The following is a 251599-nucleotide window of genomic DNA, read 5'->3' as shown; positions in this document are numbered from 1 at the left end:
GATGCATGGAGAACAAATGTACTGGCTACAAGTCACTGTACCATAAAATCCTACTTTGCAGAATGACCCTATTTCTTTAGTCATTTAAATAATTTATATTATTTGACCCCATCTCGTAACAGTGACTACGGGCATTTTACAAAGATTGAAACTCAACAATGAAAAGAATAACCCATGTGCCGTGGGGAAATAACACCTTCCTCATAAAAAGCACAGCAAACAGGCTAGCCTAACCTACTGGCCTGAATGCTTGGAGGTCTTCAAAGGCTTATGGAAGGCAAATAGCCTGATCTATTTGTTGGCTAACATGGAGCTGAATTAGTTAATGGGGGGACTTACACAGCTGAAAACCCTGTTGGCTTGCAGTGAACACAAGATGCTTTCTTGGGGTGGAGCAATGGAGGCAGGCAAGTGCGGCCTCTTTGCTTTTATGCCATTGCTTGCCCTTTGTCCACTTCAGCCTGCCACTCTCCTTAAAGGGCCCTCACTGTGTATTATGTCAAGGAAAAGAAGCATTCTAGGCAACATAGCACTCAATGGATGAAAGGGATAATTATACAGAATGTGTCCTAAATAGCTCTCTCACTCTCTGCTCCATGCTTAACAAAAAGGAGAGTTTAGAGTGGTTTGTGCTACACAAGAAGAATCCCACATACTTAAAGAGATTCCGAAATGACAGTGACACTTAAATGACAGGAAAAGAAATTATTTTTATTGATGATATTGATCTGCAAGAGAGGACCTGATATTGAATGGTGGAGGCTGATTTGGGCCAGGTGCATCCACTGTGGAGCCCTTGGATAAGTCCCACGTCCCATGTACTAGAGAAAAATTGAATAGGTTGAATAAGTGTTTTCAAACTTGGTAACTTTAAGACATGTGGACATATTGGCTGGAGGAATTCTGGGAGTTGAAGTCCACTTCTCTTAAAGTTGCTGAGGTTGAGAAACCCTATCCTAAGTAATGATGGCAAGTAAATATAATGGAGCTGTCAGTTTTCAGTAGTGCATTTGGTAGATATCAGGTCTGCTCCATCTTCCCAAGTTTTTAAATAACTTTTGAAGCTAAGCAAATAGTGCTGGGTGATAAAAGAATCTCATTATTACTAACCAGTCACTGATCAATTTTTTTTTTTTTAATCTGCACTCAGTCGTTACCGACTCTGCAGTGACTGCTTTTGGACGAGTCCTTTGCAGTTTTCAAGGCAAGGTGTAATCAATTATTTTACAAAATTCTTAATAGTTTCCTTTATAACAAATGACCAAAAATACAATTCAAACAGTAAACATTTTCATATTCCAGTTTAGACATTGTTCAGTGACACTGAACTTGGACACGGAACCAAACCAGATTCAATCCTAACAAAAGTTAAAACAAAAAACAAAAACCCTAGAAGGGATGATTCCACACATGTGAAAGACTAACTGCAGTGAAAAAAGAAAAAGAAACATTAGATAATTATCCTATTTTGTTAGGTTTATCAGAGATCAAGAATAATAAAGATAAACCAAGTATTTATCAGAAAAAGGAACATAATACTTTTTTTGGAAATCTACACTGGTGGCATTTGGAGAGTATAAATGGAATTACCGTACAACCATATTTGCAATTATTGTCTGCAATTATTAATTAATTTGGCTACAGAACCATAGAAATGCTAATGATAACAAAATCTCATCTGATACTCAAAATAATAAAGAAATAACTTGAGAAAGTTTGAAGCTACTTGGCCAAAAAAGAATTCAAATTACCATTACATTCTTGAATTTAAATGAAAACATTGCAGAGCATCATTTGGAAAAGTAAGCATGTATATTATTAGCTTAAACTTGTTACATATTTAGCAAATCCAAGAAAGAAAAGTTAGGCAAACTTTAGGGAACAGAAAATAACTGTGTTTTGTTATTGCTTCAGAAATCTGTATCTGTTCTTGGGAACTATCTGGGAGCAACAGATTCTTTATAGGAGCAAGTAACACAGAACAAAAACAATCTGCAAAAGGCACTTAATCACCTATAACATTTATAAGACATTTGTGTTAGAGCAAACCTCTAGGAAAGAGCAAAAATAAAATACCCCCTTCAGAGAATGGTTAACCGGCACTTGGGTGAGCTGACCCTTCCAATTCAACCCCAAGTATGATTAAAAAGCTACCGGGATGGAGATGGGCAATCTGGAGACAAAATTCTAGTGGTACTTACAAATAAAACATAAATTCCTCCCTTCTGAAGGCTCAGAAATCTGGTCATTAGGTAGCCAGAAAATGGAAGACTGCTTTCTAAGATCCCACTTTCTTATTATTATAGCAGATTCTGCAAAATCATGGCCACACATTAAAAAAACAAAACGAACTTTACTTATTGTCTTGTGGAATGAAGATCTAGCAAACAGAAAGTTCCAGGCACTTTTACCCCATGTGGCAAAAAAGTGGGCTTCTACACAAGAATCTGCTTTTTTCATCAGGGGTTAAAGGGGTTAAAGTTTGGAAGAGCTTAATTGGTAATTTAAATAAAGCTGAAACTGCTTTGGAGTACATTATCTTAGAGAGTGATCATAACTTTTTGATAAACAATTCCACTCAAATGGTCATTTTTATACACTATAGATTAGTAAGAAACTGAAGGTATGCAATCCTTTGGGCCTACATGATATATCCACTTTCCTAGGATAGTGTAGTCTACAAGAGAAAACTGTAATGTATAATCCAGTGATTTTGGGGGTACAACAGCTTTGTGAAGGTGTGGATCCATACCAAAAAACAAAGTATCATATAGAAAAGAGAGGGCATACACTCCTCATGCCACTTTGGACCACCACAAACCATATATTCTGTATCTGGCAGAGGATCTTGTATGAAACAGAATTGAATTACATAAAGTCTGATGCTTTATTTGGGCCTGTTCCGTCCACAATATGCTTTGAACTATCTGAAAAGATTTGATTCAATGATATCTTACACAAGATTTGCTGCCATCCAGGGTTCATCCATATTTTGCAGCTTAGATACGGTAGCTCTCTGTATCTACATCAGAGAGAGAATCCGGTGCAAGAAGCCACCAAATCTCTTTGTTGCCACCTGGTGGCTGTGTGGGTTTTGCAGCCTGGTTTTGACAGCCTTCTTAGTGTGCATACACATACAGGTACATACATACATGCATAGACACGCACATCCTTATTTAGTGGGCAGATTTGGTATACAATAAATATACCCAAATGAGAAACCTCCTAGGGATCAAATCGCTTAGCTTCTTGACAGATCAATTATCACATTCAGCAAAACAAAAAAAGAAGAGAGCTCTTCTTTTAGTGTATGGTGAACAACTGACCGAGAGTAGCTCACTGGATGATTTCTGGGCCAGTCACTCTCGTTTAGCCCAATGTACCTCACAGAGTTATGGCTGTGTGGAAAAATGGGAGGAGGGCACGTTGTATACTGTCTTGAGTTCCTAAGCAAAAGCTAATTTAACAAATAAATAAATACATGAAAAAAGAAACTGATTCTGGAGATTGAGGAAGACCTTGTGTCTTCAGTACAGTTTCAGTACAAGCAGCTGAAATAACCAAAAGCACACAACCTAGAAAGATGGTTGGAAGATCAAACTGAGTGACATGCAGCCAAAGAGAGGCCATACGGTGGGTACTGCGGGCTTCCATGGGCATACGGGGCTCCCAGATATAAGGGCAAGTTGCCTATGCTGAATCAGTCTTTGGTGCAAGAATAAGAATTAGGATACCAATGATTTCTTCAAAGCAATTAAAAGTACCACAGAGGTGACAATGAAGGAAATCTACCCATTTTTAAAACTAAAAAAGTGGTATAAAGGAAGTAGAGATAGTGACAGTCAGGATCAGCAGCACCCACTTAGTACAATCCCAACAATTACAGCCACAACAAGGCAACCAATATTCAGTGACCTCTAATGAATTTTCAGGATGTGCAGAGAAAAGGGAAGGATCACTTTTTAACTTAGGAAGAAAAAATGTTTTGTTTTTAAAGAAGAAATCCACATCACTTTTGTGGCAAACATAGATGTTGCACAAGTAAGGATTCAAATCAGCAAAACAGGATACAAATGAAATGCATATGTCAGTATAATACATATACATGATTAGGGGAAAGCTGCTATCTCACGCCATGTTTCCTGGCATCAGCACGTTTATAGCAGGCATGCTGTAACAGCTGCTTTTCACTCCAGTAGAGAGAGACTGCGTGGCTGTCCAAACCCAGACTCTCATCTGATCTAAGCCCCAGGACAGCTGAAGCAGCAACATCAGTTTCATCCCAGAACTGTGAACCTTATTTTAAGCAGACCTGCTGAAATGTTATGATTTGTCCATTATAAAACACTTTTCCAGTTAATAAGAATGCCAAAAGTGGAGCCAAAGAAGTCAAACATGTCTGACCTATGTAGAACTGAAAGAGATGAGATGCTAAAAGATGCTTTTTTTTTCCTGGAGTGAACAGTTGCATGAATATTGTTGCATCTTCTAGTCTGATCCTTTCCTGAATGAACTGAAGTAGTCTTTGATTGTCTTTTCAACATCAGGAATTGCATATGTCTGAGCAGCAAACACTCCGGTACAACTCCCTGCCAAGAAGCCTATGACTGCAGAAGATCTCAGTTTGGCTACAACAAATCCAGCAAGAAATCCTTTGAGAAATGGAGAGGCCAGCCAAGAACTGTCCTGTTGAAAAAAATGAAAAGGAAAAAAATAAGACAAAGCATTTGAACAAAAAAAAAAATTACCTACTTCCTCTAGAATTCAAAGCTAATATAATGTTATTACTAACCAAGTAAACATATATACACTCACAACTCCAGATGCAGACAAATACTAACATTAAACAAATAATACATTGTTCCCTAATGACAGGGTTGTTTAAACTGCACTGCATCGGACCTCACGGCTGCCTTTAGGAGAAAGATGTAGTTAAAAGATTTCCATACATAAGAACTGAGAAGCTTGGGTGCGCTTCTTTTTTGATTATTGAAAGAGGATAATTTATTTGCTATATAATTTGCCTTTAGACATGCCCTTTGGGTCACAAGTAGCTCCAAAAACTGAATTATTGATTGATACTACAGTAACTCAGTGCAAATTGGTGTACTCCTACGTTTCTTCGTTTTCCTGTCAGCTAAATTTAGAGAAGGTAATTTAATTTTATATGCATATGGTGCTGAACACCACATAGACTTAAAGAGACATGCGTATTTATTGAAATGCTGAAGAAGTTGAAGAAATCTTATATGTGGCTGCACTGAGATAATTAGAACTTTCTGGTCCTAACCTATTTGCCTTGAATTGAATCCTGATCTTTTTGACAACCGATCTTATCTCATGATGTCCTTTTAGTACTATCTATATTTCAAGACCTTAATTAAACTTTAATAAGCAAATACTTAATTAGGCTATTTCTGAACGAAGCACACAGAGATAAGATGTTGGAAGCTGGCAGAGTTTTTATCTACATTTGGATCGAACATAATCCACTGCATTAATAGTGCATTAATGGATAAATTATCATATGCAGTATTTATATTGTACTGCATTAAGAGATAAATTAAAATATACAGTAAATTCTTAATTTAAAGGAAAGGAAGGGGTGTCCAGTACAGCTGAACGTCCATTTTTATTTTTGGGGTGGGTGGGTGTTGGTAGTAGGTTTAGTTTAGAAATTATGATGTTGTTGTATAGGTTTGTATTTGATGGAATATAACTGTTAGCAGTTCATACTTAGTTGACATTTATATTCAAGCATCTCTGTAGCAAATGAACAACATAAACTACCAGGAAAATAAATTAAAGCAACTCCATCCTTACCTGCCCCACTCCAGCCTGTACCTCATTTTCAACTTTTCGTTTCAAGCTTTCCAACTGATCCTTCAAAAAAGCAAGATCTTTCAATTTTGGTAGAGAATCCTATATATTGGAAACAAAAAAGCATATTCCAAATTGCATGCACAATCCATTTCAGTATCCTTGTTCCAGAAAGCAAAGAACTGAGAGCCAATGTAGTGCAGCAATTCCAGAGATTTAGCTAATTTCTAAGAGTAGTAGTCTGTGTGAAGCTATCTCACATCATGGAGGACACAAGGCCTTTTTTTTAAATGTGTCTCACTTCTCTCCAACAGCTTAACATCAAAACAATACTGTACATCCATGTAACACAATTTAACTGCATGCTTTTTGGAGTGGGAAATAATAATTCATTAGTGGACTATTTTTCAAATATTAGTTTATACCAACAATATGCAACTTTTGTTCATCAAGGCTTGCACCAGATATATAACCAGGTCTCAGGGGTGGGGACCTACATTCAGACAGGCAGCTTAACAAAAGCACTCTCACCCACCACTTCCTGTTATGCCTCAACTCCCAAATAACATCCTCCCCATTGGTAGTTGGAAGACGGGTTTGAAGGACTTGGGAGTAAATGGAAATATGCTGCTTCCTTTAAAGGCATGCCTACAACTGTGGGGGAGGCAGATGCATCCACAGGACAGATCCCTTCATCAAAATGATGAAAGCAAATCACACTGTAAGCTCTGTCCCTTTTGTATGGGCATAAAATGTCACGAGGCACATACAACAGGCATGGAGCTTGCACTGTCACAATGCAATAGTGCTTCTGAAATCTGTCCCCTTGAAGCCCCTGCAAGTGTGCTGGAGGAGGGGAAGAGAACCTGTATTAGGCTGCATAGACAGCTTTGGAACTGTGGCATGCTACTGATACAAGGTAAAGCTATGAAAGCTGTCACAGTTGCACCTATCAAAAATATTCTTAACTGGCCATAATAAAATTTGGCTGATTAATTAAAGATTGCATATAGCTGGATAGTCTAGACTGAAAGGAGTATTTCCAAAATCACCATCAAATCATAAATCCTATTACAGTCTTGGGTTCTGTACTTCATGGAACCATGACACAAAATACAGATTCTGGGCACAAATCCTAATGCATTCCCTGAAGTTTAATATGGGATTCCCACAAAATCCATTCTCAAATCCATATGCAAAGTCAAAGCCAAAAAAGTAGCAGACTCCAACATTCTTTTCTTTCTTTAGTTTGTCTTTAGTTCTTTTTTATATTGTTCCTATTTATCTTGTTTATTTTTATTCTGTTTACTATATTGTGAGCTGCCCAGAGTTGTTCTGCAGTCAGGTGCCACTAAAGTGAATAAATGAATGAATAAAATTCTAGGTGACGCAAAAATAAGTACTTTGGGCATGGTTTCTCATGAATCCTATGAACTGATACAGAGAACGGTTGTCCTCCAGGGCTTACCATTAAACTACAGATCAGCTCTATCTGTGATATGAACATTGGGGAATATTTTTCAACAACCAAGAACAAGGTGAATCATGATTATGTAAATGTCATGAGGATCCATGCTTTCAGTGCACATCTTTGTGCTATGCAGCCAAAAAAAGCCAGTTCCGTGACTTTCCCGATTTATTCTATGAAGACAGACGCATTCCACGGTTCAGATCCACAAGTTTCTGCACGGGGCAGCACAAATCTTAGCGTCTCTGGCTTTAGGTGGCAAAAGACATGCAATTTGGAATTTGACAGCCGGTTTGGGAAGGTATCTAAGTAACGGGAACCCCCAAAGTTGATTTCTTGGATCCGATCCGACTTTTCACGGGCTACCCGACTCGGGTCCAAAGGCAGCTTACAAAAAAAAGGCGTCCACGATACATGACGAGCTGTAGGCTGCCCACTGCAGCTTCCCATCCCCGGCCGACGCCAGCAAGCCCCCAGGGAAAGAGAAAAGACCGAGCGCGAATGACCACCCGGAGCGAACAGGACCATCCCACTCCCGCGCCTACCTTATCGTCCGCCATGTTTTTAGCCGGAAATTACCCAGCTTCCTTCTGCACATGCGCAGAAGAGAGGGCAGCCCTCGTTTTGGACTCAGTCTCTGAAGGCTCAAGTTTGGAAATTTTCTACGAAAATGAGTGGGGAAGCCCAGATTTTAACACGGCTGTCAATGGACAGCAACGCATTCATTCCTATACAAATGCAACAGCGGAGAGACAATGATGCGCTGAAGTCAAACTATCTTAATTGGTTGGAAACGTTTGAAATTCATTGTAACAAGATGGTTTAAAAGCTAGATGAATTCGCAACGGGCCGGAATAGGCACTTTTGAAATGCAATTGAAATAAGCATGTGTTCCAAGTAAACAAGAATACGATTTAAGATTTGTAACTCTTTTGGCATTATTCGTTTAATAATCCCAAAGTCATTCAGAATAGCCCAGAATATCAGTTTCTAAATTCATCAAGCCAGCCGAGTTCATTAAGTTACAGTAAACGTGGGACTGACGCTGTAAGATGCAAATCTTCCCCCGCGGTTATTGCCGCATTTAAATTCCCACCTTTCTCACAAGAACTCAAGAATGTAGCAGGAGCCCCCTCCCCCCCCATGACGACCCCTTTCATTCTGGCTTTTCACTGTCCCCAAAGTATCATCAACATTCTTCTGGCAACGTATTTATTTCATTTCCGCCTTTCCTTCGGGTGCTCAAGACGGCGTACCTAGCGCTTCTGTTGTTTTTTCCCCACAGCAACCCCGCGACTGGGGTGGGCCCAAGAGAGCGTGACTGGCCCAAATTCCCCCAGCGAGCGTCGGTGGCTGAAGACGGACTGGAGCTGCTCTGAGTTCAACGCCTTCACTGCTCCACCACACTCTTCTGTCCGATTTGGGTGTGGTTTTAGGTGGGACTTGTGAAAACTCAAATGACACCAGGAGGACCAGCGTTTGGTTTAACAGATCTGCCTTTCACTTTCTTTCCCCACCTTCGACTGTTGCAGTCCTCCGGGCTGGAAGTAATCAGCGTGCCCTCTCGCCTCTAGGTGGTGCTGCCAGCTCGGGCTTCCTTCGCGGGAGCAGAAGTCCCGCTGAACTCAGCCAGGCTCGACCTACATCGCGCGCTGGCGTCATCGCACTCAGCCCCCTCCGCCCCTCCTTCTCTTCCTCCCCGTGGCTCGGCTCGGCTCGCTCGGCTCGGCTCGGCTCGGCTCGGCTCCGCCCCGCCCCGCCCCGCCCGCTGAGGCCAAACTCGGCGCCGCCCTCTGCCGCACCATCGCTGCTGCCTCCCTCCCTCCCCGACGAGTTGCACAACATCTTGCCTCCCGAGCGAGCGAGGCAGCTATGCTGGGCAAGGACTACATGCTGGCCATCATCCTGGTCAACTGCGATGGTGAGAGCAGAAGCCGCAAGACCGGGGGGGGGGGGGAGGGGAGGGGAGAGCACCTATTTGGGAGGCCGGACGCGGCGGCCTCAGATGGGACAGGGTGGGAGCAACTTCGGGCTCGCGGGCCAGGCGGCCGGCCGAGACCTAGGAAAACAGTGGTCTGGGAAGCCTTGGCTGCATTTCGGTTGCCCCCCACCCCCGGATATCGGCTGTGCGTGTCTGGGTTTTGGAAGGTACGCCAGAACTGCCCTCCCGCATTGGCGGGGCAGCGTGTCTGAGGGGGCCATTATCATCCGGCTACCCTCGTGCGCTCGTCCTGGGCCGAGGCGCCAGCCTCTGAACTCCTCCCCGCGTCCAGATGGGGAAGGAATGGGATGAAAGGAGCGGGGCTTGCAGCCGCATGGTTTTGGCAGAAGGTGTCGGCGGCTCCATGTGCTATTCCCCTGCCTTTTTTATTAAACACAACCGGATACCTTTGCCGCCTTCTGGTGGGGACACTAATTTAAGCGAAAGATGCATACGTCTTGTCGGTCCCACACCAATGTGAAGACTCATAACTGGTTTCCATGGTGAAAGAAAGCGGGGGACAACGGGGGAGGGGAGAGGGCGCTTCTACAAAATCCACTTAATGGCAGTTCTGCCCGGGTCGTTTCCGTTTTGGGCCAGCCTTTCTGAGGACCCGCTTTTAGGCAGCTTTCCATGGTGCTGAAAAGAGAGGGTAGGAAATTAAGTTGAGTTCGTGCGTTTCCCTTGGGTTCCTCAGCAGGATAGAAGCTGTGTAACTTCATCCCCTTTTTCCTTAATTTTTTCCTTTTTTAACTTGGTGGTTGTTGTTGGTTTTGTTTTGTTTTTTGCATATTCAGAGTAGAAATAAATATGGGAATACTGACATCTTCAGAGTCCTATTAGAGTACAGGTCCTACAACCCTGTCTAAATATGAAAGCAAGTCTCATCCATATCAATAGATCAAATATTATGCTATTAGTGTTGCACTAGAATGTTTAGTATCACAATCTATTTATCTGGAGGGGCAACTTTCCTGGGTTACTTGATTTTTCATATAGTGGTTTGTCCCAAACTGTTGTTTTATATGAATTTAACACTCGCAACAGCTGATGACTTTATGATTTCACAACAGTGATGTTTTTGTCACATGTGTGTATGCCGGTATAGTACATGTATTACACTGCAATTTTTAAAAATTATACTTGGCTAGGGTCTGCATACATTCCTGGCTCAAGCTCACTTTTCCAGGGACTCCCTGGCTGTCACAATTGTTCTGGATAATGTTTCCTCTTTCTGGAAAGCCAGAATTCAGAATGATTTACACCAGTGCAGTATCCCATGTAAAGCCCTCTAGGCCGTAGGGTTATCAAGAGCTACAGCTACAACTACAGCAGCAGTTCTCCTGGCAGACCAGGGCAAAGTAGGTAATCAATACTGGCAGGATACACACAGGAAGCCTTTCACGCCAACAGATCAGTTCAATATTAACTGCCCAATGCACTGTAGAGCTTTTCCCGTGGTCCACTTTAATGTCTTGCCCCCTGCAATATTGAAGGGAAGGTATGACCCTTTTGCAAAATGAGCCTGCCCCTGTGACCAGGAGGAACATGAGACTCTAGCCCACATGTTCCTTCAGTGTGCTTTCCTCAACAACTTGCGCCCTTGTGTTGTAACTCCACTCGCTAATAGAAGTTCCACCTGTTCAGAGGACAGTGTTGTTTGCTTTTTACTGTTGGACCAGAACCCTAAGAACTCCAGGAAAGTCAAAGAATTTATTTAGCTACCATTGTTTTATGCAGAAAATTAGTCTCCTAATTTTAGGATCTCATAAATATACAAGATTTTAGTGTTTCCTATGCTGTTTTATGTTTTTATATTTTCTGTTATTTCTCATATATGCTGGATCATGATAAGATACACACACTTAGTAGTTTAGTACTTAGCATGTTAGTATTTTATTCATAAAGTAATTTTATAATCTAGTGTTTATATTTTAAGTATTTTACTATTTGTATTTATAGTGTTTAGTTCTCTGAACCATTTTATATAATTGATCTTCTAGAAAATGTTTGTATATCTTACTCTGAGCCCTGTAATTTCTTATAACAATTGTATAAAATGCTGGTCAGTAACTGTAATAATAATACTATTACTTGGCTGATCTTGATAAGTTAAAGAGGACTGGACCTGGATGATATTTGGATGGGAGACCATCAGGAAATTCCAGAGCTATAGGCTAGACTGGGAAGTTGAAAAAACATCCTGGACCCCATGGAAATATGTTTTTATATATGATAACAGCAGCGAGACTTTTATATGCACAACGGTGGAAAGATTTGCTATTACCTGCAGTGGAAGAATGGGTGGTAAAGTTGATGGAGCTGGCTGAGATGGTGAAATTGACAGCTTTGATTAGAGAAAAGACATTGATTAATTTTAATGCTGATTGGAAACCCCTTTTGGACTTTTTGTGTGAAACATAAAAAAAATGAAATCATGATATATGGATTTGACAATTAGAAATAATAGTAGACAATATAAAAAAATGAAAGTTATGTTGTAAACTCAGAGTAAGTGCTTAAAGGAAATTTTTACTTGTATCTGTTGTAAAAGAAAGTCGGAAGTAATTTTTCTTTTGTATTTCTTTTTCTTTCTGCACTTTTGACTTTGTTTTCTTTTTCATTCTTTACCTTTTTCTCTTCTCTGCTTTCTATCTTAATTATTAGTTCTTGTTAGTTTTTATCTCTTTATCTTAACATCTAATAAAGTTATTTGAAAAAGAAAAGAAAAAAGAAAAAAAACATCCTGGAAGAAGACACTGGCAAACCACTCCCATGTTATTGCCAAAGAAAATCACTTGGATATGTTCATGTAGGCACTAGAAACTGAGCTTAGCTTGAAGAAGGGTGTACTTTTAGATTCCTGACAACATGAAAGCTGCCCCCCCACCTTTTTTCTTTTTTTTGCATGTAAAAATATAAAATTATTCCAGGGCTGCATTCAGCTCAGAGACTTCCAGTTGGCTATCTTTATTATAATAGATCAGTCTTTAATAATCTACCACTTAAATGAATAATTTCCAAATAAATGTATTTAGAATTGCAACCTATACATGTGTCTATGCAAGTATGGCCTAATGAAGCCTTTGTGAAATAAACTTTGTATCATGAACTAAGACTGGGTTAGGGAATTGGGATGTAGCACCACATAGTTTTGCATTAATTTTTCCCTAGGTACTCAATGCCTTTTTTTTTTTTTTGGTGAATCTTTCTATTTGCAGCCGTACCCTAAATAAATAAGATGTATAAGCCAGAGAGAGTCATTCTCCCTTTTCCCCATTTTAGGCATCTGCCAAAATATTTCTATAATGGTAATTAAAATAAGAAATCCAAAGCCAAATTAAAAAAAGAAATCCAAGTCAAATCCAAAAATGCTAGGGAATTCCTGGAAGCTTCGCATTTAGACAAATTGGCCATCAATAGACACATAGAGATAAACCATATTTACAACCATTCAAAAGAGACACTTAAAAAGCTAAAAAGGAAGTAAAAAGACCAGAACACCTCCTTTCCAGCAGCCAACACTCAGATAAGCAGCGATTAACACCAGAAAAATAATCAAGTAGAAAACAATATCCTAATCAAGGAACTACCAAGGAAAAAACCACACCTCCACCAAAACTGACAGGGCAAACTCTTCCACGGTCCAATAGAAGAGAATATCTGTAGCTCAGGACTGAACTTGGTGCTTGGTGCTCTCTGAGCTTGGTTGTTTGCTTGCAGATGTTTCATTACCCAACTAGGTAATATCATCAGTGCCAGTGAATGTGGGGTTTTCCCTGTTTATATACAGTGGCTTGCCCTGCCAGTTTTGGTGGAGGTGTGGTTCCCCCATACTCCCCCACATTCCCACACTCACTCGCACTGATGATGTTGCTTAGTTGGGTAATGAAATGTCTGCAAGCAAACAAGCAAGTTCAGAGAGCATCTAGGACTCCACAAATAAGAAATTATGTATTTATAATGTAATCATTCTTATCCATTCCTCTAACCAAAGAGGTTGAAGCTTATATCCTGGTTTATCAATTATATTGAAAGCAGGGATTCCTAGTGCTAAGAAAACAAAGGAGAAGCAGGGAGGATTCTTGGGACATTTGCTATCATGAATATGTCAACCACTTTTTTTCACTTAGTGATAAAACCTCTTAAGAGAGCCAGTTTGGTGCAGTGGTTAAGGCAACAGGCTAGAAATGGGGAGACTGTGAGTTCTAGTCCCGCCTTAGGCACGAAGCCAGCTGGGTGACCTTGGGTCAGTCCCTCTCTCTCAGCCCTAGGAAGGAGGCCATAGCAAACCACTTCTGAAATCTTGTCAAGGAAACTGCAAGGACTTGTCCAGGCAGTTGCCAGGAGCCAACACTGACTTAAAAATAAACAAATAAAACCTTTTGGCATACATTTTATAAGTTTCTTGGTTTGAGATATATTTCCCTGCTCCTCAGCTCACAAGGTCACAAAGTGGCAACTGATGAAAACTTACAGGACAATAGGATGGGTCTAGACAAATCACAGTGTAAAGGATTTAGACTTGAGCATGTGCAGTCCAAAACTTTCTTTGTTTTTACACTGGACATATGAAAGGAGCTGTCGAGGAAACATTATTGAGAAAAGTACTGAAAGAGATCAAAGAGTAAGGAACCATACATTTATTTTTTCCTGATACCTCAAAGATTTCTAATGAGATCTGGCAATGTGATATTGATTAGACAAACTCTGTAATTCCAACCTAATTACCTCAATAAGATTATCCATCAACTGAAATGCAAAACAGTCTGCTGTATGTTCATTCTACTCAAAGGAGTACAGTATATTGCTGTCTGTGTAGACTTCTCTGCCTCTGACATATTAATGAAAAAACTAATTTACACAAATTCAAGAAACATTTAACAACATTACATGTGTTCTTTTGGCAGCACAGGTATAAAACCCCATATCTGCTGAATTTGGATAATTTTTTTTTCAGTTATTTGTTAGCAAAACAATGGATCAATATAGTGAGTGGGATCTGAGCAAAACCATTACAATTAAACATAGTTCCCACGATTATTCACCAGGCATGTATTTAATAATTTTCTGTCAATCTGGAAACCACTTATGTGGGTCTCTGGAAATTTTACCAAAGCCTTGTGGTTTCATATTCTATACTTTTGGCTTAAACAGAGGGATTGTAAAATCCAGCGTAAAATAAAGTGCTGATTATGTGCTTAAGAACTATATTAAAAGATTTTATCTATTAAGAGATTTTTATAGTAGGTAATTGGAATATTTTCATTCGCTTCCCCTTCGTCCACAATCCCGGTTGTAAGTAGTCTTTGTAATTCAGTCTTCAGTAACAAGTATTTTGCTTACAACGTCACCATGCTTACAGTTCTTCACTGAATACTTCTTAATTGAATAGTGTTATATTATAAAACATGCCATTGCAGATAATCAACCATGCTCAGTCTGAAATAGAATGTAAGAATGTTTCTATTTCTGGTGGCTGAAATAGCCCCTTGGGCCAGGCAAGCGTTACTTTTGATTCAAAAGAATGCATACACAGAGAGGGAGAAGGAAGATCGTATTTGCCTGCCCCATCCCTACATTTCTGCTTATCTTAATCTCTCCTTGCCTTTAGCATTACATTTGGCTAGAGCTTTTGCTAATGTATTTAAGGTTATGTAGAATACATAGGGTGGGAAGGACAAAGCTCATCTCTAGTTTCTCTCCCAGTGTGTAGGTGCACACAGTACAAAATTCACATCTACATAGCCTTATCACTTCATAAAGATTTGGATGGAAAAGCATCTAGTTTTGAAATCAGTGGCTAATTCTCCAAGGTTTAATTAGCCTAGGCTGATAAATTGACTGTTACCAACACCTAGCCTTAATTAGTTAGGAAAAATAATATTTAAATCTTTACAGAATTAAGTGTGATCCAGGTTTTGAGCGAATATGCTGTGGAGTAAAGGGGTTAAGTAATCTTCCTCCATTTTTATTGCTTTACTTTCATTCAGATCCCCCTGAGGCTCTTTTGACGTCACTCCTGTTGTTTCTTGTTTAGCTTAAAGTGAAGTGATAGGATCTGGTAAACAGAAATATGGTGGCGCCTTGTGAGACCAGCAAGCTATGACTAATCCGGGTGTCTGATGATATACATTTTTACAAGGTACTATGTAAATTTTGTATTTAATGTATCTGGAAAAACCAGGAGCAGTAATTACTATGCTCCCCAGTCTCAGTAAACTGGGCAATTCATGTGAACTTCACATCATTTCATGCTATGTTTAAATAGCCTGAAGGTGTATATGCTGCTCTTCTGCTAAAGTCCCTGTGGGCAACTCATACGTAAAAATAATAAATGCAATAAAATGTTATGACAAATTAAAGGTTAACACATGTTTTTACAATAAAAAATGTGTTATTCTTTAAAGAGCCACTGAACTCTTTCTTCTTTCTTTAAAAAAATCTTAACTTAAATTCACGGAAGTTCAAATGATGAAATCTAAAAGAATAATAAAGCACTTTATAAAATTATGAATCATATTAGGTAAGAATTGAACCTGAATTCATATAGAGGGCACTAACATCTCCCCTTGGTTACTGCATGCCTAACTTGGTTACTGCATGCCTAACATGTAGGCAATGACCTTCCATGACTGCCCTGGATTCTTCCTTGACGGAAGAGGAGATGTCAAGCAATGAGAAAAAGGATCCAGGGTACATGCTGTCAGCCGGTGCTCAGATCAGGACATGGAGGCTAAAGCAGAACCAGTCCCTGAGACATCTTCAGACTCTAGTTTCAATCTCTCATCTGTAATGTCTAAGCTCTCAGCAGTGCCGTTGCTGTCAACTTGTGAAGGAACAGAGGACTGAATGGTGGAAAAGTGCCAGATTGCAGGACTGACCTCCTTGGGGATCAGAACCATACAGGTAAGGAGTACTAGCTGAGCTGGAGAGGACCTGCTGCTGGGACCTTTAAAAGGCAGTACAGTATTAGAGGTAAAGGTGATTGGTTCAGTCTGTTTTGACCCCTGGGTTGGAACCTGAGACCAGTAACTCTTTTCTTAGGTATTTCAACCTTTGCCTAGACAACAGTTGCTCTTCTAGCCAACCCATCTTGTATCCAGTACTTAATCTTTCTTGGCTTTAGAATCACAGGCTTAAGTAAATCTTTGGCTGTAAGCATCTTGCTAGACTGATTTACTGACTCCCAACTTTAGCCAGACTCTTTTTTTTTTTTTTTGGAATAGAACATGGAACAGAACAAGACTGTGATTGGAGATTTGTAATTTAGTTTCCAAGCAGTACAAAATAAACACAATAAATGTTTTGAATGTGTAATTTGGTAGAATTTTATTGAAGAGAAGTAATTATCACTACTGGAACTGCACCCAAAATCTGATTTTGGGGGCCGCTGCAAAGATAGTCTTGTGTATCAGACTACAGGAAGTCCTCAGTTAAAAACCATAATTGGGACTGGCAACTCCGTCACTAAGTCGAGGTCACATGACATCTCGCTTAACAACCATGCATGATTCACTTAACGATTGTAACAGGATTTGCAGAAACTGCCATTGTAAATCAGCGTGGTCAGAGCAGAAATAAATATGAGAATGCTGACATCTTCAAAATCCTACAGAGTACAGGTCCTACAACCCTGTCTAAATATGACCATGCCAACTTATGATGGCAGTTCCCACAGGTCTGGTTGCAATTGTTAAGCGAATCATGCATGTGACTGCGACTTGTGACTTCCTGCTGGTTTCCCATTGACTTTCTTGTTGGAAGCTGGCAGTGAAGGTTGCAAATGGTGATAACATGCCTGTTGGATGCTGTGACCATAGTAATTGCATGCTGGTTGGCAAATGCCCAAATCACAATCATGTGACCGCAGGGACATTGCAACGGCCATAACTTTGAGGACCGATCATTAGTCTCCTCGTTCAGTGCTGTCATAACTTCAAATGGTCACTGAATGAGTGGTCACTAAATGAGGGCTACCTGTATAGATATAGCAGGCTATTATGAATGAGACTGTTCCCTCTGTCCCATCTCTGGAATTTTCAGTGTGAACTTAGATATCTGCATATAGACATGCAGACTCCTCAAAATATTCATCTACCCTTTCTGTTTATACCAGACGTTTCCTTTAATTGCAAAATGCCTGAATTGCCATTTATATGTAACTACTCCAATTCACACTGAAAGATCTAGAAACAGTTTTGGAAGGGCGTTGTGCTCAGGCCCTGGTTTTGCGTGACATGTGATATGTGTACCTTATTTACTTAATCAGTAGGTGAACATTTAAATAAGTTCGTGTGGAATACAGCACAAAGTACAGAGTATACAGTAGATTCCCAAGAATGCTTACAAAAACAAGATATTGCTAGCTATTGTTGTTCTGAGGATTTTTGTGAAATCTACAAACAGTTTTCTGATACTTTCACACTGAAAGCCTTCAGATTATTTGTCTCTAATCACTATATCATGCAATGTTCTCTACCTTTAAAATGGCTTGGTTTGCAATTACCTACCTATTTAGGAAAAGTTGACTGAAAACATTTCTGTTGAAACATGAAATGAAAGCAAATGCATGCTAAATAAAAATATTATCATGAGTGTAGTCCTTTTACATAATTTTTATGGATATAAAATGTATGGTTTCAGCATAATTTAAGGTGAGCTTTCTAGATGTGCCTGGATCTCAGCTATGTAATTAATCTTAGGTCTCTGATGATAGATCTTTTTTCAAGATAAACAGGGTGCCAGGATATTTTAGGATGTTCTACTGACATTTGTCACTCTATTCTTATGCTGGTAGAACCATAGACTTCCTTCCTTATTATTTGTTACAAAAGCCTCTCAGTTCCAAAAGACAGCAAAGTACAACAGATAAAATTAGGAGATAATAAGGAACTACCTGATCCATCCCCGTTAAGTATTGGGACTGTGTCTTCACTGAAGAAGTTCCCTTATGAACAACGTGGAAGTTGGTTACTTGTTTCCAATCCCATGTTTGTACAAAATATCAGTATAGAATTAAACATATCTCCATAATTAGGATACTCTGCTTTTTGACATAAATGATTGATTGATTAATCTATTATGTGCCATCAAGTCAGTATCAACTCTTGGTGACCATATAGATAGATTTTCTCCATGACTATCTGTCCCTAACGTGGTCTTTCTGGTCTTCCAACAGTGCTCCTATTGTACAACATTCACCTTGCTCTTGTCCTCTGCTCTTTCCTTCCACCTTTCCCAACATTGGAGCCTTCTTTAGAGAGCTAGGTCTTTGCATAATGTGTCCAAAGTAGGATAATTTGAGGCTGGTCATTTGTGCCTCTAGTGAGAACTGCTGATTTGTTCAATGATCCATTTGTTTGTTTTCTTGGCTGTCCACAGTATTCTCAGGAGTCTTCTCCAACACCAAAGTTCTAAAGTATCAATACTCTTCCTATTCTGCTTCTTCAAAGTCCAGACATAAATGATACTTTTTTTCTCTAATAATCTCAGAAGACAATTACAGTTAAAAATTTGAGGTGTCCTCAAATTATGCACCCATGTGTCCTTTGTCACATGGAACTGGATTACCTCTAGCAGAAAGTAAACTATGACTCAACAGGCCCATTTAATCTAAAAATAGGTAGCAAAGAATCAAGAACTGGGCTTCACCCTATTAAAATACTTTAATTTATCCCAGATAGTACGCCTACATTTAATGGAAATTATTCTTGTCCAGCACATATGGTTCCATGTATGTGTGGCACTATCAACTATGGTGCAACAGGTCAGTCTTAATTTAAAAAGGGAGAAAAAAACCAAGACCACCAATGGTTACACAAATTATGGCTTTGTGGAGTAATGCCTGAATCCAGGCTTTCAATAGCGGTGTTCATACAATATGCTAACTAAAAAGTGATTTGCTGGTTTATGGCTTGGTGTGAAGTATGACATTAGAACATAAGATCAGCCCTGTTAAATTAAACCAATGCTGTCTTAGTCCAACATTTTGTTTCTCACAGTGGCCAGTTAGATGCAGGATATAGTTAATATCCTCTTCCACCATTGATCCTCTGCAATGATCATCAAAGGCATGCTGTCTCTAATGAGGAAGTAATAATGAGTCATCAAGTTTAACAGCCTTTGAAAGTCTTCCTCCATAAATTTATTCAATACCCTTTTAAAGCCATTCAAATTAGTGACCATCTTCAAGTGCTGTGGTAACGAAGTTCACAGATTATGTGCAATGTGAGAAAGAGTTTGCCTTTGTCTTTAAAACTTACTTCCAATCACCTTCACTGGATAAATCCCAATCCTAATGTTCTGAGAAGTATTTTCTCCATCTACTTTCTCCTTGTCATGCATGATTTTATACACCTTGATCCTGTGATCCCTCAGTTGCTTTTTTTACTAAGCTAAAGAATACTAAATATTCAATTCTTTTCTCATAAAAAATATGTTTGGACCCCCTGATCATTTGCATTGACCTCTTTGACAGTTTTCCCTCTCGGTTTCCAGCTCTTTGTGAAATGTGACCAGAACTGTATGCACCATCCCAGATGTCTCATAGATTTATAGCAGGTTTTTTTTTAACCCCTCACATGAAATTTACCTGCCCTTCACCTGCCTTACACTGAGTTGACATCTTTACTGAGTTATCCTCTAGACCTCTAAATCTTTTTCCTAGTTAGGTACAGATAGCTTAGACTCCATCAGTGTATTACTTTTGATAGCAGGTTGAGCTGTGACAAAAGATGCAAGATCCAATTGATGAGACTTAAAGATGGCAAGATCCAATTAAATTCAATGCAGCTTAGTAATATAGAACGGTATGTAATTGTATTGCAAGTGATACTGCCTCCAGACGGAGAGAATCAATAGGATAATAAAGGGCCCTGCTGACCTGAGTATTTTTTGCAAATACAATTACAGTTACTGTCCTCTTTTCCTCTGCTGAGGAAAAACCAGGTTACATGTTTAGCTTTGCTTTCATCTCTGGGGCCAGGGTACCCATTTTTCGTGAAAGGAAAAAGATGTAAGAAAATATGTACTACCAGGTTCTCATGAAAGCTATGATTTTTATGGTCTTCAGTGACATGGACTCCCCTGTGGAGTCCTTGGGGTTCTCTGTGCTTGGTTCTTTTCTTGCAAACGTTTCATTACCTAGCTAGGTAAAATCTTCAGTGCTAAAATGGGATGGGGTTTGCTTTCTACTCCACTGTGGAGTTTTTCTTGATGTTTTTACTTTGGCTTGTGGGGGGTGGGGGGAAAGGGAGGGAAGTGGAAGGAAAGTGGCAGCCCTCCAGCATATTTAGCAGCTAGGAAGCCTGTAAAAACAGATCCACCCCCCCACCCCCTGACTATATGTTACCATTGTATGATAGTGACTGTAACTGATTGGAAAAAGCAATGATTGGGTTGCGTCTTATTGCAGAATAAATGTTTGTTGGGTTGCAGCTATTGCACTGCAGCCTGAGACCTTAATCAGAATGTGTAGAAAGCATGGTGTGACATTACTGGAGCCACTAGGCAACCAATGCAGTGCCGGTAAGTACCAATGTTCCTGGGGATGCCACCTATCCACTCTTTTCCTGTAAAGTGCCTTGATGAGACTTAAAATAGGTCTGTAAAATAAAACAGACTAACCAGCACTGTTTCAAAGTTAAGAGTTAATCTCCTTGAGCACCTCTGGCTCTTAGAAAGTATGGACAATGGATGGCTGAAGGCCAGCCCTTCACTGTCAAGTGTTCTTAGCTGCCAAGGAAGGAAGGGAGGCAGAGAGAGCTGTGATGGGGTTATGCATGTGGAGAGAAGGCAGGCTTTATGTACATCCAGGTTTTCTGAAAGGCTGAGTAGGAATGTATGGGAAAGAGAGGCCATGTTTGTGAGTTGATCCTGAAAGAAAAAGAAAAACGAATGACCGGGATGGATGGAATTGATAAGAGTTCCCAGAATGATCCCAGAGAAGAAAATGAAATATAAAATTGGAGTGGATTACATTTTAAAGCTCTCAGACTCCAGTTCTCTGTTTTTTTTTCAGGTTGAATTGCTTGAATTTTAACTTTATCAGTTTGCTTTTCTGTGGCTTCTGTTAAAATGGAAACCTGTGGATTCAAAAGAGTTGTTATTTCCAGCTGTTGCACAGACTTCCTTGCTCAGAAGCTGTATGTCCTCAGTTGAATCTCCTTCTCAAATCCCAGCAACTACAAAACAGCAGAGATGGGAAGTCTCCAACTTTTTAGCCAAACCAGCCTTCCAAGTCATCAAAGGGGCCTCAAACAAGCCACCTCCTACGCTTCCTCGGCGGAGTGAACTGCACTTGCAGGCCAGTCTGAGCAGTTTAGAAGGCTAATCATGGATGTCTTGATACTAGTGCTGCTATATGCTTTGAATGGTCCTCAGGTAGGGCTGGGGTGATTGGAGACAGGAAGGATAAATAACATCTTTGGTTTGTGTATTGTATCTTTTAAACTGGCTTCCAACTTCTATGGTACAACCATGAACAATAACTTTCAACTTTAGCCTGTTAAGGGAAGAAACTAGGGACTTTGATTCAGCTGAAATGGTAAACTAACCACAGAAAGAATGTCCACAGCTCTTAAATCAGAAAAATAAACTGAGTAACATTTTGATGTACCTTCCTTCTCCATACTGGTTTGAAATTAAACTTCCATTTTTCCCATTAATGTATCTTTTCTTTTTAGATAACCTGTGGAATGACCAGAATCTGGAAGCAGAGCTTGATCTTCCTTCAGGATGGAGGAAAATCCATGACTCTTCTGGTACTTACTACTGGCATGTGCCCACAGGCACCACCCAATGGCAACACCCCTCTTGCACTTCTGGTCTGGGTCATGCTGGGGAAGCTGCATTTCCAGAAACGGTATCTCTTTGACATATTATCAGTCCTATTATTGTAAACTGTATCATCCTCACACTCTGATTGGATTCACAGCGCATGTGATTTACTTGGGTTGGCACTAGTGTATTGGGTAATCCTAGATGTTGTGGTTTGTAAATTATGACTTATTGCTTAATGTTATATGTGAACCCAACCATTTTCACTTATTTAATAAACCATTAAAACAAACAATAGTTTAGGGCAATGTGTACATCCACTCTTGCCCGCCAAATGAGGACTGATTCCACTATAATTTTGACCACTAGATTTTTCTTTATGTGTGTCAATAAATGCAAAGATAAATCTTTTATAGTGGATAGAAATTTGGAATCTTGTGGAAAATAACAAGTTAATTCAGCTCTCCTAACACTATTTGCAATAGTTCTGCATGATCTTCTTGTTTTTTTCTAAAGAGAAAGAGATTTTCAAAGCTGACACCAAAATCATCTACCATCCTGAGGGCATGACCTGAGTAGAACAACTCAGTCACAGTTCAAAAAATGTTCAAAAGAAATAGCATAAGTATTTTAATTTCATTTGACTATATTTGTTTTGGCCCATTACATTTCCTGTTATGATGCAGTTCCCATTATTTTCTATGGACTGTCTTGTCTTTGTTTTAGAAAGTTCCACTGTTGGTAGGTCGAGCACTTCCAATAATCTTTGGTACAAATGACCAGAGTGAGACTGCAATCTTATGCATAATTACCAGGAAATAAGTCTTATTGAACTCAGGTGTATATTATTCATTAGACATCTGTAGGATTGGCCCTTTGAAGGGTCTTTCTTCTTCAGTAAGTTTGAACCCTCTACCTTATTTATAGGGTGGAAGTAAGAACAGCCCATAGAAAGTAATGGAGACATCCTGGATTTTAACATCCCTATCAACTGGCAAAAGCATATTTTATCCCATTCAGTCCAGCAAAGTTTAGCATTTTTGCTATTATCATCCACAGAAAATATGAAATTCCCAATTCTGTGACTTCCATAAACTAATGAAGATTTGAGAGCTGTTTTAATATTCTGAACAGTCCTATCTATAGTTCTATATCCAGTCTAGGGCCTCTTTGAATATATAACTTTGGCTATCCTTAACAGGTTTTGATTCTTAATGAGTAATATGTCCTTATTAAAAAGGTGGTTCAGTTTGTCTTACAGAGAAAGCTAGTGGAGAGTGTGTGTGCATTACTGTAAAAATGTGGGCAGGAGACCCCCCCCCCCACGTTTTGTATGCCCTGTTCCTTATAAATATATATACAGTATTTATCTATATGCTGAGTCAGACCATCCATCTAGGTAGATCAGTACTACCTAGACTTCTTCGCTGAGACTTCAGAGTCTCAGGAAAACTGTCTACCATCTGTTGCTTCCTTTGGTCTATGGTTATCTGCAATGCAGATTGGTCTGGAGGGGATAGACTAAGTTGTGGCTTAGGGAGAATTGGATGATCAGTATAATCGTCACATAATATTCTGTTCAGATGAGCCCTAAAATAGTGTCATAATATTTTTCCTGCCAAAGGAATTATCAGGAGAACCAGTGTGATGTGGTAACTAAGATGTTGGGCTGGGTGGCTACTTCACAGGGTAGTTGTGAGGAAAACTGGAGGAGAGCTGTCTTGAAGAGTGGGACATTACTCTCACAAACAAACAAAGAAACAAACTTGAGCTTATTTTCTGATCTTATGCAGGACCTTCAATCTGCTATGGTGAGATGTGTGCCAACGGAGAGATTTATCCCAAGTCCGATGGCTTCATCTTCCAAGAGGTAGGCTTGTTAATGCAAGCCACTTGATGTAAGCTGCTAGGTACACTGAATCTCAGTGAAAGAGATGGAGTACCTGCACATAGTCACTTTCTCCTCTGATGATCTCACAAGTAACACAGATCATCTGCTCAGATGCCCACGGAAGCACTTATACTTTCTTTCCACAATTCTTTGTTCAGTCTTTTTCTTGATTAAAAATGATGTTCTTCTGTTCCTATTCAAGTAGATGTTTATTGCTGTTCTAGATCAGAAGAGAAAGCATTTGGGGTACAAAATCTATCTGTCTGTCTCCTGCAATAAATCTTTGGCCACATCCAGTACAAGTGCTGGTTACCATTTTGAATTAAATGGAATGGCATGCTAAATATTTGAATTTGCCTCTAATTTGTTCTGAGAATGAACAGAAGCGTGGCTCACTTATCTGAGAATTCCTGTATTGGCACTTTGCCTGTTCTACTTGTTCCAGGACATCACTGGCCTGGCATGAGGAGGATCTTCATCAGGGCAACCCAGAGCCTGGCTCCAAGGTACTGTCTGGGGTGGTGGGGGACACAGGGGTATGCAGCTCAGCTGCTTGACTGAGGAAAAACCTTTCTCTGGAATAAATGGAATGAGTTCAGTATTGTCCTTGCTTATAAAATTCATAGATTTGCTCTTCTTTGAACTTGCCATAAAATGCCAAAGTCAAGCTAATCTTTATAAGCTCAAAGAACTCTCATTTTAGAGAGTTTAGAGCAAGATTATATTATCTTTTGTATCGTTCTGCTAATGGAATCTCAATTCTGCATTTTATAGTGCGTCCTTAATATCCCTTACAGCACACTCATGTAGGTACTGTGCATAACCAATCAAAAGTAGGTCAGTGGGACATGTTGCTAGATAAGTTTAGAATGGCAACCTTCTTAACAAGTTTTGACAAGTCTTTGTTCATATAAAAGACTATGTAAAAGAGAGAGTATATAAAATAAATACTACAAACTAACTTCTTAAATTACTAAAAGATAAAAACATGCCCCAGAAAATATGGCAGAAATGAACAGATTTTACTTTAATGTAAAGCATATAAAAACTGCAAATACCATCTTGGAAGAGGTATTAATTCTGTTTCACACATTAAAGGAGTCCCTTTTCTAAAATGATGATTGTTACAGTACAGGTAGTCCTTGTTTAGCGACTGTCTCGTATGGTGACCGTTTGCAGTTACAACAGTGATGAAATAGTAACTTTGCGACTAATCCTCTTATTTACAACCTTCACAGGTCTGTAAAGCAAAAGGAAGCTGAAGAAAGTTCATAAGCACAGTCGCAGTTTCACTTCGTGACTGCTTTGCTAACAAATGAGTTGCTGGTCCCAGTTGCATTCTTTTTTAAATCAAAACTATTATTTTAGTCATATAAAATTGTATATGTATATGTATATGTATATGTATATGTTTATGTATACACACACATGCATTTTAAATATTTTCCCTAAGATGTAATTTATTTATTTTTTAATTAAATTAATTACCTTTTAAAAGGTAATTAATTAAAATTAAATTAATAAATTAAAATTATGAGTTGTGCATCTTATAATTTGAACTATAAATCCAACATGAGAAACAAGCAGTTTCAGAAAAGGTTAAAGCACTGATTATCACTGCTTTATTTTACATTTTATGTGCACTTTATAAAGCTCTTATCTACCTTGACTCAAAGCAGTTTCTGGGAAAAAACTTTAGCTAACAAATATTGATCATAGACATCTAATCCCTTACTAAACCACTTTGTAATGAACATAGTCAAAGATAATGGGGACAGAATAAGTACCTCTCTAAAGCCCTTAGTACAGTGAAAGACATGAATCAAGAATGCTTATTTACTGTCCTCTATTCTTTTTATTTTTATAATAATGAATAGATCCAGAAATTAGTGTAAGCGAATTCTGTTTCACAGGAAAATATATGTTCTGATGTAAACAGGTGATCTTGTGTTATTTTCTCAACTTGGACTTTGTTTGGATTTCTTTTAGTAATGCCTCTTGTAAAATAAATAATTCTCTATTGATTGTTCCAAGTTCAGGTCTTTAATGTTTGGAAAACAAAGGCCAACAAGGTCATTGGTACATTCTACAGTTAAAAGAACACTAACTGTACTGAGAGTACAAAGGGGATAATTTAAAAAAAAAAGTTAGTCACTGCTAGACAATTGGGACTAAAAATCTTACCACGATGCTGTTGTCACCTGATGTAATATTTAAAATAAAAAGCAACTGAGAGACAAGAAGGAAGGAACAAGTACAATTCTCCAAATTTTCAAACTAATTTCATTTATTTAAACAAAAAAAATTACACTTATATATTCAACTATGTCATTTTTCTGATACATTAAGGAATACTTTGATGTAGTTATATCGCAAAAAACCCCTGCTTACTGGTATTGGGTGCATGTTGGAAAAAAAAATCTAATAGATCAAAAAATAACCATGTATTATCCTCCCTCTTATACATCAAATAAAGAAAGAGATGTTTGCATTCTCTGTTAATCAGTTGTACTTTATTTACCCCAGTCAATATTCTATATTTCTTCTTGAGGGATTAAAATCCATATATTAGATACAAGGTAGTATTACTTGTTGAAGTAGCATGGAATATCTAAGATTGCAATAAATCACAGTGATTGCAATAAATTGCTTTGGCCATGTGAAAATCTAATAAAAACTGCCTATGCTGTAATGTATTTGCTGTTTATTGATTACAGACTGAAACAATTTTCTGGCTGTTTTAAGTTTTAAAGGCATTCATTTTTATTTTACAGTATTAGCCATGGCTAGTCCAAGAAAAGGCTGGCTGTTTGGCCTGCTTGACATAAAGTGGTAAACTTCTTGGCTAAAAGGTAGCATTGTAAATAAATTAAGGAACAATTCATTATTTCTGGTGAATCATTATTAAAATAAAGGTGTTCTGCCTCACAAATATACATTACTCTATTCAGTTAATTTTTATTTTCATTGTTAAGTGCAAAAAAAGAGAGTGGAAAGAAACAAAAACATAATTTTCTTAAAATATATTTTTGTAACAAATTTACCTTGACATTGTTGGATGTGGATAGGGCAGATTTATTACATACCAACCTGACATTCAAAAACAGCAGCTGGAGCAACTTGTTTCCTATGTGGGTAATGAATTAGACATTTAAAGTTTGACAATAGATGAGTGATGCACTTGCAGGTCAAGCAAACAAAATGTTTTGGCCCTGTCCAGAAGTATGAATCATTAGAATTTGAAGCAAGATGAAGAAGGAAAAGTCTTGATTTTTAGAATGCTGAGGCTCTATTGATGCACATTCTCTCTCTCTCTCTCTCTCCAGTGTTTCGTTGTGCGCTCCTTAGGCTGGGTTGAGATTCCTGAGGAGGACTTGGCCCCAGGCAAAAGCAGTATTGCCGTGAATAATTGCATCCAGCAACTTTCTCAAAGCAGTTGTGACCATTGGGGCCCTGCTGATAGATGGGGTGAGGTGAGTGCCTAATGTATACAACTCCAGGAAAAAATATTTGCTCTAGGTGAACACATGTTTTCTCTTGGCAAATTCCACCGTCCCCCTTTCTGAATGCAGCCATTAATTCCTTGGACTCCACTGTTCTTGTATTTCCTTTTATTCCTTGACCTGGAGGCAGGTTGGCACCCGAGGGTGCTTCCACTCCTGTTTCCAGAGGCCTCTCTTCTGTTCCATCGTAGCCTGATCCCATTATGTTTGGCTAAATGGCTCTAGGGCATGTAGATTTTTAAAATTGGGCTTTATATTCAGTTTCTACCAATATAAAAAGCAGAGCCTTGAAAGTTAAAGTAGTACGTTAAGCAAAATGGCTGGTACAAAGAGGAAAGGCAGTGGGGTATAGTCAGTTAAAAAAAAAAAATCTGTTTGATGTTTTATTATTTAATCAGCTGAGCGATAAAGTATGGGATGACCCAGTCCCTTTTTCAAAAACATATATGGCAGCAAAGGACAATTTTATGAACTGCTGGGCGGGAGGTGAACTTGACATGGCCAAGCTCATCTCCCTCTCCCCAAGACACTAACTGAAGTTGTCAATGCAGCCTGGTTCTTCCTGAATAAAAAAAAAACCACCGCAGCAGAAAACCCAAAGTGTGTGGGTGTGGCAGTCAGGGAAAGTTGGAAGTCTGGAGAATTGGGAATAGAGAAAGTGGGAGAATGTCTGGAAAAATGTCTGGAAGCCTTAGGAACAGCTCAACTGAAAGAAAAGGCAAGCAAGGAAGCCCAGTGATCAAAGCCAATTACAGTGTCTGCAGCAGAACCAAACAGCCACAGCCATCTGAAGCAGACCTACAGAAGACACCAAGGGCAGAAAATCAAGCCCAGGTCCCAACTGAATCTCAAGGCATGGTACAAGTAAACAGAAACTCTGGGCCGATGGTGCATAGCTCCAAACCATTGAAAGGCCTGAACTAAACCCCAAAGTCCTGGTAAGCAGGCCAGTTGCAGGGAAATGTGGAAGAAGACCTAAAAGAAGGCCAAACTCAGTAGACCACTAGTTTCCAAGAGGTCCTAACCCAACTTTCCATAGACTAAACTAAAACAGACTGGGGGAGGAACAGGACAGAAAAAAAGCACCATAATCTCTTAATAAAAGTCCCCACCCATAAGTTCCTCCTGCTTTTGTGTGTCTATCTTAAAAAGCTGTGCAAAGAGGAATTTGTAGCACATGTACAGCATTACAGTGAGATTAATAGCTCCATCTATGTGCTGTTAAACCCCTGCTATTTCATTCCGAACTCCATCCCCCCCAGACCTTCCCAACCAGTCTAAGCCAACAGCAACAGGGAGGTGGCTGGTCCTGCCTCCTGTACTGGCCTAAGCAGGAAAATTCAAAAGACTTTGAAGATAAAGCAACCCTCCAATCACAGCTGCCAGAATAGCACAAAACACTTGAAACAGCTTGGGTCAAAATGGATGCATTTGTTCCCTATTCAAAACAAAATAATCAAAATGCAGGTACTGTATTTTGTTCCAAGAGCAGACTACTAGGCTTTGCACTAGAACTGTTTTTCTTAGACTCTGTGAATGAGTTTAGATAAATTTATGCTAAGAGCTCCGGTGTTTCATATAATAAGGAGCTATTCAATCACTGCTGTTAGCTTTCATTCCCAATTACATTGATAGAGATATGAAGTTGCCTTCATCCAGAAATGAGAGCCAGGAGAATTATGCCTTTTCACATATGCTAAGGAACTTTCTCTTTTATAGATACCATAGGATAAGCATTCCAATCACAGTCCTTCCTCATTGGTACAGCTTTTGCTAAGCAAGGCTTAGGCCGAGGGATTTTCATTCCTGCACCACTCACACTTCTTTGGCCTTCCTTTACAGGGCCAAAACATGGTGATGATTCTCAAGGAGGACACAATGAACTTAGTGGATCCTTTGGATCACAGCCTCATCCACTGCCAGCCCATCATCAATATCCGTGTTTGGGGCGTGGGCTGCAACAATGGCAGGTGAGTAATCATGGGATGGGAGGAGAAAGGGGACCTTCTTACTGAAGTAGAACTCCAAGGGCAACTTTTCAGTCTGTGTGTTGTACCTAGTGAGTGTATTAAGCCATAGGTGCTGTGGGGTGCAAAAGTGAGGAGTGAGGATTATCCACCACCACCCTGACCTTCCCATGGGGCCCTCTGCTCCTTCTTCCTACTCTTACTAAATGGGATCACCACCTGTTCCCAGGCTATTAACAGGGTAGCTGCTTCAGATGCTCTTCATTAACCACTCTTTTTTCCCCCTACATGCTATGCTTGATCAAGGGACAGGTAAGTTCCCCTCTTCCTCCTGAAGCAAAGCTAGTGCTTGGAGCCCTGCTCTTGCTCACTGGGCTCTCCTCTCCTTGCAGGGATTTTGCTTTCGTGGCCAGTGACAAGGACACGTGTGTGCTGAAGTGCCATGTCTTCCACTGCAATGTGCCTGGCAAGGCTATTGCCAAAGCCCTGCATGAAATGTGCTCCAAGGTATCCCTCCTGACTTGTAGCACAGTTCTTTACATTTATACATGAACATGCACACACACACACATCACATGCATGTGCACACAGACCCACGTACGCTATATATGGAGTTGTGGTTCTGAGATGTACTTTTAGTGCAGCGTCAAGAGTTTTGAGTGCTGTAAATAAGTAACAGATGGGTTAATGTCAGTTATGTTTCATTCTGCAGGAGTGGGAGACAAAATGAATATTGAAATATTCTGTCTCTTTATATACTTTCCAACTCAATGGAAAAAAAAAATATGTAAAGGGGGTCGAGACTCTGCCAGTCTGTCTCTACATGAAAATTCTCTGAAAACCGAACAGATGAAGTTGGGAGGGTAGAGACAAACAATCCTGAAAAATCCCCCCAAAGATCCTCCTGGGAGATGCAACTGGGTCGTGGCTTGGACCACTTCCTGGTCACATGACTCAGAGTATAGCCTATACAGTCCACTTGAGCTTCCTAGTGCACACAAACATTCAGATGTGACACATTACTTCATTACACAGAAGAAGACAGAGACACCTCCTATGGCCACTGCTGCTGAAGGGGTCAGAAAGAATTCCAGAAGCCACGCTCTGCATGTTTTCCCTTGTTACCTTCCCCAGTCTTACCTGCTACCTGTATTTGCTGCAAGCTCTCTGTTCTTATTCCTGGCAGCAGTGAGAGTTTATTCTCTCGCAACTGTACTTTTACTGCTTATTGTACAAATGTTTACAGACTGCATCACTTTATTGTAGTCCTGAATAATTGCAAACAGTTTATGTTGTGGAGTTTTTGGTGTTCTCTGAGCTTGGTTGTTTGCTTGCACATGTTTCGTTATCCGACTAGGTAACATCATCACTCGCACTGAGCTACAGATATTCTCTTCTATAGTTTATATTTGCAGACTAAAAGCTGTCTGGATGAAGCAGAAATGAAAATACTTCAAACTTCATGTAGGAAAACTGCATGAAAGGGCAAACCTTGTTCCTCTTGAGAATACAATACCAGAGGAGAAGGGCAAAGATACCCAGGGACACATAAATGCCATGCTTAGAGGTGGTGAAACTTTAGTGAAGGATTGGTGAAGAAAGAAAAGGCAGCTTTTATAACAGCTTTACTTCTTGGTGGCTTACTTGAAATGTACAATGCCTTCATTCGTGGATAAGAGACAAAGCTGAAGGTACAGGTAGTATTTCATTTTTTAAAACACACAGTTGCAGATTTTTTTGCATAGAAGGAGTTATCAGAATAGTATATCCAGTCCACCTTCCCTTGAACTCTCAGAGCAGAGAGATACAGATATTATATTATGTCATGCCCCCATATACAGGGTTTACATAACTTCTCTCTTTTTTATATAGTGTATATCCTGTGTGGTATTCTTACTTTACATTGACCACCAGGAGATACTGCGTGCTAGGACCTGGATAGCTCGTAAAGGTAATAATGCACTGTATATAGTCATCTAAAGTGGGAAGGTCCGAGACTGCAATCACTGGTAGAACCCCATAGAATAACATCTGTCTACTCACATCTGAGGAGCTGCAATAAGGACAAAACCAGTTGCATGACCTGATGGTCAATGCAGCATAGAAAAAGGCAATTATATTCAGAATAAAAAACAGCAGATCACTACAGATAACAAAGCATGCAAGAAAGAACAGAGAATTTGCTATAAGAATGAGTACAGAAAACAGAGCAGCTTGGGAGAAATTAACAAACAGACAGAGTCAGAACAAGTAAAAATGAAGGGGGAAAGAATGGAGTGGAATTTTTTAAATAGCACAGGAAAAGTTGGTGAATTAGTTCTGAAACTCTCAAGCAGTGCCAGATTTAGACTTGGAGAGGCCCTAAGCTATATAAAGCTTGGAGGCCCCTTGCTAAAAAGTTTTACCAGAAGGTCTCACTAAGGTGTGTATCAAAACAGGACCTTGGGTTGCCAGAAAAAAAATTGAAAACATATACAGACTGTCCTCTACGTACAAATAGGTTATGTTCCAAGAGCTGTTCAGAAATCCATTTTGTCTGTAAGTCCAACTATGGTGTGCCACATATGTACACCCGGAAGTTTATGGTGCACCGCATATATAAGTATGTGCACCGTAAACTTCCGGGCATACATATATGATGCGCTGTACACTTCCAGGTATATGTACACATGCACACCGTAAACTTCCAGGACCTTCCTTCCAGGACCTTCATTGTTGGAGTGGTTAGAAGTTTGTTTGTATTGGTGAAAGTTCGTAACTCGAAAGTCTGTAAATAGAGGACTATCTGTATATGCCTTTTAATTATTTAATAGCAAGATATTTAAAACGACTAATACAAATTATTTCCAAATGAATACATTTACTGATTACATGTTTATCATTTGACTGGCTTTATCTCTCTCACAGATTATAACATAGTATATCCTGGAAACAATACTTAAATGTAATTTTAAAAATAATTTTAAGATACATTAATATATACACAAAATGCTGACAAAATAAGTAATTGGTATCCCTTTTATTAATATAAGCAATAATGAACTCATTTGCAAAATCAGAAAACTGATATTCTGAAATTTTGTGACGCCCTGTGGATTGTGAGGCCGCAGCTGAAGCTTGTTTAGCTTATGCCTAAATCCAGCACTGTTCTCAAGGCATATGACAAATTATAACAATTTCTTTTGAAATGGACTTTTTGCAAATTGTAGATGTAAATTACAAGAAGTTCTAATGTTTTATCTTTTTTGAGCCTCTCTTGTAAATAATCATGGCAATCGTGTTGATCTATTTTCCATTTCATGGGTGGCTACTGTATTTTGAGAAACACTTGATTTAAGCCCCACTTGTGTATTTCTGTTGTATGTCTGTCTTCCGCATCTGAACAGATGCAGTAATCATGTAGGTTGACTGTAAACAAGAGATTTTGGTTATGCTCTCGATGGAAGCTATAAGTGATCAGTATATGTAGCAGCCAGCTTATTTTCTATATACAGTACTGCTTATATTTCTGCTGCACAGTTTCACAGTTTCAGCAGAATGACCTGCTGTATGAGCAGGTCTAGTTGACAGATGGTGGGCTGAACACTCCTGAAGTCCTGATGAAATCTGGCCAGGGCCCTCTGCCTATGACGGTTATCTAATCTTCAGTGTAGAGAACAGGTTTGGGAATGGGCAGGGGTGATTAAAGTGTTGTCAGATGTAATAATGGTGACATATTGTGGTGCAGAGGATTTCATTTAAATAACATTGACTTTAATAATTGCTCAGGAAGACTCAGTTTTAATTATTTAAATTACTACCAGGAAGATTTTGTTTATTCTTTTAATAAAGGAAAGACCACTCTTGTTGTTTGCTGAAACCTTGATACATATTCATTAGTTCTCAAAGATAGATGTAAGTTTCATTTTTAGGAAGCAGGTATAAACATTACAAAGTAGCAATAATTCAGATTTTTTTTCAGATTGATTTTCATTAAAAATTGGATTATGATTTGATCATTTCATTTCATAAGAAACCTGATAGACAATTGTGAGACCTATAGGAATTGAATCAGCTCTAGTTCAGTTAGAATTAAATGTACTGTATATGTGTGTGTATATGTATGTATGTGTGTATGTATATACTGTATATACACATACACACACATTGATAATGATATGGTAGGATAGAGATAATCAACCTGTGGTACTGTAAATGCTGCTTTACTATAATTTCTAGCATTCCTTACTATTGGCCAAAATGGCTGGAGTTGCTGGGAGTTGTAGTTTTGTAATATTTGCAAATGCTACAGGTTGTCTATCCCTATTGTACAAGAATCATGATTCCCATTATCAAACAGGCTTTTAAATTGTAGTAATAAACTTTTCATTTGGGTTAGTTTTTTTCCAACTATCAAAAAATATTTCAACAAGCACATACATCACTCAAAATATGTATTTTTAAAAATAAAATTAAATAGGCAATTTCAGTCAAATCAAGATAAAAATCTTAAAATGTTGGATGATTGGTACAATTAAAATAGCCTTCTTCATCTTCACCTGCTTGTTGAAGCGTTTTGCTTTTCCCATTCCCAAATTATTTTTCAGTTTAGAATAAATTAGTCCAAAGGAAGAAAACAACTCTCTCTATATATGCAAAAGAGGCAACTGCTCATTAACTGAGTTGTTCCCCCAATAATTTATTTTAAAATGGGTGATCTTAAATTTGCTGACTGTGTGCAGACAAATAAGATTATTTCTGTCTGATTTTCCTTTTCTTGAGGGAGATAATTTTAGATTCATAGTTTCCTTTTCAAATAAATGTGATCCACAGACTTCTCCTTTACTGGAGCTACTCCATTCACTAAATTTTATATACATTGACTTTCTTTGTTTTTTCACTTTAAGAGAAAAAGTGAAAGAATGAGATTGATCAGGTCTGTTATCTCTCATCTACATTGCTATCAGCAAGTATATTCCTAGAATGTAGTTAGAAGATGTGATTGCAGTTTCTGATGTTATCCAATGATATGGTATTTGAAGAGTGCTATCAAGAAGCCCCTTCATTTTGCACATCACTTTAAAAATGTTAAAATGCTATTTGAATTTAAAAAAATAAAAAATCAATTAAAATATTAAAACTCTGATTTTTGTTGTTTGTTTTTAAACCATTGGTTCTTGTCTTCCCTACTATGGTGCCATGTTGCATTGGTTGTTGCATTGATCTGAAGATCATATTTACCCAAAACAGAAGTAATTGTGGATGACTACAAATTGATGTTGCTTGATGTAAAATGAAAGAATCCTAGAAGTATAGAGAGGGGCCTTTTAGGCCATCAGGTCTAGCCCCCTGCCCAGTAGAGGAATCCAAATTAAGGCATATTCAACTCTGCTTGGGCACATCCAGTGTTGGGGACCCTACTACTTTTCTTGGTCATTGGTTCCACTGTTTACAGTAAAACAGTTTTTTCTTGACTTTTAGTTAAAATCTGCCTTCAGGTTGCTTAAATCCATTATTCTGTGTCCTGAACTCTAGAACTCTGATGAAGCTAGTTTAGTTGAGGTGCCTGGGCCATGATCTTGTGATGTTATTATGTGGGGTGAGTTTGAGTCTGTGACTCCTGATGAGGTGGACAGGGTCCTTCAAACTGTGAGTTCAGCCACCTGTTAGACCCAGGTCCCTCCTGGATTGTTAAGGTGACCCAGGAGGTGATTTGTTGGGTCCATGCAATGGTATCAGCTTCTTTGAGAGAATGGGGTGATTCCTTTGGCCTTGAAGGCAGTGGTGTTGTGCTCCCTGCTCAAGAGGCCATCCTTGTACCCAATGATTTGGGGTAACTATTGACCTCTCTCCAGCCTTCTTTTTGGGGGTTAGGTTGTTAAGAAGGTGGTTGGACAGCAGTTACAAAGGATCCTAAAGGAATCTGTTTATTTGGACCTGTTTTAGTTGAGTTTCAGGCCAGGAGTCACTATGGAGATGGAATCGGTCATGTGATTGAAGCTCTGCCTGTTTTTTATGTGCATAGTATTTACCATACCTTGTGAACATCCCTAGTAGTCATCAAAGTGTACAAAGTGTGCAGCCTGCTCTCATTTTGTGAACATTAGCCGTTTGTCCCAGTTGGTTTGTTGTTCTGAAAAACTTATTTTGAACCATGCTGTCCACTGGCTTCATCAGAACTAAGCTTCTAGTGGTTGCTAATCAAGCAGTAAAGCGAAAAAGTAAGTTGCAGCCTGAAATCTGTGTACCTGTTAGTAAGCTCAGCTAACCTATGTTGGAGTTATTTCTGAGTAATCAAACAGAGGATCAGATTACATTTGTTGAATGAAAGGGACTTGTTATTTGAGTTTTTATTTCTGCCTATACAGATCCAGAGTGTTGTAGCTGTCCTTCCTTTTCCACGTAGCCCTCTCAAGGCAGGACTTTGTTCCTGAGTTTTACTATGAAACCACACTAAGTTAAGCTGTAATGGCTTTTTTCTATATTGTAGATCATGGCTGAGCAAGCAGTGGCAAGTAATAGCCTCACTCGATCCGTCACCCTTGAATCTATCTCTCCAAATGACATATCTCTTCAAGGTAACAAGATTCTAAAACCAAGTCTGTTTAATTACATGCATTTTATTTTTCCTTACAATTACAGAAATGCAGCAATTATTCCTTGGGCTGTCATCTAAAGAACGCTTACTCTTTATCTTACCCTGAAAAGAACCTCTGCATAGGGATGAAAGATCAAATAACACAAAATGCAATTTCTCTGTATAAAGATGATTCACTGAATTTCACTTGGCTTGGTCGCTTGGTGTCTTTATCTTTGGATGGATCTTGTCTGGCCTTCACAGAATCTTATGCGTGGTAAATTGTCTCACTCAATAGGAACGGAGGTCTCTCATACCTTTCCTGATGCACCATGAACTAAACTGCAGTTGCAGGAAATAGTAGATTGCCATGGTGTCCAATTTGAAAATACACAATTGAATGTCAGCTATAATTGTGGAACAATTCAGGAAATGGGTGGGAAGTCAGAGAGATCGTCAGTGAAGAACACATCAGCTGGCTACCTGTGCCAACAAAACATGACCAAAAGAGTTACTGCCAGGTTGAAGTCCCTGTGTTCTGGCAGTCTGCAGAGAGGGGTTTCACTGGTAGTCTTTGTTTTCAAACAAGGAAGGAACTGGTGTGATCTTGATTGCCCCCTTAATATAACCTACAATGCAGTATTTGGTACCTCCTATAAAAACTTGCATTTCTTAGATAGATGGCAGTCTTAGGGACCAATGAATGAACTCAGTGGGACTTACTTTGGGATCACATTGAAACACTGATTACTCATTCCATTTCAGTATCTCCTTATTTCCAATGCCCTGAGATTAATTTTCTGAACAATAGATTGGAACAAATCTGTTTTCTTTCTTTTGTTCCTGCAGCTGACATATTGGATGCTGTGAGAGAGTCTGTCCAAAAATACAAAGCTTTCTATATTGGCAGCTTACCAGTATCTAAATCTATGGGTAGGTAGCTCTTAATGACTTCTGCAGCTTGTGTTTATAGCTGGCTTCATAATAGCTGTAAGGTGTACTGTGGTTCATTAGATTAGCCTTTCTACAGTTGTGAAACTAACTTCCACATGATAGGTTGCAATAGGTGGCTGATTTGTATGCTTACAGGAATCTGTGCCAGATATATGCAGAAAGGAATGTTTCTGTTGACGAGATTGCTGTTTAGTAATGCTTTCTTCTCTATACTGGATACATTCTAAGACTGGCCACATGAACGTCAGGTCTGAGTTGCAAATATGTGCAGCTATATGCTGGCCAGTAAATGGCAGCAAAGAGAAACTGTAAACTCTAATTTTCTGCAACTGAGATCTGGCAACTTGAATGGAAATGAAAATCCATTGGTTTTTGGTTTTGTTTGTATTGCGGTTTGCTCTTGAGTTAAAACCATGTAAGGAATCAGGCTGGGGCATAGATTTAATTGGGAAAGGCACAAGGAATGAAGAGTTAAATACTGTTTTTCTTTGAGGTTGTATTTCAGCTAAAAAATAAATGTGACAATCTATAATGAAGCCCTTTAATAGCTCTTTGTCACGAAATCAACAAGTTCATCATGTTGTCTTGCTATTGTACCTGCTACAAGTTTCCATGATGTGTTAATGGTGTAGGAATCCATTAAGGATAAAGAACTAGAAATGGTAAAAATCTCAGTGTTTGAAGTTAGCACATTCCTTTTGGGTAGATGGATATTTCTCTCAAACTAGCTGTTCTCTTGAAATATCTCAAAATGGACGGTTTCTTTAGTTACCTTTCTACATCTTTGGTCTTGGAAGGAATCTTAAGCAGCCAAATTGCCTTGACTGGAGTTCTGGAATTCAAACCCTGGATCCTGAAAGTACCTATTCTGCAGCTACTGGTGAAAAGTGGCTTGGCTTATTCGTTTCTTTCTTGCCTTGGCACTTTAGGGATTGATGTGCTAAACAATGCCATTGAAACTCTGATGGGCGGCCATAACCGTGAGCAGTGGATTCAAGCTGTGATTAGTGTTTCAGACTCAGTGATGCAAGCAGATCAAACTGAAGTAAGGCTCTTTGTGATATCGTACACAGTGGAAGCTTTCACTTCCCACCAAGTATCTGAGCAGAACCTTGTTGTCTGTCTCCTACATGTGCTGTGGCCTGCTTGCTCTGCATATCCCAGAAACCGAGTAACTGGCCAAGGAACTACTTGGGTGAAAAACTGGTAGCTGCAATTTTCCTCACCACCACTGGTTGAATGCTATTACCTAGAGCTGGGGTTGGCAGCCTTCTTCTGTATGGGGGCCAGAAGCCATGCTGCTGCCGCCGCCACCATTTCCTGAGGAGGCAGCAAGCACTCTCTCCCCCTCTGTTATGGGTCGGGTAAAAATATTTCTTTTTGGGACCAAGGTCTGGATGATTTTGGCTGGTGGGCACATCTGGCCCATGGGCTGTAGGTTGCTGACCCCTGATCAGCTTGCTATCAGACCTGGGGTGCAAAATCCATAATCTCCATAATCTCTAAAGTCCTGCATGTCTAACAGTATTTGATCATAAAAAGTATTGCTTTAATTAGTATTCATTAGGATTATTGCTTCTCAGTTCAGCTGATTATTTTGTCAATGGGACAAAAGTAGTAAGTGTTTTAAGGGTTTATTTAAGCATAATCAGAATAGATGAAATCTGGCAAAATTTAGCCAATTTTTATACTTTTGAGTGCCACTGATTTCAGGAGAAGAGAATTAGTAAGCTTAATTTAATCTGTCACTTTGTCTAGATTACAATGTACTTATATTCATATATTTTTAAAAAGCCCTGCTATCTTCAGTGTTTTTCTCCCCAGGGATATTTGTATATATTAGCAGCTTTATAGCAGAGTTATAGTGAAGTTTATTGAAATTAATTCTACTAAATTTAATAGAATTATTCCCTGGTCAGAAAGCTTAGGGTTCCAGCAGTAGTTCTTTAATCTGTGCTAGCCGTTTGCCATCAGAATTAAATGGTTTTGCCAAAGCTAAATATTTTAATGATCTATTGATTCCAGTGGGAGGGAGCAATGCACATAGTTAATTCTTCCACTGATGTCAGTTGGATTTTAATGTGCTTAGCTTTGTTTGTATCTTACAAATTCAACTGATTTCCTTTAGAAAATTAAGCACTTGCATTAATCTCTCCCACTGAGAGCTTTAATGTCCTTAACTTTGGTTGGGGTTTACATATAGTTCAACTTAATTTATTAAATATAGATTTGGAAAACCAATCACAAATGTTGAAGGATCATTCATGGCCTTTATTAACCTGCTCAGTAATACCAGTTTTCAGAGACGGTTGATAAATCCAGATACAGTTACCTCCGATTTGTTCCACTGATTTCAATGAGCTCTAAGTATTGCTTTCTTCAGAGTGGAACTTAGGTTTACAAAACAGCCATATTGGGTTATTCTTCCAATAACACTTATTTCTCACATATTGCATTAAGCTATAAACTGCAGATTTCAAGCCCTGTCTGCTGGATTTATACACCATAATGTGGTTTGTTTGAATTTGCCTTGGCAAAATTCAGCCATTGTGACTTGTAAGGCATAGTTTATAGTTTAGCACAATATCTGAGCACCACTGTCATTGATTTAATAATTTATGGTTAAAACAAACCATGGCTTACAGTTCTATGTAATCTAGCTGTCTGTCTCAAGATGTCCACCCCCCACCAAACCCAAAAGTAACTGCATCAGTTTTATGACGCTGGACACATAATCCATCTTTGTATTAGGAATGGGGATTTAAAAAAAAAGAAAAGGAAGAAGGTAGAAATATGATTTCTGTGTGAAGAATACCCAAAGCTTGCAGCTAGTACCTGGAGAACAACTGAAGTTAAATGCAATGAGTACTTATTTTTCTTTTTGTATTCTTAGTGTAATCTGACTGGATTCTTCTGTATTCTTTGAGGCTGAGGAGGAGGAAGATCCCTGCATTTGGGAATGCCAAGTCCGCTACGTGACTTTTATTGGGGTTGGGAGAGATGCCCACACGTTTGGACTCATTGCTGACATGGGGAAACAACGTTTCCAGTGCACAGCCTTTTGGTGCGAACCAGATGCTGGAACCATTTCAGAAGCAGTACAGGCCGCGTGCATGGTAAATGCTGTGAGAGTAAAATAAACCAGAGCAGATTTCATGAAACATATTGTTCATCTAAAGAAACTTCCTCTTAAACTTGCTTACATTTTACCTTCCTACCCCTCTCAGTTCCACTCCCCATCAAACAGAAGCCATTGTTTTCTGCCTCAGTTCTCACCGTTTTTAAAATGCTTGAAGATAAAAAGTTTGTTTGTTTGTTTGTTTATTTGTCACATTTATAGAGCCACCCATCTCACACAAAGCGACTCATGATACAAAGATCAACAAGTCATGTCCAAAAGACAAAATTATGACTGGTTATCACCAGCCAGAATAAACCACCTGAAATATGCTAGTCTGTCCAACCGAGGAGTTCTAAGCCATTCTGCCAGAACCCTTCCCTACAGCCTAGCTCTAAGAAAAAGAGAAAGAAAGACCTTAATGGAACATTATAGAGCATCCCAAGAATCAGTGAAAATCAGTCTTTTTGTTGAGATCATTGTTTGGTATAATAATGTTATGCACCATATCTGACAATAAGGGTCTAGCCAGAAAATCAGAATATCACCTAATAATTGAACTTAGCTTCCGTTATTAGGTGAATTATAAAATATCTGGTCAGTTCCATCTGAAGAATCCTGTATGCAATTTTGGATGAGTATTTTCAATTTAAATTCAGGTTTCTCCAAATAACTTACTGGATTGTCATATTCTTACATGATAAGGATAGCCGCTAACAGCACCTGGCTGATCTTGAAAAAGCTAAGCAGGGTTGGACCTAGTCAAACTTGAATGGGAGATCACAAGGAATCTTAGATCTGTAGGCTAGCTTGAGAAAGGAAGAAAGGAAGACATTGCAGAAGAAGGCAATGGTAAACTGTTGTCATATTATATCTTTTAGTCACCGGGCAATTGAATGAGTCTTTGCCATTATATCATAGGGAGAAGAGTTTTAGGACAAAAAAGGACTACAAACATTAACTACGTTTTTTGTAAGCTATGACTGGCTATATCATCTCTAAATTCACTGTAATTTATGTGTTTCTTTGATAGGTCCAGTATCAAAAGTGCTTAGTGGCTTCTACATCACGAATGAGATCAAAAAATAGTTCACACTCCATCATGAAGCTGAAAAGGACAATGTCGCTTGACTCGCCTGTATGTCCATTTCCCATCACAGGACCCTCCTTGCAGAAAACTAGCAGCGGGGCCACGACACGCAAGAAGGGCGTGTTCTCTTTCTTTGAAACATTCCGCCAAAAACATTCCATGCTACACACCCCCTAAGATGGAAACAAAGTCTGGTGGTCCCAGATGACACTTAATGACAATGTCCTCTGATATCCAGGCTAAGAATGTAAATAGCATAATTTTGTCTGTTAACATCTTTCACTGAAGTGAAAACAGCCAATACATCCAAACAAGACTGGATCCTAAAGGAGGGTCCTGACAGATTCTGGAGATTCTGCTATGCATATTTCTTCCAGTCCTTTGCTATATAGATGCTCTAAGGAAGAGGTGAGCTTGTTGGAGGGGTGGGGGGTGGGGTGGGGTGGGGAGAAGCAATGCTGCACAAGAATATTTGAGGATGCTGCTTGCCACTAAGAGCACTTGTCACATTCACCACGTAAGCTTAAAATCTTGCTCTGATTGCCCAGGTATTGATAGGTCGAGCAAAGCAGCCAATTCATCTTCTTCATATAGTAACAATACATGATTTTATATAATTAAAGCTGTGGACATTTCCACAATTCCCTTCCTAGCTGTAGTTTGAACTCTTGGAATACAGGCTCAAGAGAAGAAAGAAACTGCTGAATCTCTAGATACATGCTTGAATTAGTATGAACTCCTGATCTGTGAGACAGAAATACAAATGAATTTATCCCGGGAAAACTAATAAATAATTGACATCAATGTTGATGCCATCCAAATGTGTTTGTACTACAAATCCTAAAATTTCCAGTCAATAATTAGTAATACTTTAGCAATCCGTGCACAGTTCTCATCATTGTACTATTTTCCCCTTCTGAATCAAAATTTTGTTTACTTGGTAAAGTCTGTATTCATCTTTTAACATTTGAACATTGTCAGTAAGTAATGTTGCCAGTCAGGCAGACACTGGGAAATAACTGTTCTGAAACAAGCGCCTGACCATAGTAAGCAGATCTGATGGTGCACATAATCCTAGTGCTTTCTAACAAAATATTTGTAAATGAACTCTGAATGCATAGTGTTAGCACACATGACTGTCCTTTATAACACGGCCATTATACCAGTCTGACACTTGAGTTGGAAGCATCTATCTAGACATCAGACCGTCATTTGATGATCCAATGCTGGTGATTCATACAAGAGAGAAATAATAATAATGAGAAAGAGTTCCCTTTGGATTTCTTTTTCAAAAAATATAATATTGAAAGCCTGGTGTACTAGTATTGTGAAAATGACTACTAGATCCCATATATATGTCTAAAAATGAATGGGTGACACTGGTAGGAAAAAGGACGGATCTCCAAATGCATTGCTTTCCTTTCAGTTTTGTGCCTGATGTAATTCAATTTCTTTAATCTAATAAGTAATCCTGGATTAAGATAGACTCAAGTCTACCTCAGTGATACTTTTTATCTATCTATATTGTGCAAATAAAGTACTAATATGGATTAAAGCTATATTTGCTTTATGTTTGGTCTCTGTCTCCAGACACTTCTACTGCTGCTCAAATGAGTAGCTGAACACATATAGCATGAATGAACCAAATTTTGCTGAATTGGAACCAACAATTTTAGACAAAGCTATTAGAACAGCTAAACATAATGATACAAGACTTGTCCTTGATACTTCAGCCTTTTACAATGATTTCACCACTTCATTCAGGACAAATATTAAGCCAACAGATGTGTAATTTCCTTAGTTCCCTCCTTAGAGACATTTGTTACCATTTACATATAACCCAAGGAAGCATCATTTTTTATAAATAATAATTTTATTAGTGATGTGTAACAAATTAAATAAAAATAATACATAAGTAATAATACACTTTTAAAATGTGATTTAATAGTATTACTAATATTTTAAATACTAAATACTAATACATTAGAATTACATACATTATGGTGATTAAAATAACTAAACCTATGGGGGGAAAAGAATTATGAAAAATTCATTAAGATATATGAATATAAAATTAATTAAATTATTTGACTTATTGCATCTAGACCATATAAAACATATTGCTCCATCTTCTCATTTTTAGAACATAAAGACATTTCAGGCATTGATGAAGAACGCATATCTGAAATGTATTTTTTAACCTGAGAAGTATAAATTTCTTTGCTCAGCCCCAGACTCGACAAGCCCAAAGTTCTTCATAAAATGTCAAGTACCATAATTTAAGAGTATAGGTCAACAATACATTTAACTACTACTTTCCCCCACCCCCCAAACTATGTTAATGTATGTTGTAGCTTGAAACCAAATGAGAGCCATAACTGGTCATGACCAAATCATGTGTGTCAAAGAGCCCTTAAATGTCTTACGTCAGCAGTGTTGACTCCTAGCGACTGTCTGGACAAGTCCCTGCAGTTTTCTTGGCAAGATTTCAGAAGTGGGTTGCCATTGCCTCCTTCCTAGGGCTGAGAGACAGTGACTGCCCAACGTCACCCAGCTGGCTTTGTGCCCAAGACATGGTCATGGTCTCCCAGTTTTTAGCCTGGTATCTTTTTTTTTTAACCTGGTATCTTTACCTGGTTTTGGTATAATTAATATAAGCCTGATTAAATGCCTCTGATAATATTCCCTTATCAAGTATCTCATCAGACAACTGACATTTGGCACCAAAAGATCTATAAATGTTTATACCATTCTATAGGAAATCCAATGGAGGCAAATATGTATAGCTCAGGGTTGAACTGTGGAGTTCTTGGGGTTCTCTGAGTTTGGTTCTTTTCTTGCAAATGTTTCATTACCCGGCTAGCTAATATCTTCAGTGCTAAAATGGGATGGGGTTTGCTCTCTATTTATATCCTGTGGCATGCTTTGCCAGTGCTGGTGGGGGTGGGGGTTCTGTTTTGCTCTTCTGGTAGTTCATTGATTGGCATATGTTGACTGCTTGATTGTGTGCCTGGTGGTGACCTTCGGTTATCTGGGTGATGATTGCAGGTGAGGCGATCTTCTGATCTTTTGTCTCTTTCGAATAGTATGTAGACGCTGTTTATCTCTATGTGTCTGTTAATTGCTGCCTTGTCTGAATACCAGGCTTCCAAGAATTCTCTTGCATTTTTGGATTTAGCTTGGTCTAAAATGCTGACAGTTTCCCAGTTAAAACTATGGTTAAGTCTGTCCATATGTTGTGAGATTAAGGAATTTTCATCATGTCTTCTGACTGCTAGTTGGTGCTCATGGATGTTCTCTGCTAGTCTTCTGCCTGTCTGTCCTACATAGTGTTTGTTACAGTCCTTACACTGTATGTGGTAGATGACTCCTGGTTTTTCTTCTTGGGCTACTGGGTCTTTTGGTTTACTTAAGATATTTTGGAGTGATTTTGTTGGTTTGTGTGCTACAGAGATGCCATGTTCTTACCCAGCTCCTCTTGTGGGAGGTTGGGTTGTTACTTTGGTAATGTAATAATGTAAGAACATTATTCAAGCAAGCACAAACGCATTGCAGCAACCCAGAATAGTAGAAAAAGGAAAAATACCACCTGCACAACATCTTCCAACAAAATGGATATCCACGCAATTTTATCAAAAAGTGCCTGACCACTCAACCTACCACAACACAACCTACACTAGCTATGAATAACACTGCCATACGTCAGAAATGTCTCAGAAACCACGAACAAACTATTTCAACCACATGGCATCTCTGTCGATGATATTAAGAAATAATCAAGCCTAAAAAAATTCTGGTGCACATTTGAATAAAATGTATATTCTCTTTTAGTTGAATGCATCGAACACCAAGGGTCTATTAAACTCAATTCTTCAATATAGGTCTTAATTGTTTCCCTCACTAGTCATTGAACCAGTGTGTTTCTATCAAGTTCTGGATCCAATATTTCATTAAAATCTCCTCCTATTACTTGTAAGGAGGGGTTTTTTTTCCCTGATTTCTTCCTTTTCTCTTTTGTCTTTTACACTTTTTAATCTTTCATACTTCTTATTTCTGTAATTCTGTAAGTTTTTTTTTATTGTTCTTTTTAATTTTTTTAAAATAACGTTACTATATAAAAAAAAATCTCCTCCTATTACCACTTCATCATAGATACACTCATTCAAATGTTGAAAACATTCATGAAACATAATAGGATAATTAGGTCCATAAACATTAACCATAGCTATTACAGTCCCTGCTATTTTGGCACATAAAATTAAATAATGGTCATTCACATCAGTAATAACCTTTGTACATCAATTGAAAATCCTTTTCAAACCAAAATGGCCACACCTTTGGCTTTCATTGAGATATCTGTGAGGTAAATCTGTCCCACCCAATCTTTCATTAATAGAGATTTATCTTGTTCCATTAAATGTGTCTCCTGTAAATAAGCAATGTCTGCCCATAATTATTTTAAATATTACATTTTGTTGTTGTCATAGCCCTTTTACATGAATACTGGTTAACTTCATCCATTAATTTTGTTTTGGCCCACTTATCAATATTCTCCCAATACCAATTTGTTTTATAACCTATTCCTATTGACAAACATCTACTGATGAACTTTTCTATAGTTAAATATTTAAAAGTTTCTAGCCTGGTGCCTTAACCACTACATCAAACTGGCTCCGTAAGAAATCATATGCCCAACCTTTTTTAAACATTCTTTCAGGAATCCAATAAACACAAAACTATATTTTCTGATAAAATTAACCTCATTCTTAGATTATATGTTACATTGCTCAACGTTTGGACTGATTTTCAAAAATTGGATATTCCAATTCTTACTCCAACATTTCATATATATTGCTAATGCTAACTTTCACCCTATTTTTAGTTCTATATAGAGTTGAACTGGCTTTACTGGAGAGATATCAATAAACCTTTAAACTGACACTAGAGCACAAGTAAACTACACTACTCTGAGAGAATGGCCTGGGATGCCAAAAGAGAGAAAGGTCTGGTATATTAAATTAACATAAATAAGAAACAGCAGTAATCCTCTCTGAATGATAGTGATATTCTGCTCATATAACCATCTAATCCAACATGTAGTTTGGTTTTGTCTGGGACTATTAATGCACGATTCATCATGGCTTAAGTGCTCTTAATCCAAAAGAGGCAATACAAAACAAATCCTAAGATATAGGAACAGACTTGCTGGGGAAGAAGGCTAGAATCAGTTTATTCAGGCAGATAAGAACAAAGACTCTACCTTCTTTTGGTATATTACTGCCAACACCCCCAGTAATGGACTGTACCATTTGGATACTGCACTGCCTTCCCCTCAAAGGCTTGGGAAGGACATTTAAGGGTTTTGCATCATAGCAGAAATACATTCAGCCATCTCGTCTATTATTATATGAAGGCCCCATCTTGGCCCCATCTTGGCCCACCAATGAAAGTGTCTGAGATCATGGGTTTGATCTCTCATTTGAGATCAGGGAAGGCTCTTAGGTTGATGTAATCCCTTCTGACTTAATTTAAAAAGTAAAATGAATGATGGCCATGATGTTTACTACTAATGATAAATGTGACTGTGTTTCTAAGAATTAGGTTGTGACAATTATAGGCTCCATCTTCAAAAAAGGTAGGAAGGATAATCCTGCCAACTACAGTCTTATACATTTGCTTAATACTATTTGCAAGCTGCATGCCAGACATCTCTACTTGAAATTAAAGGATTGGTTGGTGCAAGAAAATTAGCTAGCTGAGGTCAGTCAGGTTTTCAGGGAAGGGCAGCCTACTCTTGATCACTGCCTGATACTCCAATCTTTAATATTACCATTTCTTTATATGTGGTCTTTATTGATCTGAAAGCATAATATGATTCCATATCCCATGGCATATTCTGGACAAAATTAGAGGCTGCCTTGATTGATTCCCCCTGCTTATACTTTATTTAGACTGTAGCAGCAACTCTCTGAAGGTGAGGGACATTTATCAAATGTTGTTTGAACATATGGGGGTTCAATCAATATTTATATCATTACTTTAGTGGGTCACTTAAACAACCTGCACTTTTATCCACCTAAGCTGGTAGATAAGCAGATCTCCATTTTACTCTCTGCAGATCACACAGTGACTCTGACATGGTCCCCTATAGATCTTAGAAGAGCCTTAGGTACCCTAGGGCAGAACTGTAAGGAATATCACTTAAAGATAAGTTATAGTAAAATTAAATTAAAATTTATGAATTTATACTATTTATACTCCATTTATTTATAATTTATAATAATATTATACTCCTCTATTTATACTCCATTTCATAAATGGAGTATTAAATAGGCACAAAATCAAGCAAATCTCATGCTATAAATAGTTGCAGGTTGTTTTCCAAACTTCTGGTAGCAGAAAGGCCAATGGCTCAAAAGAGTGCTACTGCTGTTAAAAAATGTTTTGTACAAGAGAGAATACAAATATACCAGCAGCTGACAAATTATTTAAAGCTAAATTCATAGTACAGCTCCTGAATGGAGCACACCTAGGTCCTTCTAAGTTTGTTCAGTCTAAATTCCTTTGAGCAGCACCTTAGTTCCTTGCTTTTGTTTCTAATTCCTCTAGTTCCTCTGTATGACTAGGGATGGGTCTAATCAAAGTGAAGGCTAGTTTAACTGGTGGCTTAGGCTTTATAGTTTTCCTATGGGCCTTGCTCCCTTAACACTGATAGATGATTTTCAACCCAAGTGGAAGCAGTCATATACATCAAAGCTGCCATAACTTGGATTTGCACCATCTTCTTTATTCTCTAAGGGTTATGATCAGGTGATTGGACAAGATCACTTCTTAAGCAGCACATTATGACTGCAGAATGAAAGTCTGACTTAGTTAGGTCTCCCTATCTTCCCCTACCCAACAGTGTAAGGGACAGATTTACACCTTACATGTTACAGGTATACCTTACAAAACTGACAGTCCGGGTCCAGAGCGTCCTTTACTTTGGCTTGTTGTTTTGCTCTCTTTGGCTCTGTTGTGGGGAGATGCAATCAGACCCTGTTTAGAAGGTTGATGATCCTGAACCAATGGGTAGGTTGAGGCAACGAGCTGGGGGGGTCTAGCGCTCTACAATCTAAAATCAGTATTGTGATTTTCTCAATTCAGACTAGGGTGCCAAAAAATTGCTCAACCCAATTTTTCTTGGTTTTCTTACTTTTGGACAATTCCTCAGCAACATACAGTACAATGTTGCAGTTTTGTGTAGCAGTCAGATTTGCTGCGTACTTTTAGATAATAATTTCCTGTTGCTACAGAGATACTAAACACAATTATATTTGTATCGCTGCTGTTAAAATGATACCTTTTGTTGTATGTAAGTTGATAGGTATAAATTTTACTTCAATTATTTTTATTTGAAGCCTTTTCTTTTTATCTAATTTTTTAATATTTTAAATGCTGTTCTTATTTTCTGTGGTTGTGCTGACATTTCTATGTTATGCTGGTGAAAGACCATAATAAAAATTTGATTGACAAATGAGAGTACTCTGCATGGGGGGATGGGAGGAAAGACTCCATAAGGATGGCAGAAATTGTGGGATGTAGTTCTGTTAAAGGTTACATTATCTGCGTTAAACATGTTAAAATATGCTTCTTTTCTTTCTGCCTTTAAACAGGCTGTAAAGATAGACATACTGACAAATAGTAGATGAGGGGGTGTCCGCAGGGTGTGATCAAAAAAGTTGCAATGCACATAAAAAACAGGCGGAACTTCGACCCCACTGTTGTGGCCATCTTGACTTTTTTGACCTTGCCCTGCAGACATCCCCCAGAAAGAGGCAAGCGATTGACTGGTCGTGTAGTCTCATTTGACTTTCTCAGACCCACGTTTACTAGCTAACTTCTCTGCCCTTTCGTACTTTATTGCTCTTTATTTTACTATTGTTACTAAGTTCTGCATTTTATAACAAAAATAAAACGAAGTGGATGGAAGCATTCTCTCCGTCCGTCTTTTCTTCCAAAAGGTTCTTCTGTCCTTCAGCTACGTTCTTCGTGCGCTCAAGGGCCCTCCTAGCCGGAACGCACCACTTCGGGCGCATCTTCCGCCACGCTTGCAGCGCCTCGCGGAGCGTCAGCATCCCCCGGGTTGGACCGCAAGGCCACGGCCGCCGCTCCTCCGTAAACTCCGCCCACCGCCCGAAGACTGACAGGAGGCGGCCACGTCATCGCGGACGACAGGAAGCGGCCTGTCAGAGAGCCGCCCGGCATTTGGGCGAGCGCGCCGGACGGAAGTGGGGCGATGGCGGAGCTCTATGTCAAGCCGGGTGAGCCGCGTCGGGGGGCGAAGGCGGCGCTTTTTGCGCGAGGCTGGCGGCTGATCGGGCGCGGGGCTTTGTTCTTCTTTTCCAGGGAACCAGCAGCGCGGCTGGAATGACCCCCCTCAGTTCTCTTACGGGTTGCAGCAGCGTCCGGCTCCTTCGAGCGGTTGGACCCAGCGGGGTCCCTTCCGGAGAAGAGTGACGACGGCGAGAGAAGGAAAGGATCCGGAAGCGGTGCGGCAGCCCCCCGTTGCCTCTAGCCCAGGTCGGGAGTTGTTTGAAAATCTGTAGAAATACTGCGCTCTAATTTTATTATTACTTTTTTAAGGAGTGCGCATCGCATTTTGCGCCTGGAGAAAGCAGGTTGCTTTTCTCATTCTCCTTATTTCGGTTCTGATTCCTGGTTTATGCCAGCCAGGTCAGTCTTTGAGACTTCATGAACATATTCATGTAGTTTTCTTGGCAACAATACAGAAGTCCCAGTGCTTCTTTCGGGATGGTTTTCTTATTTCCTAATCGAATCTACAGCCCTGTGGTTTTCATTCCAATGTTCTTATTTATTTATATGTTATTCCCAAGGATGGGAACTAAGCAGTCCAGAATTGGGATAATTGAATCTGACTCTAAGGGGTTAGTATTTCCTATGCAAGTATGCTTAACTTCTCTGCCTGATTTTTATTTTAAGGCCCCATGTTTTCTCTGTGTGCCAAACTGGATTAATGCTATACACACTTTTCTCTTGACACGATCTATGTCTACTCTCTCAGTTGGATTACTTGCCCCAAAGTCTGCAAACCTGCCTCCTTCTGGACCACCAGCCTCCTCATTTCAGAGAGCAGATGCCACAACATCATCTGTTGTAGAGTCTGAGAAGGAATATGATGTAGAGGATGTGCTTTCCTCCTTGCATGAGGCTCTGAACAACTGTAGGACTTTCGTGCAGGTGAGAGAGCTACTGGCTATTCCAGGATTTTACTGTGGAATGAAGATGTTTGTGTCTCATCCTCTTGCCATACTTACTCTGGCACAAAGATGCCTCAGTAACTGTTTTTAAGGCAGAGGTCCTCACGCCACCTCCATTTCATCCCTTGCTATTGGGGAGGCAACCTAAAGTTATCTCTAGTTGTTTTGCTATTAAAATAGTGTTTTCCCTCTTCTTGTGACCCAGAGTTTGCACTACAAGGCATCAGTGATGATGCTGTGCAACCAACAGCAATCATCTTTAAAAAGGATGACTGCAGTTCAAGCAAAAACAAAGTTCATTTATAGAACCTTGGAGGAGGGTTACATTGGAACATCAGTCTTCCAGAAAAATCAGTATTTCTGTGATAACCCCCCCTCCCCAAATCTTGCTGATGTAGGATCTGGGATGATGCAGGGAGGGTTTGCTTGATCTGTAAGTATTCCTGAGAGCTGTCTCTTGTTTGATCCCACATTCTCCTTTACCCTACCCACCTCTCAGGATATTTTTTATTGACAGAGGAATAGCTGCCTTCAAGAAGGCTATACAGCCATATTCATTCAGGATAATTAAAAAGTGTCTAAACCCTCCATCTCAGGCACATGTTTGTAGTCCCTCATTTTTGTTTTGCCCTACATTATGGAGAGTGATTGGTGGTGGTTTTTTGGGAGAATCCACCCTCTGCTGCTCTGAAACTATCCTGCGTTAAATCTGTAAGGAGAGCATCCCTGACTGGCCTTCTTGCTGAGGCAGAGTAAAGCTCAGCCAAGAGAGCAGCCAAGAGAGCAGCATCATTTGCTTTCTGCTGACTCAAAGATGGGGGAAATGCACATTAATGTGGCCTTCAGAAAGTGTCCTGAGTTTTACTGTGCTAGATTGCTTGATTAGCTAGAGATGAACTTCTGAAAGATGAATACAGAGCTCAGGGACATTTGGGCTACATTTCCTTTGGGATTTTCTTTGGTAAACACTGGTGACAGGATACCCTTTTATTCTGGTTAAAGACTACCAGCACTAGTGTCGCCTGGGGGGAATACAGAAAGAGGCTTTCCTCTATAATAACTGTGTCCTTCATTTCTTTCTGGCTGTTGTTATGTGCTTTCTGGCTTCTTTTACAGTTCTTCCCACAATTCCTCAGGCTTTTTGCCCATAAGATCCATGTACTTGTTTAAAATGTGGCATGCAATATGAGATCTTTGAGATCTTTACAATGGTTCAGTTCAATCCTTGGCATGAAGTGTCTATAGATAAACTTTAGGCACTGGCTGTACTTCAGGAGGGTTGCAGTGGAATTAGCTGAGAGGGTAGAAAATGTAAGTAGGCAAATGGTTCCAGACCTTGTTGATATGGCTTGATCGTACATACATTGTGGCTAGAATTTGTAAATACAGTCCCCCAAAAAGGTACTTTACTTGCTAATAAGAATTTGCTTCTGCTTTCAGAAACAGGTTTGTGATGATATCCATAAGCGCTTGGTAATTCTGCAGGAAATGTGGGCACAAGGCAAATTATCTTCCCCTGTAAAAAAAAGAATGGGAATTCTAACAGAAGGTAAGGAATACACCTATCGTCTGCTATTCTATGGTAGTGATTCCTCTTTGTAATCTTCAGGCCCAGGTGTGTTATGTAATATATGCAGCAGAAATATTGCTTTGGTAGAACTGGCAAAATCTCATGTGAGGGAGCGTAGCACATATCTAAACCAAAGCAGTTTTCTTAGCAATGTGTGGTCAGGCTGGAGGGTAGCTGAGTAGAACCATTTTTCCTATTATATTTTTTAACCACTGTTTGGTTGCTTTGGAGTTCTCCAAGGCTGCCCCCTACCACAGGGAGGCAGGACCTGTTTTATTGCTGTGCCTCAGGTGCCTAACGAACCCTACTGGGTTTTAGAGTAGGGGTTGTCCTCAGGCTCTTTGACTAATGCCTTTTCATTGCTTGGAATTGAAGGATGACAGTGGCGTTGGCTCAGATTGCACCTCTGTGGCCTCAGAGTGCCACTGGAGGAAGATGAAGAGTGAATTCAAATGCAGATGGACGAGAGCCTTTATTAAGGACTACTTTGTGGCCAAAAGAACAGTGAAATGTAACTATTTCTGCTCTTATTCTGTCTCCAGATTACTGGCTAGAGGCCCTGTTTTAGTTGACCCAATCCCTTTGTGGGAGAGGGTGGCCAGAGAAACACCTGCAGGGCAGTGGTGAGGAATACTTGAGGCATCTGATGGAAAAAGTCACTTGGGTCTGCCCTGAGCTGGATTCCACCCGTGCAAGTCAGTGGAGTTGACTGAAGTGTAGTCTTACCTAGTTATCTGGGAGGAGTTTGAGCCAATTGATCTCAAGAAAGTGGGCAGAATTCTTAGGGCTGTCAGTTCAGCCACCTGTGTTTTAGATCCATATCCCACCTAGTTAAGGCCTCCTGGGACATAACATATAATTTGGTCCACAGTGAGGAGGTGGTCCCACCTGCACTTAAGGAAGCAGTGATCTGTCTGCTTCTCAAGAAACCATTACTGGACCCAGTGATATTGGATAATTTTCATCCTGTCTCCAAACTTCCCTTTTAGGGAAAGGTTTTGAGAAGGTGGTCAGGCTGCAACTTCAGAGAGGAACTTTCTCAGAGGAAAGGGTTACCTGGACCCCTTTCAGTCAAGGTTCAGATCTGGATACAGTACTGGACTGCTTTGATTACACTTGTTGATGATCTCTGGTGGGACTGGGATGATGGCAGTACATCCATCCTGCCTCTCCTTGATATCTTGGTTGCTTTTACAATCATGGTATCCTTCTTGACCGTCTCAGGGGATTGTGACAGGGAAGCACAGTGTTCAACAGTTGTCCTTCCTCCGTAAATGGTTCCAGTTGATGGGGGGGAGAGGGAAAGGTCTAGCCCTAATCTCCTGCTTTGCAGGGGTCCATAGAGTTCCACTATCTCCCTACCCCTATTTAACATCTACATGAAGCCACAGGGTGAGGTCATCAGACAACAATGAAATTATACATCTCTGTCCTGGCTGACCAAGCAATGCCCTCAAGGTTTTTTCTCTGTCTGGAAACTCTGGGGATCTGGATAGGGAGGAACAGGAGCAGGCTCAATCCTAGCAAGATCACGTGACTATGGATTTTGGGAATCCATGGATCTGGGGACTTAACATTTTTGGTTCTGAATGGGTTAGCACTCCTCCAGACAGAGCTGGTGCACAATTGCTCCTCGATTCTCAGGTGGCAGCCATGGCTTGGAGGGCTTTTGCACAAATGTTTCTTGTGTGCAAAGTGCCCCTGTTCCTAGATTGAGAGGTCCTACTCATGGCAACTCATGCTTTGTTCACCTTGTCTTGCCTTTGAAAAGCATTTAGAAGCTGCAGTTGCTGCAGAATGCAGTGGTGCAGATAGTTATGGGTGTTTCTTGGTACATCCATGTAGCACTTCTTCATGAGCTGCACTGGCTTCCAGTGGACTTCCTGGAGCAATTCAAGGTGCTGGTTATCACCTATAAAGCTGTTCATGACACTGGGCTTGTCTCCAATCTGCTTATCTCCAATCATTTCTGCACATCCCACAAGATCTGACAGGACAAACATATTCCAGAGTCATCTGATGGGACCCAGGAAGTGTCCCTTCTCTGTCATGGTACCTGTCCTCTGGAACAATATATCCCCTGAGATTTGGATGGCCTGCTGGTCTTTTTGTAAGGTGCTGAAGACCTGGTTCCTCTCCAAGGCAGTGGGCCAAGCTGTTGGGTCATCCAGTCATTGGTGATGTGATTATGTGCCTTTGAGTCACCCCAAGTGTGATGTGTTGTTTTAAATTGCTTTTGATTATTTATAGTTTTTTTTTGTTGTCCAGTTGTGTGTGGAGAAAGCAGCCCTATAAATTAAATAAATAAATAAAATAAGTTTTGAGATGCTTTCTTATTTTTTTCAGAGCTCAAGAGTCAGCATTGGGATATAGCTGATGAGATTCATCGCTCACTAATGGTGGACCACGTTGCTGAAGTAAGCCAGTGGATGGTGGGAGTCAAAAGGCTTATTGCTGAAATGAAGAACTTGCCTGGAGGAGATCCACCGCAGTAGATAAGCAAGGAGTCAACCCTGTTTGAAATCCAAATGCTTATGATTTGTCTGAGACCAGGAACTGGGCAATATGAAAATAGGCCCTGCCTGGAAGGCAACCTGGTCCAGGGGGATTTGACTTCTAACCAGTGAACAGTTTTATCTCCTTAATAACAGTTGCATTTTCCAACGTGATCACATCATGAACAATGAGAATTTTTCTGATACGCTAACAAACACAGAGCAACTTTTTGAAGATAGGTTAAAAATAGCAATTTTGCAGATACTACTTTTTAATTGTACAGTGAATCCTAAGTGCCATACTGGTGTTAAATTTAAACAGTTAGTATAGCTACAGTAAAGTCTTCCTATTTTTTTTTCTTTTCCCAATAAGTGTGTTCCTTATTTTGCCTGCAGAATTCACTACACCTTCTTCTCTATTCTCTAAAGAGTGCCTATTGTACAAAAGCTGTTTTCTGTTCTTGAGCAGAGTTCAGTACTAGAGATTACTAAAATGAGGGACATTAAATTTTAGAAAACCCATTTCTAACAGTCACTTCATTTTAGGGAAGACTTGATTCCTATTTATTTTATATGGCTGTATTAAAACTGCTGAAACTTTTCATTTTATCTTTTTTCATTTAGCCAGTTGCATCTGACATCTTTTCTCTTGTAGCAGGTGGACTGGAACAAGAATAGTTGCTGGTTGCCCTATGCTTCTTGTTTAAAACATAATAGAATCCTAAAAGAAATTTTTACTATTTTATAAAATATCTGGAAACAGGTTTAAATGGCAGCAAAAGGATTTTTGAATAAAGTTTACTAAACCAGAGTAGTTTCTTGGGTCCCTGCAGAGATTGGTGGGTGAGTCTTGAAGGCCTCATTGCCCCTTCTCATTCTATGGGGCTTTTGATGGAGGGATGGTGTCACGAGCATTTTCCTCTGCCAGCATTCAACACTTCTGATGTGGTTTTTCCTGGATTTGGCATGTTGTGTTTAATATATGGATAAAATAGTAGCATGTATCAACATTTGTTTTGTTAAACTGTGAAACCTTCAGAGAAGTTGGTGTGTTTGTGCGTGTTTATGTGTGTGTATAATATGTATATATAAAATATATGGAGAAGGGATGAATATTACCAGTGGAGATTAAAAATAATAAATTATGCTGTTACTAATTGTTAGAGCATGTTTATCAGCTCTAAGTCATGTAGCTTAACTTTGTATTTAATATACATACTAAAAGTTTCTCATTTTCAGCTCTTATAACTGGAACCTTGCAGAATGTTTCCTGCTGCACACGTGCCTAATAGCAATTAAGAGGACAAAGCCATACTTTTAAAAATGTCCATCTCCCTGGTTCTGCTGTAGAGGAACAATGTCATTTCTGGCAAACATTTTATATAGCTGATGAGCTTCTGGGTTAATAGGCCATGGTCTATATATCTGATATCCTGACATTTCACTGGCAACTGTGGCTGACATCTTCAGAGGCAAAGTGATCTCCTCTGTAGTTCAGTTCTTGGCAGCTCACAGGCAACTGAGCAAGAACTGACTGAGCTCTTGTATTTGTAACCAAACTAATTTCAAATTGGACTGTGTCACTGGAATTCTGGAAAGCCAGTTTCTGACTGGTTATTTGTCCAGGTGAATTTGTAATTGGTCTGATTCAAAGAAGTTCCAAAGGAGTTATTGGTCTGTCTTTGAAACATCTCCTCCTCCTCCTCCTGGTGTAACATAAAGCTTGAAACCAAGCTTTAGGCTCTCTTCCTTGTTAAAGTGGTTAGAATGTTTATAAAACTCAATAGCTTCTCTATACATAGATTGTGTGTCTGTAAATTGAATCTTATGCCCATTATATAGCAGTGAGTGTCAAGCTACTGGTGATTTTTCAAGTTGTCCTAGCCAGCAATATCTTTCATGTTCTTTTAGTCAAGTGTTAATACTACATTCTGTAGTTCAAATACATATCTGTCTGCGGTTGCAAGGTATGTGATAAATTCCTGATAATGAAAATGGATTTGTGCCATCCTTAGATGATTCTGGCATAAGCACCATTTTATAATGGTGTGATTATAAAATTTGCTATTTTTGAATTTGAACTCCCAGCAGTTCTAACCAGCATGGCCAGTGGTGAACAATAAAGGATACCAGAGTCCAGTACCTTCAAGACCACGTTGGCCATTCTTATTCTGCAGCTATGAATGCATAAAACTTCAGACTGCTGAAGTTATGCTTGGCTATTGTTCCAATGGAAGCATTTCTTTGCATATGTACATGCATGCACTGACAACCTGAAAGACCTTCAAGGTGGCTACATGAAACTTCAGGAGGACATAGCCACCTTAATACTTTTGAGCAGCAGTGTTCTGAGTGTGGCATTGTCATGAACGAAGCCCCACACCAAAAGATTTGGAGTCCTATTCCAGAGATTTTGAACTGCAAATGGCAGTGATCAACAGAAGATATTGGTGCACAAAAATTAGTTTATACTGCCAGTTTCAGATTAAAGTTCAGGCTTACTACCTAACTTAGTTTCCCTGTACAGGAACAGATCCTTTAGATGTGCCTAACATCTGAACTCTGTTGAGCACAAAAACGGCCTTTTTATTATTTGATCATGTTCCCAAAATCCAACAATGTATACTTTTGCCATGGCAGCCTTGCAGTTACATGGAAGTCACTGTAAAGGGGATTACATAATTTAATATGGCAAATATTCTGTATTTGCTCAGTGAAAGTACCTTAATTGTCTTACATCATACTTTGTGTAAATACTGTGTAATGGTCTAGGGGTCTATATGTAATAAAACTGGATTGAGGTTTCTTTAAAGATGAAATATGAGAAATGTACACTATATTTAAAAATAATTTAGTTCAGTTCAAAGGTACATTAATGTGAAGTGTTTCAGTGTTCTGAGCATCTGTTTTACACATCTTTTTCTGGTGCTGGTTCCATAATTCTAATGGAACAATGCTTCCATTAGAATTATGCTATCAAACAAACAGGGACTTCTACATATATTTCACTCATAGTTCAATCTGATGACCCCATTTAGTAAGAACCAATAGTTGTTAATCCCCTTCATGGATCACTGCCTTGTCGTGGCGAAGGGGCTTGCGTAACTCAGTGAAGCCATGAGCTATACCGTGCAGGGCCACCCAAGACGGACAGGTCATGACAGAGAGTTCTGACAAAATGTGGTCCACTGGAGAAGGAAATGGCAACCCACTCCAGTATCCTTGCCAAGAAAACCCCATGGACAATGTTAAAAGGCTAAAAGATATGACGCCGGAAGATGAGCCCCTCAGGTCGGAAGGTGTCCAATATGCTACTGGGGAAGAGCGGAGGGCAATTCCAAGTAGCTCCAGAAAGAGTGAAGCGGCTGGGCCAAAGCCGAAAGGACGTTCAGCTGTGGATGTATCTGGAAGCGAAAAGAAGGTCCGATGCTGCAAAGAACAATATTGTATAGGTACCTGGAATGTAAGATCTATGAACCAAGGCAAGCTGGATGTGGTCAAGCATGAGATGACAAGACTGAACATCGACATCTTGGGAATCAGCGAACTGAAATGGACGGGAATGGGTGAATTTAATTCGGGTGACCATTATATCTACTACTGTGGGCAAGAAACCCTTAGAAGAAATGGAGTTGCAATCATAGTCAATAAGAGAGTCGGAAAGGCAGTAATGGGGTACAACCTCAAAAACGACAGAATGATCTCAGTGCGTATCCAAGGCAAACCATTCAATATCACAGTCATCCAAGTCTATGCCCCAACCACTGATGCTGAAGAAGCTGAGGTTGACCGCTTCTATGAAGACCTACAACATCTTCTAGAACTAGCACCAAAAAAAGATGTCCTTTTCATCATAGGGGATTGGAATGCTAAAGTAGGAAGTCAAGGAGTAATCGGAATAACAGGCAAGTTTGGCCTTGGAGTACAAAATGAAGCAGGGCAAAGGCTAATAGAGTTCTGTCAAGAGAACAAGCTAGTCATAGCAAACACTCTTTTCCAACAACACAAGAGACGACTCTACACATGGACATCACCAGATGGTCAATACCGAAACCAGATTGATTACATACTTTGCAGCCAAAGATGGAGAAGCTCTATACAGACAGCAAAAACAAGACCAGGAGCTGACTGTGGCTCAGATCATGAGCTTCTTACTGCAAAATTTAGGCTTAAATTGAAGAATGTAGGGAAAACCACTAGACCACTCAGGTATGACTTAGATCATATTCCTTGTGAGTACACAGTGAAGGTGATGAATAGATTTAGAGGATTAGATTTGGTAGACAGAGTGCCTGAAGAACTATGGACGGAGGTCCGTAACATTGTACAGGAGGCAGCAACTAAAACCATCCCAAAGAAAAAGAAATGCAAGAAAGCAAAATGGCTGTCTGATGAGGCTTTACAAATAGCTGTGGAAAGAAGGAATGCGAAAAGCAAGGGTGAAAGGGAAAGATATAAGCAACTGAATGCAGATTTCCAGAGAATAGCAAGGAGAGATAAGAAGGCCTTCTTAAATGAACAATGCAAAGAAATTGAGGAAAACAATAGAATGGGGAAGACTAGAGATCTCTTCAAGAAAATTGGAGATATGAAAGGAACGTTTAGTGCAAAGATGGGCATGATAAAGGACAAAAAAGGCAGGGAGCTAACAGAAGCAGAAGAGATTAAGAAGAGGTGGCAAGAATACACAGAAGAACTATACAAGAAAGATCTTAATGTCCCTGATGTCCACGCTGGTGTGATCGCTGACCTTGAGCCAGACATCCTAGAGAGTGAAGTCAAGTGGGCCTTAGGAAGCATTGCTAACAACAAAGCTAGTGGAGATGACAGTATTCCAGCTGAGTTATTTAAAATACTAAAAGACGATGGTGTTAAAGTGCTGCACTCAATATGCCAGCAAGTTTGGAAAACGCAACAGTGGCCACGGGATTGGAAAAGGTCAGTTTATGTTCCAATTCCAAAGAAGGGCAATGCCAAAGAATGCTCAAACTATCGCACAATTGCACTCATTTCACATGCTAGCAAGGTTATGCTCAAAATCCTACAAGCTAGGCTTCAGCAATACATGAACCAAGAACTACCGGATGTACAAGCTGGGTTTCGAAGAGGCAGAGGAACTAGAGATCAAATCGCCAACATTCGCTGGATCATGGAGAAAGCACGAGAGTTCCAGAAAAATATCTACTTCTGCTTCATTGACTATGCAAAAGCCTTTGATTGTGTGGATCACAACAAACTGTGGCAAATTCTTAAAGAGATGGGAGTACCAGACCACCTTACCTGTCTCCTGAGAAATCTGTATGCAGGCCAAGAAGCAACAGTTAGAACCAGTCACGGAACAACCGATTGGTTCAAAATAGGGAAAGGTGTACGACAAGGCTGTATACTGTCACCCTGCTTATTTAACCTATATGCAGAGTACATCATGAGAAATGCCAGGCTGGAAGAATCACAAGCCGGAATTAAGATTGCAGGGAGAATCATCAACAACCTCAGATATGCAGACGATACCACCCTAATGGCAGAAAGTGAAGAAGAACTAAAGAGCCTCTTGATGAGGGTGAAAGAGGAGAGTGCGAAAGCTGGTTTGAAACTCAACATTAAAAAAACTAAGATCATGGCATCTGGACCCATCAATTCCTGGCAAATAGAAGGGGTAGAAATGGAAGCAGTAACAGACTTCATTTATTTGGGCTCCAAGATCACCGCAGATGGAGACTGCAGCCATGAAATTAAAAGACGCTTGCTCCTTGGGAGGAAAGCTATGGCAAGCCTAGATAGCATATTAAAAAGCAGAGACGTCACCTTGCCGACAAAGATCCGCATAGTCAAAGCTATGGTTTTTCCAGTAGTAATGTATGGCTGTGAGAGCTGGACCATAAAGAAGGCGGAGCGCCGAAGAATTGATGCCTTTGAACTGTGGTGCTGGAGAAGACTCTTGAGAGTCCCCTGGACTGCTAGGAGGTCAAACCAGTCAATCTTAAAGGAAATCAACCCTGATTGCTCATTGGAAGGATCGATAATGAAGCTCAAGCTCAGATACTTTGGTCACCTAATGCGAAGAGAGGACTCTTTGGAAAAGACCCTGATGCTGGGAAAGATTGAAGGCAAAAGGAGAAGAGGACGGCAGAGGATGAGATGGTTAGATAGCATCACTGAAGCAATGAGCATGAAACTGAGCAAACTCAGGGAGGCAGTGAAGGACCGGAAGGCCTGGCGCAGTATGGTTCATGGGGTCACGGAGAGTCGGACACGACTTAACGACTAAACAACAATAGTTGTTAATATAATTAACAATGATAAATTGAGGAAAACCTAAAAGAAATGTGCAAATATTAAACTGATTTATCCTAGGCAAAAAAGTAAAATGGTTTAATTCTCAGATTCAAATGCAACACCACTGGGCATTAGCATTCAATCAGTATATTATCAAGATTAGTACACAAAAGCCTGTAATGTTCATCTTTTTATTGAATATTCAGGTAAATATTTCACATTAATACAGGCTACATAAAGTAGAGCCACTATACGACATGAAATTTACTCAACATTTTTCCTTTTAAGTATGTAAACAATTATACATGTATTTACCACCCTAAAAGGTTGAAATCATGTAATCATCTAGTTCTCTCTTGCATACAAGTAGCATTCAGTAGTGTTTAGCCAAAAGCACTAGGTTCATCCGATTTTGAGTTCAAAATGGCTAAACTAACTGGAGAACAGAATCAGCTGAATAGGTAACTCATTTTGTTCTTATAACAACGGGCTAACAAGTTTCTCTTGTTACAGCCCACAGGGAAAAAAAACAGTTTAGTTAGGCACATTAAAAAAAATCCCAAGTTCTTCCAAGGTCAGAGATTTCTCCAAACAAGGTTTTAAAAAAGTAAAAGAAAAGGAAATATAGGCCCTCCTAGATTAGTTGACATATTTGAGGTGGACGTTTCCAATGTGAGGTGCCCAGGTACCAGGCCAAATCTACAATGGGAGAAACAACATAAAACAGGATATTAATGTCATGGAATAGTTGCAACAGCACTGCAAAGAACTACAGAAAATTATGTTCAGCAGATCCCAAACCTAAACACCTAGCTAACTAAGCTTGATTCCAATTCAAAAGTGACCAGATTTTAGAGACCTATTCCCAGTAATATCCCATTTTTAGGTAGTTCCCACCAGCTGTTGTCATTCAGTTTGACTTGATTTTAAGAGGATATGGCTCTCAGTTCATTTATCCAGAAGTTTAATTTGAATAATCACATTGGAAGGGTCTAATTCACTTTGTGTGTGTGTGCCTTCGAGTCAGTGTTGACTCCTGGTGACTACCTGCACCAGACCTTGCAGTTTTCTTGGCAAGATTTCAGAAGTGGTTTGTCATTGCCTCCTTCCTAGGGTTGAGAGGGAGGGAGGGAGGGACTGGCCCAAGGTCACACAGCTGGCTTTGTGTCTAAAGTGGGACTAGAACTCAGAGTCTCCCAGTTTCTAGCCTGATGCCTTAAATACTACACCAAACTGGCTCTCTAAGTTCACATTTAACATATACTAATTTGCATGAGCTTGGAAAACATAGAAATCATCTCTGCTCTCACAAGGATTCAATTTTATTATTTCCAACAAAAGTCTGAGCTTAAAAGTAGCAGATAAAGATTATTACTGCACCTGCTGAGCATCGGTACATTCTGTTGAATTTTGAACAACCTTTATCATGGGATTCCATGCTGGATCTGGAGTATGGAGTCCATTGAAAAGAGGACCACCTGGTCCATCAGCAAGCTGAGGATGAGAGGGTATTATAGTGCCTCCATACATGGAAATTGGTAGGCCCTGGAACAGAAAAGGAGTATTAATTTATATCTAACAGAACAGAACCTGACCTAAAATTATTTATAATACGTGAAGATAAAAAGACAAAAATCTACTCCAAATCATTTTCTATTTCTTACAATACAACTTGAATGAGACAATGGAAGAATTCTATAGCATTCTAAAAGGCTAGGAAACATAAAAAGGCAATTGTATATTTCCCAGATTTTCATATAATTTAAAGGTACACTTTAAACCTATCTCAGCTGGAGATGCATTTTCCATAAACTGGCCAATTTATTTTCATTTATGTGAAACTGGTATCCCAATAACGTCCTGTTTATTTGGCTGGTCCCCAAATTCCTCTCTCTAAACCAAGCTTTCCAGGGCCCCTTTGCAACTTAAATTGTATTTCTAATAATTTAAAAAGATTCTGGAGAACTGCAATACTTGTGACAGAACATGGTTGTTCCCTGTCAAAGCCTCCTTAATGCAAACTTATTTTTATGAGCACCCTTGCCCACTTTGGATCTGAATAGTGCCCACTGTTAGAATTCAATCATATATCATTGATACACAACTGCTCTTTTAAACTGGATTTAGTTGCAACTGTTCTGAGTGAAATAAGAGGCAATTTTGTATTATCTCCAGTAAGTGTAATGACTGTAGAAAAGTTAAAATTATTTATGCAGCTGTGCAAGGATTTTGAAGAAGTTTCCAAAACTCATCAACCAATTGTCTAAAATAGAAAATTTCACTGAAAATGAAGTGAAACTTGTTAACTCTATTCTAGAAATTTTGTAGAAACTGCACCATGTTATGTGAGAAAACAGACAATAAAACACACTGAAAAATACACTAAAATGTACTTTAGAGAAATCCACAAAACTGTTTGGCATAGGCTGCTGGAAAATATTGGAGGGAGCCACTATTCCAGAATCGTCTCTCTCCATTGGTTGATGCTGGGAAAAAGTGCCTGGATCAGAGAGTTGCTGATGTACTGCATGATTTCCCATTACAGGCTGGGACCAACTGGACAGGCCTTCTAAAAAGACAAAAAATCACTTATTTAAAAATTAGACAAAAGCCTGAAATTTCTTTTAGTTTCATCTGTAATGTTATTATGAAAATAGAAATGTCACTGTTTCCTGTCTTCGCCTCGAGAACTTCATACTAGCAGTTAAAAATTACTTATTGATTCCACTGCAGCAATGTAGTAATCTTTTCTGCCAAGGAGAAAATACGCTACTTAAAAGACATAGTGATTTCTCTCTTTAGCAAAAAGAATTTTTGCAGTAGTTATCAAGGAAGAAAAATTGCAGCTACTTGCAGACAGATTCCCTCCCTGCCAGAAAACCTTTCTTCAGGGACTAAGTATTATACCTCAGAGAAACAAAATCTTTCTTCTCTTCTTCTATCTAAAACCTTGCCATATTTCCCCCAATAGCTCTCAGATTCCATTACAGTTAACCTTCTGCTAAGAGGGGCTATTCATCTACCCTGCCACATAGTCCTTCCAGAAATGTCTTTTTACCCTATTTATTCTTTTGCCTGTTTTGCTTATTCCAAATGTGGCTTCCCTTCCATCTCCCAAAGACTTCTTCCTTGTGTCATCTTCTGTTGTGCGCAAACTTCTTAAGCAAGCTTACTTTTTTACACTTCCACTTCTTTAACCATCTTACTAGCTCTTTTCCTGAGGAACACTCCTTTATTCCTTTATGGAACGTTTTTACCATCTTGTTCATACTTGGAAAGAGAATCTTGTTCATACTTGGAAAGAGATAGTGCAAATGAATATTGTCAAGCCCTGCAAGATGCTTAACATCTTTACAGTATTGCACAGTGGTATACAGAAAAAGCTCAAAATCCTCAAATATTTCTGGTTCTCCATGTATTATTCCACAAATCAGTTTTCTCTTTCTCTTAAAAATAATCTCACCTGAAACATTGTTAACGCCAAATGACCAGATCCCACTGTGTCCTACAGGAGCTGTGAAGTTGCTTCCCAAGGGGGTAGGAGTGACAGAACCTCCTTGCCTGATTCTAGCAAGTCGTTCTGTTCCAATAGGTGGTGGCACCTTCCGATCTTGACTTGTGCTCCCTGATTTTGGCTGCCCCAGATTAGAAGGTGCAGATGCAGCTGAAAGAGGAGAAGATGATCCCGAGGAAACTGATGGAATAGGTGATTCACCTGATGGAAAAACAGTTCTCTTGCTTTATTAAATATGAAGGCTTAGCTAGGATAGTTAATGTTCCCCCTATGGGAAAAATCTGTATTTTATGACTGTTGCTATTACCGAAGCATTTTGAGAGAAACAAACAAACAAAAAAATCTAATGCAGCAGACATAAAGATATACTGCTTAATGGATGGAAAAGGCCTCCATAATGCAATTCATTGTCAAAACAGTCTTTATTAGTCAATAAAGTTGTAAGATTTGTTTCAAGGGTGGATAGCCTTTATGCCGGAACCCAAGTTTCAATTTAATTTCAGTGCCAGCATCAGACGGGGCTGTAGGCCAAGCAAGCATAGACAACCTTCCTCTTCTCTGCATTCGCACCTATTCTTCAAGATTGTGCAAGGTATGATGATATGAGGTTTCAACCTCTCCTTTTCTGTGATTTGTCAGTGGATAACAACTGAACAAAAACAGGAGAATAAGGAAGAAGAGGCTGACAAGTTGGGGATTCCCTCAGATTCACCAGTTATTATATCTCTGATTATACAGCTCTGAAAACTTCAGTGACAAGAATATCTGATTAGAATGTTAATAATTACGATTCAATTCATAGGTTAAAGGTTCAGTGTATAACTTTAATCTTAAATATTAGTGTCCTTTATTTAAATATTCTCTTTGTAAGAATAATTAAAGGATAAATTTAATTTATTTAAATTATCCTTTTTTGCAGGATAATTAAAGCTTTAAAAACTAAAAGTGATCTGCGATTTTATGGAACCTTCCCTCAAATTTGTAAGTTACTACTGGAGCAACCAGTATGAGAGGACTAATGTGCCATCCCTTATTTTACTGCAGGGAAGAAATTATGTATGGCAGAAAATACTAGGGGGAAAAACTGAAACAATCCTTCATCTTAGCTGTTCAGCGTCATGTGCAGTTTGGACTTAAGGATAATAGTTTAACTCAATTTAGTAATCTTCTCTCTTTCAACTGCCAGTTTCCCTCATCAATCAAACAAAATCACAGAGTTAGCAAAAGGGTTATATGAACAGACACCGAATTTGAATTAGACAAACTGCCAAAGCTCCTACATGAATTTGTAGCGCTTGTCCAAGGATGGGGAGAAAAATGTTGCCTGTTAAAACTGGGAGTCCCAACAGGTCCTTGAAGATAAACTCGTGCTCCTTGAATGTTTGCAGAAAAACCTGCCATAGGTGCTGAAGAGGAATTTGAGGAGTTGCTGGATGGATCTAGAGAAGGGAAATCTAAAATTAGTACAAGTATATCTGAGAAAATAATTCCAGAGATCGAGATTATGTTACCTGTTGTATAACTTATATGAAGAAGTTCAGGAAAAAATATTCAGAGGACACAACATAACTCTCTAAGATATTTTAATTTTAATTTAATTAAATATATATGTTGAATTATTTAGGGGGCTTTTAGAAAGATCTGTAAGAAGCATCCTGCTCTGAATTATTTATTACCACAATACTGTACCCCTCATAGCTACATTTAAGATGGAAAAGGAAATATATGTATATAAAATAAAACTGTACATGGTAAGTTAAGATACAAAGAATAACTGGCATTATCAAGTTTGTAGTCAAAATGTTAATATAATCATTGATCTTGAGAAGGCAAAAGTATATGCAACTTGCAATTTAAAATCTTCTTCATAGTGGGACAGTAATATTAGCTAGATCCAACTAATACCTTTACACATTCACATTTGTCAGTCTACATTAACAAGTTAATAATTAGCCTATAGAGTAAATATGGAGAAAGATCAGCACAAAATCACATTTCTGGCTATTGTACAGCAGGCAATATTTCAGAGGCTGGGGGCTGCAAAACTCAGCCTCCAACCTCCTAAAGGACCACCGAAGTCATCTAGGGTGCTTTGACAGCTGCAAGGAATGTGGCCGTATTGTCTGGCCTTTGGGAAAGGGGGATTAACAGCAGAAATGGGAACAGGAGGCCTTCCAAGCTACCTTAATACCTGAAGGGAAAAAGAAAGAGTCAAAATTGCACTGATAGAAATAGGCCATTTTGTCATCAGATTTTGCAGGAGTGATCTTGAGGTGGTGCGAGGGCACAAGCTGAAAAACCACACATAACCAACAGTGAGATGGTAGCCTGGGCGTACAAGATTATTTCCTCATGATTAAATATATTTGCTGGGGTTTACTACAATCAATATGACTTCTATATGATGTCCACAAAGTGGTTTGTCCATTCTAGTAAATTGGAAATGGAATTCAGAATCCATATAAATTAAATTACACTTCTCTGCTCACTTTCCAGTGGTGAAACTCTGGATTGAGAGGAGGCTTTCTTTAACTATCATTGTTTATTCACTCCCAAGAACCAGAAGACCTACAGACCCTGATTGATGGCAAGAGCTTGATGCAATTCTAGATGTACTGGAAAGCCATTTCCCAACTTCCAACATCATTTTAGTACGGCTATTTAAAACAGGAATTTGGTGTGGTGGTCCAAAATTAAGCTTGCAAACCATCTAAATATTGAAGCAAAAGAAATACTATTTCATTTTCCTTTTGAAGAGAAGAATGACAAGGGCAGTTGCATCAGAATACAAGTTTTTAGATTTCCCCTATAAATGGAAATATAATATTTGGAATGGACCCCAACCTAGAAATAACCCAGAAAACTACACCTTCAGGTCCCTGGATAGGCTAAGTATAATTAATATGTGACTAAGATATTTTGCTTGCATATTAAACCAGACACAAATAATCCCTAAATGGCTAATGAGTAAAAGTGCTTTTCAGCAGAGTTTGCTGTTTGTTCTGCTGATTTATTATCTGCATATGAGCACAAGGTGAATGGTAGAAAGACTTCAAATTAATACCGCAATTCTCCTTTATATGATTTACAACTAGCTTAGTTGGGGAATGTTGTGTACATAAGCTTTCTTTACCTTGATTCCTATATGGATACATTCACTTCATTACACATTATTAAAAGCACTGTGATTCAAAAAGAAAGTCTGTGTGTGCTACATTAAGCACACACACTATAAACACATATACATGAAATATGACTTAAATTAATCAGGGCCTATTAGATTTTAGGAACAATAATTAGGATTATCTGTGTGCCTCTCACACCCAACTGGAAATGAAATACTGAGCACTTTCTACAAAGAGGACCTCCATTTTGATATGATGAAAGAATTCATTCCTACCGTTTTTTCTTGCTGTCTGTCCTCTCATGGTTTAGTTTGTGCTACTAAAATAACATGGGTTCACACATAAGGGCTTGTGCCTGCACATACCAATATTGAGGAATGTTCTAAAATTCTGGCAGGACCCTGAGGCATACCAAATATTTCAGTTCCAATACTGATATGGAGGTGTAAAGATAACCAACTGACCACTGTAGCAAGGACTGTGAGAATGCAGAGACTGGTTAAAGAACTAGAGTTATTGGGAAGTAACTTGTGATTATTTTTCATGGTCTCTGAGGATCACACACGAGAGGATAGCAAGCTTACATAAAGGAATCTATAATAAGATCACAGAACAAATGTCTCTGTCAACGGAAATAGTAGTTCTTGTATGGACAGCTAAACAATAGTGCTAAATGAAGGAAGATGGAAAAGACCATACAGTTGCCAAGCAGATGTATTATGGTGATACACCTCTGGCAAAGCTAGCATATATAAAAGCTGCCCTTGAATGGCCCTTAAGCTTACACAGAAGGAACAAATGTGTCAGCAGATAAGCTGGTGGTCTGTGTCCATAACCAAAGGAAAAAAAATAGGTAGAAATTAGTTTTCCAGTGTGGGACAATCACGATACAGAAATGTTATGAGATGCAAAAAGGTTTGATCTGTCTTTTACTGTATGTCACCTGTACAATGTGAGAAGGACAATTTCTTGGGTGATATGGAAGAGAAATCCAATTTCTGGAAAGGAAGTTCAGCTTGATGACAGATGTGATAAAGGGGGTCAGCACAGGGTTCACTGATTTAGCAATCAAAATTGATTACTATTACTAAAAACACTTCATACTGAACAAAGAATGGTTTATCATAGGTTCAAATGGCTTAGTCTGCTGAATAAGAAAACTGAAAACTTTAAAATATAGTTCCACTTCAGAAATAAGAAATGTAACTTCCATGATCCAGATCAAAGATTTCATGCCAAAAGGTGAGGGAAAAAACCTCAAAGTTCTGACTAAGGTAAACTAGACATAACACTCAAATAAACTTTGAGATAAGATAGATCCATGGACACCAGACATATCTAAAATGCAATATAGTATAAATGGAACAGCTTAATAGATTTTCATGCATCTGTGGTAAAGTTTTGAAAGTGGAGTGGAAGTTTTTCTGAATGTCTCTGGAATCTCTTGCATGGTATAGTGCAGTCTATATAATCAACAAAGCTTCATGTTATTACAAACACTTCCTGCAAATTGGAATGATTTCACTGTGGTTATACCATTAGGTCCCTCTGTTGGGCAAAACCGTGAAAGCTCTCCACTGCAGGTTTATCAGGACCATCACAAAATCACTAGGTTCTGATAGTAAATATTGGTTAGTATTTGGTTAGTAACAATATTCCTGTAGTATTACAGGAAAAGTTTGCTTCTAGAGATCTCAAGAGACCTTGCCTATTTTTATATTTCCATCCGATTAGGTCATTACTGATTCCCACAGCTCTGTAAAGTATTATCCTTGCCATAATGTCAAGAATATATAGTAGTTGCTTTACATGTCCATTTTTAAGGATTACTGTACTTTCTCCTTATATCAGTGATTGGTTACTCTTTGCATCTGAAAGAAACCATATCCTCCTAGCTTTCATAAGTCTTCAGTGGTTCTGCTGACATTTCATCAACATTTCTGAGGGCTTCCTGCAATCCCTAATCTCACCCAGGGCAATCCTAACTGTGTTTACAACAATACAGAATATGACTGTCTTAAGCATGACGTAGTCTGGTAGCACCTTTTCCAACTAACAAATCATATTTATTTATTTATGGTCATGGAGCTTATGCCTTCTAATAAAGTTTGTTAGTTGGAAAAGGTGCTACCAGACTCTTCCTGATTCCTTTGTCACCACAGATTAACACAGCTCTCCTATAAAGCATGAATAGAAAACAATCTATACTAATCTATATAAGGTGGGTAACTCATGGCCCACATGTGACTTGCCAGTCCACCTCAAATCCTCCAAGAGCAAGCTGACAAAAGTCTGTGGTAAGTCACTAATTTTCTCTCTTTCTTTCTTTCTTTCTTTCTTTCTTTCTTTCTTTCTTTCTTTCTTTCTTTCTTTCTTTCTTTCTTTCTTTCTTTCTTTCTTTCTTCCTTCCTTCCTTCCTTCCTTCCTTCCTTCCTTCCTTCCTTCCTTCCTTCCTTCCTTCCTTCCTTCCTTCCTTCCTTCCTTCCTTCCTTCCTTTTTCTTTCTTTCTCTTCCTCCCTCCCTCTCTTTCTTTTTCTTGATGACAGTGTGGTAAAATATATGGTAAGCTTCCTCAAGGTTTAAAACATCTAATTCCTATTTTAAAGCACACCCACACACCCCTCATTAAAAAAAAATACTTTAAAAATGAATTGAACATTTTTGGAACCACTGCCTTCAGTAATATCACTACCACCCCTATAGCCACTGAAGGGTAAACAACAAAACAGATATTTGGACTTACTGTGAAATTCTATTTTCTGAGTCTCACAGGGGGCATTTCACATTCAGGGTATCTTCTCCTGGAAAGAGTAGGCACGGTCCACAATTGCCTCTTCAGTGGAAGGAGCCATCCTGCCTCCAATAATCAGACTGGAAAAGCAAGACAGCCCCTCAACCCCGCTGTCAAATTCTTCTAAAAAAATTCTATCTCAAAAACATGACTACACAGGGAGTCTGAAGATATCTGGCAAAACTTAAGAAAGAGTAGATGGGCTCAAAGGAAAAAAAATCCAGGACAACCCCCAAATGTCTTATCTGTAGATGTACAACTATGGCAGAAACCTTCTCTCTCCACACTTTTCTTGAAGCTAATCTTGGAAGAACAATGGGGAGTCCAAATGCCCCCTGTGAAGCTTAAGACAGATATTTTGGAACCAAGGAAGCACTCCCTAAATGTCTCCAAAAGAAAAATTACCTTGGAAGGCAGCTATAGTTGCTGCTTTTCTAAGTATATAAGCAGTAATAACCACTGATGGCTATTTGTCCACGACTTAACAAGGACGGACTATGCATGCAGTTAATTGCCTAGAAAAAACAGACGTGGAAATCTTAGTGTTCCCTGACGTTCCTGGTAAAATTATAAACATTGGTTCAGATTTCCTAAACTCTGGTGCCCTATCTAAACAGGATTCAATGTATATATAGCCTATAACAACCACATTCTTGGAAATAGGATAATTGAGAAGAGTGAAATTCAGCTTTGGCATGAAAGAAAGGTTAGGAAGCAGGACAACTTTAGCCATGTGGAAAATACCCCACTCCCCACAAACAATTCAAACACTTTCTGGCTGGAAACACAGTTTTAAATGACTTAACTGAACAAGTTGCCAAGGACTCAATGGGAGAATTCATGACAGTCACCGTTGAGACTCCACAGAGAAAACCTGTGAACTAGGGAAGCTTTCAGAAGGAACACCCTACACAGGACCTACCTAAAATGTGGGTGAGATACAAACTATCCTGTGTATTTGCTCTTTATACAGTACTTAATGTCTCTGCTTGACACCTAATTGAAGTGGAGGCCCTTACAAGTTTCTGCCTGCAAAAGCAGCACAATCTAGCAACATTCTACTTTTAAATCACAGGCTTATCTCTGTTAGTTATCCTCTTTGCTAAGCACTTTCTGAAGGGTTTCTGTAACCTATGTCCTCCAAGAATCATACAGCCACTTCTGTGGAGTATTTCTGTAGTCTTGAACATGTTAATAGACAAAGTCTTCTAAACTGCTATCAAACTTTGTTTATTGATGCACTGGTAGCTGTTATTTAGTTTAGGTGGGCAAGTAAAGTAGATGCAGACTGTGCAAGTCTATTTTTGAAATTTCATGGGGAAAAAGGCCAGAAGCAGAAGCTGCCTTTTACATACTGTTTTACCCACATCTTTACCACCACATAACTGAGTTTTTCTTTTCCTACTAAATACGCCAAGATTTCTGCCTTTCTACTTAGATCAAATTGTTCTTTCTATCACAACTTTTTCTTTTATGCTATTCAGGTTATAAGAACAATTCTCTGACTTCTTCACAAAGGACAGCATGGTAGCTGACTAATACCATTCACTTATTTCATCAAACAATCTATCATTACTATGAGGATTTCTACTGGTTTTGGTTACAAAGGAGTTCATGCAAAGAGTTCTGATATGTCAGATTAGGAAAGCAATACAATCACAACCATCAACATTTATCTGTTACTACTGACTAGACCTCTGAGTTCAAGCTAATAAATCATATGCAAAAACAATATTCTCATGTAACACATCTGTCCCTGCCAGAAAGTGTAGCTTGTTATTCATCCATATGTGTAATATACATTAGACCACAAAGAAGGAAGACAAACCACAAAAGAGTGGTAACCTGTGCATTCACATAAGAAACCCACAACCCTGCACACATTTTTATTTCTCTAACTGTAGAAACTGGCAACTCTACTGGTTTTAGAAAACTGAATGTTTTAGAAAACTGAACTGTAGAAGCTACATCCTTGGGCATGTGGATGGAGCTTTCAGCCTCAAAATGTTTCAATTCTACAACCTTCTGAATGAAAATCTATTCAGGAATAAACTTGAATATCTAGATGCACTTACGATTTCTGAACAATTCACAGTCAATAAACAACAACAACCAGAATTGGATTGGTTGAACCAGTTTGATCTAACTAGGAGACACTATTACCCTACTTTAGAGAGATGAGGGGGACCAAGGCTTGGCAGTGCTGCTCCTTTGGAATGGCCTCCCAGAAAACTGCTGCCCAGAAGCTGCTCAAAACCGCTCTTATGGAGGGCATTTTGACCCTGATTCCATCTTGGGTTTGTTTATAGTTTGCTTAATTTACATTTATTCTGTTTTCATTAATTTGTAAACATTTTATTTGTACATATTTATGTACTGTATATTGCTTCTTGTGTATTTTTCTTGTAAACTCCCAAGAGTCCTTAGGATTTGGTGGTCTATAAATGTAATAAACAAACAATCCAGTTCTTTTGAATCACTTTTCAAGGGGATATTTAGGTTAAACAGGGAATTTTCAAAGCAACACGAGAATGGAAAAGCCATAGACAGCAAATCAAGTGCTTTTGATAGAGCACAGAAATTAATATTATACATATGTTCAAATGAGAAGTTAGAATTTAATGAAATATCTGAGCTTTTCTCTCCTGAAATTCTAAGAAACCCTATCATCCTTATATTATGATATTCATCTGGAATAATCCTGCACAAAAAGCAAATAGCACAGAAAAATCATTCACAGAAACACACGTAAGACTTCATACAGCCAGGTTCTAGTAGCATGTTATCACATTAATGTGTAAGCAAGAACTTGTTACAGGTATGTAACATGAAAAAATTCCAACCTAACAGGTAAGTAGATGACTATGGTTCAGTTCCCAGTCTATACACTGTAAAAGATGATACAGTTGTATTTGCTCATAAATACAGCTATCACTGAACCTATATCATAAGGATATAAATGGACATAAAGTTCCATTCATAAGAAAGAAAAAATACTCTAGAAGTTCCACAAAAGAAAATACACTGTACTTTTAGAAAGCTTACACAAACTAATTTTCAGAGACTTAGTCAAAAGGTACTGTGATTGCTGGGGATACAGTTCTAAGGAAAACTTCCAAGGGCACATTTTTCCATTTCCAATGCATCTAATCAAAATGATAATTCTTCCACAAGAGGATTGTTAACTACTGAGGGAATATGTGTGTGTAAAATATGGAAAACCACACAGAAGGGGAATACAGTTCAGGCAGAGTATGGCTGAATGATCAGTGGAGTGAATGAAAGCACTTCATGGAGCAACTTTTTCTTGCAGGTCTCAGATAGACATGATATATGTGCTTGCCAGCAACGGTTCAGCAGATTTTTTTCCTCCCTTAGAGACGACTTTTTTTTTCCATTTCAAAACTCTACTTCAACAGGAAAACAGCCTCACAGCAGCCTTCCCCAAGCTAGACAAGTTGGATTAAAACTATTGCTGCAACCATTGAGTGATGCTTCCTAGGAATTGTAAGGGTTGTAATTCAACACAGCTCTAGTTTGAGGGAGGCTGATTTACAGTAATCACACATTGTGTAAGTAGAGAATGACAATCAGACTGAAAGAGGCAACAGCAAGGTTAGATACAAATCTAAAAAGATTTAAGCAAACTCTGAAACAAGTCAAATTTTTCATCATTTCATGGGAATTACTTGATTTACTATTTTGTTTCAACTTAATTCCCAGATCCTCAAATTAAATTAAATCACCTTAAATGCTATTATATCAACCAGATAAAAGTAGCTAAAGACCCAGGATAATAGCTGTTTCCATGTTTCTTTGGCTCAGGATGACACATATAATTTTCTGCAAATAGTTTCAGTTGCACTGCAAAGACCACTAACTTTCTTTTCCTTTTTCATACAGAAACTTAGCAACTTACCTACAGGACTTGTGGAAACTCTCTGAGAAGGAGGCCGGAATCCTGGAGCCTTTGAGTTATCAGGATGTACACTTTCCATGTGCCCCAATACAGAGTTACTCAAGAAAGTAGATTGGACAGTGAAAGATTGATCTGCCGCTGCTCGTGTCGACAGTGAGCAGTCTCCCCATCCTTGGTTAGCCGGCATCTGGTTACTATCAAAAAGACTGCTAAAGTGATTAAAGAGCGTTGCTGGCCCAAAGGTAGGAGGCAAGGATTTGTTTGCTGGATTAATATGCATCTGAGAAGCATTCATAATGTTCATGGGTGACGACAAGTGAACGGTAGTAGATGGACCTTGAGAAGGTGTTAACGGTACGGCATTTGTAACAAAAACAGATTGGGTTTCTTGATGGAGATTTGCATTTGGTACCATTGAATAAAAAGAACCTCTAGGCTGCATTCTGTGAGAAACACGTGGTGCTGGTACAGCTAACTGAGGTAAGTTACCATTGTCCTGATTTTCCGAAGCAACCGATCTAGGCGATGATAAACTTAATGGAGTGGATTCTGAACTTGAAGAAAAAGGCATAGCTATAGGAGGACTTAAGTCAGACATATTAGCTGGCAGTGTTTCATTCGGGACATTATCTGGAGGTGCAGGACTGCTGGATGTGCATGAGTCTAGGACTCCTGAACTGCTGCAAGATGTGATACTGCTGCTAGCAGCAACTGATGACGGCACACATGCAATGCTAACAGATTGTTCTGGCGCTGATGCCTTTTCTTTGGGTACTGAGACAGGAGGAATAGCATCTGTTTTAAGTGCAGATTGCTGTGCCTGTGGAACATTAGAGAGTAGAAATGTAGTGGGAACATGCCCGGTATTTTCATGTGCAGGAGAAGGTGAAGGCAGTGTGCTACATGTTGTTGTCACAGTTGAGATTGCTGTTGTCATGGTACTTGTTTTAGGAATGCAAGCAAACAGCTGCTTCCTGACTGATGATGGAGTCCGATTATTTGTCATACAAAGTGGCTGAGAGGATGGAACTGCTGAAGAGACACTACCAGGACTGCTAGAAGCTAAACCTGTAGTTTCAGACTGTAAAATACTACCATTCTGGTTACCTATGCGATTTGAACTGTTATGCTTTGGAGAGCTATTTGTGCTGCCTGGATTAACTGGCCTCACTGGGAATGGTCCCCAAGTATTTGGAGAGGTTGAAAATGTTCCTCCAAACTGAGCCATAGGTAAACGAGGGTGTCGAATTTGTTGCATAGTTTGAGCAGCCAATAAAGCAAAGTGAGGATGGGAATAAGCTAAAGGTAGAGAGACTGGAAAAGATGAGCGCACATTTGCTGGGACACTTTTGCTTAATTTGTTAGCAGACTGGAAAGTAGATAGTGTTGATGACTGAGAGGTGACAAGAGATGAAGCTCCAAGAGAAAATGAGTTTTTGTTTGAAGCTGAAGCAGCACTGACGCCAGATGAAAAATTGGTATGGATTGATTTAGTGCTGGAAACAGGTGTTCTTATATGAGTTTTAGGAATTAAATCTTCCAGTTCCTTAGCAGGATCTTGAATAAGGGCATTAATAAGTTGTACTGCATATCTTGTTGATTCTGTTCCACCCCTGAAACAGAGAAAGTTATGTCATTTGTAGAACACGACTTAAGTTGTTCAGTGCAACTTAATCCACTTGAAAAACAAATCAAGATCTTATGAACTCTACCTTATGGTGATCATTCTCTCTCCATTTTTATCTTTTTGCTTGTCCACGTCAATGTGAGCACCCGTGACATCCTGAATTGCTGTGATATTGCACCCACCTCTTCCCATTATTCGAGATACAACTGATGCTGGAACAGACAGCTTTTTTGACCTAAATATTAAAGGTTGCAAATATGATGGTTGACAGGCTTTATTTTTAAGAGATTTAAATAAATTCTGCATTATAGATAAATGCACAATTAGGGGGAGGGGAGACTGGAAGATCTGTTAAACATCTCAATCTTACACAACAAAACTTGAAGCATTGCTCTTTTCCCCCCCTTAATAGTTAGTATCAAAGGTGTTTCTATAGGCTGTTCAGGGGAAGTGAATTTTCAGTTAATTTGAGGTTTTTTTAGGTGACTGTTACTAAAGTTAACTCACACTTAAGTTACTGAACTTTACAAAAGTAGCTCATCTCACTTCTCTTCTTCTGTCCCCTAGCCAGGATCTTTACAGCTAATGATCAAATTCCATACTTACCGTAATTTTAAACCAAATTTAAATAGTGATGTACCACATAATTTGGAACTCTGAAAGCCTTACAGCTGTGAAATACCTACATAATATTACTGCTTTTCTATATGGTTATGTGGGACAAGAACAATGATCAGGGGATCGGTAACCAAGGAAGCTGCAAAAATACAACTGAAGAGGAATTTGATAGCACTCTTCAAGTAAGAGAATGCCACAGCTTGATCCTTAATGCCCCAGGACTTAAGTCAAGAAATATTTCTAAGTTATATATTTTGACTGAATGCTAGGTAAACTTTCTAGTGATAAGAGCAAATCCAAAATGGAACTAGTTATCTAGAGAGGTGGCAGACTCCTAGTTGTTGGATGTGTTCAGGATAGACAGGGAAGAGGCAGGGTAGATTTTTGTCAGGGATGGTTTAGCCTACATTCTGATGTTGATGTTGGTTAGACTTTATGGCTTAAATGGCCCTTGTGATTCAAGAATTCTAAAAGATTTTCAGAGACTAGTTGTGCCTCTGCATTCCAGACCAAGATTTTTCTTATTCTCTGAAGTTTCTGACAGGTTTACTACCAAACTGGAAACACAAATTTTGAAATTGCAAATCACAGTAGATATATTTCAGTGAATTATTTGCACAATTACAATGCTGTAAGCCACTTAGATTACCTATTTTTTCCATGCCTCAGCCAGCAACAAGAATTCTTAAACCTTACTCTCAAAACTAAAACATATTCATATTACTTTCACTCATTTAAAAATTATATTTTGCTCTGATCATTTACTCATTTCAGTTTTTTAAGAATATGATATTTTTCTCAATCATTCAAAGTTTCCATCAGCTATAAAAGTTAAAATGCCCAACTGCTCCTCATAGGGATTCCAAATTCTTACTCTCCTTAATTTTCATACAGTGACTTATCAGTCCCTTCACAATCCCCACTGCAATAATTACTATGGCTCTAAACAGCATCAAGATTTCAGTCATAACTTTATATTTAAGTATTCTTAACTCTCCGTTCACCCCAATATACAATTTTAACTTGAGTGCACCCCAGTATACCTTTTTGCTCCTGAACAACAGCGTCCTCCTCTTTGCAACTGAAATTGCTCAACTGGTGTTGACTGTAGAGTGTTGCTAGGAGATGTGTCTTTCAAAACTCTGCCCACTTGCCTGTCAAGTAATAAAAAATGCAGTTTCATAGGCAAGAAAGAAAAAAAGCTACAGGTTTTAATCCCAAAACCCAGATACAGGCCTGAAAGCTGGCTGGGTGACTTTGGGCCAGTCATTCTCTCAGCCCAACAAACCTCACAAGGTGGTTGTTGTGGGGAAAACAGGAGGCAGGAGTATTACGTATATTCACTGCCTTGAGTTCACTAAATTAACAACAACAGAAAAGGGCATGATAAAGTAATAGTAATAATAATAATAAGAGATCCAAGCCTCCCATTTTTAAGAACTAAAAAAAGAGTTCATAGCATTCTTAGGCTAATTACTGGGAAAATAGTATGCCAACAGAAAAATAGCAAGTAGTTCCACACATTCTCTAGTTATATGCTAATTTAAGAATAAATCATGTTTACAGTAACTACTGTACAAAAAGCTGCAACATAAATCTGACAAACCCAGCATATGAAGCATGAAATTAATAAATCTGACTTAAATTAAAACGAGCACCTTGAATTGCACCCAGGAGCACACTGAAGGCCAATGCAACTCACTGAACAGAACTGTAACATGCATGTACCAAAGTGCACTCATAACTGCCCATGCAACGGTATTCTGAAACACCTGCAGCTTCCAGATATTCTTCAAGAGAAGACCCATGCATTGCTGTAATCCACTCAAGGCTGCTGAGAGGTCAAGGAGAGCAAAGATGGATGCACCACCCCTGTTCTGCTCCTGCCAGGGGTCATCCTAAGTGATCAATACCCAGGCCTGAAACCAGACTGAAAAGGGTCCAGATAACTCACTCATGCTACCTCCTAGGAATCTCTGGCTAGCCAGAAGGGACATTGGTCCAATATAGAGGTGACTGAGCTTACAGTTCCAAGTATATGTTCTATGTTTACCCACTAGCAGGAGAAACTGAGCTAATATGCAACCAACATGAAATAACACACTCCCGCAAGACTTGCATTTCATGAAGCTGAAAACATACCTTCTCACTACTTCTTTCCATCCTTCTTCTCTCTTTTGGCCTCTTTTTGGACTAGTCAGATTCAACTTTATATTTGGAGATGTCAGAGGCAAGGATACAGATTTATAATTTGTTGTTAGGCTTGAATTAGCGTCTCCTTCAACTCTAAACATAAAGATAATGTAATAATTAACTGTAACTAAGCTTTAGAAAAGGTCTGTTTACACACAATAAAACTGCTTACCTCTACCTTTCCTTCTTCAAGTGATCATTTGTGCAATTACACACAGAGATTACTTCTCCCGTGAAGAGCTCTATTGTGGAATATTCTAAAGCTGAGATTTTTCTACCACCAAGGGCACATGCAGGAAGGGCTCTTTCTACCTACTATGTAGTTACTAACTGGCACAGTAGCCCTAGTAATGACAAATCAATCAGCAAAGAACCTGTGGTGAAGTAGGATGGAGGACTGGATGTTTGCCCAGATGACCATTAAAAAAAGTTTCAATTAAGCAGCCTCTTTTCCTCTGTTCTGCCTATATACGACATTTATGGTTACCTAGAAAGTTTATCTGCTGTAGGGAGAACAGGAACTCTCAGACAGCACTGCAGTAAGTACTGACTGACCAAAAGAGACATGACAAATGACACAGACTTTGAGGCACTAACATGGAGTCAGGCTATGATGAAATGGCTGTTTTGCACAAACCACAAGTTAAAAAAACCCTCAATTTCAACAACATTCTCACCAAATATCTGCTAAATGAAGCTGCAAGATGCAGTGTTATTAATGAGTACTATATGCAATCACCAATATTACTCTTTTTAAAATTTACTGATGGGAAGTGAGAAAGCAATAGCAAAGATATTCATGGAGATGGAAATTCAATGTGATTTGCACAAAAGCATTCAGATAGAACATGAATGACTGCTGCACATCCAAATTTTGAAGATATTTCTCTAAAAGAATGGAAAGTTGAGGAAAGAACACCAAACATCATAACCTATCCTGGATGAAAAGTAAAAATCTTAAAGAAGAAAAGAAAATATGATTTAGAGGTACATTAGAGGTATCAAATCAATTATAACAATCAGGAGTACAAAAATCACTGATATACTAAGCAGAAATGACTGCTCTCAAAAATTAGACTTTTGACAGTGAAAATTTTACTAGATTAAGTAGCCATCAATTCAAATTGCCTAGGCATCAACTGAATCAATATAACAGAAAGATTACAGCGACACTGGTTAATATGCCAGAGGATTAATACTGAGCAAATCACTAAAGCATTTCTAAACAATGTGATATATCAAAATCATTATCAAATATATCCCATGGGGAAAGACTGTAAGATACCTCTAAAAACTGTAATATAACATTGCAGCTTTACATCCCTCCCTCAAAATTTTGCAGAAGGCCATGCTTGCAAGGTTTTCAGTAAAGCTTGTTTTGTGGAAATTCAGTGTTGGCTGAAAAATAACATCTTTGGAGGGATTTTGAAATATCTAAAAGAAAAAAAAAATTCTGCCAAGCAATTGTCTGCTAAGAGTTCAATAGTCCCTTTGTGCAGGAGGCATAGGATAGTCTCATGAGAATAGAAGGTGATGTGCTTTCACATAATAACAGAAGAAGAGTTAGTCTTTCAAAACTGGCATCAAGTTGAAGAGGAAGAGGCAAGAATCAGATTGCCAAAGTGTCATTTTGCTACTGTATATGAGCTATAAAATCTCAGGCCGCCATTACATGGAAATAAATTTAAGAGCTTTCCATACATCTTTGCTGCCATTCAGTGAGTGTTTGGATTTCTGCAGCCCAGATATGGTAGCCTGAGCATTTATATATTTAAGATGAAGAGCATGAAGGAATCTAGATTTCATAAAGACTGCATACTGTCATAGATATTGATGGAATAAAGAATGGTTCCCCCCAGATTCTTTAGCAACATCTAATAGAGCTTTTAAAATGGGCATAAGCATTCAATAGCTCTGAAATTGTAGAAAGCGTAGCACAGTGGTTGAATACCACAGGAAAATATGAAAGAAATCAGAATCTTAAGTAATCAAGTATCCCATCACCAAATAAGTGATGAGATCTGTGATCAAAATTGATTTTTATTATATCATATTCTGGCTTTTCATTACAAATGTATTTCAGACAGGAATGCAAGAAATTTAACTGTAAATACATTTTTATGTCAGGCAACATCTGTAAAACAAAGTAAAACAAAGGTTAAGTGTAGATTTAAAAAAAAAATCATATCAAAAGCTATTAGTGCTGTGGTTCCTGGACTTCTGGAGGAAAAAATGGTGGACTGAAGACAGCTCCGCAAAAAGAGGAGCCAATGACCATGGCGAAGAGCCGGTGAATAGACTGGCTCTTCAAATCTCTCTGGGCAAAGAGAGGATGGGAGATTGCCCGCAAGTGCTCCAGATAATTGCTCCTCATGAGGAGACTACAAGAGAATGGTCTCTGGTGGGTTCAGAGCTCTGGGAGATGAGGGAATACCCATCTTGCTCAAACTGCTGTCAGTGCCTTTGAAAGGACACTGGGCTCGCATAATTTTCTAATCACATTAGAAATTGCTTATTAACTACTTTTCAGCTATTAGAAACCTTTGGATCGACAAGTCTGAAACACCAGGTGAGTCTGTTTTCAATCCTTAATGAAAGAAACTTTTAACTACAAGCTTAAAAACTTAAAAAAATTGAAATTAACAGCAAAAAGCTAATTAAGACTTTGATTTTAAAAAGTTATAAATGAATTAAGGGTCCAGATAAATTTGAAATAAGTTTTTGGAATTATTTATAAAGAATCCTTTCCGTGGGAAAGTTGACTTGTTTTGAATTTCTTCTAAGACATAAAAGAGATAAACAATTTTTAAAATTGGACACTAAAGGGAACTAATGATTTTAATTAAAGGAGAAGAATACATAAACCTGATTAACAGCTACAGAATGACACAAAATATTATAACATTGGAAATACCGAAGGTTACTTTTGAAAAATCGAATCAGAAGTTAATATCAACAATGACAATACTGATGTTTACTTCTATGGAAAGATTGTGTCCAAAAGATGTTTTGGAAGAAATGGCAGAAGAAGAAGTTTTATCTGACAAGACAGAGGAGTTGACAGTGGATCTACAAATGACAGGCTACAAGAATGACATGGAAAAAGATGGTTCATTTGGACATACAAAAAAAATTGGTTGATGCTTTAAAAATCAAAAGGGAATTACAAATAATAAACCAAGAGAGTGACCTGGATAATTCTTTTATATTGGATTTACAAAAGGGGTTTGTTAAAGCTCAGATGAATCTTGTGAGAAGGAATAAAAAAGAAATTAAAAGAAATCAAGTTCTACAACATTACTTGAATGGACTAAAGATTAAGATTGTTAAGTATGTTGTTATTTCTGGCAATCCCTAATGGACTTTTGCTGACACCAGGACTGAAATGATGATGCTTTATGGATTTGTTTATAGATAAGAGATGGGACATGGGATGGAGGATCATTGGCTGTAAATTACAAGGAGGTGAAAAGTTACTAAAATTGTTTATACTTGTGATTAAGGTTGGAAGTCCTCTCTCACTCTCTCTCTGTTTTCTTTTCCTTTGCACTTTCTATTCCTTCTTTTTACTCTTCTTTCTTTTAGTTTGTATTAGTTTTTACTATTGCAATTATAATCTTTAATAAATTTATTTTTTAAAAAAAGCACTGTGGTTCCTACCCTTGTAGTGCAATGCTCCAGAGCACTACAGTGAATTTACAGGGGCGCCACAGGATATTTAAAATCTCAAGGGAAACCCAGCAATACTCAACATCTGTCGGACACTGAACGAAACTGCAGGGTGCAGTGAAAAAATTATGAGATGCTTAAGGATGCTATGAATGGAGAACGTTTCGGAACCTCAGTATTAGCATAATGCAGCAAAGGTTAAATATAATGCTTACTAGGCCAAATCCAACAAAAGTGTGCCTCTGTCTTATATTAGAGAAGAAGAGTGTTTTTCTTAATTTGTTCCTCAAATGAAAATATTGGATTGAAATGGAAGATAACAAAAACCTCAGAGTCAGGTAAAAACTTGGCTGAATAACAATAACATCAACAACAACAACAATAATTATAGAAAAAAATTCCCCTCACCCCTATGGGTAGTACATGTCTTCCTCAATCTCGGGTCCTCTACCAGAGGCCTGGGAGTTTGAGGGTTCTGCGCAGTATCTTAGCTGTTCCTAGTACTGCACTCTTCTGGACAGAGAGCTCTGATGTTGTTCCTAGGATCTGTTGGAGCCATTCTCCCAGCTTAGGAGTCACAGCCCTGAATGCTCCTACCACCACTGGGACCACTTTGGCCTTTACTTTCCACATCCTCTCTATTTCCTCCTTCAGGCCCTGGTACTTCTCCAGCTTCTCATGCTCCTTCTTCCTGATGTTGCTGTCACTTGGCACTGCTACATCTATCACTACTGCTGTCTTCTGGTCTTTGTCTACTACCACGATGTCTGGTTGATTGGCCAGTACCTGCCTGTCTGTCTGGATCTGGAAGTCCCACAGGATTAATAATAATAATAATCATCATCATCATCATCTCTCTCTCTCTCTTCTTCAAGTCAAAATGGATATCCTTTCCACATCTTGTCTTTGTTAGTCAACCATCACTTTTGCTTTGTTTATAATCAGAGAGAACTGGCAAAGTTAAATCCCACAATCAACATTTTGGGACCTATAATGTTTAAACGGTTTCACTTCTAGCACTCAAAACTTCAATTAGTTATCAGAGAGGGGAGGGGGGAAGTGGTATGGTATGGGTTGAAGCTAGCAGGAGAAAGTCATTAATGAAGTGACAAGAAAATAAGATACATAACGTACCTGGTTTGCACTTTGGAAACTGAGGAGTTAGTCTTATCTTCCTGAGAAGGGAGCAGTACTGAGGCATATCGCCTATCACCTGAAGAGTGTGTGTCCATAGTGAAGTTCAGTTCTTGGCTTTTGCCACCACTGCTACTTTCACTATTGCAATCCGTGCTGTCTAAGTTGTCAGAATCACTATTCCCACCAGCACTACCACCTCTTGGCTCACCATTGATCTTGTTTTTATCTGCTTTTTGCTGTGCTAGAGTTATATGCTGATCTGGCAAAATTATCTGGACATTTTGAGGAGTGTCCTTAGTTTTATTCTTCTTATTTTTTCTATTTGTGCTGGGAGTTGTTATCACATTGGCCCTCTTCTTGCCAAAAGCATTTGTAAAAGTAGCTGAAGTTGCAGATATTCCAATAGTAGTTGTAGTAGTTGCACTTGGAGGCTCTAAAGGAATTTCTGAATCAACTAAAACAAGCAAATTATAAAAGTTTAGACATTTACTAGTCAGAACAGTGATTATTTAGAAAAATAATTCAGACTCTATTGTTTTGTACTACAATGTCCAAAGTGGAATATTTTTCTCTAGTTTAATCCAGGCTCTTAAGATCCTGGTGCCTGATCCTGAAAAAGCTAAACCAGACTGGACTTGGTTAATAACTGGATGGGAGAAGTTACTAACTTTCGTAATTTGAAAAACAAACACCCCAAAATATGGCAATGGCAAACCACTCCTAAACTGTTGTGAGTAAACTACATGGATATGTCCTTATAGTCACAAGAATTCAATGGACTTCGGGGGATCTTCACTTATACCAGTTTGAATGGAAACGGATGGCATAAAGGTCATTTTTTGAAAACTTGTTATTTAAGAAGCTGCTTCTTGGTTTTATTTTTAACAGAAAACCAACATATGTGTAGAGTAACAAACTGTAAACAAGTTAAAAGTTTACAAATCTGAAAATTGATAATTAAAAATGTTTTATATTACTGGAAGTGAGAATTAAACAAGCCAGAAAATTTAAGGCAAGAGGTACAGCTGAGTAACAGGAAGAAAAAAGCATTATCTGGGTTTATTTTTTATCTTAGTCCAATAATGGGAAGCTGCTCTAGCATCTCTTTGTCCTTAAGAATTTCAGGGGAGCTGCAGCAAGGATTCACTTCACTCATACTACACAAAGATAGGCTATGGTGGTTTCCAGACACTATGGCCATATAAAAATTTGATCAGGTCATGAGTATCCTGAGAAGGCAGTATCACACAAATAGGAAAATAATTATTTAAGACAGCAAAAAATCTCTACCTGACAGACCTGGATGAGCTGTTACAATAAAAAATATGAGAAATACATTGTACTACTGGTGACAGTTTAGCAAGCAATGTGATGCAAAAGACATACTTTCCTATTCTAATGAACGTGCCATTTGCATTTTAGGGTATGTGGGTACATTTAAGAATACATAATTTAAACCAAATGTTTAAATTATAAACTCAATGTTTGGCTCTCAGTTGATGGATGGAAAATGTTTGGAATTGCAGTCCATCAATATCAGAATGCCATTTATGATTTAAACAGAGTATGAATTGAGTCCCTCACCATCATCATCATCATCATTTTCCTCTTCATCTTCTTGAAGTTCTAGCGTTTCCTTTGGTTTGTGTTCCTCATCTTCCTCTTGTTTTCGTTTCTGTTCTTCTTTCTTCTTCTTCCTCTTCTCCTTCCTCTTCTCTCTTTTTGCTGCAAGAGCCTGCTTTCTACTCTCTTCTCTCGACTATAAAAACATTGGCAATGTATAGTATATATTGATACTAAGAGTTTTTTCTTAACACTTTCAATATAATGCAAGCACAGAGAAAGAGACTGAGAGTGTGGGATTATTCCCATTTACTTCCCTTTGCTCAACAAACCATCATATTGCATGTAAGCTAGCCTCCCAAGTAATTGTTACAGGTTGGCTTTGATTATGCATTTAAGTTATATTCCCCTCTTTCCCCAGAAATTTCCACTTTCAGTTTTTCTCTATAAAAATAAACCTGTGTGGTCTTTTGGGCTTAGAGATAGTTACTGACCTAAAGACATCTGGTAAATATGCAAGGCTAAGGGTGGATTTGTATCTGAGCCTTCCTGACCCTAGTCCAATATCTTAAGTCAGGAATTCTTATACCTTGGGTGACGTCCCCACCATGAATAAAACAATTTCATTGGGGTTAGGGCTGGGCAATCAATCAATCAATATGTACATACACCATTTACTTTTAATAATTAAATGTTAATTTATCTAAAATAAAACAATGACAGAATCTTGCAATTTCATAACATGAAACTTTTCATTGGAAATAATCCATCCAATTTTTAATTGGAAGCACAGATTTGCATTTCCCCATGCTGGCTGGGGAATTCTGGGAGTTAAAGTCCACACATCTTACAGATGCTGATGTTGAGAAATGCTGTTTTAGAATGATATTTTCTCTTTAAAGCAGCAACATTCTGATTTTGCTGCTGGCTTGTTCAGGTTGTGCAGGAGCAAATTCTGATAGTGATCCAGCTCCACTTGGCATGAGGCCTCCATACACAAACTGGAACCTATAATGGCTAACATGGCTGCCAGCATGTCAAGGCAGAATGGAAGCAAGTACAATCAGAAATCCAAGTTGGTGTGTGTAAGCCATCAGACAGGTTTTGCTTGGACAAGTAGTGCTAGTTTGTCCAGATAGAGCAGAAGTAAGTTCTGATATTTGGGTACATAATCCCAGTCAGAATTTGGTTCAGGCTTGTCCAGGAAGAATAGGAGAAGTGATCCACCTTTGTGTGTACAAGCTCCCCCCCTGCCAAATTGAGGCCAGATCTACATCCTTTTGATTTTTTAAAACTATAGCACTCAGCTAAGTGGAAAGGAATGTCTGATTACTACATATATTTATGATTTGGTTCAGATTTACAGACTAATGAAACTTGTTTAATCATCCTTCCCAAGCCAGATGAGGATTTTAGTTATGCTTTTCAATTATAGATTTACTTTCTTAAGAAATTATGGCTATTATATTACATTATAATATAAATCAAGGTTGCTTTCTTTCTCCTGGTGTGTAATTAGAAATTCTAAATACGTTAAAGGCACTGTAGTAGGTAAGGCAGAATATCACATACTGCTGTACCCATATGACATTTAATGTTTATTAGGTAAGTCAGAAACATCTATCCAAGTATTTTGTTACTTCATAAATTTGAGTTAATCAGATATGATGCCATTATGTCTCAGTAATAATTCTAGAATTTTAGGGCTTAGGTTGTTCTGGTTTTTTTGTTTATTGTGAAATAATGACTTCTAGAAAAGTTTTCTCAACTGGTAAATTGGAATTTATCTCCAATTTTGGTAAAAATGAAGATGGTCTACGAATCCTGAGAGGATCTGTAGACCATATTCATTTTTATGAAGATGGTCTACATGCAGTCAAGATGAATTTACTGCAGAGTTAATATATGCTATTTGAGTTCTTACATTTCTCTATGTCCAGGTTGGGAATATATTTAATTATACTTCCCCAATAAATGCCATATATTCTACTGCTGATTTTGTCCTTTTGTCCTTTTGACTTTTTTTTAAATTCTATTGTATAAGATGTCTAGAGTCATTTTGTGATTGAGGTGGCATACAACTTTATCAAGTATATAAATAAAATGTTAACCATCTAAACAATTTCCTTTGATAGGGGCATTTTTAAGAGACCTTCCATAATTTTCTGTTGGGAAATATGGATTTAATTTTCTCCACTTTCAGGCCTATTTCTGAACATTTATTTTAGCTTCAGTTATTGGCTGAAGTAAGAAATTTCAGAATTCAGCTTCACTTTGGGCTCAACTGGAAAGTTGAAACATGATCCACTGAAATCTGGTAGGTACTGATTTTTCAGTAGTCTGGTCAAATTACTTTTGTTGTGATATATTTAAACATTTTCCTTCTTTTTTCTCCTTTACTGATTATATCACATTGTAGTTATTAGTACAGTATATAACTGTTGCTGAATAAAGCACTAAAGAAAAAGAGTACGCGATTCAGTCTCAGTTTTTCTATTGCACCTATGGTATCAAAGTAGTATGGCTTTTCACTATAAACAGAGTGATATTTAAGGAAGATTACATAACTGTGTATCTCACCTTTTCCAAATCTAGCTCTTTCAACAGGATGCTTGCATTCTTGTTTGCTTCAGCAGCTTGCTGGTCCTTAGCCTTCACAATGGTTTCAACACACTGGTGACACTTTTTCAACAATTCCTTTTCAATTAAAAAAAAATGTTTTGTGGAAATGGAAGATAGAGCACTTAAGATACATTCACAGCAACTTACAGTACAACTTCATCTATGTTGGGAATATATAATCTTTTTGGCCTGAGGGTTGTACTTTTCTTTTGAGTGGTGTGCTGGGCCCACATTTCAAAAAACAAAACAAAACACCAGGACGAGTTAGGACAAAAACTAAATTTCATTAAAACCAAATGAAGTAATTAAATTAATTGAAATCAGTTAACATTACTCCCTATGTATTCAATAATATCTCACTTCTACTGCACACAAAATTATTGTCTGATTCTTCACCTAGACATGATACTCAAACCTGAAGACTAGCAGACAGAAATTCAAGGACACAATTTTCAGTTAAGCTGTTTTTCTGCAGATACTAGAAAAGCCATAATTAGACCAGAAAACTAGAAACTGCTAACTATAAACCTCAAACCATATACATATGTCCTATGTTCAAATTCTAAATCTCTTTTTCCTGTCTATGAATCCAAGGTTGCAGATTGCATGGAGATGACACAGAAACATCCCTGAAAGGGATAAGGGTCAAAATTTTGGCTTTTCTCAGAGAGCCAAGAAAACTAAAAACAAGTAAATGTGTGAAGCTTGATATATCCATGTTAGCCATTATTTTAAAATAAATCATTATGCCAAAAACAGGGATTTGCCACTGAAATCTGACAGCATTTTGAAGGATTGGAAGGAGGTATCTATAACCACTAATCATCACAGACATGAAAATCCATGAATTTAACTGTCTAGTTAGGTTATGGTTTGATCCCGCCCCCCCCAAAAAGGGATTCAGGTAAAAAGAGATGAATAATTATCTTTAATAATTGAAAGGATACTGTACATTTACTGTACATCTTTAATGCTCTATTCTTTCTAAAGGGTAGCAGGATTAGTTCTTACAGTATAAAAAGATACTGTAATATTCAGTACAAGCTACAGATGAGGATGTACAATTAATTAAGTTCTTCTAGAAAGTTCATAAATGACAGCTGACAAACACAACTAGTAAAGTGGTAACACTTTACTGACTTTGGGCTTGAAAGTAAACCAATCTGGCCTGATGAGTGTTTGGCTAGGAGACTGCAAGGCTATAAGCAAGATCAGATGCTGAAAATATTGTGGAAAAAGGAGATGGCAAATCATGTCTACATTGTTATAAAGATAACTGCATGGATGTATCCATTCAGTCATCAGGAGCTGATTTTAATTTGAAGGCTTAAACTTTTAAAATAAGGTTTCTCTTGCTTTTCTTCCTTCTTTGTTTAGGTACTTCTTTCCCTTGCCCCATCATCCAGTTTTATCTCTACTTTCTCTATCCCTTCCCTTACCACAGATCTCTATCTTTCCCCCCGCTTCTTTTGTGTTGTTTCTACTGGAAGGAAGGAAAATCTAAGTGTGTACATCTATTTTTGTGTGTGTGAAAGCAGTTCGTGTGTGAGAAGGAATGATTGGTATATGCAGACAGAAAATCAATAAATTTTGTAAATGGATACTTATTTTATAGGTAATTAATTTTACTCAGTTGTTAAATTCATTTACACTACCATATTATTTTGTGCAGGAAATAGCTTGTTGTCCAACCACAGAAACCAAATGGGGTATGGTCTGATCAACACTAGTATGGGAGACAACCAGACAATTCTAGAGCTATAGGCCAAACTAATATCTCAAAAGAAAATAATGACTTCTTTATTGTTGTGAAGAAAATGACATGGATGTGTCCATTAACTCATAGGAGGCAAGTATACCTGAAAGAGATGCTAAATGATAGCAGCAAAGATAAGCTTTGAGAAGTATTACTACGAAAAACCTTTTTTGTAAATTGACTTTTATACTTTACAGGTGAAGTCTCAAGTTATCTGAGTATAATTAATAGCTTCTTGGCACTCACCTTGTCTGCTATAGTTGCTATGTACCTCATGCATTCAATATCTGAAGGAAACTGGTTAACTTCTTTCACCAAAAATTGTACTACTCTCACATGACCCTAAAAAAAGAATGTTTTAATTACATGAAGTTGGAAGGAGTTATTCTGTGATAGTCTTATAACACATACCAGATTATGCCAATTTAGTCTACCTCTTTTATTTTGAGTACTGTAATTAAATGCTCAGGAAACCTCATAATCCAGGCAGTCTTTAACTCTAGTATCCATTTTAAATTGTTTTTCTTCATGACTAAACAGTAAATACTGTAAAGCAGTAAAAACAAATGAGAGACAATAGAGATGTGAAAGAAAATGAGTTCAGAATAATTGTATTTCTGTATGTTAATTTTCCCTCTCTTTGGAATTCTTTGGACAAAACATTAATTCCAGACTCCCAACAATGTTGAAATGATATCAGGGAGTAATATGCTTCTGGAATGCATCTGCAAAAACAAAATTCCACTTTCTCTGGTGCTTTATTACTAAAGCAGTACTGTTGCCTACTCCCTGGGGAAACAGCAGCAGGGAAGGCTTGTCAGAATTTGCCAGCAGCAAAGGAAAAATATTTTGATCCCTGATTTTGTTTGTTTGTTTCTAAGAATAAAATATCTACTTTGCAGAAATCCAAAGTCCCTTATTCTACACATGTGTAGAAACTTGAACAGGTAAGGGACTGCAGAATCATGCAAAATTAGAATATTTGCATACATTATATACACTGGAGAAGTGGATTATCAGGATGTAATACTATAATGTGCCATGACAGATATTTTCAGTGAAAGACCCAGAAATGTATCATGATTTTCTCAATAACAAGGTCACACTGATGCATAAGACTGTCTGAAAGACAGCTTGCCTATCACTATTTATTTGTTTAAATAAAACTCCTGGACTGATGTACAATAAACACATAAAAAAAGAAAAAGAAATAATACAATTCAAATTCAAAATATCCAAACAAATGAAATAAAATACAAAATAAAAACAATGTGCAAAACATTTCAAATGAGAAGTGTTGTGAAACATTCCATTTTTGAGGGTGAAACAGACTGTTTTGAGTTTGAAATATACTGGAAATGTTGAGCCAGCCCATTTCACACTTGAGCTACTAATTTTGCACATGAATTTGGGTGTTTCAGTTCAAGCTTCAAACATATCAAAATGAAATGTTCTGCACACCTTTTTGTGATAGAAATTTGAATCAGGTTTTAGCATCACAATCTGTTTTACCTGGCAAGACTGAGCCTAACAGCATTAGGTCAGTCTCTGAATACATAGAGAAACTTTCCAATACATCTAACAACCAAAACTATGAAACAAAATGTATACAATGACCTAAAGACAGGTATGTTATAGTAATTAAAATGTAGTAATTCAATTATTTGCAGCCAGCCTCAATTCCTAATGTTTCAATCTCAAAACGACCAAATAAAATTACCTTGCGAAATGCAGACATAAGGGGCGTGATTTTCCGATTATCTGCAGCATCCACATCAGCTCCTGCCTGCACTAGTAGCTGCACTACATCAAGGTGACCGCCATTTGCTGCCAACCAGAGTGGTGTGTTTCCTTTCTTGTTGCGAACATCAATATGCGCTCCCCTAAAAGGAATCAGATTTCAATTGGAACTAACAAATAATTCAGACAGCAGTTGAAATTAAATTTCACTTTGCAAAAAATTGATGACAACTGGTTAAGAATTTCATATTGCCTTTAATTATCAACATATACATGCCACAAGAGACAATTAGAAATGAAAATTCCACAAGTGGGATTTCCAACAAATGCTACAATGAGAATTTTCTTGTTTACATTTCCAGCTATTCCTTTGCATCATCAGCACCAACACCATGTTTTCAGTCTCAATCACCCAATCAACATACTATGTCTGCTGAGTATGCTTCTTGTTCGCCTCCAAAACTGAAGAAAATTCCAAAGGTGTTTTTTCTTTTTGCAGACCAGGAAAGTACTAAGTGCCAGTACCTCCATCTTTTGCCTGGATGCCATCAGTTTTCATAACCTCTTGTTACTGAGAAGACCAGGCTCCTTAGATATATTAGTTGGTAGACCAGCTATGCAATCTCAGTCAAACCAAGGTTCAGATTAGCCTCTGAACTACACTTCAAAAAATGCATGGAGTATTAAAATGTAAATGAAATGTAAATTATGATAACTTAAATTATTTAGATCTGGCCACTGAAGTAAAACTAATAAACAAATAGTATGACTTAATGAGAAATAGTCCCCCTCTCCCACAATCCCCTTGTAATAAAATTCTTAGTATCCCCATTTAGTTATAAAACTTATTTAGCAAAGAGGCTTCTCTGCCTCCCCAAACTACTTGTAAATCTCTGGGTATCCACAGTGGAAAATCAGGAATCTGAAACTGGGATTGGGTGTATCTAGTCTATTCTCTCCACTTAGTAGTCCCCAACTTCCTATCTTGAGATCATGAGTTTGAAGTGCATAAACTGATATTTCTCTCTTAAGCCATGTCTCAGTTTTAAAATAAATTGAGCAAGGGGCAACTCCTTAAAATGAATAAACTCTACAAAGAGGAAATAAGACAGGTCAATGAAGGAGGAATGAATGAATAAGGAATAAGGTGCCTGCGATGCAATATACCTTTGGAAAAAACAACCACATTACAAAATAAATTGAAAACAAAAACCTGGGAAGCAGTGCCTAAAGTGGGAAGGGGGAAGAGTTACAACAACACAGAGACAAACCCAAAATACAGGTCAGCAGAGGCAAATCTCCTTAGTCAGTCTTATTAAATCATTACACAGGGCTCATTCTGCCCTACACAAATGGTCTTTCAGCCGATAGTGGTACAGGACATATTTGCTGAAAAAAGTTTTGCTTTGGCCAAGGTGCAAGGGTGCTCTGAAACAAAGGGAAGCATCATAAAGGGCAAAAACTAGAAAGGTAATAGCAGTAGGGACAAAGATGTGAGGGGAATGATATAAAAACATCATGGGAGGGGGCAGGCACACACAAAGAAATGCAAATTTGCCACTGAAATTAAGCAGTAGAAGGTAGGGAAGAGCTGGGCCAGATCAGACTGGTTGGGGAAATTGCATGCAGCTCAAATTGTGCAACTCTAACAATACAGAAACCATCATACCGATTAATCAGGAGCTCACAAAACTTGTAGTGGCCTTTATCTGCAGCAATAGTTAAAGCAGTGTCTCTTGAAGAAGGCACAGGAGGAGCATTGACATCTGCTCCTTTATCAAGGAGAACTCTTCCAACTTCTGCATAACCTCCTGATGCAGCTTCCATGAGAGGAGTGAGTCCAGTCTGTTTAAAATAACTTGTTTGAAATCAAATCTATATGAATAAATTACTACTAACCCCTTTCAATCTTAAGTCCAAAGCCATTACAATCTAATCAACACTGTTATAAAAGAGGGTAGCTAAGGTATCACACACAAATGTTTTAATGAGGAAAAAACCTTGAGGAATTTTCACTGCTGAGACATCCAGATCACATGAACTCAAATTTGAAGATCTGTTTTGATGTCCAGCTTAACTACTTCACGTTCCACCCACAGATTCCATATTCAACCTTCTAGTAATATAATGTTATGATCCAACACAGAATTGGACTCCTTATGGCATTTAACTGCTTTCCAAAATTCAGGATTGAGAAATTCTATAAATATGGTTTTGACTTCAGAACAGAGCACAGAAACAGAAAGGACCAAAATGTGAATCTGAACGTTGTATAATTTCCGATATTTGTGCAGCATAATTTTGCACAAATGGATTTTACCATCAAAATTCAATGCTGTTTTACAACCTAACTGTGTGCACCTGGACGGTTTAGACTTTAGACTTTTTAAATCATTAATTTGCTCAACACACATTTTGGTTATAGTTTGAGGCTTTTCTTTGCCTATAAATTACTTTTCTTCATAATATACTATCTTTCTAGCTGTTACCCACATTATTTTCGCACTGGTACATCTGCATGACTTACCCAGTAATTTTTACACAAAATTCACCCTTCTAAACCAAACCTCTATAACACAAACTAAGTAAGGGCCCTCCATTCCTAGACTTCAGTATATACCAGGACAGTATTGTTAGGTGTACTCTGGGGAATGCAAGAACCTTGACAGACCTTTCCAACCAAAAGTGGTATTAGCTGATGATGTAATTATGAGTCTTATATTTGATGCTGGACCTTAAACCAGAAGTTATCTCCTAGAAGGAAGTCTCACAGGAACTTGAATCAGTGGGTTAATTAACTATGAAAACCATGTGCTTCTCAGCTAATGTGGAGCTCTAACTGCTATGGTTATGTTCTCTTGCATTTCCAAATGCTAGCTGCCAAAAGTGATTGAAGTTAATACATAAAGGAATTCTTCTAGCTAATTTCCTTCCATAAGTGTGCCTACATATTGCTAGAGGGCAAAGGATGTCTATGAAAAATATATTTGTCGTGCATTGGCAAGGAGGCTGGCAACTTTCCTTTGACGATCCCAAAGGAGCATCTTGGATTCCAATCTCCCTGGCACTAGCAATAGTTCAAATCATCCCTAGTTGGAAATTTTAACTTTCCTTAAAAGACCATGTTCACCAAAGCTCAACTGAGAAAGAAATCTACTGATTACTTACCTTTGCCCTATGTTCAACATTGGCTTTTCTGTCCAAAAGCAGACTAACTACCTCTGCTCTGCCCTGGAAGCAGGCTAAAGTAAGTGCGGTATTCCGATTGGTTTCAATCTGGGCATTAATATCAGAACCCATATCAAGCAATAGTTTCACTGCAGGAACATGACCATTCATAGCTGCCAGCATCAGAGGAGAAATGCCTAACTTACTCCCAGTCCTAAAAAAGAAAGCCAATGAATACAAATAGAACAATGACAAAACCTAGACAAATGTAGAGGAAAATATTTTCTTGAGAATAATTATTTGATGAAAAGCTGATTTTTGTCTATTAAAATACATCCTCATTTCACTTTTAGGAAACAGTGCATTATATAAAAATCAGCTAGATTTTAAAAATATAAAGTAATACAAACAAAGAACAAAAAGTAGTTAAAATGTTTTAAGAATACACATCAGTGCTAGCTGGGATTCTGAAAATCTTGGCACAATGTATCTACAGAACTCCAAGGACTTCTGGGGAAGAAATGGCGGACTGAAGACAGCTCCACTAAAAGCGGAGCTGACAACCACAGCAGAATGAAGAGCTGGTGAATAGACCAGCTCTTTGAATCTCTCTGGATGGAAAGAGGATGGGAAATCGCCCACAAGTGCTCCAGACAGTTGCTCCTTGGGAGAAGGCCACAAGACAGCAGTCTCCAGTGGGTTTAGAGCTCTGGGAGGTGAGGGAATGGCCATCTTGCTCAAACCGTTGTCAGTGCCTTCGAAAGGACACTGACTTCGCATACTTCCTTTTCCAGTCCCTTTTGGAAATTGCTTGTTAACTGCTTTTCAGCTATTAGGAACCCTTGGATCAACAAATTTTACAGCACTGGGTGAGTTTTCTTCAATCCTTGGCAAAAGTAGTTTTAAATACAAATTTAAGGACTTAAAAAAAATTTTTTGAATAAACAGCAAAAGGGTGATTAGAACTTTGATTTTGGAAAGTTACAAACAGACTAAGGGTCCAGATAAATTTGAAATAAGATTTTGGAATTAACTATAAAGAATCCTTCCCATAGGAAAATGTCTTTATTTTGAATTATTAAAAAAATTAATAAAACTTTAAAAATTGGACACTAGAGCAAAGTAGATTACAATTAAAGTACAACACTCAAACTTGACTTACAAACAGAGTATGAAGTAAAATATTATAAGATTGGACATACTGAAGGATACTTTTGAACAATGGACCCAGAACTTATCTTTAAAAAGTGTGTGCCTCTGTAAATAGACTGTGTTTAAAAGATGTTATGGAAGAGGAACACGTTTTACCTGACGTGATTGAGACTGATTTGAAAGTGGATTTAAAAATGACAGGCTACAAGAATGACATGGAAAAAGATGTTACACTGAACATACAAAAGAAAACGGTTGATATCTTAATAATTAAAAGGGATTTACAAATAACAAACAAAGAGGGTGACCTGGATAATTTTCCTATATTGGATTTGCAAAAGAGGCTTATTAAAGCTTTGAAGAATTTTGTGAGAAGGGACAAAGAAAAAATGAAAAGAAATCAAGCTCTAGGATGTTATTTGAAGGGACTAAAGATCAAGATTGTTACAAGTAAAAGGAAGGAAGGAGTATAAAGTTGATTTATTTGATCAAGATTAAAATAGATATGTTGTTATCTATTTTGCTGACATCAGGACTGAAATGACGAGGCTTTAAGGATTTGTTTACAGGTAAGAGATGGGATATGGGAAGAAGAGATCATTTGCTGTATTTTAAGAGAAGGTGATAAGTTACTAAAATTGTTTATACTTGTTATGATGAAGGGGGAAGTCATTTCTTTATATATTTCTTATATTTTTCTTTACTATATTATTTTTTCTTTCTTTTCTATTTTTCTTTCTATTTCCTTTCTTTTTTTCTGCACCTTCTATTTTTTCTTTCTATTCTTTTATTTTTTTAGTTTGTATTAGTTTTTTATTGTTGTAATTGTAATTTTAAAAAAAATATAAAAAGTATCTACAGATCACCAGGTTTGCTCAGTATGTCTGAATGGATAAAAGCAACAAATCTGTTCGACATTACTCTATGCTGTACACATCAAACAGAACTCAAAATCCTTCATAATCCCAACTAAACCAAACTATTACCTTGAATTAATTTCTGCTCCAGCATTGAGTAGGATCTTAATAATGTTAACATATCCACCAGATGCAGCAAGACTTAGAGGAGTATAATCAGACACATTTCTGTGTTCTTTGTTTGCTCCTCGTGCTAGCAGAAGGTCTACCACCTGAAATATGAAATAGTATTAGGACTATCAAAGTTGGCAATAGCATCAATGTGCTCAAGACAAATAACTAAAGCTTTAAATCTGGCAACAAGCTGCTATAGAGTATATCAAAAATATGGAAGAGATCACAGAAAAATTATGATGTACAACATTAAAGTCAAGTTTCAGTTCTCATACTACTGCCTTACTGAATTCCCAATCTATGAATAAAATCTAATATCTGCATGATTTTACAGATTATAAAATGGACTCCAGGACAGTCCACTTTTTTAAGAAGTTGCAAACATATGTGCAAGAAACCAGTTCTAAAACATATTAATCTTAGATCATGAGAAAAGGAAGGCAAACCCCATTCACATATACCTATAACAGCGTAATCTATGAAAGATAATGTAACTGTATTTTGCTCATACATTCCATGTAATTTTGGAATAGAGTGGGGTTTCCCAATCTTTTTGGATTGGTGGGCAGATTTGAAATTTTGAGAACTTGCTGTTGTGGTCTTGCAATATGGCATCAATGGAGGGGTTGCTAACTCATAATGTGGCTCCATGGGGACGTAATTTGTTACAAAACATTGAATAACCAGAATGCCACTTGCTATTCCTTTTAGACCAGGAGTCTCCAAACTCTTCACCTCATCAATCCCTTCATGAAGTTTCAGATTGTTCACTGACCCGCAAACGTTTATTTTATGAAAATAATGTAATAAATATTACTCCAACTAATAGTACTATGAATAATAACAACACTGACCCCTTGGACGGTCCCATCAACCCTTGGGGGTTGATACTGACTACTCTGGGGAACCCTAGACTAACCCCCTCCCTCAGTCCTGTTTACTTGGAGGAGGGGTGCAGGTGGGAACAATTCTAAGCTAAGTATTTAACTTGCATCCAGCATTTTTATTTTCTAAGAATGTTTCTGGGGCTTACATTTTACTTTGTGGCATGCCAGACTCCCATTTTTTAAAATTAAAATGGTTTATAATAAATAAAAAAGCCAAATAGAGCAAAGAACTTGGAGAGCACCAAGGGAGGCATCTGTAGATATGCTGTGGATCCAGGAAACAGTGTCTACACTTGAAGCATCTAGCATACATGAGTATATTCTAGAGGACGTTCACCCAATTTGGGGTAGGGCTGGGCAATCAATACATGCTTTCGTAAGCTACAGAATGCAATAATTATAATATGCAGCAAAATATTGTAGCAAGTGAGGAGACATATCAGGCTGCTAGATCCTGTTCTTCCAAACTATGACTATAATATTTAAACAGAAACCTATGTAAATTTTTTTAAAGATAACACTTACCTCTTGACGGCCACCAGAGCATGCTAATGAAAGTGGTGTGTCCTTAGTACGCTCCGACTGGGCTTCTATATCTCCACCTTTATCTAGAAGTATCTCTACAACACCAACATGTCCAGCAGTTGCAGCTAAAATTAGTGGTGTAAACCCTAACAGAAATGATTCCATTATTAGAAGCCATTTGGAAAACAAGAATCAAAGTTAAGTTACGCAATCAGTAAAACCACGGTATTTCAAAATCAGTGGTTCACAAGACGGTGTCAATGGAAATCATTATGTAGGAAATTGAAATAAAGGTTCTGCGTTTGTGACAGAACATTTCGGAGAAACAGAAGTGATGTGTGTTTGAGACCCTAACTCTACACTTAATTAAGGCTTGAAATCACATATAGAAACAAAGATTTGCTACCCAAATATTTACCATCAATTAGGAAAAAATACAAATGCTATTCCATCATCAGAAAATTATGAAAAACCAACGGGATGCTTGACTGGATATGAATGATGTCTAAAAAAAAAGCAGTGATAAATAGCAGCACTTCAATAGCTTACCCTTTTTGTCTCTGTGTTCTATACTGGCACCTCGTGCTATCAACACAGAGACAAGTTCTTCATGCCCACCAGCACATGCAAGTGTCAGCGCAGTATCATGATTACTCTCCGTCTTAAAATGAGAAAAGATACATTTTAATTTTATTAATTAGTATTATTATTCTGTCATGTAACCAAAATAGTTTTTAAAAGGGAGAAAGATATAGTTAATCAACATTACTCACATGGGCATCAATGTCAACAGAAGGGTATGTGGGAAGCACAGACTGAGAAGTCACACTGAGCGTTTGCGAACAGGATTCAGGTATAGCCGAATCCATAACATGTGAGGAATTGGAGCCGGTAGGCACTCTGCTATTGACAGCTGGGAAAGAAAAACAATATGCTCAGTATCTCTTGCATGAAGAGATTCTTTCCAGGCATGTTTAGCTGCTAAATTAATGAACCACGTTAAAGAAAATATAAGATCATACTCTAGTTCCTGAAACACCTAAGAAGGAATCTTACTTTTATACGCTGAATCAAATGTCCAAATCAAAAAGTCATGCAAATTCTAAAAAGTATGAAGGATGTATGTAAAATCTGGACCATGCCTGCTTATAATATTTAGTGACTGGAAAATTGTATCTTAACCTCATTTCAAAGAAATAAGAAACACATCTTATACATGCACAATACTTTGCATTAGTTGAGTTCCATTTATTTTTTATATTTGTCCATCCACCTATTTTACTTCCAAACTCCTGACTTACTTACTGGAACAAATACAAAATCAGGCTATTGATGCTAAATGCCAGGTGTGTTTCCAATAAGATCTCTCTCCACCATAATCTGATTGGGTATGTGCACGTATACCTGGCATGTATTACTAAAACCAGGCAGTGGTTTTGGTGCAGGCAGTGATCTCTCCTTCTTAGAGATCTGCCTTTCCAGGTTTCAAATCCTTCACCAGCTACAACACCAGGGCTGAGGAGGGGGAATGGCACTAATCTGTAGAAGCATCCTACTTGTAACCAGGGCCTTTGCTCCAGAAATAGCAGTTTGTGAATATCTATAAGCTAACTGAGCTATAGGGGCAAACTGGGTATTCTGCTGCTGCCACCTGGAGGCTTGATGGTATCTGTCCCTGAGCTTCTTGAACTGGTCTTGGGATTGGGTGGCTTAAATTGCCATTTCCTTTGTCCCAGATGGCCTTGTCTGAAGTAATTTCAGAGCAAGACATTAGACCTTGCTTTTTCCTCAAGAGGAATCTGGAGACGGAGGGCGTTTCCATCAGATCTTTGCCATGGTCAGATCACTTCAGTGCCTCCTAGGACCTCCATTAATAGACTGATTAGGAAAGGTCTACTCTAGATACCTAATGAATCCAGTTGGTCTCCAACAGGGACATGGGGATTTTCTTAGTGACCTTGCAGGCAGTTCTACTGAGTGGCTTGTTAGCCACTGGCAATTAGTGACAAACTTGACACCGTTGCTTTCAAGCAGCGTTTTCCTATGGACTGATCTTGAATGGCCCCTTGGTCCTCCAGGAAATGAAGCAGCAGAAGAAATACCTAGAACACTGCTAGGGAAAGATGAAAAGTGGATCCAAGAGCATGAGGACCACCTCAAATATGAGCTTACTCTGTGGTGGTAAGGGAACAGCACAACTACTTCTCCTCCCTTATTGCACTGGTGGGCTGTCACCCAGTTGCCTTATTTAGGTTGGCTAATTTCCTTTCACTTGCCAGGTTGGCGAGTTACTTTTTAGTTTCCAGGAATATGTTTCTCCCACCTAGTTGCCACGACTGCTAAGCACAGTATTTTGATGACAACATTGCTCAGATTTCCCAAAGACTTGACTCTTCATGAATAGTGTGTGTTGTGATTGAGGTAACATCTGGCCATGTTATCTTGGGTTGGTTCTGGCTTGTGAACTCTACATGAATATTTATTTATTCAATTTATATAGCTGCCCATCTCACATATGTGACTGGGTGGCTCACAAGTTAAGGATGGTCTCTTGACTGTTGAAGGAATAGTGACAGATTAGATCTGGGATGTAATCAATGCTTCACTGCAGGAAGGAATGAGACTAGCTGCCTTGAAAGAGACTGTGATGTATCCCCTCCACAGAGGGAATGATTTTTATAACTATCATTTTGCCTCTAAACTTCCTTTTTTAGGGAAGGTTAGATGAAAGAGATTATCTGGATCCACTCCAGTCAAGATTCAGGCCTCAGTATGTATTAGTTACCCTGAACAATGACTTTTGTTATAATCTAGACTGGGAGAGAATCCTTTTCTTGGTCCTTTTGGATCTCTCAGCAGCTTTCAATACCATCAATTATGGTATCCTTATAGATTGCTTTACAGAGGCTTGGGTTGGAGGCAGTGTTCTGCAGTGGTTCTATTTCTTCAATGGGGGGTTCCAATCAATGATACTAGGGAAGGAAACATCAACAGAGTTGTCCCTCCTGTGGGAGTGCCATAAGGTTCAGTTGTTTCTCCCTGCTTTTCAAGCTGCTGGAACAGGTTATCCAATGATTTAGGTGCATCAGTATCCTGATGATACCTAATTATACACTGCTATCCCAGGCTGTGTTAGAGATGCTGACAAGGCCTTGATTCGGTTTCTGGAGTCTGTGAAGCATGGATGGGACAAAAACAGGTGGAACCCTATTTGTGGTTTCTTGTCATTCACCAGCTGTATCTCTTAATAGTGTGAGAATGCCCCTGAAGCAGCAGGTTTTTGCTTTGGAGTCCTCCTGGACTCACGACTACTGATAGAGGAGCATGTTAAGGCCATGGCTGGGGACCCTTTGCCCAGCTTCAGCTGGTGCACCAGTTGCAACCTTATACAGAATGGAAGGATCTCACCACCATCCATTTGGACTGCTGTTATGCACTCCACATCAGACTGCTTTGGAAGAATACCCAGAAGGTTCAATTAGTCCATAGTGCAGCAGCCCAACTGTTGGTGGGTACTTGGCAACATGACCTTGTGGCACCAGTGTACTAGGCCCTGGCTGCCTATTAGCTTCCATGTGCAGTTCAAAGTGTTGGTTTTGACCTTTCAAGTCCTACATGGCTTGTTATTTGTTGCTGAGTTATCTTCAGGACTGGCTTTTCACCCAATCTTGACTTGCCTGGTATGAAGTTCCCAAGAGAATCTTCTAATAATTCCCCACTTTCATTGAGTAATGGGGAGAGAAACCCTCAGACATTGTTTCTCTGTCATAGCACTGGCACTCCAGAACACCCTTTCTCCAAAATTCACGCTTTCCGAAATTATTAAAGACTGGATTGTTATAAATCCTGAATGTGCCATTGGGACTTGGTGGCCCCAAAATATGTAGAAAGTACCAGGTTGCAGAAGTTAAGACTAGATAATACTGGCACATATGAAATGAGAGTCTAGCTCAGTGTGTCAGCAAAAAATATATAAACCAGATACAAGATAAAATCACAGCACGTATGACTAATGGATGAATAAAACAGGATTCTGATGTAATAATTCCGTTTTGTCTCAAAGCATTCAGTAAATAGATATGTGAAAGTACCATTAATAAAAACTAGCAAACTATTTCATCTGCCTATTTACATCTGAAGTTTCTGCTTATATCCAAACCTTTATGAAGCCACAGCAAATTTCCTCACAAAGTATTTTCTTCATTTGTTAAATAATGTACATATGAGCAGACATTTTTAATAGTTCACATTTTGGATTGGAATTAGCTGAAACTATTATCCTGAATTATTATAACCTAATATATAAGAATAACCCTGCTAAAACAAATGTGTTAATTGCTGATCAACCCCCACCCCCAAAAGTTGTGAAAATATTCTTTGTAAATAAGACACAAAATTCTGTTTAACTAAAAGACAGCTGGAGTAAGGTGGAATGCAGAAAAAAAGCAGGCAGTATCATTATAATTCAACTCTAAACTCCCTATCAGTTTAAAGACATTTTACAGAGAATCTCTCCTGTCCAAGTTAGCATTAGAAATGTATTAAAATAGGAGATCAAGGGCAAATTTTCTTTTCAAGAAGCCAAAGACATTTCTGCTTGTACCACTGACTAAACACAGTATATTCTGGAATTAACAAAAGGAAGATTCAATTTTGGCTAGTTAGAAGAGATACCTAAAGCTGCTGTTATTCTTATTCTAGGTAGTCCTCGTTTAGCGAACACAATTGGGACTTGCAACTTGGTCAAGTGAAGCAGTCGCTAAGTGAAACCACAACTGTGCTTATGACATTACTTCAGCTTTCCTTTGCTTTACAGACCTTCAAAGGTTGTAAATACAAGGATTGGTCACAATGTTACTTTTTCATCACCATAATTGCAGTCACTAAACAAGGACAACCTGTATTATTTTCTGCTTTTTTAAAATAAATAACTTAAGGTGGCAAACATAGCTAATATTCCTGCCTCCTATTTTCTCCACAACAACTCTGCGAGGTGGGTTGGGCTCGCAGAGAGTGATTGGCCCAAAGTCACCCAGCCAGTGTAAAAAAATCAGGAGTCTGGTAGCACTTTTTCCAGCTAACAAATTTTATTAAAAGGCATAAATTTGTTAGTAGGAAAATATGTTATCAGACTTTTCAGAATTATCAGAATTTGTCAGAATCATCAGAATTTATCAGAATTATCAGAGTTTTTTGCCACCACAGATGGAGTTCTTCTCCTATAATGTCTAAAGCTGTACCTCAATGTCTAGGTTCCACACTGTTTTATGGCACAGCTTGTTTTACAATGCTTATTGACTAAGGCATAATGGTTTAGTTTACATAAAACGCTAAATGATAAACCACTGTTTACAACACACATTATGAGTGAACCCAACTAGTCTGTAGCAAAATGTTGATTAAATCTGCTATTATGGCACACCTGATTTGGAGTGGAACAGGAGTCTACATCTTTTATTTCTAGAGCACATGCAAATATTCAGATAAAATTCACAACATTGGCTGATAATAGTAGAAACAGCACAAACTTAAATGTATAACTTATACCTATTTGTGAGTTTTATGCTACTGTATTTATGAATTCAATTAGTTTAGAGGATCACAAATCTGATTTCAAAATGTGTAAAAACCTCCTAAAATTGAAATTCCTAAATTATTCTTACATTTAAATACACTGAAGGTGTTTTTATTTAAAGAAAAGGCTTAAGAAACTGAGCTGTGCTTTATCGAATTTTTGAATGAAAAATTATTAAGAGAATTAAGATCACTAATATCTGCCCATCAGAAAATCAGTCACCAAAGGCTCTATTTTCCCTAGCAACTGTTTCTAAATTATCAGTATGCAGTGTACCCATGATCAATGAAAGAGATACTTGTTTACATAGCACTGAAGCCTTCCATACTGTTTTCCTTAATCTGTTGTCTTATGGATTCTTTTCAACCCCTCTTGTTCACATAATCAGACTGCATATACTGTATTTACATTGCATATATTGCCTAATGGCATGATTTCATTGTATCACCTGCTTTTATTTTTTTCACTGTGCTACAGGAAGTGGGCATAGAAATCCTTTTTGAAATCTGTAGCCCTCTTCCAAACACTCTGGAGATGCCAGAAGGATTTTACTTTTTTCATAACACTGTGAATAAAGGTAAGATGCCACATTTCCTTGTGGCATTTTTTCCCTCATATTCTCCAATATGAATATAGGCAACTGCAATTAATTCTATGTAGGTTGTCCCTCAAATTGAAGTCCGAGAAAGGATTTGAAGAAAGGGAATGACATCAAGCAAATATTTTGGGCGAAGACATAAGAAAGAACCAGGAATAAAGCAGAACTATGTTAGATAATTTAGAGCTGGCTTCCAAATTTGAAACTAACTTGAAAACAGTAAGTATTAGGTGTAAAAATAAATTTGCTATACTGCTATAGCCTATAGCTATACTTACTATAAACAGTAAGTTCTGCAAACAAGTGGGCTGGATGAGGTCTCAAAATTAGCAGAGATGTACTATCTTCAAATAGATTTGTTAATCTTTTCCATTATAGCCCTTCTTTTCCCCTGAACCCTTTGTGTCCCTTAATGAGTGGTCGATTCTAGTGTAGCATGAAAAGGAGTATGAGAAGCTGTAGTGAAAGGCTGGTAAAACCACTCTCCTGCAGAAGGAAAACTCCCATGGATCTCAGGGTACTGCATGAATAAAAGGTGATTTCTGTTCACAATACTGACTGTCCCTGAACTGTTCAGGTGTTAACCTCTTACAACATTGTCCCTGCTGACTCAATTATCTGGCACGTATGGAAGACTTTTTCTTCAATACTCCCAGGCTACTGTATTCCTTCTGGAGCTGCATTTGGCACCCATTCTTTCAGTGTTTAGAAGATCTGAAAAGACCTCTCTTTCACAATTATTAATTTCAGCATTTTTAAAAATGTAAGCTTTTATTGTATGGCTTCTATTTACTTTGTAAATTTTGTTGCTCCTTAATACTTGGTTGAATGAAAAGGCAAAGAACAAGTAAAAATAAATGCAAATATAAAGTTTGTTTCACAGGACTTTTGTTGTAAGGAGTATGAATTCTGACACAAAGATCACCCATCAAGTGTTCAGATTCCTAAGTATAGCTCCCATCTTTCTCTTTAGTTTCCCAAGACTACAGCAGCAGGGAAAGAAAAACAAGGAATATTTACCAAGAGGGACACTTGTAGAGGGCAGAATATTAGATTGTGTGAATATACAGAAAACCATTGAAAGAACCAATAACCATTTTTCCTTGTGGTCTCCTTGAATCATAAAGGTTAATGATGAGCAAACATATGAGTCTGATGGCAGACTTGGTTCCTAGATAACCTACTCTGGCTTCCATTTATCTCATCTTAGTGGTGAGAAATATGAAAAAAAAAAAAAGACTAACCAGGATACATGGAAATACTGGGAACTCTTGTTTTCAATGGGATAGGAAGGCTTGGTTATAGTAGTGGTTTCTACCAAGTATGTAGGAATATGTGTCCTACCAACTTCTTTCTGTGGCTTACATTATGCAATATTTCAGGAATTAAACACTGGCCAAAAAGACGAACAAGTTATTGCCAGAATGTTCCAATCAGAGAACAATCATAGTCAGGTGAACCGTTCATTTGTGGGAGGTGATCTTGTGTGGCTGAAGGAATTTGCCAAACTATTTCCCAAATCTGAAAAGTGTACAAGCATTAACAGCATGTTAAACAAAATGTATCAATTCCAGAAGTGGAATATAAAGACTGAACTCTGGATGACTGGATTTCACCCTGATGTTTTATATAGAAAACACTTGTAACAACATGAAATATCTGGTCTCTAAGGTCAAGTTCAGAATGTCTTGAAGACAGTAAATAGCTTAAAGATAATTACTATGTGGCATAAGCCCACTTGAAGAAAGTCAGTGATTTCTTAAGTGAACCACAGTGTACTGTCAGCCTGACTTCAGGCATTGGTAATCACTGCATATGTCAGTCATTCAAATTCAAACGATCAAGAATTCAAACTATCAAGAGTGATGCACCATGAAAGGAAATAGCAATTTGCTGATGGGAGGCTGAGACTAAATGGAATGCAGATCCTAGTGAAGATTGCCAAAAGCCACTGCAGTAGATTGTATGCCGTTCTGGTGAAGGGAAATAGAATCAGAGAAGCTGCCATTAAGTTTAGCATCCTCTGAACCAAATGGACTGGTGCCTAATCATAGCTGACATTTGTGCCATCAGAAATAGAAGCAACACTATCCACACAATAGACCTTCTCATTACTGCCTCAGTGCCTCCAGTTTTTAAGAGTCCTAGTGAAGACTCAGATGGCCCCAACCTTGTAAGTCTTTAGGAAAGTCTTAAAAGTCTGCATCTCCCCCCACCCCCAGCACTGGGGCCAGGATTGTAGGAGATGCCAACCTGTGTCGCCGAATAAGGTATGTTGTTTTTTTGTGGGTCTTGTCATATTGTATAGCATTTTGATGGTTCTACTCTACTGTTGTTAGAGTCCTTTTAATTTTTATTTTTGGATTTTTGTGTTGGGTTTTTAAATGTACTATTAGCAGTCCAGAGTTGTGAGAATAAGATGAGTGGTTATATAAAGTGCTTAAAGAAACAAAACAAAATGCATGGAGTTATCTTTAATCTAGTTTGGCTGTGGTGATAATATGGAGGATTACTCTATGTTGTCCTGAAACACAGGTCCTAGCTCAAACTAAGCCCTTTGTAGATGTACATCTACTGACAGAAAGAAGAACTGGCTATATGTGGGTATATCTGCATCCCAAGGTATCAAATGGGATACAATCACTGTCATTTTCATATGTATCTTGGCATCACAAAGAAACTGAAGTAGCTGCTGCTTGTTGCGTATCAGAAGTATCTCCTAAACAGGGGACAGATTCCAATTCAGAAACAAGAATTCTTGATGGCAACTGTCAACTTAGTATCCCTCTTCCAACAGATTAGTAGTAGTATACTGGGGAAAACAATCATATGAAACTTTATGACATGAATGTTAAGAATCCAGTCTCGAGGTCAAGGATGAGTTTTCATGCCACCAGCTTTTTCTGTACTTCAAAGGAATGTGAATAAAACCTACTTCCCACTAATTGTGAGGGAATTTTTCAATAGTACACCTTTTGAAGTAGGGTCTGAATTTGATCTTTAGGCTAGATGGTAAAGACCAAAAATCCAAGAGGAAGCATTTGTAAGAATTATATTACATGTCCCAGTTGAATCATGGCAAAGATTCAAAAATCTGAAATGATAGCTGCCCAAATTATGTTGCTGATTGGTGAGCTTCCAAGTGGAAGAAGAAACTTTAATATCAAAAATGCCATTTTTGGTTGTCTGTTGACTTTCTTAGTAGTAGTATGATTGTTTCCAGAGTTGATAGAAAAGTCTGACATTCATCTCCTATACAGTCACCTATCTGTTCAGCTGTGTTTATTCATTACTTTTAAAGTAAGCAAGCCTATCAAAGGAAGACAATGGCTGCTTTCAAAGATGCTGGTCCAATAAAAACTAGCTTGTAAGTTTCAGAACACACCATCTCACAGACTGAAACATCAACCAAGGTATGTTTTTGATGAACTTCCATCCCAAGGGCATCAGCCATGCACAGCTGTCTAGAGTGAGGATGGTTTTCTTCCCTCCGCAAAAAGATGAAGATGGCTGATCTCCAATAACTAAAACTAGAGACAACATGGGAGGGTGGTACAATTGATAACAAATAAAAATCCTCCTTTCCAGAAGGGGAAGCTAGGTGAAGCAGGCTCCAGATTTAAAGCAATGGGACACAAGGTAAAGTATGGTGGACTGGGACAATACACTAACAGTTAACATTTACTATAATTTTCCTGGCTGTTGGGGGTCAGGTGTGTGTGTGTGTGAGAGAGAATTTATATTTGGTCCAAACAGGGAGACAAATATATGGAACCAATTTCACAACCTTCACTATTTTCACCTTCATTTCTTGTAATCTTCCTGTCTCTGAATAAGGAACATACAATATTATACAAAAGAAATAGAGAAAAAGTAAAACTTAGATTTTGTCACAGCATAACTCCATGGAGCACATGAAAGACTTCTAGCAATGTCTTTCCTGCTGAAAACAATCTGTAGTTGTAATAAAGGCCCTGCAAACATACAAACATCTTACATGTAGAGATTGCAAAGAAGGTGGCTACATTCAGTGAGAAATCTTGATAACCACGCCTTTATTTTCTACTGTAATTAAAGAAAAAAATGTAGAAAATGATTGAATAGCTTTATGTGTATCAGAGCTGATGCAATGGAGTCATACAATTTTGCTTATTTCATAGTCCAGAGTGAGCAACATTTGTCAATTGGAATGTTGGCTTTGTGGAATATATCAAGGGCCATGCTCCCAAAATGGGCAGGATCCCAGTTCTTAAAGTTGGCCCAACTATAGGTTCAAGATTTTAACAGAGCAAATTGTGTATTTAAGCCTTGCAAGATCCACTTTACCCTTACAATCTGCTTAAACTGTAAAATACTGGGACATCTACCTTGCCTCACCATAGCATATCATTTACCTTTCCAAATAAATACTATAAGTAAAAACTAATATAAAAGTAAGCACGGATTTAAGGTCTATCCTGCACACTACCCAGAGTCTCAGATGAATGATAATGTTCTTGGTCTCAAAGAAGGTGAGCTGGAGTAACTGAGGGGTAGAAAGGCTGGATAAGATTTAGAGAGACTCTTTTATGGAATATTACAATCTTATGGAAGGAGGGCTTCATTCTGAGAACTGGGATATGACATTTTTATAAGAAATTTATTTTGGGGAATGAAATTATATCATTTTGCATCAATGGTATAATTCATAAAGGGGGAGCTCTTAATAGTGGATGGCCCAATTATCAGTAAGTTCAAACACACACAAACACACACACACACAAGTCCATAATAGATATGTGGGAAATTCCCTTTTTGATGGATAGGTTACAGATATTATTTCTGATTTGAATTGAATTCAGACAGTCACTCATGCCTTAGTCACCTTGTGGCTTGTCTACTGCAACATGCTCTACATGGGGCAGCCCGTGAAGACCACCTGGAAGCTTCAACTGGTCCAAAATGCAGGGGCGTGAGTGGTAATGGACATGCCTTGGTGTGCCCATGTAGCACCTCTACTTTACAAGCTGCACTGGTTGCTGGTTTGCATCCGGGTATGATTCAAGGTGCTAGTTGTTACTTATAAACCCTAAATGGCATAGGGCCTGGTTACTTAAGGCACTACCTATCTCCCAATAACATCTGCCTGGTTGATTCGATCCTGCAGTGTTGGCACACTCTGGGTTCCTTTGATTAAACGATGTCATCTGTTGGGACCCCAGAAGTGTGCCTTCTCTGAAGCAGAGCCTGTCCTCTGGAGCAAGAGTCCTTCTGAGATCCAGGTGGCCACCACTATGCTGTTGTTTAGAAGAGCTGTTAAGACCTGGCGCTTCACCCAGGACTTTCGCGAGGGAGAGTGAGATACCTTGCTTCATCACGCCTGCTATCTTTTATTGATTTTATTGTAATTTCTTTGATTGTTGTGAGCCTCTGAGAGTTAATGAAAGTTGGGTGGCATACAAATTTAATTTAACAGTGGTTTTTGTGTACATCAGCACCAATGATATGGAGAAACAAAGTCATGAGGTTTCAAAAGTCAAGCGTAGTTGCTAGGAAGGATTTTGAAATCTGGGATTCTCAAGACAGTTTTGGAAATTGTCATCTGTTTATGAGCTCAACCATCTAATCAGATGGAGCTAAAGGGTCTCAATGTATGGATGAATTGCACCCTGCCCAATAAGCTTGGTAACACGACATAGTGATATAAAATACTGTGTATATCTTCCGAAAAGCCACGTCTATCCAAAAGGGATCAGCTTCATTTGAATTGGAATCATACCAAATTAAGGATGATACTTAATATCAATAAATCACAATAGCATAATTTAAACCTGAATTTTGAAGAATAGCCAATGTAGGCTAGAAAGCATCTTCTTTAGGGAGACTTACCCTTGGTTACCACTAGGGTGAAAAAGTTTAGAAAGTTCAATTATATGTGATGCAGGAAAAATAAACCAAGAGTGTATGTATGTATATATATGTTATCTAGTTAAAAAGGCCAAAATGGAAAGATGAACACTCCAAAGATATGCAGAGATACATACATTGACTAGGTACACTAACAGCATTAAATTATAACATTATATGTGAATCCAGAACTCCTAGTGCTATGCAAATGCTAGAAGACTTCAGGTCAAGATGAGAGAGTTAAGAATGCAGGCTTTAAGGGTGACAAATAAAACAAAAACATATAGCAGGCTTAACAAAACGTAAAGACTACCTGTTGAGTATGTTAATCTCTAGAAGGAAAGATAGGGAACTCCATACTGAAAATGGTGTTATTCCTTCCATATACCTAAAAAGATATTTCAGGCAAACTAGAATCCTTAAGAGACTTTTCCACTGAACTGTTATGTGTAAAATCTCCCCAAACCAATTTCACCATGAAGATATGCTATCACATCCTAAGATGGAAAATGAATTCACCAAAGCAGGAAACTGGGTGTAAGCTATCTCTGTACCTTCACTGCTACAGGGAAGACCAAAAAAATTGTTTCGTTGTCTACATACAGTAGTAGAGAGAAACGTTCCAGCTAAGTATGGTACTTCCAAGTAATATTAGTAACAGGTCTCTAGCAAAATAGAAGGAACAGAATTGTAAAAATAGGTACCAGAGAGCAAAAACCCCATAACCTCTTTGGGGAGAGAGGGGGAGAATCAGATTCCCTTCCTGCAAAGCAGAAAAAGAACTTCACCCAATGTTCCATTTTCCTTACCACAGCAGTCCCCTATGGGGTGGGAGTGCTTGCTAAGCAGACTGACAAATGAGGCACTATTTGCTGCAGGACTTACCAGTTGAATAGAGTCTCATAAATTAAGCTGGTAGTGCCTCATAAAAAGAGAAATGGAGAACCACAAAACTGTGGTATCTGCCTATCCAATGCCACAGCCTTCTTTCTACTTTAGTGGCAGAAGACACAACAGGCTATCTTGTTATTGTTATTAATTACCAATATTTGTTAATAATTGATATTGTTATTGCTATTAATGCTCTGAAGGAAGATGCTCTGGACAGTGATAATACTGTATCCCAGTATCTGCATTTGCCACTCAACCGACAGGTATATAGCTGTAACCAACCTGAATCTGACAAATCTGGCCTTATGGGGAGGGCTTTGTGAACAGAATTTGTGAACAGACTGCCAAGGTGATGTTCTACTTTCTTCAAATATATCTTATACGAGATCAAGTTCACAGACAAAGTATCAGGAAGGGAAGTACAGACAACTATTCAGCCATCTGAAACCAAGTCTCCCTCTGTAAAGAACTGGAAATAAACTTAGTCAATTTATGTGCAGCCTGCAAAGCACTGAAGGGATATCAAATCTCATGGTGCTTTTGTGGATTACTGTGGGTGTAGGATCCACTCTCCCATATCCATACTGAGCAGCTAAGTCAATATCTTGTTGAGCTGAAACAGTTCTTGCCGTGACTCTGTCAAGACAGAAGAAATCTTTTCCCAACTATACAGTATTTTGAGGCCTTCCCCAAGAGGCAGTGGAAGTTGATTGTTTTCACTTTCATATGCAAAATTACCCTGCTTGGTTTTTAGGGGTCTACTCTGACTTAGCAATATCAAGGAAGAGATTATTTGCTGCTGGGCCTAAAGCTGCAGGGATCACTTTGGCCACCTTGGGTTCTAAACTCAGTCGTTTTGGTTAGGAGTGTGAAATCACTTTGGAAAAAACAGCAACACCATGTCCATAGTATCTATTTCTTACTCATCTTTCTATAGTTCTCCATCTTTCATATGTTAAAGGTCTGATAGAGACAAAGAATCCCCCATTGGGGGGAGATGGGCGGGGGAGAAATTTGATAAAATAAATAAATAAAAAGAATCATTTGATTAATGTATTGTGGAAGTTTTTCACGGCCGGAATACAATGGCTGGTGTGGGTCTTCCGGGCTGTGTGGCCGTGTTCTGGAAGTTTTGTTTCCTAATGTTTCGCCAGCATCTGTGACCGGCATCTTCAGAGAGCAGGAGCACAGACAGGAGCAGTTCTTGTCTGTGCTCCTCCTGCTCTCTGAAGATGCCAGTCACAGATGCTGGCAAAACGTTAGGAAACAAAACTTCCAGAACACGGCCACACAACCCGGAAGACCCACACCAGCAATCATTTGATTAACTAATGCTCAGGGAACTCATCCCAAGTATCCTAGGAGGCTTTCCCACCTTTTGGACTGGCTGTGTAAGTTGGGTACTCCCTTCTCTTTTAAAAGACCTGGAGTCTGGGGCAAGAGCAAAAACTCAAAGGAGTAATGCTGGTACTTAAGCTAAAGGTGCTTATGAACAATGGTGCCTGTTGCTAAGCACTGAACGGGCTGCACAGGACATTTGTCTCCTGGGATTTTCCCAGAGAGCAGTTTTTCTGTGCTTCGTCATACTGACATCCTCCTTGGAGTGGAAACTACCTTTCAGGGCATCAGGGCGTTGAGAGAACACTAGGATCACAGGGAGAAAACTGAATAAGGATTACCTGCCTTATTCAATAAAAGAAGTCCAGGTGGAAAATGGCCCTGTCAATCGCCAGGGAGAGAAGAAAATGTTATCCTCCATTGTACTGCTCCATCCCCTGCAAACCATGGATTCCTGGGTTTCCCAAAGGAGCTAAGAAAAACTCTGGAAGCTCAAAGTTGCAGCAAGGATGACTTTGCTCTCCTTCTAGAATACTATTAAAGATGGAGGAGAGTGAGCACCAGGGTGGGTAATTCTGCTTCCTGATGAGGATGTTGCTCCAAGTGTAAAGCCCTGAGAGCAACAACCCCAATCACTCAAAGACTCCCCCAATTTATCAAGAAGAATGAAGGATTTTCTGGACTATGAGGGGCCATACCGACTTTCACGTGGTTTTGCATATTCCAGTTATAATGAAGAGATAAAATATTCTCCCTAAACTTCATAACGTTCTAAGTGGTTTCGTGCTAGAAAGGCTGGTTTGCAAGCTGGCAGGAAGAGCAATGATCCTGAATTTAATCTTTGGTAGTTCCAGGACTGAAATGTTACTGGATCAATCAGAAATAATGACCACAGTGCTATGAAATTTGGAAGAAAAAAGAAGTCAAAGTCCAACATACTGTAGTCAGGTTGCAAAAATGCTATACAAGGGACTAATAGAAGAGAACTTGAAACTCCAAGAGATAAAAATATCTCAACAATGCCTGGGAGTTACTCAAATCCACAGTAATAGCTCAGCTACAATGTATAGCTTAAGTGAGAAAAAGGTACCAGCAAGTCCAAGAAATCATTAAGGGGATTAATAAGCCATCTCAAGAATGCCATAAAAATAAAAGCCTACTTTCTTAAAATAGAAGTCTTCTAAAGAAATGCAGGAACCAACTAACAAGCAATGCAAAAAATAAAATATTTAAGGACAATGTTGTAAGAATATTAAGATCAATGCATTGTTTAAATACAACAACAATGCCAAATCCAGTCTAAACATCTGGCTGACTGTGCGAATAATAATAATAATAATAATAATAATAATAATAATAATAATAACAATAATGCTATTTGCTAAATATTAGAGGAATAAAAAGAGTTAAAACACTAAATACTATAGGTAAGACAATTATTGATATTATTTTTGCTGGAAAGAAATATAGAACAGAATCATTTATAAAGAAGTTCAAAAGTACTCACAGGACTTTGTTGATTACATTGCCTGAATCATTATTTTGAGGAAAGGAATCTGAACAGCTGATGCAAAAGTGATGACAAGAGATAAAGTTGTCATTTTTTGAAACCAAGTTTAATTAAGATTGATCCGAAAGTTAATTGTTTTAGAATTGTCAAATACTTGGTAATATGTTTGTAATATTAGAAAGTGACCGATAAAAGTATTTAAAAGAATATAACTTGCTGAAGAAGAGCCAACACAAGTTTGGTAAATTAAATTGTGGCATGATCTTTATTGTTCTTTCAAGAGGTTCAACAAGATGTGGATGGGGTAATCTGATACACAAAAGGCTTTCGTAAAACCAATCACCTAAACCAAATTCAGCTGTTAATGAGACAAGAGATTAAACAACAGAAATTAGAGAGCAGGAATAAATGGTCAGTTCTTGCAAGGGAGAGATGTAATCAACAAAGTCCTGTGAGTACTTTTGAACTTCTTTATAAATGATTTTGAGTTGGACTTCTAGGGAAGAATGGTGGACTAAAGGTGGCTCCGCATAAAACGGAGCTGATGATTGTAACTAAGAACAGGAAGCTGACAAGTACATCGGCTCCTTCGACCCTCTATGGACAAAGAGAGGATATGAGATCATCCAAGCTGCGTTCCATATGGTTGCTTCTCATGAGGAGACTGCAAGGCAGCGGTCTCTGGAGGGTGGGAGGAACAGGAGTGGAGGGAATTTCCCACACTTGCTCCAGATGCAGTCAGAGCCTTCCAAAGGACATTAAGTTCTCACTTCCTTTGCTAATCACTTTCAGGAATTGCCCATTAATTGTTTTAAAGAAGTTATATACCTTCAAAATGACAAGGCTGGAAACACCCAGTGAGTGCCTTCAATCCTTAATATAAGAAAATTAAACTGTTTCTTTAAAACCTTTAAGAATTCAAAATAAACAGCAAAAAGCAAGACAAGGTTTTGATTACAGAAAGTTTTAAATGGATTAAGGGCTCAGAAAAAATTGGAATATTTTATTTTGAATATTAAGACTTTGAAATTAATTTTAAAGAATAAATGCATTTTTGTAGGAAAGAAAAATTATTTTCGGTATTGGAGAAATAACAAGGTAAGCAACTTATAATGGCGTTCAGAGACATTTTTGAGAAATTGCATTGGGACCGTGAATCAATAATGTAAGCTGTGTTGTGTGTTCTTAGGAACTGTCTGTTCCCAGAAGATGCTGTTACAGAAAAAGATTTGCAACAAAATTTATCTGAGAACAACATGAACAAGAATTTGTCATTAGACATAGGGGAAAAAAATTGGATGAGGTCTTAAAAATTAAGAAGGAAATAAAAATGCTAATCCCAGACAGTAATTGGAATAATTTCTTCTTGCTGGACTTACAAAAGAGGCTTTTTAAAGCTCTGAAGAAATTTGAAACAAGGATCAATAATCATCTCAATGGATTAAAAAACAAGATTGTTTTATGCAAAAGGGAGGAACACAAAGTTGATTTATTTGATTAGGGTTAAAATGGGACATGTTATTTTGGGTGGTTATTTTTGGACTTGCTGACATCTGGACTGGAAATACATTGTGTATTGGATTTGCTTACAGTTAACATGATATTTAAGCCTTTTTCCCTACAGTCATTTTATGTATCCTAATCTGATGGCATCTAAATTGGCTTTGTATCTAATTGTCCTTTCACTTAAGGGATCTTTGTGAGATTGTTCTTTTTAAAGGAGAAATTGTCCCTCTTTGTCATGTTAAATTTCAGTCTTTTGTTCATACTAGAATACTGGGACCACTTTTATGTCTTTTAAATGTGGATTTGCTTACAGTTAAGAGCTGAGATATGGATGAGTTTTACATTTGCTAATTAATGTTATTATTTTAGGGCTCTGTTTGGACTTTTTGCTGATACCTGGATTGGAGAAGACTTTATTGGATTTGCCCATAGTTAAAAGCTGAGATATGGGATGAAGAGATGAAAAGATTATGAAATTGTTTATACTTGTCATGATGAGAGTGGGAAGTCACTTTCTTAGGGTTTTTTTCCCTGTTTTTTTCTTGTTTTCGTGCACCTTTTATTCTGTTTTTCTTTTCTTATTATCTTTTACCATTGTAATTAAAACTTCTAATAAAATGTTTAAAAAATAAATTTTGAGTTAGAAGTTAGAAAGTCACAACTTTCTTATGACAAACAGTTAACCTGTTAAGTTTTCTAATTATTTGGAGAGTTAAGGAAGTGATAGTAAAGATCTCTAAGGGGTATCTCAAAAAGGAAGAATGGACATTAAAAAAGAAATAAGCTCATTAAGTACAAACTGATGCACATTAGGGCAGAAAATATTAATATTACATAAATACTGATGAAGTTACAGGTGGTCCTTGTTTAAGGACCACTCGTTCAGCAACCATTCAAACTTACAATGGCACTGTATGAGGGGCAGTTACCACCAGTCCTTGTACTTAAGGCCGATGCAGCATCCCACAATCACGCGATCGTGATTTGTGACCTTCCCTGCTGGCTTCTGACAAGCAAAGTCAGTGGGGAAGCTGGCAGGTAGTCACAAGTCATGGTCACATGAGGTCCTCACTTAACGATGGCAACTGGGACTGCTGGAACTGCCTTCACTAAGGACTTTTCTGGTCAGAAAAAAAGGTTAGAATAATACTCAATGAAAGCATGGATTTCCATGTCAGGAATTATCACAATGGGGAAAAAAAACCCCTCTCAATATGGTATTCATATTGAATATTCATTCACTCAATTTTTCTATGCCTCACCTCAAAATTATTTATGTATTTCTTTAATATGTTTTTAATCTCACTCTTCAGTCATAAAACCTCCCAAAGTAGTTTATGTTACTTATCATTTAAAAAAGGCACACCTGCAGAATTACCACTTAACAGATATGACACATTAAAAAAAAAAAGGGTAGAACAGGCTCTATCATTGGGTGAAATAAATCAGCCACCTTGAAGAATAAAAGCTAATTGGGGCTAAAAGCCCGCCCACCCAGTGCCCTACTAATCCATGTCCTTGAAATAGCTATTTTCATTTTATCTAGGTCAAAGTTTTCTAGAGTATTTTGTCACCCATTAGCAAGAGTGGCGGCGCCTCTACCAATGCATGAGAGTGAGCAGCTGGGGGCAGCCTTAATGGGTGAGCAGCAGACTGTCTTCCTACCTCAGGCAGCTGATTAGACTACTGCTAAAGAAGAAACAGAGAAGAAAAGCAAGCTTAGGCTCTTTCTAGAGTCATCCAGTGATAAAGAATGGTGATAGATTTAGTACAAATAAAATGAAACATTTCTTTACATAGCACACAATAATGTGTGGGATTTGCTACCATAATATGTGGTAATGTCACCAAGAGGTGACATTAAGAGGATTAAACAGTTTTATGGAGAATAAAGCTATCAATGGCTAACCTGATATAATAGCTATACAGAACTGTGAGGAAAATAAGTTTAACATATATATTCAATTGCAACATAAGGAATTTGCAATAGCCTTGGAGCTGGCTTACACCAACTTTATCAGAGCATTCCCATGGCAACTCATGAATCTGTCCTAGCATTTTGGCATTCTAAACCGCCCCCTCCCTTTGATTTGTTTCTTTTCTCTTAGAACAATAGTTCTCTTTGAAACTGATAGCAGAGGGCAAGAAGTAACTCAAGACCTATTATATATGTATGCCTGCATCATCATAGTAATATGTATGTATGCATCATTTTCCCTTCCCCTTTCCTGAAATGTATAAATATCAGTGCATCTCTTTTGTCTGTAGCGGGTGTCTCTCACTATCCCTTGATGGGGTCCCCCTCTAGTAGGTACTGCAGTGAAGCCTTGATTATTTTGCTTTTGGGTCCTGTGTTTGATTCCACACTACTACCAGTAACAGAAGCAAGAAGTCTTGCAATACCCACTTCTGGAGAACATGACTGGGTATTCCCTTGCTTTGGAGTTTCACATTGTTAGTTGGCTACTATGGGAACAATATGCTAATCAAATGGGCATTTTGTCTGATTCCGCATGGTTTCTGTTCTTGAGAGAGAGAGACTCTGACTGAGTCTGTCTGTCTATCTCTACCAACTAACCTATTATTTAATTCCAACTACCCTAATCTGAGATGCTAAGCTGATGGGAGAGTTATGACTGGGACAGCAATCAAATATTGCAAAATGAATAAATAAAGTCCAAGTTTATTACCAAATACAACCCATTCTCACTCCCTGTTCCAAGTATCTTTGGCCCTTACCTTTAATTAGTGGAGCAGTACTTTTCAAATGTATTCCATCTTAACATTGACTACAGGTTTATGATGTTTTATAAGTACTTAAAAATAAATAATTAGAGACTGAGTTCCACCGATATATAATTCAACCAAGAATTCCTCTGAATCAAACAATGTCACCTTGAAAATGCTATTTAGAGATTATGTAGAGCCCCCTTCGTAGAATCACATACAGCCCTTACATAGAATCACAGATTCACCAAAATGTCATCTTCTCATGAATGTTGCCTGGTCATCAACTAAATGTATATTTGCACAATTCTATAATCTGACTTATTATTCTCCTGACTAGATTTCCATAATAGTTATTATCTCAGAAATGAAAGACAAATGGATCAACACAGTAGAAATCCAATAAAGCAAAACATTAATATTTTGCTTTTGATTAAGCTACCAAAAAGTTGGATATAACTGAATGCCAATATTAAAACCACCAATAAAAACTGTAAATAATAAGGGAAAACTAGAAAATCTTGTGAAAGATAATGGGAGCAAAAGAAACTACTTATACACATTAATGCAAGAAAAGGTACATTTCTCAACCCACCTGCTATCAGGTCATCAAGAGTGTCGGTAAGCGTCTGTGCTGGTGAGGCAACCATTAATCCATCTGGTTCTTGAACTAATAGCCCCTGAACATGTCCAGCAATTGGTTGCTGCTGTCCTACAGTTTGCTGATTACCTAATACTTTCTGAAGTTCAAAAGAATCTGTCCCATTACAACCTATATTACTTGAAAAGTTACACTGTGGTGTTGAGAGAGGCTGAAGAGGGGCAAACTCAGTTTGCTCAGGAGATGAAGGAGAGTGTTGTTGCTCATCTTTACGCAGGACACTGTCAACCTGTGACAACCCTGAAAGGTTATCCCCGGGAAGGCCCTCATTTCCTTCCAGTTCTGGGAGGACACCTGTATGTGGACACTGCTGCTGCTGCTGAGTAAGGGGAGCTTCTGTCTGACCTTTGGTCTCCAAATATTCTTTGGTAAATTGCTGCTGTGTTTTCATCTGCAACTGCCTTTCCACCTTTTGCAGCTCCTTCAGTATTTTCTTTTTCTTTTGTACTTGTTCTTCTCTGTTCTTTTTGAGCTCTTCAATTTTATCTTTATTCAAAGGTTCACCTTGAATTAACTCCAATGATTTAAGTTGTGCTTTTTCAATTGCACTAATTCTCTGTCCAAGTTCATTGAGCTTGCCTTCAGTTTCTTCTACTATACATTCCAAAGGCTGGTATGGGTGAAAAGGTGACAGTAGTTCCTGATCTGCTACCTGAAGGGAAGTTGACTTCTGCTTGGATGTACCTAAGCACACGAAAAATGTTTGAAAAAGTGCCATGCTGCAGTTTACCCATATCTCCCACACACTTTTCCCACCCCAAACTAACCATTGTAAAATAAAATAGATCAAAGCCTTACTTAGAAACAGGAAAGACATTAAAACATAGAATTGGAATTTAAATGTGGACCCTTGCTTCGATTCTAATACACTTATTTTAACACTCATAAAGGAAGATTCTGTCTTAAACACAGGCTACAAAGAAATAATTTACTACAGCTGGAAACTGAAATTGAATTTGCAGAACAGATAACTTCCAACACTCACAGATATTCACTCTCATTCATCTTTTTTTGGAGTTGTGCTAAATAAATATATGTAAAAATGATATACTATTCTTTAAAAAATGTTCAGATTTACAAATGCAACACAAAACTAACCTAAGAAGAAACTACTGCCATTTCAACCTCTATACAAATCTAAGCCATTCTGGGATAGGAGCTTTGTTGTACAAAAGTCCAATTCAAAATTATTTTTTCACAAGCCAATATATTTATGTTAATATCCAGAACTGGAGAAATATATTCATAATGAATACAATATTTTATAGGGCAAATAAAGAATTTCAGGAGGACCTATATACATGTTCAAGAAATTCGATTATTACATACAAGATATACAAGACAAGCAGTAGATATTATTTGACTTCGCTAAGTAACAGGAATTCTATCACCTCACTGCTCCAAGGTAATTGTATCAATGTTAAGATACTGAGTTACATGTTTCTAAGAAAATCAACAGTTCATATTAAAAAATAAAAATGTTAATTATACAAAGCTAATGGAAACTGTGCCATTAGCCAGTTTTATTTTTTGCTTATAAACCAAGCAATCCTGAAGACTTTATCATGTCCAATTAAGTCAATTATGTGCTTCTGCAGTTCTTCCTGGAAATTGTTAATTATTTACTATTTTGTGGAGAAAAGTATTTACTTGTCTTTGGTATGAATCTATTCTTTTTAATACAACATGCTTGATTTAGAAACTGCATTACCTGATTTACTGTACCACAATTAAACTGAATCATTTTGTTCTCGAACTATGTAATCTACACTGAATCAGTATATGCTTTATACATATCAGTTATCACTTTCAACTCTTAACTCTTTCTTCCACTCTCATTAAGATCTTGAGAATATAAAAAGAAAAACTGAAATACAGAAGTCTATCTACAAACTGAACTACAACTGAAGTTTCTAATGGTAAGGTTATACTACATATACTACTTATGTGCATTTGTTTACAGATTCAAAACAAGGAAATGGTAAACAGAGCAGTCAAAGTAGTTTGGATACCGTACCACTGAGTTCTTTTAAACAAATCCTCTTGCAGTAGTTAACAGCTTCTAAACCTTTCCTGTAGCCTGCTAAAAATCCTTCTATTCTTGTTTTTCGAATTTTTCCCACCCTTCCTTGTAGAAATCTTCTAGCTCAGAAATCTGAGTATTAAGTCTCCTTGCGTGTACTGCATGTTTTGAGATTTCCCCACAGATTTTCAATAATATTCAAGTTTCAGGACTATTCCAAAACCTTTATCTTTCTTTCCTGTAAATACCTCATGGCTGATTTAGAAGTATGTTTCAGACTGTTGTCTTGATGAAATACCCAGGCAATTTAGTTCATTTTTTTTCCCACTGACTGTGGGACATTAACTTCTAGCCACCCTTACAACATTTTCTGTGCCACTGCTTATCACACATTCTCAAAGCATGATAGAGACATCCTCTTGTTTAACAGTTAGCAAAGTGTACTCCAAATGTACCATCCGGTTTTCTTCAAATGTATTGTGTATGGTTACAGCTGAGCAGTTCAATTTTTGTTTCATTAGTTCAAAACACTGTGTTTGAAAACACTTTAGGAATTCTTTTGCAAACGTTGGGTGATTACTTTTATCATGAGGATGGAGCAAAGGTTTCTTTCCGAAAACTCTCCCATGTGCATCACTGTTGCAAAAGCAAAACTATACTGTGGACAGCAACTCCAGCATCAAACTAATCTTTTCAGCCCTTTGTTTACAGTGATCTATAGTTCTCTTTTGAATATCTGAACAATTTTCAGGCAGTTCTGGCAGAGTTTTCTTTCAGATCTTGGTTTTGATAGTTCCATATAACTTCCATTTCTTAACAAGGGTGAATTATCTTCATTTTCAAATGTTCAAACACTTGCTTAGAGAAGACCTTGGTTGATGAAGGTTTAGAAGGGTCAGCGAATTTCTTCACCTGTGTTTTCCTAATGGGTCAATCATCTTCTGTGGTCTTATTAATAACTTTACTAGCAGTTTTAAAAGTAGCACTGAATCAACTGAAAGCCTGCCAAAACTTCTGCAAAGTTCATATTTACTGTTTCCTTACTCTGAATCTGTAAACAACTGCACATAAATAAGCATATATTCAAATTTGCAAAAGAATGTATTTAATTTTCTACCGTGTAAATGTTGTGTCACTTCTGTTCACTTAGGGATTAACCAAAACATACAATTTAACCAGGGGTACCTAAACTTTTTAATTCAACTGGATGTTCCAAGACAAAATTATGGAGACAAAGTGCAAATTTATTTCACAATCAGTATAGTCTTTGGAAAAATGTACTGAAGCAAAAATAAATATTCAAGAGGAATCAAGATCTCTAAAACAGTCCTTTTCCTTATGAGTCCATCTTTTAAAGAAAGTATACATCTTTCCAATGAGAAAGGACTAATGTCACCCATCACCTCACTCTTTAAAAAGCCAATTTACAACAATAAAATCTAATAATGTCACCCTGAGAAAGAGTTCAGTGTACAACCACTATAAGTTTAATCCTTTATGAAATGTGAAGGTGGGTAAATATTTTTTGATCCCCAAAATGGCAGTGGTTGTCAGGACATGGTTCACATGCATTAATTTTCTTCCCATGCAGCTCATGTCTTTTCTCTTTCAGAATGCTGAAGAAGTATCACCAGTGAGAAGGGTGAGGCAATGAGGTTTTTTCTTTTCTTCCAACAATCCTATTTGCAGGTCACTGATTACCTACTGCTGGAAATCAGATTATATGCAAGATGGGGCAGCTTCATTCCTCTCCCTTCTAGAGAACCTATTCCAGAGGTTTCCTGATGCTCCCCTACAACATACTGAGAAGCCTAATAGAGAAATAGTGGAACCTTAGTAATAATGTCCTCTTATTGACCAATCATACCCAGGGGGGCTATTTAAAAAAAACAACAACAACAAAACTTCTCCAGCAATGTTTCACAATTCAGCATACTAAACTAATCAAAACAAAAAGGAAGGTGCTTTTGGTGAAGTTAATTTCACATTACTTTCTGAAATTATACAAAAATAAATCTAGAGAGGCACCCCAGCTCTATTATCGGAATAATCCAGAGAAATAACTGAATCAGCATCTAATTCTCAAATACAGATAAGCAGTACATCAAAAATTAAAACAAATAGAAGGGTTCATACAACTGGCACAAAATTCAAATACAGTATTGTCCCAAAAGCACAATCAAGACCTATGAAAATCAGACTAGTAGAAATCTAAAATGAAATAATATAAAATAAAAAGTTACTGTAGAAATCTTGCCAGCAATTTGTTGGAGACAGACATTTCTGAATTACTAATCCAGTTATCTGGAACAGCCCAATCAAAGCCAGCCATTTCAAGACTCAACCATTAAAAATATATAATCTTCTCCTACTGAAAACTTCTATTTAGAGATATTCCCATGTTTTTTTACATACACTTTCCTCTCATCATCCTCATTTCCTCTTCTGTCTCTTTACATTATTTCTGAATTAACATTTTATTTTTGAAATTTCTAATAACATTTAAAATGATAAAATCAGCAAAACCTTTTAGTTCTATAAATCATTTTATAACCAAATTGTGGTCTTTTCATTTCATGAACATTAATTATTTCTAAGAACTGTGGAGCATATACAATTTTATAAATATTCTATTATCTGTAGGTTTCTTTCAGTTACAGGTAGTTTAAATACTTCCTAAGATCAGCTTTGTTGATTCATCTTATACTTCCCTCATTTAATAATAAAAAAAATAGCTTTGAGTCTATCAATGTATTTTATTAGTTCTTGTTGCCAATGCTGAAGGTTATATTTTAAAAAACTTCGCACTATAATTAGACATTTTTAAGATTCTGTTATGCTGTATTCTAGTTCAAAAAGCAAAAAAGTGTATTTATAAACTCTTCATCAGTAGCCTAAGCAAATTATTTTTTGTATTACAAATCTTATTAAGTATTACAACTAAATATGTTTTTATATAATGAGAATGGAATTAGCACTATTAAAAAATTGCAACCCACAGTTCTATACAAAAATTGCATTTTTACAGTCTTATTAGGCAATCAGTGAGCCTAATACCAGGCCTGTGGAGCCCAGGCTTCTCCCTGGTTTTCTGTTGAGTTCTGATGGGGACTTGTAAGGCAGGAGACAGCTAAAATGCAAATGGTTCATAGACATATGTCTATACAGTTGACCCATTCATATGGTAGAAAAGACCACAAAGATGGCTTCTTCTGTGGCCTCCCCTGCATCCTCAAGTAGTTGTTCAGTAGAACTCTTTACGGTGGCCAAGGGCTTATCATCTGCCCTTGAAAACCCAATCTTGGGGCCCTCAGCAACTGCTGTGATATATTTTAGAGACACTTCAACTATAAAATCACTCATTTTCTTGATTTGAGCACTGTTTTGATGTACTACATACTAAGTGTCCAGTGCACCATTCTAATTGCATGGGATCACTTTCAGTTTAGTAGGTTTGAGAACATGGACCCATATGCTCTCTTAATCTCTAGCCATTTGGGTTTATACAAGTTAGCACATGGGAATTCACTGGGTAGATACAGAGAGAAATGAATATATCTTTGTGCAATGGAGTGATACAGGTCTAGCTTTATTCAAGATTAGCCTAACTTGATTAGGCAGTGCCACCTGCTGTGATCTTAATAAAGAGACACAAATAACCCTACTCAATGTTTGAAAGTGAAGAATGTCTTTTTTTTAAAAGGGCCACATTTTGATTTATAGAAGTACCTAATACAATTTCAGCTGACTACTAATTTTTAGCAGGAATGAAACGTTCTATGCTTAAAACAATCATTTTAACAATCTTAAACTAAGAACAAAACACTAAAAAATGGGTATTTAATTTCATGTTCTTTCCAGTGTTCTAATATCTGCAATTAGGCTTTTTGTTTTTTAAACTTCTGCAAGCACTGAAAATCTAGGAATGAAATTATTAATAAAATGGTACACAGAGATTTAATTTGTGCAACAATTGACTACATACTGCAACTAACTGAGGGGAGGAAGTGGAAATGCGTGGATTATCAGTTAATCATATTCCAGAGATTAAAAACCATTTTGGGCATAAGGAAAAAACTGCAGTAATATGTTATCTTTGTATGTTCTGAGCCAGGCTGCTCTTCTCAGGCAGATTTCAAATTCAAATGTGCACTGTTCCAGTGCATGCAAAAATTATATTGTTTTGTTTGTTCTTTGAACTTTTAGCAGTCTTCCAAATATAAAATCATGCACTGTCAGATGCATCAGGCAAAAGAAACCAAGTAGCCAAAGAAGTGCATTTATTTGCTACTGTTATTTGTGTAAGATAATGAAATGTATCCATTATTCTTCCTTCTTTTCATGAACTCAGATATGTGTGTGTTTGTGTAAGCAGAAGCTGAAAAGTTAAGCTGTGTTTAACTACCATTTCCATTGCTAGCCAAATAAATTTTTGAATGCTTTTAAAAAGTCATTCCCTTGAGCAATTTTTCAGTAGACTGATCGGTAGGTAGCCTTCAGCTTAAACTACTGAGATGAGGGCGAATATAAAATATATTGAAACTGCTGTTAAATGTAGAAATATCAGAATGCATCTGGCTGAAAACCAAATATCTGTTTGCTGTACATTTATGGGTCATTTACTCCTGATTTAATTAAGTCTAATAAGACCCTTTGCCCTGTAGAAATTTAAGCAACATAGAAGATAGTGGAGATTAGCTACAAAAGGAAGCAATGTTAACAATAAAAACCTTTGCTAAATTATTGAATATGACTGAATATTCCTTTCTGCAGCACTGTCAATATTTAGAGGCTTATAATACTTACATTATAAAAATCATGAGATGGATGCAATATCAGGTATCTGCCTCATGCACTGGCAGAGCAGTCATCTGTTCTACTTAATTCTACTGTATCTGAAGAGTCTACCAGCATCGACAATTATTCATGGTTTCATATGTTGAAAGCAATGCTTCAAACAGAAATCTTGTCTTCTCTTGAAGCCATGAAATTTGACCATTTGAAATGCTTTTTCAGAGATGAGTTAGTGGCCTCTTTTGTGAAACGGGGCAACTCATGCTTTCATTACATAATATATGTAGAATGCAAAACTTTTTTTTTTAAACTTCGTATGCGTTTGCACTTTGAGGTCAGTTTTGTCAGACAAAGACTGCAACACAATTAGCATAAAACAGGATTCTGTGCAATATACTTAGCAGGTAACTTTATTCAACTTGAACATTACCTTATAGAACAGTCTGGTAACTATTGTTATGAGTTTTTAAAGTGGTATAATTTAAGAATAAATGTGTTTTCCTATTGTGGTGCATATGATGAGATACTTAAATTCTGGAAAGTAATGGCTTTCCAAACCTGCCGGTGTGTGGTCTAGCTATTTGGTTCTAAGTTGTTTTAATTCTATTTCATGTGATAAAGTATATAATCAGTAATACTGGGAAAAATATGGACAGTTACAAATGCATGTATAGATTTATTACTATATATATGATTAGTATATACTGAGTTAATGCCATACCATATCTCTTCAACTAAACTGACATCAGGAACAAGGCATGGTAAATTAATACAGTATACAGTGTTTGATTTTTAAAGAAGAAAGCTATAGTTGCATCAGTCCTATTTTGAACAGTATTTACTTTATGATGTGTTCAACAGGTTATTTTTTTTAGTGAATTATTGGTCCATAAATTTTCAAATGCTAAAACTTTATTATATCTATTAGGTTATAATAACCTAATAAAACAGTCTCCAATCCATAGCACAGCATCAAAAGAATTGGAAGAAAAGGGAAAATACTGAGATATTTGACTGAATTTGAAAATCTTTTTAATAGGTAACTCAGAACATCTGATGGGTGGTATTTCTATACTGCCAGTAAAGTATGACAGGTTTAGCCAAACAGGTTAAAGACTGTATGATCAAATGGATGCAGAACTTGGATATTACTATGGATGCAACAATGGGAATTTTAATACAAGAACATTAAATATACTCTGAAAATTATACTCAAGAGAAAATCAGTGAATTTTATTATTGGAATATTATCCCAATTTTGATTGCCAAAATGGACAATTCATTTTCAAAAAATTGCTGAAAATGTAATGAGCATGTTGGTTCATTCTTTCTTATTTGGTGGCAATTCTGTGGAGCTCAACCATTCTGGAAACTATTCACACCAGCATGAAACAATTCTTTAAAAAGTTGAATTCCCATTTCAACTACAATATTCCTATTAAACTTCACTAAACCATATATCCCCTCAAAGTATATTGAATTAGCTCAATATGATAACTGCTGCAACGATATTAAATGCTTCTTACTGGAAAGGTTCTCTGATGCCTTCTATGGAAGAATAACTAAGCTGTGGGAATGTGCTTTGATGTCTGGAATAATTTTCTACTTTAAAAATAAATCTGACCTAGATTTCAACTCAAACTGGGAACCATTCCTAGATTATAATATAAAACATGGACTGGTATGACATCCAAAATTTAAGTTTATCTATGCATAAAATCTATAATTCAATTTTATGAGATTACCCAAATCAGAATAGATTTTAGTGGAGTCCTTGGGGTTCTCTGACCTTGGTTCTTTTCTTGCAAACGTTTCATTACCCGGCTAGGTAACATCTTCAGTGCTAGAATGGAATGGGGTTTGCTCTCTGTTTATATACTGTGGCATGCCCTGCCAGTGTTGGTGGGAGTGGGGGGGTTTGTTTTGTTCCTCTGGTAGTTCCTTGATTAGGGTATTGTTCACTGCTTGATTGTGTGCCTGGTGGTAACCTCTGTTTATCTGGGTGATGACTGCTGGTGAGATGTCCTGGTCTTTTTTTTTCTTTTCTATTGTCTCTTTTGAATAGTGTGTAGATGCTGTTTATCTCTATGTGTCTGTTGATTGCTGCCTTGTCTGAATACCAAGCTTCCAAGAATTCCCTTGCATTTTTGGATTTAGCTTGGTCTAAAATGCTGACAGTTTCCCAGTTAAACTATGGTTAAGTCTGTCCATGTGCTGTGAGATTAAGGAGTTTTCATCATGTCTTCTGACTGCTAGTTGGTATTCATGGATGCGCTTTGCCAGCCTTCTGCCTGTCTGTCCTACATAGTGTTTGTTGCATTTAGGAAAAGCATTATCTGAATCTAAATAATATATATTATTTATTGTCTTGGTTTTTAATTGTAAGCCGCCCAGAGTTACCCTTTGGGGGAGATGGGCGGCTTATAAATTTAATTATAAATAAAAATAAATAAATATATTGACAATTTGCATATTTTATTAACAGATTTACTTAAAATGCTTAAAGGTATGTCCAGATTATTCAATCCCATCTATTTATTAATATTAGGTCCTTAGTCTTAAACCCATAGACAGTGATGTGTATGTTCTACATATCCCATAACATTCTGTTTATTCATATTAAACAAACTAGTTTTAATTTACTCTTATGGAAAGTGATTTTACATATCCTGTCAGATCTGAGATTTCATTTCACTTTTTTACTGTTACACTTCATTTAATGTATATTGCATAATTTTGATTATTACAAATGTTAGAACAAATTCTTTAAACAAACCTGTAAATCCTTTGAAATCTAAATCAATGTAGTGAAATGTAGATTATTTTACCAATGCCCATGAGGGAAATATACTGTATAGGCCACAATTTTTTATTTTTAATAACAGACCTAATTTACAAAGCAGAAAGCTTTATAGAAAGAAAGGAATTTCAAATGAAATTTACAATATGGCACAGTGACTATAAAATAAAGGTTGGGTTAGCTATGCGGATTTAAAATTTCACTGGCTAGTGCAATTTCATGTATGGATCCTGCCATTATGTTTTCAATACTTTCTATTATTAATGATTACAATAAACTTGTACAACATACCTTCAAATACAAGTACACTCCATCCCCTAAATGCCCAAATCAGAATGTTAATGTGTCATAAACTGTAAGAAAGATAATTTACTAACCTTTTGGGAGAGTCAAAAGTGGAGAGGGATTCTCTTGAGGAGCTCTGTCAGGTTCCTGGGGAGGTACAACCATGGCAAGTGCATGCATTGGTACACGTGGAACCTGTAAAATCAACTCAGAGAAAACCCACACGTCAGTGGTTTAAATGGTAATCTATACATTATTCCAATATGTTTAGAGTAGTCTTAGTCTCCCTTAAACATCTATAAGTTTATTTGTATTATTTGTGTAACCCTTTGTTTAGCTTTTAGCAGTATTCTGAATTATAATTTTTAAGGAAGTAAATACCGCTATTACTCATTTACTATCAAAAGAAATATCTGTCTACACAGTCCTTTCCTATCAGCAGAGGAGCACTGTATTAGAAAAGTCACCCCATCACTTCACTTCTGTCGTAAGGGTTGCTGTATTTGAATTAAGTTCTTCTGTCTTTTTATATATTACCCCTATATTTTTTTCTCATTCATTATTTCTTACATTATAACACAATGCCTGACATACTGCAGAATTTAATGAGAGAAAAGGGTTTTGGGGGTTCTTTTTGCAGGAAATCATGAAATAGCATTAAAATGCTTTATCCTTCCACCAGGCAGAGGGGAGTGCAAACAACAATTGTTACATAATTTAAGTGAAATGAAAAGGGCCATCACAATCCTAAATACACTGTGAAAGATCAAGTCAATACATTTTACACATCTTTGATTTCAAAAGGATGGATGTGTTCAGTTTTTTCTTGGGATTTTATATCTTTCACTATAACATTTATTATATATTAATACATGTAATTTGTTGCTAAATTGGCAAATTTGACCCCAAGTTTAGACAGTGATAGAGCTAACTTTTAAAAATTACACAGTAATCATCTAGGATATATATTCTACAATCAGAATGCAATACCTGAACTTACTTTATAAAACAAGACAAGCTAATATAGGAGAGAATATTGTTGAAGCATTTTGTGTTATATTATCAAAGGCTTCAGTTGCCAGTAAAACAAACCTTCATTTTAGTGTACTAATGGGGAAAGGAGCATTTGCTACTTGAAAGTCCATTATATCGAAACAGGATTCTATATGTGCATAAAAACAGTCTTATGCATGCATAAAATAGCAAATGGATTGTGTCTGTTGCATCCAAAGTCTACTTTGATTTGAGATCTGATAAATTGGGGATTTATAATAAATTCTTTTGCATTCATTGTTCTTTATATTTATATATCTCTTTTACTTATACTTCTATGTTGGCTCCCTATAGTTAAAATGCAGATTTTAATAGAAAACATGTGGAAGCATATACAGTACCCTGGTTCAAATTCTAGGCTGTTCTCTTTGGAGTCAACAGACAGAAGCAGCTGCAGATATATTTTCAACTATCCAGTAATTAACTGAATTCAATTTATCTAACTGATTTTTACTTAAACTTATATTTTTATTCATTTCAACCTGCAAAAGTGAAAGGCTGGTTTCAAATGACATAGTTAAAAACTGACCTGAGACTGATCCTGAGATGGTGGTGTGAGCTGTGTCATGTCTGTAGTCGGAACTGACAGAACATTATTTGGGTAATCCAGTAAGTAGGAAACAACATTTGTGTGACCACCCTTGGCAGCTTCAATAAGCATAGTTGAGCCATCCTGAAATATAAATTTGAGAAGAAAACATGAAATAAGTGGTCTTGAGGACTGTGACATCAGATTTCCAATATTATATTACCAAATCAGTGCTATAATTAGAATGTTTTGGGATTATTTGCCTAGATAATTAATAAAATGTAAGCCCAATAATAAACTGATTACTTTGAGTACCTTAAGACGATGAGTGGGATCGGCACCATGAGCTAGTAGTAGCTCAACAACAGCAAGATGGCCCCCAGCACATGCCAGTGACACCACTGTGTGATCGTTATTAGCTGTAGCCCGATTAACATTGGCACCTATAACAGATGATACAATTAAAGGAAAGTACTAATTAATAAATTAGTGCAGGTAATCTTTACTTAGCATTCAGATTTAAAACTACTTCATTTACAGCAAATCATTACTTTTGGAATGGAAACAATAGGAAGGAAGGAAGGAAGGAAGGAAGGAAGGAAGGAAGGAAGGAAGGAAGGAAGGAAGGAAGGAAGGAAGGAAGGAAGGAAGGAAGGAAGGAAGGAAGGTTGGTTGGTTTACAGTTTTGAAATAATACTTTAGTGTGAAAACTTTTTATTAGTTTTACACTTAGCAGGCTAGATCCAGAGAAAATATACTTAATTGGATTGACTACCCTCAGAATATGTCTTGGTCTTTTTTTAAAAAATATTTTAAATGGAATCCCTTTCTGATTCTAGCACCTTAGTCCTTCTAATTCAGTAGAATCCCCTGATTCTGAAGGAAGTGTTTTCAGAGCTGCTTAGGAGAAAGCAAAGAAGTTGTCTTAAAATCGCCAGATTAGAAATGGCTTCTTTCTGGGTTTAAGCTAGATGGGTATTTTGGGACAACTATTTCAATTATGAAACTCTTAGATTTTCACAAACACTTATGGAAGCCCCTGTAATAATATCCATTCAACCAATATATTGCCTTAGGGAAGTACTTTCTTTCAGTCTCATACTGCATTTATACAGTGATTGTAAATTTTACTGATTTGCTAAGAGAAATATTAAGAAAGCGCAGTCTGAATTCTCTAGAAAATACTATATATAAAATCAAACAACTCGTAAAATAGTAAATTAAACATCTCAAATATATACCAAAATAAGAGATTAGCTGACATAGCTAAATATAAAGATGCATAAAGCAATACAAACTTCAACCATGTATTAAGGAATCCTTCAATACGTATCACTTACTAACCTTTACTAATAAGAAATTGTACAGTGCATAGATGACCGGCTCTTGCAGCCTTCATTAATGGTGTCCTTCCACCTTCAGATTCATGTTCCTATTTAAAAGAAAAAAAATCAAAAAGTATAACTAGATTAACAAACAATATTGCATCCCACTATTAGAACAATTCAGGTAAAATGTAACAATTTGAGTATGAGTTTAAAAACATTTACTGTTTTCCAGTACAATCAACTTTATCCCTGTGCAACAATAACCACTATCAACTCTGCTACAGAAAGTCTCATTCCAGACAAGAGTTAATCCAGTACAATGGTGTAGGTACAGAATTAGTTAATGAGAAATAATCTTTTCTTGTGAAAGTTTCTATTTTTTTACTAGATAGCAGGGAAGACAAAGGAAGCTATCTGCTCTATCCAGGAGACACCTTTTAAATTGCACACTAGTCCTAAGGTTAGGTTTGTAGAGAAGCATACCTTAAGGGAAGGAAGAGAAGCAGCGCCTGTAAAAGTAAGCCTTACTTCACCCTTTTATGCCTCAAACCCAGTAAGACCCTAACATAATTTGGGACCTCTTGAAGTAAGTGCTACATTCAGATTTTCTCAGCTGTCTTCTCTGTGTTTCATTTTCTTTCAAGTGTTTTCAAAGAAACAGACCCAGCAAAAACTTACTTCCAAGCATGCAGAAGTAGGAGAAAAGATAGCATTAGGAAGCAAAAAGGGAAGCCTTCCAGTTCTTCAGCTAACATTAAAAAAAAAAAAAAACTCTTGCCATCTGAGCCACTTGATGGTACCAAATAGAGAGAAGATTGCTATTTTACTTGACTGCATATACAGAACCTTAATTATTGTTGAATCTATCCCTGCAAGGAAAGTAACAACCTCAAGGAAAGGGGGATTTATCTATACATAGATAAGAGCTGGAACAGAACAGTGCTTTAATCAATAAAAGATGTGTTTTTTAAATTTTTTAGGCAAGGCATATGAGAAATGAATGCCTGATGGCTCTTTCTGGCAAATTCAGAATGATATCTGACATAATTAAAGAATAAGAATAATAAAAAACTATATATTGCACAAGTCCAAAGCAATACGATTTTGAAAAATGATACAATGTGATGAAATACTTGGTGAAATATTGTGGGATAAATTAAGTTACTGCAAGATATAGGTTGTTAATCTATGCTTATATTGCATTTGCTCTTCTAGATAACAATATAAGTTACACTGCATCTATTCTATGTTTCATTTGCAAAACAAATATGAGCAACAGTGTGGAATTAAATTAACTGAAAATATTTTGAAGACATGTTAAAATCTTACTAAATCTGCACCAGCTTGAAGTAGAACATCTGCAACATCAGTGTGTCCATTTTCACAGGCATAGGTCAAAGCAGTGTCTCCTGTTGCAGTTGTAGCATGGACATTAGCACCTGATGAAAATCACTGAATTAGATATCAGAATGTATTTAGGAACTTTAAATCCAGAAAATGCTTGCAAATCAGTTTTCATCTAGAGTGTACTAATATGATTCAGGTACACATAAGAGGAAATGCCACTTTAAAAAATGAACACCACTTGTCAGAAATCAAAGACATAATTTTAGGTTAACATTAATAGCAGGCTGCATATTAAATGTTAACTACTGGATATTCTTGTAATGTATTTCAATGTATTTCTCAATCCCAGTAGGTATTATTGTAGAATTAAAAATACCACAAAAACTTTGGGAAGATTAAGCAAATAGTTATTCTAAAAAGTAAATATGTAAGTAGAAATAATTTCCAGAAGTTCCACTACTATGATGATCTTACGATGATCATCTCTACGATGATCTACTAACATAAGTAGTCCTCAACTTATAACAATTGGGATCGGAATTTCTATTGCTAAGCAATACAATCATAAAGGGTGACCGCATTGCTTAGCGACAGCAATCCCTGCAGTCCTAGTTGCTGTTGTTAATTGAATTGTTAGGTGAGGCAACTTCCTGCCAGGTTCCCACAAGCAAAGTCAGTGGGGAAGCTGGCAGGAAGTTGCAAGTCCCAGGCTGACAGGCAGGTAAATGGCTGCTGCTGGGTGGGGGAGGGAGGGTGTGTGCAGGGATGCGGGGGAAGTGCTAGAGGCTGTGTGAGGTGCATGAGAGGTGCCGTGTGGGTCAGGGATGTGTGTGAGAGGCACCACACAGGTCTGGGAAAGGGCATGGAAGTGTGCGAGTGGCCGGTGAGAACAGAGAGGAGCTAGGGAGGGGGCATGGGTTGGAGAGACTTACCACAGTGACTTGCGACCTTCCCTGCCAGCTTCCCCATTGACTTTCTGGGGAAGCCAGCAGGGAAGGTTACAAATGGCAATCCCTTGATCGCAGGGTGCTTGGCAACCAGTCAAAAGTTTGAATGGGTTGCCAAGGGCACAGATCATGTCACCATGGGGGTGCTGGGACAGCCATAACTCTGAGGACCAGTCATAGCCACCATTCATTCAGCACCATTTTAAATTCAAATGGTCACAAACGAATGGTCCTAAGTCGAGGACTACCTGCGTTCATTTGTTTTTATGTGGGTAGTACTGTACTTACGACAGTAATTGGAACCAGAATTTCCATTGCTAAGCGATGCGGTCATAAAGTGTGATGTCACATGATGGCATCCCTTAGCAATGGCAATCTTGGCATTCCCCATTGCTAACTGAATTCCACTGGTTGTTAGTCAAGGAACCATCCCAATCCAAGCCATTCTGGGATTGGTCCTTCTCAGCCCCAAGCCTTGGTAAGATAAGGGACTGCCTCCTCTTCAACTCCCCGGATGCATCTCCCTCATCTCTGCCCTTTTGGCTGCCCTGCACCCTGCCTCGTGGGGTGGCAAGCAGCCCCAGAATTGTGTGGCTCAGGGGCTTCTTGTTGCACCACAGCTCTGGGGCTGCAAGAAGCCCTTCAGCCATACAGCGAAGCCGCCCCGGAAGCCTCAGCTGCCCGAGCAGTGTGGTGCAAAACCACAGCACCCCAGGATACGCCAGCAGTGCTCCACCACCCCAGCTCCCCTTCTTCTTGTTTCCACTGCTGACAAGGCATGTCCACCCTAGCCCTTTGTGAGGCAGCTACTGGCCACGTGAGGCCATCTTCCCCAGGACTCACGAGGAAACCACCGTGCACGAAGAAGAAAGCCTCATGCAGCCAGCAGCTGCCTTGTGAAGGGCCAGGGCAGGCATGCTTGGTCAGCAGCAGGAGCAAGAAAATGGCAAAGGTCAGCTAGGGTAGCATGGGCTGTGGAGTACAGGGGGCCAAAAGGGCATAGATGGGGGGAGAGAGGTGGGTGGGGGAGGTGAAGGGTCCCTGCGGTTGTAAGTGTGGGCAGGCTGCCAAATGCCCAAATTCTGATCACATGACTGTGAGGGCGCTGCAATGGCTGTAACTTCAGGGACCTCTGATAAGCCCCTTTGTTCAGCCCCACCGTAACGTCGAATGGTCGCTGAACTAATGGTCCTAAGTCAAGGAGTACCTGTACTGGAAAGCCAGCAATGTCAAAGGAAAGTTATTCAATGTTAGTTTACTTAAGCACCCTTGTAACATTTTGTTCCAATACACCCACTGTATGCTATTTTTCTTGGAAGAGTATTTTTCTTCTGAAGTATCAGTTGGAGGAAAAAGTTTTGTGTAGTTTTATCAGTTTGCATAAATCTATTTATGTGGTTGCTAAGAGTCGAAAACAACTTGATGGCACATAATCAATCAGTTTGCATACAATGATATATAGGTCCTATTCCAATTCCAGTAACATCCTAGGAATGCAAGAAGCTAATGAGCATCCCTTTTGCAGCCCAAAAATCCTTCCCGCAGAGTAGGAAGTAAAAAATTCAGACCTTTCATTTGGCATTTTTAAAATAAGATTAAAGGAAAAAAAAACACCTTAAAATGATAGTAATTTATATAATCACTTAAATTTCTCCACTCCCCACAAATGGATCCTCATCCCAGTCTTTCGCAGTTTTACTGTGCAAATCCTGAAGCAACTTTCAAACCAAAACTGTTGTTATATACTGTAGTTCTACTACCAGTATTGTCACTGATTGATTTAATCAAGCACAAATTCTTATTTCCATAGTAGGACAGCTATTATACAACCTTATTTTGGCTAAGTGCTAGTAATAGTGCTAACCACAAAACTGAATCAGGCCATCAAGTCATTCTTCCTTAACACTCTTAATTGTACCTGCAAACATACCTGCTGCTAGTAAGTATTTCACCAGCTCTAAGTGGCCCTCTTGTGCTGCTTCCATCAAAGGTGTAGAACAACCAAGTTCTATGTCAGCTCCTGCCTTAATAAGAAAATCAGCTACTTCTGAAAATCCTCCACAGCATGCTAAAGTTAGAGCTGTTTCCTGTGTCTCTTCTGTCTGTGCATTTATGTTAGCACCTATGAAACAAATTTTCTAATATTAAAGAATTTATAAAATCACTTGCATCCTATTTCTTCTTTACTTCTTTAGCAGTGGCTATAACTCTTAGGCTGTGTATTTTGTGCATCTGTGTGTTATCATAAAAGTATCAAACCCCTTACACATACCATTTAAAACATGTTTTAAACAAGGAAATAAAACAGAGAAGCTTTTAATCTTAAAGCAGGGGTCAGCAACCTTCTTCTACACACTGGCCAGAGGCTGCCATCTCCTCCTCTTCCATTTTCCAGGCAGGAGGAGGGAAAGGGGCATGCAGAGACTATGAGGGAGGAAACTGGGTGGGTGTGGGTTGCTGTCTCTTGCTTAGGCTCATCACCTCAGATGAGATGCACGCTAAGAGTGACCCTGCCACTATTTCCTCTTCCTTCTCCACCTCACAGCTCATTCTCATCAGTCATAGCTAAGGGAATTGTTACTCTGTCCATACAGAGGCGCTTGGTGAGCCCATAGCCAAAATGGCCATCCTTCTTTTTTAGGACCACCCTGGGCCAGGTGGATATAATATTTCTTTTTGGGGCTAAAGGCCAGATAATTTCATGTGGCAGCCACATCCGACCCACAGGCCATAGGTTGCCAACCCCTATCTTAAAGGGTTATCATCAACCTAAGTGCCAGTTGCCATACCATCCTGCAAAAGGAACATACTCTATACATTCAGTTATCAAAGCAAAGAAGCCTCATAGAGACCCTCCTCTTTTGCTAATCCATAATTCCTTCAAACAGAGCAGTGCAGTACTGATGAGAAATATACCAATCCATTCAGTGTAAGAAGAGGCACAATGGGCAAGAATGAACAAAAGATGGTAAGTAAAAAGTACTGTCAGGAGGAGTTGGAATGGTAACAAATAAGAAGCAAAGCAGAATGGAACAACAGACATTTTGAAGGCTCCTTCTTATTTAACACAAGAGGAGCAAACAACAATGGATTAATTGCCCAGCCACCAAGAAAATAAGAACATGTGCTCTAGATTAACAAGACTGAAGAAAGCCTGGGGTAGTTTATTAACAGCAAGCACTCTAAGTTGCATAATATTCACTGTTTTCTTATTTTGAAGACAACAAAAACAAAAAATGTGAATATGCATTCAACATTGCAGAAAGATCTTATGTCTAACTTTATAACATTTGGAGGTTATCTTGGGATTCACTGAAATACACAATTTAATCAGAGGTGCCAACGTTTTTGCATGCACTTCTATTTTCATCAGCTGGATAAGCTCCAGTGTTTTTCCACTACTTCTTCCTTCTGTATTTCCTGTTTCTAGCCCACACTTATATAGAAACTGTTGCCAATCATATGTTTTTGCCTTCAAGTCTTACCATCCCTTAACTCTGATTGTGCAAAGTTGATAGGAGCTTTAATTCAAACATCTGAATGATACTGAGATAGTGATATTAGACTTCAAACTACAAATAAAGAGTATTTATAAGTTAATATTATTGGCTCAAGTTTGAACACTTTAGACTGCTACAGTCAAGCATTAAATCATAGTGTAATCTTGCCATATAAGTCTATCAGGCTCACTGGTTAAGCTTAACTGTGATAAAACAAACCAATCTCAAATAACTGTTCATACAATTGGCTTATTCAGTAATTGCAATCATACTACCTATTATTGGGTTCAGACACTACATTAAGCTGATAGACAGATATAAATAAAAATAAAATGGAATTGGGAACTTCTAAAGTTTATCATGAAGTAGTGTCAAAGAAGAAAGAAAGGGGAGTTAAATCATTTTCCAAGTGTTAAATGATTGTTATATCCAAATGCAGCAAGTATTTTCCATATAATAAGTATTAGGACCATAAATATTTTGCTAGCAATGTTACTTCTTAAAAAACTGAAAATGAGAGCCAGAAAAAGTATTAAGCTGTACCTGAGGTCAACTTCTCTTACCTTGTGCTAGTAATAGAGCCACCATCTCCTCATGACCTTCCCGTGCAGCTTCCATCAATGGAGTATACCCTTCATCATTAACTTCCTCAAGATTCGCTCCCCTTTCTATCAACAGAGCTGCTAATTCCACATGACCACCACAAGCAGCAAGTGTTAGCGGAGATTCAAATGAATCAGCAGGCATGTTCACCTGAGCACCACTGTCGAGCAACAGACGAGCTACTTCTACATGCCCATCCTATTAAAAAAAATAAGAATAACCTTTAAAGGAGATGGCACAAATATCCTTTCAAGGAACTGTTCTATATGACCTGAATGAAGAAAGAAGACTATACTCAATCATAATTGCAAACAAAAATTGTGAACCATTTCTCCAGCAAAACAATGTAATTTTACATGGGTATTTAATGCATATTTAAGAATAAAGTTACTCAAGAGAGAATCTAGACATTAAAGGTAACAAACCTTTTGTGTGTGTTTTTTTTATCCTGCCTTTTTTATTTTTATAAATAACTCAAGGTGGCAGACATACCTAATACTCCTTCCTCCTCCTATTTTTCCCCCAACAACAACCCTGTGAGGTGAGTGGGGCTGAGAGAGAGTGACAGGCCCAAAACCACTCAGCCAGCTTTCATGCCTAAGGTGGGACTAGAACTCAGAGTCTTCTGGTTTCTAGCCTGGTGCCTTAACCACTAGACCAAACTGGCTCTTTTTTATTTTTATTTATATATACATATATATTTCCTTCCTTCCTTCCTTCCTTCCTTCCTTCCTTCCTTCCTTCCTTCCTTCCTTCCTTCCTTCCTTCCTTCCTTCCTTCCTTCCTTCCTTCCTTTCTTTTTGGAAGAACTCAATTTTTCTATTTCACTTTTAATCTACTTTAGTTCCTATCCAATTCTGCAATAACCTTCCTGACAAAATCTATTCTGGAGGCAGCCTAGGCTTTCGCACTGGATCAGAAGAGCAAACATGTTATATCAGGAGCTATTAAAGTAGTAAAATTTCTGGAAATTTTGAAACAATGGAAAGTAAAAAAAATACAGATAGTGTATTTAGATAATAATCATAAATGTATTGATTAAATCTGATTAATGAAGAAACACACTATTGCAAACATTTTGCATTCTATGCAGATATAAAAGTTAGAGATAATTTCCAAAGGGAAAAAAATCAGAATACACATTTTGCCACATGAAATGTATAATCAATGTTATTTTTTGAACCCCAAGTATTATTATTAGTTTATATGCCAATCCAGTCCAATGGGGCTCTGAGCAGCAGTTTCTACATTTATGATACTTTATCATTTTCAAGAAAAAATTACTGGTATTAAGATAAACTACCCCTTCATAAGTTCATTTGTTTCTTTATTTGGTGTGACAATTTAAAAATATAGATCAATGTTTTCACATGTTAACCATTTTGTGTACCGTTTTAAAGAGTATCACTACAAAAGAATATACAGTCATGTGAAAAAGAAAGTACACCCTCTTTGAGTTCTATGGTTTTACGTATCAGGACATAATAAAAATCACCTGGTCCTTAGCAGTTCTCAAAAGTAGGTAAATACAACTTCAGATGAACAACAACACATGACATATTATACCATGTCATCATTTATTTTACAAAAAGAAAGCCAAAATGGAGAAGCCATGTGTGAAAAATTAAGTACTCCCTTACTGCTTCCATAGGTATGAAGAGGCTAAGTAGCAGCCGGGTGCTGCTAATCAAATGCCCTTGATCAATTGATCATCAGCAAGTGTGACTACCTCTACAAAAGCCGAAGTTTTAGGAGTTTCCTGGTCTTGAGCATTGAGGTGTGTGTTAACACAATGCCAAAGAGTAAAGACATCAGCAATGATCTTAGAGAAGCAATTGTTGCTGCCCTCAATCTGGGAAGGGTTATAAGGCCATTTCCAAACAATTTAAAGTCCATCATTCTACAGTGAGGAAGATTATTCACAAGTGGAAAACATTCAAGACAGTTACCAATCTTCCCAGGAGTGGATGTCCCAGCAAATTCACCCAAGGTCAGACCATGCAATGCTCAGAGAAATTGCAAAAAATCCAAGAGTTACATCTCAGACTCTACAGGCCTCAGTTAGCATGTTAAATGTTAAAGTTCCTGACAGTACAATTAGAAAAAGACTGAACAAATATGGTTTGTTTGGAAGGGTTGCCAGGAGAAAGCCTCTTCTCTCTAAAAAGAACATGGCAGCACAGCTTAAGTTTGCAAAGTTGCATCTGAACAAATCACAAGACTTCTGGAACACTGTCCTTTGGACAGACAAGACCAAAGTGGAGATGTTTGGCCACAATGCACAGTGCCACGTTTGGCAAAAACCAAACACAGCATATCAGCACAAACATCTCATACCAACCGTCATGCATGGTGGTGGAGGGGTGATGACTTGGGCTTGTTTTGCAGCCACAGGACCTGGGCACCTTGCAGTCCTTGAGTCAACCATTAACTCCTCTGTAAACCAAAGTATTCTAGAGTCAAATGTGAGGCCATCTGTCCGACAGCTAAAGCTTGGCCGACATTGGGTCATGCAACAGGACAATGATCCCAAGCACACCAGCAAATCTACAACAGAATGGCTGAAAAAGAAAAGAATCAAGGTGCTGCAATGGCCCAGTCAAAGTCCAGACCTCAACCTGATTGAAATGCTGTGGCGGGACCTCAAGAGAGCTGTGCATAAACAAATGCCCACAAACCTCAGTGAACTGAAGCAATGTTGTAAGGAGGAGTGGGCCAAAATTCCTCCACAACAATGTGAGAGACTGATAAAGTCATACAGAAAATGACTACTTCAAGTTATTACTGCTAAAGGTGATTCTACAAGCTACTGAATCATAAGGTATACTTAGTTTTTCACACATGGTTTCTCCATTTTGGCTTTCTTTTTGTAAAATAAATGACATGGTGTAATATGTCATGTGTTGTTGTTCATCTGAGGTTGTATCTACCTACTTTTGAGAACTGCTAAGGATCAGATGATTTTTATTATGTCCTGATATGTAAAACCATAGAACTCAAAGAGGGTGTACTTTCTTTTTCACACGACTGTATGTAGCTCAGGGTTGAACTGTGGAGTCCTTGGTGCTCTCTGAGCTTGGTTGTTTGATTGCAGACGTTTCATAGCCTGACAGGTAACATCATCAGGTGGGTAATGAACAACCAAGCTTGGAGAGCATCAAGGACTCCACAGTTTTAAAGAGTATTTAGAATTGTTTCATAAGCTATATTTTCACTTTTCCCCATTTTTAAACAGCCTCAGAGAAAAACGTAGAAATACAATTTCTCCTAATTCTTCCATTCCCTCCCATCCCTGCTCCAGAAGCTATGACTGACCCTAAGAGTCCCGCCACTCCTTTACTAGCCCCTAAGGACAACCCCCCGCAACAATCTAGGTTGCTTCTGAGGTAGCCAATATCTGGGTCCCTTCATATTGCCTCATGGGCTCAGCAACTAGGAGGCTGAAGTTTGAGGAGTGCTTTCCTTTTCAGCAAAATTCTCTGATTTGTCCTTTGATACTGCTGGGCATTGTTCAATCCCCTGTCCCATCTACTGATTGCTAAGAAGGGAGAAAGGAGAACTTAGTTCCATCCTGCTAAGACGACTCTCTTCATACAGTAAATCCTGGGTTGCAGTTGTCGCATCTGTAACACTTCCTTTCGTTCTCTAGAAATAGGGAGATGTGCTTCACTTTTACTGCCTTTCAGGTAAGTACGATCCTAATCATTGTGCCTGTAAACCATTGTTTATGGTATAAATGACAGCATGTATACATTTTTCATATACCTATCATTCTAAGAAAAATAGCAATAGTGTTAACACTATATGCTACTAGAGGTAATACATTTAAATTTAAATACGCATGAAAAATGAACAGTTGGGAACAATAATCTTGCATAAACTTTTTTTTAACCAAGTCTTCTTGGAGGGAGGGAAGAACAGATCCTCATCAAAATCAATATAAATTTATTTCATTGGAGATTTACCATACAAGCCTCCATTAAAGCAGTGTGCATCTCATCTGTTTTGTGCTCTTGGTCGGCTCCTGCTTCAAGCAAAAAACGAACCATATCTAAGTGACCTTCAAAACACAAAATAAAAAAACAAATGAATTATTCGCTGTAGGATATAATTTCTGACTAAAATTTTGCATGAATTTTGCAGTTTTCTAGTCTGAATTAATTCCCTGAAGAGACACTATTTTGAATTACGAATCCTGAAAAGCTTGATCAGTAGTGGTATGATGGAGGCATTCTCTGTTATGAGACACACTATATGAAATGTTTTCCTAACTGTGCAGTCTTCTTAATGACTATTAAACAATTACTTGTTTGTCAACTACCCCAATCAGGGTTGCATTATTTTATTATTTTAATGTGTTGTTGATGATTTTGATTGCCTATTAATGAGGGCTGTGCAATAATCTGGGTTTGAAAGGGAAAAAGTGATTCAAAGCATGCATAGGGATGCAGGTTGCATTAGTTGGGCACCTCCTTAAATCAGATGGGATTTTTCTTGAAATCCAAGGAAAAGACACAAGTTTTTTTAAAGTGTTCCACTGGATGAAAGAGAACATGCTCCAAATCACCCTTCTCCCTTCATGTCTATACTGCTGCAAAGCCCTAATATTAATGCTTTACATTATTGCATTTTTAAATATTTTTATTGTAAATTACTTTTAACTAAATGAAGATGGGCATATAAAAATTAAAAATAACTAACAAAACACAAGCAAGAAGGTGCTAATATGCTTAGGAATTATTGTGCCTTCCAAATGTCATTTGATTAGAAATTGAAGGGAAAAAAAAGAACGGCGAATTATGTAAGCTTTTGATCTTATCCAGCAGGCTGTTCTTATGACTGACATATAATGGGTTACATAATATTTATACCAAAAGTAAAAATGTGGGATGGAGGGATGAGTAGACTGCAGTTGTTCTTTCTCCAGCCTTAAAAACTTTGATAGCTTGCATATTTTATTCCAAATTTCTGCCATGGCCCACCCCCTGAAGCATCATTCCCCCTGAGGTAAGATTGGCCCCAACTCTATTGGCCTTCCAGAAGACCCTGAAAACTTGGTTCTGCCATCAGGCGTGAAGATCCCATGGAAGTGTGGAGCCTGTTAAATGGCTGTACTGTGTATAAGCTCAGAATGCACTTTCCCACTTGTTTTCTTATTATAGTTTTGTTTTTAATTATAATTTTAACAGTATTTTTTTTAATTGTTTGGTTTTTGGTTCTTTTAATTGTGTGCACTGCCCAGAATCACAAACATGAGATGGGCAGCTTATTAAATAAATATTTCCTTGTGCCATGAGGTATGTTCAGGACTGTGTATATTCTATAATAAATTCCATGCCAAAGAAATCCAATCATTGCAATCTGAACAAGATCCTGAATCTCCAACCTGGTGCCTGTAAAGTCCTTCCTTGTCATTTTTACTATTAAAAAGTATTTTATTTTTTATATGAGAAATTATTTTGGTGCAAAGCTAAGGCACCAGTCTCATCCATGATTTTTACTTCTGAGAATGCTTCTGGGATTTACACATACCTACTGGCATTCTTAGAAAATATAAATAATGGTGAGTTGCAGCCCAGAGTTCTGTTTGGAACTTAAAAACCTAAATAAGTAGTGGTGTAGAAAGAATCGCTAGAAGAAATCCTGCCAATTTGCTTTTTGTAAATTATGAGATTTTTTACTATGCTCACCATGATAAGGCAATAACAGGCTCTCCTAATGTGCTCCATTTCCCTATAAAGGTTGGAAACCTGTCATAGATTAAATTAATGTGTATACCTGTATCATTATAATCTATACAATTCTTCAAAATGCCATACCTTTATAACAAGCAAGTGTAAGGGCACTTTCTTTGAATTCATTGGAATGAGTGTTGATTCCAGCACCATATTCCAGAAGTACTCTTGCAACCTCAACATGACCTGCACTGGCAGCCTCCATTAAGGGAGTATGTCCATTTTCATTATGATCTTCAATATTTGCCCCTGCTTTCAACAAGACTTTGACAATGTCAACAAATCCCCCAGCACAAGCATAGGTGAGCGCGGTGTTCCCTAAAAGAGAAAGAAACATACAGGAGTTATTTCTTACTCTAACATATTTTGTTCACTTACAATTTTAGAACATTCAGCAATATTTTACTATCATAAATTATGTTTAGGTCTACAATTCTATACCTACTTATCTGACAGTAACCTCCACTAATATCAACCAAATATAATCCTGAGCTTATTTATTTCCAATCTTTTGTACAGGAGCTCAAAATGGTGTACACAGGTTCTCTACTTCTCCACAACCAACACCCTGTAAGGTACTTTGGGCTGAGAGAGAGAATGACTGACCCAAAGTCATCCAATAAGCATTCATGGCTGAGGGGAGACTAGAGCTTGGGTCTCTCTGCTCCAATCCAACATCTTAATCATACACTACAATGACTCTTGTTGATTGGTATATAAAATTTTTAATTCTAAAACAGTTTCTAGAAACACAATTACTAGTAATTACTAACAATGTTATAGTGGCACTATGGCATCCAATTATGGGATATCAATTCCCAAAGTTGTGTTGTAGCATGACAGCTTGCAACTACATAGGTGAAATAGACTGAATAGATGTCAAGCTACTAAATCAACCCAAAATTTGAGAATCTTGGCCAGCTAATCTCTTGGTAACTGGCCTGCCTCCAGTGCTCACATTAGGACAAGATTTTCTTAGTATGCCAAATATCCTGAAACAACTATTTGAGCAATTTTCAACCAGAAAAATTAAGATGCAAAGATCAAGCAGACAAGGCCTTTGTAACATCTAAGATGCCAATGAAAGGTAGGTTATCATATGAACTACGAATGCACAAAGTCTACTTTTCCGGAGCATTATGTTTCTGGGTTGGGGTTTTTTTTGGGGGGGGTATTAGTGATGCTGTTTTTCAAATATTTTAGGTAGTACTAACTCAATTTCTTCACCCAACTTTTATCAATGTTATTTAAAATACTGATCACAAAAGGTTACTTCTCATATCTAGCATTACTTCTTTAAATATCATGAACCTATTTCTAACAGAAATCTTATACAAAGCCTGCAAATAGGAAACTAGGACTTGCACCCACAAAGAGACAGGTGGTGACTAAATTTGAAATATAAATAAATAGTTTCTCATTTATTTTATAAAAACTTACCTGTAGATGACTGGGCATTCACATCAGCACAATGAACAAGGAGTAGTTTTACAATGTCCACATAGCCTCCACTGGCTGCTGCCATGAGTGGAGTTATATCTCCTTTATTCCCTCTGTCTTCAACATTTGCATGCATGGCGAGCAACACCTGCACAAATTAAACATGTTAACTGTATTCCTTTCCTGCTATTCTCAAGACTTTAGCTATTTTCTATATGATGCAGAAGAATCAGAAGTTTAACTGCAAAAAAGTTGTAAGACATCAGCTCTGTGCTGGTCCTATGCTGAAAAGTTTCTGCCTGCTCATACAGCTTTCATCTTAGGATTTAATTATTTATCTATACTACTTATAGCCCGCCCAATCCCAAAGGACTCTGGACAAAATGAAACAAAACAAAAACAATGAATAAAATCATGATCAAACCCCCAAAATAGACACCCTCAATCAGCTGGGGCTGAAGACTCAATGAAATAATACAGATTTTAACTTATTTTCAGATTATTAGCAAGCTGGGGACTGCAAGTACTTCTGGAGAGAGAGTCTTCCATAAAGTGGCATCTCATCCATACCCAATGTATCTCACAAGGGTGGTAGACTCTAATTAGATTGGACAGGCAGGTTCAATTCTGACAGGCATTATCTGATATATCCCAGGGCTGCACTTATATATAGCTTTAAAAGTAACCACCAACACTTTGAATTGGGCCCAAAAACCTACTGGCAACCAATGTAGCAACTTTAATGTAGACATTATTCTGCATTCATGGGGCTGTCCATTCAGCAATCTAGCTGCTATATTTGCACCAAAAGGGAAAGTAAGAATAGTCTAGAAGGCATGTAGAGGCGCTACTCACTTGTGCCAATTCATAATATCCAGCTGAACAAGCCAAGCAAAGTAAACTCTCTCCTTCTTCTGTATGTTCATTTACACTTCTTCCTTCATCAAGCAGTTTCCGAACAGCATTTACATCCCCATCTGAACAAGCTTCTGCCAAACTGCGACTAGAAGATATTTTAAATAAAATTATTGTATAAAAATTATCCACTGTTAATCTTAATTTAAGGACAGCTGATATGTTTTGGAAATTGGCTAATGAAACATTTTAAGAAAAGTCTTAGTAACCTAGCAACTATTACCCTAGTGGAGACAATATTTTCCCACCCAAAATAGGTTTGCATCTCATTTCATACCATTCCAGGAAAATTAAGTATCTAAATTGGGAAAGAATAAGAATTTGCCTGTTACTCTGACTATCCTGCAGTCAACTCTGCCCTCATATATGTAGGTTTTATATCTGCATACATTATTATTCAGAATGTTCTAGACCAAAGATATTTGAACAGGAAGCTTTATTTCTATCTCATTCTGTTAAGTTCATGAAAGCAATTTGCTGTTTTTCACTCTCCTCCTCTCAGGGAAAAGTGGAATCTTGCAACAGAACAACAGATGAGTAGTGCAAATGCATAGAAAACAATTTAAATAACTAATGTTACTAGTAAGCAGGGTAAATAAAATAAAGGATGGCTTTTTAAAATCCAGAATTTAAATTGACAGTAATTTTTTTTCTTAAAATATTTTGTAAAAACGAAAACATTTTTGTGGGGTCTTTGGGGTTCTCTGAGCTTGGTTCTTTTCTTGCAAACGTTTCATTACCCGGCTAGGTAACATCTTCAGTGCAAAAAACATTTTTTTAAAATATAAGAAATACAGTTATAAAGTATCTATTAATTACATTTTGTTATGCTTCCTGAGACAAGTTGACAGATCTGCTAACTGACCTTTTTCTAAAAGTGCAAAGTTAATGTGTAGAATTTGAGCTGTGAGAGCTGATGTAGAAGAAGGGTTTGGATATGAATGCAAGGACTGGGGGAGTGAAATAGATAGTGAAACAAAACCTGAGCAGAACATAATTGAGTAATAAATTTCTGCTCCTGAAGTGTACCTTCCATTTACTAAAACCTAATCATGGCAGCAGAAAATAAAATACTCAATTTGGGAATATTTTAATTAATACTTGTATGGCTTGGAAGCACACAAAATATCTATGATACACCAAAAAAGATTAAGCTTGGTGACCTGAGTGAAGGACAAGAATTTAGGAAGCAAATATCAAATGCACATGTATAGAATAGAGGACAATTGGTTTAGCAAGAGTACTTGTGAACCACATCACGGAACTGGCTATATCAATATTACTGTAATTCCAAAATCAAGGGAAATGATTATTCTACTTCAACTCTGGATTTGTCAGACACTTCAAGCACTTTATCAAATTCTGGCACAATTAAGACAAATTTTAACAGGTTCAGAGGAGAGCAATAAAGATGATCAGGAGACTAGAAACAAAGTCCTATGAGGAGAAACAGAAAGATTTTGGAATGTCTAGCTTTAAAAAAAAAAAAAGCTGAGAATATTTTTGTTTGCCTTCTAATTTGTTTTCTTTTTGTTCTTCAATCACCTCAAATGATGTCATACAGAAGATGATTAACACTACTACTCCAGGTTGCAACTTGCCTTTTAGATGAGTTTCTCAAATTATTCAAATTATGTTTGAATGAAAGATAGGTATTATAAGATTATACAGCAGCATAAACAAAATCAGCAGATATTTAATCTGTGTATGTACTCAGTAATATTTTTTTTTAAATTATATACAGTAACTACATTGACTTCTTTTGCTAGGTGGAACTATCTCCAAAGTACAAAATTCTGATGGCTGCCCACTTGCATAATCAGTAGTATCTATCATTTCAGAGTTGTTTAATAGCAGTGTTCCAGTCACAACGTATATTGTTGCCAAAAAAAAAAAATCTTAAATCATACAGAAACATACACATATAACTTTGTAATAAAAAAAAAGTTGATGAAAAAATGCTCAGTTTGTATTGCAACAAGTTGCAACAAGTTCTCCTTTCCATGAGGTTGAGAACATATACTTCAAAGTGGTTCAGTCATTTCATCTTGGATTCAGTCCACCCAACAGTACAGATCAATACTGCTAGGAATACTGGGTAAAGTATAGATGAAGAAAGAAATTTGTAAATAATCTACTGGGACAATTGTTACTAGTCTTGATGAGTGGAGCAATATCCACAATGACTCCATGTTTCGTACTTGTGTAGAGCTTCTATTTATTGAAACAACTGATAACATCAGAAAACAACACACATGAAGTTTTAGCAAACAGCAGCAAACAGGAAAAAACCTGAAATGCTTCTTATGTAGCCTTGTCATGAATAATGCTGCATATGCATTCAGATAAGAAGAAATTTAGAAGAAAAGGAATTCACTATGGCATGAGTGTCCAGCAGTCATTCTTCCATAAGGCAAGCTGTAATAAAGTTCAGGGCAAAGGGTGATCCATTAAAAAGAGTGAGAAGCAACTGAAGGGTAGAATTTGTGTGGAATAGTGTTAAGGTAGCTTGTCAGCGACCTCTATTAAATAGCTTCATAAATAATAGAATTTAGTTGTGATATCTAATCCAGCATCTTGGAACAGCTAGGGGGGAAAAAAAAGATTCAAAGTTCATTAACTGTAAAGACCCAAACCATTTGGTTAATACTGAAGGACTGTGCGAGTCTCTGCTTGAAGGATGCTTTTCGTTGGAGGCTATTTCACTTGTAAAGATAATGGAGGGCCAAAGGAAATCTTGTTCCTAAACTGAACTTGATAGAAAACATTCTATGGCATCAGCATTCCACATACGATAAAGGCAATTTTCAACCTAGCAGAACTCAATAACAATTTTGAATTTTTAAATCTATTTCCACCACAAGAAAGCATTTATTATGATAGGGTGTTTCAAACTGCCTCATTCTAAACCCAGTTCAGACATGTTTTCTATGGCAGCTGCTCATCTTTGACATATAGTCTACTAAAGTACGAGTATTATCAATCTATTTTTATTGTACAAAGCAATATACTACTGTATCCTGCAAAACCTGGACTGAGTTTATTGATCCTTTTTTGATGATCCAGTAGAGGTGCAACTGTCTTCCAAAGAAGGTGGAACATAATCTGCCACCACAAAGTCCATGATAGTACTAGAATGGTCCACAATTCCTTAAAGGCATGCCAGTAACCTCAGATACTCAGAGAGATTGTGTCTTTTGAATTGTCTCTCTGAAGATGAAAAATTAAGATTTTGTCAGTCCTTCCTCTGGACCCTTAGAAATTTTCATGCATACTAATCTTGGTGGCAGGGAAGACAACTTTCTGACAGAATTCCTAAATGGTTTAAAGTGCAAAAAGCATCAGTATTTTTATTGGGACTGCACAGCCTGACTAGGGGGACGCGGTGGCGCAGCGGCTTAATGACGCTGAAAGTTGCCGGCCAGAAATGGTCGATGCTTCAGCGGTTCGAGTCCAGCCTTCGTGTTAAACAGGGTGAGCTCCTGTTTCCTCCCCAGTTCCTGTCAACCCAACAGGTCGAAAACTCAAGTGAGTAGATAAATGGGTACTCTCACTCCGGTGGGAGGAAAAATGCTGGCGACGCCTTGCAAAAAGGAGTTGGGAGCAGTTGCCGGTAAGCGCGAAACCGCGCTCGCCCGAGAAGGGTGCGAAGCAACGGAAACCCCGCCTCCTGCGCTCGCCAGCTGGGCTCTGCTCTAGGAAGGAGGCTCTGGCAAACCACTTCCGAAACACCTTGCCTTGAAAACTGCAAGGACTCGTCCAAGCAGTCACTGCAGGGTCAGCAATGACTGAGCGCAGACAAAAAAAAAACAAAAAAAACAGCCTGACTAGATTAACTGGTATGAAGAAACCATACTAAATGTATTAATTTTGCAAGGATCTGGACCTGGGTCACAGGGTCACAGAGAAGCCACTGATGGGATGAACTGTTTGGAACCATAGTGCCTAATTGTTTATTGATAGAGATATAACATGGTGACAATAGAAAAATGACTGTAAATTCAGTGTAACTATTAATGCAAACAAGACAACATCAAACATACATATCTTTCTTACAGTCACTGACCAGGACATGAAACAGTATCAAATTAGAAAGCAACTGACTAAAGCGAAGAGACAGACATAACTTAGAAATTGTAACTGGTACAACTGATGACATAAGCACTACAGCTAAGGGTTGCTGGGAGCAGTATGATCCAAATACTAGGAACTCCCAACAGTGATATCTGTACACAAATGCAGTAGGCTCATTCCTACACATTTTAGGTGGATTATAAGGATTGTGGTATGAATACATACAAGATCAATAACTGAGATGAAAGCAAAGTTATACAGTATTAATAATCATGGTACACAGAAGTTAGAGAACACTGGTTTCATATATATGGAAACCAAGAGAATCTCAAATACCAACAGGACCAGCAGGAAGAAGATAAACTACAATGCCCTATGCATTCTCTTCCAAGATCTGAAGATCATAAAAACTGAGAAGGTATGCAATAATCTGATGAGTAATACGGCTCAGCAAATTGGTGAATGGAGTCTATAATCTAATGATTCATCTGTCCAAAATCTTCTCTAGCATTAAGGTGAGGCAATATCTACTGTTACCAGGCTAACTGGATTGTGAACTCTCTCTCACTAAAATAGATATTAATTGTTAATTCATTTTTCATGAATGTTTGCATTGATTGTAATTTCTATCTGGATTTTTTATTTTTCAAGGTTCAAACTTTTTGCAAACATCTGTTAGTTTGGAATTTGGAGATAAGCTATATAAGAAGGAAAAGAGGAAGAGAAATCAAAAAGCTCAAACCCCAAAATAAACACAGTAGAATAAATGGAACTTTACTCTAGAACCAGAAAACAACCCAATTTAGAGGAAGTAATAGTGACTAAAAATGACTTATTAGGAGCCCCCACTAAAGAATGACAGAGAGATGGACAACATATAGCAAGGTAAGAATAATAAAGAAGAAAAATAAAGGAAACAAACTTTGTTATCTTCTTGCCCAAAGAAGAAAAAATAATACTCGGTGTACTGATATAAATATTGCAGTGACAGCAGAAAGAGTATTTGGGTGGCTAGAAGAGCTTAGGTCCTAGTTCGACCTGGTCTTACAAACAGCAATCAAAAGAATAATTTAAAGGGATAATAAAGAAACTAGCTTCCCCCCAAACTGAAAGGTTATCTTGCTACTGAAGAAGGGAATACAACATTTTAGGTCAAAAACAAATTTTGGTATTGCAATCAATACATAGGCCATCAATAAGTACAAGAAAGCTAAAGTGATGGAGTGGGCATGAAGAAGTCAGGAAGCAACTACACAATATACTATACTTCAAGTATTGTAGACTTAGAGGAAATTTCTTAAAATATATTAACATCATCACGCTTAATGAGGAAAAGGTAAATTGAAAAAATACCATGTAATCAAGAGGGAGATTATTCTTTTAAAACAGGCCAGCAGAATAATAATAGTCATTGACAGTTAAGACCACAGGTGAGCACTGAAAAGCCCAGCATCCAAACCTGTACTGGAAGCATGGATGAAAGAATGGAACTTACAATGAGTCACCTATCAAGCTTTTTGAATTTTACAGCATGAGCCACTAGTACGTCTTGATGGCCCCTTATTTTAAAAATTCAAAGTTATCTAGGCAATTAGAGACAAATATTCTAGAGATCCTGAATATAGAGAGGATTCTCAAATCAGTATTACAAAGCCCAACAACAGTAGTATTTCCAGGGCCTAGAGATAAAGTTGATAACCCAATCATAGAAAATGACCAATTCTTGCAATCAAAACATTCATATTTTTTTATCACAAAGATTGATAAACAAGAAACAGAAGTCTGCTGGAGGTATGACCCCAGATGTTAATTTAAAGTGCTTCAGGACCCCTCTGCTATGCCCTCTTCAGATCAGTTCAAAACAAAGAAAACTCTGGAAAATGGCAGTGAAGGAACACTGCAGGCAACACCAAAACATGGGATGTTAGTTCCTGGTGACTGTTCTCCTATATACTACATTCCATCAGGAGCTGAGTTCCTATATAATTTTCAAGAATAAGTAATATTCATAGAAATTTTTTTTTTAAATGATCAGAGAAGACTTTTTGGCTGGGGGGGCTTGGAGAAATTAGGAAAGAGTGATTTCTTGTATGTGAAGTTAAATAACTATTATTAATGCAATTTCAACCTCATAATGGAAATATCTTTGTGGATTTGAAATAACATATGAAGATTATTAAAGAGTTGTGTCCTACAGTACAGCAGGCTGGAGGAACAAATTGCATACAAGTTTGTTTTATAAATGTAGGCAGTCATTCTATATCGTTTGTTTATAAGAAGCTTGAGTGAGTGTAAATTATCTGGATTTACCAGTATACAAGGCCTATATTTTCTGGTGGTGAAGTCAAGCAGGCAGGCCTATTTCTGGTATGGCTATTTTGATATCTTTGATAGTAGAATTCAAAGTATCTTGTTCTTTCATATCCAAAACAACCAGAGCATGTTGCACTCTCAAAATTAAAACAAAAAAAAAAATTGAGTTTTGGAGTTTCCATTTTATTGATCATTGGACAGCTTGTCCACTGGCCACCTTTCTTCCATTAAGTAGAAAAGAGAGGAAGTATTAAATAAAAGTATATTCTACATGAAGATTAACAATAAAAATGTATCTCTTCCAAGGAGAATCCCAGTGTTAAGAATCTCAGGAAACCTAAGTCTACTACTGTGATCATAGTTATATGAATATGTAATACCATATGAGTTATCTACCCCAAGATAATGCATAATACTGCAAAAAAGCTGGAGCATCTGAGTCTGGAGATCAACACTGAGAAGGTTTTCTAGAACCAAAGAAATGATATCAATGTCCCTCAACAGCTTTCTCAAAACTCTACTTCAGAAACAGATTCCAAGACTTCATGTCTATCGGAAGGTCTATCAAACTATGTTAGTATATTGATACTTTATAAGGATCTGTGATTGTAATAAAGATAGGCACTAGAAATTAATCCAGAACCAAAGTTTCAAGTGGTTTCAGCTGTAGACAGTTCCAGACGTTTGTCCTTAACACTCCCCTTTTCCTCCCATCTTACTCTAGCCATTTATAAACTTAAGATTTGCCCCAGTTTGGTCTTACATTTTAGGTATTACAGCTGGTCCTCACTTAACAACCACAATAGGGACCAGAAAATTGGTCGTTAAGTGGGGCAGTCGTTAAGCAAGTCACATAACCAGACCCAATTTTACAACCATTTTTACGATGACTGTAAAGTGAATCACCGTGGTCATTAAGTGAGTCATGTGGTCATTAAGTGAATCACGTGATTGTTCACTTGTTATTTGCTTAACAGCCACATGATTCACTTAATGAATGTGGTGATTCGCTTTATGACCATCGTAAAAAGGTTGCAAATCACGATCACGCGACCGCAGGGGGGTGGTGCAATGGTTTGTGACGGTCATAAGTGCAAGTACAGGTCATAAGCACTTTTTCCAAGGCCGTTAAAACTTCAAACCATCATTAAACGGTTAAGCAAGGACTACTTGTAGTCTGCCCAGCATCTATGGTACTAATGGTTCTTATAAACATTGTTGGTATATGATGCCCACCCACCTTAACTAGAAAAGATATATTAGGTAGCATGGTTAGAATACCTTCTTCTGAGAAATGGCAAGTTACAAAAGAGCCATTATAATTTTTTTGTTGTATTTAGTCGTTACCCAAAGTATGACAGAAGTTGACAGAAGTGGTTCTTCTCCATACTTATTCCTGAAATGCTATTAATAATGATTGATGCTTCAGGATTATTCCAGGAGGAGGGTTAGTAGGCTTGTAGAAGGAAATGTTGGCAATAAGGATGGGAAATAATTTAATGTCTCATCCCAAAGCAGGACAAATACAAGGACCATCAATATACATATGTGGAGGAGGGCAGGGAGGAGTTTAATTTCACAAGCAGAACAATTACAAAAGACTGTGATGTCCCAAGCCAAGTGTATGTCAAAAACATATGCATTCAAAAAACCCAAAACATTACACAGAAGAAATAACAACTGAAGAGTTAGGAGGAAATTAAATAAGATAAATAAGAAAAGATGGAAACTTTTTTTCATAAGTGCCATTGTGGCAGCTGTGAGAACCAGCAATTGTAATTATAAGATATGCATAGAGTGAGTTCTGGAATAACAGTCTGCATAGGCCCGAACCATGAACATGACCCACAGAGGCCCCAAAGTCAGTTTATAATTCTAGTTATACCTCTAAAATTCAAATCTAGATATCTGCCTTCTAAGTTGCTGAACTCAAATGCAAAAAAGTTACAAGATATTCTAAAGTTTGAGCTACTGTATCACAAATGCTCATTTTCCATGTCAAACACATATAAAACCAAAATAAAATACAAAAACTCAATACATACTTGTCCACTTGTCCTGCATTGTGATTGTTTTCTGCTCTCATCCGTGTCAATGCAGCAGCAGCTTCATCCAATGCACAGCTAACAGAAGAAGTCAATCTTCGGAGCACCTCAGGATCTGCGAAGGCTTTACCATCGGCAGTGGACAATTTACCAATCCCTTCAGCGTATGTGTGTTCATCAATCAGATTAGTACGAAAGCCACACAAAAAATGCAGAGACACTATTTTAGACTTCAACCACATGCATTATTAGTTAAAGTCATCAGTAGCAAACATGCCAAATAACTAAATGTTCAATTGTTTAAATATATTATTAAAACAAAAAACAAAGCTGGCTTTAAGACAATTTTCATTGCACACAATTCTAGCTGTTACATTTATGCAAAACATAGCCCTGAAGAATTAAAAAAAAGGAAAAAGGCTCAGTGCCATGGAATGTAAGGCCTCAATTATTTTAATCGTTTTAAACTACAGATTTCCCAAATTTTCAGGTAGTACAATTAATGACTGGTGCAGATTCAAATTAAAAGTTTGTATACACCCATATAAATTAATTAATTTCCCAGAAGTTTAAGATGATCAGAACTATTCTACATCACTATGAGTTGGATGCAGAGTTAGCCAGAGTAAATCCTAGAAATCAATGTGATTTTATGTAGTAAATAATTACAACAACCTCAGTATAACTAGTTTTGGATCCAATTATCTGCAATATTACATGTTAGTTATTTTCAATTATCCTTTCCCCTCTTGATATTTTGTTACCAAAATCTTTTATCTAAGTTGCAGTTTCTTCAAACATCAAAATATTTATTATATTCATACATGTACCACTATCACAAGTTTCCCATTATAGTGAAATATAAGTAGATTTTACATGGTAATCTCTCTAATGCAAATTTTACCTATTATATTTTTAATCATTAGATTACAACTTCTCTAAGATTTTTTTTTAAATGAGATGTTTTTATCTTCTGTTAGTCCAAGTAGATCATCTCAAAGTAAAAGGAACTTTTCAAGTATACTACCACAGGAAAAGAATCTAGCGTGTCATCACTGGATCACTGAGATATCTGAACTTATATCTCACAAGGGATCCAGACTAAATTTGCAAATGACCTAAACAAACTTTTATGAATGAGTGAATGAACGAATGAATGAATGACTATTAAATTTGAAACTGTCCTAGAGCATGAAAAATATTTTTAAATATTCAAACAATGATACAATGTATGCTGACAAATATTCATTTATGTACAGAAATCTTGTTAGGATCAAAACTAGAATCTACCTCTAACAAGTCAAACTCTATGTTAAGGACTGCATGCACATGAATCATGAAATAAAATGGCTGGAGTAAAAGGTGGTATCCTTTTTATTTGGCACCTCATTCAACCAATTGGCAAGTAATGGCAACCTAACCTAAATCTTCCTAATGCCAAATATTCAATCCACTATCCCGCATTTCCTTCTAACTCACTGCTCTTTAGATGCTTCAAGACTACAGTTCATACTGCTAACATGCTATCAAGTTGGCTACCAAATCTGGAAGTAATTCCAATGCATATAGAAAGTACCAAGCTGAGAAGTCTGTATTAAACTGTATTTTCTCTTTTTCTAGGTGTACAGAATTTGCTGAGCTTGAAAAATCCATTTTAAATGTCCTGAATTTAGATCAACGTTTAGATCAATCTTGAAACTAGAGAGAATACATTAGCCAATAAAACAGTGGGTAAAGGTTCTATCCTGATTGCCATTGGCTGAAATTATCTGAGTAGAGGATGGGGCAGGAATCAAGGAAGAGTCAGCTAAGCACAAACTGTTGCCTTGTCTAATTTACTATTTTTTAAAAATGCTGAGCTACTATGGATCACAGTGTAATTTTGCCACTATATTTAGGCAACATAATGTTAAGAATAATAGGGAACAATATGTAACCCATAGGTTGATCACCCCTTTTCTCAGTTCTGGAAACACATCGAAGCAAAAGAAAAAGGCAGCATATTATTATATTATTAGTATAATTATTGTAACATATTAATAAGATAGTATGAGTCTGACAGCATCTTAAGTAATAACATTAATTTGTGGAAAGTAAATGTAATGATGCTTTAAGACAGAAACTGGCAAAATGGTGATTCCTTAAAAGACAATTCTCCACAACCTGCTTTATTACCCAACTCACTGTTGCACATGCCAAACATTTAGAATCTCTTCTGAAAAGGAAAATATTCATCCAGATTTCCATAAAAATTTAACTCTTACTGAAAATGAAAAAGTCAGCTGTCCTGTGGAGATTGGTAGATTTTATTCAAGCTACAACTGAACTTCATAAACATGTCCTCTGCAGTATCTTTAAATGAAGATTACTGGTTCTTACAACAATTTTAATGGCAATTACCTTGATTTAAATGTTAAAATAAAACATTAAATTTTGGTTATTAATATTTGCTGATTACATACCTGACAAATGTATGCTATATTATAAACTATGGTTATAGGTTATACATTAGTCTATTATAGAGGATTGTCCATTTTGAATCTTTCTGATAACTGTAAATGGGAAAACCATTGACAACTATATCCTTCTGCTATTAATTGCTCTCTTGATTTAATTTTAAATTCCCCTTGATGGTTTTCCAATAGTTCCCGGTACACCAACCATTGTCTTTGTATGTTGTTTTTCTTCTAATGATATGCTTCTTGAGCTGAGATCCATAAAGGTGTTTTCGGGCACAACTCCGGTTTATATCTATTCCATGTCTAATAAAATGATTTTTTAAATCCACTTATGGTATGGAGACTTATGGCATGGAGCAAAGACAGACAGAATTTCAAGTACAACTGCGCACCGATGACGAATATGTTAATTGCTAAAACATATACACATTTGTTGAAATTTGAAACAGAAGAACAGGTTAAAGAATGTATGATAAAGTGGGCTAAGAATTTTGGTTATAATATACAGATGGATCAGTGGGAAAATATGTGGTTAAAAGGGTTGAAATTTACATTGTGTTATGATCTCAAAGAGAATTTTTATAAAATGATATATCATTGGTATATGATACCAGAGAAATTATCTAGAATGTATAAAGGCACTTCAAATGTATGTTGAAAATGTGAACAACATGAAAGGACATTTTATCATGCTTGGTGAACACGTAAAAAAGCTAAAACATTTTGGATTCAAACACATACTTTGATACAGAGGATTTTAAAGATTAATAATCAATTGAAGCCAGAACTTTTCCTTTTAGGATTAATGGATAAACAGTTAGGAGAAAGCCATGGAAGATTATTTCAATATATGATTACTGTGGCAAGATTATTATATGCACAGAGATGGAAAGATTCGACATTACCCACTATGGAGGAATGTTTGGTGAAACTGACAGATCTTCCTGAGATGGATAAACTAACTTCAATTAGAGAAAAGATACTCTCTACATTTATTGGTGATTGGAAACCTCTTATGGACTTCTGGCATAAAAATGAAAAAAATGAAATTTTTATTTATACTTTTGATGATTAGACAGGATAGATTATAGAAAGAAGAGTATTTTGATGTAACTTTAGAGAGAGATGTTGACATAGAATTATACTTATAACTGCTTTGTATCTTTTTTTCTTTCTTTTCTATTTTTCTGGAACTTTTTCCCTTTTCTTGCACTTTTTGCTTTCTCTTTGTTTTTCTCTCTTCTCTATATTAGTTTGTATTAGTTTTTATCTTCTTTTTAAAAAGTTCTAAATAAATAAATAAATAAATAAATAAATACATACATCATCATCATCATCATCATCATCATCTCCTGAATCCTCTGATCCAGGAGATTATTTATTTGTTCAGTTTATATGGTCATCTACTTGCTAGGTGACTTATTATTCCTAGAACAATACCCAGAAGCCTTTTTATTACCTAAAACAATTCTACATAAAAGTAAATCAAGGATCTGGTGAAAATAGCTCCCTTTTTGCCTCCCTCACAGTCACATGATAGTCACAACACAATGTTCTTACTTATGCTCAGATCCATTCATCTTTAAATCTGTACTATGGCATTCCATTCAGCTTATAGCCCCACTTCATCAGCTAGAGATGCTTTGAGCACTAAAGGACATTTTACATTGCATACACTAAAGAATGTGTGTAGGAGCAGTGGTAGTCTATATCTGTAGTCTATCCTTCCATAATGTGACAGGAGTATTGACAGGATCAGAGCCCTGACTGGGAAATTCTACAGAGCATTCAGGAATCCTTTCAGTTTCTGAGATCAAACCATTCTAATGGGATGTTTTTGTTGGAAGGGTGATTTCAGTTACACTGATTCTTAAGCACCTCACAATCTATTTACCAAAAGGGGTACTGGGATAAGACAAGGAGCTGGAAATTGTCTGTGTTCCCTCTTTATCTCTCATTCTGGGTCTATGAGATTGCTATTCTCAGGTGCTTCCTTCCTGCCTTTGTGTTCCCTTCTCACTTATTCATTTACTCTCTGCCTGATAGGATGTAAATAGCTAGGAACCAAGCTTTGCTTATCCTCTCCCCATCCCAATGTATTTCCTGTAATAAACCTTTCTGTTAAAATTACCAAAAAATTCTTCACTAGTCCTTACTCAAGTCAGATTCCCACTATCTAGGAATGTACTCAAATTGCTTTCTCCAATACTTTATCCCTACAAGGAAGGTCTGTCAACTAAGTTGTGTAATAAAGTGATCTGTACTGATAAAGAAATTCACAGACCACGCTCCTAACATAGACCCCCTCTCCACAGCCATTCACAAAAAAACAGTCCAACATATAATTTGTCACCTAGGACTAGCCAGTGACTAACTGAGACAGCAACATGGTTGTCGTGGAGGCCAAGAAGATCCAATCTGGTGCACGGTGATGATGGTGCTTAGCGTATTCCCTGAAGTCTCCCAGACCACCTGAAACATCTGCAGCTACTTGGACAGGGTGGTCATCCAGGAACACAATAAACAATATGCCACTAGCAACCCTGACCCTGTTAGTCTTTAATAAGGCTCTAAGACTGTTCCCCCAGGCATTTGGACCAGGCAGTTAGGGGAGTTCTGATGGTGGTACTGTATTCCTTTTGGGGGGGGCTGTTTTAACTAAAACAACATTGGTTATATGTTATTGTGGTGGTTCTAATCGTTGTACACTGCCCAGAGTCACTACTGTGAGGTGGGCAGCTCTGTAAATCATATGTGTATGTATGTATGTATATAAAATCCTATTCTAACTGGCTCAACATCAAATATATGCCCCTATAACCGGTACTAGAAAGAAGTGTTTCCTCACAAGGATGACACAATCTTTATAAATTATAGCAATGTGTCTTCTCCATCCCTTGAGCCTAGACTGATATTGCCAAGCTTTGTTTTATATTACACTGATACTATATCATTTAATAAACTGCTTGTTAAATTAATGGAACAATGCTTTTCTAAAGATGTATCTTTTTCTGACCAACTCTGCTATGATTTTAAAGGGAATATTTACATTCATCCCATTTCAGGCACGTGAAGACAAGCATATTGAGAGAGTTCAGAGACTCCAACCATTCCTTCAAGTATAATGATAATATATGCATTTGAGTTGCCCTGACTCTATAATTATTATAAATAATTTGAATTTAACATTTTGAAGATAAAATTTAAATTATGTTATATGTGTTTTGTCTAACCTATATATTTTACTTCAATTGTTCTTAAGATTTTAAATATTTTTGTTATTTAATTTAGATTTCAGCTTTTCAACCCTTAGGCTGAACAAAACAATTAAGTCAAAACAATTAACAGTTAAACATATTCATATCTAAAATACTTAAATACAGAAACATGAGCTAAACAATCCATTAATTCTTCATCAGAGAAATCTTTGGAATTATGAAAAAGTGTAATAAGTGACATGATTCACAAAAAGAAGGCTTGAGTATCAGACACAACTCCATTTCACAAAATGGCAAACTGACAAGGGTAAAAGACAAATAACATGCAGTACTTGAATAAGGCAAAAGTGGAGTTCCAACACCAAATCACAACTCACAGTTCTCTAGTTTTTGGAATCACCTCCCCCTATCCCATTTCTTTCCCCTTCTCTTATAAATATCTCCCATGAATAAAATCAACTATCCTAACCACTTCCCTTTCCGGTTCAGGTTCCTACCGTTCTCCAAAACCCACCTGTTCCTCATTCTTACCATTGCTACCCACACTTATCACCTTATTTCCTTATTAGCCCACCCAATCCCTCTATGTATTTCCTTACTGCCATCCCAATTGGCTTTTAATTGGCAGAAGCAATAAAAACTGTGCCTTCCTTCTTTTCTAATTTTCCATGCATGCAGGAACACTTCAGAACTACTCATCATATTTCATAGAATCATTAAGAATTAGAATGGATCTTAAAGTTCATCTTTTCCAAGTCCCTGCTTGGTACGGGATCTAGTACAATATTTTGGACAGATGATTACCCAACACCTGTTGGAAGACTTCCAGTGAAGGGGAACATACCAGTTAATGAGACAACCTCTTAAAGTTAAGAAAGTATTCCTAATATCTAGGTTAATCAACTTTCCTGTAGTTTCAACTGCCCTTGTTTTGCAGTCCCCTCACCATCTCAGCAAAGCTCCTCTGAATATGCTACACTGGCCATTTTCTTCCTACAAATATTTTAAGGGCCATGTGGGACCCAAACTCCAGATTCTTCTCCCCCCCTTTTTTTTAAGAAAAAGATTCAAGTATCAACAGGACATTACACATAGCTGCAACCACAATACTGCCCACAGGCACCACAATGCCAATATTCACTATATTAAATCCAACATGCAACCTGGAACCCAATTCACTTAAATTACTGAAAAAATAGCCCAGATATTGGGAAAGATACCTGATCTAGATGTTCTGAAAAGTATCTGAATAAGCAGGTATGCACAGGAGAAAGATTATCCATTCATGTATCCAGCCTCAAGCCTTTTAGGACCCTAAAAATAACTACTAGTTGTGAAATGACACTCCACTTTTGCAGTAGAGGAGTCACATGCTGCAGTAGCTGGTCCATTCAACAATCAGATTATGGCATTGTAAATGAGTGAAACTAGAATTGGGTGTGTATGACATGCTTGATGTTAGTGAACTACAATTCTCAGCAGTTCCTGCTAGTATGGTTAACACTGAACAATATTGAGAGGGGAAGTTCAGCAGCATGAAGAGAACCACAAGTTCCTCAACTCTTAGCTAGTTTCCAGACACTTTTCAAAGGCAGCCTCATGTAAATAACACCTCAATAATAACTTGATATTATTAAAGCATGACAACCATAAATGAAAAAGAATACTCTACAAATAGTTAACATATACTTAGATGTACCATACAGGTAGTCCTCGCTTAACAATGGTAATCGGGACCAGAATCTCCATTGCTAATCGATGCAGTCATAAAGTGCGATGTCACAAGACTGCACCACTTAGTGATGGTAGTTCTGGCAGTTCCCAGTTACCATCACTAAACAAGGACCTCACGTGATCGCTATTTCTGACTTCCTGCTGGCTTTCCCATTGACTTTGCTTGTGGGAAGATGGCAGGGAATGTCACAAATCGCAGTCATGTGACCGCAGGACACTGCAAAGGTCGAAAATCTGGGCTGGTTGTTGGACTCCCAGATCGCAATCACATGACTATGGGGGCACTGCAATGGCTGGAACTTCGAGAACCAGTCATAACTACCACTTTTTCAGCAATGTTGCAAGACGAATCCTCACAGGTTTTAGAGGGAGCTTGGGGTTTTTTCTTAAGGAACTAATAGGCACTTCAACTGAGTTTCTACCTGGAATGGGAGAATGATAAGGCCTCGGATCGGTTTGTTCCATGTGGTCTTTCCCTGTTTGTCAATCCAGGGAGCCAATCCTGATGGCTCTCTAGTTCTCTGAGGAGCTCTAGATGAAACAACAGGAGAGCAGCCTAGAGCACCATGGAGAAAGACAAGGAGTGAATCCAATCAAGCATGTGTGAGAATTTATGTTAGGAATTATATACAATGACAATAAGAGCAACAAAATGTGGCCTCTCAGTGGCCTTCGATACCATTGATCATGGTGTCCTTCTGGACAGGCTACAGAGATTGGGGAGGAGTATGGTGTTGCAGTGATTCTTTTCCTTTATCCATGGCTGTTCCAGTCAGTTTTAATGGATGGTGGAGGGAGACATTGAGTTCAAAGCCTCAGGGCTTGACACTCTTGTCCCTCCCGCTTAACATTCACATGAAGCCACTGGTTGAAATCATCCAATGGCACAGGGTCTGTTATCATTAGTATGCTGTTGATACTTTGCTGTATATCTTTATATCTATTGGCTGTATATCCATTGGCACAGGGTCTATTATCATCAGTATTGCTGTATACTTTGCTGTATAAGCCACGAGTGATGCTGTCATGGTCTTGTCCCAGCGACTGGAAACCTTAAGGTCTGGATGGGGATGAACAAACTTAAGCTCAATCCTAGCAGGACAGAGTGACTGGGAACTTTCCACCTCTACATTCCTCCCAAATGTATTTGGTGTACAATTTGGGGGTTTTCTGTGACTCTCAGCTCCTGCTCAAAGGCCATTACACAGATTCATCTTGTGCACCAACTGCACCCATTCCTAAACCAGAAGGCCCTTCTCATGGTTAGTCATGCCTTGGTTATTTCATGCATGGACTATTGCAATGTGCTGTATGTGGGTCTGTCCTTGAAACCACTTGGAAGTTGCACCTGGTCCAGAATGTAGAGGCATGAGCAATATGGGTATGCCATGGTAACACCTCTGCTTCATGCACTTCACTGGTTACCTGTAGGCTTCTGGATGCAATTCAAGGTGCTGATTATCATCTGTAAAGCCCCACATGGCATAGGGCCTATGTATTTGAGGGACCTCCTCACTTATTGTCTCTGCCTCTTCTGTAAGATGAGAATCAGCATGCTCTGGGTCCCACCTATTAAGCATCATCTGATAGGATTCAAGAAGTATGCCTTCCCTGCCATGGTGCCTGCCTTTTGGATTAGCATTCCCTCACAAATTTGAATAGCCCCACCCTGCCTTCCTTTGAATTAGCCTTGACGGCCTGGTTTTTTCCCCAGGCTTTGGACTAGGACAGGTTATAGGCTCTCTTTGTGAGGGTTCTTACGTCTGTTCCACTGGATGACTATCTTCATTTTTTGTTATCTGATATTGTACAACTTCTTTGGTGTACAGTTTTTCCACTTCCCAGAGTTGTTGAGAAACTGTAGCTTTAGAATTGTGTATTATAAATATGCTCATCACATGCTACACTGGGGGTTGCTCATTACAATACTTCCAATCCAAATGTATTCAATGAATGAAATGTATTTTAATAAAAGAATGTCATTTTTGCTTATTGGTTTTCATTTTATGTGTACAAAAAGAGAATGTTATATGTACTCTGCAGTCAAAACTAATCAAACTGACCAATAAAAAAGGTTAAGACTACAAAATAATAAACAGCTATGCCTTACTGTTACCAGGACTGGATACAACAGTTCCTCTCTGTCCCTGTTCACTGAGGAAAGTTAAAATCAATCGGTCATATTCTTATCTATCCTTTCTATTCATTCTGGCATAACAATCTAAACTTCCCTTTTTTGCCTAACTATTATTGAATTTCAAGGCTCTATGGTCCTCCTTTTAGCTGATAACTCAAAGATGAAGTCCAGGTATTGTTTCAACATTTTGTGCAACCAAAATCACAATTCAGCATGAGATTATTTAGTTATTGCATTGTGCATTACTATCTATGAAGGATGTATTGAACTGAATTTTAAATTTATCTTTCATGATACAGTTTTTTAGGATAATGTATGCCATGTGGTCCTTGATTATAAATAAACTTTTTCTTACTGCCAGAATTGGAGGTCACAATTTGGTAATTTGTATTTCAGCCTGAGGCTTGCAAGCTTCTCCTAGACTTGTTTTATTTGAGCACTCAAATTAACTTTTTGCTTAGACTGATCAAATCATACTTCACTATTTCATCCAAGCCAGACAGACTATTGAATGTATAAATAGGAAATAAAAACATCTTAAATATTATTTCCAAATATAACATTAACCCCTTATCTGGTTCAAAGCTAACTGTAAGCTACAGTTTACTATGATGGGAGCAAGAGTCCATAAACTTCAATTCTGTTTAAAAAGTTCATTTAAAATATAGTCCCTATGGTGTCTGATTTCAAGCAATGGGTTCTTTTTTTCTATCATCTGTTGAACAAGTTCTTCTCACCCCATTTTAACTACTCAAAAACAACTCCCCATTCCAAAATTAGGCTTGAAAAAAGTCTTCTATTGATTCCTAATGAAACATTTTCAGAGGCTAAAGGGGGAAAGGGGGACGAATCAGTCCAGGGACCACCATTTTCCCATTCCTGGTCTAAAGCAAATGTGGTTTCTTTCAATATCTTCCTTGCCTAAGGTTACAGGGTTAAGCTAATGCATTCCCATAATGCTAAAATATGGCTTAGTATGACATCTGAAGTATGTTTACAGTTTGATGAATCAGGAGGAGGTAAACTAGGAACTTTCTCCTTCTTCCTTTACAATATGAACAAATCCAATATCTCCAATTTTTCATTATATATTCTATAGATGAAGTTAAACAACTGTTTCCTTACATTAAGTTCATTTCTGTCTTTTAATCCTTCCCTTTTGTTCCCACTTGGTGTTTCCATATTGCAAATTTTACCAATTATCAATGTCCAGTTTGTCAACCGTTACTAGTATCAAAAATGTATCACTTTTTTCCAGCTATAAATCTGAGTGACAATTTTTGCAGCCAGCAGTTATCCAAAGCACAACAAAAACCTCAGCAAAGAGTAGCACAGTAGTGTTTGCTGGTGTTGCATCTGGCAGACAGGCTGCTAAAACCTAACAAAATATCATGATCATCTGTCTCTTAATTCTGCTAAGTAGACAAGGTGACAAAGCCTACATTTTTAAAGATGATTTTGAGAAACATTAAGAAAACTTTACAACAACATGGTCTCGAGAACATTCCTGACTTTTGTTGTTGTCCTTTTCTTTCAGAGGGTACAAAAAAGCACAAGATGATCAGCTATCCTTCATCTGATAATAAAAATTTGGAAGATAGTGGTTTCATAATGCCATGATTTGGAAAACTAATGGTAAATGTAGTCAAACATATAAATTGCAGTTCAAAAATCCAGATTATTATAAACTTAGAACAATATTAAATACCGATGAATGGCAGGAGAAGCTAACAGGAAAAGGATCTTAAAATGCAGAGGTACATTCAGGAGACATGGTAATGGTATGAGTGAAAAGTAACTGATCACAAGCTAATGTGACACAACAGTGTCTCACAGCCGAAAAGGATATTTTAGGGTGCATCAACAGAGGACGCGACCACTTACCACCACATAACTGGACTATGCAATGACCTCTACATGGGGCTATCTCTGAAGACCACACTGAAGCTGTAATTGGTTAAAGGGCAGCAGATAAACAAGAGTTGCCATAACCATGTAACAACTGTGCTGCAGGCCTTGCACTGGCTGCCCACAGATTTCTCAGTTCAATTCAAAGTGATAGTTTTGATTTATAATGCCCTATGGTGGCATTAATATAACTGGAAACAAACATTCAAGGAACAATGTTTTCCAAGTTCTAATTAACAAATTTATTAATAAAAAGGTTAAGGTGATAGCACAGTCATTTCAACCAGTATGTCTGCTTTCAGATATAACACTTCAAAACTAGTTACCTTCTTATTTGTTTCAGTGACAGGGAAGAAGCTTTTTTCTCCTGAGAAGGTGGACCAACCTGCACCTGTATATTGTCTACACACAAGATACTAGCCTCATTATCAGTTTGAGAATCCAGACCCACATATATGGCTTGGGTGCCAGTTACCTTCAGGCCCACCTTCTCTAAATGGAATTGACTTATCTAGTGAATGCTTCTTGACAAAATCTGTTAACAAAATCCCTATTGCTGAGAAGTTAGGGGAACAGGGACTTGCAGGAAATTTTTTGTCGTTGTGGACTCTACTGTTCCAGAGTGCAGGATTTGGAATTATGGATTTAAGTTATAGAAGGTATCTTCTGATCGAGAAAAATTCCTAGCAGTTTTCTTAAGAGTTCAACCCTAGAACCAGTTATGAGAAGTGGTGAGCTCCATTAGATATTTTCAACCAGAGGCAGGACAGCTACCTGTCAATAATGCTTTCTTGCACTGAGAAAAGAATTGTACTGAATTGCCTAAATGGCCTCTTCAAACTTTATGGTCCTAGAATTTCCCACAAATACAATTTGAAGTATTCTATCTGCATCTTAATTCAGATAACCATGTCTACTTTTTAAGAAAATCTGCTTATTACAATATTTTGCTCATATTTCTTACATTCCTTAAAAACACTTCTAAAACAACAGCTTAATTCTAGAAATTCAATTTCTGTTCCTTGCTTTAATTTCAAGTTGTTAAAAGTGCCAAATATTATGATAGTTATTCTCTCAGGTTAAAACAATTAGTTCATCCTAAAAGAAAACTACTGCCAATTTAAAAAACCTACCTGCTGCTTCCAATAAAGCTTCTAATCTTGCTTGTGTTTCTGGATCCACTGTCCGTAGGTCTGCTCCTTCAGCAGCACTTGATAAAAATATCTCAGATGTTGTTTTAAGCACTGGGTTATCCAGATCTTCTTGGTCCAAAATAAATGATTCAACCTGTTTGAAGAAAAAGAACGTAACAGTTGATTCCAACACATAATGAAGTTGGGGGATACGGTATTAAGATATACTATCTGACCTCTTATAAGGATTTATTTTTTCCAGACCAAATGTTACTGAATCATGAAATTTCAGATAGAACAGTACCGCCTTAACAAGTACTCATGGCACACCACAATTTTTAAAACAATGCAGATAAAATGTAGGGTTTCCGTAATTCCTGAATTAGCCAACTCTGATTCACTATAAAACAGTGGCAACTTTTTAAGACCAAGTGTGCCTAAAATATTAAAAACGTTAAAATTTTAACAATGGTCAGTGTACTGTTGCTGCTGAGGGCCAACCAGCACAGAAAATTCAATAGCACTGCTTTTTGTAAGGCAAGACCCACATTTTTATGAATGTTGCAGATACTGTTCATCTAATGCAATATAAAATCATGTTTGAATGGTTTGTCCAAAACACATTTTGGTGGGTCTGATGTACTACAAATAATGTTTGCTCACTAGGCTACAGATTTATTTGATCACACAGGAGAGCTCAAGGAAACAGTATTTGCTCCTGATCCTCCAAGTTATGATTTAGATGATCAGTGGTATTATTCTTTGACCTGCTAGGAGGAAAAAAGTGTATTTAAGCTGTGTTTGGTCTTCTAAAGTGAAAAATTAGCTTCCATTCTTTCTATACACACTCATGCTTAAAGTACATGTAGAACTGGTATTTCATTAGAAACAATGGAAAATTTCAGATAAAATATGCAACTCTACTGCCATTTTTAGACTTGAAAACAATTCTTAAATTGGTTAGCAAGTCTAAAATTTTTCTATTTTCCAGGTGTTATGGAGCATGATGTGTTTAAGCCATCTGGGAATATTTGTACTCGCAAATATTTTCTTTACCTATAAGTCCTTCATCCCAGTGAATTTCCATGTTGTATACCAACATACTAACTCTTTAACACTAAAAATAAATAAATAAAAAATTATATTGCCACTAAAAATGGCAATATAAGAATAAATGCATAAATAATACTCAAGTTCCCTGCAGTGCTACTGCATTATATACTTTAAACATATCTATTTCCAAGAACCAATAATGCTACAATTTCAGCTACTTGGAAATAGTGCTTGCAAGTAGAGAAATAAAGGTTTCTTGAAATGTTAAAACTTTATGACACATTTTTCTCTGCCAAGAAAAAAATCAATTCATTTATAAAATTTGTATACCACCCTAATCTAACAACTCAAATGAGCAATCTCAAAACACAATGAACCAAATACAATAAAATACTAAAAAGTAGCTAAGTTTTTAAATTCCTCCTTTCTCACTAGGCATTTAGATCATCAAAGAAAGACCAAGAGTTGGGGAGCCAACTATATCTTCATTGGTAGCATATGCCATTTTGATGGGGGATTTGCAAAGGTCGTAAATGCAGGCATTGGTTGCAAAATAACTTATTCATCACCATCTAACTGCGAATGGTTGCTGTCTGAGGCAGTTGCAAAATGAAGACTACCTGTACTGAGAAGCCTGTCTTCAAGCTCCTGTCCCCCTCACCTAAACTGAGGGTAAGACCCTAAGTAGGCCCTCTCTCAGCCATCTGATAGAAGGGAAGAAACATTTTCAACAAGCTGGTCCCTAAGATAACCTGCTGCTCTACCTTGTAAGACTGTACAGGTAATGACCAGTACTTTGAATTGGAATCAATGACTCCAACAACCACAAAATAGTCATTATTCTGCAACAGAGGGGTTTATCCACCAGCAGTCTGCTTTTTCCATTCTATACCAACTGTAACATTTTAGTGTCATCAAAGAAAGCCTCATGCAGAGCACGCTGCAATAATCCAGCCACATAGAGATCTCCAGAGCCTCCCGGTCTTGGAAGGGCTATAACTCCCACACTAGCTGAAGCTAAGCTAAGGCCCCCCATAAAAGGAGGAGGTTGTACCAGATACTCAGACTTGCAAGATTCTGTTATAATAGCCAATTTCAATAATAGTTTCAATGGTGGAGTTGATTTTGCAGTCTGTTCCATCTAGTGGGGCTGACATCAATATAGTTCTGTAAATTAGGGCAGCATCTGTCTGAGCCTCTTCCAAATATTATCTAACTATTCTGGGCATAGAAAATGCTTCAGCCCTTTATGCCAAGGCAACAGCTCCTGCATATTTCTGTCAAGGTCATCTTCTTTATTTTCTACATCAGCATACTAAGGATGCCTAACCAACAGATTACCTGTCCCAGTGATTTAATGCAGATATTAAATAGATGGGAGACTGGGCTATGAGGGAAACACAGGCTCCATTGCTTTTCCTCTATTACTATCATCTGATAGTCAGCCACTAAAATAAAAGTGAAACCACCACAAAACAGCGCTTCCAACTTTGACAGGTAATACAGAAGGACATAATGGCTGATGGTGTAAAATAGAACTGAATACTGTAATCTAGTAGGACCAGAAGGACCATACTCCCTCCATCCAAGTCCATCCATCAAAGCAAACAATGTAGTTCCATCCCATGTTTGGGCCTCAATCCTAAATTGAGAGGGATTTAGATTATCAATTTCCTCTAGGATTCTTTGTAGCTAATGTTATGGTTCAATTGCAGATTCTTCCTGGAGTAGGGAAATACAGACTTTCCAGACCCTGAGAAGGGGGAAGAAGAGGGCTTAAGGGTTGAGATACTATAAGAATTAAACCAGTCATGAGACTGTTATAAAAAAACATGAAAAAAAAGCCAGGTGCAAACTTCAAAAGACCTGCTCCTTGCTGGATCAAAGGAAGGCTGCTAGAAAACAAAGTCTCTGACTGAATGTAAATGGGGATATACTGGTCCTAAATGAGAAATAGTTCAGTTAGTTCCTGGAATCCCTGGAACCCCCTATCTTTCTTCTCAGTAAATCTTACTAAAGAGAATTCTGTGATAATCATATTTGGAAGGAATCACTTTCAGTTTGGAGCAGTTGCAAAAAAGCCTGACAGCTGATTCCCCATCACCTTATCTCAAAAAAAGGAGTTCAAGACTAGGCAGAAATTGTCCAGTCTGGGTAGCTCAAGAGATGGCCTCATCAAAAGAGGGTACGCTGTCAGTCTTTTAACACTAATGGCAAATCACCATACCTCAGGGAGGCATTAAACACTTCTCAAATCCAGCCAACCACCCCACCCCTGGCCATCTGAAGGAGCCAAGCTAGGCATGGGTCCAGCCCACCTATTTCTGCAGGTTCTATAAGCTCAAAAGAATCCCAAGTGAGATTTCAAGGTATCACTCTATAAAGTTCTCCTAGCTCTGCCCAACTGACACCTAATCCTGAACAGATGTAAGTGACCATATCTGCAAAGTGGTTATCAGTGAGTATATCCACAAAAAGCTTCACAGCAACTTGTAAGCATATTGTCCTTACCCTCTTTCTCCCAAAGAGTCTGGGTCATCTGTAAAGGGCTATGGGAAAGAAATCTGCAGACACAATAGGAGCATACACACTTTGCTACTCTTATCATTACTGTTTTAAGTCCAAACTTTGCCATATACCTGTGCTTGATCACTTCTATTTTTTGCCACTGAAACTTCTCACTCACTCTTAGCAAATTTAGTATTACTTGAACAAAGCATGCATCATTTATAACACAGCATACAAAATGATTTTATCCGCATATTTACATCATTCGGAGTAATTATACTTAAACTTAGATAAGCTTTTACAGTAAAAACTTAAGGCAGCTTACATAAAATCATTCTATGTTATGCTTACACAAAAGATAGACCAATTCCATGAAGTAATGTCTTCTCCCAGATAAGCATGTTTTGAATTTAAAAAAATCTTTGTTTTGTGGAACCAAAATAGTTAATGTCCAACAGAGAACACTGCAATATTCTGTGGGATCTAAAAAAAAGTATTTTGGCTCTTGCTATCCAAGAAATAAGGAAAAAATATAAAATATCAAAATAGAAAACAAGTATTATGATAAATGGGGGGGGGGATTAGGTAAACCCATATAATTCAGCATCAGGATCAGTAGCATTTTTTTTAACAATTAGATTTATAATAATTCATTATTTTTCAATACTGTACATTTTAAAATAAAAATCATATTAAACCACATTGGCTGAATAAAACTTTGTCTTTAAATGGCATTTCACCATTCCACTTCTGTAATATATTTTACATGGGGCTCCCCTTGAAAAACACCTGGAAATTGTGATTAGTCAGCAGCAATTGCATTTTTTAAAACTACTGCTACAGGATGCCTCACATATGAAAGGGGGTCTGGTGTGGATCCTTTGAATTAGTATCTCTTTACATTAATAAATGTTAAGAAGTAAAAGATGAAGATCTTGTCATAAAACGAAAGAACTCTGCCGCAAAAGACTATTAATCCAGCATGTTTTTCATAATAGCCAGTCAGAACATTATGGGAAATTCATAAAATCATACAATGCCTACACTAAAAGAGCTGTGCTGGTTGCCAATTGTTTACTTGGCACAATTGAAGGTGCTTCTGTTGACCTGTAAAACCCCAAACTACTTAGGGCCTGTGTCGCCCAGTATAAACCTGTCTAGTTACTTACATCAGCAGGAGAGGCCCCTTTGAAGATTCCCCACTGCCAGAAGCTAGCTAGCTATCTGGCATATGAGAAAAAAATTTTCTCATATGGCTCCCAAAAGCTAGGGAATGTACTCCCCAACTATGTTGAGTTCACCCTCACTTTCCCAGTATTTAGGAAAATGGCCAAAAGAAACATTTCAGCAAGCTTTTAATTTTAATTGAATTTATTTTAAGGATATTGATTTTAATTTTTATGGAACCTCCATAGAGACAGCATGTGTCTGAATTCCAGTTGGGAATTCACAAGTGGGAAGACAATATTAGAATGATGCCCTGCTTATGTTCTTTTTCCTAGGCATGTGGCTGGCCAGGAAAAATTGGCCTTTTGTCCTGTCTAGTACAACTTTTAAAGAGAATCTTCCATTTGTGAATGTTAATCCAATTTTTCCTTGGGGAAAAAACCTAATAAACATTCATCCTTCCCCATGATTTATGCCTCTAAACAAAATGCCAGTGTAGAACAAGCTTTTACTCGTGTTTGCTATTCCATGAGAATTTAATTTGTACATACTTCATGGGATTCTTTTTGTACAGATAAACCTGAATTACCATGTATACCATTTTGTGTTCTAGAGAGAAAGGTAGGATATAAACCTAACAGTAAATAAACAAACTTTGTGATGTCTTAACTTCTTCTCTTGAAAACTCTAGAATTTATAAGAAATGTTCATGCCTTATGGCTGTGGACTACAAAAAATAAGTTTTGAGTTGGTACTTTAGGGTACCATGGTTATAAGGTCAAACTTTGTCCCCATCCCTGAGGACACATAGCCAGGACCTTGTCAAGATAGATTCTAAGTGGGCTGCAAGTTGGAACAGAGTTGTTTCACTAATTCAGAAATACAGAACATTCATTAAGCATACAAAAACCTCTTTTCTTTACACAACTTTCTAATAACTACAAATGTGAATTCACAATGTTTGTGAAAAACAGATTTCACTATGGGTCTAGTAGAACTCTTACATTCTGAAAAGTTTATTATGGCTCTTTTATCTTTTTCCTTATGTTTTATCAATGAGAAAAGGGAAACATTAGCCACTCTATTTTTTTGTTAATTAATAATTGTATATGAATTACTTTAATAAAGAGATGTGATATTTGAAGTGACATGAGAAGGATTCTAGGTACCATTGCTTTAACATGGGAAAGATTCCTGGTACCATTGGAGTACATCTTCCATTTCCAAAACTTGTATTGTTTTATAAAAGTAGTAAGTCACATAAAAATATAAAGATTTTCTCAGTTTCAAAGCAATAAATCTTCTTAGTTGACAATCCCATAGAATAGTGCATTAATACATTCAGTAAAAGTACATAAGTATGATAAAATTAATAGCTTCTGTTTCTTTGGTTATCTCAACAGGTAAAAAAGTATTCTTAGTAGAGCATGCATGAAATAGGGAAAAAACTGAACTCAGAATAAAATAGTCCTACTGAAACATTCCATTGGAATGTTTCATGTGGGTTGTGCTCACAGAACAAAAATCAAAATGCTTTGAGTGTTCTATGTTTAAATCAAACAATACTTGAAATGGTTCAAGTATTCCATTGTAGAGAACAATGGAGTTCAAGACAAGCTCTTGCTCCCTCATTTTTCACAATATGGCCAATAAATTAAATTACATACTGAGAATTACTTATCAACTTATAAAAAACAGGCCAAGGAAATGAGTTTTAAAAGCACTGTACACGTTTTAAAAATTCCTATACCAAACAATGGAAGCAATAATTAGTTTTTCTAATGTTTATTGCAAAAACAGTTACAACACCTATCAAATGCAGCCTACCATTTCTGTGTGATAGCTCTGCCTTTTTTTTTTTACCTGTTAACAGTTTGCGATCTTCATTGAGAAGATGGTATAATTCTATACTATCTACTTCATTTTGAACATACGTATATTACTCATGGTTAAGCCAAAATTTTTAGGTTCCAAAATACACCCCAAAAATTGGGTTCAGCTTATCCACAGATGGGCTTATCTGTGAGTATATATGGTAATTTTTTAAAGTACCCGTAAATACTTGCATACAAGCCCACCCATGAATAAGCCAACCCTCAAATTTTTGACTAAAATACTATGAAAAATGCACCACCCATGGATAAACCAATTGTGAAAATTAAAACATATGAAAATTTCTAGGGTCAGCTGCAGTGGATGTATCCTGCAAGTAGCAATGCCAACTCCTGTTGGGAAGACTCTGATACTGGCTGCAAGATCAAGGATATCTTACACACAGTGGTACACAATATGGGCCTTATAGCAAACTGTCTCCAACTGTGCCTCCATAACTCCCCTGGAAATGTTGGTAACAATGAAGCCATAATTGAGCTTCGACCACCATCATAACCATTTTTATCCATGAGAACCAAGGTCTCTTCACTTCATCTGCCATCTGGAAAAAGCCAATCCTCTAAGAATGAAATAATTATCACCTGGACCTGGATCCTGCAACATGGCCACAAAAGCAGGTATCTTCCTGCCCCACCACCAGGCCATGAAAAGGGAGAGGTAAAACACAAAGACATCACCAAGACCAAGATAAAATATACAATGGTGTCATATCCAACTATTCACAACTGTCCCAACTATCTTTGCTTGCCAAATGCAAGAAAGGTATTATCTACTGCTAGAGTTGGTACACAAAAAATAATCTGAGAAGGCACTGGTAGCCTCTATAGTCCTACATGCTGAATGCCAGTTGGTTGATCTTGAGACAGTCACACTCTCCCAGTCCTAGGAAGGAGGCCATAGCAAACCACTTCTGAAATATTTCCAAGAAAACTGCAGGTACTTATCCAGGCAGTTGCCAGGAGTCAACGATGACTTGAAGGCACTATATATATGGAGGGAGAGGGAGAGAGAGAGATGCCTATGCAAATGCTTCAGCAGTTCCCACACATCTTATCTAACCTCTGCTGATCTGTACTTTGCAATGGGTGCCGACATCTTATGTCCTGCTCAAAAGTAGCTGCATACAATACTGTCCTTGAAGCTGCATTCTGGACCCTTTACTACCATCTTTAGCTTGTGAATCAAGAGAAGGAAGCTCTTCCCTCTAAACTTAGTCCCTGAGTTGTTATCAAGAAAGTGTGGATGAAAGGGCTCTTTCTTCCCTCTTCCATAACTCCCTATAGTGCTTAATTAATTAATTAATTAAATGTACATAATATCGTTGACTTTAGCAAACAGGACAGGGAGTAATGCCTGGGTAGGTAACAGTTGACTCCCCAGTGAATCTCAGACTCCAAGTCATCTTGTATTTCTCTCCATAAAACAGTTCAAAATGATTCTGACTCTGAACACGTAGATAACTGACTCTCCATAATTCTCCTTGCTCCACAAGCTTTAGCAAATACACACAATGCCATCCATGTTTGGTTAGATACTGCACTCCAAGTCTCCATGGTGTGGAATTATTAAAAAAAAAAAAAATTCTGGGATGTAAGCATAATTTATGTGCCAAGAAAACATCTCACTTTGTCCTAAGCTTAGAACATACCTCTGAACAACCTTTGTTTTGTTCCATGCTAGGAACGCTGAAAGGCTACTCCAACCTCAAAATGTCCTGCTAACCTCCATTACAATATTTTAATATTTATAGTCTCAGCACGAGGATTTATTAGAACTACAATAAAAATAAATTTCTAAGTGTGGATTTGTTTGAATAGAATACTAAAAGCATATTTAAGTGAGGCTGTCAAGGTTTTGTCCCAGTGCCTGGAGGGTGTGCAGGTTTGGATGGGGAAGAACTGTCTCCAACTCATTCCTATCAAGACTGAGTGGCTGTGGGTGTTTGGGCCACGCAGACCTGGGGATACAGGTAGTCCTCACTTAATGACTGCCCTGTTTAGCAACTGTTTGAAGTTACGACAGCACTGAAAAAGGTAACTTTGCGACCACCTTGCACTTACAACCATCACAGTATCCCCACAATCATGTGATCGAGATTCAGATGCTTCACTACTGGCAGGCATTTATGACCATTGCAGTGCCCTGTGGTCACATGATCACCATTTGCGCACTTCACTGCCAGTTTCCGACAAGCAGAATCAGCAGAGAAGCCAGCAGTAAAACTGCAAGTTATAGGCACATGATGTCTCTCTAAACTGCAGGTGATTTGTTTAATGACCACAGAAGTGAGGTCATAAGTCTGTTGCAGTCACATGATGTCTCACTTAATGACCACATCACTAAGCAATGGAGTTACCAGTCCCAATCATGGTCATTAAGCAAGGACAACCAGTAGTCCATCTTTGATCTTGGATGAGGTAGCACTTCTCCCTTCAAGGCTGGTACACAATTTTGGGGTCCTTCTGGACTCACAGCTCCTGCTTGAAGAGCAGGTGTCAGCTATGGCCTGGAAGGCCTTTGTACAACTCTACCCTTTCCTAAACCATGGGGCCCTTCACACAGTCACTCATGCCCTAGTCAACTTGCAGCTTGACTACTGCAACATGCTCTACATGGGACTGGCCTTGAAGACCACCCAGAAGCTTCAACTGGTCCAGAATGTGGCAGCACGAGCAACAATGGGCATGTCTTGGTATACCCATGTAACGCCTCTGCTTCGCGAGCTGCACTGGTTGTTGGTTTGCTTCCAGATGTGTTTCAAAGTGCTGGTTGTTATCTATAAAGCCCTACATGGCACAGGGCCTGGTTACTTGAGGGGCTTCCTGTCTTCCATAACATCTGCCCAGCCAATTTGATCTTGCAGGGTTGGTGCACTCCAAGTTCATTCGACTAAATAGTATCATCTATTGGGACCCCGGAAGCATGTTTTTTTCTGTAGCAGTGCCTGCCCTCTGGAAGAAGATTCCCCCTGAGATCCAGATGGCCCTCAATGTGTTGTTGTTTAGAAGAGCTATGAAGAATTGGCTCTTTACCCAGGCCTTTGGCAAAGGAGAGTTAGGCCCCTTGCTTCATACTGCTTACCATCTTTTACTTTTATCTTTTATTCTTTATTAATTCTATTGTAATTTCCTTGTTGAATTGTTGTGAGCTGCCCAGAGTCATTGAGAGTCAGGCAGCATACAAGTTTAACAAATTATAATTATTGTATTTCTGCCCCATTTTCTGTTTGAACATTCTTAGGTTTTAGTAAAATTTAGATATTGCCAAGCTATTTTTGACCAATCTTTATATATTTTCCAGCTAGATGCTGCAAAATTAATCTCACATATGAAGATTTATATACAACATGTGCTGAGTTTAAAGAAATCTGCTTTTGTTTTCATATCTAGAGAAAAGCTACAGAGGAAATTGGAGTACCCTCCATAAAGAGATACCTGCTAGTCATTCAACAGCTGTTCAATAACATCTAAAAACTAAGTATAATTTTCAGGGCCAATTGAAGAATCTCTGTCTAAAGCAATACCTACTAAGAGTAATGCATTTAATTTTTATACAAAGGTCAAAAGTTTTGCTGATTCAGCAAAGTGCACCCCCAAGCTTCCTGGAAGACCATCCTGGTGTAGGCAGATGATGTAAGCCTCCAGAAAAATATGTTGGCTTGAGAAAAACTCCCTAGGTATTTGCCACCTATTGTAATTCTAAAGAACTATAAAAATCCAAAGTTATGGTTTTCAAAAGAATTTTTTTTAAAAAAGGATGGGAAATGTATTAAGCATAAGTTTATTAAAATACTTGGCTGTTGCCCTCCAGACCTCAATATCTGGGAAGGCATATATAAAATACACTGTTGGGGGTGTTCAGAAAGTGTTAGATTCTAGACAAAAAAAAAAAAAAGACTGAAGTTTGGTTTCCAATCCCTCCTGTGTAGAAGTACCTAAGAAGGTATCTATCCCTGCCTCTTATCTATTGAGTATTACAGGGCTGAAATATCAGTGGATCTTTACATTGGCCCAATTAAACGTTTTTCTTTCAGCACTATTAACAAGCTAGTATAATAGAATTCCTTTTACTTTATGCATCTGCCCCTACTGAGTATATGGAAGATGGAATTGGTGGCTCATAATTCTTTTGCCTGCCCCTTATATAGAAATATTTATACAGCTCTGATTGCACCTTTGGTAGGAGGCTTGCCAGGAAGTGAGCTTGACTTTCATTTGTCATTGATTATCAGAGCAATCCAAGCACCTCCAACACTGTAGCTAAGTTTCATACCATCACTTACGCTGCACGCTGATATAAATACAAATTAATATGCTTTGACTGGTTTGGCAGTAAACTCTATTTTTAGGATTTTAGAGACAAGTCTTGGACAGTATAGATTAAAACTCCTTTTACATTTTTGTAAGGAATTATACTATGCTCATTTTATTGACAAACTTTATTGTACTTTATCTCAATAATTAAGAGAACTGGGGGGAAAATCAAATTCACAATTTTAAAGAAATTTCAATGTAAACATTTTATACCAAAATAGGATAAACTACTTTCCAATCAGATAGAAGACAGCTGCCTGGCTCATATATTGCTCTAAATCATTGTTTGTTTTACCACCACTACTCTAAGAATCTCTCTAAAACTACCAAACACTTAGCAAGTTAGTTGTTATTTAACTATGAATCAAATAACTAAGTTATAAATATACCTTTTTCCATTAAGTAATTAGTATATTTCAAGGAGATGGACTAAACAGCAGGAAATCAGCCATTAGATGCTAAAACTATACTAAAGCATGACTATAAAAATAGTGATTTCACCTTTCAAATCCCTGACTAGTATATCATGATACAGAAAAAAACCTAAAAATACTTTGTAGATATCAAATCCTATTTCCAGCCTTATTAAATTACTGCCCAGGAATTCTGCAGTTATTCTCATTTATGAAGAGACTCAAAGTACTGGGGTTTATTACAGGAACAGATTTTAGGCTTGTGAAACTCCATAATAGGGAGTGCCTTCTTCCAGCTCCAATAATGGCCTTTGCTGACAAGGAATAACTTGACCACACTGATCTGTTCAAAGCTCCTAGACTGGATCAAGCTGTTGTAGCAGTTATAGCTTGCACAAAATGCAATGGCTATGCTGATGAAGAGGGCAACCTACCATGAACATATCACACAAGTTCTAAAGGGTTTCCACTGGCTATCAGTTAGCTACTACTTTAAATTCAGGATGATATTCCTAAGGAATATTGTGTTTGTATATTTGATGGAGCACCTGCTCCCTGAGGCACCTGCTCATCACTTAAGATTTAGTGATGATGTCTTCTTGAAAGAGTCACATCTGAGAAGCAATTCACTATGTAGCAATATGAGAAAGGGCATTCTCAATAGGAGCACCCAGCTGTGAAATTCCCTCCTTATTCAGTGTATCTGTTCACCTAAGCTTAATGGAAATTCTGTACTTTGTATTGCTGTCTTGTTTCAAAGACTTAAGGAATTTATGGATGAAACATGTTTTTAGAGTTTTTACTGTATTATTTTTGAATTGTAGCTTTTAAAACATTTTTTTAAAAAATGAGCTATATCCCTGCATTGGAATTATTTGTAAGAATGAAAATATGGGATATACAGAAATGATAAAATCTATAATCTGAAGCTTGGTTTAATCAAATATATAAGAATTCTGAACCAAGGAATTTATTATCAGGGCTAAAACATATGGTTCTATGCAAAAATCAACTTCTGGTTATTCTAGTGCACTTTATTTTAGCAGGTACGCATGTGGAATTTGTTGTTGCCATTCATAAAAATGCGCAAGTCAGAAAACATTGTCAAGCCAACTTTATATTCCTGCTAGTAGATTTAGGTCCTTGGCCCAACTACCTCATAAGTTAATGCTAATCACGTTTCCATCTCCTATTGCCATAAACATTGAAATTATTGTATTATATTATACAATCACTGAAGTTGTCATATTTTTTCTATCTAAATCCTCACACTGAGTACACTGCAGTAACCTGTATTTAAAAGTCAGTTGCTAGGACAAAAATCAGAACAATTTCTGCTTTCACATCATACACAGCTAAGTCCTTTCATATTCCACATCCGTGAACCTGAGCATTTAATGGAAACTGTAACCCTAGCCAAAGAATATGCCAACAAGTCTGTACATTAAGAACTAAATTCAGATACAACCGTAACAATATAATATTTTTGCATTTTTAAAAGATCATTTACAATTTGCAGGTAACTTCCAGGCACAAGAACACAAAACACTTGTGAATTTTAAAATAAAAATCTGTATTTATGGAAAAATCAGAAAAAAAGACTATTAAAGCATTCTAACATAGCAATATGAAGATAAACTGATGAGCAAAATTATCACTCACCAAACTTCATGATCACAAACCAGAAATCCTTGAGGAAAAAGACACTATGCTTAACTGAGACTACACAACTAATACAGTATTAGCATTCTTAGAAAAAGAAAACTTGGTTGCTTCAAATACTGAGATATTTCCTGATGGCTAAAAATACTGACAGTAGTATACTCAATACTATTACTCAAAAATATTATTTGAGACTTTCAACTAAATAAAGTCTACAGTACATTTAATGGTTGGACACCTTTACAGAATGCAGCTGCTATCAATCAAAGTGCAAATGGGAACATGATTTATAATAAAAAATTTCTTTAATAATATGTATTAAGAAAAGTTAAGGAGCTAATTGCATTCCTAAAGATCTACTGATAGTTTTGATCACAGATTGGTTTCAAATATTGTGATTAGGAACAATTTGGTTGTTTGGAGTTTAGTATATTGTGTGAATTCATCTGACACAAATCCAATTATTCAATAAATTATGATTTTGCTAAATCATTTTATTGAAAAGTGTGAACCAAATCAATTGTTTTCTAAGTGCACTGATAAAACCCTGACATTTTGTGGGGAGCTCAGCAGGTTTTTTTTCTTGATATAACCATTAAAGGCAGACCTTAGTTTAGAAATGCCAATTGCTAGTTTCATACTTTAAACTACAAACAAGCAAACCACATTATGGATTAATGTTTTGTTTGAATCCCATCCTTGCTTGATTAATAAACTGTTCCTGAAATGGACAATCAGAATGAGGCTTTTCAGGATCTTCTACAATATAGATAGAATGGCAGCAAGCCTACTTAGAGTAACCAGATTTAAACAATTATGTACAATTACATATTTAGCAGTGGGTCAAATTCATAGTGGCACATGGTGAGTAAATTCTAGCCCTCTCTCACACATGGCTCACTTACCCAGTTTGTTTTCCAAGGAGCTTTCCTTCCCAGCTGGAATCTAACTCTGAAATCAGATGGGAGGGGGAAAAAAGAGGGGGAGGGGAGAGAGAGAAGGTAGGTGATTGGCAGGAAAAAAGTTGATTTCTCCTTAACGTTCTTTTTTTTTTAATTAGCCCACTTAGTGGGTGATGGGGCAGATCCCAATTACAATCTTCTTTTAAACAGGGAACTACTCCATGAAATGCAATATGGGGTGATTTTAGAATAAAGGGGGACGATAAGAATTCAACTAACTTTCTTCCTGCAATCACCTACACCCCCCAATGCATTTTTCTCATCTTAGCATGAGCCAGCAGTGTGCTGCAGTTGCCAAAAGAGCCAATGCAGTTTTAGGCTGCATCAATAGAGGTATAATGACAAGATCAAAGGAAGTGATAGTACTACTCTATGCTGTGCTGGTCAGACCACATCTGGAATACTGTGTTCAGTTCTGGTTGACAAAATACAAAAAGGATGCTGAGAAACTGGAGAGTGCAAAGAAAAGCAACAAAGATAATAAGGAGCTTGGAAGCTAAATCCTATGAAAAGTGGTTAAAGGAACTTGGTATGTTTAGCCTAAAGAACAGAAGGCCAATGGGAAATATGACAGCAGTCTTCCAATACATGAAGGGATGACACAGGGAAGAGGGTGTGGATTTATTCTTCAAAGCACCTAAGATAAGAACCAATGGGTGGAAGCTTTACAGTGAGATATCCAAACTTGAAACAAGGAGGAATTTCCTGACTGTGAGAGCTATTAAGCAATGGAACAGCCTGCCTCAAAGATACAGGTGTTCCATCACTGGAAGTTTTCAAGAAAAGATTGGATAGCCATTTGTCTGGGATGGTCCAAAAATTCCTGCATTGGGACCTTCCTCTAAGGTCCCTTCCAATCCTATGATTTCAGTGAGTATACAATGTGCCAGACCAAACCCTCATTCTGATTCATTCATGCAGCTGTAGGTAAATCGGGTGCTATATCAGCTAACGCAGCAAACTATAATCAGCCAGTATGCCAGTCACCCACCATGCTGGCTGGTATACCAGCCACCTTTGCGTGGTCATTTGTTGTACTTTAGCAGTTCTTGCATTATTTATTTATTTATTTAATCAATTTATGTAGCTGCCCATCTCACCACAGGCAACTCTGGATGGCGTACATCAAAGCTAAAAACAGTAAAATACATTAAAAATATATAAAACAAAATAAAACAGAGAACAAAAGGAAGTTTAAAATAAGGGAGCCATCTCACTAATTCCTTGTCCCCTGGAGTCCCCAGGCCTGCTGGCATAACCAAGTCTCAAGGGACCTCCGGAAGGTCAACAATGATGAGGCCAGCCTCCCTTCAGACGGGAGAAAATTCCACAGCACAGGTGCCACAGCAGAAAAGGCCCGCTGCCTGGGGCCTACCAAATGTATCTCCCTAGGTGATGGAACCCATAGCATGCCCTCTTTGCTGGATCTGGTAGGATGGGCAGATGAAATCAGGAAGAGGCGGTCCCTCAGACAGCCTGGCCCCATGCCATGACAGGCTTTATAGGTCAACACCAGCACCTTGAATTGGACCCAGAAACAAACTGGTAACCAATGTAGCTCATGAAGCAGAGGTGTAACATGTGTTCTATTAGAAACACACATAATTACTCACACCGCTACATTTTGCACCAGCTAAAGTTTCTGGATACTCTTCAAGGGCAGCCCCACGTACAGCACATTGCAGCAGTCTAACTGGGAGGTGACCAGAGCATGAGTGACTGTGAGTAGGTCCCTCTGATCTAGGAATGGGCGCAACTGGTACACAATACGAAGTTGTGCAAAAGCCCTCCTAGCCACGACTGCCACCTGCTCTTCGAGCAGGAGTAGTGAGTCCAGGAGGACCCCCAGATTGCACACAGAGTCTGTCTGGGGCAGTGCAACCCCATCCAGTACCAAAGATGGTAAAATCCTAGAACCAGAGGGGCTCAAAACCCAAAGCTACTCAGTCTTGCCAGGGTTCAGTTGAAGCCTGTTGTTCCCCATCCAGATCCTCACAGCCTCCAGACACTGAGATAGGACACCCACAGCACTTATATTTACATTAAACTATGGTTTGTAAGCCCATGGTTTATTATCACAATAGCTGGGTTTGTACAAGAATTAAGTCAAAATCAACAAACCATCTTATGGTTTAGCACAGTGTGAACTAGCCTATCTCCAGAGTCTAGAAGGGGAAATTAAGTTTATATTAACCTCAGATGTGAAATGTGTCATCTAGGACCACAAAAATGACAAGTAAATTTTTACGAAACATGCCTACAACTTGCGATTTTAAATTCTGACTTGGCCATAATTTCAACCAATGGCCCAGATTCAAATGTCTCACTAGCATGCCTGAAAAGCTCCTTCCTTTCCCCTCAAGCAGGGTAATGCTGAAACCCAATAGACCTGCCCAACATCCTAATCATATATATGCATGGATGCTGTAAACCATCATTACTCAAGTACCCAAACTGATAATCTGAAGCAGTCATGCAGGAGATTGTTCACAGGCAACCGATAGAGGAAATATTCTCAGAAAATATAAAAGTTAAAATGCAAACAGGGCCATGGCACAGCTTCTGATCTTCAGAGAACATGAGTGCTAATGATAAACATGAAAAATGAAGGTAAGGGTCTGAAATAGAGATTAGCAGATAAAATCTACATTTTTGATGTAAAAACTAAAGTTGGATCTCAAAGCTTTTTTTCCCCTGCAGACTGCTTCAAAATCTGACAGCCACAGCTAGCCTCTTCCCTATAAACTGAAGAACATATATAGCCTATATTTTAATAATAATTTCTCTTTAGCAGTGATATCAAACTGTATATAATATATACAGGCCTTACACCAGGCTGCTGAGAAGATCCCCTTCAAAGGAAAAAGTCTTAAAGAAAATTAATAGTTTGCACTAGCCCCTTATTATGAAAATCAGAGAACTTACACCACGTTTTGGTTAGCTTCAGTAACCTGGCCCTCATCAAAATAGCATCAATCTCCATTATATAAAAAAGATAAGTAGAGGGCCATGTACCAATATTCTTAACGGTTCTATAACAATTTTGTGCTTCATCTGGATGAAATTGAGAATTTGTACTTCATTATATCTTCCAACTGCTGCACCAATTAATAAAACCTAGCCCAATCTAGTACCAACCAGGTGTGTAAAAACTCAACTCTATCACTGGGGGCTTATGAGAGTTTAATTATAATACATCTGAAGAGCATTAGATTGGGGAACAGTGAATTAGTTAATCTTTTTCTTTAAACGTATTAATGCTACCTTTTCTAAGTCCCCCTGGGAAAAGAGATCTGAATTTTGTAACAAAAGTTTGAAATCAATTTTTTTAAATTCAAAACCTGACTTTCAGAATTCTAATGGCATCTTCTATACTATACAGAAATGCCTTCAGAATTCCTATTAAAATCACAATTATTTAGTGGCATTTTAAAAGATTTTGTAATACATTAATATAATTCATATAATATGAAACTACAAATAAAAAATAATACAAGTTACAATAAAGAGATTCCCTATTACCATAAAAAATATACCTCCTTAAAAATGATATCCAGAGTCAAAATAGTACCTGGTGTTTTTCCCCAGACACCTGAAAGTAATTATTCGTTTCAGGAAATGAACCACATGATTATGTGCAGACCTACTATAAATGATGCTCCTATGTGCCTATTGAGGTACATTTAAGTTTGAATGTGAGAAACTATATGAATATCCAGATCAGACTATCTTAATTTCCTGGCATTCTTAAATATATGCAGTTTAGCCTCTTTTTAAAAATGAGATGAAGTTGAAGGAACTTCAATACAGAAGGAACCCTCAGCAGCATCTAAACACACAACAAAACTATCAGAATGAAGTACAATTCCAGTCAAAAGGATTTGAATTGAATTTACACGTTAAAACTAAAAAACGTCGATGTATTACTCTCACATCTCTCACGCCAGCCCCAAAAAGGCAATTAGCACAACAACCCTTTCCACAATAAAAATCTCTGCAGGCGCGGGAAAGAAGAAGATTCTGCAGAAAGCGAAGATCGCTTCCGCCATCATAGAGACCTGAACAGGTAAGGCGAGAGAGACGGGCTAATAAAAACGAGCGTGCAGGGCTCGGTGCTCATCGTCTCCAGTTGCTCTCCTCTACACAATGAACCAAGAACGAAGAACAGCAGGCCTCAGCCCTCCTAGTATTAAAATCGGAGAGGCAACCGGGGGCCAGTTTGGGTGGCTGGGTCTCCACCCTCCTTTATGCGACCGAGAAAGGCCTGCAGAAAGGATCCCGGAGCTTGACGGGCGGGGCTGGCACCCAGCGCGGCAGGGAGCTCCGAGACAGCGACCATCCTTCGCGGATAGCCTGGCGGGAGCGAAGGCCTCTCTCACCTCAGACACTTCGTCCTCGTCGCTGCCGGATCCACCGCCGCCCCCACTTCTTAGGACAGCGGCCGCCAGTTTAAAGTCGAGGGCGGCAGCGGCGGCAGCAGCCCCGGCCTCTCCCGAAGTTGTTGCCGAGCCTATCGGCCCACAGGGCCCTGCCTCTCCGAAGAGGCGCACGGCCCGCAACCCCAACGGGTTAGGCCCGGCCGTGGAGGCCTCAACGATGGCGGCCGGGGCAGTACGGGGCGTCACCGAGTCTATTTCCTCATCGCCGGTGGGAGTCGGGGCGGCTGTGCCGTCCGTGAGCATCGCGCGTTGATCCAAGCTTAAGCCGTGGGAGGAGGGGGGGGAACGCCGTCTCCGTCCCCTCACAGCAGCAGCGCCACTAACTTCTCACACCCTATCTAACCCACAGTCACCGCGCTGCCCTCGCCAACCCAGTTCGTTCTTTCCATTGGTCACATTCGCTCGACGGTCCCAGCTCCATTGGACACAATCGTTGTCACTCTACGGTCTCGTCACGCGCTCCTTCACCCTCCCGCCAGCAAGATGCTTTGAGAGTACACGCTGAGGCGGTTTAGACTGCCCGCCCACCACTTAAGTCCTGCAGGCTTGCTTCCTGAAACTGCTTCGATATTATTAGACAGCTGCCATGTCAATCAATTACTAGCCTCCAAATTTTGTTATCTGAATGGTTAAGACAACGATATTTCGAAATACCTTTAAGCTTGATTAAACAGCATAAGCATCAATCATAGCGTCCTCCTCTTGGCGGTGTGCGATTGGTGTATGCTTTCTTTCTTTTCCAACTTCCTCTCTTTCCACTAAAATTTTCAGCAGGGGAAATCAAACTCCCCCACTAAAAAAAAAAAAAAAAAAAGATTGGAGAGAACGTGTGCCTGTTAATTACAGTGCAGTACAGCCTTCTGTCTTTCCACTCCACTTCAAACCATTCCTTAGCAAGAGAGCGATTGGGCTAAAGTCATTTGGAAACTGAGCCTGAGGTCTGATTTGATGGCTGAGTTAACGTATCTTGCTACGCTTCTTGGGGGGATTAACATATTGTGATTCGAAATACTTGTTTTTGTTAGCCAACTGTAGATAAGCAGCCATGGGCTAGTGTGATGTGCGAATTTAATCAGTAACTGTGTTAGCGCAAAACTGTAAAGGATATTGTTTGACCTTTCCAAAGCTAGAAACGTGCTCGCTTTGTGATTAGTTAGACGAGGGCGTTACTCACGCTTGGTAATCTTAGTTACTGCCTAAGGCTTAGTGTGCTGTCCAAACCTGGATTCATAAGCCATTATTGCGCCAGGAAAACGAGGTGGAGGAGCACTAGGCACAGCTATTCCTGGAGCAATGTCTGCTGCTCTGTTTTAGTTTTATTACCTCCCGCATATGCACAAGTACTTAATTCTGTAAACAGAGGAGCTTAGTGAAAATTTAGCAGTTCCAGAAAGTGAGCACTAGAGTTTTCAGTTACAGTCTGGGCACTTTGTGGTGTAAAGCAACGTGTGAACCCGGTTGTAGAGGTGATGCACAGAACAGTGCCTATACTGCTACAGAAGCCAGGGAATGCACAGCTGCTTGTTTCCATTCACAAAGCATAGTGTAAGAGACCAAAAAAAATTAATTTGATATTTTGTCAGGTGGAGAGGAAGGGCCCCCTTTATCCAATTATGAGAGAGTGTTGATCATTCTGAAAATCTGGTTTCAGAATAACTTGATCTGAATAACAAACAAATGTAAGTTGAACAGTTCTTTTGGTTGGTTCACCAGTCATTTTTTTCAACCTACATAAATAAAATTATATTTTAGCTGGCTCTGGTTTTTAGTTTCATTGTTTTGGAGTGCGTTTTAATCTGATTAGAGAGTGCCTCAGAAGCCTACACATGGCCAAAAAGCAGATAATATTATAGATAGATAGATCGGTGTGGCAAATCTGGATTCTGTCAAATGCTACTTATAGCTACTTTATTTAGCAGTTCCAGAAAGTGAGCACTAGAGTTTTCTAGTGAACTGATTTTTTGTTGATTTCACCCAATACAGCCAGATACCACAGTTAGCGTGTCCCTGTATCATTGTAATTGTAATATTCACCTTTGTAACGGACGTTTCAAGGTTAACATGTTTAAACCTGAAATGGTTACCTTTTTAGATGGCTGCCCTTAACCCAGGTTCTCTAATCTACAATAAGCCATTGTGAGCAGAATTTGCTTGACTCCTTGTCATTCTGTGTCATAGCTTCCTAACGTGTTCCCATTGTGCTGGGCACTGATTGACTGCAAACCCACAATCCAGATATTTAGTGGGAGCAAGGAACAATTTCTTTTTGGTCTCAAATATGTCAACAGCACTGTTTACAAGCTTCTCCATCTTCTCCTTCTCTGCTCTCTGGATCCCCTTCCTTGCCAGAAAAGTGCAGTTTTCTGATGTTTTGGGGGGGGGGGGAGGAAGCAACTCCCTTGTCTTCTCATCAAGCATGTGACTGTACCTTCAACTCAGGAGCCCAGATTCCAGCTACGAGACAATATCCCATGTCTACTCAGGAATTTGCCACTTTAAAGGAGTTTTTGGATGGCAATTTGAAGAAAGGATTTATTTGCCCTTCCGCCTCTCCAGCATCTGCATATATTTTTCATACCCAAGAAGGATAAGTCCTAGAAGGCAGCTCATATCTATATACTTCTGAACTCTGTGACTATCAGGGATCACTATTCACTGCCTCTTATTTCAAATTTGCTGACTGTCTTCAGCACATAGTTTCACTAAATTGCACTTGACAGGCACTTACAATTTGACCAGAATGAAGCAGGGCCAGGAATATTTAACTGCCTCTGATAACAAGTATGGCAAATTTGAATATACAGAGATCCCTTTTGGTTGGGTTAATTGTGGCATGGTCTACTCCAGATTCATGAATGAAATATTTTCTGATTTTTGGATAAATGTGTTGTGATGTACTTGGATGCCATTCTGATCTTTTTTAGAAGACCCATCTTTGCACGAGACTCACATTCAGAGTGTCTTAGAGCAACTCTGCAAACATAAGCTTTTTGCTAAGGTGATCTCCCCCAGTTGGACTATTTAGGTTATCAGATCTCTGCAGAAGGAATACAAATGGATCCCGTAAACGTACAATCTGTATTCTCATGGCAGACATCTAGAAATGTGAACAACATCCAGCATTTTCTGGGCTTTGCAAATTTTTATAGATCGTTCATCCCTAATTCTGCAGAGCACACAAGACCACTTTCTCAACTTCTAAAGAAAGGAAGTAAGTTTATATGGTCTGCTCGTGAGCAAGCAGCATTCTAGGACTTGGAAAGCCTTTTCTCTTCCTAGCTGCTGCTCGGACATCCAGACCCTTCTCAACAAGCTCAGCATTAGGAGTTGTTTTCCTCTAGGCACTGGAAGTAAAAGGGTTGGGGTGGAGATCTCCTACAGCGTGCATTCCATTCAGATTGTTTCTCCCAGCTGAAATAAACTATGGTATTTTCAGTGAAGAACTGCTTGTGATAAAAGCAGTATTCCAGCAGTAGAGACATTTCTTGGAGGAAGCAACCCATCCAATGCAGGTGCAGTGCGGACTGCAGAAAGCGCAGCCCCTCATGCCTCATTAGGTTAGACCCCTCAGGTTTGGGATAGGGAAAGAGCCAGTAAATCTGCTAGATTGAATTGGAATGCAATAGAGTAATGTAATTCGTATATCAGGGCTCGGATGGATGACCTTCAGGGACACCACAGACTGTTCTTCACCTTTCCTTATGATGATTTGACAGTTGCTTCACAACAGGAGTTTATATTGCAACTCTACCATGATAATAGTTGTACTATAGTAGTAGTGGGAAGTCTGTAGTTGTTTTGCATGGTGAAGTGACTGGGACATCTTTGATGCAACTGGTTCTGATGCAACTGGGGGCAGGGTGTAGAGAAAGGTGAAGATAACTTTGGAAAGGAATGCAAGAACCATTACAAAATAAAAACAACAGTAAATGACATCTCAGCCCTGGGAAAGGTGGGAGCATGAGAAAATGATTCTAAATAGCCCCACCTTGATTCTGAATGGTAAAGGAGAAGGCAGATGAAAACTTTGGCAGGCTTTCAAAATTCTGTTATTGTACCCTCCAAAAATAAAGCAGAATTCTTATCATCCATGTGGTGTCTGTTTCCTGACCCGGCCTACCTTGAAAGGTTGAGAATACTACACAAATGTGAAGTTTCAAAGGCCCAGTAAAGGTGGTGGTTTTAAGAGCCTTCCTAAACACTACAAAGGTAGAAGCTAATCATACCTCTTGGGGGAAGCATATTCAACAATGTGGGTGCTGCCACTGAAAAGCCTGCTTCCTAGTCCAAATCCACTTCAATTTCCCATGGGGGTGGAATCTTTAGCAGGCTCCTTATGTTTGGACCAGACAGATAAAATCATAAATGGCAAGCAAGTCACTGAAATACCCTGGTACTATGCTGTAACATGTTTTATAGGCGATAATGAACACTTTGAATTGGACCCAGAAGCCTGTGGGTAAGCAAGGCAACAACCTCAGAATAGATGTAATTCTGCAATAGCAGATTCACCCAACAACTGCTGCTACAGTTTACACCAACTGCAGCTTCCAAGTTATTTTCAAAGGCAGCCCTGTGTAGAGTGTGTTGCAATGTGTTGCAACTGAGAGCCAGTTTGGTGTAGTGGTTAAGATGCTGGCCTAGAAACCAGGAGGCTGTGAGCTCTAGTCCTGCCTTAGGCATGAAAGCCGGCTGGGTGACTTTGGGCCAGTCACTATCTCTCAGCCCAACTCACCCCACAGGGTTGTGGGGAAAATAGGAGGAGGAAGGAGTATTAGGCATGTTCGCCACTTTATTTATTAAAAAAATAATAAAGGTGGGATAAAAATCTACAAAATAATAAAATGAATAGTGCAGTTTGCAAGTAGGGCTGCAATGGGTGTGCCAGCAAAAGCTCTTGAAGGCCACATCACCATAGGTTCACCTGCTGCTTAAGCTGAGCTACAAATTCAGAGGATCCCCAAGTCATGGGCCAGCTCCTTTGGAGGAGTGAGATTCAGTTAAGAACAACTCCCAGAGCCAATGCTATCAGGTAACCCTGATAGCCATACAGCAACTATGAATTCCCCCCACCACCATGTCATGGTTGGATGCAGTCTTATTTCAAATGGATCTGGTATTTACCAGCAACAGCCTGAATCCATGGCAACTGACAATTTGGCCACTGACTAAGAAGAGGGAAACTGCACTGACGTGTGAGTCCTTCTTTTCTTGAAACAGACTTTGCAGCATCTCTCCCATCTCTTTCTCTACCCTTCACAGCCACAATAGGAATTCCTACCTTCTCCTCCCTGGAGCCCTCTCCTAGACCTCTCCCTTTCTCAGTCCACTCCAGTCCATGCCACTCACACATCATGCTGGCACTGATTAACATGTGTAGGCACTTCTGCAAGCTAAGCAGAAACAACCCAAAATCACATAGTGCCTAATCCAACCCAACACAGCTATTCATTACATATACCTCCAATCCTCTCAGTCCTAACAAGCCACCTTATTCATCCTACTCTTATTAATTCAAATATATAATAACCCTCTACAATCTTTCTCATGGTATTCCACTCTGCTATTCGTACAACTCTATTTGTCAACCATAATCATCCTAGAAGTTGCCAACAATACACAACTTCTGTTATTTCCCAAGGGCAGCAACAATAATAATGACAGCATAGGCCCATGCAAAGCTCGTGTTTGGGCTAGATCCACTATAGTTTTAATTTTCTTTTTCTTCTTTCCCCTGTTTTCCTTGTCCATCACCTATCTCTACACTCTAAACCTGTTCTCTTTTGCCATAGTCCATTGCCATCCAGCAAACCTCAAACCTCTCAAAAACAATTCAAAGTTTCTTTGTACCTCTTGTCCTATTATCTCCTCTGCCCCCCCCCCCCGAAATAGGTCTGCAATAACATCACACAATGAAAACAACTAGCAGCTAGCAGAATCACTAACAATCATAAATAGGCAACCCTTTCTTTGTGTATGTATAAATATATATGTTTGCCTACTCTCTCTCTTTCTTTCTTTCCATGTCTGTCCTTACGTTGTAGAGCGCTCCCCAGAAGCACTAATAATGAAACTAAAACTTAAACATTTTGGATACAGCAATTTCAAGGGCACACGTAAGACCCCAAGGCAGGTAGGGTCTCAGATAGGGTCTGCCAGTGGTGAAAGGACTCAGGTGCCACTCTCTGCCCCCACATCTAAAAATGTGCAGTGGAAAGGAAGAGAGCACCCAGCAACAGAGTTGCCAGGGCTGATGAGGGCTGCAGTTCCGGTGCATGCTGCTGCGGCTGCTGTGACGGCTAATTGGAAAGCGGCAACAGAGGAGGAGGAGGAGGAGGCGGCGGCAATTGGAGCAGCAGTGGCGGCTCTTCCCTCATTTGCTCCCTCCTTCCTTCTGCACTGCTCTTCCACTACAGCTCCTATTTGGGCCTCTGGGTGACCACCAGACATGGTAGCAAAGGGTTACACAAAACTCTAACCCATTAGTGCCATCTAGTGGTTATGTAGATTTTTGTAGCTCATATGGAATATGGGAGCCCTTCCCAACACAATCATAAGCTTCTGGAAAATGTGGTCTGTTCAGTTTTTTAAAAGAGATTCTGAACAGGGGGATTAAAAGCAGATAAGGTGAAGGGAGTCCAGAAAGGAGGTAAGGAGCAGAACCTGAGTTTGACTCTACATTGATAGATCTTTACATGCTAAAGACACAAAGTAAAGAGCTGGAGACTTCATTTCCTTTATTTGTAAGGAGAGAACCTCCAGGAAGATAGGATAGGGATGGAAAGATACAGTCGCACCATTCTGAGGACACAGCTGGGGTAGGCTACAGTGATTATTAGAAAGAAAATCACTAGAAAATTGAACTTAAAGCCAGTGGGAATTGTCCAAGACAATTTAGAAATAGCGATAAAAAGCTGTGTGCCAGTAAGAAGCCTTTTCCAGCACTTTCCTGAAAAAATCCTTGTTATATTCCCAGTCCCAATCATTTCTGCAAGAAATCTCCCCTTTGGGTATCCATTGATCAGCCAAGGGAAGTGCAGGAGGCACAAATGCTTCACAAAAGATTCAACAACTAGCCTGACAAAGATATCTTTCTGGTGCAGTGACCCAGCTTAGATTGTGAAAGACTCCCAGGTTCAAGGCGCAGCTCCGCTGAAGGCTAACTGTGAATACAAGTGAAGTAAATCCTTGCCAAAGATAGAAAACCATTTGTGAGACTGTAGATGGAAGTATCCCTTTCCAAAGAAAAGGGATGCTTGCACAATACACTGAACCAAGCATGGACAAGCCACTTACCTCTCTGGTTCATCACCAAGTGGTATCACCAGCTGTTTGATGGCTCTTCAGAAGTTGGAGTCTCTGCAGATCAGTTGAGAGAATCCCACCTTGTGCTACAGGTGGGAGACTCAAGAAAGAGAAGGGAGAAGATGCTGCTATGGTTGGAGCAGCCCTGCTTTTTGGGTGTTCCAGCCCCGCTTTCCAGCCAGAGGTAGGAAATGGAATTAACTACAGATTAACTTTCATTAACTTTAACAGTCATTCATGTTTGGAATACATGAATGACTGTCATTTTCAGTTTTGGTTAGGATGCTTCTCTATACCTACAATTTAACCGGTGTGCCGTATATAGATACCCACAATATGGATGATTGTGGGTTTAATCTTTAAAAATGTATTAAAAATTAACAATACATTGGAGTACATATAAAAACAAATACATATAACCGTAGTTAATTATAGTATCTAGGAAACAGAAACTTTATGCTTTCGTTGCACATGATTAATACATTTACACCAGGTGAAATACAAATTATCTTCTGTGTTACCATGATATTTTGGTCTTTTGGGGGGGGGCAATGTTTCCATTAGAGCAATTTTTCAGCATATTTGCCACCCTATGGAAATATTCATATTATTTCCTGTTTTTTAGGATCTTGCTACTATGAGTCTGCCTGCAACCAATAACCAATAAATGATCAATATGTTTGAAAGTGTTGTACTAAGAAAAGCTTAGTAAGGCCAACTTAGGATCTAATATAATGGCATGAGTTATGATCTGTCCTATTTTAATTTTAAAAAATCAATCCAAAAGGATTAAACAAGTTTACAAAATTTGGACCTATTTCTTTATATTTTCTCCAATACATGGACCTTATGCTAGAATTATCATGTTGAGGGTTTTTTGGTGCTAAATACCAAAAATAATGAACACAAAAAATGGAGAACTGAAGGCAGCTCTGCAAAAGCAGAGCTGACGGATGAGGCGAAGACCAAGGAACTGGTGAGTAGACTGGTTCCTTGGAACCTCTCTGGATAAGGAGAGGACGGGAGATTGCCCACATGTGCTCCAGACGGCTGCTCCTTGAGAGGAGACTGCAGTGCAGTGGTTTTTCTGCAGGTTTGAGTGCCGGGAAGTGATGGGATCAACCATCTTGCTTACAACCACATGGAGCCTTTTAAAGGATACTAAGTTTGCAAACCTCACTTTCTAAGCACCTGTTAACTATCTTAAAGCTAGTCTTCATCAGGTGAGTTTATCTTCAACTCTGAACAAAAGAAAAATTAATTACAAGCTTAAGAACTTAAAGAATTTGAAATAAACAGCAAAACTAAATAAGAATTTTGATCTAAGAAAGTTATAAATGGATTAAGGATCCAGATAAAATTGGAATACTGATTTTTACTGTAAGATTTTGAAATTAACTATAAAAAAATAAACAATTTCTTGTGGGAAACAGACTTATTTTGGTTATCCTGGGAATTGCAAGTCATAACAAAAGTTGTGATGATTTTAGAAACTGGGTACTAGAGGGGAGTAAAGATTTTAAGCAGAAGAAAAAAAAATACAAGCCTGATGTCAATTAATATTGGTACTTAAAAGAATGAAACAAAACATAACATCGGAAATATTAAAGGAGATATAAAGGAAATATTAAAGGAGATTTTTGAAGAATGGAGCCAGAATTTAGTAACTACAATATCACCACTGATGATGTCCACTTCCATGGATGGACTAAGTCTAAAAGATGTTAAGAAATGACAGATGTGGAACAAATTTTATGTGAGAAGACAGAGAAAGTACAGCATGTGGAACTACAAATGATTTGAAAAAGGACGCTTTGCTGGATATACAAAAAGCTGGCTGATATTTTAAAAATTAAAAAGGAAAAAGAGGCTTGATAAACCCTTGAGGAAATCTGTGATCAAGGTTAAAATAAGACATTTTTTTGTAATGTTCTGGCAACCCTTTATGGACTTTTTGCTGACACCAGGATTGAAATGTAATATAAAATATAAAACAGTTTACATACATACAAAGAAGAAATTGTAAAACTGAGCATATCAATCAGTCCGTTGTACATTTTGCATAAGGTAGCAGAATTTAGCTACATTTAGAATAACAGAGTCATGGATATCTGAGACTAAAAATTGACCAGGAAATTTGCTTAAATGTGTGAAGTTATAAACTCTATGTGCTACCGTAAAACAGGCAATATAATAATATTGCTGAGTGTTTTTATCTTTATTTATTTTATATGGTGTATTTTGTGGCTTTTATTTGTTTTATTGTAAGCTGCCTAGAGTCATGTAAAAGTGAGATGGGTGGCTATATAAATCAAGTAGATAAATAAATAGTAAAATGTGTTAACTGTTTTGATAGCTCCTTTGCCACATGGGCAAAACCTTAGCCTAAAAGGGGTGCATTTGTCTTGCTTTTCTAAGACTGAAGTAGTAAGTAAATTAATACTTGAATAGTACTTATGTCTATTTGAGTGAAATATTTAATCCCACTCATTTGGATGCTGATATTGCCATACCAATCAAATTAGCACGATCCAGAATTTAAAAAAAAAAAATCATCATTTTTCCCTCATTCCCTTTTAGAAGATAAGTTTAATCTGTTACCTGGAACTTGGTTGAAGTCTCCCCCTATAATGACATTTCCAGATCCTAATGAGTTTAGTTTCTGCAAACCAATTGCATAAATTCTGATTGAGTGTCATTGCGGCCATATAATTACCCTATAATTAGATCCTCTCCTTGTAATACCCCTTTTATAAACACAAATCTATCTTCATTGTCCCTAATTGAATTAAGAGTTCTACAACCTAGGGATTTAGCAATCCCAAATTGCTATTCCAGTGGCCTTAGAGATACCATTGCTTAAAAACCATTTTCCAAATGCAGTCTTTAATACTATATCTTTTTAATGTGTTTCCTGTACCAATAGATATCTGGTTTACCCTCCTAGGAATTTTATGAATTCTTTGGCACTTAATTATTGATCCAGAATCATTAAGGTTCCATGAAGCAATATTTAAATTGGCCATATTGCAAAAATTCAAAAATATAAACAATAGGATATACTTGACAGAATGTAATAATTTGTGTACAGTAATATAAATCTTAGTCTCCATTGTCTTTCCCCATTTAAATTCAACCTTCCCCTCCTCCTCCACCCCTTCCCTCCCTTCCCACAAATGCACACCCACCACCTCCAGAAGTGACATTACAAATGTCACACAGATAAAGCTGTTCTGCAGTTCTGGGTGGGTAGGTGGGTATGCTCTCCTCTACTTTCAAAATATAAGCATATGTACAGCAAAGAATTGTTAAGAAATAAAAAGAGAGATCTTTTTTCTTTTAAGAAGTCCTCATGGATTTATATGATCAGTTACTGATAATTAAATATTGCGCGCAAACTAATATCTATATGTGATGTCCCTCTTCAACATTCTTATTTCCTAATATCTGATTCCTTTTATTTGGATTCCTTTTCTTTTCCCACTCCTAAATTAGAAGTAGATCTTCTTCTTCTTCTTCTTCTTCTTCTTCTTCTTCTTCTTCTTCTTCTTCTTCTTCTTCTTCTTCTTCTTCTTCTTCTTCTTCTTCTTCTTCTTCTTCTTCTTCTTCTTCTTCTTCTTCTTCTTCTTCTTCTTCTTCTTCCTTTTTGCTCTCCTTCTGGGTCTCCTTGTCCTCCACCCTAGTGGATCTCTGCATAGCACTTGGGCACATTACAGTTCAAAATGTATTTGCTGTCTCTGTTTCAGGGTTGATATAGATTTTTTTTCTTTCCATGTAAATTAAGTGCTAATCCAAAAAACAAAAATTGACCTCACAAAGAAGATAATGACTCTTCCTGTTGCTCACTGACAGAACTGTTCTTGAGGTTAAAAAAAAGGCTTAGCTAATGATTGGTCAAAAGTAATTAAACCATTGGAAGATTACATTTCCAAGTTATCCTCTACTATAGTAAACACCCCTCTAACATTAGGATTACCAATATTAAGGTTAAAAACATTATGGAATTACCGAAGAACTAGATATATTATCTTTTGCAGTAAATTGGCTAAATGATTTATTCCCAGAGGTTGACATTGGTCCTCAGGACATAGAAAGTGTGTACTTGACAGGACACTATAATCATCTGGGTAATTAAAAAACAAGAGACATTACTGAGTTTTCACACTATTGTGTTAAAAAAAATTAGCATGCAAAAGCCTAGAGCAATGGAAAACATATACCGTGGTGAAGACAGAATCCAAATATTTCAAGGTGTATCAGCTGAAACTCTTCAAAACAGATGTCAGTTTTAAACCTCGACTGAGTATCATAGAAAGTCTGGGAAAACATGGCTGAATGTGTTAGATGAATAAAATCAATTCCTGTAAAAAGAATGATGGCTCTGGTAGGGTCTAAAGTAGATTGGGACAAAGAGGAGACTAAACACAGCTGGCACTGATGTTTAATCGTAATATGAATTACCTGATTAGAAACAGAAACTGTGACAAACCCACAGTATGGCACAACAATGTTTTCTAAAGGATTGGTAACTTCATGTTGAGAGGCCCATATAGATGGAATTCAACTTTTGGTTTACTCGCACACAAAACACACACACACACACACACACACACACACACACTTTATTCACGTACTTGTTAGATGTACAGCTTGTCTTTCTCACAGGAGCTCAAGGGGGTCTGGATAGTGCACCTTCCTCCAATTTCATTGTTTCACTAACCACAAACCCTTTCCCACATGCAAGACTGTACAGCTACACAGCCACCTCTCTCTTGTGCTTTAGGATTGGCACAAGGTTTATTAAGTTCTAGACTTGGGGCAGAAAGAGACAGTGCTTCATATTTTTTGTTTTCCTAGAGCTCTGCTGAAGGGAAGTTCCTTTGCGTAAGGACTATGAACTCCCCAACCAGGCAGATTAGAGTGTGTCAAGAGGTACAGACTGGCTGGTATTGTAATTCTCTTTTACTGGGGAATCCTTGGAAGAAGGTGTCTATCAGAGTGATTTTAAATTATCCCTCTTCCAATTTGAAAGAGAAACTTTTCTTGATTACACCATTTATATTACTGCTTTCTATGTCTTAATTTCTAAATCCTCATCCTTAAGTGTTTTTTTTAATTAAAGAGGCAATTTTTTATTTTATCACTGGAGCAGTGGCACCATTCAATTATACAGGAATATTTTATAGGTTTTGGTGTTCCATCCCCACAACCTGTACTCTGCCCAGTAAGAGTTAATTTAACCTTAAGCCAGACTGTGTCTACTTGAGTAAATCTAACCTCTGGGTTTTTGACCCTTCAGGTTGGAGCCAACTAATAATCATAAATCCATCAGGACATATTCATCATAAATACAGTGCATGTCCAAAAAAAAGCGAGCAGTTTTGGTAGTCTATTGGCAGTCAAAGTTCAAAGGGCAAGGCAGTATTCATCCTCTGAATCAGATAGGGGCCATCTGAGAGAGGGCTTCTGAGAATGTGTCACATCATCGAGGTAGGAAGAGAGTATCCAGCACCACAGATTTCCAACTGCCTCCCAAGATTGTTCCTGGATTGGTGTGGAAGCCATAAGAACATCAAGGAAATGCTTTAATTTTTGCATTGAGGGGCAATGAGAGGATGTTCTCTGTAATCTACCACCTCTCAAATTGGCCAAAAAAGTTATTTTTTTACTCTAACTGAAAGAGTGAAAAAAAAAAAATCATATTATCGAGAGATGATATATATGAAAAATGAAAATTTAACAGGGAGAAGCAGGAATTTGAAACTGTACAAGCTTTTTGTAAGTTCTTTATGTATTTTAATTGCACAGCTAAGGAATAAAACAAGAGGCACTTATAAAAACAGGATTATTCTGCATATAAAAATACAGAATGATTAGTTTAACTTCTAGCCAATATGTGAAAGCATGAATCTATAATTAAACAGCAGAAGGGCTAACATCTGTCTCATACACTAGATACAGTGGGCAATGAGGATGTTATATATTGGTCAATTTCTCTCTGTAACTGTGAAAGTTTATGTATTTTATTTTTCACTAGGAGTGAGGTAAATTAGACATACTGAATTCTTGTTTGTTTTTCCAGTCCTGGCTAAACAGATAAGCGAGTAGATATTTGAAAGGTTCTTGGAAAAAGTCCTGAGTATATCTGCACAGCTGCAGTCTTTCTTCTTCTTTTTAATCTGTTGAACTATTTTGTGCATAAAGACAAGTTTGTAGTTGTTTTTTTGTGCTTATCTTCTTCCATTGTTTTCTGTTTAACATATGGAAAGGATGAAAATGTACGTGCTCCCATTTATTTGTTTTTTAATGGCAACGCAGATGAGATTATATTTGTTTATCAATGGTTTGGCACAAATGGGCCAGGAGTCACCAGGTTTCCTGGTTGTTTCTTTTCCCTTCCCCTCTCTATACATGCACCTTGAAGAAACAACCTTTTGGTATAACATTTAAAACTTGTGAATTTACTTTTATGGATCATAGCCTGCTATTCAAATTTTTTTTTTGCAGCAGTCACTGTCTGTAATTTTGGAAAGATTCTTCTTTTTCCCCTGCCTCAGACTAAACTTCAGTTATCTCACTGGAATTTGTTGTTAATCTCCACAATGTTTATTTCAGTATTTATTTCATTTCAGTATGCAAAGGGGGCATATTACCCTTCACTAGGAATACAAGGACAAGAAAGTAAGAATAGATAGCATAATCAGATTCATCAATTGTTTTTGCTTAGAATAAATCAGTGACTTGCTGAAAACATTGATGGGTAGAATTTTGTAACTGCAAATGACCACTGCTGTATATCTTGTAAAATGTTCAGACCAATGAAAGTCTCAAGGTAACGCATCTAATACAGAGACTGGAGAATACCACCTAAAACAAAACAAAATCCATAAATGTGCCTTTGGCCTTTAGGAACTCAACTCAGCTAGCTTTCTGAATATATGCCTGTGTGTGCACGCGCACGCACACACACACACACACACACATACCCCTTATGATTGCCTGATGTTACTAGAAATCTTGTGTCAGGGCCTCTGTGTTGTTCTGCTTTGGATAGAGATGGCCCAGCTGTGACAAGGCTGGAGACATTACCAGGAACAAAAGGCTCTGAGTGCTTTTGTCTGGGCATCCTTACATAATAAGGGAAGGAGCCTGCACTTATTTGTTGATAAGGAAATTTTCCCAAGACAGTAGATTCTTGTATTGCCACCAACTTCCCAGTAGATGTCTAAAGGGGAGCCTTTGTGTTAGCCATTATAGAACCTAGTAACAATACCCAGTTTTGAAATATTACCATCTTTATCCAGGTCATGCCATCAGAATATCCTTATGACTATCTACATCCTTCTTTTATTTCTAGTCTCTTATTCTTTGGTAACATGAACAGGCAATCATGTAAATCCAAGTTTCCACTTACTTGTCCAAACATGTCCATTATTTTCTTTGCCCTGGCTCATCTTGAGCATAATCCAACTTTTCTGAGTCTTTGCCTAGAAGCTTATAATTACTCTTTGCAGCTGTTGTCTTTTCTTTTTTTTTTGGCAAGTACTACTTGTTAGTTTTGTCACTGCCTACTTGCTCAGATTTGAAATCTATTGATTTGGTTTAAGAAACTGACATTTCTTTCAAATGATTCTGTGCTCCTTCAATCATGATGACTCAGTTGCTTACAGAGGTAATATAAATACAACTTCAACACAGTGATCATAAACAGCCCTAAGTATTAAACATCAACATATACAATTTCATAATAGTCCATAACCCTAACATCATTATCAAACATATAGCATAGACTACAGGGTTGTTTTGTTCTTCATAGTCCTACCTAGTATAAATTCCTTTCTAATCTGGTGCATTAACCACATTTCTAATCATACCTTTTTCCATGACCTATTTTGTTCCTTGGTTCTGGGAGTGGCCCATTGGGCTTCGGAATGCTTTATCTGATACCCGCTGAGGCAAAAGCAAGGCTTGATTTAACTGACTGGTTCCTTTGGCACCCCTTTTTGTCACCTGGAATGAAGCCTATCCTTTGTACTGTTTTTTTCTGATTTTGAGAACAGTGGTTCTGAAGTGAAAACTTAAAACTTCTGAAACGTTTTTTTGACTCCTGGCAACTGCCTGGACTAGTCCCTGAGGTTTTCTTGGCAAGGTTTTTCAGAAGTGATTTGCCCTTGCCTCTTTCCTAGGCTGAGGGAGAGTGGCTAGCCCAGGGTCACCCAGCTGGCTTCGTGCCTAAACTGGGATTAGAACTCCCAGTCTCCCAGTTTCTAGGCAGGTGCCTTAGCCACTACACCAAACTGACCCTCACTACTTATTGATCTTTGGGTGTTATTCACTGTGAAGATCTGTTAAGGCTTCCTCCATGCTTTGGATTTTTGTTGAACTGTTCTGTGTCCTAAAAAGATGGTTATAAGCCAGAAGTATAGAGGTTATAACTACTTTCAGTTTGGATATAATCAGAAGTACAATTTAATTACAATTTACAGGGATTACCCAACTGTTTTCAAGGTGATCTCTTTATGATCTGCTCTAGAATTTTCCATTGATGTTTCTATTGATGTCAGATTGATTCATCTATAATTCCCTGAATCCCCCTTTTGAAGACAGGGACATTTGGGTTTTTTTCTAGTTATCTGGGACTTTACCCAAAACAGGCAGCAAAGACTGAGAGAGCAGGACACACTCAAAGCAAGGGTGATCCCTAGTGGTGGAGATTCTAAGTGGGGATAAGCTCCAAACTCTTCTAAAGAAGTCTGCAAAGTTAGATGCAGGAAAGAAGCTGGCTGCTCTGTAGATGCTAGGTAAGGGCCAAAGTTGGCAACCAGGCCACAGAATGCCTCCCCAACCTCCATTTTTCTTTCTGTGTTCTCATGTAAGTATTTATTTTAAACTAAAAGTTATCCCATACAATAAAACTGTTGCTGTTTGAATTTCAGCTAATGTTATTGATAAACTTTATTAATAGAACCACATTAAAATTTTTACTAGTAAATTCTGGGATATTTTGTAACTCACGCTTAAAAGCCAACTCAAAGAGGCTTGGAGGAGTGATTTTAACCTGTGGAAGTAGCTATGAGAAGGCATCCATTTGGTGGCAGCGACTGCAGAAAAGTCCTTTAAGTCGGTCAAGAAGCAAGGAAGGATTGCTAGCTCCCTTAAGCCTAGAGGCTTGGTGAGGGAAAGGTAGTTTATAAGTCTAACACATAAAGGAATACTTCCCTGGGTTCCCTGAATCCTGTACGTCATTCGCTTTCGCTTTCTGTCTACTCCTAGGCTTTGTTCTGTACGTGACTCACAAGACAGCCAACTTTTCCCAGCAGGATTCTTTACAAGATATCATATCTTAGATATTTCTCATATTACAAGATATTTCTCATCCTAGATATGGAAAAACTAACCTGAGCAGACATTTGTCATACTGCTACTAAGAACTGCTCTGAGAAGAGTAAGCTCCATCTAGAAAAAAGCAGAAGGAAAAACTTGCAGGCCCGCCAAATGCTGTATACATTTTGCACAAGTTACAGTCATTAATAAATTGCACTATTATTCCAATTCAGATTAATCCTCCCCCACCCACTAAAAAACCCTAATATACCAATATTATGCATAATTATTATGGATAATAATACTTCAATTTGTCATTTAGCACCATTCCCCTGCCACACATGGACCTAATAGTACTGGAAAATTTATAATTTTATCTTAGGTTGCAAATCAATTGGGCAGATGTTTCCATATATACATCTGAATTTCTTTTATGCCAGTTCCTGTTCTCATTAGTCAATAAACTTTATTAATTAAGATGGCACACAAGAGCAGGAATCAAGAATGCCACTGTTGCATGCCCCTAACCTGGGATTACAAAAAATCAGGAGGGGATAGCTCCCCAGATTTTATCTTTTGGCATTTAGAGAGGATTAAGGAACCTCAACCTTTTCAGATGCTTGAGGTCTTTTTTTACTTTACCTAATTTACCCAGGGCACAAAGATGCCCTGGCAACCTCTTTTTTAGCCATGTTCTCATAGCATTGCCTTCATCTCATGCCTGATGTACACCTAAGGTAGCTTAAAGTCATTCTTGGGTGTTTGAGTGTTAAAAAAGTGTTTTCCCAAAGCTATGGCAGTCTTGTTGTGGGGGCAATCTAATGTGCTTCAATGACTATTCAGTTGGTGTCATAGTCATGTGATCCCTACAGGTGAGATCAGCTTGGCACCTATTGGCCGTTCTAGGCAAGTGCAGTCATGCCCTCTCCCTTCAGATCACGGGGCACTTCCTCTGGTGCAATTCTGTCTGGGGCATTGGAAGAATCCAGTTCCTTTAAACCATTTTCCTTGCCCTGCCTTCCCCCACAAACAGATCTGCAAGATGGTTCCTTGCTTAAAGACCTCAACCAGTTTCAGCAATTGGTGGTGAAGAGGAGGATGCATAGTGAAATGGGAGAGAGATGTGGGTCTTTCTTTGCCACTTAAGGGTCTAACCCCCTGCCCATGTCCCTGTCAGCTGTTATTCCACTGATTTGCAGACTGAGTGAGAAGAGAAGAGAGACTCTGCAGTGGGAGAAATAGGGCAGCCTCTGATACCTTAGGGCCACAGTACCCCACTACTCCAATACCCTGTGGCCCTCTACTACTCTATTACTCATGGCCATAGTTAAATAGGAAAGCCTCTCCTGCTTTACCAGGAGCAGTTTCTGCCACCCCATGGATCCGCTGTAAGCCTAGTGCAGGGTGGAATAGAGCTGTGCTGTATAGAAAGAGACCCTCTCCTGCTTTACCAGAAAGCCCCCAACAACCCTGCCCATTAGTTTTCTCAATGTTATGTTTATAGATGGCTAATTTGGTGTAGTGCTTAAGGTGCTGAATTCTAGCCTTGCCTCTGGGTGACTTTGGGCCAGGCACCATCTCTCAGTTGTAGGGACAAGGCAATGGCAAACCACTTCTGAAAATGTTACCAAGAAAACTGCATGGACTTGTTTGTGTAGTTGCCAGGAGTCACAGCTGACTGAAAGGGATGCACACACACAGGGAGAGAGGGAGGGAAGGAAGGAAGGAAGGAAGGAAGGAAGGAAGGAAGGAAGGAAGGAAGGAAGGAAGGAAGGAAGGAAGGAAGGAAGGAAGGTTGGTTTTCAATGCTCTCTGCCAGCTTCCCCCAAGGAAAATCAATGGGAAAGCCAGCAGGAAGTCAGAAGTCACTCCAGTTCCCACTGCTTTTTTGCCTGCCCATGGTCATTCTTTTCTTCTGTTTAGGTAAGGAAATATCTCAGAAACAATGACCCAACAGGTCACGAGTTGTCTAGTTTCCACTAAATAAGCTATTTTCCTAGGAATAATTATCCCACATCTTTAACTGAATCTGAACAAGTCTATTTTTTACCTATGACTCTGGGAATCTTTTTACCAATTTGCACAATATTGGAATTATTACAATATTTTATTTTATTCCCATACAATTATATGGTATATTTCTTGTACCACTTCTTTAATAAAGATCTTTGATAATCATTAAAAAGACTCAAAATATCATCTGCACGTAACTTTGATTCACTGATGTTCCATGAACTCTGTTTTGACTCTTAACAACCACACAGATAGACCTTCTCCAAGATGATCTGTCCCCAACCTGATCCTTTGGTTCTTCTAATGGTGCAATCACTGCTGCTGCAATCGAGTCCATCCTCATTGCTAATCTTCTTCTCTTTCCTTCCACTTTTCCCAACATTATAGATTTCTCAAGAGAACTGGATGTTTAGATAATGTGTCCAAAATATTCGTGGTGAGTGAAAACTGTGGATTGATTTGTTCTATAATCCATTTATTTGTTTTCTTGGCTATCCATGGTATTCTCAGAAGTATTCTCCAACACCAATGTTTAAAAATATTGATATTTTTTCTATCCTGCTTCTTCAGAGTCCAACTTTTACTTCCATAGAGTGTCACGGGAAAACATTGCCTACAGAATGCTGATATTTGTAGATATAGACACAGCATGACATCCGAATCTCTTTTCCAAAGCCTTCGTTGCTGTCCTATCAAATCAGAGTCTGATAGTCAGCCTGAAAGGCAGAAGGTATCCAGCACCCAATCTTCATTGTTAGTTCTAAGGCTGATGTATCTGTTGTCATTGGTTTGGTCTTCTTTATATTTAAACTAAGTCCCATTTTTTCCTTGTAGTCCTTGACTTTCATTACTAGAGCTTGCAGATTATTTGCATTTTCAGCAGAGTAGTGTCATCAGCATAGCACAGGTTACTGATGTTTCTTTCTTTAATTTTAAAAACATGATTATCTTCTTTCAGTTCAGCCCCCTTCAATATATATTCAGCATATAGATTGCATAAATAAGACGACAGAATTTGGCCTTGTCTCACTCCTTTGTTGATCTGGAGCCAGTCTGTTTCACCATGTGCTGTCCTGTGGCATCCTGACTGTGTATAGGTTTGCATGAGGACAATGAGATGTTCTGGGAACCTATTTTCCTAAGGACATTCCATAGCTTCACATGATCAGCACACTCAAAGACTTTTCTATAATCAATGAAGCACATATGGAGTTCTTTTTGGTGTGCTTTGGCTTTCTAAATTATCCATCATATCTCTGCAATAATGTCTCTTGTTCCTTGGACTTTTCTAAATCCAGCTTGAACAACTGGTATTTCTCTTTCTATGTAAAGCTCTAGTCTTTATTGGATAATCCTAAGTATTATTTTGATAGCATGTGAAATTAAGGATACTGTGATATTTTCACACTCTATTAAGTCTCCTTTCTTTGATAGTGGAATATAGATTGACCTCTTTCAATCTGTTGGTCACTGTTCTGTTCTCCAGACTTGCTGGCATAGTTTTGTTAGAACCTTTAGTAGAGATTCTTCTGTTGATTTCCATATTTCTGTAGATGTCTCATCATTTCTTGTAGCTTGGTAATGATCAGAGTGCTAATTTAAATTCATCCTCTAGTTCTAGAGATTCTTGAAAATATCTTCTAAGGTGTTTTGGATATTTTTTACAGTTTTATTTTTGTTATTAATGAGATAAAGCAAACAACAAAAACAAAAAAGCAAAGACAAATAAAAATGAAAGGAATACAGATAAAATAAACTTTATACTAGAACCAAGGTTGAAGTGAAAATATAACTATCAAAAAGTTAAAAAAGAAAAACAAACCCAAAAAGAAAGAAGAAGAAAAAGGTATAGGAAAAAGTGTTCTAGGAGTCCCCTCCCCCCCCGCTTTCTTTTTTCCCAACTGCTAATCACTTCTTAAATATTTTTATACTGTGCTTTGGTCATCTGTGATTATCGCTCATTTGTATTTGGATCATTTTAATTATTTTTAAACAGTTCTCTTTTTCTTCAAAAACCATATTCTAAGTGTCTTAGCTTGCCTTGTTTTATAATTATACATAAGAGAACTATTCCTGCTTGAATTTGGTTAGACTTCTGCTGTGTATATATACAGCCAATTTTTCCATTGCCATGTATTCTTCAATTTAATCCCCCAATTATCGGCATGTTTCTCTTTTCCAATGTTGTCCAGATTGATTTTTGCTGCTGTCAGCATGTATTTTCATAAATTGTGACACTTTTCATTTATATTCTCTGGAGGTGTTTGATCTTTAAATCAGTTACTATCTGTGCATTGGCATACTTTAGCATCCCAATTCAAGGTTGGAACCTCCTTCTGAGTTCAAAGATCTTTTGGAAATTTTTGCTTATTTCTCCATTATCTTTGATGTCTTTAGAGATGTTATAATACTGCTCATTTTTTCTAATAGCTCTCTGAATTTCTTTTCCTTTCTGAGACCTTTGTACTTCTTGAGTTTTTCTTTTCTTTTTTTTCCCCTCTCTTCTCGAAATTTTTCAGCATTTGTACTGACATCCAGTTTGCTTTCTTCTGTTTCTTGCTCTTTGACTGTCTCTTTTTACATTTATCCTTAATAACTTCTTTAATTTCATTCCACAGTTCCTCTGGTTCCCTACCAATGCAGTTCGGGACTTTATAGTGATTCCTGATGTTCTCCATGAAAATGGTGAGTATATGCTTAAGATCATATCATGGAAAGTGGTTGGCTTTGTTCTTCTGCTTTAGCTTGGCTTGGAGCTTGCACATGAGCAGTTCATGATCTGCTCCACACTCAGTCCCTAGCTATGTTTTTGCTGTTATAACTGAACTCTTCCACCCCCATGTACCAATAATATAGTCAGTTTGTGGATAATGATACACTTATCCACAGATCACAGCAGATGACATTCTCTTAAAGTTGGGATCTGAAGAGAGCCTCCTTTTTCAGATCTTACTGCACTAACTAGTAGGGGTTACTGAAGATATCCAGGTCCCAAGCCTTGTGTAGGAGCATAATTCAATCTAGAAACTTGATTCACACCATATCAATGGTATCATTCACATCCAGTGATGGTGAAACAGCTTCATTTATTTTATCAACATACAATGCTAATACATCAACCAAGATTCTAATATTATTGGAGGCTTGAAACCCTGTCATAAACCATATTTGGGTGCATGAATTATTGAGGATAAGACCTTCTGTAATCTACATACCAACGTACTGTTAAAATTTTGGTACTGACATTTAACAAAAACATTTGATGCTAATTTACAACAATTCATAGAGCCATTTTCTGGTTTCAAAATATGGTAATTTATGTGTCATAATATGATGCAAAGTGGTTCCCATTTACAAAATATTTCTTTATGTTTTATTGATTTTAATTTCTTTGTTGTGAACCGTCCCAAGTCATTGAGAGTTGGGTGGCATACAAGTTTAATATGATGATGATGGTGATGATGATGATGATGATGATGATGATGATGATGATGATGAATCTCTAACAAGATAGAAGATAAGCTCTTCCTAATTTTTTATACCCCTGTATGAGAATTTCATCCAGTGCAGGGGCCTTTCCATATTGCATTGTTTCAATGTCAAATATTTTCTGTAAAGTAAAGGACGTGGCTAAATTTCTTGAATAGGCAACCAAGATTTCTGAAATATATTTTTTTTAAAAAGATCCTTCTGCTTAATAGCTATTCTACATTTACAGAAAACAAACTTTTATAAAGCTTCATGAATTGGAAGTTAATTTTATTATAATCAGTATGGATTATCCTCAGAGAATCTCTTGTAGCATTATCTTACTTTGATTCAGTTTCACACAAGAAGCCAATAATTTAACACATATTTTCCATTCCCAGTAGATCTGCTTAAACTTTAACAAGTATTTAATAAGTAAAGTATAGAATTGATCAAGCTCCAATTTAAGCAAGTTAAAAGCATAATAGTTGGGCCATAAATATTTATTTAAGCCCTTTGATGTGTTCAATCTTGATTACAGAGTTTATATAATAGTCAAGAACACTGTAAATTACAGGATTTAAAAAAAAATTAAATGCACTATTCCCTGACAATTAATTTTCTGCCCATGTAAATTTCTAGCAAAAATATTTTTTTCCATCAGGATCTTTTTTTCAACTTCCCTGTCTAATCTACTATCCTGCAATTTTTTTGGTGGGGGGGCTCCCATCTAAATATTAACAAGGTCCAACCAGCTTAGCTTTTTCAAGATTAACCAGTGACAGTATCCTGGACTCCTAATGGACAGCTCTCATACGGGTTTTTACTATTATACATCCATCAACTTAATCCCCTAGCTGCAAATCCAAATCAAGTTTAGCATATATATTCTACTTAATATCTTCTTGATTTTTTAAAAGAACTATTCCTTCATGAGAAGTCCACAGAGAAAATATACAGAATTGTACATTTTTTCAGAAATGTGATTATATATATATATATGAAGGCATAATCACTGAATTAGAGTCCAATGTGAAGTTAATGCAGTTATGCAATTTGTAAGCAGATATGAAAAATAGCAGGGCTGAAGGGACTGGAAAAAATCTAATATTTCAGTCCCAAAACACCGAATGCTAAAAAATGTTCAAACTACTTAAACATTTTTGCACTTGTCCCACATGCTACTAAGGCAATGCTCAAGATTTTGCAAATCAGACTTCAGCAGTGTGTGGAACATGTGCCAGATGTACAAGCTGGATTCAGAAGAGGCAGGAACAACTGAGATCCCACTGCTAACATGAAATGAAATGAAATGAAATGAAATGAAATGAAATGAAATGGCAAGGGATAATGATGGATAATGCAAAAGGCAAGGGTGTCCCAAAAACGCATCTACCTTTGCTTTGTTGAACAGGGCAATATTCAGGAACTGTCCTGTGAAGCATCTGAAGAATCAAGCAATATTTAGCCTTTGAAAAGCATGACTTCAGGCAGGGACTGAAGCATCTGTCCTCTATCACCCCAGAGAACAGAACAAAGAATAATGGATTTACGTTATAGGAAGGCAGATTCAAACTGAATATTAAACAACAAAACCAAAAACACCTTCCTAACAGCAAGAGTAATTTGACAGTAAAATCAATGACAGCAAGGTGGGCTTTCTTTCACTACATACATACATACATACATACATATCATTCAAGTGAAGTCTTGCTAGTCCACTGCTGAGGATGATTTAATTTGTATTCCTGTACTGAGAAATGGAGATCAGACTCAACAGCCACTTCCATTCCATTATTTAAGGATTTCACCAGTAGTTAGCTTCTTCCCAGTTTTGCTATTACCATCAATATACTGATCACAGAGTCATTGTATCTTCTTCACGCCCTCTTAGATTATTCACAAGGGTCTTTTAGATTTTTTTTAGAATATAAATATAATCCTACAATTAAGGTTTTCAGGAGCCTGTTGCTAAAAGAATGATTCTGGGTATCAAAATGATGTTTTTTGTTTCTTGCAATATTCATTAGAGATGGGTTTTGAAGAATAAAAGAACTGGATTTAATGTATTATAATTATTCATTAAAGTAAGCACCATCAACATGTTTTTGTAAGAAGATTCAAGAGAGCTTTCACATTTCAGTTTTGTTTTTGCAAACTGTCGTTTTTCATATACTGCAAAATGGAATCCAACCATATCTTTACACATCCCCTCCTTACTTACTGCAAGAAACCTATTCCTTGCATACATCATCCAGAGATGAAGAGCTTTTCTGAGAAATCAAAATTAACACTTTAAGTGAACAAATTTCTGAGGGGACAGAACAAGCATCTCCGATAATCGCTATGAATTTCTCCAATAAGGAAAAAAAATACTAACAATACTAGGAAGAACTAAAATTCAAAATATACAAAGAAATGAATAAGTAAATGTTACAACAATACTTCTTTGGACATATTTTATTTAGCATAACTTTAGGGAGTTTTAAATGTTGCAGGCAATAGAGAAATGACAACAATTTTATTAATAAATAAAAGGTGATGTCACATATTGTGATTTTCTAGATTTTATGGTGCTTAATGGAATTTGAAAAGTATATCCAATATGGGTGTCTATAGCACAGCAAAATACATCTGAGAGTCATACGTAGAGATACAGGCTGGATTCATACACTGATGTTGAGTTAATCTGTTGTATGAATTCTGTTCATCAGCAGGTTAACTCAGGCTATATGATAATCCAAAATAAATGACAATTGATATAATAACCCATACTTAACTAAACCATACTTAGCTGAATGTGCAAGCAATGCCACAGAATGCCTAAGTATTTTTCTCCTTTATACTTAAATTCCTTGGAACACTTAATTCTGCTTTTCATCTTTATGAGACCCATCATATATTCTATAAATGAAAATATCGGAAAATGCTTCCCCCCTCCTCCAAATGCAGGCTATTACCTATAAGAACAACTTAAAGGCAAAAGCTTGAGGCTTCATATACAAAGAAGAAAAGTGATTTGATCATTTTCATTGCACATTCAATTATTGTTGTTTATATTCTGTATATAAACTCCGAACTGCATATCAATATTCTGTATTTATGATGTATGCTGTGAACCAACTGACAGTGAAAAATATAATCCAAAATAATTGTCAGGGAACTAATATGCAGTTGGATATGATTTCCTGGAAGTAATTTAATACTAAATGTACAGTGTAACCAAGAGAATGCACGTGCATGCTATCATTATCATCATCTTCGGTAATTACAAGATGACTTCCAGATCAAAGGTCTTTCAAGGAAGTTTACAAATAGATTAGGTTAATACCCACAAGATGAAAGCATCTGTAAGAAGAACCAACTTTGTGTAATATCTGAATTTCTTCTACATGTCCTCTAAGTTCTCTTTTGCTGTGCTTGCTTAATTTATTGTTCTGTTCCTATAACAGCAACTAATATCAGTGGACAGTGAAAGACAAATGTTCAGCCTACTGAGCAATTTTTATGAGATACAAATATATCCAAGCCTCAGAAAGGCGAGGGAATCATCAGGAATTGTTTAGCTGCAATTGCTTGTTCATGTACAGGGGAAAAATAAAATAGTGATGTTCCTTGTCCCTCAGGGCAGAAATAGAAGTCTAGTCAGTGATGTGTGTCTGTGTACACATGGGCTGTATCTGCCTTGGAATTGTCACTATGGCTAAGTCACCAAGTGCCATGGACAGGGAGCTTAGATGTTCTGTCCTCAGTCACAGTGGTACAGTATTGCCAATGGCAACAGCATCTATTTGTATAAGAGTGAACTGGCAAAACGTATGTGAGAAATAGTAAAATACAGATCCTTGCTATCCTAATAAAGCCAGATTTTTTGAGGCTGCCAGTTTTATCCCTTCATGTGTATTTTTCCTCACTTTCAGTCTCTTTATGCAATAGCAAGAAATGGGAACTCTTAAGGATCAAGCTCCTTCCGCACTGAATAGTCCCACGATTGATTAGCTTTCACACTCATAGTAAACATTTTATTCTCTCTTCATCTAAACTTCCTCATATGCTATGCCTTTAAAAAAAAAAAATTCTTACGTATTGTCCATGTTCATCTTTGGCCTTGTCAACTGATGGGTTCATCTAGTTCACAGAGATATTGATTTCTGGTCCTTTTTCTTGGTACATAAGTTCAGACTAAAAATAAGCATAGATCAAAGAAACAATTAATAAAGGACAGAAGCAATATATGTACTCACTCATGCTTTTGATGTATTTTTCCTCTCCCCCAGAAAATGATTTTATAACCCCTGAAGAGACAGAAGATACAGTGGGGAAAATGTCACCCAACAGTAATCTCTGCAGAGAGGATCTTTCATCCCTCACTCCACAATAGCTGGAAATGCTTAACCCCCATTCTAGACATTGCTAGATTTTCTCTGGGGGGACGCGGTGGCGCAGCGGCTTAATGATGCTGAAAGTTGCTGGCCAGAAATGGTCAACGCCTCAGCGGTTCGAGTCCAACCTTCACGTTAGCAGGGTGAGCTCCTGTTTCCTCCCCAGTTCCTGTAAACCCAACAGTTCGAAAACTCACGTGAGTAGATAAATGGGTACTGTCACTCCGGTGGGAGGAAAAATGCTGGCGGCGCCTTGCAAAAAAGGAGTTGGGAGCAGTTGCTGGTAAGCGCGAAAAACCATGCGCGCCTGAAAAGGGCGCGAAGCAACGGAAACCCTGCCTCCTGCACTCTCCAGCTGGGCTCTGCCCTAGGAAGGAGGCTCTGGCAAACCACTTCTGAAACAATTGCCTTGAAAACTGCAAGGACTCGTCCAAGCAGTCACTGCAGAGTCGGTAACGACTGAGCGCAGATTAAAAAAAAAAAAAAAAAGCTTTTCTCTAAGCGTGATTTAGAAAGTACTTTGCTGAAAACTCTACAGTCTGAGATGGCAGTGCTGGAACAGAGACAGCATATCTTGTCAGTTGCTTGTGGAGCAAGCAGTAAGGAGTAGCTAGGAGCTGAGGCCATTGTTATCAGTGGTTAGTATTTTCCAGAGAAAGGGCATGACTGCTATTCTGCTAAGTCATAACAATATTGGCTCTGAAAGGAATGCTGGTTAAAGTTAGGGAGATAAACATAAAAACACAATCTTGAAGCCAAGATGAGAACCAGCCAGCCAAGTAAACCTTCTGATGGCTAAAAGGGAAGGCAGCGAGAGGTTGGCTGCAGAGGTGCCCCTATCTTATCCTCCCAAAGGATCTGTGCCCATGCTGTGAATGAGGGAATTTCTCATTCAGCTGTGCATGTGCAGCGCATCACATATTCGGATGTTTCTTCTGAGTGCTGTAAATGACAGCAGAGGGCAAAATACAAAAGGATAGCTAGTTCCTGCAGTCCCACAACTATATGGATTTATCAGATAAGTCAGATAAGGAGATATATACCTACAGTTAATGATTTACAGTTTAATGTTTAATGATTTACAGTTTAATGATTGCCAATTTTTTATTCAATACATTGTATCAGACCCAAAATCTGTGAAAACTCACATTCACAGAAGAAATATTAAAACATTGCCTTGTTCCTTCACTCCCCTATTTATACATAAATGGACTGAGCTAATGTGCTGATTCCAAGTTAATGTGGATTACAACTCCCATCATTCCTAGTTAGTGATGACTTCTGAGGGATTTACCTGGCAGTGATAGGCTAGTACTTCTTTGCACATAACCAAGCTACTCTTCTTACTTCTTCAGTATTTTATACTGGGATTTTGAGATGGTGGTACAGAAAGAATTTCTAACTACTATCCAGTTTAGCCCTTTCCCAGCCTGTTCTTACATCTTCACTGTCACTCTCATCCTGATCTTGCTTCCTCTTCAGTGTTTCTTCTTCCTCCTTTTTGTCTTTTTCTGGCATAGCATCATCTAACCAACTCAGATGCTGTAGAGGGAAGATGTATTCCATTGCCTTCCGAATACCCACTAGAGCCAGCAGCTAGAAGGTGAGATCATCATCACATAAAATTAGTCTGCTTGTAATTATTAATAATTTACATAGTGTTATCACTGCATATAGAACATCTCAGAAGAACATAAAAAATGCATTAAAATGCCCCAAGGAGTTTACAGTCTAAATGCTGAGAAAGAGAATTGGAAGAAAAGCAAAGACAAAGCTAATGAGGGATTAGTATGAGCAAATGCATTTATGTGTCTTTACACTCTGTTTCGGTCTGAGGTGAGAGCTAAAGGGTTGTGCCAAAGATTTCACAGAAAATATGAGTTTTGCACACTGCTGTGACATTTGTGAGCTTTTTCACAGATAGAATTATTCAGATTCACTCAGAGTTGGGTACCACCTGGGTGGGGTCAGGCAACATCTTACAAGACTATCTGACATTCTTTTGAGTTTATGAACGCCAAGGATGTAGTCTATCTCTTAATGGTATGAACTTTGCCACTTGTGGGCAAAATTTATGTCCTACATGGCCCATATGGATAGCCAGGAAGGAGCCATAGCTAATACTTCTTTGAGGGAAAGAGTTGGGTTGTCTGCCCTGAAGAAGATGATAGTATACCCCATTCTGAAGTGGCCATCTCTTGATCTCACCCTTCTTGGGAACATCTTGCCTCCTGAGGTACACTATTTAGGATTATTTTGCTCCACAGGATAAACAGACATTAATATGGTAGAAATATTCTGATTATTATTTATACATTTGTATTTTCTTCCTTTGTTTTACAGTAAACTGCTCTCTTAATGGTATGAACTTTGCCACTTGTGGGCAAAATTTATGTCCTACATGGTCCATATGGATAGCCAGGAAGGAGCCATAGCTAATACTTCTTTGAGGGAAAGAGTTGGGTTGTCTGCCCTGAAGAAGATGATAGTATACCCCATTCTGAAGTGGCCATCTCTTGATCTCACCCTTCTTGGGAACATCTTGCCTCCTGAGGTACACTATTTAGGATTATTTTGCTCCACAGGATAAACAGACATTAATATGGTAGAAATATTCTGATTATTATTTATACATTTGTATTTTCTTCCTTTGTTTTACAGTAAACTGCTCTGCATCCTTTGAAGTAGGCAGTAGATAAATGTGTGTATAAACAAACAAATAATTACAAAATTTTAAAAGATTAATAATACATCAAAATTAAAATTCAGGTTTGAATTAAAAATCTGATAGAACCATTAAAAGCAATCAGATATTTTACAATAATGGAATGTTTATTTCAGACATATTGATATAAAATATTAATGAATATAAAAAATAGCATCCAGTAAATTTGAAAAATTATTCAGAAAATAACTGACATTAAATGGGTATGGCTGGGTGGAATTAGTTTTTCTCCAGGTAGAGTAAATTAAGGATTGGACAGGTCTGTAGTAGGAGGTAGAATGCTATGGATAATAAAAGGTTTTTCTGTACATAGGAAAAGAACTTGGGCAGGTTCACTCCTTCTCTGCATAACATATGGCTGTACTACAAGAAATTCACATCTGTCCTAAAGACTCTTACCATTAAAGGGAAGATAATGGCAGCTGCAGTTGACTTAATGAGCCACAGGACAGCAAGGCAGAAGATCTGAATGAAAGTGTAAAGATGCACTTGGCGTAGTGGAACATGGCGTAGGTAAATGAAGTCTGGCTGGTGTTTAATAGGCATCAACAAGAGTTGAAGTCTATCTGTGAACTAGAAAAAGTGAAAGCAAGAAACATAATGGACACTCCCCAGTAGAAATCAGTGGTTGTCCCTTTTTTCTTCTGATATCGGATTGGCCTTGGCATAGTTATTTCAGGGGGCTCTTAGGGGTTGAGAGAGCCTTTTTAGTCTCTCTTGATGTGAATGGTTAGAGTTGTTCCTCAGCACATGGGATATTCCTTATTACACATTGTTATGTTTTAATTTTAATGTTATTACTCTTTTGGAAGATCTGTAAGCCACTCAGAATCAAGCACAATTGCAGTGGCATTGCAGTGGCATAGGAAAATAAATGAATAAATATTCCATTGAGAACCTCAGCATAGAATAGGGTTAATTAGATTAGCTCTTACAAATAACCTGATTTTTATGAAAGGAAGTTCAAGGGAGTAGACTGGGGTTTGCTGAACATAGAAATGTTTCTGGTTTAAGTAGTTGCACCCTCTAAAGCAAGAACAGGCAATCTGTGGCATACATTCAAGTCTTGCTGAATTATCCCAGCATCACTCTCCAGTGGCCATACCTGTAGAAGATGCTAGAAATGCCAGATGTTGCTAACCCTTATACACATACATGTGGTGGCTAATCATGAATTGAGAAGTTTGTGGTTGGTAGTTTGATTCTGCCATAAAGGCACTAAATAACATCATAAGGCAAGCTATTATTTGCTGATCCTCAAACCTTTCTATCAGCAATATGGGAATAACAACAATAAAACCAGTGTACCTTATAGGGCATAGAAATAGTATATGTCAAATGTTAAATATTACATTCATTTAGTGTAATCAAGAGGGTTCCAAAGTGGCTGAGAGGGAAGACTAAGAGGATGTAAAAAGAGGATTCCCAATAAATTTCATAGCTGCTTGACTAAGCATGGCTTGTTCCTCATTTTACAATTGAAATTACAGATCTGGAATAGTAAGTGAATCAAGGGCTGTTTCACCCACTGATCTTGCTTTTCTCTTTACACATTAGGAATGCTCTGAGCTCCAGCTTTACTTTTAAAATCCCTTCTTGCATCTCTACTACTTTATTAACGCTGAGGACTTCTTAAAAGAGAGTGAGTTCGGTGTAAGTGGTTAAGGCACCAGGCTAAAAACCGGAGACTCCTGGTAACTTTGGTCTAGTCACTCTCTCTCAACCCTAGGAAGGAGGCCATAGCAAACCGCTATTGAAAATCTTGCCAAGAAAACTGCAGGGACTCATCCAGGCAGTGACCAGGAGTCAAGACTGATTCAAAGACACAAAACAAACAAGTAAGCAAATACCCCACAACCCACACAACTTCTTGAAAAGGAATATATGAACATCCAGGAGACCTTAGTTATAGACAACGCCTTCCCACCTTATTCAGACTATATAACTCAGAAAATACTACATACTCTACTGATTGAGTTAGACTTCGTCAAAAGTCACAGTACCATCCTCCCCAACACTCCAGAATGTGTTTCTACAACTTTTTGCACTCACCTGAATACTGCTAAGTGCAGATACACCCATATAGAAGAAAATGCCATACAGCACGGGCATTGGGATAAACTTGTGGTAAGAAAGAAAGAAAATAAATCACATTTAAAGTATGAGTCACAAAAGACTTTCTTTAAGGCCATCTTGTATAAAACATTACTGTCAATGTCAACTTTAGACTGCATTAATTCAAGTCCTTCACTCTGAGATAATAAATAACATCTTTGCCTTCTTTTATGTGACATCTCTCCAGGTATTTTTCCTTTCCCCGAGGTCATCTTTCTCAAACCTAAGCATACATTTGGTCTTTCTTCGTAAGATTTTGGCTATCAGAATGGTCTATAATTCTACCTTCCTTTAAGCTTTCAAAGCAGAAATATAAAGAGGTTACATTATGTCATGGTTCATGTAAGGGATTTTACATGACTTCCAACCCCCCCCCCTTGGTATTTCAGTTAATATTTGTAATATTTTGTTTCCAGGTTCCTGCTGATTTATATTGCCCTCCTCTGTAGCTGTTCCAGTTTATCTGAATCTTTCTTATATTGTAGCACCCAGAAGCAGACACAGTTCTTGAACAGGATTCTGATCAATGCAACATATAGTGGAACTATTCCTTCAAAGTGAAATCAAACAGTCACAATTACATGTCTGGGAATCTATAGGTGGTCCCTATAGAATAAAGACCATCAACATATCCCACAACCTGCCTCCCTCTCTGTTGCAATTCTTTCCAGCAACGCATCAGGCTGAAATTCAGACAGCTGAATTCAGCTGTGCTACTGAAGTATTTAAGACAGCAAAATCAAACAAAGCTCACATGAATGGTGGGAAATGAAATAACAGACTTATATATTAAGTACTTGTAACAATACTTTTAAAAAAATTATATATATATATAATCACCTTGAGCACAGGTGCCAAGAACACAGACAATCCTGTGAGAATAAAGACCATCAATCCTGTCACTCTCTGCTCCCTGCAAGAAGAGCATTTCTAAGTTAGACCTCCTTATTTCAGAAGTCAGTCATCTACCAATTCCACCCAAAGCCTTCATTATGTTATCCAAGAGAACAGACGTGGACACCAATCAATCATTTCCTAGTGTATTATTTAAAACAGTCTTCCCTAATTTGGTGTCCTCCAAATGTGTTGGATTAAAACTCCCAATCCCAAAGTGAGCATAGCCTGCAGGGGCATTGATTGTGAATGTTGCATATATTTCCATGTTGGAGAAGGCTAGTCTAGCTGAAAGAGAAACAATGACAGATAATAACAAGTCAGCACCTCTATTTTGACTCCTTAAAAGAAAGGTCTACTCCCAGTACCTGATTCCAAGGAACTTTGGCTGCTCTCCTGGAGCACAAGTGGTGCTTTCTTTCTTAAGGCTGTCCATATGCGCCAGAGAGATGACTGTGGCGGACACATACCAGGGCAAGCCCATAAACGAGGTAACAATCATCAGTAGGGAAACACAGAGGAAATCTAGATGAAATCCTGCCCCTTTCTGCAAGAGAACGTTGATGTTAGCACTAGGAAATGTGGGCTGGATAATGCATGATAAATATTTCTATTTTAGACTATGACTCTTTTAATTGATTGGAACAAATAATATTTTCATAAGTTATGTGATTTGCATAATTGATCATGCTTCCAGAATTTCACTTCCTGGGTTAGAGAATTTTGAGTAATTTCTTACCACAATCAATACCATTTCCTTAGGAATCTAAGACAGAAACTCTTAGATTCCACAAAGAATATGGTACTAACATACATTTCATATATTGTCTACTAAATTTGGAGAAATATCTATTTCTGTTTCTGTTTTGGTAACTAATGTATTATCTTCTTCCTTCTTCCAGTTTTTTTCCCCCCCCCACAAATAAGGGAGCATGGCTTTCTACACACCAGAAGCTGGTGAAAGATAACATGAAGAAGGCAAAAGGAACAATCTGCATCATGCTAAGTTTATCCCTTCTTTTTTTAATAAGTGAGCCTGGAAGGCAGAATGGATGAAGTACATGGCCCCTTGGAACCCAGTAGCTTCCAGTCTCTTTCTGGGTAAACTTCAGAATGTTGTTATAAAGCCCTTTAAAACTTTAAAAATTCCAGACTATATGAAAAGCTGCCATATCAGCTTACTTGGCTTTAAAATCCTGTTCCTATTACATAATTGTCTTTGAAGCAGATGTTTAGTCTTAACAATTGTTCTGGTGCTCTTCAGTTTATGGTTCAGGGTCTGTATATTTAACAGACATCTTCTAATAAGCTAAAACATTATTCACAGCCCAACCAAATACTGACCTGCAGCTTATACTCCTTGCGGTTGAGAATGACAGCTGTTATCTGTTGATCCATGAAGATGAGGATGATAACTAGAATGGCAGGTACTGAAGACACTAAGTATATCCACCAGGGATTTGCTCCGAATGGAAACACAAGCCAGTCTCGCTTGGGATTTGTAGGCTGCAGAGAGAATAATTGGAAAAAGTTAGCAGGCCACAGGATGAGTTGGGGGTAGGTAGCAGAACTGTCAGCGTCAGTGCCTCTTAAAATATTTGGCAAAGAATATCCGCACCTTAATCCTTGTCTAATCAAGAAGGAAACTGTGCCAAGTCTTCCAGATGATGAAATTGCAGAGGGGTTGTTTCAGGTATTGTTTTATGGATACTCATAATTATTGTGGTTATCTGATTTCTTTAAAGATGGAATTGTTTTAAAAATGCATTCATTCTGTGTACATTTCATATACACAGTAAATAACTTTACATACTTTACATACTTCATATACTTTATAGAGAGTATAGGATTAGGATATACTGTAAGTATAAGGATATAAGTACAGGATTAAGACATCTCTATCTTACTGTAACCAAAGTATTTCCGTGACTTTTCTTTAGTTATTTTAAAGAAGAGTAGAAATAGTTTTAAGTTATTTATAAAATGCATTACCTGCATTTTTATTATTATATTCCCAAAGAAAGTTTGATATTTAAAAGATTAAAAACCAGGTAATTACACTTATTTAAAAACTATAAAGTTAAAAGGCCAAGTCAGCAAGAACAAGAGTCACAGCAGCATAAATTCAATCAGAATTAAAGTTGGGTAAACAAATAATGCCTTAGCTGATGCCAGCAGCTCATGAGACTTAGTGCAAACTATAATTAAGCATCTGGCTACTATATTGGGGCTGCTAAAATCCAGCTGACAGCAGCAGAGATTTTTATGCATCTAGTGGTTGCCTAGATTTTGCAGGCCAGATATGGTAGCCCAATTAAACAGGAAGAAAATTCCTGACTTGTGACACTTTTACTGTAAATACCTTCTTTCAAACTGTGTCATGGCTTCACCTGAGAAAAATTCCTTAGAGGAGTAAATTTATTTATTTGTTTGTTTGTTTATTTATCAAATTTATCCCTGCCCATCTGGGCGGCTCACAGCTTGTTAAAAACAATAAATAAATATACAATTAAAAACCTATACACACAATTACTAAAAAAGAAGGAAAGAGTCCAGGAGGCCTATGGTTCAGAGCAGCAAACGCCGGGCCTCTAAGGGGCAAGCCAACCCCACACCTGATGTTTTCCCTCCCCGCCCCAGGCCAGATGGCAGAGCCAGGTCTTCAAACCCCTCCATAAGGCCACGAGTGAGGTGTTCAGGTGACTCTGGTCTCAGGACTTTTACTTTCATATACGGTCCTCCAGTCCACATGAATAGCACCACAATCAGGTTCAATACCAGACAGCAAAAGGGCGCCAACAGAGTGTCTTGGAAATAAAGGTCTGTACCTCTGTTTCCCTACACTTAGATTAGGCTTGACAAGTGTAACTACTTAATAGTTACTCTTGTTAACTCATTGTACCTAGACAGCCTTTCACTAGGTAAAGTTTCAATGAGTACTAGCTTGTCCTGTCTAAAAGGGTTCCAACAAAAGATCATAAATCAGGGGAACAAGGCATTTACATCAGAGTCAAAATCTAGTTCAGAATTCAAAATAAGAAAGCAATATCTTTAAATCCAAAAGATTAGACACTGAAGAAAGGCAATGGACAAAGATTTAAATGTTTGGGTCCGTAAGCTCCTTGTCCTGGGCACAAAGATGCAATAAAAAAGGGTTTCAAATGGAGAACTTCTTAAACTAGAGCTCTCAGTTCTTCATCCCAGCCTAGCTGACATGCATTCATCTGGTTCAGAATTCAAAGTTCCCAAAAGTAACACCAGCTCCTGGGAAGATCTGTCCTCTCCAAAGCAATTCCCTTCAATCTAGCACTTTTGTAACACTTAGCATTCCAAGATTTGACTCTGAACCACTGCCACTCCTGTGAGCTTGGGACCCTGCAAGATTTTGGACTAGAATGTGTGTGTGTTGGGGGGGGGGGGCAGTGCTTTGACAATACTTATAATGAGGCCTCATTTAGTGGATCAAATAGTTTCTAGCACCATTTTCAACTAATTTTCTTCCTTAGAGAATGAGCCATCTAAATGTGTATAGCACAGATAAGTTAAAGTACAGCTACAGTTTCTAGTATAACTTTCTCTGAGAGTAGCACATTACCAGAAGCCATTTTCCCTGCCCATGAGTTTGCACAGCCGGCTTGCAATCCCTGCTGTACTGACGCTTTACTGCTTGGACTGTGAACTTAGTCCTTTTGTCTTCCTACTTAGGAACCTCAACTAAGACTTGAACTGTTTTTCTCTTTAGCAGCTAAACTTACTTAATAACTGTCTCTGGAATTAGGAAATTAGGGTTTCAAAGATACTTTAGAAGAATGTCTAGATGGTACAAACATTAATTTTTAACCAATAAAGCCTTTATGGCTTGGCACCAGGTTATCTTCAAGACAATATCTCTCCCCACCAGAATTGGCCAAACCTCTTCAATCATGCCAGGAAAAGCAACTGGCTGTCCCCTATTTTCGGGAGGTTGGGAGGCCAAGGCTGAAAGGCATTGCTCTCAGGCCCCCTGGAATGGCCTCCCCAGGGTAGTGCATTTGATCCCAACTCTAGTTGCCTGGAGATTCTAAAAATGGAGCTTTTCCAGAGGGTAGTTAGGGGCTGATGCCAGATGCTATCTAGGATGTATGTTTCTGTATTTTTGATGGTAGGTTTCCATACAGTATTTTTAATTTTCATTGTTATTTACTGTTTTATCATATTATGAGCTGCTGAGAGTCTGTTTACGATTGTGGCAGGATATAATTGTGATAAATAAATAACAGTGTAATAAGAAACACTTTATATTAAGATTATGCTGTTCGACTACCAGAGAGTGAACAAAATTTATAAATTTTACTCAGCCAAATATATCTACAGTATTGAGTAAATCTTATGGGCTAAATATAAATCGTAAGACAACAAAAGTAATGGTATCAGCAAAAATAAACTGCCTGAATTGAATATTATGCTAACAGGAAAACAAGTGCAGATGGTGTAAATACTTGGACTGTATTCTGAATGATAGATGGAATCATAACATGGAAATAAGGAGCAAGACTGAACAAGCAAGATTGGCTTTTTGAAAAATAAGTAAGCTAGTTTGCTGTCAGGACAAGATTTGAACTCTGTTGGTGAATTGTTGTATCTCATCACTTCCACTGTATGGAAGTAGAGAAGCATGGACAATGACTCAAATGATAATCAGGAGAATAGAAGTCTTTGAAATGTGGGTTTATAGAACATTTATTAAAATACTGTGGGTTGAAGGTGTACAAAATCCTCCAAACAATGGGCAAAGATAGGGAAATTGTGAATACCATTTAGAAAAGATAATTGGAATATCTAGGACACCAGATACATAATGAGAAATTTCAACAACTTCAATTAGTTATACAAGAAAAGATTCAAGGAAAATTCAGCACTGGAAAATAATGCATATCTTGGTTGAAAAACGTATGTACATGATTTGGCAGAAATACAACATCCTTGTTTTGGACGTAACATCAAAAGAGCAAATAGCATTGACAGTTAGCAACCTCTGGACAGAAACAACAATAAAAGAATCAGAAGGAATTTTACTTCAGAGTGTATAGCTACCATTTTGCCATTCCTTCCCACTAACCCTGATCAAGGACATCAGATCTACATAATGAATTCCTGGCCTAAGTGGCACTGACAAAAGAGTATTCCTCTCAGATCTTACTAGGCTAGGAGGTAAGAGGTCATCCATCAAGTATCAAGGTTCTATCCGCCTGGAACAAAATACAGTGACATCAAAAGCAAGCATGCATTGTCACTTGCCCTTTCCCATAATGTAGTGCGTAATAGTCATAGTCAGTTTATTTTCCATGTGCATGGAAACTACAGCACAAGCATAGAATAAAAGCAGCAGTATATTGTAACATACTCCTATACATTCTGTATAAAACTACAATATAAAATAAAAACCCTCAAGAGTAAAAGGCCCATAGTTTACAATAATGTCAACATCATGTTTTCATAGGTTAAAAAAAATCAGAGGAGGCCAAGAAAAAATTAGTACTGTTTTCAACTTAGATCTGACTCTGAGCATATTTTTGGTGGGAGATGGTTCCAAAGAACCAGAGCCAGGTGAGAAAAGACACTAACCATGGCTATTCAAGGATGCAGGAGAACCAGTTGATCCTGTCTTGGTAATCAGATTAAATGCACAGCTAGCAACAGGTATTCCAGATAGCTGGGTGTGCCCTTACATGGGGCATAATGGGTCATCACCAGCAATTTATATAGTATCTTTCATGAAAGCCAATGTAATGATTGGCAATAATAAAAGGTGGGGGTAAAATAAGGAATATCCAAATACAGTAGTATGAACAGCAGCATTCTGTATATGATTCAAAAGGCAGAGGGAGGTCTTGGGTAATGGGACTAACAGGCTGCTACAATAATCCAAACGTGACACAACCATGGCATGAAACAATTGCTTAGCCATCTGGGGAGTAAATAAATGATAGATTCTGCAAATGTTCATTAAATAGAAATTACAGATTTTAACAGTTTTTTTCAGTGAAATGTTTTAAAGACAGTCTGTCATCAGTTTGTACTCCCAACTGAGGAGACTCACTACTGGCAGCCTTGAAAACCAAAGGAAAAAACAGGAAGCAGATGGATAAGATGATCTGGATGAAATACAATAATCTCTGTCTTATTCATGTTCAGCTTAAGACAGTGGGAACACATCCAATCAAAAATCCTACCTAGATAGTTAGAAAATGTGCCCACATTGTATCAGCCAGAGCAGATCCAAATGAATTTGAAAGCCTTCAGTGTAGATATGATAAATGATTTGGGAAGATGAAATCAGGGAACCAGGTGGAAGGATGTCTAAAGAAAATAAGAGACCCAACCCTGATCCCTGAAGAACCCCCACCGATAATGGGAAAGATCAGAAAATGAAACCATCTGGTACAATGTAGATAAGGTTGAAACCACTGAAATATTGGCAACACCAAAGAAGTTTAATTGTGACAGGAATATTTGGTGGTCCAAAATGCAGCATATACCTCTAGTAATACCAATCATGACAATTGACAGATCACCTTGGCTACCGAAACAGTAGTTAAAAGTCAACTATGATTGAAGCAGTTTAGTAGCTTAACCCTAGCCCAATAAATAAGGATTTTTTTCTTGAGGAACCAATACATCAAAATAAGAAGGAAAAGTACAAGGCCAGAACAAAGTTTGAAGCCTCACACTTGTAACAATCAGCACAGATACCATGACTTGTGTATAATATAAAAGATAAAACTTGGTGTTGAAATGTTGAGATTCTGCCATCAGGAGCTCTTGGAATCTCCCAACTCTCTTTTATCCATGTGACCAGCAGAGAAGATTTTTCTCTCTCTTTCACTCTCCCTTTCTTCCTTTTTGGTAGGTATACTGTGTGCATAAGTATGGATGTGTCTGTGTGTGTGCTTGGAGAATAGGCTTTAACAAAGTAGTTAGAAAACAATTGCTTGTGTTGCTGGCTTGTTTGCTGAGGGTTTCACTATCTATGCTCTGAGACTGCATATAATGGAATCACCTGCCTGCTGAAGATGAAGTATAAGGGGGCAAGCATGGAGTAAATGCTGGAAGCCAGCATCCTCCACTGTGCTGAATGACTACTTATCCAAAACCATTATCTACCAATGGCCTTGGACACCTGCCTTGCCTTCCCACTGTTGTACCCACTACTGTGGTGCCTTGCTGTACTTTGGAGTAAGTGTCGTATTGCTAGGTGACAGCAAAGGTTGCCTGCTGTCTTGCAAAGATGCCCTTCTGGATGTTTATGTAAAAAATAAATAAAATGCAACATATTATTATTTCTCTCAGTGTATTTGAAAGAAAGATAATAGGAAGCATCAATTTAACTCCTAGCTAAAGAACAGAATAAGCATAATCCTCATACCATTTCCCTAACTAGTAACCACAGTGGCATGTAACAGCTACACTCCAAAACCAGAGAACTAAATTCAGCAGTAAAACCATGGGACATGAATAAGGATATTAGGCATAATCCCCCCTCAAACCAACAAATGGAGAAACTGAGAAAATGGGCCCAAAACCTCACCCTGCCTATTATGTAATAGAGACAATATCCTTCAAGTGCAGAAGTGACACCCCCACCCCCACCCCCCACCCCAAAGCATCCCTTCTTTGCATCTGTCTTTGCTGCAGAAGATGTGAGACAGGTGCCTGAGCCTGAACTGAGTTTCTCTTGAGGAATTGCATAACTAATGCAAATTGAGATACCAAGGAGGGTATATTAGGACACAGGTTTTCAAACATTATCAGGCTGTAGAGCCTGTTAGTTAAAAAGAAATTTTCTGGAACCCCCAATCAGTGGAAAAGCTCTAGTGACAGAAAATGGCTATGTTCAAGCTAACTTTTTATTTCACATCAGTCTCTCATGAACTTCATCAAGTTCTCACAGAACCCTCGGATTCCACGGAGCACAGTTTGAAAAATCCTGCTCTAGGATATCTTGAGAAACTACACTCTAACAAATCACCTGGTCCTGACAGTATCCACTCTAGGATTCCTAAAGAACACAAATGTGAAATTGCTGACCTGGCAAGAAATAAGTTGGCACTCAAAGGAGGCTCCGTGCCAGAGAATGTAGTTGTGGAATGTAGTCAATGTACCATCAATTTTAAAAAGGAACCCAGGGGAGGTATAGGAAATTAGAGACCAATCAGCTTACTGTCTGTTCTAGTTAAATGGGTAGAAATTATGATCAAAAATAACAAGGTACATAAAGGGAATATCCTTGCTGAAGGAAACTCAGCATGCATTCCACAAAAGTAAATACTGCCTCACCAAGTTTTTTGAGAGCATCAACTGACATGTGAACAAAGTTGGCTCTGACAACACTTGGATTTTCAGAGAGTTTTTGACAAAGTTCTTCCTCAGAGGCTCTTGAGTACACTTAGCAGTCATGGAATAAGAGGACCTGTCTTTTTATAGAGTGCTGTTTAAAAGGACAAAAAGCAAACAGTAGGAATAAGTTTTTCAGTGAGGGAAGTAAGTAGTGGAGAACTTCAAGGATCATTACTGAGACAAATGCTTTTTAACTTGTTTATAAATTACCTTGACTTATGGGTAAGCAGTGAGGTGGTCAAGTTTGAAGATGATGCTAAACTATTCAGGATAGTAAAAATCAAGAATAGTTGTGAAAAACTCCAGAAGAACTCTTTAAGTTAGATGAGTGATCCACCAAATGGCAAGTGCAATTTAAGTAAGTGTAAAATGATCCACACTTATTGGCAATTCCATTGCTAGAGTCTAAAATAACTAACCATGAAAAAGAAGATAGGGTCACCTGGATAGCTTAATGAAGATGTTGACTGCTGTTCACTGAGTGTGTAGCAGCTGTGAAAAGGTTAATTCCATGTGATGAATCATTGGAGAAGAGATTGAAAATAAAAATGCCAACACAGTAATGGCATTATATAGATCTATAATACATCTACATCTAGAGACCTGTGCACAATTCTGGTTGCCGCTTTTGAAAAAAATATAAACCTGGAGAAGGTGAAGAAGAGGACAACCAAAATGATCAGTGGGCCTGAAACCATTTCTACAAGAGAAAGATGAAATGTTGAGCCTCTTTAGCCTGGAAATGTGCCTGAGGGCAGATATGCTGAAGAAGTATAAAATTAAGCATATCAAAGAGAAAGTGAGCAGGGATACGTTGTTATTTTCCCCTGTCTAAAAATATTAGCCATCTATTAGAAAGAGATTTAAAATAGACAAAAGAAAGTACTTTTTCACATAGCATATAATTTGTCTGTGAAATTAATAACCACAAGATGTAAAGATGGCCACTAAGTAGTAGGCTTTAAAGGGGACTGAATAAATTCAGAGGGACAGGTCTATTCAAGGGCTGCTAGTTTTGGAAACTCAGTTTTACCTCTCTGTTGGGGCAACTTGCCTCCAAATACGAGCCGCATGAGTACAATGGTGGGACTGGGGTATCTTTCCACCTACTGCTGCAAGCGATCAAGAGGGAACCAACCTCTGTGAGAAGTAAAATGCTGGACTAAGATAGGCTTTGGCCTGATCCAGCAGAGTTCTTATGTTATTTCACATTTCATGGTTCAGCAAAAAATAAGATAAAAATTAACCGTTGATATCTGGTACCATGCTCCTACACTGTCATCTTCATTGAGTTTATCAATACTACACTAAAGTAGCAATTAATTAAGCAGAGCTGCATTGCCAACTGGTCTGTATGGACAACTGAACAATGTGGAACATCCAGGCAGATTGTGTATATTTTCTCTAATCACAGCAGAATACCCTCTGCTCACATTCTTGACACTCCAAAGAAACATGTACCTGGGAGATCTACAGAAAATCTCTGGGCTGTAGATTAAATTGGGACATCAATAAACGCATGATAAAAGTAGACAATGTAAACCATTTCTGTAATGTTGCCTAGAAACTATGTGGAAGTACCTATGAAGTCATCAGGAGTTGAGTTCAGCTTGAAGGAGGCTGTTCTAAGGCTAGGCTAAGAGCTCTTTTGTCTGATACTGACTAATCTTACCTGGAATGTGCTTGGCACAATAAGCTTGGGTGTCTCTAATCCAAGAGCAGCATCAATTCCACAGAAGATGAGGATAGCCAGAATAATGGAGAAATCACCCACTAGCTTCCTTACCTAAGAAGTGAAATGAAAAAAAGCAGCACGAGATTTGCAAAACAAATATACAAATGTACAGTTCATCTCAAGTAACTGCTGGACTTAAAAAAATGATGCAGGAATAAAATGTTTTATACTAAAAAGTCCCCATGCAAGATATATTTCTTTCTTTCTACAAATCATGCTGTGAATATATTTGTCTGTGACAAAGAATGGATGGCTTCAGAAGAAGCGTGGGAGGGCTTTATGGAGCCAAAACAGCAATCTTGGGAGTAAGTCTTATTGAAGGCAGTGTTCTTTTCCTGATTAAATATATATAGAACTGAACCTTAAGGAGATGGCATGCAGGCAAGTAGGCTCCTGCAGCAGCAGGAGATAGTGGAGTCCTACCCTGATGTCTGAATTCTTTGCAGTTGTGATTACTGCTGTTTTGTTTCTCCTGTGTGGATGAAAAGATGCATGAGAGGAGGAAGACGATGCTGAAGTTGGTTTTGGCTTCCAGATTCTTATTCAAGTGCAAGTGCAAAAACAGAGCTCCATCAATATGTTTCTATAATTCTGCTCTTCAAACTAAGCATACCACTATCATATATTTTCAGGACTGAGATATACTTTTTAGTAAATTCATATCCATTGAGTTAACTCTTTAATTGTTTTTACTTCTTTGTAGAAAATTGCTTCCTACGATTCCTGCTGTAGTGCCTCCTTTTTTGACCCTCTTAAGTATTTCCTCACATCCTGCCAGGAGTTTGTACTTGCTGCCTCCTACACTTTATTTTCAGGCAAGAGAACAAATATAGCATCAACATTACAGGTCATGATTGCAGAATCAGCTTCATATTCTATTCTATATTCCATTCTAAATCTATATGCTCCTGGAAATAACATTTACTAGGAACCAATCTGTATTATCAAATACCTGCCAACTTGCCATCTGCCAATTTAATGAGCTCCTTCCTGGAAACTGGCTGCCTTATGTACCTTCTACAGTCTCTGAAGAAACCCTGCTTGCCCAGTAGGAGGCAATCACAATCACCCACAATGGGCAATCAAACAGCTGTCAGAACACACTTCTCAGCAATCATCAGCTATTCATCACATAAACTTTTAACTTCACAGGTTAGTACGCTCACTTAGAACACACAACGTTTTTCTTTGCTGTTCTCTACTCTTCTTTCTTTCCACCCAAAAGAAGAAGCAATGTAAGTAAGAAGAGAAAACTAAAGTGGAGAAGAAAACTGGAGAGATGGAAATGGGGCTTTGAGAAATAAAGACAGAGGGAATGTGAACGGGAGCTTCAGCAAGAAGTAGGCATGCCCACGATCTTTTCCTCTTTGTCCATTTTCTATTTCTTCCCCATTTCCTGCAAGTTTCTACTTTTTTACTATGCAGGTAGGCCATCACTATCCTGGTATTTTCCCAATATGTTCAACTGTAGCTCCCATCATACTGTACAATAATTGGAGTAACAATTGAACATATGTTGGTCAGCCATTACAGGAAGACTGAGTAGGCACATAAGCTAACTCATGAGAAGGAAATATTACTTTATTTCATAGATTCAAACCAACAGCTGTTGTAACGGATAGGATAGGTAGGTACTTACAGCTGTGGGGAAATAGCGACTTGATTTAAAATTTTTCAGGGCCATAGAACAGAACAATGTTCCGAGAAACAGAATGAAAGACATGAAAGTGATGTCAGGCACGTAGCTGCAACTGTTGCCCACCAGGTGGCCCCCTAGTTGCACACACCGGTCCTTGGTCAGGAGGGACCTGTTCCCAGATTCCCAGTCGGATTGCTGTGGAGAAGAACAGATTACGCCTCAGAGGAACAGCCTTGTTTTCAAGGTAATGAGTATACACCACCACCCTTAAGGAAACATTTAGACCATTTTTTCAATGGCCTAAGCAAGCTGGGAACCCTGGGAATTGTAATCCAACCAGTGTGCAAGGCACCAGACTGGGTCAAGCTGTCACTGAATATGAGAGAAAATTATATTATTAGCTAAAATGGAAGAGGGATCCTTGGTTGTGCCCAAGTTAATATGCTGCACTCCCCATTTGCTGTGGGAACGTGGTTTGGTATTTTGTCCTGTGTCATAGCTGAGTTATAGTTTTAAGGTATTTAACAGTTTTAAGTATGCTATTTTTAGAGCTCTGTACTGGATTATTGCTTTTCCTGCTTTTAATCTAGCACCATTAAAAAAAAACTTCCCCATGTTCGGATTAGTTTTTTAAGCAAGCAAGCAAGCAAAGTGCATGCCTGCCTAACCTACATAATATACACGCTATTATGTTATGGCCTATTTTTAAGACTGGTTTTTAGGGTTTTATTATGTGCTTATGTGTATCACATGTAAACTATCTGGACCCGTTTTCTGAATCTGACGAATACAATGCACCCATCCGAACATGAGCCCAAGGAGAAAATATGGACGGCAGCCTGCACGTCCTCCCGTCCCAACTGCTTTCTTCTAGAGGAATTCAGCGCCAGGTGCAGCCTAACTCCTAGATTCACCCACTCCCTGGCAAACTGGGTGGAAAGCATAAATGGAGTCCTACGTCAGAGAAAACAAAGGATACATACCCTGCTTCTTCGCTACAGGGAGTAGGAGCTTAGAAAAAAGAGAGTTGAGCATCTCCAGGCTATAACCACAGGTAAACATTACGTCTTTCTTTCTCATGACAGTCTCTGTGAATGCTGAACCCCCGCCATTGATAATCTGGGAATTTCACTTTTAACAAGATACAGTTTTAGGAAAAAATCTGTGTGTGCTCTTTCAGCTTCTAACGTTACTGGTACGATAGTCTTCTGACATTCTGAGAAGGTTAGGTGAGGCTGTGACTTTCTCAAATGATACTAAATCAGCAGAATTGATGGTGGAGAAGTCTTCAGCAGGAAAAAAAGCAAAAGGGCAACATGTCCCAGTTAAAAAATGGAAAAAGATTGGAGCTCTCCAAGACGTACAGAATTTTGATCCCGTCTGCATCAAACACGTTAATCATAACATACTATGCACTTTCTATATCTCAGTTTCCATTATTTTCCTGGGTTATCATATCTGGCCTGCAAAATTGTGGAGGGCCTCAAAATAGCAGCCAAGAATTAGTCTTGTTTATTCCTTTGCTGCCATCTAGTGGCTGCCGGGCCTTTTGCAATCCAGATATGGTTGCCTTGCCTTTCATTCACATCTACAGTATTAGTCAATGACAATAATTTCATTTGTTACCTCTCCAAAACTGCTGAGGTCAGGGAACAGGGTCTGGTTCAGGACAGAAGAGTTGCCTGCAAGAAACAGTTGTCCAAGATATCAGAAGTTCATTGGAGAGGGTAAGAAAATTAAGAACTTGACAGAATTTTCAGATATTTGTTTTGTTGAATCCTAGATATGCATTCACAAACAAGTTGGTAACATAACAGGAATACATATTATTTCTTGCCAAAACTCTAAAGATAGGTCTGCAGCATGGCCAGCTGTTAAGTGGACACTGTGGTTTAAAGGTTTAAACAGTGATTTAATCAAAGAACAATTCAAGACAAATCAGAACAATAGCAATATCAGAGAAACGCAGGCTGGCTCAGAGAAGATGGGAATGGTACTGCAATACATCTATGTCTCCAGACTGTATTCTCAAGCCTCTGCCCACAACATCCAGGAAATACTGGATTTCCAAAAAGAAAATGACTGACAGTTGTAAAACAGAGGAATCCTTGTTTATAAAGCTAGGCACTGTCTAAGTGCAGGAGACTAAAATACCTGGACAGAACTGGATCAAATTGTGCAGGTACCTGCTTTTCTGTGTGGCTGATTTCAAGTCCAATTAGGCTGCTTAGGCCAATCAGAGCTTTTCTTTGAGGTATGGGAGAGCCCTTTAGCGCTTCCAGTTAGCCCGTGTCAGATGCGGGACTGGTTTAGGCTGCCTTGATCTACTAACAGGGACAAGTACAAGACAGAGAAAACATGAAAATAAACCTCTGCAGCCCAACACAGAAGTATGTTGGATAACTATCTGAAACAGGGCCTTACTGATTGCATCAACCTTTGGGGGCAGGGGGTAATGTCCCAGCTATATTTGATAAATACCCACATTACATTTTCGATACCTAGTTGTAAATATTTTCTTAGTTATTAAGATTTGTAATGCATGGTCACACTATGTTGCTCCAAGAACTGGTGATATCTTTGAATTTGGCTTGGTTTGAATTTGAACTGCATTGAATTTGAATTGCTTCACAGTTGTTTTTATTTTATGTTGCTTGTTGTCTTGTAGTTATATTTAAGTTATAAATACATTAACATTTATTTTACTGTGTATTTGTCAAGAATGGCAAGTCACCCAAAGATCACCACCCAATCCTCTCATCACGAGACTGCTGATTGTTCCTCTTACCTGTCTCGGTCAGACTGCAGGTACAGCCATACAAGGTGACGTCACTGATTTTATAATCCCAGTTGACTGGGTATTGTTCCACCAGGGACAGCATCTTCTTAACAGCATCATAGATGAAAATGAAGCTGATGAGGGCACAGAAGCCTTCCTCAGTGAAGCGCGTGAAATACTGCACCAAGTAACTAGCTTCAGTGGCCACCAAGATAAGGCCAAAGAAAGCCACCCATAAGCCAATCCAGAGGCGGAATTCTAAGTAATCCAAGCCATGGTCTCTGAGAGGAGGGAGGAGCCAAAATGATATCTCTAAACAGGTTAGTTTTATAACATGAAGCTTGAGCTTTTAGCAGCCAGACAGTTAATCCATTTCCAGCATGACTAGCCCCAAGTCTCAAGTTAAACTGAGGAGTTTCCCTTGGAATTGCTCTCTTTTGCCTAATAAGAGATCAACATTCAATCACCAATAATGAATCCCCATTAATAACTGACTTTTACTGCCTTGCAGCTTGACTCACTTATTTGGGCAGAAAGACGGTAAGATGAAGTGCCCGTGTCAGCTTTTCATACCATTCATCAAATAATTTCAGGGAATAAATTAAGGGCAATGGAATGCCTCCATTGGGGAAGAACAGGCCCTTTCTTCAATGCTGGAGCTCAGGAGCCAGGGTTTCTCCTTAGTTACACTATCAGAATACACTGAATACACTACCAGAATATACTGAAGATGTGTGAACAAAACCAGCCTTTCCTACAGTATATTCTGCGGCAGTGCTGGAATGCAACTCTTTATCATGCCCAGCTAGTACGTACTTGGCCTTGCTGGGTAGGCATGATGGGAATTATAGCCTACCATAATGGGAAGGTACTATTTAAGGGAAGGATAAATTTGAACGATGAGCAAGACTTCGCTGTCATGTTTGGTATCCTCTTTGCACTTGAATAGTCCATGTTGGAAAGAGAAGCTTGGCTGATTTTCTTACTGCAAGCTGGCTTTGTAAATGTTCCACCCTGTGTCCTAACACCCTTGCACAACAGCTTGGTTTGACATACTTCAGTAAGATTTATCAAAGCAAGTTGACCTGGACATATATCAAATCACTCCTAAAAAAAGTTGTGTGAGATATTAAGTATATTTTGACTTGACTATACTGCAATTGTGTTTTGTTCTAAATTACCAACAGGCAGCAGTGTTCAAGTCTGAGGTAAGAAGACAGAATGGTAGATCCAAACTGCAAGCATGAGTATTAGGGATTCAACAGGCACAAACACTGCCAATCTTATATGATCTCCAGTCATCTTGATAAGGCTCAAGGAAGAACACTTAATGAAGGCTTCCTCCCAACATGCATACCGATATGAAGCTTTACTTACCTGCTGAAGGAGAACAGAAGACGCTCAAAGACAAGGACAGGCCCGGTGCTACTCAGGATGGTGAGAGGCTGCCCGGCAAACAGGCAGAAAAATGCTCCAGCAAAAGCAGTACCAAGGAAGCTTTCCAGGACACCCTAGATCATATGAGGAAGTACATGGCTTTGCTTGGTTGAACATTAGCTGCATACCAGGTCTCAAATGATGGATACAATTCGGCCAGACTGCATAACCACATAGTAATCTGACACTGTTTGCCTACTGCCATCAGTATGAATGTACAAAAGACTTAGGCTACCAGATTCTTGCACAGACCTGCATGTTATCTGTAGCATCTCCCAGCATCCCTCCAAAGGTGATTGCATTGGTGACTGTAGCCAGGTAGATATAGAGGATGGCTGAAAAGCACTGGAGGCTGAGGCCATCAGAGAAGTCACTGTAGTACCAAGGGGCTTTTCGCTGAATATCCTTTAATAACCCTCCAAATAGCCTGCAAGAAAAATAAGACTTTTTAAATATTTGGTTTTTTAAATTTGCTATATATGTGTATTTTGGGTAACTTATATTTCTTTTTAAACTTGTACCCTTGAGAAAAGGGTAGAAGAAAATTCAACTTGACTCTGTTTTCAGGGCAGCACAATTCTCCCCAGCAGCTGTACAGTGGAGAGAGAGCCCCCCGTGCCAAAGCTCTGTGAGTTTTACCTTCCGGTCTTCTTCAGCTCTTCACTGATGTGCTGGTGCCCATGAGCGTGTCGATCATCCACAGCAGATCTGTTTCCATTAGCGTGAGGACTCCAGTCACGGACGTGCATGGAGATCCTAAGGATGTAACAGGCAGAGTCTGCAACACAGCCATTCTTGTGTACACACAAGCCATATTGCAGTGATGGTGGTTGATTCTGAGCTAAATATTGTATCCTGGCTCTCACAACCGGACTCCAGCTATTTCTGTTACTTCCAATGCAACAGTATGAATCGGTATGTAGGCAAATATATTCCTGAATCGTATTTGTCTCAAAACACAATATCCAGAGAAAGAGCTCATGTGGGATTCACATGTTTTCTGAAGCGGTGGCAGCATGCTGTAGGGAATTTTACCACTGCCTTATCACACCCATTTCAAAGCAAAACAAAACAGATAGCACAGCCACATGCTTCCCATATGATCTTGTTTCTAAGAAATTATCAAACTGAATGAGAAAACAGATTTCTCATACAGTTAAGTTGCATATCAGTCAGTGACACAATTTTCTCTGGGAAACTGAATCTGTGACATTTTCACAACTTCAACCAACTAGGATTGCAGAGGTCATACTGACAGGTGGAAGAACAGCATTTTTTTCAGCAACAAGATACAGAGCTGGGAAAATGGAACATCTCAGCAACACATAAGCTATTCTAGATGAAAGTCACCAGATGCTGTACTATAAATGAGGAATACGTGGATTTATATCCAGATAAAGCATGTGATAGTACAATACTTTTTCCCTAGATTTTCATTAGGTTTCCTTAGATTTGTCAAATGTGATATATGGTTTTCTCTCCATCTGCATTTCTTTTCAGTAAATATACCTTTTCTGTGGTGAGGGCAAACTTTTGGGGGGACAAATTCGGATGGTTGGATCCCATTTGCCTGGTGGTAAGACAGTCAGCTCATCCAAAAACTCATCAATTCCTGCAATGAGATCTTCTGTGTCTTTTGCTTTCCAAGCAATTCTCTGAAAAAGCTGGAAGGCAATATCATTAGTTCTGGATATTCCTTTTTGCAGGAATAGCAGGATAAGATGCACAGGAACAAAAATACAACTTCGTGAAGTGGCTTCCTTGATTTAGTAAAACCAGACTACAACTCAGTTTACATAACCTAGGAGGCAATCCTTTTTCCAAGACTGTTCCTACTGATATATAAAGGTAGCTTGAATGAACAAATACACCAAAGTCTGGTTCTTATTTCTTTCACTGCTGAAAGGGGAGAAAGGCAGGGTTAAGTCAATTGAATGAATAAATGAACAAATGAAGTCCTACCCAGTTTTGCTGCTTTGATACAACCAAGGAGGCCACTTCAAGAGCTGCATTGGTTGCAGGTTGGCTCCTGGGTGCAATTTAAGGTGCTGGTAGTCAGTGTTAAAGTCCTACATAGCTCAGGACCTGGGTATTGCAGGACTGCCTATTCCCAGGAGTATGTGCCCATCTGAGAAGATTGAGTTCAGCATCTCTTGTGGATTGTGTTATTGCAATGTTGCTCCTTCTGGTATTGGATATTAAGTGATACTCTTGCTATTTATTTATGTTGATATATGTTTGGATTTTGATTTTATACATTTATGTTATTAACCTGATTTACAGATGTTGGGATATATACTGCTCAGAGCTATTAGCCATTGGAATGACTTATAAGCCAAATAAAAATAAATAATGAGTGGTTTTAATATCACATGGTTATGGACCCATAAATAAAAGGAGACTATTCTATAAAAAGCATTCTACATATCTTTTCCTTTGCTCAGTGGGGCCTGAGTATTATACTAGTATAATGAGGTTTCTATTTTTCTAATCACAAAAGCTAATAATTTTGAAGAATCATTTCCAAAGTCATAATGCCTATATTTTAAGAAGATTAAATTTCTCTAATTCTCACTTTCAATGTCTTCAATGCTAACAACTCTTTATATTTTATATTTAAATATTCCCTATCAATATTTCAAGTAGTCTCCATTTAAAAAAATCTTCTACTATTTGATATTTTAAATTTTGTTACTTTTTAAAATGCAACTAGACACACTTCTCAAATGTCCTTTAATAACAATTTTTATGGTGTTTTATATAACACACAATTTTGCTTCTGCTTAATTGTTTACTTGAGGAACAAAATATTTAATCTCCATTTTAAACTGAAGGATAATGAAGGCAATGGATCACACATACTGAAGTACTGAAGCATAACTGATCGTTATTTCAGTTGCATATTTGCTAATATGCAAACATAATTTAAATGAGATTAAAATACTATCTGTTCTTGAATAACATTGGTATTTGGCTGTATAACCGTTGGTTAGTTAGACCTCCAATTTGAGTAAATTCTTCATTTCTGATTCAGTTTGAGTATATAAGTTCCTTTATATTTGCTACTAAATACAGGTAGTCCCCAGTTTAAGAATGAGTTCCATTCCCAATTTCTGTCCTTAAGTCAAATTTGTATGTAAGCCAGAACGGTATCATTGTATAATACTGCATAATACTGTATAAGTAGTACTGTGTAATGAAATTGAACCATTGTGTATTTAACTTGAATCACTGTGTATTTAACTCAAATTTTGCTACAGTAGGCTTCGTTCTTAACTATGGGTCCCTAAACTGGGCATTCTTAACCCAGGGACTACCTGTACTTGTTAAGAAATCAGTTTCAATCTCATGATTCATTTGTCTAAATTCTATATCATTTCTAACTTATAGGAGCTATGCCAGTACTCCTTTCTTTTTTTCTATATGCTCTCATACTAGAGAGTTTTGATTCTATTGGACTGGGCCTTGTGTCAAAGGCTCAAGACTGCCTCCTGGTTAAGAGGGGCTTTTATAGCTTTAGATGTTATATTAGCTACTGACCACTAGGAGGCACTACAAGACCAGTTTCATCCTTATTGGGACTTCAGGGGTAAATATCTTCCATTCTAGATGTTCAACCCTTTAATGGGTGGTCTGTGAGTTCAAAACCAATCTGTGTCCCAATGAAAGACTGTGTCTCATCTCCACTATTAATTTCTCTTTGGAGAAATTTCTCCTATGTATACCAACCAAAGTTTGTGGATTCGGATGTATATAAACACTGAAAAATGAAGAAATTGAACTAAAACTTATAGGAGCTATGCCAGTACTCCTTTCTTTTTTTCTATATGCTCTCATACTAGAGAGTTTTGATTCTATTGGACTGGGCCTTGTGTCAAAGGCTCAAGACTGCCTCCTGGTTAAGAGGGGCTTTTATAGCTTTAGATGTTATATTAGCTACTGACCACTAGGAGGCACTACAAGACCAGTTTCATCCTTATTGGGACTTCAGGGGTAAATATCTTCCATTCTAGATGTTCAACCCTTTAATGGGTGGTCTGTGAGTTCAAAACCAATCTGTGTCCCAATGAAAGACTGTGTCTCATCTCCACTATTAATTTCTCTTTGGAGAAATTTCTCCTATGTATACCAACCAAAGTTTGTGGATTCGGATGTATATAAACACTGAAAAATGAAGAAATTGAACTAAAATATATATATATATATATATTAATATTCAGGATCCTTAAAAAAAGATACAAATTTATAAATGTAATGCATTTCCATAAAATGTATTTTCTGTATAAAATCTTTTATTTTTGAGATCGAATAACAGAGTGGGAGTCACAAACTTTCAGATTTCTGAAAGGAGATTTAGATACAGCCTTTAACTGAATTAGCCTCCTAATCAGTCAAATTGGACAATTTTCTGAATCAGGTTTGAAGCCAAATCTTGTGTGTGTTACATTCTCCTATTAAAAAGACACTTGCTATTGCTCTTCGCTGCTTCTAGAATTTATTTATTTTTTCTTATAGTGGAAACAGAATGGAGAACGACTTGTGATTTACTAAATTATATTATCCTGCCTCCAGTGGAGAGGGAAGTGGAAGAATCAGATTCTGTTCATACCACAGTTTGAATGAAAATCTGGAAATGTAAGGAAATATGAACGGAGTATGAAAGAATGAATTAGTTAAAGCCGAGCCTTCTATGGCCAGATTTAGTCTAATCCTTTCTTGGCAACTAGAAGCTTGATGTTGGACATATTGAAGAATTGCTGTCTTCCCCTCTAGGCATTAGTGCCATCCTACTCTATCCTAATCTGGCAAAAGCAGTTCAGCAGCAACCAGACTTACCTCATCTGTTAAGAGAGTTGCCACCGCTCTGCCAATTTCATGGTAGGCCTTCATTCTGGCTCTGGGACCCAAGAGGATAAAAAGGAATCTAGAAACAGGCACACAAAAGTCATCCCTGGGATCATTATATACAGAGCCTTTGGGAGTGGGCAGTGTACAACAAAGTACATCAGTAAATAAATACAGCCCATGTTCATTTTCCTCTGTACTGAAAGCAAGACACTGAGACAGAATCCTATACACAGCTAATAGCAGCGAAAGTGGGAGGCATCAGAAGACTTGAGATGAAGACTCAGAAGGTAGAGTTTAGATGCCTGGTTCCTGCACAAATGAGTCCATTCTTAATCTGGAAGAGCTTCCTGGAGTCTCTTTGTCTAGGCTGTGCCATACAGTTGCAAGGGAGAGCATGATTGCCCTTCAGCTCAGCTAGACTTAGAGAGCCTAAGAGACCCATAAAGACTTGGCCTCTTTACATAACTGTAGTTCTAGGCTTGTTCCTCAGTTTGGGTGAGGAATTACATCTATTATTTGGCCTTACTGAATCTACGCAAATGGTGGTTTGTTATTTACATTATGTGTGGACTCAAGCTTGTTCAATAAGATACGATTAAACATCACAACATAGTGTGCTGTGTGAGCTCAGCTACTGTCTGTTTGATCTGGGATCTCAACACCAGCTTAGCTTGTGCTTCCACGCATTAAGAAGAACATTTCAGAAAGGCTAGAAATAGGAAGGGTCTATTTAGATTATCAAAATCAAATCAAGTCCAACCCTTTGCACAAGGCAGGAATCCAAATTAAACATTCCCCTATAGCTTCTGCCTGAACACATCTAGCTACTTGGAAGATGCAATGCTAGAAAGCAGAGATGCACTGATCCAGACTCATTTTATCTGGTTGATATAGTGATTTATTTAGGTAACCCCCAACTGCCACAACTGGATATTTAAATATAGTGAGTGAGAAGGTTGTAGTCCCCTAGTTGTGTATCAGAAGACTGTCAGCTCTGTCAACTTCCAAAGGCACCCTGATGCTGAGAATAGTAGAACATTGCTCACTCCATTCAAGCATATTGGCATGAAGTGTGCTATTCCATTAGAAGTCCTTAGCCAAGTTCATCTGACCTCCTTTTCGGTTCTTTTTTATTACCTGCTAGGAAAAGCAACTTCAGTCAAGCTTCCAAGAAGCACCGAGTTTTGCAGCCGCACAAAAGCAATGAAGGGCTTTTCCAGGAAAGAGACTTCTCCTACAAGAACGTTGGCCACTTCGGTTCCAGTTGGAATTTTCTTCTTAAACTGATTTTTCAGCTGCAGTGAAGGGAAATTAAGAGTAGGTAATCAAAAATCAGAAGGAATCTGGGAGTACCTTTTCAGACTAATTATATTAAAAGGCATAAGCTCATTTTATCAGATGCAGTTCATCAGAGTGGTAAATTTCCAAAATGCAGAAAGCAACAGCAAGATAGTAGAACAGGTCCTGAGAAATACCGTCATCCTCCATTGCCATTGCCATAATCTGATCATCATTAGTGGTACTTGGTTTTTAACAGGAATTAGGAACACTTGCCTTGCAAACAGTGTGGAAAAACACTTCCCTCATTTATAAAATGATGTACTGTTCGTATATGAAACCAGAAAAATTATCATAGATGTATAAAGGTACTTCTAGCCAATGTTGGAAATGTGAAAAACATGAAGGGATATTTTACCATACATGGTGGACTTCAGAAAAAACAAAACAAAAGGATACAAATGCACACAATGATACAAAGAATTTTAAATATTAATTTTGAGAAGAAACCAGGATTAGTTTTACTGGGACTTTGGGACAGCCAATTACAAAAGACTCATGGAAGATTGATTTAATTGCAGCAAGATTATTATATGCACAACAACAGAAATACTGAAACCCACAATGGAGGAATGGATTGTGAAGATGGCAGAATTGGCAAAAATGGCAAAACTGATCTATTTGGTCAGGGATCAACAATAAGTAATTTTATAAAAGATTGGAAACCTTTTATGGACTTTTTGCTGAAAATGGAAAAAAGTAATATGATGATTTATGGATTTGATGACTGAAAAACGGTTGAATAAGAGGCTAAAGGGATTTTTTTGGTAATATTGAAGAGGGAGGAAGGACAAGGAGTTTGTTTATAACTGTTGAAATGAAGCATGGAAGTCGCTTATTTTTTCTGACTTTTGTTTCTTTTTAATTACCTTTTTCTCTTGTTTCGACTATTTTGCTTTCTGCACTTTTTCTTTTTTCTATTGCTTTCTTTTTTCTTTATATATTTCTATCTTATATTTGTCTTTTATCTATGTAAACATTCTTACTAAAAAGTATATATATAATATAATATAATATAATATAATATAATATAATATAATATAATATAATATAATATGAGAAACACCTCCCTCACCCTGTCATTTAAAGTCTGTGATAATAGAGCTGTGATAATAGAGTTCATGCATTCAGAGTCTGTGGTTGTGTGAGCAAAGGTTCCCGCACAATGCAGGCCCTCTTGGAAGCCTGGGCATCTATATGGGTGAAGGCTTTCTCAGTACATACACTGTAGATGCGTAGAGTGAAGCCAAATGACTTCACCATTGTGACATTATAGCAAGATGAGACTTCTTACTGCCACTTGCCCCGTGAATTTTACTGGTTTATATTCTGTACTATATAGTCTCATAAGGAATATTTAAAGTATCCCCAGTGTTACATTAACAGCACATATCCCATTCCCATTCTCTAATCCATATGCTGCATAGATAGGGTCACCTCTCTTTTTCATGATATGGTTGCCTGCTTTCTGTGTAATCCCCTGTTTGGTTGTCCTGTTGTGTCCATCCCTTTCTAACTGTTTTTGGTTTTTAATTTGTTCCTAAGACCCCCACATAGAGAATCTCACATGCCTGACACTAGAATGCTGATGCTGCTCTTAGTAAGACTGCTCACTGCAGCAAATGTGAACTCAAAGTACGGGGAACAATCAAACTTGGATGGCAGTCGTATTCTGCACTGCACCCTCCATGTACAGACAATAATGCTTCCCAGAACAATCATTGCTACCAAGCGAAAACAAATAGGGGACTTCAAATTTGTCTGATTTTCAACGTCTAACAGAACCTTTCAGGTTCAAACAATGTTGATCCACATCTGCTGTCTTGTCTAAACATTCAGACACTATCTTCCATGGCACATTTCTTATAGTTCCATTCCTGCTCCAAACACCATCACTTTCAAGTGTCTTAGCCACGGGCATCCTAATTCATTAAGCTTTGTTGGTTTTTTTAGCAATATTATCTCATCTCAATTTGAAACAACTCCAAAAATAGAATTGCAGGAATTTTCTTTTTATCTATATCTATATCTATATCAATCAATCATAATTTAAGGAGCATATTGGTCTAACTTGTTTCATAACTTTCTGTTATAAAATTAAAGAGTTAGAGGGGTATGCAGTTTCTAGTATGCTAGATAAAAGGAAGTATAAAGCTTCAGTTTTCTGAATGAGGGAGGCCTCAAACCAAATTGGACAGACTGAGCAAACAGCAGAGCAAACAGGAGTTTGGCAAAGAGTTGGAAGAGACAAAAGGAGAGGAAGAGCCCAAAAGAACATGGCGCGGCGGCGGCGGCTGCTGCTGCTGCTGCTGCTGCTGCTGCTGCTGCTGCTGCTGCTGCTGCTGCTGCTGCTGGTTGACTGCTGAAGTCATCTTGAGAAAGTAGAGACTGTTGTAGTGGTGAATGATTCTGTCCTCAGAGGAATTAAGGCAGATGTGCACAGATCCAATACTATAGTGTTGCAGGATGTGCACTGCCTTCCAGGTGCTGATATCCAATACTTGATGGAGAGTTAGTAAAACTATTCAAAGCCATCAGCTGCTACCCTTTCCTCATCTGGGTAGGCAAAATAAAAGTGCAAGGAGACCTGGCTTGGCTATGTGAAAAGGATCTGGATGTCAATCACAAGTTAAACATGAGTCAGTAGTGTGATGAACTGCTCAAAAAGCAAATGCTATCTTGGGTGCATTAACAGGCACACCAAGTCTGGATCATAGGGAGTAATTTTTCCACTCTACTCTGGTCAGACCACACTTGGACCACTATGTCTGATTCTGTATTTAGGAATCTCGCCTCTTTTGGGGTCTTATGGGAACATCCTTCATTGGATAGTCCCACTTTTGAAGAGTTTTGCATCACTCCCCCATTTTTACATTTAACATCCATTACTTACCTGTTCCCTTAAGGGTACCTCTGAGACCTCACAGTTTGCATCTGAATGTCTGTTAGCCCTATCTGCAACAATTTTTTTTAAAAAAGAAGAGAAATCAGTAATGCTTCATATACCATGTAACTCAAATATTATGGGTTACTCTCACTGTAATTGCAATTGTAATTAACTAAGTGATAATCTTCAGGTCTTTTTAATAAATTGCATTTTAAAGACAGAAGAAGATGAAAATCCCACACTTTATTAAGTATTTTAATGCAAGCCTGTAACCATTTTAGCAGCATACTGAACCTTTCTACCAGCTATTGTTGCTGACTTCAGATCTCACTGCTTTCTGCTTTGCCACCTTCATCTGCTGTCAGAATTTTTGCCTAACTTTGCAAGGGGATCAAATTATATATTCGCATTGTAAGAGTTATTTATTGCACTCTCACTTCTGACTGGAGAGTCCTTTCCATTCCCCTCTGTAAATGCTCCAGAGGCATCCCTGTAATGCATGTTTATTTCCTGCTGTTGTAATAACAGGGACAGGAAGGGAGGAAGAATACTCCTTACATGCTTGGATTTAAGGAAAGAAAGTAAAGAAGTAAATCCCATTTATATAGAATAACAAACTAGACCTAGGATACCTCTGAAAGAGGCAATGAGATCCACAATTTAAAAATGTGCTGTCAAAAACTGGAGCAAATGCTGTAGTGCTGCCACTAATATGCACACATCAGTGTTAAACTATGGACTTTTTTCCCTGCTACTTATGTCTGACCCATGAGCGGCTAGCTAAATGGCTTCAGACTTGAATTGGGAAAAAAAATGTCAGAGTTACATACCAGCACAAGGGGACACGCCCATCTCAAACAGCATCTTCAGCTGAGATTTGGTTGTATGGTGATAAGGTTTGAGGAGTAAGACACAGGTAAGTTTCTTCAGGAGCTCTGGCTTGAAGGCATGCTTCTCTACCTGTATCTCAATCACTTTCTCTTGAACATAAAATGAACACAAGTTGAAGCTACTAAAAAAGCAGATGTCATTTCCTTTTCTGTAATCCTATCTACCTTTTGAAATTTATTGAAAGACATTTTGTATCTGTAATTCCAATGTTAATTACCAATGATTTTTAATGAAATAGAAATAAATCAGTTTACTGATTCAACTGAAGATCAGGGAATCCAGCAATTTAGTATGGATCCCTTTACTAAGTTAAACCTGCAATCTTTAAGATTTAGTTTAACTCCACAGCAAGCACAGTAGGATAAGTCTTGGGTAGGATGGAGTCGGTGGAATGTATCTAATTTTCCTACACTGTTTGTTCTTCTGTTGACTCACTGGCCTGATTTACATGCTGTGGTAACTATTTTATACTGAATAAACCTCAAGTGACTGAGTTTCCACAATGGACTAAGCTATGGTTTACAAATCACATTGGTGAGGTTCATTTAACTTTCTAAGCCAAAGCCAGGCCAAACCACGCTGTGGCTTAATGTGGTATGTGAACCCACTAGGTGGCCTTGGCATATCATGGCTTTCCTTCCTCTAGACTGTATTTTGCCAGGCAGGCAAAACAGGTGGCCACAAGCTTGATTGGATTAATAAACTACAGTAAAGCAAACTAGTTCTTGGGAGCTGATGGCACACCTGTTTTTCCAAATCACAGTGTGGATCTGGCGACAAAATTGAATAGGACTGCTTCTGGATTGACTTGCAGCAGATTGAAATATTTTTTTGTAGCTCTGATTTGGGCTCTTGGAGCAGATTACACTGTCTTTCTACACCCTGAGAATGCCCTATAGTATGTTGTGCTGGCCATGCAGCTCAAGAAGCATCGATGTTTTGCAACTTTTATTTTACTGATCCTAATGGTATTAGAAGCAGCGACAGCAAGCGAGGGAATTCCTGTTTCTCTCTGTTTTTCTGTTTTCCCCTGACTGGAAGAGTCTTAGGCTTTAGCCTACTTCCTACAGGAACAGTCCTTCCTCCTTTTTTCTCTCACCATAAGGAAAGAATTCACACAATCCTACATTTCCTACCATGACATACTTCTGAGGAAGTTACCTATCCTTTCTTAAGCAACCATGGCTAGATATTTTTAATGGGCTTATTCGTACACATCCATTCTGCTAAATGCTGCCCCCAGTAATGAACTGGAGGATTCCAACCAAGTTTATGTTAACTTTTGCACTAAATGTACATGGCTTCATACAAAAAAGTGAGCCATCATCCTTTGCTTCTTTAGATGAAGTGGGCAGAAGGATTTAACAGGGCACAAGAACAAGAATCATGAGATATGATACTACTGGAAGCTGAAGATTCTTGAGTCATTTTTTTCTTGCTGCTGCTGGGCAAAATCTTCTTCTGGCTCTTCCCCATTATTCTGAGGATTGCATCTGTGCTCTGAGAGTGAAGAGGGAAGTTTGCAGGTGACAGATGAAGTAATCAACAATCCCACTTGTAAACTAATTCTCAGCTTTTCTTTCTTGTGCACTTCTTTTCCATTACACCATTAAAGGCCTGAGTTTTGCAAAAATACTACATAGATAAATTCAAGCTTCAAATGGACCCTTGGCCCTATAGAAAAACAGGAACTATGTCAAGTAGATACAACCAAAAGTAACTTCTTGAATTAATGTTTTGGCACAAGATAGCAACTGTTGATATAGTGGAATGAGATTCCTGTCCACTTTTCCAGCTCTGAAATATATGTGTACTCAGAAGTTAATGTAGACAGCTCTTATCTGCAGGTCTTGGATTTTCACTGCAGAAAAGCTGCATAATTGCCCATTTCTTCCCAATTTCTACATTGAGAAAAACCCTTGCAAGCAGTTAAGCCCCATCATAAAGAGCTGGGGAGAGACCATAGTCAGGTCCTCTCTCCTAACCGAATTTCCCTTACCTAATCAGAATAAATGACAGCATTCAGCTGAATGGTTCATTGCATATGAACTTATCTGAAATTATGCAAAACATTTAGACTCCTTACTGCAGCAGCCCTGAAATACACCTTAGCATAAACCACGCAATGCCAAAGCTTACACTGAGCCAAACGCTTGTTATTAAAAAACCAATGTTTTCATTGAAGGAGTTGCTTTTAATCAAGAACAGAATATGCCTCATTAAGGAGAGCTTATTTTTTTCTACACTTCCTACATACCAACTATTTGCTTAAAACTATGAGCTTCCAAGTCTAGCAGAATGGCTCCTTTTCTTATACAGGTCCTTAGTTCAAACAGACTGTAAAGGGGCAGCGTTGTGACATGAGGTTTACTCCAACGTTCTCCTCCATCTTCTACTTTTTCTTCAAACTTTATCCACCTGCAATAAAATAGCTTCATTAAAGAAGTAATTCCACCATCGTGTCTGCCTTGACGCTACCATTCCAAGGACATTGTTGAGTCCATTTTATTTCATTGAATGCAAACCTCAATTAGCCCTCTTCTGTAGATGGATATAGGAAAGGAGACTTAAGCATAACCGACTTCCTTGAATCAAGAGTGCAAAAAGCATGTCCGCCACTTGCATATGGAGTATCTGGTGCAGTGCCTCACCCCCTTGACCCCAAATGGTTTCCCTGCCCTGCCTGCCACTGCACTTCCTGCTTGCTCTCCCCCATATTTTCTTTGTGTAGCTTGTCCTCCTTCTTCACACAGCTCTTACAGTCCTCTTTACCTATTTCCTCCTATTATACTTCTTATCTCCCTGAGCCTCATCTGACTTCTCTGCCTTTATTACCTCTGGCTTGTGGTTTTATTTGCTCCTTGCTTCCTTCTGCCATGTCCACAAACACTGCCTTGATTGCACCTTTCTTCTCCTTTTGGTCTCCACTTATACCTGCCACTTGTCCCCAATCTGCTCCTCTTCCCTGCATGACTCTTTGCTCTCCCAAGGATGGCCTTACCTCTCTTCTTGTGAAGAGACCTGGTCTCCTCTCTTACCTGTACTCTGGTTTTTCCCATTGACATGCACTTCCACAGAGGCATCATCAACTGATGGCCAAATGAGTTGCAGCATTTTGAACAAAATCATTTATTACTGAGATAAGCATGGAGGGGATGTAGGCATGTTGGAGGAAAATGTACACATTTTGATGAAGAGGAGGATACCAAAAAAATTCTTCCAGTGGAAAGGAAACAATTGTTCAGACTGCAAGTCTGAAATTGTTAATAAGAGGAAGATAAACTATTTTGAGACTCTTACCTCACAGTGGTCTAATTTACCTCACTGGTTTCTGTACCTTTAAATAAGTGATATACAGTAGTATGAAAAGAATTGCAGAAACTAAGGGGCACTTGACAGAATTTGAAAATATTATAACATGCAATTTGGAACAGTTACTGGCTTTAATTTATAATCTACTAGTGAAATAGGACTCAGTGTCAGAAGAAATCAAAGGTTGCATGGTGTAGAATTTGAATGCAGTAATAGAGATGAAACAATTGGAATTTCAGTGAAAGAAGGATATTAAATTTACCCCAAATAGTATACTAAGAGAAAATTGGTACAATATGTTCTATTATTGGCATGTTATTCCAGTTTTCATTAAAATTAAGAATTCATTTTCTAAAAAAGTTGGAAATGCTATGAGCAGGTTGGATAATTTTTTTCATATTTGGTGGCAAGGTTGTAAACTCAAGTTTTGGAAAATAACTCCTATTAGAATGAAACAAATTTTGAAAGTTAAATTCCATTTGCATCTTGTAATATTGTTGTTAAATTTTACTAAACCATGCATTCCTTCAAAGTATACTGAACTAGCTCTATATATGTTAACCACAGCTAAGATTTTATATGCTTCTTATTGGAAAGGATGTTCAATTACTTCCTTGGAAGAATGGTTACTAAAATTATGGGCATATGCTTCATTGTCATAATAACTTCATATTTAAAAAATAAATGTGATGTAAAATAATTCTAACTGGAAATCATTCCTGGACTATAGTTTAATATACACCCCAAATGTGGGATATTCCTTGTTTAGAGTTTCAAACTTATGGAAAATTGGATTTTTAGTCTTGTTCCAATTTATTATAGCTTACAGCTCTAGTGATTTATACTGTGTCAACCAGCCAATCTTAGCTTTTCTTTAAAAAGTGATACATTCATAACTTTGTGAGCAATTAATGATATATTGAAAACAATAATATCCACAACATTTTAGACACATGTTTACTTATTTGTATCTTACTAATTGTGTTTTACTTTTTAAATACTTTTTATATGTGTTTTATCTTTCATGGTTTATACGCTTTTTAAAGTTTTTTTTTTTAAAAAAAACCCTAAACTTCAGGAGGAGGAGGAGGAAGATCATTCAGCTGAAGTTAGTTACAGACATAGATAGAGATGTTGTTAAGCTCAGTTTGGCCCTGCAGGTTTCAACAGGTGACAGCACCTGATTGACTTGACTTCCTTAGGTTCAGAAGCTAAACAGGCCCAGGCCTTGAGAAGCTGGAAAAAACATCCAGGAGAAAAGCAGTGGCAAACCAATTCCATAATCCTGCCAAGAAAACTGTGTGGATGTTGTCCACAATGTCCCCAGGAAGCAAGCTGGACCTGAAGAAGACTTTATCTTGGGGGAGGGGGCACTGCAGAAAATAGCCAGTTTCAACCTGTTTATGCTTCATTCCCACTGAATAGCCTAAGGAAACACACACAATTATAATTATTTTCTGTCTGTTTTTCAAGAGAATGGAATGACATTTAGAAAACAGGAAACCATGATTCCTGCAAATTCAGAGGAAGTTTATATACTTAAACTTTATGTTGTTTTGGAACATATTAGATGATATTTGCAGATACTGTTGCCTTTTCTGTCTGGATAAAACTTGTCAAATTTCAGACAGCTAAACTGAAGGAGCAAATGGCATAGATCTCTGTTTAAGCAAGTTTATTGTTTGGGATATGTAGTTCTTTAGCAGTTAATCCATGATGAGTAGAGGGTGGGGTTTTTTTGTTTTTTGTTTTGGCTTTTGGAGACATTTGGGATTTTTACGAATTGTTAGAGGCTTCACAAAATAATAGCTGCTGTAAGTATATAATTTTTCAAGGAACTCCCTGAAGTAAATAATGGAAGATGATTTCCTATATAATCCATAATCTTTACCGTAGTAATCATGTGTCCAGCAATTTCCATCTCTATCTTGGTAGAAAAATATAGGACAGAGGAGCCCAGGTTCACATCAACCTTCTTCACAGAGTTGTTGTGGGAATAAAATGAAGGAGATCACTATGTAAACCATTGTGAGCTTCCTGAAGGTAAAGCAGGATATAAATCAAACATTTAGGATCCATATCAAGATATTTCACAGTACTTCTCACTACGTGGAGGCACTATAGGAAGAAAGTCTACAGTGGCAAAAAATTGGAAGTCTGATAGCCTTTTTCTGACTAAAAAATTTTATAACGAGGCATAAGATTTTGTGAAGTGAGCTGAAGTTCTTGAAAGCTTATGCCTTTTAACAAAATTTGTTCATTGGAAAAATGTTACAGTACTAGACTCTTGTCTCTACTTGGAGGGTAATCTTTTTGTGATATCATCATTCCCAAGAAGTTCATTCCTACAGCCTTTCATTCTGTTGGACTTCTTCCCTCCCCCTCCGCCCATACTTTCAGAGTTTATTTAATCATAGACCTATTAATCAGTGGTTTCTGCTGTGTGTACAGTAGATTAAAAATGAATAGTGCTCAGAAGTCAGAATCATTAAAAGATTGACTGCAATGAGGGGAGGGGGAGGAAAATAGAGGCCAAGAATGAACTTAGTTGGTTCCTGGACATACAGGTGTATGAAGTGATGTATCCTAAAGGTTTTGTGGTGCATTCATTCCCATCTATTTTAAACAGAATTGGTTCATTATGCCAGGGTTAGCAGTGCTGTCTGCATATGATAAGCTTTGGGCAGGACAAGATGCATTACCATTAGGTTAATGACAGTCTGAATATGTGATATACTAATTTCTGGTGGCCTATGGCTAATTGTGGGATACACAATCTGTAAGTTCTGTATGTGGGTTTATCATGTATTACTTTTCCTTGAAGTAAGGCAACTCTTTTGATATTATTATATATTACATATTATATTGAATTATATTGAGTTATTTTTATCTTGAAGGACAGAATGGAGATGAATAATAATGTACATTTTATGTTTAATGTCTAGTTATCGCTTTATATCAATTTTGGTTTATTTTCAATTCATTGATTAACTGTCATTCAAAAGTTTCCTAAGAATAAAGAACTGGGAATAAGCAACCGGCCAGCTTTGTTGCCTGTCACAGGACTGCTCCTTTAATTTCTGCCTTTTTTGCATAGCTTAGGATATTCATATAGGGGGGGGAATAAACAAGACTTCTGTTGCAGCTGCTGCCTGTAAAAGAGGGAGAAATGGAAGGTGGCTCGAATTTTCTCTTCTCCCCACTTAGAGCACCCTTTTCTCTCTCTTCATCCATTTATTTATTTATTTATTAAATTCATCTGCTCTCTTCTTCCATGCACAGGTAATCTGATTTTCAAAACTCTGTTCTAGGGCTCCACAGCTCCGAAATATGAACATTCTGCTGCATCACCCCCTTTCAAGGGAAATGCCTCCCAGTGGCACCAGATGGAAGTGCCTCTTACAGGTTACTCTACTGCTCGAAGGGCATTTCTTCATCACGGAGTTGTGGTGCTCTCCACCCATATCTGAGCTGGCAAATATCTAGCTTGGCATGAAATTGGTTGTCTCCTTGCCAATCCCTGTCATGCCAGTATGGCCTATGTTCCCAGTCAGTGCACTCCAAGATAATGAGAGCCAGACTATCAGGGGCTGCTTTGCAGAAGGCTGGAATAAGGGGGAAATTATTACTTTGATCCAGTACGACCAAGGATGTCTTCAGGGTGTCCGACTCATGGGCTGTGGATGAGATGAAAGCAACATCTTGACACATGGCAAAGAAGAGATGCTGCCAGAGCATGTTTGCACCATACTGAAATGCAAGTGGGGAAAGGCCTTCTGTTCACATCTATGCATGCAAGGAGAGAAATAGTAGGGGAAAATGGAGGGAGGCAGCAGTAACTTCCCACCAACGAAGGAGATGGGTAATTGTAGGCTCTGGACTGAATGGTCCTATTGGTGTCACTCTTGTGTGTGGCTCTAAAATGCAGTGACTCAACGCAGCTCCTTTGGAATGGGGTCCTGGCATTCTGCCTTACAGCCTTGCTCTGACAGTCCCACTTCTTTTTAGCACCATTTCACCCTTGCTAGCTAAGGGCAACCAGGCAGGTCTCCTGGAATCAGACCCCACTAAAAAGGGGGCTCCTGCATGTAAAGAATGGGCTTTATCCCTATCTTTGTCCCTGTGAGCTTACCTGGCAGTTTGCCTCCATTCCAGTCCTTCAGCTGTACTGAAGAGCTCGGAGAGCTGTATAAATAGTATGGGACAGCTTGCTTCTTCATTCTTCTCCTCCTGTTTCAGGATCAGGCTAACCCTCTCAGCTGCTGAAGATGTGCTAGAGGTGAAGATACTTCTTTGAACTGCTTGGCAGATGACCACAGAATTTCTGCTGGAGGGTCCCTGGTCTGCACCGCTGCAGTTGCTCTTCGTGTCAGACTGAGAAATTAGATCTCCTGTCATTTCCGTGAGACAGTCCCCTGTTGCACCTACTCTCCTTGTTTCAGACATTCTGAGATTAGGGCAGACAGCTCTTCCTTCAGCACGTTGTTTTTGGGCCTCCCACTCCTTTCTTTGGCAAACTCTTTGGCCCCAGTAGAGCAGAAGCTGAACAGAGCCAACAAGGCATCCTGCCTTTATAAGGGACTGGAGCTTGTTTAGACCAGACCCACAAAAGTAAATGGCAGCACCACCCCAAACAATATTGCAAGGGAGAGAAGTTCAGCCCCGAAGAGACCAGTCTGAGCTCACTTAGACAGCTCCATTCTGCCCACCTGATCAGAGCCTGCTCAGCTCACATAGAGGAGGCTGGGGCTTGTTTACAACGGTGCACTATTTGAAGCATTGCACTGGGCAAGCCGTCCTGGGAAGTGAAGAAATTTGAGACAAGAAAAGTGTTAAGGTGGGGGTGGGAGGGAAGAGTAGAAACCTGACACATCTGAACCTGTAATGCAGAGAGAGCTGAAAAGGTTTCCAAAAAGTAGAGAAATTAAGGCTCTTTGAATCTC

At 38.0% G+C, this 251599-nt stretch overlaps 5 protein-coding genes across 8 annotated transcripts; 2 read left to right on the top strand and 3 right to left on the bottom strand.

Moving 5' to 3' along the window:
- Positions 1 to 696: 696 nt before the first annotated feature.
- Positions 697 to 7886, bottom strand: LOC112541847 (SLC35A4 upstream open reading frame protein). The gene is made up of 3 exons (XM_025173008.2): positions 7834 to 7886; positions 5824 to 5922; positions 697 to 4686 (listed from the first exon to the last, which is right to left on the bottom strand). The coding sequence occupies exons 1-3, from the start codon at positions 7846 to 7848 to the stop codon at positions 4489 to 4491; spliced, it is 312 nt and encodes a 103-aa protein (XP_025028776.1). The 5' UTR covers positions 7849 to 7886; the 3' UTR covers positions 697 to 4488.
- An 8303-nt stretch (positions 7887 to 16189) lies between these two features.
- APBB3 (amyloid beta precursor protein binding family B member 3) lies at positions 16190 to 41545 on the top strand. The gene is made up of 11 exons (XM_025173010.2): positions 16190 to 22134; positions 23843 to 23919; positions 24386 to 24446; positions 27267 to 27413; positions 29286 to 29413; positions 29803 to 29917; positions 35880 to 35967; positions 36816 to 36899; positions 37850 to 37965; positions 39848 to 40036; positions 41072 to 41545. The coding sequence occupies exons 1-11, from the start codon at positions 21883 to 21885 to the stop codon at positions 41303 to 41305; spliced, it is 1491 nt and encodes a 496-aa protein (XP_025028778.1). The 5' UTR covers positions 16190 to 21882; the 3' UTR covers positions 41306 to 41545.
- Positions 41546 to 49313: 7768 nt separating this feature from the next.
- Positions 49314 to 55606, top strand: SRA1 (steroid receptor RNA activator 1). Its single transcript, XM_007437939.4, has 5 exons — positions 49314 to 49431; positions 49517 to 49690; positions 50193 to 50368; positions 51829 to 51937; positions 54305 to 55606. Exons 1-5 carry the CDS (start codon positions 49407 to 49409, stop codon positions 54451 to 54453), a joined length of 633 nt encoding a protein of 210 aa, XP_007438001.1. The 5' UTR covers positions 49314 to 49406; the 3' UTR covers positions 54454 to 55606.
- A 5754-nt stretch (positions 55607 to 61360) lies between these two features.
- On the bottom strand, positions 61361 to 185540 carry ANKHD1 (ankyrin repeat and KH domain containing 1). 4 transcript variants are annotated; one of them, XM_088131547.1, is made up of 35 exons: positions 185129 to 185540; positions 166779 to 166932; positions 154190 to 154346; positions 145698 to 145845; positions 144843 to 144990; positions 143487 to 143720; positions 141633 to 141727; positions 137628 to 137865; positions 135495 to 135686; positions 132600 to 132709; positions 131287 to 131374; positions 130258 to 130385; positions 129943 to 130086; positions 128453 to 128555; positions 118393 to 119142; positions 98540 to 98679; positions 98316 to 98427; positions 97767 to 97912; positions 96310 to 96452; positions 94172 to 94385; positions 92673 to 92848; positions 90984 to 91146; positions 89510 to 89605; positions 87466 to 87582; positions 84907 to 85081; positions 83320 to 83776; positions 78466 to 78609; positions 77367 to 77477; positions 75791 to 75940; positions 74079 to 75691; positions 65524 to 65682; positions 64193 to 64393; positions 63123 to 63298; positions 62110 to 62274; positions 61361 to 61428 (listed from the first exon to the last, which is right to left on the bottom strand). In XM_088131547.1, exons 1-35 carry the CDS (start codon positions 185429 to 185431, stop codon positions 61369 to 61371), a joined length of 7710 nt encoding a protein of 2569 aa, XP_087987673.1. In that variant the 5' UTR covers positions 185432 to 185540; the 3' UTR covers positions 61361 to 61368. The 4 variants fall into 4 exon arrangements, with proteins under 4 accessions (XP_087987673.1, XP_087987670.1, XP_087987671.1 ...); XM_088131544.1 differs by having other exon boundaries at positions 64193 to 64444; positions 185129 to 185539; XM_088131545.1 differs by having other exon boundaries at positions 64193 to 64444; positions 154190 to 154313; positions 185129 to 185539.
- A 25105-nt stretch (positions 185541 to 210645) lies between these two features.
- On the bottom strand, positions 210646 to 251102 carry SLC4A9 (solute carrier family 4 member 9). The gene is made up of 21 exons (XM_025168472.2): positions 250789 to 251102; positions 245602 to 245762; positions 243284 to 243433; positions 242460 to 242521; positions 239366 to 239523; positions 238217 to 238304; positions 234890 to 235044; positions 234020 to 234136; positions 233633 to 233807; positions 233321 to 233454; positions 231953 to 232224; positions 230791 to 230846; positions 229165 to 229359; positions 227463 to 227576; positions 218759 to 218920; positions 217783 to 217961; positions 217361 to 217433; positions 216458 to 216526; positions 214805 to 214978; positions 213121 to 213276; positions 210646 to 211480 (listed from the first exon to the last, which is right to left on the bottom strand). The coding sequence occupies exons 1-21, from the start codon at positions 251100 to 251102 to the stop codon at positions 211427 to 211429; spliced, it is 3018 nt and encodes a 1005-aa protein (XP_025024240.2). The 3' UTR covers positions 210646 to 211426.
- Between the last annotated feature and the right edge of the window lie 497 nt (positions 251103 to 251599).

Source organism: Python bivittatus, unplaced genomic scaffold, assembly GCF_059951505.1.
Source record: "Python bivittatus isolate LINGU-HERP-01145 unplaced genomic scaffold, Pbiv_v1 ctg000960_np1212, whole genome shotgun sequence".
NCBI classification, from domain to species: domain Eukaryota; kingdom Metazoa; phylum Chordata; class Lepidosauria; order Squamata; family Pythonidae; genus Python; species Python bivittatus.
This window is presented reverse-complemented; position numbering and strand designations above follow the sequence as displayed.

Bases quoted from the DNA above. Each gene is read 5' to 3' on its own strand.
- LOC112541847 (XM_025173008.2), bottom strand. The intron at 4,687-5,823 runs GTAAGGATGGAG...TTTTTTCAACAG, and splicing joins TACAGGCTGGAGTGGGGCAG to GACAGTTCTTGGCTGGCCTC.
- APBB3 (XM_025173010.2), top strand. From the start codon at position 21,883: ATGTACCTTCCTTCTCCATACTGGTTTGAAATTAAACTTCCATTTTTC. The intron at 27,414-29,285 runs GTGAGTGCCTAA...CTTCCTTTACAG, and splicing joins CTGCTGATAGATGGGGTGAG to GGCCAAAACATGGTGATGAT. The intron at 40,037-41,071 runs GTAAATGCTGTG...TTTCTTTGATAG, and splicing joins CAGTACAGGCCGCGTGCATG to GTCCAGTATCAAAAGTGCTT.
- SRA1 (XM_007437939.4), top strand. From the start codon at position 49,407: ATGGCGGAGCTCTATGTCAAGCCGG. The intron at 49,432-49,516 runs GTGAGCCGCGTC...CTTCTTTTCCAG, and splicing joins GGAGCTCTATGTCAAGCCGG to GGAACCAGCAGCGCGGCTGG. The intron at 51,938-54,304 runs GTAAGGAATACA...TATTTTTTTCAG, and splicing joins AATGGGAATTCTAACAGAAG to AGCTCAAGAGTCAGCATTGG.
- ANKHD1 (XM_088131544.1), bottom strand. From the start codon at position 185,431: ATGCTCACGGACGGCACAGCCGCCCCGACTCCCACCGGCGATGAGGAA. The intron at 135,687-137,627 runs GTAAGAGAAGTT...TTTGTTTCATAG, and splicing joins GGCTCTATTACTAGCACAAG to GTGCTAACATAAATGCACAG. The intron at 64,445-65,523 runs GTAGGAGCTTTG...TTTTTCCATCAG, and splicing joins GACAAGCGCTACAAATTCAT to GTGAATCACCTATTCCATCA.
- SLC4A9 (XM_025168472.2), bottom strand. From the start codon at position 251,102: ATGTCTGAAACAAGGAGAGTAGGTGCAACAGGGGACTGTCTCACGGAA. The intron at 233,808-234,019 runs GTAAAACTCACA...TTTTTCTTGCAG, and splicing joins GAGCTGAAGAAGACCGGAAG to GCTATTTGGAGGGTTATTAA. The intron at 211,481-213,120 runs GTAAGAACAGGC...GCTTATTTTTAG, and splicing joins ATGAGAGTGACAGTGAAGAT to TCTGAACTTATGTACCAAGA.